We start from the raw sequence: 285,284 nt of genomic DNA on the forward strand, positions 1-285,284 counted from the left end.
TAACATCCATGGAAAAAGGTTCTTTAGATTATTAACATGTTCTTTTAAGAACAGTGGGAAATCTAAAATGGTTCTTCTGTGGCATTCCTGCAAAAAACACCCATTGTTTTTTTTTAAAGCATATACCCTGTGTGAACTTGTGGGGCACTTACTTGATTCATCCATAAAACTTAATACAAAAATGACTAAGAAGAGCAGGTATAACCTCTGAGAAAAGACCCCTTTGTCTGTCTTTCAATATTTGTAAGGGTCATGCCTTAAAACTAAAACGCATTTTAAAAGTTATTAAAGCCATAAAACCAAAGAAAAGATCACAAAAACCGTAGCCTCTAGCAAAGCCATGCAGTTTATAGCCAGACAAGGCATACCCTCCTCGCGTTCACACCTACAGGCGTGGCTCCGAATTCCACTTCCTCCTCACCCGCATCATTACGTTTAAGTAACACATCACCAGAAACTTAGGAGACTTCAGTAGTAGTTGTTACTTTGATGTAACTGAGCACAGAGAAGGATCTACATCAGTATTATGGCAGATAAAGGACCTATTCTGACCTCAATCATCATTTTCTACTTGTCCATCGGAGCCGCGATATTTCAGTTCCTCGAGGAGCCGCATTTAAATGCAGCTTTGGAGGAATATAACAACCACACTGACTATTTATTACAGAAATATCCCTGCTTAACAAAGGAGGATTTGAACCAAATTATTAAGGTAGGCTATATAGTTTGATCCCTCAAGTGGTGTTTACAAAAACAGTTTGGTGACTTTGTTTAGGCAAACTTTTCAGAAGCTCTTGGGAAAAGTTTCCAAGCGTTGTCCGAGTGTTCTTGAAGTTTCAGTTATTGTTTCCAATACATTTACCATTGCTATAGTGCATCTTCTCTCACACAATCGACTGCTAAGAAGTTTTAGTCTGAATTTAATGCAAGTTTAGAGTATTTCTCAAAGCGAATCTTTGTCCCAAACGTGTCAAATCTCTGGAGGTGGCGGGGTTTGGCGAACCTAAAAAAGACTAAGGCGCGATTGTTCCAAGTTTGTGGACTTTTCCCCCGTCGGCAATAAAAGTGGCGAAGTCAGTCTTAGGAATGTGCCTTTGCCAGTCACAGATTGTGGACACAATCAAACGCGACTAACTACCACGAGAAAACGCGCACAGGTGCTTTATGCATCGAATATGAAAACAAAGCAAGCGCTTGTTTCGCTTTGGAACTATTTTCAAAACTGGTTATAGCTTCATAACTTCTAGGTCTAATTTTAGGACTAATATTTTTTTATTTCAATTCAAGAGACAAAATCGCAACGAAACCTTTCACTCCACCTAGTAAGTTTTAATGGATTTACAGTAAATGCCTTATGATACATTATAGACTACAGTTTCAGTAATCATCTAATTCTGATTCATTTGACACGAGTTTGATCCAGCTCATCCTAATGGTTATTCAACAAACCAGTTCTTATACACATTTTTATGGTTGTTTATTTACACCACTAGTCACTACTATATGTTTTTTCTCTCTTCTGCTCACCAAGCCTGCATTTATTTGATCCAAAGTACAGCAAAAACAATAAAAAAATACATAAATAAATAATAATAATAATAATAATTATATATATATATATATATATATATATATATATATTCTTTTTTTCACTGTTTTTGCTGTACTATATATTATTGTTATTGTTGTTGTTGTTGTTATTATTATTATTATTATTATTATTTTAATATTTAAAATAGCTGTTTTCTATTTGAAAAAAAAAAAAAAAACCTCCAAGCTTTTGAATGGTATAGTGTATAACGTTACAAAAGCTTTTTATTTCAGATAAATCCTGATATTTGGATGTTTCTATTCATCAAAGAAACCTGAAAAAATTTACTTAACTTTTAAATATTGATAATCTTAATAATAAAATTGTTTCTTGAACAGCAAACCAGCATATTAGAATGATTTCTGAAGGATCATTTGACACTGAAGACTGGAGTAATGCTGCTGAAAATTTAACTTTGATCACAAGAATAAATTACATTTTAAAATGTATTCAAATAGAAAGCAGATATTTTAAATGCATAAATAAATGCAGTGAGCAGAAGAATCCTTTAAACAAATAAACAAAAAATCTTACTGTTCAAAAACTTTTGACCGGTAGTATATCAACGTCTAAATTAAAAATTGAAATAGGATAACTAGTATTAAAATCTTATCTCATATGGTAACCACAGATGTTTACTATATACACACTAAGGTGTGTGAGCTTTTGTAATTTGTTACATGATCTTGCAAATGAAAACTACAGCATTAATTCAGTCAAACCTGAAGAACATTTTATGAATGACATCAGTAAATACGCAGTACAGTACACAGTAATGGCATTGCTCTGTACATAAGTGCATGTACTTGTTTTACAACTCTTGGAATGTCATTTACAATATTGATACTGACAACATGCCACCTATAGTGACTAATCACAGCTTTTAAAAACACTTTGCATGACTGTTATTATGTAAGTTCTGGGTTTTTATATTCTATTATGTGTTTTCTAATATGACACTAAATATGGTTCACTAAAATGACAACTGCACTTTTTAAGTACTGCAACTTTTACTTAAAATTGTACTTAAATTTTACCATGTGCATTTGTGAAAGCTATTTTTTCTAGTTAATAATACCATATTTTACCATTAATGTCCTGATTTGGGGAAAAAGAAAAAAAAAACACACAACTGTCGAGTCCTCATACTTAGGTTTGTTGGGCGTGATGTAACATGATGTGGCAAAGAAAACCTGTTCCTCTGGTTTTCAAACAACGCCATTGTGGTGGCATAAGCTAAATACTGATATTTACATGAACAAGCTAGAAGATAGTGATACAACAGTGTTTTTGTTGTATGAAAATTACATTTAAAGTAAGTTTTTTTTCAGAGACACATCACATTATACTTCTAAGTGAAGTCAAGGAGATCGAAACTGGGGCATCCTACACTTTGGGTTGATTTGAGTTGGGTGTGTTTGTTTGCGCAATCGCTAATTTAGGCATTTAAATAGCCATGTTTACGGTCACAGAGATCGGCTGACTGCAGCCATGCTGACTCTAACTAGTGTATATGAAGACAAGGGTTTATTTTGCTGATATCTCCACAAACACTAAGCACTCTTCCTCTTTTCCTGTTGTTTTGACTTATGTATGGAAGCCTGTTTCCTCCTTGGAGTAAAAAATAAAATTGGTAACCGTGAGGTGAGATGAAATGAAGACACAATATTAAAAATATGAGAAAAAATTCTTTAAAGTCTTCCTTTGTCAAATATAAAGTCCTTTGAAGTATTACCTTTTTCAGCTTGACTTTTTTTTTTATCCGATTTGCTTATTAAGTTTCTTTTAGATGTAATTTGAAATGCGTAGAATTCTTCTTTCATCGTCTGTGTTTACATGCAAATTTTGTTTTCTCTCTTCATGCTATGTTCAAATATTCTCTTTTGTATATTGTTTAATAACTGTTAATATTCTGTTTTATGTTTAAACATCAGGTTGTAGCCACAGCAGCTGGAAGAGGTGTGACTGTAACAGGAGAAAAACAATTCAAGAACTGGAGTTGGGAGAACGCTGTTGTTTTTGCTGCCACAGTCATCACTACCATAGGTACATGAACTGTACTGACTTTTTGTAAGCCTGTTGTAAGTTAAAAATACTTCAGGTTCATATCTTTTTATTATAAAAACCCAGAATCGAAATTATGAGTAGTGATTCAACCTTGCGTCATGTTAAATCAGCCATGAGTAAGTGTTATTAATTTATGACAATAGTAGAGCACTCAAAAATAATGAATAAATAATGAGAAAATCTTTGTTTTATTTAAGTGTCATAGCATTGTTATTAGTAGAAGTAATGAATTATTATTAAAAATGGTTATTCTCACAATTCAGACCTTTTTATTTGTTATTCTGAGGGGGGAAAATCATAATTGCAAGAAATAAAATCATAATTGTGAGAGAGTTTTTCTCACAATTATGAATTTATATCTCGCAATTTTATTAGTTTATGTCTTGCATTTCTGAGACAGAATTCAGACATTTTTTTCCCCTCTCACGATTATGAATTTCTATCTCTTTTGAATTAATATCTACGAGTTTACATCTACAAATTCTGGTCTTATTTCCTGAACAGAATAAAAATAAAAAGATAGAGATAATTGTGACTTTTTATGTAGAGTTTAGACTTTTTGTCATGCAATTATGAGGTTGTATCTCATTAATCTGACTACTTTTTTTTTTTTTTTTTTTTACAAGTCAGACTTGTATGATAAAAAGTCAGTTACCTTTATTGATAGATTTTACTTATTTTTTGTTTATTTTTATTTCACACACATATGGTGCTGCTTGAAACTTTGTGAAGCATTTAGAATTTTCTACATTCTTTTATAAGTAGAACACAAAACATCATCAGATTTTTACACAAGTCCTGAAAGTTGACAAAGAGAACCCAATCAAACAAATGAGACAAAAAATATACTTTGTCATTTATTTACTGAGAAACATGATACAGTGTTAAATATTTGCGAGTTGCAAAAGTATGTGAATCTTTGCTTTAAGTATCTGGTGTGAATACAATTTGAAGCAATAACCGCAGGTAACATATTTTGTAACTGCTGATCAGTCCTGTACAACAGCTTGTAGGAATTTTAGCCCATTCTTCAGTGCAGAAACACGTGAACCCTGTGATATTGGTGGGTTTCCTCCATTAACATTTTAATTGGATAAATCATTAACCTTGCTCTTTTCTCCATTTTTTTTGGTAGAATGACTTGTGTGCTTGGGGTCGTTGTCTTGCTACATGACCCACTTTTTTTTCTAAGATTCAGTTCTTGGACAGATGTCCTGACATTTTCCTTTAGAATTTGCTGGAATAGTTCAGAATTCATTGTTCCATCAATGATGGCAAGCCATTCTGGCCAAGATGCAGTGAAACAGGCCCAAACCATGATACTACCACCACCATGTTTTACAGATGGAATGAGGTTCTTATGCTGAAATAAAGTTTTTTTTTTTTTTTTTTTTTTTTGTTTTTTTTTTTTTTTTTTTTTCCAAACATAGCACTTCTCATTTAAACCCAAAAAGTTTTATTTTGGTCTCATCTGTCCACAAAACATTTCTCCAATAGCCCTCTTACTTGTCCACGTGATCTTTAGCAAACTGCAGACTTGACAGCAGTGTTTTTTGTTGTTGTGGCTTTCTGCTTGCCATTCATACCATGGTTGATCAGTGTTCTCCTGATGATGCACTCGTGAACATTAATATTAACCAATGTGAGAAAGGTCTTTATGTGCTTAAAAGTTACCCTGAGGTCCCTTGCAGACTATTACAATTCTTGCTTTGGAGTGATCTTTGTAGGTCGACCACTCCTAGGAGGGGTAATAGTGGTCTTGAATTCCCTCCATTTGTAAACAATCTGTCTGACTGTGGATTTGTGAGTCCAAACTCTTTAGAGATGGTTTTGTAACCTTTTCTAGTCTGATGAGCAACAACAACTCTTACTATGTAAGACTGGACCATTTTTTTTTTTCAGGAAATAAATGACAAACTATATATTTTCATCTCATTTGGGTTGTCTTTGTCAGCTTTCAGAAAAATCTGATTCTTTTTGGTCATATGTATGCGGAAATATAGTTAAGGGTATAGGAAAGGGTATAGATAATATAGGAAAGGGTTCACAAACGTTTAGGCACCTATGTGTGTATTATTTATATATATATATATATATATATATATATATATATATATATATATATATATATAATATTATTTTTTATTTTTTTTTTCCTTGTGGAGAAAAACACCTGATGATCTGGCTTTACACCAAATAAAAATATTTTAGAGACATTTCTACTCAATGATTTCAGGTTATGGCAATGTTGCACCAAAGACAACCTATGGCCGTTTATTCTATATCCTGTATGGGCTCTGTGGGATTCCTCTTTGCCTCACCTGGATAAGTGAGCTAGGTACTTTCTTTGGCAGCAGGGCAAAGAGTCTGAGTCAGGTGCTCCTCCATAAACACCTCTCCGTGGTAAGAATATCACAATCAGAGCCTTCACTTTTTAAAGAGAAAATCAATATTATTAACATCCCTAATTCTGTTTTTTTCTTTCACTGCAGAAAAAAGTACAGTTCATCTGCACAATTGTGTTCCTCTTATGGGGTTTCCTGGTTCACTTGATCTTCCCAGCCTTCGTATTCATGAGATTTGAGAACTGGACTTACTTAGAAGGCCTGTACTTCTCTTTCACCACCTTGACCACTGTTGGTTTTGGTGACTATGTAGCAGGTAACTATACAGTTGCAAATAGATTTTTAGATTTTTGCTGAAAAAAATGTGAGAGATGAGCCCAAGAGTTACCAAACTGTAGTCAGGGAACTGCAAAGATATTTTTAAAAAGGTGTCTGGTGGTCTGTGGAAAATTTATCTGTGGACTATATATATATATAGTCAAATTTTCCACAGACCACCAGACACCTTTTTAAAAATCTCTTTGCAGTTTTATATATATATAATTTTTTTTTTTTGTTTGTTGTGTAGATTTCTGTTTACACGTCTTTTAATTAGGGGTGCTTAACCCTAGTCCTGGAGATCAACCTTCCTGCAGAGTTCAGCTCCAACCCTGACCAAACACACCTGAACCAGCTAATTAGGATCTGAAGGAGCACTTGATAATTACAGAAAGGTGTGTTTGATTAGGGTTGGAATTAAACTCTGCAGAAGGGTTGATCTCCAGGAACAGGGTTGGGCACCCCTGTCTTGAATCATTTATTAGTCATGGAAACTGTTCATCACTTGTAAATGTTTATTGACATTTACTAATCATTAGTACCTTTATGAGCAGCCATCTTGATGGCAAAATGTGTCCAAAATGAGCTGAAATCACCCTATTTACACTTTTTTTTTTTTTTTCCAAATAAATTATTAATCATTAGTTATGTGTTTTTGCAAAACCCAATCTAAAGTGGAGACTATTCCTGATTTGTAAATGTTTATAAATTAGGGCTGTCAGTCAATTAAACATTTTAATCAAATTAATTAGATGATGTTTCGATGAAATGGCTAATCTAATTAATCGCAAAATAAATGTTAACTGTGAAAATACCCACAAAAAATTATTTAAAGCTATTTATGTGTTAAATGAGAAAGTATCAGTTAGACTTTACAAATTGTAGCTTTAGAAAGAAATATTTTATTTGATTCAACATAGAATTTATTACACACAAACATTTAGGCTGTGAAGTCCCGGCGTAGGCTATGGAACATGAAAGATCATTTGAGAAACATTTCAGTATTTTTTGTTCATACACTGAAAGTCACTGGTAACCAAAACAGCTTTTTTTACCATAATACCCTCTTTCATGTTCCACAAATGAAAGGTTTGAAACGACATGAGGATAATATTTTAATCGCATTATTTTTTCATAACTAATTATGTTAATGCGTTAAACTGACAGCCCTATTATAAATTTGTACTAATCATTTTGTGCATTGGACTTTTAGCTGCTGTAACAGCGTTTGTGTAATAGGTGGTTAGTTAAGTTTAGCTAAATGCTTGCTAAATACATAACACATGCTGTAATTTGGGTGCAAAACATGTTTTATTGCCTCAAGATTTATATTAGTATACTATTGTGTATCATTAAACAGAATATTCCTTGAATCATACATCAACAGGTGAAAACCAGATAAATTTTTCAAAAAATACTTCATTTATCAAAACAATGTAATATAAACAGATTGAACCGTGTTCCCTTATAGGACTCAAATTGAACAATGTACAAGGTTGAGCCCTTAACCAACCCTTAAACCAAACCTGTCCCTAACCATAACCCAATAGCAGCAAAAGTGTTGTACATTAACAGCAAAATCATTTGATTTTCAAGATGTCCATGATGCTATAAATTAAACGTTTAATGACATTTGTAAGCATTTACATTTAAATGAAATAATTATGTCAATCACTTCCTAGCGTGATTAGAAAGTTACTGGCAGTTTTTAGCATGATTAACAAGTTACTAGCATAATCAGCGTGTTGCTACCATGACTAGCATGTTGTTAGCATGATTAACATGTTGAAACCAGCTTAAACCAGTTGATATAGTAAAAAACTGCTAAAAACTAGCCTAGGTTGGTTGTCTAGTCTTGGCTGATTTAAGCTGAAAATAGCTGGTTTAACCTTGGCTGGTCTTTTAGCAGGTCTCCCAGCTTGGCCAGCTAAGACAAAGCTGACCAACTAAAAAGTGGCTTAAACCACTTTAAAACCAGCCTGGGAGACCAGCCAAAGTGGCCATTCAGCTTAAGCTGTTTTAACTGTTTTTTTAAGTAGGGAGTTGTTAAATTTTGCTATAGCAATAAACAGCTTAGATGCACCATAGGTCTCTTTTGTATAAAAGTGAAAATCTATAGGATTTAAGGTGGTTTGATAGTCTGGTTTTCGAAAACCAAAAGCCGGATCAGTTCAGAAAGGATATAGCAACTAACTTCAGATCGGTCTGCAAGTCTGACGCAAGTTTGATGGTTGTAGCTTTAATGCTCTAGGAGGAGATACTGACTTAAATTTTGGGTCATCAGAAGATGAAGAATTCTATAGCTTATAGCAGATCAGTAAGTTGGGTTTCTCGTTTCAGTTAACATTTATTTCAAGTACCCTTTTTTATGGTTTTAGTTTTAGTTAACTATAATACTAATAATAACTAATAGCTATAAGTAAACTATTTTCCACACACAATATGATATTCTGTGTACATTTAAAATTGCTGAGTAAGTGGTACTTTGGTAATATAGAGTTGATGGTAATATAAACGTAAAAAAAAAAAAAACCTACTCTTTGTGCCCAGCAGAGAGTACACTGTAAAAAAATTAAAAAACACAATTTGTTACCCTGCTGCCTTAAAATTTTAAGTTCAGTGACCTAAAATAAGTTTAGTCAACTTGAAATGTTAAGTTGTACTAAGTAACAACTTAGATATTTGTGTCTGCTAAACTTAACAGATAAGTAACCCAGCTGCCTTAAAATTTGAAGTTGATTCAACTCAAATATCTAAGTTGTCATTTAGTATAATTTAACATTTCAGGTTGAATAAACTTTTGAGTTGACTGAACTTAAAATTTTAAGGCAGCCAGGTTACAAATTATTTTAAGTTGACTCAACAAATTGTTTTTTTACAGTGTAGCCGTACGTTAAAAAAACACAAAATTTAGCTTGCTCCTCTGTTAATCAGAGATGAGGCGCAAATCTTGGGTTCATCTCTCAGCGTGTATCATCTTTCTGTCCGCTGTACATGTGAACCAACTTACGATGCATCACCATGATGCATCGTTTCCTGTGATTGTAATTCTGTATAAACATATGCTGTTTAAAAACAGCTTCTACGTAGTTTAAAAATAACTCTAGGCAAATTAAACAAGTGGCTTATTACGTTGAATAAAGGAAATTCATTTGTTTCTCCATATAGGAGTGAACCCAGATATGGACTACCCAAATCTCTACAGATTCTTTGTGCAGTTATGGATCTGCCTGGGTCTTGCCTGGTTGTCGCTCTTCTTCAGCTGGAATGTCCATATGGTGGTCGAAGCTCATAAAGTCCTGAAGAAAAGAAGGCTCAGACGCCACAGGCTGCCCATCGATGACGTACCGGAAGAAAAAGAAATCAAAAAAGCTCCGAAGCCGCCACCTCTCTCTGGCGTCATCGACATCTTTGAGTTCATGTCCGAGAAGGTCGAGGACTACAGCGACATCATCCAAGCCATCGGAGCAGATGAGAGAAGGAAGAAAAAGAAGCAAGAGGAGGAACTGGCACGGTCCAAGAGCTGTAGTGACTTATTGCGTGCCCTGGTCATCCCACTCGATCACTCTCCTCGTCTGAAACGCCGTTTCAGTGTCAGCGCAAACATGTGCATGGTCACGTCTGGAGAGTCAACGGATGGTCTCAACGACAACAACAACAACAACCAAGAGGAACAGACACTGCTGAAAGAGCATCACAAAGACTCCAACGATCGTAAAAATGTTAAAAAAGGAACTGAGAAAGAAGAGAAGCCTGGATGTCACGCATGGGAATCCAGAAAATCAGACCCGTCTATCTATCAGAGCTCTGTTCAAAGCCCTACTGTTACCACCAGTAACAGAGGATCAAGATTCTCAGTGTCCAAAGTATCAGAAGACCATTTATTAGAGAAGAGAAAAAGCATTGGTTGACAAAGAGTCTGATCTAAAGGTCAAAAACCCCAAAATGTCCTAAAATAATCCAGCTTTGGTTTAAATCATGAATTTTCAGATGTGAAGGTCACTATGGCCGAGCTGATACTATGAGGAGCATGTGAGGAACAAAGAAGACTCTAGCTTCAAGGCCAAAGAATGTTGCTCTGATATGCAGACAGGTGCTTCCTCTACCTAAATCAAGCTGCAAAAGTGTTCATTGGCTTTCTCAGTATTGAAAAACAGTCAGGTAACACACAGGGTTTCGTGCATCCAGTCTGTCATCAAGATAAGGATGTGAGGGTTGGCAGAGGAAATGAAACCGATTTCCTTCAGACGCTGAAAAGTTTGGGTGTGGTACTGTGGTTTTAACCATGTTTTTTCATTCTCTATTTGGATTTATGTTACCAAAATGACTGCTGGGAGAATTCTCTGAAATGGAATACTAGCATGTTGCAAACTGTACAGTATGAACTGAAAAAGCACTATTTTAAAAGTAGACTTCCTGGTTAAATACATCTTAAAGGGAACTTCTTCTCCAAAGTGAATCACATTTTTGAGGACCTAAACATGCTATAAAACTCAAGAAACTTTGCATGCCAAAAGTGGTGAAAATTTACATCTGATATGGGTTTCAGAAGTGGGTCTGGCAAAATGGCTCGATAGCACCACCTATAAAAATTTTGCCCCTCGAGCTGTTTCACATACATGTATAAAATTTGGTAGACACATGTAACACACCAGTACTTACAAAAAAGTCTCCCAGTGCAAAGTACGAAGCCCAACAGGAAGTCTGTTATTTAGAATTTTCATCCATACAATGTCCGATCTGCCCCAAACCTCACACATTTGTGACCCTGGACCACAAAACCAGTCTTAAGTTGCTGGGGTATATTTGTAGCAATAGCCAAAAATACATTGTATGGGTCAAAATTATTGATTTTTCTTTTATGCCAAAAATCATTAGGAAATTAAGTAAAGATCATGTTTCATGAAGATTTTTTTGTAAAATTCCTACTGTAGATGTATAAAAACTTAATTTTTGATTAGTGATATGCTTTGGTAAGAGCTTAATTTGGACAACTTTAAAGGTGATTTTCTTAATATTTTGATTTTCTTGCACCCTCAGATTCCATATATTCAAATAGTTGTATCTCGGCCAAATATTAAATATAAAATATAATCCTTTCATAACAAACCATACATCAATGGAAAGCTTATTTAGTCAGCTTTCAGATGATGTATAAAGCTCAGTTTCGAAAAATTGACCCTTATGACTGGTTTTGTGGTCCAGGGTCACATTTAATAAGATTCCTGACATGAACACAGGTACATGCCAAAATTCAGTTATAATCATAGCGCCACCTGTTGGCGAGAGGATATGTCATGTTTTACCCTCAAACATACCATGATCAATCTGCACCAAACTTCATATGTTTGATTAAAGTCCTGGTCTGAAGGCATCTACATGCCAATATTCAGTTATAGTCATAGTGCCACCAGCTGGCAGCAGGAAGTTTGAACATACATATTCTCCTATATTTACCAGTTGCATATTGTTCACCGTTTACTAATCCTAAAGCCGCCAGGTGGTGACGTCCCTTTCAACATTTTAAATTTAACAATGTCCTTACTAACTTTCAGTGCCTTGAACATTTCAGTTGTGTTGCTGTCTGTGCAGGGTTAGAAAGCTTTTTGGATTTCATCAGAAATATCTTCATTTGTGTTCCAAAGATGAACAAAGGTCTTAGGGGTTTGGAATGACATGAGGGTGACAGAATTTTTATTTTTGGTGAAGCTTAAGCTCCTTCGCTGCGCCACTAGCGACACCAACGGAGTTGGAATAATAATGACAGTTTTAAAACAGATTTCCCAAACATTACCCCTGAATTGGTCAGACAAACAGATTGTCCCATCCTAAACTCACGCTATTGGTTGAGCCAATATTGCTGTGTCGGGGTGCTGAAACAAACAGAGCAATGTCTTGATACCATTATAGTGTTTTTCACTGTTGCCAGAGGGAATCAGTTTTATGTTAGGCTGAGGTTGTGTGTTTCTGTCTATATCTATATATAGCTGGAATATAAGGTATTTTAACATAAAAAATGACATGCATCTCCTTTAAGTCGTAATGAACCTTGAACATCCCTTTAAAAATACAATGTGAAAACAATGCTGTATTGGTGTCATAAGACCTCATTGTATCTATAAATCAGTGAGTTTCATCCAGTTATACTTTATGAGCAAAAATGGTTATTTTATCCAATTTGGTGTAAAAATGAGTACATTTTGGCAGTTTGACCAAATAACTATTTAGAAGAGTTGTTAAAACTCTAAAAGTCTTTCCAGGTTATTTCCTGTCAAACTGGAATTAAATAGTTAAATAGCAGAACGCATTTGCTGTTTCGTTATACTGAACGTTTTGCAAATGTTGAAGGTTGCAGCATGCCAAGGAGTAATATTGTAGATTAAATTCTGAGCATATCTTCTGTCTTGAATGCTGTAGCGGTTCTGTGGCTGTTCTTAGGTTCAACTTGCACTTGGGAAGCGTTTAAGCATTGACCTGCTGAGGAAGCGCCAACTCAGGCTTCCAGAAAATTGCCTCCTCATGAAAGATTTGTGGAGATGTGTTATGAGACGTCATTTGAGATTACCACCTAACTGATTATAGATTTTGCTCAAGGATTTTGATATAAACTTTAAAATTGCAAAAAATTGCATTAATTGCATTCAGCATTTCATTATATAAACTCACTATTGTGAGTTATAAAGTCACAATTATGACTTTATTTCTCAGAACTGCAACTTTATATCTTGCAAATCTAACTTTATAACTCACAACTGCAAGTTTATCTAGCAATTTTGAGAAAAAAGTAAGAATTGTGAAATGTAAAGGATTTTGCCTTTGACAAATTATCATTTGTATATATATTTGTGCTAGGTTTTGTTTTGTATGCCACTTTTGGTAATTAAAAAGTATTTTTTCACAGAATGTCTCTGTCTGCTGTTGCCAAACCACGTCCGGTCTGTTGGCATAAGTGATGAAACTAAACATGACTGAGCATGACGAACAACCACGTTCTTCATAGTTTAGTTAAGTCCTTCCAAACTGCACTGAGGTATTTGTAAAAACACATACAACTTGCAGAATCTGCAAAATGTTAATTATTTTACCAAACTAAGAGGGTTCATACAAAATGCATGTTATTTTTCATTTAGTACTGACCTGAATAAGATATTTCATGTAAAAGATGTTTACACAAGAGAAAATAGTTGAATTTATAAAAAATAACCCCATTCAGTAGTTCACATACGCTTGATTCTTAATACTGTGTTGTTTCCCGACTGATCCACAGCTGTGTTTTTTTGTTTAGTGATAGTTGTTCATGAGTCCCTTGTTTGTCCTGAACAGTTAAACTGCCAACTGTTCTTCAGAAAACAAATTCTGTTTTTTCAGCATTTTTGTGTATTTGAACCTTTTCCAACAATGACTGTATGATTTTGAGATCCATCTTTTTTTTACACTGAGGACAACTGAATGCTCACTGATGCTCCAGAAGGATACCCAGTGCATTAAGAGCCAGGGGGTAAAAACGTTTTGAATTTGAAGATCAGGGTAAATTTAACCCATTTTGTTTTCTGGGAAACATGTACATTCTATAGCTTCTGAAGGGCAGTACTAAGTGAAAAAATATGATATTTAGACAAAATAAGAAAAAATGTACACATCTTCATTCTGTTCAAAAATTTACACCCCTTAAAGCATTGTTTTTCTTTCTGAAGCATCCCTCAGTTGTTCTCAGTGTGAAAAGATGGATCTCAAAATCATGCAGTCATTGTTGGAAAGAGTTCAAATACACAAAAATGCTTAAAAACCAAAGAATTTGTGGGACCTAAAGGATTTTTCTGAAGAACAGCGGGCAAAGAACAGCTGTGGATCATTCAGGTAACAACACAGCATTATGAATCAAGCGTATGTAGACTTTTGAATGGGGTCATTTTTATAAATTCAATTATTTTCTCTTGTGGACTATATGGAAACGTCTTTTATGTGAAATATCTTATTCAGGTCAGTACTATATAAAAAATAACATGCATTTTGTATGATCCCTCTTATTTTGGTAAAATAATTAACATTCTGCAAGGTGTGTGTAAACTTTTGACCTCAACTGTAACTCTCAATAATGTGTGAAAGCACACATCTAAATGATCCGTTAAGTTGTTTTCCCAACCTACCATAGTGATGTTCATGACATTAGTAATGACTGCTTAAGTGTTTGTAAATTTAGATTTTATTAAATATTCGTAGTGTTCAAAGATTAAAAATGAACCTGAATCAGCATTAACATATGCATAATGCAGCATTTGCTTACACAATTTGAAAACAGATGACAAAATCATGAGTTCCGTTACTCAAATTTGCATCAGTTACATTTAGACATCACTTACTTGTAATGTAGATACATTTAGACAGTCTTCAGCAGCCCTACTTTTTGTACATTTTCATGTTAAATATTTTGCAACATTGCTGGTGTGATACAGTCCCTATATCCCTTCATGAAACAGAATTATATTTGTGGTCTTGCGCTTTGGTCCGATATTTATTCTGAAGGTTTTTCTTGATGCTTTAGCTGTTACCATGCAGTGCATATTTGTAATTGCATATTTGCAAGTCAAGTACAAAGGCTAAACCTCAAGTAGTTTGAATGCTTATGCAACTGCCAATAATACAGTGCAGTTGCAGTTATGCTTTGATGGGAATAAACAATTGGTACAGATGGCAGTGCCAATGGCAGTTGGTCAGTTCAGTGTTCTATTGTCGTCATAAGGCGTCTTTTTTCAGACTTCCTATCCCAACACTGCAAAAAAAAAACCAGCAGGTCCATTACTGCTCTCCTGAGGAACACAGTTTCAATCACTAGGTAGTCAACAGTACCTCCAACATGGAGGATTTCTCTACAGTACAAATTAAGATCCAGCCACATTTACCTTAAAGGATGAATTCTGCGGGCGAAGTGCAGTCATTTCAGTAGAATTAGATCCAATCTGTGAATTTTGCTTGAATAACACTTGACTGAATAACACAGAGTCAAGTTTGAAATTTTAACACACAAATTTGCCACAATTACCAATATAAATGTTCTTGTCTTGGAAGTGACTGCTGAGTAAGCAATGCTTCATCACTACACTGTTGAAAATCAACAATGGACCTAATTTGCCCAAAAAATGTTGCAGATGTTTTGCAAGCGTGACTGCAGCTTTGCACTCACTACTTTAAGAATAGTTCACTCAAAAATCACTCTTCTGTCATCATTTACTCACCTTCATATGGAAGCCTGTTTCTGCTACTGTAAAAAATAACAAAATAAATAAAAAAAAGGATATTGTGACTTTTTATCTCACTTCTTTTCTCAGAATTGTGTGACAAACTCACTATTGCGAGAAATATTTTTTCAGAAATGCATGATATAAACTTGCAATTGTGAGTTATAAAGTTAGAATTGTGATATAAACTCACAATTGTGATTTTTTTTCTCAGAAATGCGTAATACAAACTTACAATTGCGAGAAATAAAGTCAAAATTGCATATAAACTCAGTTGCGAGATATAAACTCGCAATATAACTTTTTCACAGAATTATGTGATAGAAACTTAAAACTGCAAGAAAAAAAATTCAGAATTGTGTGATAAAAACTCAAAATTGTGTTTTTTTTTCTCAGAAATGCATGACAAACTTACAGTTGCGAGAAATAAAGTCAAAATTGCATATAAACTCAATTGCGAGATACAAACTCGCAAAATAACTTTTTTCACAGAATTGTGATATAAACTTAAAATTGCAGGAAAAAAATTCAGAATTGTGTGATTAAAAACTCACAATTGTGATTTTTTTTCTTAGAAATGTGTGATATAAACTTACACTTGCGAGAAATAAAGTCAAAATTACATATAAACTCACAATTGCGATATAAACTCGCAATATAACTTTTTTCACAGAATTGTGATATAAACTTAAAATTGCAAAAAAAAAATTCAGAATTGTGTGATAAAAACTTACAATTGTGATTTTTTTTCTTAGAAATGTGTGATATAAACTTACAATTGCGAGAAATAAAGTCAAAATTACATATAAACTCACAATTGCAAGATACAAACTCGAAATATAACTTTTTTCATAGAATTATGATATAAACTTAAAATTGCAAAAAATTGTGACTTTTTTCAGCATTGCATTTTATAAACTCACTATTGTGAGTTATAAAGTCATGACTTTATTTCTCAGAATTGCAACTTTATATCTTGCAAATCTAACTTTATAACTCGCAACTGCAAGTTTATCTAGCAATTTTGAGAAAAAAGTAAGAATTGTGAAATGTAAACTCGAAGTTGCGAAAAAAAAAAGAATTGTGAGATAAAAATTCGCAGTTTTTTATTCAGCAGCAGAAATGGGCTTCCATACCCTCATGCCGTTCTAAACCACCTATGAATGACTTTCTTCTATGGAACACAAAACTTGATATTCTTTACACTATTCTGAAGACTCTTTTCAATATAAAGATAGTAAATAAGGGCTGTCAAACTCCAAAAATGACAAGCTGCTAGTCTTTTGAAGCCGTATAATACATGATGTTTCATGAAGAAAGGAAGTTATATAGATTTGGAGCAACATGAAGGAGTAAATTAGGACAGAACTTTCAATTTAGGGTGAACAAATCCCTTAATATGCCCTACTAAACCCTCAGATGGCCACAAACCACATTCCATTGTTTCAGCGCACCCCTATGAATTGAGAAGCGTGTGCCACTGGCAGATCTGCTGTCCCTCTGACTCTTTCATCTGGGTCCAGTGCTCCTCTTGTTCCTCTGTGGTGCTGTTAAGGCCCAGAGCGACCCAACCGACCCGCTCTCTCCTCTTCATGCTGCTCTGCCGACTGTACACCGACACCTGCAGAGTGACCTCGGACAGCTGGAATAGCGCCACCTGGAAGACAAATGTCTCTTTGTATGTTGGGTTGGGCTGGCCGCGGCAGACGGAGGTCTTACATTTGGACATCTCTTTCCCTTTGGAGTCCAGCATTGTGAGCTTCACATAAGTGTCTAATGGAAAGGGAAGGGGGAAAGTGAGTTAGCACCACCTGGTGGTGAAGTTGAGATCATGCACCAAGACAAACACATGGGTTATGTTCTGAAAGAAATAGTTTCTTCTACTTATTGAATACCGCGCAGTAGACATGCATTTGTGGTTCAAAATTCTATATTTATATAGTTTAGATTTTTATGAAAATGTCAGATTGTTTTGCTAGATAAGACCCTTATTCCTCAGCTGGGATCGTGTAGACCCCTTTGAAGCTGCGGTGAAACTACGATTTGGGCCTTCAACCCAGATCCCCATTAAAGTCCACTATGTGGAGAAAAATTCTGGAATGTTTTCCTCAAAAACCTTGATTTCCTTTTAACTGAAAAAAAGAAATTCATGAACATCTTGGATGAGTAAATAATCAGGAAATTGTTATTTTGGAAGTGAACTAATCCTTTTCCCCCATTCAGTTTGTTGACTTTAAGTTTACTGACATGTCTTTAAAGCGCTACCAACGGTATTACCCTTCTAGCAAGACATGGTGTTCATTTACTTTTAACCTATGTTCAAACTTTTTGTAATTGTATTCTATAGGATTTTACCCACATATCTCTGTACATCTCACCAATATAGTGCAAAGACACTTGACTGAACACACAACATCAATAAAATGCAGATGCAGTGGAGTCGACCAGGTTAAGTCGGCGAGTGTTAAATGGGTGGTTCTAAACTTTCGTCATGGCAGTAAACTTACCTCTCATGATATACAGTTGCCCACTAATGAAGTGTTTTACACAACAAAACAGGCCAACTACAAGACAGGACACAGAAAAAAAGAAATATGATAGAAAATAGAGTTGACAGATAAAAAGAGAGCAGTTCAGTTACAAGCAGAACACAAAGGAAAAAAGCATTAAGACAGCACATGCATGAAATAGGTTTGCTTTTGAGGTGGACTCATGGGTTTCTTACTGGGAAGTTTATCGGTGGCAGAGTTTTTAAAATGGGTGCCTTTAATAACCTCGGCGGACAGTCTTCCTGTGGTGGAGTTGTAGAGGAGACCCAGCAGAAGCTCTGGAGTGGAGGATTCGCCAGTGGAGCGGTATGACAGAGCTCCAGCACTACGAGAGACACTCACCACTGATCCACAACCCTAAAGAATAGCGACATTAAAGGATTACCAATATAAAATAGACAGTTCTGACACTGAAATTGGATCGGCTTTGGAAGAAGTACACAAACACTGCTTACAGGAACAGATGTTCCAGGCTCTAGCGTAACAGGCAGCGCAAGCTTGCCCTGCAGATTGAGTTTAGTTAAGTAGAACACCTTCTCCCCTAAGACCTTCTCCTTCTTCATGCGCCGCACACTGTAGAGACGAAACCGGACTGCATAGTCCCCCAAGGCCTCCTTCTCCACACATGAGAACCGAAATGTCTCTGTGAAGACGGGACAGGGTCCCTTCTGCACTCCTGTCTTGGCCCTCTGCTTCTTGGTGGGCAGCAGAACCAGGTGGACCTGCCAGGAAATGTTCCCTGTGCTCTTAAGGGTTGGAATATCTGTGGCAGCGGTCACTGTTACCGCAAGCCGTTGTTCGCTGGGGTCGTATTCAAATGCCACATCAAGTGTGCCATATTTCCCCAGTGCTTCGGGTTCATATGTTTCTGGAAGGGGTGGGAGTAAACTGTCCTGTTAGAGAAAGGGAAAGACGGGGCAGACAGGATAGAGAAATAAAAGTTTCAGATATTGTAATTTATGCATATGCATTTAAAAATGAACAGCTCGTAAATCATGAGGGTGCCTGTGTTGGCGACAAGGTGGTACTATAAAGACCAATAAAAAGGTCATATCATGGATTTTTTAGTTATCTTCTTGATGTCATAATTTGCTTTTTACATTGTGACAGCATATCATAATCCACACCGAATTGTCACTGAAACTTTTAAAATCAGACATAACTGATTAGGAACCTTATTAAGAATAATAGTTAACAGGCCTTGCCCACAGGAGCTTTCTAAAGGATATACAGAGTTGCAGGTGCTACAAACACATCCAGGAGAAGTGAAAAGTATGGCTAACTTTCCTTTTTACAATAGTAAAATGAACATGGATAGTTTCAAAACACTGAATAGTTATATTTGATATGTTGACAGTCATGTTTTGAAATGTATTCATTTGACATCAGAAAGTTATTAAAGTTGTGCTGTTTTTGTCACTTAAGTTTCGATAAATGCTCTATGTGAACTGGGAAGTTAGTTTCGAGTTATGAGAGTTACTGTATATAGTATATTATTACATTATGAAATTTTATCTCCAAAGATCAAGGCATATGGTCCCTCAGGATATGACGCCCACCAAAGTAGCCTGGCTTCATGTATAGTATGAGAAGCACGGTGCCTTGCGAAATACCCCTTTTTTCACATTTTATGTTGCTGCCTTATGTTAAACTGCTTTAAATTATTTTTATCCATACATCTTAATGGCAAACATTAACATCTTTGCAAATTTATTAAAAATAAAAAAAAACCAAATGATTCCATTGCATAAACATTCAAACCCTTATCTGGGACAGTTGAAATTTGGCTTAGGGACGTTTATACTGTAGGTGTTACTACACTTTTGAGTGGAGTTAACCTGTGTTAAATTTACTTGAATGGGTATGATTTGGAAAGACACATAAACAGCTGAACATGCATATCAGAGCAAAAACCAAGCCCTGAGGTCAAAAAACTGTCTGTAGAGCTTAGTAGCAGGATTGTGTCAAGCCACAGATCTGGCGAGTTCCAAAAAAAATTCTGCTGCATTGAAGGTTTACAGAAGCATGTAGTCTCCATTACCCTTAATGGAGGAAGTCTGAAACAACCAGAACTCTTCTTAGAGCTGGCCTCCTGGCCAAACTGAGCATTTGATGGAGAAGAGCTTTGGGTAGACTGGTGACCAAGATCCAAATGGTCACTCTAGTTGAGGTCCATGATCATTTGTGAAGATACGAGAAACCTACAGAAGGACAAACATCACTGCAATACTCCACCGATCTGGGCTTTATGGCAGTGTGGCCAAACTCAATCCTCTCTTCAGTGAAGACACATGAAAACACACTTGGAATTTGCAAAAAAGGACCTGGAGGACTCTCAGATAGTGAGAAACAAGATTCTCAGGTCTGATGAACCTCAATTCCAAGCATCATGTCTGGAGGAAACCAGGCACTGCTTATCACCTGCAGAGAACCATCCAAAAAGTAAAGTGTTCTGGTAGCAGCATCATGCTGTGGGGCTGTTTTTCAGCAGGAGGGACTGAGGGACTCATCAGAGTAAAAGGAAAGCTCAACACAGCAAAATATCAAGATAGCCTTAATGAAAACCCAGTCCAGAGCTTTCAGAACCTCAGACTGGGCTTGAGTCAGAGCTTGGGCTTGAAACCCATCAAACATTTCTGGAGAAACATGAACATGTGTGTCCACCTCCATCCAACCTGACAGAGCTTGAGAGGTGTAGAGGTGAGGAGAAGAAAAGCAGATAATTGCCAAATGCAGATGTACAAAGCTTGTTGCATCATACCCAAAAGGACTTGAGACTGCAAAGGTGCTTTGGCTAAGTACTGAGTTTAGGGTATGAATACTTATGCAATATACTTATTTCAGTTTTTTTTATTTTTAATAAATGTATGAAGTTGTGACAGTTCTGTTTTGTGCTTTGTCATAATGGTGTATGGAGTGTAAACTGATGTGGGAAAAAAGTAATTTAGAGCAGTTTAACATAAGGCAGCAACATAACAAAACGTGAAAAAATGAAGAGGTATGAATACTTTTGCAAGGCACTGCATATGTCAGCATTCAGGCTTTCAGTGTCTCCAATCACAGGCAAACTCAAAGGCAAACTTACCAGATGTGGCCAGAATGAGTCAAACCCCAGCCTGAGAATCCTTGAACTGTCCTCCTTGCTCCTCATAATTAAAACCATCAGTGATATGACTCATTCATGTGACAATGAAATGAAATTTTAATAAACAACTGAAATATTACTTCACAATGGTCTAAAAAGAGGACACTAGTGTATGGGAAACCAAACAGACAGGAACGGGGAAAAAACTAAACAAAAACAGAGAAAGAGAATTGATGACAGGTGTCTTGTTTGTCAGTTTGGCCTTGCATGAGCATTATTGTGGAAGAACACACTTTGACTCAAAGAAAACAAAATGAATTTAAAAAAATCTCATGTCAAAAAACATGGGATTTGTGAAAAGAAAAAAAAAAAACATTTACAAATATTTGTCTCAACATTAACTGCAGTGAACAGCTCTCTTGGAGACATAACAACACTGTGTGAGGATTTCGATAGTTTCATTGGTGAATCTGAAGGTGGGGCCGTGATTCTCATAGAAGAACACATCGGAAACGACGGGCCGAGTCGCTCACCTCCGGGCCCAAAACAGCTGTGCTGTCACTGGGTGCGTCCTCCTCATAGCCCTTATTCAGGTAACTCTCTGTGTCCTCAGGGTCTTCACTGCCCTCGCTGACCTCACTTCCACTGCCCTCTGCTGAGTCACTGCGAGCCCTTGAGCCACCCTTGAGATCGTCTTTGTCCCGGTATGGTGGAGGCTGAAGTTCATTCAGGGAACTTGAACCTTTTTTCCTCTTGACTGTATATTGAGACAGAAATGCAATACGATTACATCCTAATTACAGCATAATTAAGAGTGTTTCATCAGTCAGACAGCACACAATATTTACCCTGCTCAGCTGAGGCCTCACTGCTGCAATCCTCATTCTCAGCATCCCTGTTTCTCCACCCACTTCCCTGCTGATGAGAGGACAAGTCCTTGTGTCTTTTTGGTATTTCGTCCTCACTTTCATCCGATCCTTTCTCTGGACAATCCCCGTCTAAGAAAGAATAGAGATCTACAAATTCAGAGTCTAAAAATGCACTAAAAATATCCTACTGTAAACCTTTTGCAAAAAGTAGGAGGAGTCATTATTAATTTTCCTACCCATAATTTCACACCCATGCACTTGTATTTTAAGACAAATATTTGAAGAATTTTAAAAAGATTGCATACCTACCAACTTCAGAAAAAAAACACCATATAAAGTCTTTATAATTCATAACCTAGTTTTATGTAATGAAGTAAATCTTGCAGATTCACAACAGATGCTTGCAACTACCCCGACTTTGCATCCAGTATTCAAAAATTCCTACTTTAGTCAATGAAAACAGAAACAGCTTTAGCACAACATGAGAGCAACACAATTTTTAAAAGTGAAGTGTGTAATTTTTGAGACAATAGTGGCACCAAACACAAAAGTAATGATCCACTTCCACCACACAATAAATGGTCAAACTGGGATATGAAAGTATTTTAACATTGAAAACATTACATACTTCACATATAAAAAGGAAAACATCAGAAAGGCGGGCCATCAGTAAAATTTACAAGGTCTGGGACATCATTTTTATCTTTCTGCCCCATCTTTCCTCGGTCCAATGAGTAGGCCAGGGATGCTCATTCTTCTTTATGAAGGTCTGTCTTTCTATAAAGGTCAGTTCTAAGCCTGCTTTAACATAAATATTTTTAATTATCAAGTGTTTCTGAAAGTCTTCAGTAGCTAGTTCAAGTGTATTTAGAGTTGAAGGTCAACTATGCGGAAAGATAGATCTCCAGGTCCAAGACTGAGCAGGCTATGCCATAAGGCGCTTTTGCACCACATAGCTCTAAGACCTCAGTTCTAGGAACTAGTCAGCATGGTGGTTCCTAGTGAACCAATTTCCCCCTTGGGCCGTTACCCTGGTTGCATTCACACCGGCAGCAAGAACTCTGAAGCGGTCGCCAGCAACATCTTTATTTGTGGCATTTACAAACATCAACAACCGATCAATGGAGGATGCTGTGATTGGAGCTGTTTTTGTTTTTTTTTTATAACGGAGATGGAATGTAAATGCACAATTTACGCGATTAAAAGAGCACGAAAATCTTGACAGTATCCTATTACAAGTATTTTTACATTGCTTTTTAAAAATTGCTTGGTAGCCAGTGTTTCGTATGCATTTGGCCAGCCAGCGTACGCTTACATCACTGGTAGTTCCTATAGAACTGTTTCTCCCCCCTACTTTGAAGAAGGAGCTAAATTAGTTTTCCCAAACATGTTCCTAGTTCCTTCGGTGCGAACACGCCAAAAAGCGGGTATTTCCACCAATAGTTCTAGGAACTATGAAAAGGTTCCTCCGGTGTGAAACCTCTATAGAGCAGCGCTTCTTAAACTTGGACCTGAAGTACCCCCAACTCTGCACATTTTGTCTCCCTAATCAAACACACCAGAATCAGTTTATTAGATCATTAGTAGACATTCCAAGACCTGAAATGTGTGTGCCAGATAAGACATCCAGAATGTGTACTGCTGGGGCAACTCTGGGTCCGGGGTTGGGAACCATTTCACACTGGAGGATCTTTCCATACAGTTCCTAGAAATATTGGTGGAAGTACTCGCACTGTAGGACCTAGGAACTCTGAAGTAGGAGCTAATTTAGTTCTCCCAAACAGAGTAGGGTCTAAAACATTGCTATAAGAACTACCAGTGATGGAAGTGTACAATGACTGGCCAAACACATAAGAAACACCAGCTACCCGGCATTTTTAAAAAGCAGAGTGAAAATATTTACTCAACAAACATGGAAAACAGCAATAATGACATTTAGCTACCTGTCGTCTGCAGCGTTGTGTTCTTTTCTCAGCCTAGACGATGTGTAACAAAAACTGAGACTTTGAGACTTTGTAAAACGCTGCAGTTCCCATTTATTTTGAAAACAGCGTGCCTGCCTCACTGTGTCACCGTTAGAACGCGACTGTAGTACAAAGTCTATAATTTACATAATAAATAATTGTTTAGCTTTAGGATGCATTGCAAATATGGAAATATAATACAAGAGCGCAAAGCTCCATTTCACAGACAGTTGAGTGTGCAAGCCTTTAAAGTACACTCTTTTGTCAGTGAAAGACGTGTTCAAAATCAGCACAGGATCACTGTCTAAGTGGTCTTTGTTTTCAAGTGTGCAACTTATTGCGGGCGCCCCCTTCTGGATTGAGGGTGAACTGCCTGTTTTCGTTGCAAGGCCTCACGCATTGAACAGAGATGCCCATACCGTGATGGTTCGGTACGAATACGTGTATCTTTACACCCCTAGTAGATGGAGATCAGATTTCTGGTGCGTTTCTGATAGTTTTATAATGCCATTTTAAAATGAAACCGCACTAGATTTTAAGCCTTTTAAGGGGCTTTCGCATCGGAGGAACCTTTTCATAGTTCCAAGAACTATTGACAGAAGTTCCTGCTTTTTGGTGTGCAGGAACTTCACACCAAAATGGAAAAAGCAACAGCAGTTGTGCATTCACATTACATCTCCGTTATCACAAAACCCATGACACACAACAAAAACAGCTCCAAATCATGGCGTCCTTTATTCACAAGTTGTTGACGTTTGTAAATGCCACAAATAAAGACTTCGCTGTTGGCTGCTTCAGAGTTCCTGCTGCCGATGCGCATGCAACCATAATGACCCAAGGGAGAAACTGGTTCTCTTGGAACCACCATGCTGCCTGGTTCCTAGAACCGAGTTCCTAGAACTATGCGGAGGAACCTTTTCATAGTTCCAAGAACTATTGATGGAGGTTCCCGCTTTTTGGCATGTTTGCACCACAGGAACTAGGAATGTATTTAGTTTCTATTAATTAACTAGAAACTCTGTTTGGGGGAACTAAATTAGCTCCTAAATCAGAGTAGGGTCTAAAACATTTTTATGGGAACTACCAGAGATGTAAGTGTATGCTGATTGGCCAAAAACATACAAAACACGAGTAAAATTATTTATTCCACGAACATGGAAAAAAGCAATAATAAAAACAAATGTGCATTTACATCCTATCTTCGTTAGTACGAAACCCACAACGATCTGATCCGATCACGGCGACCTCCATTCACCAGTATTTGATGTTTGTAAATGCAGCGATTAAAGAATTCGCTGTTGGCCGCTTCAAAGTTCCTGCTCCCGGTGCAAATGCAACCAGGAAAATGGCCAGAGGGAGAAATTGGTTCTCTTGGAACCACCATGCTGGCTAGTTCCTAGAACTATGCAGTGCAAAAGCTCCTATAGAGGACCCTAGTTGGCCACCCTGGTAACATGACAATATTCCTAGTTGTTTGCCCATCATGGTCAGGAGTAAGACAGAAAATATTATAAAGAGAGACGTTTGTTTGTGTCCTTGGTTGAAACCTAGTGTGGAATCAAAGGAGCGATGAAAAACCAAAGAGAAGCAAAGATATAGAAGCATCTCATCAGATGAGCACAACACAGCAAGTCCAGCATACAGTCTCACCTTTACCGCCTTTGTCTTTTCTTCTGCCTGTATCATCTTCCTCATCACTATTGTGCTCTCCATTCTTTTCAAGCTTTGATGCTGGTGTATCAGTATCACCAGACATTTCCTGAGAGTCCTGCTTTTTCTTACTATTACCTATGTGTATCCCATTAGCATTTTCATTGTGGTTGTCACCTTCACTCTTGTGTTTGCCAGACAAGGAGGCGTTCTCTTCCTGATCAGCAGACTCTGCCTCTTTTGATGCTTGGTCACTGTTCTCTTTTTGGTTGTCTGAGGTCGGAGACGTGCTTTGTGGCTGGTTTGGGTCCCTCCTTTTACGATACCAACCTTTAGAGGGGGTATAACACCACTCCCACTCCTCCTCCTCTGCTTTTCTTGCTTCCTCTTGTCTTTCTTTCTCCCTCTGGACTTCCTCTTCATCTATTTCAACAGTCCACAAAGAGTTCTTTTTCGATTTTCGGCTCCTTCGACCTTCTCCTTCTCCACTGTCCGCAGCATAACCTTCTGTCTCCTGACGCTTCAGCTTACTGTTCCTCCTCTCCTTTTGGACTTCTTCTGAGGAACCTTCAGCATCCTCTTTCCTGGATTTGTCATCCTCCTCTGTCTGCACTTTGTGGATGATTGTATTGACTTGCTCCGTTAGTTGGTCGCTGACAGTGTAGGTGACATCGCTCACCGCAGAGGACAAATCATCCACAGCAGTTGAGACAGTGTTTGAGACAGTGTCCAAGAGGGAACTGACAGAAGGAAGGCTCTGTTGGAAGCTCTTGAAAAACGCCATTGCTTTTTGCCTTTGGTGTGTCTGACCACAAATTCTGTTGAAGAGTCAGCTTGTACATTAATCTTCAGGATCTTTCACCAGCAACATTGTGTTTGCAAGCATGTCGTATTTCAGCAACAAGGTTTACATACAAAGTGTTTTACAACTTATTTTTTTTAAATCTCAAAAACAGGGGTGTCTAAACTCACAGTTTCTACTGCTCACTAGGAATTGACACACAGCCATATACAGGTGCATCTCAATAAATTAGCTGCTGAGGTGGTATGGAAGACCAGGTTTCTTTGACAGTGGCATTCAGCTCATCTGCATTTTTTGGTCTCTTGTTTCTCATTTTCCTCTTAACAATACCCCATAGATTCTCTATGGAGTTCAGGTCTGGTGAGCTTGCTGGCCAGTCAAGCACACCAACACCATTGTCATTTAACCAACTTTTGGTGCTTTTGGCAGTGTGGGCAGGTGCCAAATCCTGCTGGAAAATGAAATCAACATCTTTAAAAAGCTGGTCAGCAGAAGGAAACATGAAGTGCTCTAAAATTTCTTGGTAAACGGGTGCAGTGACTTTGGTTTTCACAGTGGACCAACACCAGCAGATGACATTGCACCCAAATCATCACAGACTGTGGAAACTTAACACTGAACTTCAAGCAACTTGGGCTATGAGCTTCTCCACCCTTCCTCCAGACTCTAGGATCTTGGTTTCCAAATGAAATACAAAACTTGCTCTCATCTGAAAAGAGGACTTTGGACCACTGGGCAACAGTCCATTTCTTCTTCTCCTTAGCCCAGGTAAGACGTCGTCTGTGGTTCAGGAATGGCTTAACAAGAGGAATTTGATAACTGTAGCCAAATTCCTTGACACGTCTGTGTGTGGTGGCTCTTGATGCCTTGACCCCAGCCTCAGTTCATTCCTTGTGAAGTTCACCCAAATTCTTGAATCGATTTTGCTTGACAAGACTCTCAAGGCTGCGGTTCTCTCGGTTGGTTGTGCATCTTTTTCTTCCACACTTTTTCCTTCCACTCAACTTTCTGTTAACATGCTTGGATACAGCACTCTGTGAACAGCCAGCTTCTTTGGCAATGAATGTTTGTGGCTTACCCTCCTTGTGAAGGGTGTCAATGATTGTCTTCTGGACAACTGTCAGATCAGTAGTCTTCCCCAGGATTGTGTAGCCTAGTGAACCAAACTGAGAGACCATTTTGAAGGCTCAGGAAACCTTTGCAGGTGTTTTGAGTTGATTAGCTGATTGGCATGTCACCATATTCTAATTTGTTGAGATAGTGAATTGGTGGGTTTTTGTTAAATGTGAGCTAAAATCATCACAATTGAAAGAATCAAAGACTTAAACTACTTCAGTCTGTGTGCACCGAATTTTCACCGAACATTTCCACGACATTCTAACTTATTGAGATGCACCTGTAAATAAGTGTACACATTCATTGCAAACTCTTTAAGTATTTACCTTGCAAACCTTTGGTAAAACCTTCAAAACGTGGCAGATCGCTGCTTGGGCTCTCTACTGACAGCTTGCTGCTGAGGTAAAGAAAAAACAGAGCGATCACGGCCATGAAGACAGCAATGGAGGACAGGACACCTAGCAGTTCAGGAGATACTGAAGGAAAAAAGAGAAACAGAGAAAGAGAAAGCACAGGGTTGGAGGATAAAAGCTGAGAAAGTAAAGGGCAAGAGTCGAGAATTTGATCTACCTAGATAACAGACAAGCATTGTAGATGGTGATGGATGCTATCATGATTTCCTCCAGTAATGACAGGACAACAAAGCTTGGTATTATTTCCCTAAAGGAAAAGTTAATCTCAGTGTCAATATGGCAAAAATCACACTGTCTTTGATCTATTACCTTTATGGTTTTATTAATATGGACAGATGACCAACTTTCAGTCAGCTTGATGCCCTCCATATACTGCATAACATCATTGATAGCAAGTTAACTACTATTAGATTTGTCTATTAATAAAAATAGATTTTGCCTATATTTGTCACTCTTACAAGTTAAACATATAGACTAAAATAATGTGGAAACAAAAAGTTGACCACTATTGAAAATGCAGACAATGAACTTACACTTGAATAAGCTCACGTATCTAGGTAATAGATACTAAGATAAGACTAAGATAAGATTTGAATATAAACCTTTAAAGAACCTCCTACTTACAGTAGAAACATGAGAGTAAAGCACAGACTTTCTCTGCTGCTTCCATGGACTATGAAATATACATTGGTCACAGTTTATTTAAACCTAACTGTGCATTACGATCAAAAAAAGAAACTGTAAAAGCACTCAACACTACAGCAAATATTACCACAATCTGCAGGTAACAGGAGTCCTTCGACATCTCTTAAATCCAACAATCTCTTCATTTAGTCAGTTTGCGAACAACAATACCTTTATATAACTCCTCTGCCAATGTTCGTTATTCCTCATAGATCATTTAAGCCATGGTATTTAAAAGGTTTGACTTCCATCTCTAGCAGTGAGTGAATCTATAGCACCCGTCTTCAATCTATCTCTCCCAGTGCTGAATAATTCACTAGTCTAAGGTAACTGGATGCCCCTTCACACTTTGTGCACACAATACCACTGGACCTTCCATTGGAACCTACCCTACATTAACCTGAAACGGGATTGACTAGTATGTAAGTGGCAAACACATGTCACATGCTAATTGGACCATAGATAGACACTAATATTATGGGGATGTAAATTATTATATAAAAATACATAAAACATTACAGAACATCACTTGGAAGATATGAGTCAGAGACACTGAAGTTACTTCAGACACGTCCACTAATTAGTGCTCACTTGAGCCACCACCATGTTTAGGCTATAAAGCACTGAAAGGCATTTTGTACTGTACATATAAAGATCATTTTACTACTGAAAATACTTAACAGTGCTTTTCAGATCTGTGAGGTACCCCACAGTGTGATAATGCAAGCAAAAGCAAATTTGCTAATCGAAATGAGCTCAAATCCCATAAGGCAAAGCTGCTACGCTCAGTTTTTGACATTTCACCCTTAATCTTCCACTTCTGCCTAGGGTTATGTAACAAAATCTTCCCCTTTGCTCTTTGGCTGTGATAGGCCGAGACAAAGACATGCTTATTTAAATATCAGCCACTAAGTAGAAGAAATTGTGTTGTTTACACATAGGTCTTCCTGCTCATAGTAACTCAATCCTTTGTTGTGAATTAATAATGATGCTTGTTTTTGTCCACCAAACTTGATAGGTCATTTATAATTGATAGAAGTGCGGGACAAGGGAGGTGAGGGGGTACAAAAATATTTTATCTGTTAGAAAATATAAAGAACTAATGCAATAAATATTCAGGAGTAGTCGGTGTATGTTATCATGGAAGGTGAAGATGCTCTCACCTCTTCTAGCGCAGATGAGTTCATGAACACCACAGCTCCGCCCCCCACCTGAGAACAGGAAACAGCTTTTTTTAAGAAAATTGCTTGCAATAAAAAAGGTGCCTATTAATTCTCTTTGACGTCAGAGCTATGTATTTATGAGACTTAATGGACAATTCATATTCTACAAGCACACTACAGGGACACGGTTCAAAATAAGTAGCTGTAAAAATGTTGCCGGTGCATGACATTCAGATTAATGATGATGCATATCTCTCTTACTCACGCACACACACTTTTAGTCAGAGCTTTCTCGAAGGAGCATCATTTTGTACAAAGTGTGCTGGCTGGCTAAAGCTCTTTCATTTTCTTTCTATTAATATTGTCACATACCATTCTTAAAGCAATAGTTCACCCAGAAATGAATCGCTGAATCATATGAATGAATAAATAAAATAAAAATAAAATTGTGATCATTTACTCATCCTCATGTTTTTTCTAACCTATATGACGTTGTTGTTTATTTGAAAGCATTTAGAAGAATGTCCTGGTCTGCCTTTTTTTTGTGCAACTAAAACGAATAGTGACAGAACACCCGGATTTGTCAACAAATCATTCAGATCAGTTTTGGAATTTTATCTCATTAAAAAAAAAAAAGCCTAAATTTGTCTAAACAGTTTATTCACAAAATAATCTTTCAAGAAAAGCTAGAGCAGATATCAAGAACTTACATTACATTTTGATACAGCATTGTTATTGTTAACTAAAACTAAAGGTAAAAAATAATTTTCATTAATTAAAATAAAGCTGAAATAAAATAAAATATAACTTAGTATGGCACAACCAATAAATATGTAAAAGCACTAAAAATACTAAAACTAAAACCAAAATAACTATAAATTAAAGCTACATAGAAATATTAAAAAAACAGTGCTGTCAAACGATTAATCGCAATTAATTGTGAATAAAATTAAAAATAATAAAAATTTTAAATTTAAATTTAAATTAAAAATATGTGTCTACTATGTATATTTATTATGTATATATAAATACATACACAGTATATATTTTGAAGGTATTTGCATGCATATATTTATATTCATATAATTAATATTATATATAAATATATTTAATATATAAACATATTTATCTTAAATATATACATGCATGTGTGTATTAATATACATAGCCTATATTAAGTAAACAAAAAACTTACATTGGATGTGATTAATCGCAATTAACCATTTGACAGCACTAAAAAATGACAAAAATATCTAAAAAATTCTCAACTTACATAAAATATATTTAAGTAAATAGTGCATAATAAATAATACTAAAACCACAAGTGTCACAAAATTCACTATTGTATTAATATGGAGTCATGTTGACTGTTTTAATGATACTTTGACAGTAATTTTTCACAAATCAGTCAGGACAATTATCAGGCATTTCCACCTGTTTTTTTTTTTTTTGTTGTTGTTGTTGTTGTTTTTAATTACATGTTACTTAGGTTACTAAGTGTTTAATTATCTGACCATTTATAAACACTCGCCATGTTTTGGACAGGGTAGAATGGTAATCGGAGTAGCATGTCAATCATGTTAATTCAGTGTCATTTTATATAACCATATTATTAACATACCTAATGTCATCATCCTTCAGGTATTTTTAAAAGACACATTCTTCTTGTTTGCGCACACCAGATGACAGTGTATCAGTGAGTAAGCCATCTTGTAGTTTTTACTAATGCTACAACTTCATTGGACCACCTGGTGGGTCAAAGACATGAATAACAGATGGAGACCTTGCTCACATGCTGCTGTAAAAACACTGACCATTTCATAACGCCACGACATAATATCAACAAACAAACAGATCAAAACTTAAGCACACTATGAATCCAGGATTTTCCCGTCTTCGCACATGCATTATTTCAGGCAGAAAAACGTTATTGTGTTCTTGTATTTAGCTTTCAAGCCATACTCTTACATTACTCTATATGGCTGTCCGCATTGGTGCAGTAGCACATAACCAGCTACAGCCACGTCAAAAATGCATTATAACTTACAATTAAAAATAAAACCGCTTACGCTTTACATATTCATAATCGTCTACAAAAAGTACGTTTAGACCGATCCCGCTATATGTTGTTACCTAGAAAGATCACGGTGTACTCTACCCACGCTGGTCAGTGATGATACTCACCCTCAAACGCCATGATGCTGTGAATGGGACGTGATAAGGGGTGGTGTAGAGAGAAAGTGTTTCCATGCTGTGAGAGGGAGGAGAGATGTACTGGGACAGTGATGAATGCTGCAGCACGCTTGACACAAACATACACTGTAAAAGTGGCAACGTGCAGTTGTAACCTTAAGAATCTGCTTCTGTATGGTCTTGACTTTTAAATATGACTCGCGTTAGGGAGAACTGAGGTAAGGTGGTTGATATCAGCTGCGGTTCTGAGCATCAGCACAGCTGAAATGTGGAAGATTGCGGATGTACTGCCGTGTTGTCATTGAGAATATTCTATGGAAATTATAACATTATATTTGCGCTACTTTTATCAATTCACTATAAAAGTCTCTTGTCAGAAGTGGGATTTGAACCCACGCCTCCATTCGGAGACCAGAAACCTCAACTCCTGAGAAGGCTGAAATGCCTTGAGTCTGGCGCCTTAGACCGCTCGGCCATTCTGACAACTGCTGTGAATGGTTTGATGATCCATCCTAGCTTAATGGAGCTCGACCGATGGCACATTTATTGGAGTTTTGACATGTTGTCCAGCCTCTCTAAAAAGCTGCTGTCAGACAGGATTTGAAACGATGCCTCCATTCGGACACCATTAGGCTGAACATCTGAGAATGCTGAAACCCCTTCTAGCGCCGTTTGAGTTATAAATAGAGACAGACACTTGATGATCTTTCCGACCGCTACGATGAATCAGTGTTTTGAACTCCCAATGAATGAATGTTTTTGAACGACTTGGACGATTAAATGATTAAGGACCGCGTAAAGCAGTCACTTGTCGCCTTCTACTGGTGTAACCTGGAGAGATGGGCTCTGAAAATCAACACCACTACAGCAAAGACTATGGGCACAGACTGTCCCAAAATATCACACGGTTATCTACCACTTGGCTACTTGGGCATAAAGTAAGTTTGCAAGACCCGTCCCAGTTATGACAATTAGCAAAGCTTTGTCCTCTTAACCCGTGATAAATCTGCACTATTACTGTTTTTCACCCTAGTACAGAAGTTTGAGGAATGCAGACTACTACTTTGGATCGTACTTTTATATTTTGGTGAATTTTTTTTTTTTTTTTTTTAGACAGTAGAGAGATGACAGGAAAGTACTGAGTAGAGAGAGGGAGCGGCAAAGGACCTCAAGACGGGATTCGAACTCGGGTCGAATAAGCCATGTATCGGCTCACTAACCACAAGGCTATTGACGCCGACGTTCAACAGGCATTTAGTTTATTTTACAGTGTTTGAAGTATTAAAAATCAAAAGGTGTAAATATAGAACTGTAAAAACTTTGCGCATCAGGTAATGGAAATTTTTACACAGCCTTGCGGTCTTCAAGGCGTCTTGCACACTTGGGCCAAATAAAAAAAGACATCATAGAAGTAGATACGTCTAGTGTGAGCCCTAAGTCTGACTCTAGAACGTCGTTTTACAGAAATTCACCATCATACCAAAAAAATGTGCTCTGAATCTTTAAGGTTTAACATCAATATCAATATCAACTAGGATGTTATGATAGTTTTTAGTTGTATATATAATATGTATTCAAACTAATGAATCTTTAACTTTGAAATCAGTATGATCAACTTTTTGTCTTTTACAAAGAAAAACTGTATTCAAAATACAATAAACTGCATAAACTACACTTGAAAAATTGTTCAAATTGTAACTGTTATTGATTTGAAAACTTTTTAATGAAATAGAAAAATATTTTTTTACAGATGTAAGCAAAATCTTAGGTCAATAGGTCAATATATCAATATATCCCTTCTTATTAAATGATATATTACTGTGTTTTGGTAGTGTCAAATTTGGGGAGAGGACAAATATTCCAAAAATACAGTATGAGAATTAACTGCACAGTTACTACTATTGTCTACCTTGGATATTAGACAATTTGCATACATACAAAATTTGTGGAATAAGACACTTTTCTTCCCCCCAAGATGTTTCCAACTCGGACTTTGCACCAACTGTAGAATGGCCCATATATATAACATCATAAAAAGTGGTATCACACAAAAAATAAATAAATAAATGAATAAACAAACAAACAAACATGTCGATGTAATTATAATTACACATATGTAATTTAGATAATTAAAATGTAAGTTGTAAAGCATATCAGGCTACATAAAATAATTAAAAACATACTAGATATTTTAGGTCATTGTTATATTATATTACATTATATTATAATATATTAAATTATATTATACATTTGGTATCACAGAAAAAACGAAGCTGTCCTATTTTAATAACAAAAACAGTGTTATTAAAACAGTGCCATTGTCTTGGAGATTAAACCTATATGTTTACAGTGAACAAAAATGACTGGCTGCGAATCTCAGACTAGTCTCTGCTCTGGGTGAAAGCACAAACGCTCTGCGTCAAACGAAACGCCTCCTTCTCAGCATCCAACCCCTTCACATTTCCGCGATGTCTGACATCCACCCCTGCCTCAACATAGGAAGTTAAACACGCACACTAACATTGTCAAACCTGTTATTAAGATAAAATGAGCGAAATAAATCAAACACAAGTGGCTTCAGTTGTCAAAAAGGAAGCTACATCAGAGGAAATAGACTGGGCAGCTGCTAAAGCGCACTTTGAAAACTTAAAATCAACGAAACCGAGACCCGTAAGTATTCAACAGTTAAGTTCATATAAGGCGATGTGCTCATACTGTACAAGATTAGCTACAGGCAGTTTTGACAATCGTTGTTTTCGGACGTGTCTTTTAACAGCCCAAGCCGAAATATGCAGTTACTATCGCAGTTTCTTCCCGGACCTTGTTTGATATGGTGGCGGAAAGAAAGATATTTGAGGAAGAAGGACTGGAGAAGTATGTTCAACATCAGCAAGATCACGAAAATGAGCCGCTGACACCAGGACCTGCTTTACCTTTCGTTAAAGTGAGAATAACATGCACACTAGAATAACACCACTGAATACATTACGTAGACAAACTTGGACTTTCTTGATTTATTTTACTAAAAAGATGCTTCTTCTGTCACACGCTCTACAATGCGAGCGAACAACGCTGCATGTCCGATTGGAGAATTTGTTCTTTTGAATCGGATCTTTCAATGACTCGTTTGGTCTAAACGACTGATTCACGACTCGGACTCAGTCCGAGCAGTTAAGCTCAATTCAACTCATTCAACTCATTAATTTATTGAATGGAGAAGCGACTCTTTCAAACATGTCCAGTTTGGAATGATCAGAAAACTGATGAGTGCAAGCATTTCAAGTTTATGGAGGATTTGCCTGATATATGGGAAAATTAATTTGCTTTAATAGCCCAAAAGCAGCTGAATTGTTAGGGGAGCACACTAAACTCCTTTGTCAAACGATTAATCGCATAGATTATATATATATATATATATATGAACAGTATACTCACATATGTTATGTAAACACAAACATTTTTTTTTTTTTTTTGGATGTGATTAATCACGATTAACTGTTTGGCAGCCCTAATATTATTATAACTATTTGACTACATTTTTTTTGTTTAAAGTAATTACAAATGGTATAATTACGTCCTAAAACTGAATCATTCTATAGCTGAATCATTGCTGCAATATGCAAAGTGGGACGCAAGAAATTACTAATTATTAATAAATTAATAAAACTTAACAAACCACAATATCTGCCAGCAGATGTCTTTATCAGAACATGTAGAGCATGTAATATGCTATGCTGAGAAGTGGTGATGATGTAAATACCATGACACACACTCACACAAAAGTGAATGAATCACTGGTACTTTGAAACCAACTGTTCGAAAGAACCAATTTGCAGAAATGATTCCGAATTCCCATTACTAGAACACACCAATTATAACAGTGAAACTGTCCATACTGTAAGCACACAAGTTATAATAGGAGCATTTTATTTGCAGGAGTATTATTCTTCAAAACTAAAGGCTGCACTTTGGGACCACAGTCCAAGGTCCTAGACAGTGTTGGGGAAAGTTACTTTTAAAGTCATGCATTGCAATATTGCATTACGCCATAAAAAAGTAACTAATTGCATTAATTAGTTACTTTTATGAAAAGTAATGCATTATGTTACTTTTGTGTTACTTTTTGTCACCTTAACTGGGCTTGCTTAAAGGAGAAATCCACTTCCAGAACAACAATTCACAAATAATTTATTCACCCCCTTGTCATCCAAAATGTTCCTGTCTTTCTGTCTTCAGTCGTAAAGAAATTATGGTTTTTGAGGAAAGCATTTCAGGATTTTTCTTCATATAATGGACTTGATTGGTGCCCCGATTTTGAACTTCCAAAATGTAGTTTAAATGCAGCTTCAAAGGGCTCTAAACGATCCCATCCGAGGAAGCGCAAGTAAGTCAAAAGCTGTTTACAAACAAAAAAGTACAACAATGTCAGACGATTCTGAAGTTGTAGGAGCAAATAAGATGGAGGTTTTCGACATACTCTACCTTTTTTAGCCGGAGTACATTAACGATGAACTTAGATGTGTTTTGTAGTGGTGATGGGAAGTTCGGATCATTTTACCGGCTCGGACCTTTAAGTCTCGTTCAGCAAAATGAACGAATCTTTTTTCAAGTAATTTCATTCATTTTAGCAAAATATAATTAAAATGTTATGTGTTACTTCTCTAACACATCTACTGCTTACGCAAACGTTGATTACGCTACAAACAAGACAAAACTATAATGCTATAAGAAACAGAAAAGATGAATTCATTGTTTACCTGGGTCTTTAGTCTATGATTAGCTCACCTCACCTCTTATCTGACAAGTTTTCGGGTTTGAGTTGTTCGTTCATCATGTGACAGCCCCATAAGCTCAACCAATGCAGTGTGAGCTGGAAAAAGAATTGATTAGTTCATCTCTCGAGTCTTCGGGTTCGAGTCGTTCGTTCATCTTATAGGGCTGTCACGTTTTGAAAGAACAACTCGAACCCATAGACTCGATAGATGAACTAATCAATTCTTTTCTCTTATTCTCGAAACAGGTGAACTAATTCCAGTACAGAACCTAATAGGATGTTGCGCATGCGCAACTGAACGAATATCTCCCCAAGACGACTTGTTCTTCCCAAGTCACATTAAAGATTCGTTCAAAATGAACAAATCGTTCAAGAATGACCCATCACTAATTTGTAGCATCGTGAACACGCATACTAGAGCCTGTGCTACACAAGCTTTTGTGCTTAAAAAGTATACACATTTTTTTTTTTTTTTTTTAAATGACAGATCGTTTCACTAGATAAGACCCTTCTTCCTCGGCTGGGATCATTTAGAGCCCTTTGAAGCTGCATTTAAACTACATTTTGGAAGTTCAAAATTGGGGCACCAATCAAGTCCATTACATGAAGATAAATACTGAAATGTTTTCCTCAAAAAACATAATTTCTTTACAACTGAAGACAGAAGGACATGAACATGTTGGATGACGAGGGGGTGAGTAAATTGTTTGTAAACTGTTGTTCTGGAAGTGGACTCCTCCTTTATTGTGTGTTTTTTTTTTTTTTTTTTGCAAACTGTAAGAGCCTTTTAAAACCCAAAAGCCTTTACTTGCAATTACTTATTTGAAAAAGTAACTTTAAAAGTAATTTAAAAGTAATGTGTTACTTTGCAGGTACATTAAAAGGTAATCTGATTACATAACTTGTGTCACTTGTAATGCATTACACCCAACACATTTTTATTATTGTTCCACCCTACTTTTTAATGTAAAAGTGTGGAAATTGTCATTTTAAACTATATTGGGAAAGGTCCATAAAATAGCTTACTTTTGCGTTGAAAATAAGTTCTTTCTTTTCAAGAAAACTAAATTTAAAATGACAGTATAAAGGCTTGCTATTTGCAAGCCTCTTGCTAGAGACTATTTGCTTGCTTGCTTATGAAAACAGGAGTTTCTTCCTTGTTATATGCACACAGGCACTGATGACTGTAAATGAACGACTGAGGAATCTTTATCCAGAAAGTGAGGAGCTGTTTGACATTGTTCTCATGACCAATAACCACGCCCAGGTTGGGGTGCGACTCATGAACAGCATAAATCACTATGGTAGGTGTCTCTTTTTTACTGCATTGTGGTCTTGATGTTACATAAGCCTAAACAAACTGTCATAATTTTGACCAGCCCTTAACTGTTGAATGTTTATTGGCCAATTAGGTTTGCAGGAGTTGTGAAATACACCTAGCATTTAACAAAGTACAATATACAACAAGGAATGCTATTCGGTTAATAATACACAGAATGCAATGCAGTTATACTAGAAGATACAGTAGCTGAATGGTAATGTGAAAATTTCTCTTTTACAGATTTGTCGATAGAGCGATTTTGCATGACTGGAGGTCAGAGCCCAATTGGCTACCTCAAGGCCTACATGACTAATCTTTATCTCTCCAGAGACTGCAAGAAAGTCCAGGAGGCCATTGAGGAGGGTAAAGCAGTTTTCTATGTTTAGACTGCATAGATTAAAGATTAATCAAGAAGTTGCAGTACATTTGCAGTAATGATCAGTTCTACGATTGCTCCTCATACTTTAATGTCAAGTGTTTTTGGCTTTGAAGTGAAGGGAAGATTGTAATATGTCCTTTATCATGATAGGTATAGCAGCCGCCATCATGTTTAAGCCTGATATGGAGACTCAGCTGTCTGAGACTCAGCTCCGTGTGGCTTTTGACGGGGACGCTGTGCTCTTTTCTGATGAGTCAGAGATCATAGTGAAACAGCATGGCTTGGACACATTCTTTGCGCATGAAAAACAGCATGAGAACAAACCACTCGCACAGGTATGTCAGGTATTTCTACTAGATGTAGATCATGTGACTTGAGTTGTGCTTCCGTACATGGTGACAACAGGAAAGCATTAAAATACAAAGTGTAGTGAGTAACATTAGTTGAGAATATGTTGTGCTCAAATCCTCCTGAGAAGTTCATATTTATGAATGAGCTTGCTGCTCAACATTCAAATACTTGGCTAGTTCTTGTTGTAGCAGCATGCTTCAGAAACCCTCCACCTTCCCCAGCTCCACCTGTATGGATCTACTACAGGGTTTTAATAATTTAATAATACCAAAATACCAAAAATTAGCATAACTGCACTAAAATTTCGATTATTTCCCCCAAATAAAGGTTTATGTGTTCCCGTTTGTCCCTAACGAAACGATGACATGTTTTGGTAGTGACAATTTTATGGGATAACACTCAAAAAAACAAAGATGTCACTCATGAAAGTTCACCAAATGTTTCGGTAGTGACTGTTTTGGTACTTATAATTTTATGGTACAACACCTAAAAAAACAAAGATCTCACTACCGAAACTTCACCAAATGTTTCAGTAGTGACTGTTATGGTAGTGACAATTTTATTGGATAACACCCAAAAAACTCCATACGTCACTGCCGAAACTTCACTAAATGTTTTGGTATTGACAATTTTATGGGATAAAACCCAAATAAACAAAGATGTCACTAACAAAACTTCACAAAATGTTTTTGTAGTGACTGCTTCGGTAGTGACTATTACAGTAGTGGACATTTTATGGGATAATACCCCAAAAAATAAAGATGTCACTACCGAAACTTTACCAAATGTTTTGGTAGTGACTGTTTAGGTAGTGACACCCAAAAAACAAAGATGTCACTACTGAAACTTCACTAATTGTTTCGGTAGTGACAGTTTTATGGGATAACACCCAAAAAAACAAAGATATCACTACTGAAACTTCACCAAATGTTTGGTAGTGACAATTTTATGGGATTAAACCCAAAAAACAAAGATGTCTCTACTGAAACGTCACCAGTTGTTTCGGTAGGGACTGTTTAGGTTTTGACAATTTTATGGGATAACACCCAAAAAACAAAGATGTCACTACTGAAACGTCACCAGTTGTTTCGGTAGTGACTGTTTAGGTAGTGACAGTTTTATAGGATAACACCCAAAAAAAACAAAGATGTCACTACCGAAACTTCACCAAATGTTTCGGTAGTGACAATTTTATGGGATTAAACCCAAAAAACAAAGATGTCACTACATTGTAAAAAACAATTTGTTGAGTCAACTTAAAATAATTTGTAACCTGGCTGCCTTAAAATTTTAAGTTCAGTCAACTCAAAAAAAGTTTATTCAACTTGAAATGTTAAATTATACTAAGTGACAACTTAGATATGTGATTTGAATCAACTTAACATTTTAAGGCAGCTGGGTCACTTACCCATCTGTTAAGTTTAGCAAACACAAATATCTAAGTTGTTACTTAGTACAACTTAACTAAACTTATTTTAGTTGACTGAACTTAATTTTAAGGCAGCAGGGTAACAAATTATTTTAAGCTGACTCAACAAATTGTGTGTTTTTTTTTTTTACAGCATACTGAAACAAAATATTATGGAAAAACTATCCAAAAGTGTATTTAATTATAGAAAAATTGTGTTTGGCAGTGCTATTCTTTAAAAGTAACACACAGATTTTTCATACTTTTGAACACATTTACCTCAAAATGGTGGAGCCTATCTACTCACCTTTTAGGGACACATGAATAATTCCTGATCATAAATGTAGGGGTGTAGTTAAAATCAGTTTCAGCCAATGGACTAAAACATATACTGTTTTGGTAGTGACATGAAAATGCGGGTTTCATCATTTACAAAGAAAATATAAAATACAATTTTTTTTTGAACTTCACTTTTTAAAAAAATCATCAGGTTCTCTCTAATTACATTGGCTGACACTCCTGTCTTGTTTTTCTACAGGGTCCGCTGAAATGCTTTTTGGAGGCTCTAGGGAAGCTCCAGAAGAAATTCTACGCCAAAAACGAGCGACTGAACTGCCCTATCCGTACCTTCTTGGTGACGGCCAGAAGCGCGGCCAGCTCTGGGGCCCGTGTGCTTAAAACACTCAGAAGCTGGGGCCTGGAGATCGATGAGGCTTTGTTCCTCGCTGGGGCCCCTAAAGGACCCCTGCTGCAGAAGATTCGCCCGCACATATTCTTTGATGACCAGATGTTCCACATTGAGGGGGCCAAAGAGATGGGTACTATTTCTGCCCATGTGCCATATGGTATAGGACAGAAATATAACAAAGGGAAGCTGATTGAACCAGAAAAGCAGCAGAAATAAGAGATCTTAGTGAAGTTCATTATATAGCTTATACTGTTTTAGATGAAGATATTGTTACCTTACCTGTAATGCTTTACGATGGAAACATATCATAGGAACTGCTGTGTAGAAGTATGTTTTCTAAACATACATATTTTTTTCCTCGCACAAAAACTTTGCTGATGAAATTGTTTTATTAGCAATGATGCTGGAAAAATATTTTTTAGGTTATTGGACATATCAAAGGCTTACTGTATAATGCTTTGATATTTCTTTTTATCTTTTTTATTCTTTATATAGATCTCTCTATATATCTGTCTATCTATGTACTTTATTTTTTACAATTCTTTATATAGATACATAGATGCCATATTTATAAGAAATATATGGGAATATTTGTTTTACATTTTATAGGGGTTCATATAACAAGAAGATTTGCTTTACACATTAATAAAGGGCTATTTAAAAAAAAATAGAAATTTAAACACTTTTAAATGTTTTTGGTCAGTAGGTTTTCATAATAGATAACATCTGGCTGTTCAGAATGCACTGTTCTTATTTTTGAGGAAGAAAGTACATCACTTCAGAATTCATTATCATTATTAGAGTTTTCTGTGCAATTCAGGATGATTATGTGCCCATTATGGTGCTTTTGGTTGCAAACGTTTACTGTGGTGATATGTTCTCATCAGTGTTCTCCGGGGTTAATTTGCTTTCCACACGTTGCTTGTTTTGCAAATGACAGTTACATAATGTGTTGACGTCTATGCTTGTATTAAAATGATCAAAAACACTATTGATTGGTATTAAGGTTATGTTGCATGTCACTGAATTACATAATAATTTTGTAAAGCTGTTATGTGATGCCAGCATAAGCTTCCAAACTCCAGATGTAAATGCACTGCCATTTGTATGTTTACAAATGTGACCAAGCAGTTTCACTAAATTTTTCATTTTTTTTTTGCTGCATTGGTTTTGTTTTGGTTTCAGGCTGTTTTTTTTTTTTGGTGGGGTGGGGGGTGGGGGGGTTAGATACAACTGAATTCCAGACTTGTAATCATGATAAATAAAGTTTAAAAAAAAAAAAAAAAAAAAAAGGTGTCCACTTGCTTAAACAAGTAGTTAACTGGCTCGCTTTCATGTTGTTCCAAACCTGTATTGCGTTCTACTATGGAGCATAAAAGGAGATGTTTTGAAAAATGTTTCTGCTGATTTTTTCTATACAATGATATAGCATATTATGACCATAAAAATAGTCCATACAACTTGCACAAAGTGCTGTATGAACAGGAACAGCTAAAAATGTAAGCAATTCTTGGCTTGAAAGCTTACCCTCCACTACAGCTCTTAAAGGGGTCATGATATTGATTTTCTTATTATTTTAATATGTTCCTGAGGTTTAAGTATATGTGTAAAAATGATGATATTTTTAACCTCTTTCTAACCCAACCTGTTTTAAGGAGTGTCCTTTAAGGCTTGTCAGTAATCAGCTAGTGTTATGCTTGGCTAATGTCACTGCAGAGGAAACAGTATCAACGCCCCTTCACTACTGCATGTGTTTTGACAACATAATCAAGATAAAATTGGTAATTTCCAGGCAAAACATTATGAAAATATTTACTTACCGTTTGTGATGCAACTCAAATTGTTAGAATGGCCAAGGATCAGCAATCTCCACATAAAACTAATCAGACAGACCAAACTGTAAGTCATAAAGACTTGAAACTTGGAGGGATAATAGTACTCACACTGTCTACAACATCACGAAGGCTCGCATAATTGGTCTGACCATTTTTCAAGGGCGTAAATGATTGTGCATTGTGCGTTTTTTTCACACATACGTACAATATTTGAATCATACAATAGACCTTCTCATTCTGGACAACTTTGCCTCTAGAACCACTGCTGTTAGTCAAACTGTTTTTTAGATGATTGAGAAAATGTAAACAAAACCCTACATTTTCGACTCCTAGATATTTCACTCTGGAAAAACCACTGCAGCACAAATCTCTGGACTCTCTAGGTCAATAATTATCAAAAAAATGTTTAAATTTACCCTTTGGGAAGCTATAATGGGGTCGTTTAGAAAGGGGGCCTGTCCAAATATACCCAAAAGCCTATAAAGCCTAAATAAAAACTCAAAACTTCACAAAACCTGGTGAGCACATGCGACAGCTGATTCTAAGCAAGCATGCAAAGTTTTAGGGAGATTGGACCACGGCTGGTGATATTGCAGTTAAAAAGGATTCAAAAACACTGTATTTCTATGGCAAATGATCTGTTTTTGCCAAAAATGTTTTTTTTAAATCTTTGATTTAGGTGGTTACAGGCTCGCTAAATAATATTTAATGTCTTTTTTCATATGTGCTTAAATACCTTAAAGCACATGAACCCTGGTAATTGCAGCTTGCAGCTATATATATATATATATATATATATTAATTTTTATTTATTTAAAAAAAAAAAAACATTGCTACATTGCCTTGTCTTGTAATTAAAGTCTTGCATATTTGTGTATATAAATAACCATTTGATGCATATTGTATGTTTTATATGCAGCGAAAATAAAATAATATATATGACTGAAATTTTACAATTGTCAGCAAGTGGCCTATCTAGACGCAATGTTTAAAAAATGACATGAAGCCGAGTGCACACACACTGCAGTGAGTATTGAACACACACCTGCCATTGCTCGAGTTTACCTCAGTTGTGGATAATGAGTAATGAGGATGGAAGAGAGCAGTGTTTATTCGCTCCCCCACCTATATTTCCTGCTGGTACTAAAAATCAAACTTACAACCTTCAGGTTATAAGTCCAACTCTTTAACCATTAGGCCACAAGTGCCCACAGCTAAGTAAGCAAGCAGGCAAAATGAACCTGGGGTCCTCTATAATTTCCAGTTCTTTACAATAACAAGTCTCTTGAACAGGACAAACTTTGAATTCTGAATGGGAAGTAGGAAATTTCCGATAGCAAGTGAAGGCAGCATAAACTTTGCAAGAAAGTAGACCTTGAGGGCCAGAACTGAGAACTAATGAGCTTAATGAACACCCGCCTTGAAGGCACAAGTTGCACTTGAATGCAGCAATAGTCATTGAATATTCAGCACCACAACAACACACATTGACAACCTTTGTCAAAAAAACAAAAAAAAAACACAAACAGTCCAAAGTTCCAGTGTGTTTTGACAGACAACAGACTACAAAATTATGTTGCCATCAGTACAACTGAATTGCAGTATGGAGTACCACAAGGCTCAGTACTAGGACCACTACTTTTCATGCTTTAACTTTGGAGATATCATCAGATAACATGTTGTTAGCTTTCACTGTTATGCTGATGATGCCCAGCTGTATATTTCTTTGTGGCTTAACGAAACATACCAATTCGCACAAATACCGGAATGCAGCTGATATAAAAAACTTGGATGGCTTTTTCTAATGAATCAAAGAGGTGTTAATTATTGGACCAAAAGCTTCTGCATGTAATAACCTAGAATACTGTCTAAGAGTTGATGGCTGCACTGTCAATTCTTTGTCATCAGTTAGGAGCCTAGGTATGCCACCCTTGAGAAAATTAACTACGGTATTATTATAGTAAAAGTGTTGTAACCTGGTTTTTGGTGCATTGACCATTTGCATAACCATAGTTTTATGACAAATAACATGGTTAAACTATAAACTATATGGTTAGTGTAGCAAGACCATCGTTAATTTGTGGTTATCATGATTTAACTATAGTAACCATGTTTTGTGGTTAATTTTCATAAGGGCGTGTTTCTAGCATTTGTAAAACCGCATTGTTCCATCATTAAAATGTATGTAAATTATGACCTATGCTCACAATGTCAAGTGCAGTAAGATAAATTCTTGCGTTCATGACCTTAAGATTATTGTAATGCTTTATTGGGTGGTTGCTCTGTGTGCTTAATAAACAAACTCCAGCTGATCCAAAATGCAGCAGCTAGAGTCCTTACTAGAGCCAGAAAGTATAATCATATTAGCCTGGTTCTGTCAACACTGCACTGGCTTCCTATTGAACATCATATACACTTTAAAGTCTTGCTAATTATTTATTAAGCCCTGAATGGTTTAGCTCCTCAGTACTTAAATGAGCTCATATCGCATTATAGACCTTCGCGTCTGCTGTGATCTCAAAACTCTCACCATTTGATCCTTTTCCTAATTAGCGCCCAAACTCTGGAACAAACTAACAATGGAACAATGACATCACATTTTACAAATCCTGCGAATGGCTTTTTCCGAGACACTGCTCGCAAATTATGGGGAATAAATAAAAAAAGGAGGGGGTGGAATAAATAAAAAAGGAGGGGGTGGATTTTTATCATTATAGAGTGTTTTTACGAATCATGATGTGTTACCAAACAAACAAACAGCATATTTTATTGCTGATGAAAATGGTCAAATATTGTCATGTGTTGAGCTGTACCAATCGGTCGGACGGGAGAAAATGTGGAGTACTATAGACTGCCAAAAGTTATAACAAATCAAGGAGAAGAGTGCAAAAAACTGAGGAACAAAAGGCGTTTGTGGTTGGTCAAACTGAACCAGGATTTCCAGGGCACGAATCTTGACAACATTCATGTTGTTCTTATCATTTCCAGTCATGTAGGTGAAATATTAGGCTAATTTCTTAATTAATACCGCTCGTATGTATGTTTACCACATATTGACTTTAGTTTGTCAAAATAATGCGGCCTTTCATGCTTACTAAGTTCTTCTCTATATGATTTAGCAGCTTCCACACGTTTTTTCCATGGTTTAGACAGTATAAATTAGCAGAACAACGTATTCAGTAGTACATTAACCATGCAATCCATGCTGTTGTTTACATCCAAGTATCGCCAATATGGCCGCGCATCCGGGTAACTGACCAAAACGTGATGTAAGTGCAAACCCTCTGTAGGGTGTTTGTGTACACACACTTCAAACACACATTTATGTTCAAAAAACATGTAAAAGTGAATTTTGCCCTTTAAGGCAGCATAGGTGTATCTGTAGCTGCCTTTGTTATCCCACAATCCATTCCATACTGTAATAGTTGAGCTATAAAAAATAAAGATGCGTCCAAAAGTTGCGTTTCGTGGACAGTTTGTGTGTAAATGTATGTTTCTGAACAACTTTTTGCACATTTCATGTTATTTCTGGCAAGAAATCAGTATTATAGTAATTAAGGCAGTGAGGCAGCAAGTCAGCTGCCTAGGTTTTCGGATGCAGCCCTAATGTTTGAAGCGGATGTCATAACAATTATCAGTAGATCGGGAAGGTTTTAATACAAGTGGTTTATTCATAAGTCTGTAATCTACTGACAGAACTCTCATTTTTGGGTCACTTCAAAAGACTTGCCTTTTAAAACAGCATTGTTTTAATAAAAATCCCTGTACTTATCAGAAGAGGGCACTATGAGACTAAAGTATGTTTGTGCCATTAATCCAAAAGCCTTGATATCGCCATAGGCCACATGATTTTTCTTCAAAGAGTACATTTAATGAAAAACCCTTCGCGTTTAGTAAACGTTTCATATCACAGTTTAAATGAAATTCCAACTATGTAACCAAAACTGAAGCACAAGGGGCCAGTGTCCTTTCCCAGCCCCTAAAAACATTTGTCCGTTCTCTTTCTGTTGGGCAACAGACTGCCTCTCTTTATGAGCTCTGCCTGTCCTCCAGTTTCCATGGATACTTCAGCACTGACTCCAGGAGAAGTGAGTGGGCTCAGTATGTTTGAGACATAATTAATGACAATGGATTACAGTCAGTGAGCGCCCTGAGCTCCTGCAAAAGAAGCTTAACCTCACATACACTATAATTAGTGTTCATGAAAGAGGACTAAACATAAAACATAGACTCGCCGTTCTGGCTGAATTGCGCTATCCTTTCAGTCAGAGGTGATATTTCTGCGTCTGAGGTGACGTGTGTATGTGCCAGTTTGCACGTTCTGGGTATTGGGAGAAGTGTGGCTGCGACACGCGTGGGTGTAATAGCATTAGAAAGTCATGCTTGAGCGCTTGGATATTTCAGAGTGTAACTGAGACTGTATGTGAAACATGAATTTTAGCTAGGTGTTATTGGTGATATTGATGCAGCGTATGGTGCATTCAAAATGGTCATGCTTTGTGATTTCTAAATCATCTTTGGTTTTGCATGAGTTCAAACCATTGTACATGTTAGTGTTTGGATAAAAAAAAACGAAACAATGATTTAAATAATCCAGTTCCCAAACCGGTCTGAATGTGAACGCACAATTAGAAGGAGAAAATGCCCCCATTGGGTATAGCGCTCTCTACCGTTTTTGCCAAAAGAAACACAAGATAAAGTCTAGATACAGTTTTATTGTAATAATGGACTACATTGACAAGAGTGATGTAGAATATGAAGCTTACACTGGTGATGTACTGGAGAGAAAATAGATTTCACAGTAAATAGTCTATTTTTCAGCAGTAAGAAAAAATTGTTTTAAAGCTTGTTGTTTTGTAGAACATCACAGTTATATATGATATGAGAACAGAATGGCCTGTAGATAGAGAGTATGTGTTATTCAATCAAAATATAATTATAATTTTAGATTGACAGAATTTTTTATTTTTCTTACACATAGTCAGTGGGGTAAAACGCCCCCAGCGGGCAATGGGAAATTACTGTAGTTATTTTGTTCTGAACATCTAATCCTTTCATATATGTATTCGAACTAGCTGGTTGAATACAAATATTTGGACTTTATATTCTGACATTCTGGAATTTTCTAGTGCTTTCTGGAACATTGTGGGACCAGTCTTAAAATCCAAAAATCATCCATTGTACACTTCTGACATTGATGTTTTTTTTTTTTTTTTTTTTTTTTTTTTTTTTTTGGTTTTATTTGTAGTAAAACCATGGTTAATTTTCCCAAGGGCTCTTATTACTGTAGTTAAACTATGGTAACCACAAATTTACCATGGTTATGCTATACTAACCATAGTTTAACCATGGTATTTGTAGCGAACCTACACTGTAAAAACAGTTGAGTCAACTTAAAATAATTTGTTACCTGGCTGCCTTAAAATTTTAAGTTAAAGTTAAAAAGGTTTAGTCAATTTGAAATGTTAAGTAGTACAAAGTGACAACTTAAATATGTGAGTTCATTCAACTTAAAATTTTTAAGGCAGCTGGGTAACAAGCTTTTAAGTTTAACAAACCAAATGTTTTGTTTAAGCAACTCAAATATTTTAGTTGTCACTTAGCACAACTGAACATTTAAAGTTGACTAAACTCATTTGAGTTGACTAAACTTAAAATCTTAAGGCAGCAGGGTAACAAATTATTTTAAGTTGACTCAACATTTTTTTTTTTTTTTTTTTACAGTGTATGTTTATACGAATTGCAATCAGTATGCCAAAAAAGCATGGTTACCAGACTGTTACTATAATAAAACCATGGTTACAACCAATACATACGAATTTTACAAGGTGGCTAATTTGTATGAATTTCTACAACCTCACTTGTACGATTTTGTACGGTTTCTGTGAGGGGTAGGTTTAGGTAGCGATCATTATACGAATTCCTACGAATTTGCCACCTTGTAAAATATGTAAGATTTTCCACAAAACATACAAATGCGTACGTACGGAATTCGTACAAAATTAGCCACCTCATAAAATATGTAAAAATTGCTGTGAGATTGGGTTGTTAATTTTTGTAAGGGAGATGTCAACATACTTTTTTTTTCATGAGCACTGTTAGTGATACACAAAAGTACTTTGATTTTCATATTCAGCATGTAAAATTTCATAAAGAAACATTCAAAATAAAAGCACAACAAAACGTTGATAAAAATGGGTTCACTGTGTTATTAGTGCTTGAACAAAAGATGATGAGGAAGCATCTTGCAACATATCTGAAATACTATTTCTGTGAGTCTTTGAATGCTGATTATGTTTACACTGTAAGCCAAACCCACAGATTGAGCAGACTAGTGTTTTTCCCTCGCATTTTCTGTAATGTAATGTAATGAAATGCATTCAGGTCAGACCAACCCTCATTTTGCCTGTGGGACTCCCAGAGCACAATGGTTTCCAGGTCAACAGGAACCAGAACCAGTAGTCAGTAAAACACCATGACAGCATGTCTTTTACAGTGAAGCCTTTAAAAGATTCATACAAGCATGATTGACAGCTCTACTTTTCAGCACTCGGTGGGTTCTCCTGAATTATATTTGAGTCTATCCCAGCGCGTCACATTCTCCTTGGCTTCTACAAAACATCACGCCTGGTCCAATAAGGCCAGCGCTCCCTTATGATCCAAAGCACCAAGCCCCACCTCTCTGGGACAGCTTGTCTTCTGTCTGTTATTTTCCCATGTTTTGTATTTAATTTGCTTGTGTAACACATTTCTAGGTAAAGGCAATGCTGAAAGGTATAGAGCTCCTGCGGGGGGTAATGATTTACTGTTTTAATTCCCACAGCATTACCTGTAATAAATCAGCCTGTCGGTGTTTTCAAATGCAGCCATCTTGAGATCGTGCCTTTGGATGATAAAAGAAGGATTAAAGGGAGCAATGAACCAGCAATACCGTTTTCTAAAGAACACACAATATGACGAGAGATAAGCTGTGTGTTAGCAGAATAATCTTTGGGGACTGAATTGAAAATTCTTTCAATTTAGTTAAGGGCTTTGTCATTATGCAGTTTGAAGCATACAATTTTTTTTGTCTTCTTTTTAATGCAAGATCATGAAATATGTATTTCACTGACAAATTAGATTTTTTCAGTTAAAAAAAGTAAATAATTGTAATTTCTTAACATCCTCTGTAACAATGGTTTCACTAAAGTGTTTAGAATTTCATCAGTCATTTTTAGTACAGAAATGTCAACTTCCATTACATGAATCAAACCTGTTTATTTAGTACACGATTTGTATTAATATGAAAAAGAAACACTTGTAAGTTGTGTTTGTGTATCAAAATATGTTTTTAAATAATGATTTAAAACACTTTGAGAAATTTACACTACCAGTCAAAAGTTTTTGAACAGTAAGATTTTTAAGGTTCTTTTAATGTTCTGCTCACCAAGCCTTCATTTACTTGATCTAAAATACAGCAAAAACACTATTATCGTGAACTATTTTTACTAATTTAAAAAATCCTTTCTATTTGAATATATTTTAAAATGTCATTTATTCCTGTGATTTCAAAGCTGAATTTTAGCATCATTACTCCAGTTACATGATCCTTTAGAAATCATTCTAATATTCTGATTTGCTGCTCAAAAAACATGTATTATTATTATTAATATTATTAATATTATGTTGTAACAGCTGTGTAGAAATTTTTCAGGTTTCTTTTATGAATAGAAAGTTCAGAAGAACAGCATTTATCTGAAATAGAAATCTTTTGAAACATTGTAAATGTCTTTATCATCATTTTGATCAATTTAAAGCATCCCAGCTAAAAAAAAAGCATTAATTTCTATTATTTCTTTCCCCAATAAATAAACAAACAAACTAACTAACTAACTAACAAATAAATAAATAAAATGATACTAAATCCAAGCTTTTGAATGGTATAGTGTATAATGTTACAAAAAGCGTTTTATTTCAGATAAATGCTGATCTTTGGCTCTTTCTGTTCATCAAAGATCCCTGAAAAAAAAATGTACTCAACAGTTTTAAATATTGATGATAATAATAATAATAATAATAATAATACAAAATGTTTTTTGAACAGCAAATCAACATATTATAATGATTTCAGAAGGATCATGTGACTGAAGACTTTTAGCTTTGATCAGGAAAAATTACATTTTAAAATATATTCAAACAGAAAGCAGTTGTTTTAAATGGTAAAAAATATTTCACAATATTACTGCTTTTGCTGTATTTTAGAGAGATTTAGGCTTGGTGAGCAGAAGAGAATTCTTCAAAAAACATTAGAAATCTTACTGTTCAAAAACTTTTTACTGGTAGTGTATAAAGCATAAAAAATATATGAAAAAATACATTGAAAAGTTTGAGGTTGGTAAGATTTTGATATATTTTATAACTACATTGTTTATTTGAAATAGAATTTTTGTAAAAATGTAAAAGTTGTAACTGTCTCTTTTGATTCATGCATACTTAATATCTCTAAAAATGTTTACTTTTCTGCTTGCATAACCCCTTGCTTATTCAGTTAAAACAATTTTAAAAAGCAATCAAATATAAATTACAATATATATATCAATCACAACCATTAATCTTTCCATAACATTCATTTTATTGTTATATCCATAACTATTTAAATTATGTCAGCAATTTTCATAGCCTCATAGCTTTCAGGATTTGAAAATTCACATTCAGAATGTAAATAAACAAATGTCTTCTGTAGAGGACAAATGGAATTTGTTGGCTCCCAGAAAGACCGGATCTCTCTGGACTAAAGGTAAAAATCCAAAGAGTAAAACTGTTTGTCAGATGAGGAAAATGTACAGACTGTCAACACTCAGCTTTGAGCAAATAAAGGTGAGGTTATATGGTTACTGCAGTGCACCGCAGACAGCAAACAGTACATCTTCACAAGTGAAGTTTATTTACTCATGTTTAGCAGTTGGGAACCGAATCCCAGTCCAGTATCCCACACCTGCCTATTTCAGCGCATCTCCTATAGGCTACCGGGGATTCCTGAAGGTGAACGATTGGACTGTCTATGGAAGAAAACAGAGAGTGTGTTTTTTGCCGAGCCATCACCAATTATCCCCGCTTGTGCTGATGTAACAGGAATCAATTTCACATCTACGATCTCCCAAGCGTCCCATCACCTCATCGTCTTCCTGTCAGAAGGTGTGGGGCTAAATTTGCCTCCGGCACCATTGGAAAACAGAGAGATTATTAAAGACATTCATCATTGGAGAATCTAAAACTGTCCACTTATTATGAAGCGCAGTTTATGTAATAGAGATCTGCAGCCCTTGCGGGATAAAGGTCCCCTTCGCTTGGGCTCTTCCCACATTTGGCAGCGAGAAAGAGCCCAGAAGGAGTTGTTTGCCCGAATGTGTGCAGAAGGCTGGGCTTGTAGCACAGCACCGGGGGGAACTCATGAAAATGCCCTCAAGCCAAAGCTATATTTAGCAACATCCACAGCAGTAAGTAGCACCATGGAGTTGGGTTTGTTTTCTGGGTAACCATGGGAGGTATCTCAGGGCTCAAGCTTGCAACTAAATAGTTACATTTGTGACAGTGTTTCCTGCTGGTGTTAGTTGAGGTTTTTGAGCAGTGACTGAGTAACGCATTACAAGTAATACGAGTTACCCTTACCAAAAAGAGGTATACTTCAAGTTTATTTTTATTAAGTATGCATAAGAAAAGATCAAGTATATTTTAAGCATAGTATATTTAGTAAGTATACAGTGTACTAGTAGTATACTTTTAAGTGTATTATTTCAGTACTCCTTGGGACTAAATTGGCCCACTTTCAAGTATATAAAAGTATATTTTTAAGTATACTTTAAGTATAACAGTAATAAACTTTGAGTCGTAGAGTCGTTCAACACCCCAAAGCTTGACAATCATTATTACCTCTTCATTAGTCACATTTTATTCCATAACGTTACAGTTTTGATGCTGTTTTATGGCTGATTGTGTTAAAAACATGTGGAAGCATCTGTTGGTTCGGTTTCTTCTTCACTTGTGCTTTGGAAATTCTGCACAGAAGTTGTGTAATAGCGTATAAACCGTGTAAAAATTAAAACATGGATTCTTGGAGAACAATATTGCTCAAATATATTTAGACCTTATCTAATTATAAGTATACTGAAATGTCATTTTTTAAGTATATTTCTGAGAAATACATCAAAAGTAGACTAAAAGTATTTAGTACTTTTTACAAGAATTCATAAGTTTTACAAGTGAACACAAACCTACAACCTGCAAACCTACAATAATTAAATATATTAAATAATACAAATATTCTTTATGCATTTAATCCCATTTTATTAACCAATGTCTTCGCTGCCGACCTTCGGTGATCCAATTTAACCATACTAATAAGCAGAAATTCCTCAAGATATTCAAATATGAAGAGTTCAGATGCAAAACCAGCTAAAAGCCATCTCGGTCAAAAATGAGATAATGATACCGAGTGAATGCTCTCGACACATATTATACGTCCATCAAATACTTTTTCTTCAAACTCACTAAAATACCAGCCTCAGCCCAATCAGAAGTACCAGTACTTACATAGAAACCTATACATCTGAGCCTGATAAAAATGCATTTTTTAAAGAAAGACGTCAGATGGATTTAGCTGGTTTTGCATCTTAACTCTTCATATATAATAGATTTTTTTTTTTTTTTGCTAAAGAGTTGACATTTTTTCTTCTGCGGTCTACTGTAGAAAAAATTTACTTTTGTCAAAGCCTGAGGCTTTTGGTGTGAAAAGGCTTTTACATTTGCCAAAATTGAACTTTTTATATTAAAAACAGAAGCAAGCCCTGCCCAGATTCACAGATTTCACTGAAATGTAATTTTTCCCCAGATCATTTTGTCCCCATCACCATTTTCCACCTCCCAAAGGTGATCTGTATGTTTCTATTTGCAGCACATCAGACTAAGAACTTACCTAGCCAATACATGCTGACTTTATATATTACAGGGATATTTATATTAGAGGCACCTTATTTATAACCAACTAAGGACCTCTTGGGATTTAATCTCGGCCATGTATTTCCTCTTCCACCACAGTATTTGCAATCTATATGAGGTAGTTTCTAAATTATGTAGCTTTTTAGTAAAACAATTTTATTAAGTAGTATAGTGAACAGTGTTACATTTTTCTTGACAATATTTCATAATAAAAAGTAAAGCCATTTGTGTGCAGTGTTCTTTGTCAGATCTTCAGAATCAGAACAAGTAATGTCTGGTACGGAAATACTTTTACATTGTTAAAAATCTTTTTTAATTGGTTCTTTTCAACTGGTCTGAAGTCACAAGTTATCAGTTTGAATCGAATAAAGCCGTTCCACTCAGATCTGTCACAATATCAGATATTTCACTACACGATTATTGTGGCCTCAAAAATTCACAATATAGTATATAATGCTTTAATAAAATGCTTATAATCAGATTACAGTTACTTTTTATGGATTGCATGATTACATATTCACACAATGGCAATAAATTACTTATTTTTTCCTTTCTAAATAATTTTGCAATCTATGCTTCTGAATTTGGGTGAAAAAAAGCATCTCTCAAGCAATTAGACTATGTGTGAAACAAATAATTTTTTGCAGGTTACTGGCGATGTAAAGCTGTCATTGTTTACTAATGTATGTTTATGTAATGCAGGGATTCTCAAACTCTGACATGAAAATGTATATTTCATATATCTCTATGGCAATTCTCTGATGTTGGTTAATGATCACGTTGACATGCAGGTAAAAAAATAAAACATTTCTATTTTTAGTGTTCAAGTGTTAAAATAATTTATTTTTATGATTCAATTATTAACTTTTTTTCAACTCCCAAACCCACTACAATCATCACATTAAGCCCAGTCTGGGAAACCAAATGCATTTTATGAAGTCAATATAAAAAAAAAATGGAGTACATTTTTTCTCTTTGCTTTTTTATATAAATATGGTACTTGTAATTGTAAGTTCAAAACAAGTTTGATTTAAAAAAAAAAAATCTAAAAAGTAATCAGAATACACTAGCCTATTAGATTACTAACTACAATTTTCACAATGTGATCTGTAATCAGTAATGGACTACAATTTTAAAGTAATCTACCTATCACTGTGTATAAGCAGGTAAACTGAATATACATGTAATAGCTATTAATTCAGCTGTTAACAACAGTAATTCAGCTTTGATGTGATATTGAGAATTATTTAATCTACACTGACCAAAATTATAAACTCAACACTTTTGTTTTTGCCCCCATTTTTCATGAGCTGAACTCAAAGATCTAAGACTTTTTCTATGTACACAAAAGACTTATTTCTCACAAATATTGTTCACAAATCTGTCTAAATCTGTGTTAGTGAGCACTTCTTCTTTGCCGAGATAATCCATCCACCTCACAGGTGTGGCATATCAAGATGCTCATTAGACAGCATGAATATTGCACAGGTGTACCTTAGGCTGGCCACAATAAAATGTGCAGTTTTATCACACAGCACAATGCCACAGTTTTAAGGGAGTGTGCAATTGGCATGCTGACTGCAGGAATGTCCACCAGAGCTGTTGCCCGTGAATTGAATGTTAATTTCTCTACCATATGCAGTCTCCAAAGGCGTTTTAGAGAATTTGGCAGTACATTTAACTGGCCTCACAACCGCAGACCACGTGTAACCACACCAGCCCAGGACCTCCACATCTAGCATCTTCACCTCCAAGATTGTCTGAGACCAGCCACCCGGACAATTGCTGCAACAATCGGTTTGCATAAGCAAAGAATTTCTGCAGAAACTGTCAGAAACCGTCTCAGCAAAGCTCATCTGCATGCTTGTCGTTCTCATCAGGGTCTCGACCTGACTGCAGTTCGTCATCATAACCACCTTGAGTGGGCAAATGCTCACATTCGATGGTGTCTGGCACTTTGGAGAGGTGTTCTCTTCACGGATGAATCCCAGTTTTCACTGTACAGGGCAGATGGCCGACAGCGTGTATGGCGTCGCGTGTGTGAGCGGTTTGCTGATGTCAACGTTGTGGATCGAGTGGCCCATGGTGGCGGTGGGGTTATGGTATGGGCAGGCGTATGTTATGGACAACGAACACAGGTGCATTTTATTGATGGCATTCTGAACGCACAAAGTTACCGTGACGAGATCCTGAGGCCTATTGTGGTGCCATTCATCCACGACCATCACCTCATGTTGCAGCATGATAATGTACGGCCCCATATTGCAAGGATCTGTACACAATACCTGGAAGCTGAAAACATCCCAGTTCTTGCATGAGCATACTCACCGGACATGTCACCTATTGAGCATGTTTGGGATGCTCTGGATTGGCGTTTACGACAGCATGTTCCAGCTCCTGCCAATATCCAGCAACTTCGCACAGCCATTGAAGAGGAGTGGACCAACATTCTACAGGCCACAATCAACAACCTGATCAACCTGAAGGAGATGTGTTGCACTGCATGAGGCAAATGGTGGTCACACCAGATACTGACTGGCTTTCGGACCCCCCAATATAGTAAAACTGCACATTTTAGAGAGGCCTTTTATTGTGGCCAGCCTAAGGCACACCTGTACAATAATCATGCTGTCTAATAAGCATCTTGATATGCCACACCTGTGAGGTGGATGGATTATCTCGGCAAAGGAGAAGTGCTCACTAACACAGATTTAGACAGATTTATGAATAATATTTGAGAGAAATAGGCATTTTGTGTACATAGAAAATCTGTTAGATCTTTGAGTTCAGCTCATGAAAAATGGGAACAAAAACAAAAGTGTTGCATTAATAATTTTGGTCAGTTTATAAGGGTTTGGTTTTAATGTATAACATTTTAGAGCTTAGCTTTCCCAACACTGGTTATAGCAATAATGATGCAGGTTGTTGAAAGAATCAGCAGTGCTCAGCAGCACTTTTACTGTGTTCTCCCTTCTGTAACATTTCTGCTCAATAAAATTAAAATTACTCATGAACAGGCCTCCCGTAATCATTTAGCTAGTTTAGTGCCATTATTTCCCTTACTCCCTTCTCATTTCCAAACCTCCTCTAGTCCTTCTGTCTGCCCCTCTCATTTAGAAAATACTGATTTACAAAGCGTTTTATTGTTGTGATACCCTTAGATCACTATTAATCTTCAAGTCTGTGTCAAAACACATGGCAGTTAAAGTAATTTGCATGGTGATTTAGATAAAATGTACCAAAGGCATGTGATGCACAAGAGAGGCTTTGCTTTGCTCAGATCATTTGTTCAGACTGCAGCTGGGGTGTTTTTGCATGAGAAACTTCACAGATGTAACATCACAGAGGGCCATCTTTCATTGTGTTGAACTTTTGCCACACTTATTAGCCACACAAGCAGCCTAATTAAAACTAGTCATCAGTGACTCATCACTTCACTCTCAAACAGAGGAGGGAGGAACGGTCGATAATGTGTAATGGTGATATTATCAGGAAATAATGAATTTCCATTACACAACTAAACAACAAACCATCTCATGCCTGCATGACAGATTCCCTTATATCTGATGAAAACGTTAAACTCTCAGCCATAAAATGAGTCTGTGTGAGGTTATCTGGTTATCCGTGATCAATGTTCAGTAGAAAGCACTGACCTGGAAGAAAGAAGTTGAAAAAATACCCAGTTGTTGTGCTATCAATAGATGTCCTAATTAAGGGCAAACTTCTAAAGCAGTTTCTCTCATGACCTGACAAACACGTCACTTCATAAGATTTACTCATTTGATCTGCATGTGCTTGATTAGCTTTGATATATTTGTTGAATACAGACTTTTTTTTGCTTTTTAATGCAAAATGCAGGTCATACTGGAATACACCTCTTCTTTGAAGAGCACGTTTTTAATTTATGAATTAAAATTATTTGTAGTATTTTTTTGTTGGAAAAAAGTCAGAAATGTCAGTGTGATTTAATGGTCATGATATCATAATGGAGTGCAAAGAATACAATAAAAAAATAAATAAAAATCCTTTTTTGTTTTCCTCAAGAATGTGCTGTTCTATTGAATATATTGATAATATTTGGAAAAAAAAAAAAAAAACTTTAAACGCAAACACAAAGTCAAAGAAAAAAATATAATTAATTTTATTACAATTAGAATCAAATAAATCATTATAATTAATTTAATTATATCATAAACACATGCAGACTGCAATTTCAATGCACTTATTTATTATATATTATTATTTCAATTCTTACTATTATTAAAGTTTTTCAAAAGAAAGGAACATGTATATTATTGTATAACTTATTTTAAATTATTTTACATTTCAATACTAATTCAACACTTATTTATTATATATAATTACTTAAATTATTACTATTATTACAGTCATTTGGTCTGTGCATTTAAGTTCTGGTCTGTTCAGTTTAGTTTTGTCTGGCATTGTTAAAAAGGTCATCGGATGCCCATTTTCCACAAGCTGATATGATTCTTTAGGGTCTTAATGAAAAGTCTATCATATACTTTGGTTAAAATCCCCTTAAGTAGTGTAAAACAACACTTTTTACCAGCTCTTTTCACAGCAACCCATTTTTTCATGTCTCTTTAAATGCTAATGAGCTCTGCTCACCCCTGCTCACAATTTAGGTAGATCGGGGGTGCATTATCTTCAAAATCAAACATAATCCACTGCATCTTCAGAGGCTCAGATGTTGGGAGTAAATAACGACTGCTATTTTCATTATTACATCCAACAACAGAACACCTCAATCGCTTAGGAGACATTCTTGTCTTTCCCTGCACTGGAGCAGACACAATGGTAGACTGTTGACAGCTTACTCAGGGTGGGTCTAAGGTAAGACAACTATGTCAATTAACTATTGTGGGAGTGATACTGGTCGGTGTGACGTCACATAGCCAAGAATCAGAGAATGGCTTGATTCGAAAAAGGGGATGTTATTTTTAGGGGTTAAAAAAATACCACTGGGTGGATTTTTATCATTATAGGGTGGATGTGTACACACACTGCCAACACACATTTATGTTCAAACAACAAATCAAAATGAATTTTGCATCCGATGACACCTTTAATGTTCATGTGTGTCACAAGCCTTCTTCTGTGTAGATGTATCTTTGTGTGGATTAATACCAGGCTACAAAAAAGGACGAGTAAACCAGTCCCACTTCCGAGCCCAGCCAAGCATCACCCCACTGCACGGAGCAACAGCCTGAGCCCACCATAGATGGAGAGTGAGCGCCACTGTGGATGAGATCTACAGAGCTGAGGATCACTCCAGAGCCTCATTTGTCGCTTGACCAGCTGCAAGAGCCGGTAACGATGCACGTGCACGCTGCACGTGATGGTGGATGAGACAGTGGAGCGAGAGGGCATGGAGGAAAGCCTCGTCCCCTGTACCACTGCTGAGGGTGAGCAGAGGCAGGACTCGAGAGATTTAATAGACTTTTACTCAGAGGTATTTCCATCATTGTCTGAACTCTTTGCCTGTCCTGTTATGGCCAAGGATGCTGTTTATGAACTCCCTGTCTGTCCTGAAATGACCATGATGGTCGGTTTGATCTGCCTGCCTTGGATTACTGTCTGTCTGTCCTGTCGCTACCAAGGAGGTTGTTCCTCTGTCCGATGCACTCCCTGTCCTGGGAATCGTGGTTTGGTGTGTGTGGACAGCATACACCATTCCTGAAATCCCAACTGTCATAAACTCCCACCCAACCTCCCTCTCCGACCTCTTCTCTGCCATTCTCTGCCCCACTGCCACTGCATTCTGCCAGTCCCTCAGCTCATCCTCAGCCCTATCTGTGGAGTGGATTCACTTCAGGCCTGTCAGCCTCCAGCGCCATCGAGGTCAGAGAATCCCTGATCTCCGCCTCCAACCTCTGAAAACCTGACTCTGCCTTGACCCGTCAACCCATTGGCTCCACCATGGCTCACAGCTCCCTTGTCTCCACCGTGGCCCATCAATCCACCAGCTCCATCTGGCTCCCTCATCCCTCCGGCTCTGCCTTGGTCGGTTGTCGACCTGCCCTCGCCTCAGGACTACAGTCCTCTGGTTTCGCCTTGTCCCTTCTTCCCTCTGGCTCTGTTGGGCACCTCCCTCCCTTTAGCTCCACCTTCGTTCTCTGCAACCTTGCAGACCTTGCAGATCCTCGCCTGCGCCTCAGTCACCTGAGCCATCTGCTCTACCTTGGTTCTCCATCTCCACCCTGGGTTCTTTTACCACCGGCTCCGTCCCCGTCAGTTAGCCCCCTGGTGTCATCAGCCCTTCCCCCACCATGGTTCTTCCTTCTATTGGCTCCACCTAGGCCGTACTCCTGACTGTGCTCTGGAGCGTATACAGTCAGTTCCACCCTGGCTCCTCCCACTATCATCACCACCTTGGACTCTGTTTGTTTCCCTCCTCCTGGTCATCCGGCCACCTCCAGAACCTCCTCCTGCCTGTTTGTGCCAGCCCTACGCCATCTCCTGTCCTCTCCTTCTCTGCTGCGTGGGGTCACACCTTTTGGAAGGGGGGCAATCTGTCACACATTGTCACTGTTTGGATTTTGTTTTCACCATTTTCACTGTTTAATTAGTCATCTTGTTAATCATCCTCGCTTGGTCCGTGTATTTAAGTTCCCGTCTGTTCAGTTTAGTTTTTGTCTGGTATTGTTAATGGTTATGTCTATGTGACACAAGCCTTCCTCTGTGTAGATTTCTTTATCTTTGTGTGGAATAAAGACTGTTGAACCTTCATCTTCATGCATGTTCTTCAATTTAAATGCTTTCATCACTTATTTTTTATATATTATTACTTAAATTATTAGGGCCTGAGCACTGGTGGTGCGAGGACCCTATTGGAATTGCTCAGATTCTTCTTCTCCAAAATGAATTGCATTTTTGAGGGCTTAAGCATGCTTGAAAACTCATGAAACTTTGCACACATGCCAAAAGAGGTGAAAGTTTACATCTGATATGGGTTTCAGAAGTAGGTGTGGCAAAATGGCTCGATAGCGCCACCTATAAAATTTCAACAAAGTGTCCTTCGAGCTATGTTCACATAAATGTACGAAATTTGGTAGACATACATGTATATGTCACCAATAAAAAAAGTCCCACATTACAAAGTTTGAAACCCAACAGGAAGTCTGTTATTTTCAATTTTTGCCATTTTCAGGCGTTGTATTTAAACAAACTCCTCCTAGAGATTTAAACAGACCAACACCAAATTTGGTCAGTGTAATCTAAAGCCCTTTGTGACATTAAATTGCGAAGATCTTGAGTTTTCGTTGAAGTGCATGTCCGTAGCGGCCTGACAAACTTCAGTGTTTCACCATGAAAAAGGAAGTTGTTATAATTCAGCCACACAATGTCCGATCTGCATAAAAATTCACATGTTTGATAAGAGTCCGGTCCTGAACACATGCCCATGATCATATTCATTTATAGTCATAGCGCCACCTGCTGGTAACAGGAAGTGGCATGTTTTACGCTCTAACGAACTCCTCATAGAGATTTAATGAAATCAACATTATATTTGGCCAGTCTACTCTAAATACTCTAGCCATACAACGTCCGATCTGCCCCAAACTGCACACGTTCTGGCCTGAACACATCTAAAGGCCAATATTCTGTTATAATCATAGTGCCACCTGTTGGCAACAAGATACGTCATGCTTTGCACTAACTCAAACATACCATGCTCAGTCTGCACCATACTTCTTATGTTTGATAAAAGTGCTGTCCTGAAGACATCTACATGCCAATATCCAGTTATAGTCATAATGCCACCACCTGGTAGCAGGAAGTTTGATACATATAAATGACTTTGACACGGTCCTTCTATATTTACCACTTTAAATGCATATTGCCCATCGTTCGCTGTTTTTCCTAAAGCCACCAGGTGGTGGTGAGCCCAGTGCGAGGGTCCTTTCAGTGCTGCTTTAATTACTATTGTTACCATTTTCATTTATTATTATTACTATTATTTTTTTGTAAAGAATGGAAATGTGTGTGTGTATATATATATATATATATATATATATATAATTTTTATTATATAACATTTCAAAGCTTTCAACACTTATTTATTTTATATTACTACTTAAATTATAACTGTTTTTTATAAAATTATAAAATGTTATTTTGGTTGCGCCACATTACATTTTTAGAATCATTCAATTTAAACCTTTTTGAAAATGGTATAAACGCATTTCAGATCAGATGTAACCAAGTTCAAGAGTACATTTCTAAGAATATTTTAACCTGATCTTTCATTTATTTGTTTTAAACTTTGCTTTTCTTTATCATGGACACTCATTTTTGTCACTCATTTTTGACCAAAATGCTATTCATAATAGTATCTCCGTTTTGGTTAGCTAAACAGAACTGGATTCTAATCTGGGTTGTAATCTTGCTTTTCCATATACATGGCAGCCAGGGGACCGAATGATTCTGTGCCCTAAATATTGAGTTTTTCCCAGCCGCTAATGCAGACCGTGGGCAGTGATTGGGGCTAAACACTTTAAAAACTGGGTTTCGTGCTCATTCATTGTCTAGGCGTCAGATCCTGTGGACATTTCAGCTCAGGCCAACAGGATTATCAACAGTTTCAAAAGGCGATGGATCCCGATTGCAGCATGTACCACCAACTCCAGTTAAGAAGAAGATCATGCAGCTCCACGACCTCCTCCAACTCGTCCACTTCCCCCCAGATGTTTTATTCTTCTCGAGGGCATGTAGGTTGGTATTTCGCAGCTGGGCATGCCAGATGGAAGTCGCGCAGCCTCACCTCCAGTCCCAGCGGAAGGAGCACCAGTAACAGCAGCAGTCCATGGGCCTCTAGTTATAGTATGAGCTCAGAAGCAACCACCTGCCTAAAGCTCAACACCAACAGATTGCTTGAAGTAGAGCAAAGTTGTAACCAACAAAAAGGGAGCTGCCAGCAGGGGGCAGTATTGACCAGTGGGGAGGAAGGGAGGAGCTCCAGTAAAGGTGTCAGTGTGACCTCTGGACAGGCCGCCTCGCGTTTGGCTGCATTACAGCATCAGCTGGAACTAAAAATCGAAGCCAAACTGAAGTTCTCACAGTTCCTGGATGAAGTGAGCAGCCGAGTTCTTCGCCCTACCAACTTGTTTGTGTTGTCCAGGCAGGCTGAATCCTCCAGGTCTAACTCTTCTATCTCCAGTCACAGTAATAGCAAGTCCAGGATCTCAGACCCTCAACAGCAGCCAGGGGACGTGGATTTTTCTCAGAGCCCTGATCAGCTCCAGAGCATCCAATCCGTGGATGGGATGCAGGAAGAACAAGGTGCACCAGAGACTGTAGGAAAAGCCTACCTGGAGACAGACATCGACTGCGTGCGAAGAGAGGATGAGATAAAGGAAGTTAAGATCAAGAAAGAGACAGCCATCACGTTTGAGAGCAATGAGAGAAGAGAAGTTAAGAGTCCTCCAGAATGTCATCCAAACCCCGTTCAGAGAATCAGACCTTTGAGCCCACTGCTCTACAAAGAGGAAAACCTCTCTAGATACCCCTACCGATCTGTTTCCCTTCCCAGGGACATCAACATGGTAAGTCATTCCTGTCACATTTTATTTCATTGATGTTTTTTTTCAGTTAGGCACATAGGAAAGGGTATGCAATGACAAATCTCATCACTTTAATGTACCACTTTCTACTTCTTTACAGCAGTGCAGTTAAATGGAGAGAAAGCAGAGACTTTTGTGTAAATATCTGGCTTCCTGAGAAAAAGACCCTTGTATCTCACGTGGCCTTTCTGGCCTCCTCAATAGATTTGATTATTTTATTAAAGTGTGTATTTTTAGTTATTAATAATCATTTTTGACTTGACAAACTTTTTGACTTGATAGGCTTCTATATTTCAGTAATAATGTAGTAAAAACAATCTGCCTTTTTTGGGGGGGTGATATTAAAGACCTAGAACATTTTTGGGGCACCTGACATGCCTGCATTTTAATTTGCACTTCCAGATAAAATTTTGTCTACATATAACATTCCCCAAGCAAGGTATAACCATTTATTACAATATTGTTATAGGCGCTTTTCAGTGAAAAAACAGGTCTATTTAGTTTACTGACAATATAGATGTGTTCAAAAATGTTCAGGAAGTAAAGTAAATGGAAACAGTGTTACATAATAACAAAACACAGCAAAAAATAAATAAAATAAAAATAAAAAATAAATAAATAAAGTTAGTTTTTTTTCCAGAGAAATTTATACAAACAATGCAAATGATTCACAAACTACAAACATAATGAGAGACAAAATACAGAGTGCAACAGAAAAAAAAATTATGCAGATGATCGTTATAAACAGTGTTGGGACAAGTTACGTTTAGAAGTAATGCATTACAATTTTGAGTTACTCCCTGAAAAAGTAGCTAATTATGTTAGTTACTTTTTATGGAAAGTAATGTGTTACGTTACTTTTGCGTTATTTTTTAAATCTGGGCAGGGCTTGCTTCTTTGTTTTTAATATTAAACAATTCTAATGTAAAAGTACATTTATGCAGGAGATCACTCTTCAGCTATAAAAAAAATGAAGCACAAATGTTAGGTTATCTAAAGTAATTTTTGCTTATTAGTATGGTTGAACTGCTTCATCAAAGGTCAGCAGCAAAGACACTGGTTAATGAAATGGGATTAAATGCATAAAGGATATTTGTTTTATTTAACATATTTAATTATTGCAGGGTTGCGTCATATTCTGAGTTTTTCACTGTTTTTATTCCTTTTGAGGAATACTGAATCTGTTTTTTTGTGAGTGAGATGAATTAATGCATGTTCACATTTAGTCTAGAATACAGTAACATCATGTTTACTCCCATTTTCCCGACAGGAGACTTGTCAATCAATAAATGGGAAAAAAGCAACCGGCGTTACTTATTTGAAAAAGTAACTCAGATATTTTCTTTGAAATTCAGAAGTAATGCGTTACCTTACTAGTTACTTGAAAACAGTAATATTATTACATAACTTGCGTTACTTGTAATGCATTACCCCCAACACTGGTTATAAACTATATAATAATAATTTACATAATATAACAGCTGAGTGGATCGATTCACTGGGACAGTGCATAGTCAGGTGAAAACAAAAATTCCAGTGCTTATCCGATATGTATATCTGTTTTATCATTGTTTTTGGTTTGTTTTATGTCAAAGTGCTCTGTCGTGTGTTTTTCTGTGCTTTTTCAGAGAGTGCTGTCATGCAAATGTGTTTGTTTTCATGCACGCATGACGCATTTTACTTTTTTACTTTGAGTTTGTTCAAATTTCCAAAGAAACATTCTAACTGGTTCAAAAGTACAAAACCTATGTTTATTAACCTATGTCAGAATACATACAATCAGTAACTTAGATTACATTACATTTTCATGATCTGTAATCAGTAACTGACTACAATTTGTAAGTTATCTACCCAGCTCTGTCAGCAATCGTTACTAATAACTTATACTTAATAATATTAAATTCGTGTGTCCCCTGAAAGTTTTCTGGCAGTCCCAATAGTCCCCTGGCTGACATTCACTTATATAAGCTTTGCTATTGATATTCATTTAATGCCTATTATTACATTAACAATTGTCTCAAATGTTTCTAGATTTTATGTCTTTGATAGAGTTTTAGTGAGTTGATTTACAAATAAAACAAGTCAATAAAGTCCCCAGAGCCTTGAGAGAACAACCCTTTTTTTTTTCTTAAGGTACTGCTGCCATCCAAAAACAAATGGAAAAAAAAAAAAATCTCTTTATCAACTATCTCAGCAGACATTTTGGAGATATAAAGGCCTGGCAGTGTAGGATGCGTTATCATACAAACCGCAGCAGTAGTAAACAATACAGTCTGTCCCTGACTCATAAATATATCAGAAGGCATTGCTATTGAATCAAGCTTTTAGTCAAGCTGAGCTCTGAAAGGATAAGACTGCCAGAACTCAAGCAGAACTGAGCCGTGGTGCTTTACTATCCATATTAGACCAAAACACAGCCACATGTCATATTGTGCGCTATATTTTAATGTTTCTGAAGCTCAACATCCTCCCCTATGCTCTCACCGCTTGTGAGCTAATAGTCTGGAGTTTATTAAAGTGTAAACGAGATGCGGGCATTGCCCCGTTCTGTTTTTGTGTGTTTTCAGCTGAAGAAGTTGTGTATGTGAAGGATAATCAGATCAATAACTAATCTGACGCTATGGGAGGCGGGTTTCTCATTAGTCTGTGTGGATCACATACTGTATCTGGCAACTAATTGGATCGATCTAGTTTTACATAACTGTAGTGTAGATAAACATGCGTACGGTTATATCACGCCGCACTGAATTGGTGTACTTTTTAAACACCAAAGTACATAGAAAATTGGATATTATTTAACATGCTTCATTATTCCAGATGCGCTGGTTAACTTTTAGGTGTTTTAAACATGTTTACCTGTTAAATTCGCAAAGCATTCATTTGTAGAACACACAAAAAATGGTTGCCTTAATTTATTATCTGATTAAAATGCAGTCTTTGCCGTCACCTTAGCAACTGCTTGAAAAAAGGTGGGCGGTGAGGGGGCAGAGAGACGAGTCTGTGTGTGCCTGAGAAGAGAGAGAGAGTGTGTGTGTGTGTGTGTGCCTGTCAAATGAAACTTGCAGAGCTCCCTTGCCATTTGTCGGAAAGTGAGATTTCCAGTCGTTTGCCAGAAACAACCTTCATTTGAAAGAGGAGGTTGATCTTTATATTAGAAGATTGAGCCGATTTCCTGCTTTAATGGACACTGCAGATAATAAGCCAGCCGTCACGTCATCAACTACCGTATTGCCACAGTTTAATATAAATGTGCTACAAAAAACAAAATATGGATCTTGCAATTGGTAGCATATAAGATTAGAAAATACTCACAGTTAAAGAAGAACTCAACTTCCAGCACAATAGTTTAGAAATACAAACACTCACCCCCTTGTCATCCACAATGTTCATGTCTTTCTTTCTTCAGTCGTAAAGAAATTATGTTTTTTAAGGAAAACATTTCAGCATTTTTCTCCATATAATGGACTGATATGGTGCCCCAATTTTGAACTTCCAAAGTGCAGTTTAAATGAGGCTTCAAACGATCACAAATGCGGTTGTAAATGATCCCACCCGAGGAAGAAGTCATCTTATCTAGTGAAATGATCGGTTATTTTAATAAAAATAATACAATTTATATACTTTGTTATGCCAAACGCTCGTCTTGTCTTACTCTGCCTAGACTGTTTTTGTTCCTGTTCATGACAGTTAGTGTGTGTCGAAAAACTCCCATCTCATGTTCTCCCTCAACTTCGAAATTGCCCTATATCGCTGTTTTACATTTTGTTAAGGGTGTTTGATCTTTTTTGCATGTTCACTTTGCAAAGACTGGGTCGGTACTTCTACAGTAATGTAGGATGATTTTGAAATCATTTTTGAAGTTGAGGGAGAAAATACAGTTGGAGTTTTTCAACATACCCTAACTGTCTTGAGTCAGAATACACAGAGTTCAAAGACTGCGTTTAAGAATAAAAAGTATTTAAATTGTATTTTTTTTAATGTAAATAACTGATCATTTTGCTAGATAAGACCCTTCTTCCTTGGCTGGGATCATTTGAAGCCGCATTTAAACTGCATTTTGGAAGTTCAAAATGGGGGCACCATATCAGTACATTATATTGGGAAAAATGCTGAAATGTTTTCCTCAAAAAACATAATTTCTTTGCGACTGAAGAAAGAAAGACATGAACATCGTGGATGACAAGGGGGTGAGTAAATTATTTATAAATTGTTGTTCTGGATATTGAGCTCTCCTTTGAGTTTACCTCAAAATACTCCTAATTATATGCTTATTGATAGTAAGGTAGTTGTTGTAGTAGTTATGTTTAGGGATCTAAAATATGGTCATGCAAAATAAGGCATTAATATGTGCTTCATAATTACTAATGAACAGCCGGTATGCTAGTAATATGCATGCTATGCAACTAGTTAATGGTGTCTATTTGTTCTCTATTCTAAAGTGTTATTGTGCAGTTCCCCCCCACAATGTGATATTGATTTCACGAAGAGTGTAAACACTGTTGGCTCTGTGATGCTGTCAAAGCATTGCTGTTTGTTTTAGTGCTCCAACATGGCAACGCTGGCTGCAGTGGTGTGAGTTGGGGGCAGGACTGCTTGTTTATCCAAACCAAGGGTTTGGCAATGCTGTAACTCAGGCACTTTTATGTCCTGGGTTGATTTTTTATTAAAACTAGTTTAGTAAACTACATATTTTATTATATGATTTAAACAGAGTGAGATGAACAGAGTGAAGTGAGCCATATTTATTGTGTAAAAACAAATTCTATTTCCAAAATGTTAACCCATTATGAATTACATGATAAATTAGGTATAGTTGTGGTGTCATTTCCAGCTCAACCAACATTTTTGCCCCTAAAATCTTAAAATTTAATGTTCCAAAAAGAGAGCCCCAATGAACCTTTCATGCAGTGGAAAGGTTCCACACTTTTAAAAATAAAGGCTCTAAAGGGGTGTTTTTGTGGTGATGCCATAGAAGAACCAGTTTTTGGTTCCCTTTCAGTGAACAGTTCTTAAAAGAACCATTTTGAAGAACATTTAAAAAATCTAAAGAACATTTTTCCACTATAAAGAAATTTTCTGCATTTGAAAGGTTCCATGGAAGTTCAAGGTTCTTAATGGAACCATCGATGCCAATAAAGATCCTTTGTTTTTAAGAGTGCAGGGTTGTTAAGGGTTCTTTCTGGAACCATAGATGCCAATAAAGAACATTTTATTTTTTAAAATGTAGTGAATATATATATATATATATATATATATATTTTTTTTTTAAATGAATAGTTAACCCAAAAATGAAAATAACCCTAAAGCCATCCTAGGTGTATGTCTTTCTTTTTTCAGTTATATTAAAAAATGTCTCAGCTCTTCCAGTTTTTATAATGACAGTGAATGGCTGAAAATCCATATTTACCACTTTTTAAACCGTAATCTCTAACTTCTGTACTCTATGCGTGTTCAGGAGAGAGTGGCTTTCCAGCGGATGATGTAGGACGTATGCAAACATGTCAGAGGATTCCGATATAAGGGGAGACTATTTTTCCTTAGCTGTAAACAAAACTTGATTCTTGCGAAACTAGCATATTCTCAACCGGAGCTTACGCTACGCCTGTGTCTTATCCGCTGGAACGCCACTCTCTCATGTATGTGTTTACAACAGTTAATGGAAGCTAGAGATTAAGGTTTATGAAGTTTTAATTATGGATATTTTTCTTCTACAAAAGCATCAGTTTGCTTCAGGAGGCGAGGAGTGGAGTACTTTTTATGATGGATGGATGCACTTTATTTCTTCTATTGGACTACTGATTCACAACAGCCATTCAATGCCACTGTAAAGCTTAGAAGAGCAAGGACATGTTTTAATTTACCTCTGATTGTAGTGTTCTTAGTTAACAAGGAAACAAAAGTGCCAATTAAATGCATAAGATATGAGATATATGAGATGTATGAGGAAAAGAAAAATGAATGTTAATATCACTTGTAATAATTAAATAAATTAAAATAAGAGAATAAGTGAAAATATTATGTCATTGTGTATTTAAGATACATAAAAGGCAAACTAAGTGGTGCACACAGTACTATCCATCCTCTATTTGTAAATGTGATACTATAGCTTCATCTATACAAAATACAGTGTTTTATATGTTTTTAATCAACTGGTATTGCTAACAATGGATACGTCCATCTTGGTTTTCTGACCTCTCCACTAAAACACAGTCCACTTACTTTTGACAACATTCCCAGCTCCGACATCTGACTTACTGAGGTAGATCAAACGCAAGATTAGTGTTCACGGCAGCATCCAGTACACATTATTTAGGGGCTGCCTGCACCAGCCAAGCAACTGCCATTAAATTAAATGGTAATGCTAGGAACGTTTTTGCATTTCATCATTCGCATGTACATTTCTAAACAACAAATCTAATAATACCCTGAAAAAAAAATATGTGTAATTATAAATATAACAGTGTTGGTTAGACATCCATGTGAGATTTTTGGACTGCATAAATACTTTATGAAATTAGCATCATGTACAAACATAACATTTCAGCTTGATCATTTTTTAGATTGGCCCGTAAACTATGAAACTAGCTTGAATGTGCTATACCACACGTACTGCTGCCTGGTGCTGAATTAATAGGACTGCTGGAACGGCCCTTGGTCACTGCTGCACACTAAATCTGAATGAGAATGTGAATTCCTCTGACATAATCTCACTCTTGCATTATTCATGGGGCGGCAGAGAGACAGACCGAGCGAGAGAGAAAGCTGTAGCACGCAGTGGATGTGAGAACCGGAGTGCCTCCCCATCCCTCCCTCCAATTCTTTCATCAACAGATGAGCCCACCTGTTTCCCTCCTAAACCTCTCTCTCTCTCTCACACCATCTCTCCCTCTCACACTCTTTTTCTCACCCTCTCCCTCTCTCTGGTCTGCTGTCTGTCCTCACATCCTGTGGATCTTCGTGAAGCCGATGAGTGAGTTTCTCTCGGGGAGGAGGAAGGAGAGAGAGGGGGCGGCGTGTATGATGTTGTGTATCTGCATTCTGGCTGCGACTGTGCCTTCCATTCGCACTTAATCTGTCAAGATTTCTCCCCTCCTTGCACATGAGATCGGTGCAGAAGTATACTGGCACTGTTGGGTAGAGAGAGAGCAAGAGAAAACGGAGAGACAGAAGGAGAGAGAGAGCAAGAGAGAGAGGGAGAGAGCGGCGGTGTGTGCCTCAGACTGCGCAGTGATGCCTTGGCAGCTTCGGGAACCAGGCGCGCGTTCGTTTCAGTAATCTCCTCTTCTTCCTTCTTCCAGGCTTCGAACGAGGAGATGCAGACCATAAGGTAAGCGGCTATACCTTTCTGTCATTTTTTGTTCCTCTACCCCTCTCTTTCTTCCATCCCTGAAGCTTGGACTGCAGCAGGAATTTCCCCCGCGCAATGATGCCCGCATTCTCCACCACCAAACGGTGGTTAGAAAGCTCATGCCTGTTCTGAAAGCTCAGTTGTTTTGATTGGTAATGTGTTGTGGATCACATCCGAGTGTTCTCGAGTAGTTACATTAGCATTTCACCATGTGCACGTATCGTTTCGCTCTTTCCCGAGGAAACAGATTCAACGGAGAAGACCTGTAGAGACGTAGAAGCCACATAATGGCCATTCCCAAACTAAACGCAACCTTTCCATTGGCTGGAGAATATTTAAGCCGTCATCGGATCACCGTTCCCCAAGGCGACATCAGAGATGGGGCTCGGGAAATTATTTATGAGCATGATAAGTGTTCTGCCGCTGCTGTATATTATAGTATAGAAGTCATGTGGGGGGAAAAAGGTATGACTCAAGCTCTGTGGGGGAGGCTGGACGGATTTATTGGGGGTTCCCCCTCCTTCGCATGAATTATTAATAGATTACAGGGCGAAACAGAAATGCTTCAAGTCATGCTGATGGATTTCAGCTTTGTGTTGCTAAGAGAAATGAAAAACTGATAAGTAAATGTGCTTGGAAGGACTCTGCGTCCATGATGAAAACCCTTGTCACAGTGGATCGCCACGATTGGCAGAGATGACAGTTTGCAGTTGAACACTCATCCGAAAACATTTCCTGCCTCTTTTTAAACATGCATATCTAAACTATTACAAATTATATTAACTGCAATGGATGCATTAAATGCAAACAAATATTGAAACACAGAAGAGCAGACTTGTGGAATCATATTGGTGGCAGTTCTTAAGTTAACACCATAACATAATCTGTCATATTAATATTCCCAGTGCTGGATTGAATAATTAACAAGTCGTTGATTAGTAAGGAACCGATTGTTGGTTAACTTATGTTATAATTGCTTCATAGGTGATGTTGCTGCATTGTGTGGAATAAGCGCATGCAAAGGATGCGAAGGTCTGAATCATTATGTCAGCGATGATTCTGCAAAGGTGGTACATGAGGGCTGACAGACAGAATATGCACACATAAGGTGAAACACCAATTATCATCCCAATTTTTTGCAAACGGCCAGCGTGGCCTTGACCCCTCAGTGCAGCAAAAATCTGATGTAACACGCTGAAATAGCTCCTTCTTGGTTCTTTCTCTTCTTCAGCACAGTAAAAAGCATGAGATCCATTCATGTTTAGTTCAAGTATCATGTTTTAAAAGACAGGAAGTAACATTCCCACAAGTTATGTAGAGGTTTTTGTATGTAAATGAGTGAATCATGATCAGTTTCCACCTCAAAATAAAAAAAAAAACATGTAGAGAAGGGAGATTACACTATGTTCTCTACCTTAATTTAATTTTAATTTATAATTCAACTTTATATTATATCACGTACTGTATATGTGACCCTGGACCACAAAATCAGTCTTAAGTAGCACGGGTACATTTGTAGCAATAGCTGAAAATACAAAACTATCAATTTTTATTTTATGCCAAAAATCATTAGGATATCAAGTAAAGATCATGTTCCATGAAGATATTTTTAGTTTTTTAATTTTTGATTAGTAATATGCATTGCTAAGAACTTTGTTTGGACAAATTTAAAGGTGATTTTCTCAATATTTAGATTTATATTTAGATTTTTTTGCACCCTCAGATTGCAGATTTTCAAGTAGTTGTATCTCGGCCAAATATTACTACAAACCATACATTAATGGAAAGCTTATTTATTCAGCTTAAAGATGATGTATAAATCTCAACTTAAAACAATTGACCCTTATGACTGATGTTGTGTTCCAGGTTCACATATAATATGAATAATAGTTATATTATTTATTTATTTATTTGAGCTTATAATATGCATTTTCATGACAATTAAGCGCAGCCCGTAGCACATCCAAATGATTGTTTATTTTGTAATTCTCATTATTCTCAATGATGATTCTCATTAGATTCTAATTATTGTTACACAGCAATGAAATTCATCCTGTGTCCACATTTTTTCTTTATTATAAATTAGCACAAATTAGCATAGATTAAAAAGAAAGTACAACAAACACTTTCATAATATATATAAATAATTTGTCTTTTAAATATGGCATTTTAATGAGAATTAGGTGAATGTGCTTACTGCATTGCAAACAAATCTTAATATAATACGGGTTTTATTTTGTTTACACAAAATATGCATAATATCGTTGAGGGTAAAATATGATTCAGACATATTGTGGAAGACATATATGTCTGGAAAATGGATGCATGCATGGTTAGTCATTTCAAAACATGGTAATATTGTAGTTTTGTAGTACAGTCTGCAATATATGTAAGGATATTTATGAGATTATTAGAGTTTCTGACGAGCGTCTTCGAAAAGTAATGCTTATTTTTCAGAATCTTAAAATGACAGTTCCACTGAATGTCATCAGTGTAGCTGTAAAAAGTGACTTGTGATCATTCAGAAGCTGTTAGTCTACAAGAGCTGTTGCATATGATCATACTATTGGTTTCAGTGTTTGTTGTTTTGTGTATTTATTCTGTTAGTTGAATTAAATCCGCAGTGACGTGGCTGAAAACAATCCATGTTTTGCAGCCTTGGGCTCCGATGTTCTCAGTCTGTTCTGAAGAATCGTTTATTATAACATGTTTAAAATCAATCTGCGTTGCTATTTTTAACACGTGTGAGCTCGTCTGTTCGCTCTTGTGTATGTACATATTCAGAAATTTCTTTGTACCATTCAGCCTGCCAACATTCAGCCGTGAAGGTTTAATATTTTATACACTAGCAGATCCCTGCATCTCAGGGGTATTGTGTGTGTGTGTGTGTGTGTGTTTTTCATTTCATTTGTTGTATTTTAAATATATTTGCTGAAAGATAATGATGGACCTTTTTAAGACCATTAGCATTTTTTTGCATTGTGAAGTTATTGATATTTTTCACCTTTATTACAAATGTTTTTAATGAAATAATTCCTAAAACATTTACACTCTTAAAAATAAAGGTGCTTTAAAAGGTTCTTTACAGCGATGCCATAGAAGAACCATTTTTTGTTCCACAAAGAACCATTTAGTCAAAGGTTCTTCAAAGAACCATCTTTCTTACCTTTTTATAATAAGAAGAACCTTCTTTTACCACAAAGAACCTTTTGTGAAACAGAAATGTTCTTCAGATGTTAAAGGTTCTTTATGGAACCATTTTGACAAAAAAAGTTGTGTGTTTGTTAATTAAATAATTATTTAAACAGCTTATACTAAATCTAAACGTAAGTCATTTATATTTCATTTATTTTAATTTGGATGCACAATACGACTTAGATATGTACTTGTGAGATGCTGATATGGCATACCCACCATTGGTTTTGAAAGTAAATTGTGATAAGTACTAAAACTCAACCTAAAGCTTCCTTCGGGACGACACAATTTATCTCATTCAGAGTCATGACAAGATGTCGTCCCAGCAAAGTTTCCTATCCTAGTTTTCAAGCAATTTTCACACAAAAATGAATCTAAATCCCACAGCAAAAGTGACTCCCAGTTGATTTGCCGGGCACCATGACACATTTTATCATGGCCCTCGGCATGACGCGTCGCTGCTGCTGCTTCTTGGAATCCCATTCCATCCATCAGATTTCCTTTGCTCATCCTCAGTTCTGCCCGGATAGACTGTCCTGATTCTTCTCCTCTTCGTTTATCTGCCATCTGCAGGCCGCATAATCCACTTAAGCCATAATTATTCCCCGCTGTTTGCAAGTGGGTGGCTGGTGGAAGGAGGGATGATGTGAGATTGAAAGTGAGAGTGAGAGATAGAGGGTGAAAGAGACAGAGAGAGTAACAACAAATCAAGTCAGTGCAGATAAATGACTGGATTATTCCACTGTGCCTTGTGTGAATTGCATGGCTTCTTTTTTTTAAAGTCAGAATGAAAAGGAATTCACAAACCGTCATACTTCCGTAATGTGATGCATTTTAGATTAAAACAAAATAGTCAATGAGAAAAAAACAAAAAACAAAAGGAGAGAGAAAAAATGTAGGGCAGGACTTGATTGTATCCTTTGGGAATTGAGTGCGTTGTAAAAAGTGGGCGTTTCATGCCAGAAAGGAGCCAGACCTGAATGTGAGATGTGGAGGAGTATTTCCGACTTGACTTTTGAGGAGGTTTTTTTGGCTGGGAACGTGGAGACTGAAGACTGGGTTGTATTGGCTATACTGAAACTGTGTCCTGAAGTAATTTGTAAAACGCTGTTTACCTATACACTGTAAAACCCAATTTGCTCAGTCAACTTAAAATAATTTGTAACCTGGCTGCCTTAAAATTTTAAGTTCAGTCAACTCAAAAAATTTTATTCAACTTGAAATGTTAAATTATACTAAGTGACAACTTAGATATTTGAGTTGAATCAACTTCAAATTTTAAGGCAGCTGGGTTACTTACCCATCTGTTAATGTTAATAAAGTGCTGCAGTCGTGACTTTAAAACCCAAAAGACTAATTCACCTTGCGTTCCCTCAAGATTTTCCAATGAGATTTATAATGTTGTCTTTCATTTCCTTAGTAAAATAAGGTCTCTGGTAAACTTGGTGATGCTGGGACGCAAACTGTCAGTACTCACACCCCAAACGTTTCCAGAGGCATTTCTCTAAGTAGGCAAGGGAAGTAGTGTCTCCTCAAAAAACTGGATGAAAAAAAAAGCATAGCACAAAAACAAAACAACACAAATATTACAAAACATGACGTAAAAAGAGTATAAATCACTAATTTTTCTAAAGAAATATTGTCCGACCACGACACCAGCAGGTAAAGTTACAGCAGGAGTTCGCATCTTTCTCGCCTCCTCTGAGACCAATGAGTTTTAACAGACCTCCTAAAGTTGGTGAGTTTGGTGGTGGGAAATTGAGAATGAATGGGGGAAAGTCAATGGTATCATCGTGATAAGACTGAATATGTCTGTTTATGATCAGCTGTGATTGGTTCGTGTGATAAATCCCGCCTCTTGTGTTTGTGTGCGTTCCGTGTTCACAAATCAGTCTGAATGAATATAATGGCGTAAATGGGAAGACTAATAAAAAAGTAAGTAAACAACTCACACACTTATATATCACAGCTTTGTCAAGTCAAAACTTCAAACTTTAATGGTCTGAAAACATGATCTGTGGGTTTTTAGTGAGTAGTTAGCTTGTTGAAATTAAAAGTAAATCTCAGCGTCTGAGACCATTTTTACAGAGCACTGCTGACTGATCTGAAAATACGTGTATTATGAAAAGGAACAGCTGAACATCAGTTCATAAATAAAATATCTAATTGTTTAATAACTAGGGATGTGAGAGATCGCGTGGATATCTTGCAAAACATTTTCGAGATCTCGATTCAAATACCCACACAATCTTATTCCTGAATGAGAATGATTTAGCTATGTCTATAACGACTGTTTCACATTGCGAGCATCAGTGGAGCGTGAGAAGCAGGTTTTGTCGCTGCCCATGTTAATAAATCAGAGGGTGAGCCATCATTACGCTTCCGATGTGAACGCTCTCATTCACTAATATGGGCGGCGACAAAACAGGCGCTGCTCACGCTCCACTGACGCTCACAATGTAAAACAGGTGTTAAAGAAACAGTCTTTTCAACCACATTATAATCATTATTTCTGTGTTAGAGCACTTAAACAACAGAGGTACTGGGATGAAAGTTTATAGTTTGGGTATAAACACTTATTGTCTACAATAACAATCCTGTCAATGAGGATTTCTTTAAAAGTTTTAAAAGTTTAAAAGCGTCATCGGATGCCCATTTTCCACAAGTTGATATGATGCTTTAGGGTCTTAATGAAAAGTCTCTAATATACTTTGGTTAAAAATTCTCAATGGTTGTGTAAAACAACAGCCTTTTTACCTTGTCAAAATAAGCTCTGCAAAAATCATCTCATTCTGGTCGTGGCTGCTTTAAATGTTAATGAGCTCTGCCCGCCCCGCCCCTCTCTTCTCTCTGTGAAGAGACGAGCCTGTTTACATTAGTCACATTTAGCTGGTTTAGTCTCTAAACTTGCTAACTAGCACATTATTAGGAAAGGCGATCGCAAAGATTCATTAAAAAACGCTTATACTCACTTCTGCTGTAAGTGAAGCTGGATCATGAATGATTTGTGCGAACATAGATGGATATATGTAGATCGGGAGGTGCATTCCCTTCACAAACAAGCATAATCTACTGCATCTTCAGCGGCTCAGATTTTGGGAGTAAATGACGACCACTACGTTCATTATTACATCCAGCAACACAACACCTCAATCGCTCAATCTGAGATATTCTTGTCTAACTTACATCCCTGCTCCGGCATCAAAACAAAGAGGGCAGACTGTTACAGTTGATCTGAGGTAAAACGCTCATGTCAATCAACTATCGTGGGAGCGACCTCTGTCGGTGTGACGCCACAGTGACAGGCATCTGAGAATGGCTCGATCTGAAAAAGGGAATATTATTTTACAGATTAATTAAAAACCACTACATGGATTTTTATCATTATAGGGTAGATTTGTACATACACTGCCAACACACATTAATGTTCAAACAACATGTAAAAGTGAACTTAGCATCCAATGACACCTTTAAAAATCTTGTCTCGTTCTTGTGAACACAGTGTTGTGTCTCGTCTCATGGAATGCGTGCTTTTCAGAGCGAGCCATTTTGTTGCATTTGCCTCTCATCTGTGGGGTGACAAGCAGCACTGTTTAGCTGCATTTAGCCGCAAAACTGGCTAACTAGCACCTTATTAGGAAAGGCAAATTGCAAAGATGCATAAAAAACCCTTATACTCACTTCTTCTGTAAGTGAAGCTGGATCACGAAAGATTTGCACGAACATAGACGCATTTATGTAGATCCCCGGGCACATTTCCTTCAAAAACGAAAGTTACGTTAATCCTCTGCGGCTTCAGCAGCAGCAAGAGTAAATGACGACACCTATGTTCATTATTAGATTCAACAACATATCACCTCAATCGCTTAGGAGACATTCTTGTCTTCCCCTGCACTGTCGTCGAAACAAAGACTGTTTACAGCTCACTCAGCTCACTCAGGGCGGTTCTAAGGTAAGATGGTCATATAAATCAATCAACTATTGTAGGAGCGACCTTGTTTGGTGTGATGTCACACAGGCAAGATGCCGAGAATGGCTTGATTTGAAAAAGGAGATATTACGTATAAAGATTTTAAAAATACCACTGAGTGGATTTTTAGCATTATAGGGTGGTTGTGTACACACACTGCCAACACACATTTATATTCAAACAACAAGTAAAAGTGAGTTTTGCATGCGATGACCCCTTTAAATTGTTACTGCCTTGATTTGTTTTTGTGGAATAAATGTAAAATGCTTACAAACAGTAAACTGATGAGATTTATATTGCTTTTAATAAATAAAATATCACATTAATTAAATTGTTAATGTAAAAATGCAATTTAGATTTTTATTCTGGTAGTGTTTAACCAAAACAATGTGACTGAGACATGAATTTATATTTAATTAAAAAAAAAAAAGGTGAGGACCACTGTAAGCCACTGGTAGTTATTACAAACATGCATTTATTTTTTATAAATATGCTTCAAAACTTACACTTTTAGCATGAGTGTGTGTAATGTATGTTGTAAGCAAAACGTCCAAGTATAATTAATATTTACCACAGACCAAACTTTCTTTTAGAAAGATTTTTCCTATAATTTTTCCTGTCCTTTTTTAACCCTAAACCAAACCCTCATCCTAGTCTATTAATATTGCTCAGTACTTAAATGTATAATTACACTGTTACAAGGACACTGTAAGTGTAAACTTCTTTCTTCTTTGGAATAACACGTACTGATGAATCATGCACATTAAGACCATGAATTAAGACAGTGTATTAAGAAAGTAAAGTAAAGGTACAGGCTGTGACTAAAATAATAGCAATAATTTTAAATCTAGCTACCAATTGGGAAAATTGTGAAAAAGTTTCAAGAAACAGACTCAAACTCACTCATCAGTTAGCAATTTGAATTAGACTCTCTTAGTAAGTGAACTGTTATTGTCTGCTTCACTCAACCACAAGTAATTTTCTGGTTATGTTTAATTTGAAGTGAACTGAGAACTGTACACTACTGTTGGTCAGTATTTTTATGTATTTATTTGTTTATTTATTTTTTCACCAAGTATACATTAAATTGATCAAACGCGACAGTAGAGACATTTAAAATGTCACCAGAGAATTATTATGTTTTTCACAAAAAAATATTAAGCAGCATAACTGTTTTCAACATTGATAATAATTACAAACATTTCTTGAGCAGCAAATCAGCTTTTTAAATTATTTCTGAATGATCGTGTGACTGAAGACTGGAGCAATGATGCTAAAAAAAATTCAGCTTTGATTTGCAGGAATACATGACATTTTAAAATATTTTAAAATGGAAAACACTTATTTTAAATTGTAATGATATTTCACAATATATATATATATATATATATATTTTTTTTTTTTTACTGTATTTTAACCAAATAAATGCAGCCTCAGTGAGCATAAGAGACATATAAAATAAAATAAATAAATAAATAAATAATAATAAATAAATAGTATTGAATCTCTTAGATTTATGAGACTCCTCAATCTACAGTATTTACTGTTTTTTTCCCCATATAATTAAAGATACATAGTCACAACATAGTTATTGTAATCAATTAATACTGATATTTTAAAAAGATGGAAATTTATATATTGGTGTTAATGCAATTAATGTTATTGTTTATCGTATGAGATCCAGTTGTAAGTTAGTGTGTGCGATCCATTTTAATCAGATTTTGACCCAGAACGGGTTTTGGCCATAATTTGGATTGTTTTAATTAGCAGTTGGGCTGGTTTTGTTACGCAGACCTGGCAACCCTCGTCCATTTTGTTTCCATCTTGTTTAGTTGATCCACACACTTTGTGATGTGTATGTCAGTCCATGTGTGTATGTGTGGTGCATCATGGGATGTCAGTGCAGCTACTTGTGCTTCTGCGATGAGGGGGTTTTCTGGGAAATAATCTCTCTGCGTTGAGAGGCGCAGAGTACAAGGTGGAGGTGAGATGAGAGGCCGTTTCACACCTCTCGTTTTCCTGTCGCTCATTCCTTTCTTCCGTCTCACTCCTGCCCCTCTAATCTTCCAGCTCCACTTGTCTTTCATTCTCTCCCTCGTGCCTCTAAAATGTCAGCTGCTCTTTCCGAAATATCAAATACAGCCAATGCAGCCAATGCAGCGGCTGCGGCCCCCCATGATATAAGACGCATTGACTTCCGTGGCCCGCCGTGGGAGTATACTTGCCCCTCGTGATGTGGTAAATGTTCGTGGGCGAGGATTTAGGGAGATGTGTTATATTGACACCCTGCGGTGATTCAGACGGGAGAGAGAAAAAATGAGTGTGCGATGAGTCAGAGGTGGGGGAAACCAAAGAGAAACGCATAATCAATTGTCACAAAAATCCCACCATCCTCATCTGATGGACTGGATGGAAATACGCAACAGGAAACAGGAAACATGATGTCTTTCAGTGCACATATCTGTGCTAAAATAAAGCCAGAGAGAGAGAGGAAAACAAAGCAAAAGGCACTTTCCAAGAATAGGGTGAAACTGGTATCCCATCGTTAAATATTTTAAAGCACTGGAGGCACAAATACCATGTTTTTATTATTTTATTTTATTTTATTTTATTTTATTTTATTTTATTCTGAGAAGTATATGTTAGATTATCAACTCTCTTAACTATATGTCTTAACGTTATACATATCACTAGCTTTTTTTTTTTCTATTGTAAATTCATGTCCTAGTTGCATTTTCTTGGTTAAATAAACATTATCAGAAAAAGAAAAAAATATATATGTATTTGAAATATAATATACATTTATTCCAAAATAATAACTCAGAGCAGTAACAATTTAAACAATATATTTTATTTGTGAACTTATGTTCAGCTGTTTTTATTTTAATACTTAATAATTAATACTTTTTTCAATTTTTCAGTTCATCATTGCGTAGACAATTCCAAGGGAGCGCTCTGATATACAGCATTAATTTTACATTAAATATAACGTGATGAGATTTTGCCCTTAGTCAAAACTAATTCCTCTGGAACAATTAATAGATTAATGAGACCAAAGTCTCCCTGTTAGATTTACTCATAACAAATTATATCTGTTTAACCATAATAGAGACATCAGAGCCAGAGGCAAAATCCAGAAGAACTGGCCGAGGTAAGGCTGTTCTTGGCGGGTTCATGAGCACTGAATGGCTGCTGATGCCCTGGAGCTCACATCTCCGAAAAAAATTAAAGCAAGTTTTCAAATAGATGCTATCTTTGAAGTATATTCTCCCCCTAAAAAACTCTTAAAACTACATTCTGTTGACACAAAACGTTATTTTAAGTCTATATAGTTTTCTTAAGTTTTAGGGGATTTTTTAGCACTACAACTTCAACTAAACAAAAATTTGTGGATTTGGGTGTCTGCCATAACACTCGCTGTGAGAAATACTGCAAACGCAGTGATACAAACTGTGAAATGGTTGAAGTTCTGTTATCACTAGCATATCACACCCCTCTTAGCCAATCAGATTCAAGGGCCAGAATGATCTGTCGTATAAATGTATAGGCAACTTTTCTAATTTTTGTTTAGTTGAAGTACTAAAAGAAAACATAAGAAAAAAACCCCTAAAACTTAAGAAAAACTAGACATAGGAAACTAATAAAAAAATACACAACTAAAACATAAAATAAAATAAAAATAAAAACTTTAAATAAAATCTAATTCAAATACAAGAGCTCTAATATATCAATGATACTGAAATAACACTGGCTATTAAATACTTTATGTGAGACTAAAACACTTTAAATTTTAAATTAAAATTTTATTTTGTTGTATGTCACATAATTACATAGAAAATCTTGTATATTTAAAAATTAACATTGATCAAGATAAACAAATATGTGATGAAGAAATTAATTCCTGATACCCAGTTTACAATGTGGTACTTATTGTGGTTCAAACTGTAATACTGTATACTATATGCTGATCCACAAAATGATACAACAATGCCGTAATTGTCACATACTCTGTTGATATGTAATTCATTTTAGCAAAATGTTTTAATTCACTCATTTTAATTGTCCAAAAACTTTTATATTTTGTCGTGTCTCGCATTTTGTATGTCCACTATTAGAGCAAAATGGAGTTTTTTAGTGACACGCAAGAATTAATACCATTTAGACTCATATATGGTGGAAGTATGATTCAAAAAAATTGTGCAATATTATTGCAGTTTAAAATAACTGTTTTCTAATTTAATATATGTGACCCCTGACCACAAAATTGGTTTCAAGTTTTTTTTTTTTTTTTTTTTTTAAATGTCAAGATAATTGTTTTTAAGTGATAAATGATTTATACATCATCTGAAAGCTTTGGCCAAGATACAACTTTGAAAATCTGAACCTAAGAGTGCCAAAAAAAAAAAAAAAAAAAGAGAAAATCACCTTTAAAGTTGTCCAAATAATGTTTTTAGCAATGCTTATTACTACTCAAGAATTAAGCTTTGATATATTTATGGTAGGAAATACACAAAATATTTTCATGAAACATGATCTTTACTTAATATCCTAATGGTTTTTGGCATAAGAGAAAAATTAATAATTTTGACCCATACAATGTATTGTTGGCTATTGCTACAAATATACCCATGCTACTTAAGACAATACTTTTATTGTATTTTATTCCTGTGAAACAAAACTGAATTTTCAACATCATTACTCCACCCTTCAGTGTCACATGATCATTCAGAAATTATTCTAATGTGCTGAATGTTTTCAACATTTATAATAAGAAATTTTGAGCATCAATGTCTACATATTAGAATGATCTCTCAATTCAACCTGGTCTCATGACGCAACCGTACCTCTGGAAACTTTTTCACAAGACGCAAAACACGTACCGCCATGTACGTTTCGTGACATATTCAATGTGAAATGTCCACTGAGTGGTGCAGAACAGTTTCCCCAGAACAGAAGAACGTACATATGGTATGTTTTATGTGACGTTGGTTTTGTATGTGTCACCGCAGTTCTGACTTGAAATGTCCGTCGAGTGGCGCTAAAACTTTAATGCTCTGTGATGTTTTAAAATAACGTACCATCTGTGCTTCACCTAAATACCCAATAGTATGAACAGAAGTGAATGTGACGTAAAAACACAATTGCAAGCATGCCATTTTAGCTTGTTTTTTGATCGCTCATCTTTCAGCTTTTTCATTGTGAGTCACGTTTTTCACAGGACTGGTACCCAAGAATTTCACATCCCAAGTCCAGTTCTGTGCTGGCTGAGCTACTGAGCAAACTTGTTTCCTCTGGAAAGCAAATCATACAGAGCTGTAATCGTAACTGTGTACAAAAATGATTACATGTGCTCATTGTTTTACCGCCTCTAGTGTTCATTTCTTTTGGAAACTGCATTGATACAGTCATGGCCAAAAATATCAGCACCCTTGCACCCTTCTGTCAGAAAATGCAACCCTTCTCTCAGAAAACTGGTGCAGTTGCAAATGGTTTGGTACTCATTTTTGTTTGCATTGAAACAACACAAAAAAACTGAGAAGAAAAGACAAATCTGATACAATTCCACACAGAACCCAAAAAAATGATTGGCTTAATATGTGGTAGCACCCCCTTTGTAAAAAAAAAACTGAGATCAATCACTTACTGTAACCATGAATGAGTTTCTTACAGCTCTCTACTGGAATTTTGGACCACTCTTCTTTTGCAAACTGCTCCAGGTCATTCAGATTTGAAGGATGCCTTCTCCCAACTGCTGTTTTGAGATCTCTCCACAGGTGTTCTGTGGGATTCAGATCTGGACTCATTGCTGGCCATTTCAGAACTCTCCAGCACTTTGTTTGTAACCATTTCTGAGTGCTTTTTGAAGTGTGTTTCCGGTCATTGTCCTGCTGGAAGACCCATGACCTCTGGTGGAGACACAGCTTTCTGACACTGGCCACTACGTTGCACCCCAAAATTCTTTGGTAATCATCAGATTTCATGATACCGTTCACACAATCAAGGCATCCAGTGCCAGAAGCAGCAAAGCAACCCCAAAACATCTTTGAACCTCCACCATGTTTGACTGTAGGGACTGTGTTCTTTTCTTTAGAGGCCTCATTTATTTCTGTAAACAGTCCCATTATGTCCTTTACCAAAAAGCTCTACTTTTGTCTCACCTGTCCACAGCACGTTCTCCTAGAAGGATTGTAGTTTTGTCAAACTCCAGTCTTGCTTTTTTATGCCTTTGTGTCAGCAGTGGTGTCCTCCTCGGTCTCCTACCATAGCGTCCCTTTTCATCAGATGGTGACGGAAAGTGTGAGCTGATACTGTGGTACCCTGTGTCTGCAGATCAGCTTGAATTTGTCTGGAAGCTAATCTGGGTTCTTTATCCACCATTCGAACAATCCTTTGTTGTAAATTTTCATTAATTTTGCTCTTCCGTCCACATCCAGGGAGGTTAGCTACAGTGCCATGGGGTATAAACCTCTTGATGATATTGCACACAGTGGACACAGGAATATTAAGATCTCTGGACATGGACTTGTAGTCTTGAGATTGTCCATGTTTTTCCATATTTTTTTTTTCTCAAATCCACAGACAACTCTTTACACTACAACACAAAGGTTGAGTCAACTTTTTCTTCATTTTAACTGGTTGCAGGTGTGATTACTATATTTCCCCACACCTGTTACTTGCCACAGGTGTGTCTAAAAAAATTACAGGAGCATCACATGCTTGAAAAGCAATTATTTCTTACAATTTTGACAAGGTGCTAATAATTTTGTTCAGTCCATTTTTGAGTTCTGTGTGAAATTTGATTAAATTTGACTTTTCTTCTCAGTGTTTTTTTGTGCAAAACAAATAACAATAAGCATGTAAATACCACATTTGCAATTGGAACAATTTTCTGAGAGAAGCGTCACATTTTCTGACAGAATTGCAAGGGTGCCGATATTTTTGGCCATGACTGTATATGTACTCATTACTCATACGTTTTAGTCATGAGACCAGGTTGGAACAATCATGTAACACTGAAAGAGATATCACTGTATTTTCAATGAAAGAAATAGTTTTGCTCAGCATAAGAAAATAACAAATTTAGCATGTCCCAGGTAACAATTTTTTTCCAAACTGCAAACCTCATCTAAAATTAATATTCAGTAGCTCGTATAAGATTTAGTGAGGCTGCCAGTCCTTTAAAAGAAGTTTGGGCACCTCCTTTTAAGCTTTTGAACAGTTTCGGTGCTTGTTTCGAACCCTATTAGTGGAAAAGGTGCCATAAATGTGCAGTATAAATATTCCCCAAGCTGCAGCGCTCTATAGATTACCTACGCGCAAGTAAGGCTCTGCATGAGAATGTTTTTTTGATGAAGTCGCAAGCTGTCTCATCGCGTTCTCACCTTAATTCATCTCGTCGCTCACAAACGCACCTGTGCGAGGGACCTCCAGTCACACCGAAACATCAGCGCAGTGGCATCGGCCCAAAGAGGTTAATTACGCCTGTCGCAGCGCGCTCATTCTCGCCGTGACAGTTTCATGCATGAATCGCAAGTTTGATGACACTTTCTTAATTGCTGTCGCTATTATTTTGTAATATGATTGCAAGCGCCACCCGTCGCTCTCTTTGCTCTGTTGGCAGGATCTCCAGCGGTCTGTCAGGGCTGCATGGGAAACGTAACCTCAGACTCAAGCAGGAATAAGTGGAATCCCTGTTAGGGAGCGGAGAATTTATACACAGACCTTCATGAGAGGTGGCCTACTGCGAAAAACCATGAAAAAGATATATATTGGGAAAACAGCCCTTAAAACCTCTCGAAATGGTTGTAAACATCAGAAAAAGAGGTAAGATGCTCTCTCAACCCCGTCGTCCGCCCACCACAGTCATCCCATCAACCATGTGCATCTCCGTCGAGTGCTGAGCTCTGACAGATTGACCATCATAAGTGCTGTTGTGGACAAGTGTGGACCAATGATTGTGTTATTGTACTTACAGGACCATAATCATCTGCTCTCCAGTCCACTTGTGACTATGGAAGTGTTTGTTTTGCTAAACAGGGCTGTTTAAAGAAATTAGTAAAGTAATATGCAAACAAACACTTGTCAGTATACAATGGGTAAGATGTGGAACAAATCACGCAGTGTCATATACAGACTATGACCAGTGTAGACATCGACTCAAATTCAGACGTAGAAGAGATGGTGCTAGTTTTCACATATGTCTTAGTAATAGCTAAGTTGTGAGTACACACTGGCATATATTCATAAAAAGGAAAAAAAGCATATAAATTATATAATGAAGGTAGATTATAACTTAAAGGTTGAACTGTGAAAAAACAAAAACAATGTAAATCTTAATAAAGTTAAAATGTGTTAAAATTATATATATATATTTTTATTGTTGGGTGCAATTCTTCACAATTATTTACAAAAATATGTACTATTAAATTTTTGTCAATTATCAGCTGTAGTTTTTACTGTTTCACTTTATGATTTTTTTAAACTAGTTCACTTGCAATTTTGAATCATTTTCAGTTTTCTTATTTTAAAGTTATGTGCAATTCTTCGCAATTATTTGCAAAAATATGTACTATACATTTTTTAAATCAGTTATCAGACCTAGTTTTTACTATTTCAGTTTATGATTTTTTGTATTTTTTTCTATGAACTAGTTCACTTGTAATTTAAAACTATTTTCAGATTTTTAAGTTATCTGCAATTCTTTGCAATTATTTACAAAAAATATGTACTATTTTCTTTTTCCTTTTTAATAAATTATCAGACCTAGTTTTTATTATTTCAGTTTATGATTTTTTGTATTTTTTTAATGAACTAGTTCACTTGTAATTTAAAACTATTTTCAATTTTCAGATTTTAAAGTTATGTGCAATTATTTGCAATTATTTACAAAATATGTACTATTTTCTTTTTTCTTTTTAATAAATTGCCAGACCTAGGTTTTACTATTTTTACTATTTACTATTTTTATGATTTTGTTAACGTTTTAATGTTATGTGCAATTCTTTGCAATTACTTACAAAAATATGTATTACTATTATTTATTTATTATCAATTATCAGCCCTAGTTTTTACTATTTCTCTTTTCTTATTATTATTATTATTATTGAATTAACTTGAATTAACTATTCACTTGTAATTTTGAATTTTTTTTTTTTTTTTACATTTTAATGTTATATACAGTTCTTTGCATTTATTTACATGATAGATATGTACTATTATTTATTTATTTATTTATTTATTTTTATCAATTATCAGCCCTAGCTCTTACTATTTCTTTTTTCTTCATTATTTCTTTATTATTATTATTATTATTATTATTATTTGTTTATTTATTTTTTACTGGTTCACTTGCAAATTAATTTTTTTTTTTCAATTATTTGCAATTATTTACAAAAAATGCACTATTATTATTAGTATTATATATTTTTGATTTTTAAAATAATTTTTTTTTTTTTTTTTAATTAACTAGTTAACTTGCAGGTTAAAACTATTTTCAAATTTCAGATTTTAATGTTATGTGCAATTTTTTGCAATTATTTACAAAAATGAGTACTATCCCCCCTCCCCTTCAATCAACTAGTTCACTTGCAAATTAATATTATTTTCAATTTTCCAATTTTAATGTTGTGCAATTATTATTTTTTTTTTATCAATTATTAGCCCTAGTTCGCTTCATGTATTTTTTTAATTAACTAGTTCACTTGCAATTTAAAATTATTTTCAATGCTATGTGCAATCATTTGCAATTATTTACAAAAATATGTACTGTTAATTCTTTAGTAATTGACAGACCTAGTTTTTACTAATTCAGTTTATGATTTTTTTTGTTTGTTTGTTTATTTTTGTGTATTTTAATTCATTAGTACACTTGCAAACTAAAATAACTTTCAATGTTTAATTTTAATGTCATGTGCAATTATTCACAATTATTTACAGAAATCTGTGCAATTATTTTTTTCCGATTCTTAATTGATTGACAGCCCTAGTTTTTTGACTATGTTATTTATTCATTTTCATATTACTACCATGGCACCACAATACTACATTTTGTTAGGGGAATCCAGTTTTCATTTTAGGCATAATGTTTTGGCTTTAATGCCTTGCTATTTTTTTTATGCGTCTGTATTGATGCATCAGAAGTGTTAACACTGTGTGAATCTGTGTTGTGTGTTCTGCTGTATCCTGCTGAGAATAAGTGTGTGCTGGCTTGCGCGTGTGCTCGCTTTCAAATACACGTGTGTATCGATTGTCAGTACATTTATCGCTCAGACGTGTTACATCCTCACTGCTTCAGACACGTGTTGTCTGGCCGTCTGATCAAGCGTAGTTTGTGGCATGCTGAAAGCCGCCGGCTCTATCAGCAGCCAGAAAGTCATTACCGTTCACCACACATCTGTCCATCAATACCAAACCATTAGGGCCGTCAGTGGTTCTCTTACGTGTCGTAAAAAGCTGTGTTTGGTTCCATCCATTTCTCTCACCCCATCCCCGCTTGTGCGTTTGATCTATAAATAGACCGTCTGTACATGGCTTGGTCATGTGACTAAGGATCAATGTGGGAAATGGGAAAAATGAGTGTTGGGGATTAAAAAGGTCAGTAAACCTGATTTACCAAAGGCACTCTTGACATGAGTGTGTTTGGGTTGCGCTAAATGCGATCAGTGGGTTGTATGACAGTTATCGATCACGTCATGCACAATAAGTCAAATACATTCATAAATCTGGCTGAGGTGTAATTCATACAAAATAGCTGTTTTGATTTTACATTCCCTTTATTGATCCTGAATGTCTGCCTGATCCATGTAGAACGGATTCAGGGACTATTTTCGGCATATGAAGTGAATGTAATCACATGTGCATCTGTATGTAGCTCTCTGCAGGAACAGAAGGAAGACCTGCGCAAGCGTCTCTCTTACACCACACATAAGCTGGAGCTGTTAGAGCGTGAGTTTGACTCCACGAGGCAGTACCTGGAAACCGAGCTGCGCCGAGCCCAGGAGGAGCTTGACAAGTTCACCGACAAATTACGCCGGTAAGAAGAGCGTACACATAGCATCTGGCCTTAAAACAGTGGGGCTTTCTAATCACATATGGTAACTAACTGAACAATTTATCAGACAGGATAATCAACTTGAAAAATGGCTGCGTCCCAATTCACCTACTTACACTATGCTCTTTAAAGAGGTCCTATTATGCTCTTTCACAAAGTCTTGGTGTACTAGAAGAGGGTGTACTAATACATGCTCTCATGTGGTTTTTCACATCATTTACATTATTACAATACCTTTCTTCCAGCCTGGCACAAATGGCTCAATTATGTCCCGTTTTGATGAAGGCCCGCCTTCCGAAAAACGAAATGTGTTGTGATTGGTTAGTTGTCCCAGTGCGTTGTGATTGGTGAACAGCTTAGACATGTTTCAGTACTGCCACGCCCCTTGCCAAAGCAGCAGGTTTCATCTGCTACGTTATAGTTAAGGATATATTAATGTATAGTTGACGCTGCAATAGTGTTGGGTCTTATCATCAGCCTGCGAGATCACCGATACATGATATTATCATGCTGATTTAATTATTTACATACTTAGTTTCATTGCCCGAAACCAGCTCAAGGCTAAAAGCAGCCTAATGTTTTTAATATGACTTAATTTAATGTATTTACCATGACAACAATTGAATAAAAACATTGTAAGTTACTAATTATAATGCTGACATTTCCTTTATTCAAAAAAGCAGCTACAGAAAAGAGCAAAGAACATTAATATTATCAAAGAACATCATCACTGATTAGCCTAACCTAGTGTAAGTTTATGCATTTTAAAAAACACTCGCATTATAAGTGAAGCTATCTACACAGTATGATGGATAAATCTCTTACCACACACTGCACACGTCTGCGACGCGTTATGGCTCTGACACGGCCACTCTAGTCAACGCCTCCGCATGTGTTTCGATCCCCTATACTGCACATGTCTGCGGCACGTCACTGCTCTAACGTGGCCACTCTAGTCAAAGGAGAAGTCCACTTCAAGTACAAAAATTTACAGATAATGTACTCACCCCCTTGTCATCCAAGATGTTCATGTTTCTTTCTTCAGTTGTAAAGAAATTATGTTTATTGAGAAAAACATTTCAGCATTTTTATCCATATAATGGACTGCTATGGTGCCTCGATTTTGAACTTCCAAAATGCAGTTTAAATGCGGCTTCAAACGATCCCAAATGCGGTTGTAAACGATTGCAGCCTTAAAATTTGTAATCTCAAATGCTTGTCTTCCTCTGCCGAACTCTGTGTATTCTGGCTCAAGACAGTTAGGGTATGTCAAAAAACTCCAATCGTATTTTCTCCCTCAAAAATCATTTCAAAATCATCCTACATTGCTGCAGAAGTACTGAAAGTGAACATGCAAAGAAGATCAAACACCCTTAACAAAAAAGGTAAAACAGCGATATAGGACAATTTGAAGTTGAGGGAGAACAAGAGATGGGAGTTTTTCGACATACCCTAACTGACATGAACTGGAACAAAACAGTCCAGGCAGAGTAAGACAAGACGAGCGTTTGACATTAAAAAGTATTTAAATTGTATTATTTTTATAAAAATAACCCATCGTTTTTCTAGATAAGACCCTTCTTCCTCTGGGATCGTTTACAACCGCATTTGGGATCGTTTGAAGCCGCATTTAAACTGCATTTTAGAAGTTCAAACTCAGGGCATCATATCAGTCTATTATATGGAGAAAAATGCTTAAATGTTTTCCTCAAAAAAACATTATTTTTTTTTTTTACGGTTGAAGAAAGAAACACATGAACATTTTGGATGATAAGGGGGGTGAGTACATTATCTGTAAATCTTTGTTCTTGAAGTGGACTTCTCCTTCAATGCTTGTGTTTATACCAGCCACCCCGCGGCTTGTTAAAGTGTCCCAGAAGCGGCTCTCCGTGCTGCATCGCTAAAGTTAGGCTAATCCCCCACCTCATCCCTACCCACCTCTCAACCATTAGAATTACCATAGGCAGGATTTATTTTAATGGGCTAGGTTGTGACATCACAACACCCAGAAAACAACGCTAACAAGTGTAGTAAGCATTAGCATCTAACCAATTCATCACCATTAAAAATGACTAATTTTAAGGTTAATACAGTAGTGTGAAAAAGTATCTTTACCCCTACTGATTTCAGCTTTTTTACTTTATGTTTCTATAATAGTATGGGTTTACATAAATCAGAACACAGAGTGTACACAAAGTGTCCATATATGTCTACTTCTCCTCTATATAGTAGGCAATAAACATTACATGAATTGAGTAGCATGTCCGAATTTGTATTGTATAAAACAGTATCATTACCGGTGATTAAATTTAGTTGGATCTGGCTGTGCATGAAATGGTTTTATTCCATGGTCTGTCTGAATACTGGATTCTGATTGGCTGGCAGGTATGCAGTAAAACCATTTAATGCACAGGTAGTTCCAAGTCAGTTTAATCACTGTTCTGTATTAATGCACTGCTTTAATTGATGCGCACCAACCAACACACATCACTCGCACACAAACGTGCACACACACACACACAGAGAAAGAGAGAGAGAGAGGGGTTGGAGATCGCAGATTGTGCTGCACAGACATATAAACTTCTGCCAACGCTTCCCCACGATTTTTAGTAATAAAATAGCCTAGATACAAGATTGCTACATTATATTCCTCAGCAACATGATGTTAAAATCACTGTTTTTGAAGTAATTGTTTGTAGAGAGAGATGCATGGACACAGCATGCAGGTAATGCACACACAACTGTCATCTCTCTCTCTGATTTGTAGTGGGCAGAATGCTAGAGCTAATGTGCCATAACTGACAAAAATAACTGTCATTTTTACCCATTTGTTCAAATGTTGCGCTGCAAAGAGCAAATCTAGTTTTAACTTGTCTATAACTTGGCAAATGACCATGGAATAAGCAGGCTTGCCATGCATTAAAGGATTTTAAATGCACATTACTTAATGCACAGCTAGCTGTGCATTATCCCGTTTATACCATGGCCATTGCCAGCAATGACAAATTAAAGCTGTTAATGATGTTTGCAGTGCAATATTTGTCCGGAAGGGTAAAAATTACGATTATTTCGTCATCCTTATAGCTTTAGCATTCTGCCTGATTCAAACAAGACATAGAGATGACGTAGTGTGGTAAGATCACATTTATGTGAATGAATTATAGCATTTATTTCAATTAATTATCAATGGATCAAGAGAGGGTGAGGGAGAGAGAGAGAAAGATAGAGATCACAGCGTGCATTACCTGCATCTGCATGTGTCTCTACAAACAATGAAGTTGTGTTACTTATGTTGTTACTTCAAAAACAGCGATTTTACCACTTCACTGGCGAGGAACATAATGTAGCGATCTACTATCTAGGCTATTTTATTAATACCAGTCGTGGGACAGAGTTGAGAAGAAGTTTCTGTGGTCTCCGACCTCTCTCTTTCTCTCTGTATGTGTTTGTTAGTGCACATCAGTTAAAGCAGGACATTAATATAGACCGGTGATTAAACTGACTTGGAACTACCTGTGCGTTAAATGGTTTTAATGCATACCTGCCATCCAATCAGAATCGAATATTCAGACAGATAATGGTATAAATAAAAATGCACAAATTTCATTCTACATCTCGTTACTTAATGTCAACAATAATCTGACTTAATTTGCTTAATATCATTAATGACAGCTCTAACCAATGTGGTTTGAATGATGTATGTGATAAAGTTCCTGTTTTTAAGAAACAGTCGTGACCAGCTAGTCACGAGCTAGTCTCTCCAACAATGCATTGTAATATGGTGATTAAGCGAGTTACATTGTTTGTTCAGGAAACACACTCCTAAAGTATAATTTCTGCTACATTTCAGACAGTTCCTAAAGGAAATGTCTGACTATTTGCATGTGGGTTGAATTCAAAGCATAATTGGGTGATGCAGCAGGAAATTATTCACACAGAATCCATATCGGAATGGCTAAAAACAAACAAAATTAAGGATATGGATTGTCCTAGTCAAAGCTCTGAGTTTAATCCAATAGAACAATACTTTTCACAATGGTGTTTTTAGTGTATTTTAAAGTTGCACTTCATATTTTTTCTCTATTAAAAAGTTTTACTATTAAAGAAACAAACAGTACTTTTGAAAAATGTACTTTTGAAAAAAGAGTTAGTCAACTCTTGGGGCTTGCCATGTTGAGATCACATGACCAGTCAAACCATGTCATCACCACACTTTTTGTAACTTTTTGCTGATGAAATAAAATACTAAAGCCTGACAAATAGCACATATATGAACCACAAAACCAGTCTTAAGTAGCACAGGTATATTTAACAATAGCCAAAAATACATATAAGTGTACTTGACTTACACTTTGAAAAAGTCTAAATCTACAGTATTTGAGCAATATTGTTCTCCAAGAATCCATGTTTTCATTGTTATATGGTAGGGGGCGCTATTACACGTCTTCTGTACAGAATTTCCAAAACACAAGCAAAGAAGAAACTAAAACAAAAGATGCTTCCATGTTTTTAACACAATCATAAAACAGCATTAAAACTGTAATGTAATGGAATAAAATGTGTCCCATGAAGAGGTAATAATGACTGTCAAGCTTTGGGGTGTTGATTGACTCCATCTACATTTTGATTATCACTCTGAATCCAATTCATAGTCTTTTTTCAGCTTTTTGTTCAAAATGTTTATTTATTTATTTTTTTAATTTATGAAACTTATAAAAAAGAATGCATGAAGCTAGAATAAAATGTTTTTGTTTACAAGCAGATCCCCTGTTCTTTCTTTTGATGTTTTGTATGTTCAGATATTCATAATATTTACAAGTGTATGTATTTATTATAATTGTATATATAAATACAAATATTTTGTACATAACATATTTCTCTTAAATACATACATTAATTTGTGTGTATTTATATATACATAATAATTACACAGTACACACACTTAGGGGTGCGCGGGGTTAATTGTAACACACATGGTTTAAATATTTCCACACACGCCAAAATTTATGGTATTTACTAGTTAGTGATTAGTTGCAACACTATACAGCGAAAAAAGTGTGCCAAAATTTGAAGATATTGCTGCATATTTATTTTACCATATTAAAAGTACATTTCTGTCTGAAGTAAATTTCTCATCTAATTTTTAGTATTCATTTAAAATGAGACAAATATGCTATTATTTTAATCACCAATCTGTTGTTTAGTTTATTAATGCTTGGCAAGTCAGCAGAAGACAAACTAGTTTTATATTCCAGTCGCGCTGATGGGGAACGTTGTAACATTGTGTTACAATATGCCCCGCTATATGAAACTATGCTATTCTATGACATTATCCATGTAATTTTTACTATTTACTTTTATGGATTTTAAAAAGAAACGACAAGAAACAGGTGACTAAAGACTCACAATCGATGTTCAATGTTGAGAAATTATTATTTAAAAAAATGTGAAGCATTTTGGCTGGTTTATGTGTCTCGTGTTCTATGAGAGCTGTGTTTGGAGGGAGGGGAGTATTTTTCTGAATGTCTGAATGTTTTATCTATTTGCGCACATTGTTTTGAACTATACTGTATAACTGTGTTTTGCGATCAGCCGTCCCACGCATAGTTGCGATGTGTTCATTGTGAATCTCAAAAATTTGCTTTTTTTAATTCTTAAAAAGCACCATTATTTTATTTGAAAAAGTTAATCATTTTATTTTATTGACAAAATATTTTAGTTTGTCGTGTATATTTTTTTCATTCGATCAGATAACATTATAAGCTCCCATATGGTCATGTTACAATGTGCCCCTCACATGTTACAATGTACCCCACATATGGGGGCATGTTGTCACTTTTCACTTCCTTTCATTTGAGGTAAATAACGGAAAACGTATACACTAATTTTAAAACAAAGCGACATATTAGTGCTAGACAAGTGAAATTAACTTAGATTAAAAACATAATAAATACTCTGAACTTGGATTTACACAAACTGAGAAATTCAAAAAGTGTTAGGTTGTGCCCTGCACTCCCCTATATTAGGCAAACTCAATTTTTAATTTTGTATACAATTAATCATAATTAATCGTTTGGCAGCCCTAAAATAAACATTACATTGAATTATGTCTTCTGTTCTCTGCCATTAATTTTCTTTGGAAAAAACAGCAACCATTTAGTTGATGAATAGCTCCAAATAGTGAACAATAAAGAATATCACAGGCTTCTTCACATCAGATACTTTTAAAAAGTGCTGTGGCAGCTGCCCTCATGTTCCTTTTCCTAAAAAGTTGCCTTTGCCCTATTATTTAAACACATTATAATTTGGGATACACAGTTTCTAACCTTTCCTACTATTGTGGATACAAAATAAGCGAATTGGGACACAGAGATTGTTTCACTTCAACTGGCTTATGCCAAGAGTGTAGGAGTCAGCTATACAGTTATAGCCTGGCCATGTGTTGGGCTCCTCGGTCCATTGTAAAATAAATGTTATGAATTGATACCACAACAGATACCGTAATATTATGCGGAAGATGAACAGGTGGCGCGAGTTTTGGCATCCGACTTGTGATTATCTAACAGATGTGTCTAAGGAAATAAGGAAAGCATTTAAGAGCTTCCAGTACGTGCTGGATTTGAAAAAAAAAGACGTTTTGTTCATGTGTTCCCACAGAATACAGAGCAGTTACTCAGCACTGCAGAGGATCAACCAGGACTTAGAGGATAAAATCCACCGAAATGTGAGTGCACACATCGGCCACACTCTAAAAAAGCACAAATTATACAAGAGGTTTCTGGGTGAGCGCACACACACTGCTTTTTGTTTTAATGTGCGAATGTTGTTGTTCGCACGTGTGTTCACGAGTACTCATCTCCCTCTTTAAGTGTTTTCCTATTTAAATGGGTTTTGGGATGAAAGTGTTTACATCGCTGTCCACACTTCTGTCCATGTGTGTACGTTGTTTCTGGTGTGACAGATTAGGGAATGTGTTAAACGTACAATAGCGCTGAATGCACTAAGAGTCTATTTGAATATCAATACACCGCCACTGGTGCGCCTGACGTTAATTATAGTCCATTACAACAGCCTGTCCGCCTTCACATGACAGTGTGATAGTGAGTCTATTATACTCGCAAAATCTGCATCACAGCCTGTTTGTTCATTTGAAGTTCCAAACAATTAAATTATAATTAGCCTGCCTGCCGCAGTACATTGTATGACCGTTACATGTTCGCATTACGATCCGCCCCTCAGGGTTTACTCTGAGTTTGTTATAGTAAACACGTTTTTCTTAGTAACAGATTGCACCCATAAAGACGTCAATGATGACCCTGAAGGTTATGGGTCTAGATATAAAAGAAAATCATCTGATATCAGCCTTCTATTGATGTTCCTTTCAACACGCCAATTAATTCCCATCTGCTGGAGGAGTATCCTAGAATGATTTTACACGTGCACCTACTTCTCCCTGTGTGAAATGGTCTGTATTCATACCGGTGGTCTGTTAGGGTCTATATCAATGCAAATGCGTTATCTGAAAACGTGCTCCTTTTTATCCAGTCACAGCACCACGATGATGAGAAACGGGCTCTTAGCAGAGAAATCATCGTTCTTAACAATCATCTCATGGAAGCTAAGATGACCATTGAGAAACTGAGAGAGGACAATGTAAGAGAAATAATGACAAAGTGATTTCTTTTACACACTGAGGCTTAATGGCAGCCCTTTTGAGGACTGAGTATTTGCTTTTTCGTTACCTAATGTTCCCTTTCTACCACTCTCAATAGGACCTATACAGGAAAGACTGTAACCTGGCTGCACAGCTCTTGCAGTGTAACAAGTCACACTACAGAGCCCAGTTATCTGAGGTAAGTTAGCACACATAACGTTTCAGCACATTGCCATTTTTATATCCATGGGTGCTATAGTATGCAGTAATTTTAGAAATGTTCCCATAAAAAATGGATGCTAATAAAATAATATTAAAAACCCATTAGTGCATCTACGATACTGTCCATGTATATTTGCTACTGAAACTCTAACAGGTGAAATGGTTTAGTTGGCAAGCCACCCAGGTGCTACAGTAGGCTATTTGCTATTTTACAGTAGGCTAAATGCTAATATTGGATAAATAAAAATGGAATAGTGTTTATATAACAATGACGAATAACAAAAAAAACATCACAGAAAATTTACCACCCAGTCTGTCAAAGTGCCGGATAATAGTTATTTATAGCACAACTTATGCTTCAGAGTCTTTATATAGCTTTTTGGATGTCGTCCACACAATATCTTTACCAAAAGATATTTTATCTAAATAAGCCCCACTATGCCCTCCAGTGCAATATCATTTACCACTAACTCTATTAGTTTGAGAAATGATTTTTAAAGTAGGAATTATTTTTATTAAGTGGGACCTACTATTATTTAGGTCAACCATAGAAAATCAAGTTCTTGTTTAAAGAAATACTGAGGTTCTGTCCCAATTAAGAATGGATGATTCTTCTGGCAAGTACAAGTGGGAGGATGTTTAAGTAATAATAGTGTGTGCCAATAAACCTGGCAGTTTATTTTTCCAATCTGCTCCAAGCCTTATGCCAATCCCAAGATGTCTAGAGGACTTATGTTGGAATGCTGCCTGCTGTAAAAACCTGTTCATATTTGGCAGACGTATTTGAATGGAAACATCAATGTGTCTGTTACACAATGTGTTCAGGGAATTCAGCCTTGCATATTGTTTTATATGAAAATGTCAAAGAATTGGCACTAAGCATTCGTTAAAATAGCTGGACATAGCTGTGTATTTCTGTAAAACCACTGGGAATTTAAAATTTCTTTAAAAGCAACCCAAAAAGTCTCAAAAGCAAGAAAATTCAGAAGGTCAACAGATGTCGTATGAATTAGATATCAAATCGGATTTGTTGAACCAAGACCAACCCTACTGGTTTTGAAGGACTAAAATTTTTGCTTTGTCTTGGCTCCTCTTATTATGCTTCTATAATTAACCGTGTTCTGTTAGCTAATTAGCTGCAATTTACTTTCTTCTTGTTGCTATGGTGAAAGAACTGAGAGGTAAAAAGAGTTGTGATATTGGATTGATGCCTAGTACTCTGTGTGTAGTGTCAGTGGCAATGAAATCTGTGGTTCTCCCTCTGGCCAATTTTCGTTAAATGAAATACTAAAAGCCATGTACTTACAAAGGCCATTAGTACAGACTTGTCTGGCCTTTAACAATATCTTCGGCTGTCTGCTTTGCAAATGTACTTCTGTGTTCATCGGGTGCTTCGGTTTCATTCACCAATCTCTGGTATGTTTCTTACTAACATCTTACTGATATTGACCTCACCTAAGCTATTATTCCCTTACTTATCCCCTCCAGATAGGTTTCCATAACAGCCTACCTTTTTCTCTTTGTGTGCAAGTCTCTCAGCTTTATTGTTCGCTGGGTACATCTAATGGAAATCTGTGTTTTACTCTCTCTTAGTTGCCTGCAGAGTTTCAGGAGCGTGTAAGCTTGCACATGGAGGGTTCTTCCCTCTGCCATTCCCCATATGCCGACACAGTGCCTGCCTCTGTCATTGCTAAGGTCCTGGAGAAACCAGACGAGGTCTGCAGCAGTCAAGCCTCTCGCTCACCCAGCCCACAACCCCAGGAACGCCAGGGCTTCCTCGTGGGCACCAGCCTTGTGGGTAGCACTGAGCGCCTTGGCCTCCGAGCTACTTACAAGTCAGACCTGTATAGCAGTGACACAGCACTTTATTGCCCTGACGAGCGAAGACGAGAGCGCAGACCCAGCATGGACCTCCATGGACAGCGGACGGTGTATGAACCCCAGAATTCCACTGATAGCAACCCAGAAGAGGGATCCATGTCTCTGCAGCCTGGCTTCTCGCAGGAGCACTTCCGAAAGTTTACAACCTCTCTTGGAGGAGGCTCTAGTTCTTACTCCAGCTTTAGCGGAGGAGGGTCAGAGGACAAGGGGCAGGATCCTCCGAGCAGTGCTGCATCTTCTCCACGCCACCATGCCCTTTACATGGACTGGAGGGATGGGGGTGAATATGAGCACAAGAGCGACTCTTCCTGGGAGAGGGAGAGTCCAAGCGCCTTCTCCAAGGCCCATACTTTTCAACCGCCTGAGTCCAGCCACCATCAGAATGGTAGCTCACCTATCTACAGCAGAACAATGTCCTCCTGTTACAGTGAACCTTACGAGCCCCTGCCGCCTTCCACTTCCCCCAGTATCACCTATGGTGACAGCCGCCGCGGAAGCGCTTTTGCTCCTGAGGAAGAAGAGCTGATTGGTCGGTGGAGGCAACTGAGTGTGGAGGATCTAAGTGCCCACTCATACCGCAGTCCTGGGCGGGCCTCACCCTACAGCTTCTCTGAGCAGCACTTCTCTGTCCGGCCCGCAAAGATTCGCCTTGGTCCTCTCTACAGTAGCTTCCAGGAGGGTACTGATGTATACCACCATCATGCCGGGGTACTAGATCCCTTCTCCAGCCCCAGCCCTGATTGCAGCCCAGGCCTACGGCAGCAGCAAAGCCAACCTCACCTGTACCGCTCCAAGGAGGATAGCCAAGAGTCCGAGCACAGCCTCTACAGCCCCAAGGATGGTACGGTGGCAGCTGGGGGCCAGGCAACGGAGTACGTTGACGTAAGTCCCAACAGTTCAAATGAGTCACTGGACCATGGATCTCTGGAGATGGCTGCCGAGCTGCAGCATTACCAACCCGAGAGGCACAGTGTGTCCCCTCAGGGAACCACCCCACCACCTCCTCCACAACAACCGTACCAAAAATTTGGCACACTAGGGCTGTCACGTAAGGACAGTCTCACTAAGGCACAGCTCTATGGTACTCTACTAAACTAAGAGCAGAGTTTCCTGGTTACTCTCTTTTACAGCTCTGTGGTACTCTACTAATCTAAGAGCAGAGTTTCCTGGTTACTCTCTGTTACAGCTCTGTGGTACTCTACTAAACTAAGAGCAGAGTTTCCTGGTTACTCCCTTTTACAGCTCTGTGGTACTCTACTAAACTAAGAGCAGAGTTTCCTGGTTACTCCCTTTTACAGCTCTGTGGTACTTTACTCAACTAAGAGCGGGGTTTCCGGGTTACTCTCTTTTGTCAGTAGGTTTTGAATGTTAAGCTACAGTTTGAGCCAAACACATGATGGGATTTTCTTTTGAATATTTTCAATCCATCAGCTCTCTTATCTTTTTTCTCTCTATTTCTGTATCTGTTACAGTGTTTTCTAAACATTGAACATGAATTGCTCATGTTTCTACAGTTGATATGAAGCTCTAACACTCAGCACTATTTGTATAGCCTATTTTGAAAGTTTATTAATGGTTCTGTGTGGTTTGTGAGAAAGTATTTTAAGTGCATTAGGTGCATTATGAATCTTTGGAAACTTGTCTGCAAAGAGAAAGAGAGAGAGATTTACTTTGTTTTACCAAAAGCCTTCTGGGCTCGTAAGGGTTTGTGAACGGACAGCACATGCTATGTAAAAAGAAATGCTAATTTTGACAAGAAATTTGATCTTTTATGATATAATTTATGAATAGCTGTATTTATTGTTAAGTATGCTATATCTATAATTGTTTAATAAATGTAACACTATGGAGAGATTCAAAAATCTATATAATTGTAAATTGTTTATATTGCTATAAATAAGGCAATCAGCACAATTATACACGCTGCAAACAATTAAACATGCCTCAAATGTTCAAAAGTTAAGTCATGATAACAATTTGAGATTTCACTACAACGTACTGACGGACCGCTCCACAGGTTTGCGACCTTGTGAAAATATTTTTGAGAATAAACTCTGCATGGATTCATAATACCCTAGGTCAGCCCTTCAAGATCAAGTCTCAACCAAAGTGATACTTCCAATCTATTTCAAGTAGATTTGATACTACTCAAATCTATTGCATCATCAAAAAAGTACAATATCTTGAAAGCACTGGGCATTTTTTAAACTACTGATGTGTTTTGTTGGGCGATGGAATTTCTGAGGTGATTGTTCTTTTCAATGTTTTCTCTCTTTTGTTCCTCAGTGCTGTAAGCCCCTCCCTCAGGCCCTCTCTACCTCACGATTCAATCCCTCTCTTCTTTCTTAATCAGCTGGGATCCTGTGTCAGTTGACACAATGATGCATGACTCTGTTTCTTCTGTTTTGCTTTCTATATCTAATAAAGCACAATAGTTGCACCATGTCCGTCTCTTTAACTGCTTCTGTTGGAGAGCAAGGCTTGCTGCTGAGGTGTATTGGGGAGAATTTTTAATCTAGAGTTAGGTTTACTGCATGAAATGTCTCCTTGTTGCAGAGCGTGAATGGCAGCATACAAAGGAAGGACCTTGGTCCTCCTCCACAAACGACAGAGTTTCTTTCCAGCATTCAATTTATTCAGCCTTTACGGAATACAGAAGCACAGCATTTACACTCAAAACATTTCATGTTAGTGCATGTGATTAAGGACAGTAACCAGCAAACCCCCTACAGCTCCACCGCGAATGAAATGTATCTAATAATGGCTAACATACAGCAGTATATAGCGGAGGCAATGAAATTTATACAGCCATTACTCTGATTCACTTTTTTATTTGAGTAGTGACACCACACTATCTGCAGAGCCACAACCTACGTTTTTCCTTTTTAATTTCGTTTGGACGCTGGGATGTCACAAACATTTTCAAATATATCTTGAGATGAGTCACAGGGTGGGAGTTGCCAGGTTCACTTTACAGCATTATGAGAAGATGATATTCTGGGAGGCTAAAGTGTGACTAGTTCACCCCAAAGATGAATAGGTCTCTCAAATTATCTTGATGCATTGTAATAACTCGGTCACAAAGCTCCAGTTAATCTACATAACGGTGTTCGTGTTATTCTGTATTCACGTTAGCTCTGAGCCATATGTTTCTTGGGCACGTTGCTCCTGTCATTTGTATTCAAGGGATATGTCGGACTCGATACTTTCAGGCTCTCATTCACAGAGAAGAGTGAGTCACAAGCCCGAGGCCATTTCTGAAAACACTGCAGCAAAGATACAGGGAACAGATGGACATTTTAATTTCCTGTCTCTTATCCAGTAAGTCCCTCAGGTACTTGGCCAAAAACGCTCCCCCAAAAATCCATTGCATTGATGTTTCGAGGTTTGCAATTGCCACATTTGTGAAGGGTGGTTCTGCTTCTTCCCCCTCACCTCCTAAGCCCCACCATGCTTTCACTCAGGTCCCAGAGCCGTTTGGCAGTATGGTCATCGGTGGCTTTAGAAAGCAATTGTTCTTCCTCACAATTAGCAAAGCATTTTCCAGACACACCCTCAACTTCAGATGAGCATGCCAGGTACAGTGGGGTCTGAGCACCCTCCAGTGGGCTTTTGAAGAACAACCAAGAGACCAGCAAGAATAGAGGCTTAATCAGCAGGGGGATGTTGACGTGCCGGCCCAATCTGGTCCTTACGATACCCGGGGTGAGGGCATTTACGGTTACCCCAGTACCATCCAGCCTGCGGGCCAGCTCGCGAGTGAATAGCAGATTGGCAAGCTTGCTTTGGCTGTAGCAAAAAGCTTTGTTGTAATTCTGTTCGCTGTTCAAGTCCTCGAAGTTGATGCTGCCGTACTTATAGAGTTTGGAGGAGACCACGACGATACGGCTGGGAGCCGACTGCTTCAGAAGGTCCAGCAGGAGATTGGTCATAAGAAAGTGACCCAGGTGGTTCACTCCCAACTGCATTTCGTAGCCCTCTTCGGTCTTACTGTAGGGACACTGGTAGAGACCAGCGTTGTTGATGAGAACATCAATCCTGGGCTCCTCCTATTTTTGTAACACAATTAGTGAGTTAAGATATTTTAATTTGTGCACATCTAATCACACCTAATCAATCTAGTGTATAAATGCAATACAGAAAACAAACAACTTAAGACATATAGGTGTTTAGCCTGGTTAAGACTGAAATTTAAAAATACCGGTAGACTGTAATAACCTAAAGTCTTCTGGGATGCTCTTCCACAGGCAAAAACTCTGGATGGTAAAAACCTCAAGGACACTGTCTGAGACAGCTGTTATATGTCTAAGAGGGAAAATGCTATACTATCCAACTGAATTTTGTGCAGCTAGATATTCACTCGCTGCAGAAAATGTATCTTAAATGTCATATTATATGTGTCTAACAAATCTACATGGGACATGGGACGGCTGCCACATGGGGAAGTTGTTAATGACTATATGTCAGTAACTAAAAGGTTTTGAGGTTTTAAGTAAAACCAATATGATATGCATTATGTTAACTATATCAGGAATGGGCAACTTCGGTTCTGGAGGGCCGGTGTCCTGCAGAGTTTAGCTCCAACCCTAATCAAACACAGCTGCCTGTAACTTTCTAGTGATCTTGAAGACATCGATTAGGTTCTTCAGGTGTGTTTGATTAGGGTTGGAGCTTTGCAGGACAGAGTGAAGGTCAAGCTCAGGCCTGTTGGAATGTTTTGTGTCATAATTGCATTTAATTTTTCAAAAATCGGTATTTATTATTAAGTATGCTATACCTAAAATTGTTTCATAAATGTAACAGTATGAAAAGATAAAAAAATCTATATAATTGTAAGTTATTCATTTATTCTAACAATAAGGAAATCGGTACAATTATACACATTGCAAACAAATAAAAATCCCTAATGTAGATCATTACACAGGTTTGTGAGTGAGACCTTGTGAAAATATTTTGGAGAATAAATTCATGGATTTATATTACCTTGCAATTTAATAGTTATAAGTTATATTTTTTAATATAATTTATTATTCACATTTTTGTTGGCCAAAATAATGGTTTGACAAATTTGTCTATTTTATGTTATTTTCCACATGCTATTTCACGTTTAAAGCTAAATGAATGATTTAATGGCAGAAATTTACTTTAAAGTTCACCCAAAAATGAAAATTACGTCATACTGACCCTCAAGTTGTTCCAAACCCGTAAGACCTTCATTCATCTTTGGAACACAAATTAAGATGCTTTTGATGAAATCCGAGAGCTTTTTGTCCCTGCATTCACAACAAAGCAACTGACACATTCAAGGGCCAGAAAGGTACTAAGGATATCGTTAAAATGGTCAATGTGACATCAGTGTTTCAATTGTAATTTTGTGAAGCTACGAGACTATGTTTTGTTGCGCAAAAACACTAAAACAACAACTTTATATATACACTACCGTTCAAAAGTTTGGGGTCAGTAAGACTTGTAATAGTCTTTAAAGAAGCCTCTTATGCTCATCAAGGCTGCATTTATTTGATTAAAAATATAGAAAAAAAAAACAGTAATATTGCAAAATGTTTTTACAATATAAAATAATGTTTTTTATTTTAACATACTTTAAAATAGAATTTATTCCTGTAATGAAAAGCTGAATTTTTATCAGCTGTTACTCCAGTCTTAAGTGTCACATGATCCTTCAGAAATCATTCTAATATGGGGATTTATTATTAGAATGTTGGATAATATCAACAGTTGTGCTGCCAAATATTTTTTGGAACCTGTGATTTTTTTTTTTTTCAGGATTCTTTCATGAATAACAAGTTTAAAAAGTACAGTGTTTATTCAAAATATAAATATTTTATAACAATGTAAATTATTTATTATTAACTTTTAATAAACTTTTAATTATTAACTTAATACATCCTTGGTGAATAAAAGTATTAATTTCTTAAAAAAAAAAAAAAAGAAACAATAAAAATGTACTGACGCCAAACTTTTGAACAGTAGTGTACATTTCACTGTCTATGTCAACTTGCTGTTTATGGAGAGTCAGACAGATTTCATCAAAAAATGTTGTGTTCTGAAGACATGACATTTTTGGGTGAACTAATCCTTTAAAAAACTAAATCAACCCTTGTGAAATATTGTCTAGACTAAAAAAATCCAGCTACTTCCATTTTTCAATATTTATGTACAGTTTATCAAATTAAACTGATTACCAAAATACTCACAGTTACTAATGTTGTTATGGTGTAATCATCATAATATTATGTGACACTAATAATATGCAATCCCATTAATATGTGCTTTGAACATTAAGCGAATTTGTCTTTTTTTCATGACTGTGGTGGCTAGAACTAGTTATCAGTTTAATTATGCTAACTATAATTGTAATACCTATATGCTTAGCATTAAGGAAGGAGTATGAAATATACCATACTTCATATCATATTTCAGGACAATGGATAGCTCATTTTACTGAGAAACACACGTGCTCACTGGTTGACCTTAGTTACACAACATGTAAGTATGACCACGTTTTCTAGTTTATGTGAACTATTTTGGCCAGTTTCTCATTGATTTTTGCCTGGTTTGCGCCATTTCTTCGTTTATAAATTTATACTACATGTTGCTGTAGACCATTCAATGCTATGCAACCCAGTTTCAATGTCTAAGAGAGAAAGAGACAGTTGTAAACAAACCCTGATAACTTCCTCGCAGAAGCTGCGCACAGACTGGAGCGAAGCGAGGTCCAAGTTTTTGATCACAACCTCTCCTTGACTCGGACCGGCTTGATTTTTGATGTCCTGGGCCGCCTCCTCAGCCCTCTGCCTGTCCCGACAGGCCATGATCACACGGGCCTGCAGCTTCAGCAGCTCCGCTGCCGTCGCCCTCCCGATGCCGCTGTTCGCCCCGGTCACTATCACAGTCTTTCCGCGCATCAGACCCGCTGGGTAGCTCATTAATTTCAGCGCTTTCCGCCTGAAGAAAACTCTTCGAGCAATGAAGAGAACCCCTCCGCCGAGGACAGCGGCTAAAATTACCGCTGCAGACATCAGTGCAGGAATGCTCAGTGTTGAATGACAACGTGCGAGTGAGCACCGCGGACCGCACTACCCAGAATGCACTGCATTGTTATGGCTTAAAAAGTATTTCCTATTTTTGAGGTTGACAATTGAGTGTGTGCGACGAACAACCGTATAAGTCCAAAAAAAACAAAAAATGAGATAACCATGTGACATTAATTGTATGTGTGAACTTTGTATACAGAAACAGTTTGGGGATGTTTTCGCGCGACCAAGAGTCCGCATTTTAAACGTTAAAATAGCGTCACGCGGAAAAACCGTTTATGTCCACAAAGAAGAATGGAGATGCCGCTTGCTGTCATGTCCGCTTCCGACATTAAAAGGCAAAACCTCGGCAAAAAAAGGAGAGCCGACATGACCAAATGGAAGGACAGAGTAAGGAAGGCTTTGAGGGATGCTGGAAAACCATATTTGACTCGAAGAGGAGAACAAAAACCAGGGAAAAATCCACCCAAACTGTTGAGTGGAAGAACCGTATATGTGATGTGATCTCTCTCTCTCTCTCTCTCTCTCTCTCTCTCTCTCTCTCTCTCTCTCTCTCTCTCTCTCTCTCTCTCTCTCTCTCTGAACGCGCTAAACACCGCATAAACAGTTAACCTATCAAAATAAACCACATACCATATATAATAAAGCTGTATTCTTTCATATTTCCCGCCAGTCCTGTGTAAAGTACGGCAAGCAGAGTTTATTTGTTTATATATTTATGTATATCGTGAGATGGCGGAGCGCGAGAACAGTTTTAAGTAGTATATACACAGGTGCGCTGCGCCAGCTTTTCTAAATAAATGACAAGGTGCACTATTGGAGTTATCTAAACATACAAGATATCCTATCTGACTAACTTGTTACAGTTATATTTGCGTGTAGCCTAGCCTACTGGGCGTCTACTATAGATCAGTCATGAATAGGTCGAAATGAAAGTTGAGAAAATTATGATATATCTTGTATACCTTATGATATGTTGAATAATATTTAGCTATAATGTATGTCTGCATTGTATTTATTGTTTTTATTTATTTATTTATTTATTTATTGTTTTTTGTTAATAATTCATTGTTATTGCCTGTACTGTAAGAATGCCTATGTATTATACATTGTTCATACTGTATTTTCTGTTTTTAAATAATTATAATAATAGTAATAATAATAATAATAATAATAATAATAATAATAAACTAGAAAGAAATGCTTAATATTAACCTGAAGTTTCTGTTACTGTATTAAAACTAAGATAAAGGAATCAGATCTTTAGTGGTTTAAAGTGATATGATGAACTGGAGTTATACTGTTATTCCACACTAACTGGACATATACCGTTCTTCCACATTTCAGAAATATAAATCACAATAACTTTTGATTTTTAATACTGACACTGAAAAATGTTATCTCCTTAGAATTGAGAAGCTTTTGTTGTCTATTTTCAAGTAAAATAAAAATATATAATATAATGTTCACAATCCAAATGAAAAAAATCTTATTACTCAAAATTTGAAAATATGGACTTGTATGGTTCTTCGTCTCAAGGCCTCAATTGAAGCGTACACTAGCTATATACAGTAGAGCTTAATCACTATGATTAGCAGTATTGAATATGCAAATAAAATGCATGTTAGCCTAATAGTGCAGAGTTTACCTTAATTATATAAAGGCCTAATCTTTAGTTGTTCATTTATTTATTTTTTAATAATCCAAAATAATCCAATAATACATTTTTTTCTGGGTACAAATATGATCTCTGACACAATGTAGTGTGATAATGGCATATTAGAGTATTTAATGACATATTTGAATATTAATGAGAGTATCTGAATGCTATTTTACATTAATTCTAATGGTGTATTTAAGCTATTATTATGATTTGATCTTTGATTTTTTCTGCGCAAACATTTATATGTTCTGATAATAATGGGTAACAAATATGTTATAATATATGTGACCCTGGACCACAAAACCAGTCTTAAGTCGCTGGGGTTTATTTGTAGCAATAGTCAAAAATACATTGTATGGGTCAAAATTATTGATTTTTCTTTTATGGCAAAAATCATTAGGTAACTAAGTAAAGATCATGTTCCATTCAGATATTTTGTAAAATTCCTACTGTAAATGTATACAAACTTAATTTTTGATTAGTCATATACATTGTTAAGAACATTATTTGAAGAACTTTAAAGGCTGTTTTCTCAATATTTTGTTTTTTTGTTTTTTTTTGCACCCTCAGATTTCTGATTTTTAAATAGTTGTATCCCGGCCAAATATTGTCCTATCCTAACAAACCATACATCAACGGAAAGCTTATTCAGCTTTCATATGATGTATAAATCTCAATTTTGAAAAAATGACCCTTACGACTGGTTTTGTGATCTAGGGTCACATATAGCCTTTAACAACATGTACATTATATTATGCAGCAACTGTTTCCATCTATTTAACTTGCCACATAAATTCGTCACTTCAGATTTATTTATTTAAAAGGTGTAAGTCAAAATTTGTATTTATTTTTTGGTAATTCATTTCAAATTGGTTGAAAAAGTGTGATGGGTGCACAATAGTCTTTCTTTCTTTTCTTCTTTCTTTCCTTTTTTATTTATTTATTTATTTATTTTTAATTTTTGGCATTCCAAAAGTGAAATCAAACAAAACAGTTCAATACACTTAACAATATTTTGTTTTTATTTCAAATACAAAGTTTTTAATACATAAACAGACCTTAAGTGCAAAGTTCAGAAAACATATGTCAGTAAACTATAATAAATAAGTGTGCTAAAATGCTACACAACTAATCATATGCTAGAACTAATGGCACAACCGTTTCATTCTGCACTAAATTTTGTCGTGTTACTGGTAATTTAATGTCACAGTCAAAAAAAATCAATATCTTAACTACATTCTTAAAAATATATAAACCATGTATAAATACAGCAAAAAGGCTAAACACATATTCCTGTTAGTAAATAGTAATACTAGCACATTGTAGTACAATTAGTAGTGTAAGTGGCACTCTGTAGATGAACAAGATCAGTGCAGACGCAAGAAAGTGAGGAAGTGGAGTTCAAGGAAGCAGACAAGAGACTTGAATCAAAGGTTGCTAATAATACTGCTGGTGTGATTGTGATCCTTAGGACTGGCTCTCAGTGTTTGGGTCCTCGTATATGTAACTGCCAACACCTCCAGTGTTCACTCCTGAACAAAAACAGTGAAATAATTTTATGGATGCATCAAAGATAAATAGGGGATTTCAAGCATTAAAAGTAAGAGTTTAATACGACTTTATTTATTTATTTTGTGCATTAGAATGTCCCCCGTTTAATTTAATTTTTTTTTCTATGCAAAAATAAATAAATGTATGCATAAATGAATGAATGAATGAATAAAGGAAACTTTCCGTGTATATACAATCACTTTTGTGAATTTTACTTGATTCAGTCACCAAAATGGAACAACAAATTTTAAACATAAAGCACATGTTTATATAAAGAATGAAACTGGAAAATGTACCTTTTGGTCCAAAAAGAACAGCATAACAGGGTTTATGGCAGTATGGCTGGCCATCGTGCTGTAGTTTAAAACAGAACCCATGTACACTATTAAATCATACTTGTCTTCAAATGCCATTTCATGTCTGGATGCATTGCACAACAGTTTAATCTTGGCTTTTTTGAATTGCACCTTCATGATATTACAAAGTACTAAGACAGATACACTTTTTTCTGATCAAATTCTTTTTCAAAAATTATGTTTATACACTACAAGTCAAAAGTTTTTGAACAGTAAGATTTTAAAGAATTATCTTCTCTTCAAGCCTGCATTTATTTGATCCAAAATACAGCAAAAGCAGTAATATTGCGAAATATTTAAAATATTTAAAATAACTACTTTCTATTCGAATTCATTTTAAAATGTAATTTATTCCTGTGTTCAAAGCTACATTTTCAGCATTACTCCAGTTTTTAGTGTCACATGATCCTTCAGAAATCATTCCAATATGCTAATTTGCTGTTTAAGAAACATTTATGAAAATAATTATTATAATTATTATCAGTATTTAAAAAGGTTGAGTAAATTGTTTCAGGATTCTTTGATGAATAGAAGGATTCAAAAATCAACATTTATCTGAAATTTAAAAAAAAGCTTTTGTAGCATTATACACTACACTCAGTATAATTTATTTACTTGGAAAGAAATTATAGAAATTAATACTTTTATTTAGCAAGATTTCTTTAAATTGATCAAAAGTTGTGATCAAGACAATTATGTTACAAAAATTTCAGATAAATGCTGTTCTTCTGAACTTTCTATTCATCAAAGAAACCTGAAAAAATTCTACTTAGCTATTTTCAACATGATAATAAGTTTTTTGAGCAGCAAATCAGAATATTAGAATTATTTCTGAAGGATCATGTGACTGGATGACGCTAAAGTGAAAAATGCTTTGAAAATAGTTATTATTTGAAAAAACAGTTATTTTAAATAGTAAAAATATATCAGAATTGTACTGTTTTTGCTGTACTTTGGATCAAATAAATGCAGGCTTGGTCAGCAGATGAGACTTCTTTAAAAAACATTAAAAATCTTACTGTTCAAAAACTTTTGACAGGTAGTGTTGTGAACAGCACAATGTAAGGACGTACATTTTAAAGTATATTTAGTTTAAATGCTTAAATAGATTGCAAAATGTACTTTGAGGGGCAAGAAAAAAGTAATCTTCAATTACATTTTGGGTAATGTCAAAATGTGTTTTTTTTTCATAATTTGCACAATATACATATATTTAGATAAAAATATATAACTATGTCAAAAAAATATGAGAAAATATAACTTATAAATATCAATATTACGTAAAATTAGCAGTATTTTTGGACCTTTTTTGGATATATTTTGCTTATTTTAAAACTGATTTTCTTTTTTATTCTTTTTATTTTGCTTATTTTAAAATTGATTTTCTTTTTTCTTCTTTTTTCGGGGTCATATGAGAATTGTTCTCTGTTTTGTGCTCTCTCTGTCCCTCACCTCTGCATGGCTGCCTGGAGCCAGAGTCTTGCTGCACCTCTCACAGCGCAGACAGGGTCTGTGCCAGTCTTTACCCAGGGAACTGACCTTTTCAGCTGAAACACAAAGAAGGAAACACAGGCCCTTCTGTAAGCATCAGGCAACCTCAACAAATGCTAATGTATGTCCTGGCACTGCTGAACACACAAGTTCCAGCACAAGTCCATATCTGGTGAACTTTACAGTCTGAATGTCAGCGCTTACCGAAGTACACTGTTTTGTTGCACCTTGGGCAGATGTTCGGCTGACCAGAAAACGAACTGAAGCTTGCAGCTGGAGAAAATTAGATAAACAATTATGCTCAAAAATATCATACATTTAAATAACATTAATATTTAATTACCAAACATGTAATAATCCTAAAATATAATACGGAATTCGTTATCATTATTAGTTTCAAAGACTGAAAGAAGAAATTGTTGAATAAAGTTGTTATTTTTGTTTTCTTTGTGCACAAAGTATTCTCATAGCTTCATAACATTACTATTGAACCACTGATGTCACATGGACTATTTTAACGGTCCTTGACCAGGTCATTGTTTCATTTGAGTAAACCAGGGTTATATACTCACAGAAATGTAAAGGTATTCACGGAAACCCGTCAAAATAAAAGTACAGTTTAGCTTGTATAGACATTGTGGCAGAAATACATTACTGTCATTCAGTAAAATGTATGTACCTACAGTACTACTACTACTACTACTGTTAAAAATTAATAAAACTTTGTTACACAATATTTCTTCCATCTTTTAAATTTTATTAGTACATCCCCTTTATTTGCCAAAAATAAAATAAAATTTTCATGAATTAAAAGATAAATTAACATTTTATGCCTTTATTTCATAACCAGACAAAAATAAAATACACAACACAGAATTTCATAAGGCTGTTGTAGAAATAAATAAAAGTTGTTTTATGCATTTAAATAAGACATAAAACAAATAAAACAATAAAATATAAGGTGAGAAAAAATAAAACATTTCACAGGGCCCTAAACATAACTTAACTTTTGATAAATTGACGTTAAATTCTATAAGTTTCATAGTTTTAATTAATTAGACGTTTTTTTGATTAATAAAATTGAATTTACCTGTTAAAAAGGAGTCCAGAAAAATTAAAAGAGAAAAAACAAAACAAAACAGAATTTAGAAAAAAAAAAAAAATGGGCATGCAAATATATATTTTTAAATGTATTATTTTATTTGTGTAATATATTTTTTGTAAAGTTATAATTTTGTAATAATTCTTTGATATGTTTGCTATTTGCAGTGATTACTATTTACTGTTTTTTCATAGTGTAACAATGTTGTTTTGTGCCACTGCTTTGGCAACGTATCTGTCAAATGAACTAAAATCGAAAGCACAATATGACTTCGCTCACAAGATGAGTTCATGATCCAGTGTTTTCAGAGTATCAGAAGAGGGGTGAGTCAGTCATCAACCTTTTTTTTTGTTCAATTTGCACACTGCACATGGGTTAACTTATAGCTCTTATTTTTGAACTCTCAAACACTGTAAAAAAAAAAACAATTTGTTGAGTCAGCTTAAAATAATTTGTTACCCTGCTTGCTTAAAATTTTAAGTTCAGTCAACTAAAATAAGTTTAGTCAACTTGAAATGTTAAGTTGTACTAAGTAACAACTTAGATATTTGTGTTTGCTAAACTTAACATGGGTAAGTAACCCAGCTGCCTTAAAATTTTAAGTCGATTCAACTCAAATATCTAAGATGTCAACATTTCAAGTTGAACAAACTTTTTTTGAGTTCACTAAACTTAAAATTTTAAGGCAGCCAGGTTACAAATAATTTTAATTGACTCAACAAATAGTTTTTTACAGTGAAGTGCACCAGATTAATGAATTTAACTTTAAAATATATATTTTTTTTTTTTTCCTGGGGGGCATGCCCCTGGGACCTCCCTAGAAGGACCCAGGTTCACCCACCTGTGTTTAACAAAATCTTACATAATTATGACGTGAGCTCCCATCCACCACTACTAGCCCCTGATTTTTTCAAAATCCTAGAAACACCCCTGATCTACAGTAGTACAAACTCACCCTTCACTGGGCCCCTGGTAGTCTTCTTCTCCTCAGCCTTGGGCTTGGTTTCCATGGCAACAGGAGCAGTGTCATCGTTGACAGGTGTTTCATAGACATACGATCCGGCCCCGCCGATATTCACACCTGCAGGAATATGACAGGTAGTACAGTTGCTTCTTTACTGATTCTATTATATGGGTGGAATATAAGCATTACAGTATTTAAGAATTCAGCTGGGGTTTAAATTTATATAGCGTTCAATTCTTTTGAAGAATATACAAGGTATACAAGGTACCCAAAACTGTTTGGTCACCAGCATTCTTTTAAAATATCTCCTTTCACAAAAGAAACTCATACAGTTCTGAATTGACACGAGGGTGAGTAAATGATACCAGAATTTTCATTTTTGGGTTGACTATCACTTTAATCCATATCTAAAAAATCTGAGATTTAAGCGATGAAGCTGCGCTTGTGCGGGCTGTCTCTCTAATTAAGAATCTGTAGCATCAAAGGAAAGTGTGTCCTACTTGCTGCAAGCCCCACAAATTATGAATAAATGTATTCGAGAAACTAATTAGATGTACTGCACCTTTTGGTCCATAGAGGGCAGCATAGCATGGCTTGTGGCAGTACGGCTTCCCATCATGCTGTTAACAGTGGATAGAGCACATCACTGAGATTAATTAGGCATCCGGTTCCTGTCGTCCTTGTCTGTTGTCATCAAAAATTAACACTCATGCTGTCCAAAGATTAAAGCATGAAATCTAAAGAGCAAACAACTGTACCAGCCCTTGTGAAAAAGAATTAGGCTGCACTTTAACATATCTTTAAAAAGAATATGTTGAAGTATTAATTGAATGTAATGTTTTCTGATACTTATTTTATGGATATTTTTACTAAAAGCAAGTTTGATGAAGTAAGACTTTAGTAAGACATCTTTATATGTAATTTCATATTTATTTCTGGTTTAAGTATACTGCCAAATAATGTGACAAGCATTAATGGTAGACCGAAAAAATACCTAAATGTAATGCCATGTATTTAAATATGTTTGTATTATACATTTGTAATAGTGAAGTTGCAATTTAGTGCATTTAAAATATATTTAAATGTAACATCACTTAACACACTACTTGTTGTTAATTATAAGCAAGTACTTTACATGCACTTTGTTAGTCAATACAATAAAAAGTGCACTTTTAACAGTGTTTTAAGAAACTGTCATAAAAGTGTACTCTCTTTGAGTGGTCTGTCATTTTCATTTCATTAACATTATCTGTAAGTACACTCAAAGGATACTGAAAGCACACAAGTGCACATTTAATACACTTACACATACGATATTTGGAAAGCATTAAGGTTCTTTGCTCTGCAGATACTGTAACAGTTTGTTGGAATCTGTGAATTAGCTGTATCATTATCTAGAACAACAACTTAAAAGTTGTCTAAGATGGACACCCAATATAATATATGATATTTACCATCTGAATCTAACAATGTCATGCCAACAAATGGAAAAGTCAGCCTTCTATTAATTATCATGTTAATTATTGAGCCTTTCAGCCCCAACAGGGCACTTTTTATCCCAAATACCATACTTTTACATATTCTTTTGTTATTTTGTTATTCTATGTTTTAATTATTTTAAACAAAGCTGAAAATCATTAAGAAGACTTTTGTCTCATATATTCAAGAATTTTAGTGATTTTCATTTGCTACTTAAATCTACAACATTTTAAAAAATGCACTGCTGCCCACGATCAAGGATCAGCCAAATTTGCATGTGTATCTTGAAAAGCAGATTTTTTGGAAAGTTTTTCTGTCAACTAGTGGTTTAGAGGAAAATAATATCAAAGGTGCCTTTTACCCGGGGCGCCTTTAGCCCCGTTGTACACTACACCATCAGCCTAGCAATAGCAAGTATTGAAACAGTGTTTGACATCAATAATTTTAACAAGTTTCAATACGTTCACTTATTAATATAATGTTGCATGGGCATATAAATTCCCATTTTGCAAAGAACCTTTTTGCAGGTTACATTTACCCGCCAGAAGACGGCAACGAGCGACTCTTTAAGAGTGAACCATTCAACCATTTCCTCAACCAATTCATTCAACACCAGAATGTTGAGCAGCACTGCTCTGTGTACCATAGAAATCAGGGTAACCACTGTATTTCTGCTTTTCTGTAAGAATGTGAATTAGCATGTTCATTTAGCCCGTCTGCCATTTTGATGCATTGTTCTGAACAGACAAATAGCATTTAAAGGGGTGATGACATGAGAAATCAAATTTGATTAAACAAAGCATTTATTTAATCAAGCTCCAAAAATGGTTCGTTTGGATCTGAGATGCCAGGGTGACATCAACCAGTTGTTTGCATAAACACCGTCTCCAAGGCAAGACATCGATGAATAGTCTTCTTCCCACCATAGGCCCTGCCCACTGATTACACTGAATGTAAATAGAAATTACAATCACTGACACTATCTTGTCTGGAGACAGTATATAGAGGCGCTTTCACTTTCTGACACAGTTTATGCACTTGAGTCTGCCATCATTGGATAAATGGAGTGAAAAAAACGTTAGCTTTGACAGGTTTGGTTTAAACAGCTTGTTCACATCTTTGTACAGATATCAGAAGGATCCCAGCATAAGGAACAAGCGGATTGTTTTTTTTTTTTTAATAGCATCCCGGATTGTGTCAGAGGATTGATCGGAGCATTCTGTTTTGTGAATGAGGCACAATGTCATGGAGAGTTCACAAAGAAACATTTGTTGAAAGATGAAGTGGTACTAAATCTGACTGCAGCTGCGTCACAAACTGTAAGTAAATGATTTCATAATGCTTTGTCCAGAAATGACCGTTTTATTTTGATTATGTTGTCAAAACACTCACATGTTTCTTATGCAGTGATGTTAGCCAATCATAACAGTGGCTGACTGCTAACAAGCCATAAAGGATCCGCCCCACAGGTTTTAGAAAGAGGGTCAGAATGAGGGTTGAAAATAATCATTTTTCCACTTTTCTGCAATAAACTTTATTAACATTATAAGTAAACCTTAAGCAACATATTAAAATACTTTTAAAAATCCATGTCATGACCCCTATAAAAACTGTTGTTGGTGTGAATATGGCATTAGTAGTAAAATATACTTTTCTTACTATATTAGCCATATAAAGATGACAGAAATACAGGAAAGAGTAATAGACAGAACTGTCTTTATGAATGAGTCATTGAATCTTTCACTAAACTGTTTTGTTCAAACACACTGATTCATTCATGATCACAGTTGAACAGCATTATGAGCTGTTGTGTTTTACTTACAGACTTGAAGCACTGTGATTGTGTTTTTTTGCTTTGTTTGCAAATTTAGAATCAAAAATAGAAATATTGTAACTAATATTATTGTAACTAATATTGTAACAAAATACCTGTGAAAACATTGTATCTAAAATGAAAGTTACACAATATTAAAGGGCTGGTTCACCCAAAAATCTAAATTCTGTCATTAATTGTCATTCTAAACCCATAAGACCTTCGTTTATCTTTGGAACACAAATTAAGATATTTTTTTATTAAATGAGTTTTCTGACCCTGCATAGACAGAAATGCAACTGACTTTTAAGGCCCAGAAAGGTAGTAAGAATATCTTTAAAATAGTCCATGTGACATCAGTGGTTCAACTGTAACTTTATAAAGCTATGAGAATAGTTTTTGTGCCTTGAACATGTCAGAAAGCTCTCAAATTTCATCAAAAATATCTTAATTTGTGTTCTGAAGACGAATGAAGGTCTTATGGGTTTGGAACAACCTAAGGGTGAGTAATTAATGACAGAATTTGCATTTTTGGGTGAACTATAAGAAGTAACATTTGCCAGATAAACATTTCAATGTCATGCAGCAACTTCTAGCTCAGTAGAAAATATACTTGAAGGAAAATTTGATTTAATGGGATCCTTATTTTCAACACTTTCTTTTTCTGCATTTTTTGAACTGTCTTTCTCTCACCTCTGCATGTCCTCCTGGATTCAAGGTCTTGTTACAGCGTTCACACTTCAGACAGAATTTGTGCCAGTCTTTTCCCAGGGATGTCACTTTTTCCGCTACGAGACAAAAAGAGATTTCTTTTACAGATCATTATTCATCTGAAAATGTACATTAAGATGATAGTTTAAGGGGCTGTTTGAATAAAAGTGTTAAAACTCTCCCCTGAAGCCTCTATCTTCATTATAGCAATTGATCTGAAACTACTCCATAGAGAATCTTACTGTAATGGTGCCTGGCAAACATCAGAGCTTTTATGAAATGGTGGTTTGAATCTCGTCTTTCACTATGTCTCTTCAGAAAATCCTGGACCATCTAAATGTGTTTATCCATTTAGTCTTTTGTCAATGCACATCTTAATATGTCTAACCAAGTCCACTGAGAGATAATGTGTAGCCTAATGTCTGTCTGTTTACTGTCTCACAGAGGAGACGTGGACGACGGTGAAACACTCTTATGGAATGAAAGGTTCTTATCAAATCTGACCCCGTCATATCAAGGCTGGAATATTCCAGGCATGTGCCTCAGGGAGCACAGAACACCCTCATGAGCCCATCTCCACAGAGCAGTGTCACATCACTGTGAGTCAAGACTGAAGAACATTTCAGGTCAAACTTGGTGAAATCTATTCAAGGATGTTTGGGGAAGTGTGTTTATTATTGTATGTTCTATGGCAGTATGTTGCCTCAGGGTGACAAATCCATTTTCTTCATTTTGCAAGCACATGATGCATATAAAGCAATAAAACAGCTAATAAAAAAGGGATGACTTTGAAAAAAAAAAAAAAAAAACTATAAAAACGTTTCCTCTTATTACATTCCAGCAGTTATTTGTCTAAAAAAATCACTCTGGCATGATACACCATATGTGTTTGTGTGTCTATCTATTACTGTCACAGTAACACACAAGTGTTATGAAAGATTACTATTTCAAACACAGTTGAAGTCAAAAGTTTACGTTTTTGCAGAATCTGCAAAATGTTAATTATTTTACCAAAATAAGAAGGATCATACAAAATGCATGTTTGTATAGGATATTTCACTTAAAATCCTTCAGGTCCCACAAATTCTTTGGCTTTTCAGCATTTTTGTGTATTTGAACAATGATTTTGAGATCCATCGATTCACACTGAGGACAACTAAGAGACTCATATTCAACTATTACAGAAGGTTCAAACACTCACTGATACTTTGAAAGGAAAAACGATGCATTAAGAGCGGGGGTGAAAACTTTTGAACAGAATGAAGATGTGTGCATTTTTCCTATTTTGCCTAAATATAATATTTTTTTCATTTAGTACTGCCCTTCAGAAGCTACAGAAGAAAGTTACATATTTCCCAGAAGATAAAATAAGTTTCATTTACACTGATCTTCAAATACAAAAAGTTTTCACCCCCCGGCTCTTAAAGGAGAAGTCCACTTCCAGAACAACAGTTTACATATAATGTACTCACCCCCTTGTCATCCAAGATGTTCATGTCTTTCTGTCTTCAGTCGTAAAGAAATTTAGTTTTTGAGGAAAACATTTCAGCATTTTTCTCCATATAATGGACTGATATGGTGCCCCGATTTTGAACTTCCAAAAATGTAGTTTAAATGCGGCTTTAAACGATCCCAAATGCGGTTGTAAACGATCCCAGCCGAGAAAGAAGGGTCTTATCTAGCGTAACGATAAAATAATACAATTTATATACTTTTTAATGCCAAACGCTCGTTTTTGTTCCGGTTTATGACAGTTAGGGTATGTCAAAAAACTCCCATCTCATGTTCTACCTCAACTTCGAAATGGTCCTATATCTCTGTTTTACCTTTTTTGTTTGATGTTCTTTGCATGTACATGATTTTGAAATAATTTTTGAAGTTGAGGGAGAAAATACGATTGGAGTTTTTTGACATACCCTGAGTCAGAATACACAGGGTTCGGGGAGAGAAAGGCAAGCCAAGCGCTTGAGATTAAAAAGTATTTAAATTGTATTATTTTAAATGAAAATAACCAATCGTTTTGCTAGATAAGACCCTTCTTCCTCAGCTGGGATCTTTTACAACTGCATTTGGGATCGTTTGAAGCTGCATTTAAACTGTCTTTTGGAAGTTCAAAATCGGGGCACCATATCAGTCCATTATATGGAGAAAAATGCTGAAATGTTTTCCTCAAAAAACATAATTTCTTTACGACTTAAGAAAGAAGGACATAAACATCTTGGACGACAAGGGGGTGAGTACATTATATGTGAATCTTTGTTTTGGAAGTGGACTTCTCCTTTTAAAATGAGTCCATCAATTGTCCTCAGTGTGAAAAGATCTCAAAGTCAGTTTAGTTAATTTAAGAGCAGTAGAAATAAAAATGTAACATATTAGCCAGTTCTAATTTCTGTCGTGCAAGCAGTCTTTCACTGCCATGTAGTTTTGTTTCCAGGCAACTAGCTAAAATGGAAATATATTTATTTATTTATTAAAATATTACATTATTATTTTCAGAGTATTTTTTATTTTTAATAATATATTTTCAAATATATTTTTGCTTTATTTGCGATGTCTTTTTATGCTGCACACATACAACAGCACTTTTTCTCATCAATCTTATTCGTTTCCTTCTCCATCTTTCTGCTCACAAACAGACATGCTCACACAGCAGGACATTAACAAGCATAAAAAATGAATGTTTTTTTTTGTGGCGCAGACAAATGTGTGGGGAGTTGAACAGACATTAATTAGTCCTTGTCTCTGGACATGCAGTACTGCTTAATGCTTTCACAATGCCCTCTTAACCTGAGTATCAAATGAGCTGTTTCCATAGTGAGGATATGCATGGCAAATTGCAGTCTGACAGAACATTACAGAGGTTGCAAACACTTAAGGAAAAAAAAAAGAGAAGATTTAGACATACTAATAAACTACTTTCATAGAACAACAACAACAACAAAAAAGTTATTAAAATGGTTTTCCCAAAAATGAAAATTTGCTGGAAATGTGCTCACCCTCAGACAACAAGATGCGGATAAGTTTGTTTCTACATCAGAATTTAGCATTGCATCACTTGCATTAGCATTGCTCACCAACGGATCCTCTGCACTGAATGGGTGCCGTCAGAATGAGCAGCCTGGTCTCATTGTTTATACGTAGGTATTTATAGGTAACGTTTAGAGGCACAAAACATACATTTTTGTATGTTTTTATTGATGCTAAAACATACAGTTTAGACATATTTCAATGTTTAAAACGTACAAATCGCTACATATTTATAGCTAAAAAATGTAAAATGTTTACATATCTTTTATATCTTTAAGATATTCATATCAATGCTTTTTTTTTATCATTTTATCAACAAGCGATTTAGATTTTTAGCCCCCTTAACCTACCCCCAAGCCTACACTTAGCCATTTTATAGCAAATATGCATTTTTATAATTTTATTAATAAGCGATTAAGATTTTTAGTTCCATTAACCTACCCCCAAACCTTAACCTATCCATTTTATAGCGAATATAAAAGGACATAAAACGTAACTGACCAAAATATGCAGGGAAATTACCATTTTATTAACAATATAGAATAAAAATATTTTTTATAGTCACTAATCCCACTCCTACCTCTAAACGTAACCATAACTCTCTCTGTACAGTAATAAAGAAAAACATGACAGACAAATAAGTGAAATTGCAATCATTTATTTATTGCAAAAATGTCAAACGCAGTAGCAAAAAGCAGTCCAAATGACAATGTGCTGCAGCCGCAGTCCTCTCTCGTGCAATACGGAAGGTTTGTGTGAGGTGCAGAGCAGAATTTAAGTTGTTAATCGCTTAAAAAAAAAAATTCAGATTATTTTCCCTATCCACTCCGTGAAGGCGCACACGCATCATTCAAAACACACCTCACCAGAAACACGGCATGTCGTAATCTGTGACGAATGCAGGCGAGAGCCAATGAGCATTCGATTTTCCTGCCGTAAAACCTAGCGTTTCTTAATGTGGCACTATCTGAATTTGTAAAATGCACTTCAGCGCGGGTTTATTGCTGTTGTTGGACTTACTGCTCGGGACGGAGATCAGATAAAGGCTTGAATTTGGGTCCATTCCTCGCAATCGTATGGATTCTGATGATAAAGTTGGTTCATTTTGTAATTATGATGCATGTTCGGTGTATTTTATAGTTCTATTTTTAGACCGCATCACAGCATCACGTTAATATTACATGAATGGTTAAACGATGGCAGAAATGTTATTTATGTTAAGGATTTAAAGTGTAGTCTTGTTTAACATTATGTAGACCTATTCTTGGAAACGAGTGCGCAGCAGACATGACAGAACAGAATGAAATGTTTTTATTTCATATTAAATAAACGATTAGTAATTTAATAATGCAACTGAAAACATAAGGTCAATGGTATGACAAGTAAAAACAATAATGAAATTAATGCCGCCATTTCAATATTAATAAGGATTCATTTTTAGGTGTCATCAATATATCAGTATTGTACGTTTAAATGCTGAAAATATGAATGTATTTGTAAGTTTAGATGCTGTAAAAACCTCAGTACTGTAGGTTTTAGTGTCTGGAAAAACGTGAGTAAATGTACATTTTGTAGAACCAAATTTTACGTAAAATGCATATGAATTATCATGAGATCACGCTGCAGCAAGAGTCCAAATTGCTGATAAATACATCACAATAATCCATAAGCAATCCACACCACTCCAGTCAATCAATTAACATCTTGTGAACTATTATGAGCTGCATGTTTGTAATAAACAAATCCATTTTTGTATCCAACTTTGTAACTTCAAACCATTGCTTCTAGCCAAAATATGAGCCCATAATCCATAATAATGCTTCTTCCATTAAAAGTCCATCCCCTGTTGTTCTTTCTGTTGTTTAGAACTGTTTTGGACTGTCTTCACTTGTAAACAGTGCTTGATCTGTGTATATTTCTCTCCTGATCTCGATAAGATTTTTCACTGGAGAAAGCAATGTTATAGATAGAGGATTCATATTTTAGCCAGAAGCAATGGTGTGAAGTTAAAAATGTCTTAATGAAGGAATATTTTCATTTTAGAAAACATTACTTGTGATGTTTTTATCAGCTGTTTGGACTCACATTCTGACGGCACCCATTCACAGCAGAGCATCCATTGGTGAGCAAGTGATGTAATGCTACATTTTTCCAAATCTGTTCTAATGAAGAAACAAACCTCATCTACATCTCAGATAGCCTGAGGGTAAAAAAAAAAATGTTATTTTTGGGTGAACCACTCCTTTAACCACTGACTGGAATGAGAAAGGCCTGCACAACTGCTGTTAGATGGCATGACTACACAATTATGTGGGCAAAATAGATGTTTCTAAAAGCCATTTAAAAGTGTGCCAGGTTGCATACTTAACGGTTGTTTGTGGTATTCAAGTGAATAGGAATGCTTTCTCAGGTCACAGCTGTTAAAGTCTCAAGAGGGCGAGTAGCAGCCAGAGACAAAGTAGATCTCACATTTTAATTATTACAGTGCTGCTCAGTGAGAGGGAGTCAGCTCAGCATATGATATTAGCACAGACAAATTTTTAAATCTGCTAATCATGCATGTTAATTAATCTGCCTTGAAAGAACATAACAAAGCAAAAAAATTATGATATTTATTAATTTTAGCTAACAGCTGTTATTAATAAATAATAAATTAATATAATGATTAATTACCCTGTGGAGACAAATGCCAAACGACACCTGCAGTTTAATATTTTTCCACCTAGTTACATTTAACCAAGAAAGATAAAGAGGAAGAACAAAGAGTCCTGTTTAACATTCTCCAGTAAATCAAAATGTCTTACACACCCAGTTCACAGAAGGCTTTTGGAATGACAGAAAGGTATTAAACCATAAATAAAGTATAGACTGGACAGGAGAGTGTTTACCGGAGCCATAAAATGGGTCAAATCAGATTGACTGCTGCTGTTCAATCTAGTTGGGGTTTCCATTTCAGTTTGTGGTGGTGTTGCATTGGTTGATGCTAATTAAATACTTGTTCAGTCACAGCTGTTCATATTATAAAAAAAGTAAATGCCTAATTTTGTTTGCTGTAGGCTATGTAAAATAATACTTCAGTTTCGTATTGAAAATCCAACTGATTATTATTTTATTTATTTAAAGTTGTACAGACATCCATTTTAGCCAAAGCCTAATCTAGTGCAATTGGATTATGAGCTGTAATACTGTCATGCACTACAGCCATTCATCTTGATTTTGCATTTCATGCGTCATCCATTATTAATTCAGAAAACTCTCTCTCATATTCATATTGGTGATTTTATTGAGTTTATTTTACTGCACCAGCTCAATAGGCTATGCATGTATCTCAAATCTCAGCAGATAAAATAGTTTGATTAGCTGCAACGTCTAATACAACAATCATGTGGATCTTAATCATAAAATGTAATTAATTTGCCCTACTAAAAATATCGTGCACGCGTGATTAGCCAGGTAATTACAATCGAGCCCACACTGTGTGCTTTGCAGACGTTATTTATAAAGCATGCGAGAATGAAAGTAAATGAACACACTACATGATATCTATCTGCAGACAGTCGTTTCAGCCGGTGCGAGCTTTGTTTTATTCTTGGCATTACGAAACAGAAGAAAAATGGACGACTTACCAAAATAAACAGTTTTGTCACATTTGGGACATTTTGATGCCATGTTCCGTGCAAAGCTGGGATTTCCTTTGATTTAAAGCACGCTTATTTAGAGCTGACTGAGTAAAGGCGACCTGCTCGTTTCTAGAGATGCTCCAAAGGCGAGTGCATCCTCCCTTTCAAGATTGCAAGCGCGGATCCTCCCTCAATGACGTCAGCGGGCGAGTGAATGTGCTCACCCTTCATTTTATGACACTACCGAAGTCAGCGCACTTCTCCTCTCGCCGCAGAGCTATACAGCATACAAAGACATCATGTTAATCATACATGTCCTTTATGGCAAGTTACCGATTTCACCTACGCCTGAATACAACATACAATGGTAAACAACTGATATATTATTGCTATAAAACATCATAAATATCACAGACGACTTATCTGTCTGTCTGTCTATCTATCCATCCATCTATCTATGAAACACAGTATATATGACAACAATGTAATATGACTTTATGTGCGATGTGTAATATGAATTTTATTGGGATAAATGCATGCAAGTAGATGCAGATTGTCTGGTCTCATTTTCAGGAGAATGATGCATAGATTTTGAAATTCAGATTTCATGCAAATATGACTAAGACCTACTTATTCAAATGCATTTACCGTATTTATTTGTCATAAATCAATGTTTTAATTAATCATGTTAAATTCTGTATTTTCATTATAATGGCGTTATTATTTCAGTTCTGGAGCTTAATTCTTCAGTGTAAAGCATGGTTCTCAATTCCAGTCTTTGCGTACCACCACTCTGCACATTTTGTATGTATCTCTTATCACTGCAGACATTTGTTTGATTAGACCATAAGTGGACATCACAGGATATTCTGCCATAACACCAGGGAGTGTATATTTTCCATTCAAAGGGCATTAAAGTGTGTGAGATGTGAAATTAAATTGTATTTATTTATAGAGATATATTATTTCACACTTCTCTAGTAAGTTTCGTCTGTGTGTGAAGACACTTAAGGCCATGGCGTATATAGCACAAATCTGTGAAACAATGTTTAGAAGCATAGTAAATTTCACAGAATTTCCTGTGCTTAGGGAGTAGGAGGCATGTCAGCCAAAGAACACTGTGTAGGGACTATGTCAAGAACTAGACCATGTTCTTGAGACTATGTTCAAGAACTATGTGGTCCCCGAAGTAGCTCCCCTCCAGCCCCGGCTGCACCTAGAAATTTAGTCCATAAAAATAACGAACAGAACTGGTGACAGAGGGCAGCCCTGCCGGAGTCCAACATGCACCGGGAAAAAGTCTGACTTATTGCCAGCATTGCGAACCATGCTCCTGCTCAGAGACCGGAAAGCCTGCGTACAGAGACCGGAAAGCCCTTAACAGAGCTCCTCATACCCCACACTCCCAGAGCACCCTTCACAGAATGCCACAAGAGACACAGTCAAATGCCTTCTCCATGTTTAAAGCACATATGGACTGGTCGGGCGAACTCCCACAAACCCTCGAGCACCCTAATGAGGGTAGAGAGCTGGTCCAGTGTTCCATGGCCCGGACGAAAACGGCATTGTTCCTCCTGAATCCGAAGTTCTACTATCGGCTGCATTCTCCTCTCCAGTACCCTGGCATAGACTTTTCCTGGGAAGCTGAAGAGTGTGATCCCCTATAGTTGGAACACACCTTCCTGTCCTCCTTCTTAAAAAGGGGGACCATCACCCCAGTTGCCCAGTCCAGAGGCACTGTCTCCGACCTCCATGCGATGTTACAGAGGCATGTCAGCCAAGACAGCCCCACCACATCCAGAGACTTGAGGTACTCAGGGTGGATCTCATCCACCTCTGATGCCTTGCCACTACAGAGCTTGCAAACTACCTCAGTGACTTCAGTCTGGGCAATGGAGAGTCAGCCCCTGAGTCCCCCATCTCTGCCTCCTTTAAAGGAAGGCGTGTCAGTGAGATCAAAGTATTACTTCCACCATCCGATAACATCCCCAGTCGAGGTAAACAGCTCCCCACTTCCACTATAAATAGCGTTTAAACCCCTTCCTGAGGTGCCGGACAATTTGCCAGAATCTCTTTGAGGCCAACCGATAGTCCTCTTCCATGGTCTCACCAAACTCTTCCCACACAAAAATAGCGAACAAAAAAACACTTAACAGTCTAAAGGTCCTTGCACATTGAGTCCCGAACCAGACCCCCTCTGGAACAAGTCTGACTTACTGCTGGCAATGTGGACCAAACTCTTGCTGCGGTTGTACAGAGACCGGAAAGCCCTTAACAGAGCACCTTGGACCCCATACTCCCAGAGCACCCCCCAGAATGCCATGAGGGACACGGTCGAATGCTTTCTCCAGGTCCACAAAGCACATATGGACTGGTCGGACGAACTCCCACGAACCCTCGAGCACCCTAGTAAGGGTATAGAGTTGTTCCAGTGTTCCACAACCTGGACAAAAACCACATTGTTCCTCCTGAATCTGAGGTTCTACTATCGGCTGGATTCTCCTTTCCAGTACTCTGGCATAGACTTTTCTGGGAAGGCTGAAGAGTGTGATCCCCTCCGTTCCCCTTCTTAAAAAGGAGGACCACCAGCCCAGTTGCCCAGTCCAGAGGCACTGTCCCTGACCTCTACGCAATGTTACAGAGGCATGTCAACCAAGACAGTTCCACCACATCCAGAGACTTCAGGTACTCAGGGCGGATCTCATCCACCCACGATGCCTTGTCACTGCGGAGCTTCCAAACTACCTCAGTGACTTAAGCTTGGGTAATGGGTGAGTCAACCCCTGAGTCTCCCATCTCTGCTTCCTTTAACGGAAGGCACGTCAGTGGGACTGAGGAGATCCTCAAAGTATTCCTTCCACCGTCCAATAACATGCCCAGTCGAGGTCAACAGCTCCCCACTTCCACTATAAACAGTGTTGGTGAAGAACTGCTTCCCCTTCCTAAGGTGCCGGACAATTTGCCAGAATCTCTTAGAGGCCAACCAATAGTGATCTTTCATGGTCTCCCCAAACTCTTCCCACACAAAAATAGTGAAAAAAAAAGCTTAACAGTCAAAAGGTTCTTGCACACTGAGTCTGAACTTTTTGTATGCGAAAAATGCAAAAATTGAAAAATTGAACTCAATTTTTTTTTTTCAGCAATACATTTCTAACAGAGACCGGACAGCACTTAACAGAGCACCTTGGACCCCATACTCCCAGAGCACCCCCTGCAGAATGCCACGAGGGACATGGTTGAACACCTTCTCCAGGTCCACAAAGGCACCTTAGGAAGGGGAAGCAGTTCTTCACGCACTGTTTATAGTGGACGTGGGAGCTGCTGACCTTGATTGGGGATGTTATCAGACGGTGGAAGGAATACTTTGAGGATCTCCTCAATCCCACTGTTACACCTTCCGTTGAGTAAGCAGAGATGAGAAACTCATGGGTTGACTCACCCATTACCCAAGCTAAAGTCACTGAGGTAGTTTGCAAGCTCTGCAAGGCATTGGGGGTGGAGTCTCTGGATGTTGTGGGGCTGTCTTGGCTAACACGCCTCTGTAACATTGAGTGGAGGTCAGGGACAGTGCCTCTGGACTGGGCAACCAGAGTGGTGGTCAGCTTTTTTAAGAAGGGTGACCGGACGATGTGTTCCACGTATAGGGGGATCACACTCCGCAGCCTCCCCAGAAAAGTCTATGCCAGAGTACTGGAAAGGAGAATCCAGCCGATAGTAGAACCTCGGATTCAGGAGGAAGAATGCCGTTTTTTCGTCCGGGCCATAAAACACTGGTCCAGCTCTATACCCTCACTAGGATGCTCAAGGGTTCGTGGGAGTTTGCCTGACCAGTCCACATGTGCTTTGTGGACCTGGAGAAGTTGTTTGACCGTATCCCTCGTGGCATTTTTTTTTTCTCCACATAATTGGTCACACACAAAGGCTACTGCATATTTTATAGTTATACAGCAGGACATATGCAAACAAGGCCTAATTTGAAGACTGAATAAATCACTCAGACATAAACGTTGTTTTTTGACCCTCTTATAAAAGACAAAGCGAGAGAGAGGATAAGAGTATGGCGTATGTGTGAGATACAAATGGACAAAATGCCAGTGACATTTTTCAAACTGTTTGCATTTATTCATGCTGACCCTTGTATGCCATTACAGTGCTGTTTACAGAACTAGAATAACAATTGAACAAATAAAGTACATCAACAAATGAAGGAATCACTGATAATAAACAACAAGGGTAATTTGCTCTAGACAGAAACAGGTGGATCATGTTGTTGAGCTCAAAAACTTTAAACATTGGCTCAGTCTGATTTTGTTGAGAATGTTTAAGCTTTATAAAAGTCTTGCATGTCATATTTCTGTATACAGTTATGCTGTAAACTAATGAAAACACTAGTTTTTTCCACATTAAGATTAATAATTGACTTCATTATGTCAGTAGATGTGTTGCAATAAATCTCTTACCAAAATATATTAAAAAATATTTATGTATTTCTATATTGGCTGGATTTATCTGCAGTCATTCCTCTCAGTCTATTTTAACCAGACCCTAGCCAAGTGTCATGAACAGACAGGGTGCTTATCTCTATCAGGTACAGAGATAGTGAAAGACAGGCCTGATACTTTGTCCATACATGGGCCTCCTGTCTGTCTCAGTCAAACTTCACACCGGCCGTCAGATGCCATGAGAACATTGTGAAATGCTGGTGGCTCATACAGTCTGTGAGCCTGAATACAGGTCAGCGAGTTTCTCTATACCATAGAAATAACACACTCTGCTATGTCTTTCCATTTCAAGGGGCCATCTGAGGCTGTTTTATTTGATTTCAGATGTTAAAAGTGTTTCTGCTGCTGATTTGATCACAGTGATCTCTAAATCTAATATATCCTCAGAGACTTGGTCATCTGATTTGGCCTACCCATGATGGGCTCTAAAATAAGCATATTTATTTTCAAAAGCCATAATGACTCTAAACTATTTTTGAGAATGGGGACTGTGGCCTCCACACATTTATCATGCTAAAATATTGTGAGAAATGGTTTTCATTTAAATTTGTCATCTTTATTGCCTTGTTTTTTTTTTTTTTTTTTTTTTTTTTTTTTTTAGCAAAAACATGAACGTTTGAACTTTTTATTCCCACATGCTTTTTTGTTTTTGACTTTTTTATGTGATTATGTCTCTTTCTTCCAAAAATTTGTTCAGTCCTGTCACACCTTGCTTCTCCTCCACACAGGTGTAAATTAAGTGTCTTTTCAAAAAAATTCCCAAGATTATTTTGATTATTAAAATGAGGAAGTTATAAAAAGACCTCCATTGTATTGACGTCAGGAGGGCAGAGTTGACAGCGAGGCATGACGAAGAACTTGGGAGGATCACAAAGGTCATCAAAACACTAAGAGGTTCAGAGCAAAGCATTTAATCAAGCCAAAGCAAACATTAAAAATAGAAAATATGATTTATATTATTTATTTTTAGCTATAGGATTAACCATAACCTCCTAATGCAATCATCATTACTGTTCATGGCATTGCCTATCAATTAATACATATCATTCCTCTCAGTGTCATGATCAATTATCAAATCAGTATATGCCATTTTTCATAAAGAGTGACCAGGACAAAATGCAAGATGATTGATCACATACAATACAAGCAAATGTAAGAAATGTAAACCCCTCTATTTTCTCATTATTTTGTGAAAGTTGTGAAATTATGTAAGTTTAAAACAAACAAACAAAAAGCATCACTGATACACAATTATTGCTCTTTTAGTAATTTTTTTATTTATCATTTTCTGCATTCACTATTATATATATATATATATATATATATATATATATATATATATATTTGAAGAGTTCAGATGCAAAACCATCTAAATCTATCTGACATCTTTCTTTAAAAAATGCATTTTTATCAGGCTCAGATGTATAGGTTTCTATGTAGGTACCGGTACTTCTGATTGGGCTAAGGCTGGTATTTTAGCGAGTTTGAAGAAAAAGTATTTGATTTACGTATAATATGTGTTGAGAACATCCACTCAGTATCATTATCTAATTTTTGACCGAGGTAGCTTTTAGCTGGTTTTGCATCTGAACTCTTCATATATATATATATATATATATACATATACTTTTATTATACTTTTATATAATACATTTTATAGATATATACATTACATGTATTAATATATATACAGGGGTTGGACAGTGAAACTGAAACACCTGGGTTTAGACCACAATTAGTATGCCGTTTGGCCTCCTTTTGCAGCCAATACAGCATTATTTCATCTTGGGAATGACAAATACAAGTCCTGCACAGTAGCCAGAAGGATTTTGAGCCATTCCTTTCGCAGAACAGTGGCCAGGTCGCTATGTGATGTTGGTGTATGAAAACATTTCCTGACTCGCTCCTCCAAAACACCCCAAAGTGGCTCAATAATATTCAGATCTGGTGACTGTGCAGGCCATGGGAGATGTTTAACTTTACTTTCATGTTCATCAAATCACTCTTGTCACCAGCCTTGCTGTGTGTATTGGTGCATTATCATCCTAATACACGGCACCACCTTCAGGGTACAATTTTTGAGCTATTGGGTGCACAAAGTCAACCTTCACACTCTGCTCTTATTGGTGGAATGTGCGATCAGTAAAGACTGGCCACCAGGCTGCATAAAACCTCCAACACTATATTGGCCAGTGTTTCAGTTTCATTGTCCAACCCCTCTATATATATATATATATATATATATATATAAAATTTTATACATCATTTTATATATTTTATATATAAATAATGCTTTTTTAATACTGTTATTATACTTTTTTTGTTATACTTTTATTATGCTTTTATTTATTTATTTTCTTCAATATATTACATTTATATATCTACCTATATCATATGTTATTTGGTTTTAGGACAACTTTGATGAATATTTTTGATCCACTTTAAATGTTGACTTTAACATTTATTTACAAACAAACAAATAAATAAATAAATAAATGCTGTAGGCTAAAAAAGAGCAATAGGGGAAAAAAAAAATATTTACATTATAAACTACATTACCCACAATTCACATGCACGACATTTTTTCTTTAGTTTCCGGGCGCGCTTCGCAATTTCAAAACTCATAACGTGTTTTTTTTTTTTTTTTTCTGCATGGAAAAACTTACTCCTGAAGATCTCTGGATCATGTGTACAGTCGTTCCGGAAGTATGTATTGGTTATAAAACGGCCGAGTAACACTTTTAACTGTTATTTTGTGTCAATGGCAAGTAAGAAGTTACGGAGAACGGGCGTCTCAGCTGATCTATGCGAGCGACTCAAGCGCCATCAAGTGGAAACCTGCCAGGTGAGAGACCGCTGACCACTCAAGCGCCCTGCTCTGGTACTATATAAATGACCAGCTCTTGGAATAGACCTTTCTAAGCGTGTGTGCTCTTCGCTCTTTAGGATGTCCTGTCCATCACACCCGTTGAGCTCATGCGCCTGGCTGGACTCAGTTATCCAGCGGCTCTGGACCTCATGCGGCTGGTCAGTAAAGCCTGTGTACCGACTGTGAGCACCGTAAGTCACTGACCTCATCAGATCCTCTTGGTTTCACACGTTAAGTCTTTCATTAGTAGACATGTTTCTTTGATGACAGGCATGGGATTTGTGGAAGAAGAAGGGAGAGCTGTGTTTCTCCACATCACTTCCTGCCCTGGACAGATTACTGCAGGGAGGACTGCCACGGGGTGCTCTCACTGAGGTAGTCTAGTTCACCCTAAAGTGAATATTATGTTTTTATTTACACTACCGGTCAACCTTTTGGAATAATTAAGATGTGTGTAAAATTGTGAAATATTATTCTAGTTCAAAACAACTGTGTTCTATTTAAATATATTTTAAACTGTATTTTTTGCTCTGATACAAAGCTGAATTTTCAGCAGCCATTAATTTAGTGTCACACGATCCTTCAGAAATCAAGTATTAATTCAGTAACAATCAAATATCACTGCTTATGATATAAAACACAATATTTGATTTAAGAGCTAAATTATTTTCAAAAGAAACAAAGTAAAATATGAATTAAACATGACGTTTTGAAGTAGAAAATCTTAAATGGTATTTTCTTGTAAAACATACCCTAATAATCTGTTTTATTTACATTTTAAACAGACTTGTGCAATATTTGATACAATTTATTTTCCCCACACAAAGCTTCAAAAGACTGTTGTACAGTACTTTTATTGTGCTTTTTAGCTTGACAGTCTATAATAATTTAAGAAATAAAGCAGAAAAATTACGCTGGCCATTTTTAGAAGCTATGAGTAAAAATATATTAAAATTTTTAAGTGAAATAATAGATATGATTAAATTTTTATAATTTCTGTAGTTTCACTAACTTTTCTTCACATGCACACACACTTTTTAATATTTGTAATAATTTCCATAACCTTTCCAGGTCTAGAAATTACACTTTTATATTCCCTTACATCTAGGTCTTCCAAACATGGTTCCTGATTTTTATGTTTATGGTCTTTATGTTTTGTCCTGTTTGAAATCATTAAACAAATACATTTCTTTTTATATATATCTGCATAACATTGAAATGTTTTGGATTGATATGAAAGTGCATAAATGATAGCAGTCATCATGTTATCATCATATTATTAACTATCATGACATGTCTGTGTTGTTTGTCAGGTGACTGGCCCATCAGGATGTGGAAAGACTCAGTTGTGTATTATGCTCAGCGTTTTGGCTACGCTGCCGAGGAGTATGGGAGGTCTGGACAGTGGAGTCATCTACATCGACACAGAATCAGCGTTTTCTGCTGAAAGGTGTTCAAAACATTGACTTATTCTCTCTCTCGTGCAACTTTTGTGTTTTTTATTAAACTATCTTTATCTCTAAGGTTGGTAGAGATGGCACAGGCCAGATTCCCAGAATTCTTCTCTGTGAAGGAGCGTCTGCTGGAGATGGCATCTCGTGTTCATCTCTTCAGGGAACTGACCTGTCAGGATGTCCTGAATAGGTTGGAACACCTATACATATTTAATTTTATTTCATTCAGTTTACTGTGCTTTTAAAGTAATAGTTCACCTAAAAATGAAACCGGTCATTTTTCCTTTTTTATTCATGAGATTCACGAGGCTCAATTCATGAATCACACTGCTATGCAGAGCTTTTTGGCGAACAACTTAAATTATAGAGTGTGGCGCAATGCCAAGATTTTGGGTTTAATTCCAAGGGAAAATGATAAATGAAATGATAAAACACATAAAAAAACAGTACATAAAAAAATGTGGAATAATTATTTAGTTCAAATACTTAAAATACATCTCTTATGCTCACCAAGGCTGCATTTATTTAATTAAAAGCACAGCAAAATATTGTCAAATATTATTAAAATTTAAAGTAACTGTGTCCTATTTTAAGATATTTAAAAATGTAATTTATTCCTATGATGACAAAGCTGAATTTTTAGCATCATAATATATATATATATACACTGCCAGTCATTATTTTTAATGCATTTTAAATAAATGCTCATTAAGGCTGTTTATTTGCTAAAAAAAATAATACAGAGAAAAAAAAAATATGTTGTGAAATATTATTTAGATGTAAAACAGCATTCTTCTATTTCAATATACATTAAAATCGAATTTATTTTTGTGATCAAAGCTGCATTTTTCAGCATCATTACTCCAGTATTCAGTGTCACATCCTTCAGAAATCATTCTAATATACTGATTTATTATCAGTGCTGAAAACTGTTGAAAAGTTGTTGTTGCTTAATATTTTTTTAGAACGTGTGATATTTTTTTTCTGGATTCTTTGATGAATAAAAAGTTAAAAAGAACAGAATTTATTTAAAATATAAATCTTTTCTAACAATACACACTACTGTTCAAAAGTTTGGGGTCAGTAAATTTTTATTTTTATTTTTTATTTTTGAAAGAAATGAACACTTTTATTCACCAAGGATGTGTTAAATTAATCAAAACTGATAGCACAGATTTACATTGTTAGAAAAGATTTATATTTTGAATAAATGCTGTTCTTTTTAACTTTTTATTCATCAAAAATCCCGAAAAAAATCAGTTTCCAACATTGATAATTCTAATAATAAATCAGCATATTACAATGATTTCTGAAGGATCATGTGACACTTCAGACTGGAGTAAAAATCAGTTTTGCGTCACAGGAATAAATTATATTTTAAAGTATATTAAAATAATGATATTTCACTTTTTTAAATATTTAATAAAATATATATATATTTTTTTAATATTACTGTTTTTTTGTATTATTTGATAAAATTAATGCAGCTTTGGTAAACATGAGAGACTTCTTTCAGAAAAACAATAAAAAAATATTCCAAACTTGTCACTGTTACTGTACACTTTTAACACAATTAAAGTTGCTTTGGATAAAAACATCTGCTAAATGCATATATCAAATATGGATGTTTAGATTTAAAGTATTTAAAATATGTAAATGTAAATCTAAAATGAAAATGCAGTGAATACAAATGACTATAGCATTATTGCATGAACATAAATGAGATCATGATAGTCTCTCATGTTCTGCCAGGCTGTATTTAAGCTTGTGAACACTCATTAGTGGGGCGTTTTATTGATGTTGCACAGGCTGGAGCGTCTGGAGGAGGACATAATTGCGTGTCGAGCGGGGCTCCTTATTTTGGATTCTGTGGCCTCTGTTGTGAGGAAGGAGTTTGACACATCGCTGCCAGGAAATCTGACATACAGGAGTAACTTACTAGGCCAGGAAGCTGCCGTACTGAAGTACCTCTCGCAGGAGTTCTGCATCCCAGTAAGTCTGTTTACACGGTTGTGAGCATCTGCATATCTGGATCTTGCACAAATCTTACACTTGTAGTACATACGTTCAACCACAAGGTGTCACAACACATTTACGTTTATGAGCTTCAGTGCTGTAATTTTAAGTCATCTCTATATTTAAAACACCAGAGGGTGTGAGAGAGCCCAGATAATTTAGAAAAACACTCTAGGCCCATTCACATAAATCTTGCTCCTTTTCCATGTTATCTGATCTTGGGAATTTCCGCACTAGTCTAAGATCTTCAAAGATACATATGTGACGCCTCTACTCACCTCCTGCATCACCAGAACTTTTATCTTGAAGAGGTAAGGTAGGATTACACCGGAATATGGTTTTCCGCTTCCTGCTCATAAAGAGTAAAACAGCTGGAGGGCTGATCCTGGATCAGGTTGTGGTCTATTTGACACTTCTTATCCACTACTAGTTTACAAGTAAACACATACAGTGGGGTCCAAAGAGTTTTCATGCCTATATTTGGAATTTTTCTAATTTAATACATATTTGGAACAAGTTATATTTTAATGATTTACATTTAAATGATTATTATATAGAAAAGCATATAAAATAACAAAGGAATTAATTTAAATGTATTAATTGCTTTTGTATTTCCATTTAATTTTGTTTCTATTTAATGCATTTTTTTCCAGCAAATGATTAAACTTATTATTATTATTATTATTGTTATTATTATTATTATTATTATTATTATTATTTATTATTATTGGTGTTGCGGTTGGTACAGAGAAACAAAATGCTAAGAAATTGTTAATTGCTTTTTTATTTGTAAACATATAAAATTATTATAAAGAAACATAAGAAGAAGTACATGTAATTTTGTTGATTTCTTTTTTTTTTTATTTTTTTTTGGTTAGTGCATAATACATAATTATTACATTTTAATGAAAGAGTTAATACATTTTGATTGTTATGGTATAATTTGCTGAACACACAAAATACAAGCAATTAACATACATTTTAGTGATTGTATTGAAAAACAAAATAAAGAAATTCATGTTAATTTATTATTTGCTTATATATATATATTATATATATATATATTTATTTTTTGTTTGTTTAGATTTTTTTGTTTTGTTTTTATTTAATACATTTTTCCAACAAATGATTAAACATTATTATTATTATTATTATTGCTTTTGTGGTTGAGACAGATAAACAAAATGCTAAGAAATTATGTTTGTATTTATTTTGTTTTTATGAATATAAGTATTTTTAGCAAATTATAAGTTAAGTATTCTTCTTCTTCTTCTTTTTATTATTATTATTATAGAAAAACATAAAATAGGTATTAATGTTTATTAATGTATGTTAACTGATTCTGTATTTCTATTTACTTTTCTTTTTATTTAATACATATTTCCAGCAAATGATACTTTAAACATTCAAAATATTAATATTATGATGGAGAAGTGTATAAAAAAACATATAGAATTAATATAGAGAAACAGATTTGTCACATTTTTATATTTTGCATGTTTTAGTTAATGCATAATACATACTCATTAATTAAAGAATTAACACATTTAGGTTATTATGCCATAATTTTCTGAAAATACAAGCAGTTAACACAAGTTTTCTAGTATTTTGCATGTCTCCTTTTGGCTTTAATGACAGTAGCATGACTTATTTACAGCATTTTTTAAATTTGATTTCAAAATCCTGATTTTCAGATTTTAGTTTGGAATCTACTGTATTAAGAAACAATAATCTAATATAGGTAGCATTACAAATGCGGTTACATATCATGTTTATAGCTACTCAAGGCAAATTAGGGTTAATTTATTGTTTTATTGACTACTTTTGTGCTTTGTTGACATTGGGATGAAGTTTAAATATAAGCTACAAAAGCAAAAAAAAAAAAAAAAAATACTGGGCATTCCCTTATTTCAAAATAACTACTGGACTGTTCTCAGAGAGCATCCCAGACTGTAACCCCAAACTCATCTGATCTGCAGTTTGCCTGTGGTCCCCCTGCAGCCATGCTCATTTTAAAGATAGCTTTTGTGTTTTAAATCAGTGCAATAAATGTCTGCTTGACACTGCCAGTGGCCACAAGTGAGTTTTAATACAGCTTTCCACAGCAGTAGAAATGGGCCTCAACATGAAACCACATGCTAGATAACTCCTAGAGGTAGGTAACAATGTTATAGTCCCCCTCATACACATAAAAGCTCATAACCGTAAAATAGGTCAACCCATTACGTTTTCAAAATAAAACCTTACACTTGAGCACCTAGAGCCAAACCATAATAAGGTTATTAAGTTTGTTCTCCCAAGCTTTATACATATAAAGGAACGTTGAAATGTTTTAGGTTTTGGCTGATTGTTTTTATTTGTGTATTTTTGAGTAAGAGCTGTGCATGATACACCAGTGCAAGAACTGTGTTTAATCAAATCAGAACATCGACCTAGATACAACAACCTTTGCTCTATATTTTTGTCTTTTTCAGTGCAAGCTTAAGTACTGTAACTGAAATGCTGCTATATTTTAATTAACACCATAATTAATGTAGTTAAAAAACTACAGTAGTCTCTTTCCTGTCCCTTGTGTGTATTTCTGGAAGAGCCTTATCAGGCCTCTTAAAATCACACATTTCACATAAAAAATCACATATGAATTATATTTAGTACATTGTAATTGCATGTGGAGACATTTGAATTGTAAATCTAAATACATTTTAATATTTATATATAATTCCCAGAACAACCCCATGAACCACTGAATTTAAAACTATTATTTAAAGATGTAGGTTTTATCTGTAGAAATAATATATGTGACCCTGGACCAAAAAAAAAAAAAAAAAAAAAAAAAAAAAAGATTTTTTTTTTTACGCCAAAAATCATTAGGATATTAAGTAAAGATCATGTTCCATTAAGATGTTTTGTAAATTTCCTACCATAAATATATCAAAACGTAATTGTTGATTAGTTATACTGCTAAGAACTTCATTTGGACAACTTTAATGGTGATTTTCTTAATATTTAGATTTTTTTGCACCATCAGATTCCAGATAAAATACTTAAAATAGTTGTATCGCAGACACATTTTGTCCTATCCTAACAAACCATACATCAATGGAAGGCTTATTTATTCAGCTTTCAGATGCTGTATAAATCTCAGTTCCAAAAAACTGACCCTTATGACTGGTTTTGTGGTCCAGGGTCACATATTTGAAGTTCTTTGCAAAATATGCACATACTGAAGTATTTTGAGAGCATAAGGAGACGGACTCAGTTACATAATTTGCTGTGCTTCATAGGAGTGGGCGGAGCTAAATATGCCATTTAGCCCACTTTGCTCCCTGCGACTCTCTGATTGGTGGGATTTTCTGTATAGCGTCATGGGTAATGTAGTTTTTCACAGCGAATTCTGCTATTAGGCATGATTATGTTAAGTTCAAGTTGAATTAAATTAAAAAGATGGGTAGACAAAAGCATATACAATGATTAATAACTTCAGAGCTCACAAGAAGTCAGTTTTTAAAGATTTATCAGTTATTGTTAAAAGCCTATTTCGCTATGGAGTAAATGAATGGTGTTTTTACACCCTGTTGGTGTTGGTCGGCAGAGCTGGATAGTAACTGATTATATGTAATCTGGGTTACAGATTCCAAAAATCAAGTACTCGAAATTAGAGCTTCTTACATTTTATAATGTCCATAATCAGATTACAATTACGTTTTTATGGATTATATGATTACATATTATTCACACAATAACAGTATCATTCATAATTTATTTATATTTTTCTCTTTTAAATTTTCCTATCTAAAATCCTATACTGTGTCATACCATTTAGCTTTGACTAATAGTCATGTAAATGTCATGTAAAGAAATTTGGAAACGATCCATCTGAATTAGACATGCATGAAACAAACAAAATGAATTAAAAACACATTTGCATGTGTATGTTTACAGTTCAATGTTACTTAAAGGTCACACTGATAAGCAGGCAAACAAATCAAATAATGTTTTTTTTCTTTCTTTTTTTTTTTTTTAAGTATTCATTTTATGAACTCCTGTTCGGAAAACCCTGGTTTAATGTAATAACTAATGCATTATAGGATTTTGGTATCAAAACATATATATATTTTCTTTCTCCTTGCTTTTTTTTTTTTTTTTATTAAGGCTGTCAGTTGATTAAAATGTTTAATCTAAGTAATTACATAATGTTTCGATTAATTAATCTAATTAATCACAAAATAAATTTAACTGAAAATACCCACAAAAGATTATTTTGTACAAAAGCTATTTTTGTATTAAATGAGAAAGTATCAAGTAGATATTACAAATTGTAGCTTTAGAAAGAAATATTTTATTTGATTCAGCATAAAATTTATTACACATAAACATTTAGCTTACAACAGCCTAAAGTAAACTACGGAACATAAAGTATTTCTTGTTCATACAGTAAATTTGTTACCAACAGTTTTCAAAATAGGCTACCTTCTTTTATGTTCCACAAAAACAACATGAGGGTGAGTAAATGAAGACAGAATTAATTTTTTTTTGGGTGAACTATCCCTATAATGTTTTTATTATTAGTAGTAGTAGTATTCTTATTAATGAAATGATATGAAATGAGCAAGTGGCGATAAATGTCTTTATCAGTCATTCGTTCATTCGATTCGTTCAAACGGCTGATTCATTTAGGAATGAAGTAAATGGCTCTCTTTATGAATGGTTCACATGATTTGTTCAATGTGGATTCATTCAGAAACTAAACACCGCTGTGCAACAATTCTGCTATGGCTTCAAAGGTAATATGTGACCCTGGCCACAAAAGCAGTCTTAAGTCGCTGGGGTATATTTGTAGCAATAGTCAAAATTATTGATTTTTCTTTTATGGCAAACATCATTAGGAAATTAAGTAAAGATCATGTTCCATGAAGATATTTGGTAAAATTCCTACTGTAAATATATGAAAACTTAATTTTTGATTAGTAATATACATTAAGAACTTTATTTGGACAACTTTAAAGGCCATTTTCTCAATATTTTGATTTTTTTTTTTGCATCCTCAGATTCAGATTTTCAAATAGTCGTATCTCGACCACATATTGTCCTATCTGAACAAACCATACATCAATTGAAAGCTTAATTATTCAGCTCAATTTTGAAAAATTGACCCTTATGACTGGTTTTGTGATCCAGGGTCACATATGTTCTCTGCAAAATTGAGAAAAAAACACATAATATTGTGTTTAAAATATAACACAATATCACCTTCTTATTTACTGAACTGTTGTATAAAATCACATTTAAGCTTGTGATAGATTGGGATAAAATCAGTACTCGTGTCATATTGCTCTTGCTGCCCGTGTGACATCGTGTGATATGTGATGTATATAAATATGAAACAACAACTCAGGAACAGGAACATTTTTTGTCCCGATATCTTGAATTTTAGGGCATAACTGCATTTATGGAGTTGTTGTCCCGCATCATATTTGTCAGCAGTCAACTGTATGAAGGTCTGGGGAGGGGCTAGTGTGTTAACTGCGTTAAATTATTTTAATCACATGACTTTTCATAACTAATTAATTAAGTTAATGCGTTAAACTGACAGCCCTGCTTTTTTCAATATAAATATGGTTTAATGGTAAGTTTAATACAAGTTAGATTCAAATGTAATCTAAAAGTAGTATAAAAAGTAGTCAGAATACATGGCTGACATGGAATATTTTTTTCCTTCTCTTTGCATTTTACATCAATATGATATGTTTAATGGCAAATTTAAAACAAGTTTGCCAAGAAGAAAAAAAAGTAGTTAGTATACATAAAAATGATACCTAAAATGAGTAACCTAAATTACTAACTACAGTTTTCATCATGTATTATATAATGAGTAGTAATGGACTACACTTGGTAAGTAATCTACCCTGATCTGTTGGTCTGCAATTGTTTTTGCTGATTGAACATGTTGAATCATGGTTTGGCGGGTCTCGGAATATCTGAGAAGTGACGTACTGTCCTCGCTCGGCTGTCGATTTTGGCCTTAAGACAAATACATGCTAAAATAATGGTCATGCTGGAGGCCCTGATGGAATTTGTTTGCCTGTTCTTTACTCACATGGCCCCAGCATATACCATTATATATTGAGTGATGTCAACAGTTGTTAAATATTGTGATGATAAATGCAGTGTCCGCTGAACTTTCATAGTGACAGCGGTCTGTTTATTCTCATCTCTGTGTGCTCCATTCAAACTGGACTGAACTCAAGTACAGATGTTTCCTTTCTGTCTCCCTCAGGTGGTTTTAACTAACCAGATCACCACACATGTGGGCGAGAAGGTTCACTGTCCTCAATGGAATCAGGCAGATGGTAAGAACAGCCTTCTATCGTCTTCTAGACAGTGATTTTTGTGGAGAATGTTTTTTGTGAAAAAAGGGATTCGATGGTGGAAATTTAGACTAGAAATTCCTGTTTCATCCCTCCCTGATGAGCTGTTCTCTGATCTCGCTAATGGAAGCCATCGTTCTGAGTCATTCCGAGACGGTATGTGGGTGTCAGATATGACCTTCCACACAAGCAGCTGTTGTAGGTTCTTTGGAACTACATCACTGACCTTGGAGAAGATGGCATTACTCTAACCAGGGGGCTGAAACTGTGATCCCCTCTCTCTACAAACCTGTCTGGGCCTTTTGCGAATCCCACGATATCTCTGATTCCATGGCTGTGCAGTGACCCGTGTCTTCTGTCACTGTATATATGGACTTGAGCAAGTATCCTCTGGCGTACATCCAGGTGTACAGTGGGAAAGGGTCTTGTTTAGGGGCAAAGCATTGAGGAAAGAGATACAGGCTCTGTTCTCATGTTATATAACAGGCACATGTTTCTGGCCTGTAACTTTACCACCCAGACACCTCTTTCTTTACATCCCACTGTTCCACTCGGCAAGGTGGGGTTACCGGTAACTCTCTCTCCCACTCACTCAGTCTCTGTATCTTTCTCTTACACATGCACACAATCTCTGTTTTTCCATCTCTTGGGATTATGTGGGGAAAGAATGGCCCTTATACAGCCTCACTCTGTTTATCGCTTCTTTCTGCCTTTCTTTCTCCATCCCCATTTTTTTTTTTTTTTAATTACATAAAACGGTTGTACTCGGTGAGCGACTGGCACTACCTTTTTACCACAACTCGGATAATAAAATACTGATATGATTCCACAGTGTGCAGCTTTTGGTTGTAATTTTTAGTCGAAAGGGCAAAAAGAGAAGCAATGTAAGTCTTCACTGCTTTCCTAGCGATAAGAAGAGGAGAAAAGAATGGGAGATGCTTGTGAAAGAATAAAACTTCCTAAAGACCTGCGGCTTTGTTCTCTCCACTTTAGCCCTGATGCCTTTGAGGCTTTTAGTAGACCACAGCTACTGAAAAAGCTTACAAATGCCCTAAGATGGATTTAGAGGCTTTTGCATCTAAACTCCTCATATGTTTTTGGAGCTTCACGTTCAGTATTATTTCGAGATATTTTAAAGAGAAAAATTCCATTACTAAGTTACGTTAATTCATGTTAACAACATTATTGTAGTATCTATAAAAACTTTGAAAAATATAATGCTATAAAACCACAATATAATTCACATTAACAATACTTTTGTGATATCTATTTCAAATTTGAAAGAAAAATGCCATTTGAAAGAAAGTCCAATGCTATGATTCATGTTAACAATATTATTACGATATCTGTGGATTTTGAAAGAAAAACAGCATAACAAAATCCAGTCATAACACTTCATTTTATGGTTTCCTAACTAGTTGCTTATTAGCGTGCATATTACTAGAATATAAGCCATTTATTAGTACTAATTAAGCACATATTAGTGCCTTATTCTACATGACCTTATTCTACATCCCTAATCCTACCCAATACCTAAACGTAACAACTACCCTACTAGCTATTAATAAGCAGAAAATTAGGAATTTATTAAAAGAGAAGTCCACTTCCAGAACAACAGTTCACAAATAATTTACTCACCCCCTTGTCATCCGAGATGTTCATGTCTTTCTTTCTTCAGTTCGTAAAGAAATTATGGTTTTTGAGGAAAACATTTCAGGATTTTTCTTCATATAATGGACTTGATTGGTGCCCCAATTTTGAACTTCCAAAATGTAGTTTAAATGCAGCTTCAAAAAGCCTAAATGATCCCAGCTGAGGAAGAAGGGTCTTATCTAGTGAAACAATCGAACATTTTTTTTTGGAAAATAAAAATTTGTATACTTTTGTAAGCACAAAAGCTCATGTAGCACAGGCTCTGGGATGCACGTTCACGTACTGTTGAATCATGTCAAAAGGTCAAGCCGAACATAGGCGGAACCACAGACCCAGTGTTTACAAAGTAAACGTGCAAAGACTAAGAAAGTGCAAGTAAGTCAAACGCTGTTTACAAACAAAAACGATGTACAACAATGTCAGACGATTCTAAAATTGTAGAAGAAAATAAGATGAGTTTTTTGCCATTCTCTACCTTTTTTAGCCGGAGTACACAGACGATGAACTTAGACATGATTCGTAGTAGTGATGGGAAGTTCGGATCATTTTACCGACTCAGACCTTTGAGTCTCGTTCAGCAAAATATACTAATCTTTTCATTTTGAGTCATTTCGTTCATTTCATTCATTTTAGCAAAATATAATTAAAATATTATGTGTTACTTCCCTAAGACAAACGTTGATCACACTACAAACAAGACAAAACTGTAATGCTATAAGAAACAGAAAAGATGAATTCATTGTTTACCTGGGTCTTTAGTCTATGATTCGCTCACCTCACCTCTTATCTGACAAGTTTTTTTTATCTGAGTCGTTCGTTCATCACGTGACAGCCCCATAAGCTCCATAAGCTCAAGGCTGTGTGAGCTGAAAAAATAATTGGTTAGTTCATGTCTTGAGTCTCGAAACAGGTGAACTAATTCTAGTACAGAACCTAATAGGATGTTGCGCATGCGCGACTGAACGAATCACTCCCCGAGACGACTCGTTCTTCCCGAGTCACATTAAAGATTAGTTCAAAATGAACGAATCGTTCAAGAACGACCCATCACTAATTCGTAGCATTGTGAACACGCATCCCAGAGCCTTTGCTACACGAGCTTTTGTGCTTAAGAAGTATACAAGTTTTTATTCTTCCTTGGCTGGGATCATTTAGAGCCATTTGAAGCTGCATTTAAACTACATTTTGGAAGTTCAAACTCGGGGCACCAATCAAGTCCATTATATAAATCCTGAAATTCTGTGAGAAAAAAATGCCATGATAAATAAGTCTAATGTTCTGAATGACATTAACAATATTATTGTGATTAATAATATTAATACTGTTGAACTTTCAAAAAAAAAAATTAAGTATAAGTCCAATATTACAATATTATTGTGATATCTAAAAATGTTGAAAAGATATGAATCAAATTAATAGTATCATTATGATCATTTTGAAATTTAGTATTGTAATATTCTTAGAAATTTTGAAAATAAAAATGACATTATAACCAAGTCCAGTGTGATGATTTAAAATAACAATAGTAGTAAATTTTGAAAAGAGTAGTATAACGGTTGTTATGCAACACTTCTACTTCAGAATCTCTCTTTTTTTGTGTTTCACAAAAGAAAGTCATATTTTCTTTTGTAGCTACATGAGGGAGAATAAAAAACATATTTTTTAAAATATTTACATTTGCATAATATTGTAAAATCAGTTTATAAATACTGATTGCAACTTGGATGTCTCTTAGCACCTCAAATAAGCATGTCTGGTTTTCAGGCTATTGTACTTTGTAGCGAAGAGGAACTGATTAAGACAGGGTTTTATTGGTTCTCAGACAGCCAGTTATTGAGAAAATGTGTTTTTCTTTGGCCTTGGGAATGGAAACTCCTTTTGAGGTCTTTTGTTGAAGTTGTAGACAAAAGACCATACCTATAGCAGTTTGTATCTGCTTGCATAGTTGAATCTGAGATGTTGAGTGTGGTCCAGAATAGTACAGTAGTTGCTCTCGGCTACAACTGGCTACTGCTTCACGCTTGTTATTTATATGAAGCCAATACATATAAATCATAATGGATCAGCAGATTTACTGACCATTTCTGCTTAGGATCTAATACCATTTTTTTTCCACTAGACATCAGCTGCTGACTTTAGATTCATCTGTTTTCTTTTGGGGTCAAATTTCATTCGAAAGCTTGTAGTGTGAGCAGACAGCAGTTAAATTGTGGGGCCCTGGGCTTCCCCACCGTCTGTGTGTAAAAGAGGCCACACTGATACATTGATTTTGTGTAGTATGATAGGAAAAAACTAGACTTTAGATCACTTTGTTTTATCTCTTGCATTTCTGGGAGTTTTCTGGAGGATTTTGATTGAAACATTAAACACTATTAATAAGCAGCAAATTAGGAGTTTATTAAAGCAAAAGTCATAGTTAATGATTTGTTAATAGAACAAATTGCTTAATCTTAGTCTTAATATTTTTAATATTAATAAAAATATTTTTTCAAGGTATTTTCACATTGTTTTTAAATTATGAAATTGCTTTATGAAACACAATTTTAAATTTTAAAAGTCGTTGTTAAATTTAGATTTACTCCGCAATAACTACAGTGTAAAAATAAATAAATAAATAAATATTTATTTCATTAAATGATATGTTAATATATCATTATCATTATATAATAACTATCTAAATCTACTTTTTACTTTAAAATGTAGTGATTAACGACAGATTACAGGTGGTACAACAAAAAACAACGTAATGAATCAGAATTCTTTGTAAGTACTTATGCAGTGCACGGGGTCACATGACAAACAAAGACAAAACACCATCAGATCCTAACATAGAATAGAGCTGCACGATAAATCGCTAAAAGTTCGCAATCTATCAATTCTAAATGACACACTCAGTATTATTTCTATGTTATTGTCATTCATATTATCACAGAAATTGGATTAAAGGTCATAGTTTGGATTTAAACAATGATGTCTATGGTAGCGATCAAAACAGAGCAAGTCATCTTTTGAAAGTAATTGCCATTTCTAATAGAGGGTTTGCACTTGTGTTACGATTTGGTCAGTTACCCGGATGTGCAGCTACTTGGATGTAAACAACAGCATGGATTGCACGGTTAATATACTACTGAATACATTGTTCTGCTAATTAATGTTTTCTAAACCATGGAAAAAACGTGTGGAAACTGCTAAATCATATATAAAAGGACTTGGTAAGCAGGAAAGGGCAGAATATTTTGACAAATTAAAGTTAATAGGTGGTAAAGATATGTACCAGCAGTACTAATTAAAATATTAAACTAATATTTCATCTACCTGACTGGAAATGATAAGAACAAACCCAAACGTTGTCAAGATTCTTGCCCTGGAAATCCTGGTTAAGTTTGGCCAACCACAAAAAGCCCTTTGTTCCTCCAGTTTTTTACACTCTTCTCCTTGATTTGTTATAACTTTTGGCAGTCTATAGTACTCCAAATGTTTTTCCTGGTCCGGCCGATTAGTACAGCCCAAAACATGACCATAATTGACAGTTTTCATCAGCAATAATCAGCAAAATATGCAAGTTTCGTTCGGTTCAGTGGCATTGTTTACATTCAGTGCCACCAATATGGCTGACTGATAACACGGCATAAAAACGCTGTATAACGTTTGTGTTGATTGCATTGTTTTGCCGCTTATATATTACAAATATATTTGCCATTGAATCAAGAGATTTGTTCGAAAATGCTGATTCATCGAGTAATGAAACAAGTATTTGAGTGAGTCATTGAATCATTCATTCAAACCACTTTTCATAATTTTAATATTAAAAATTGATGTTAAATATATTTTAAATACATATTAAAAATGTTTAATAATTATTTCAAATTAATTAAACACTTTTAAATAGACTGCAGCAATTAATATTTTGTCACACATTATTTTGTTAGTTCAGAATCGTGGGAGAATTATGATCTCTATTTGAGACAGAGAAAAAACAAAAAAACAGATTCTTAGTTTATCCAGAATTGTGCAGCTCTAACATAGACACTAAAAATAATGCAAAAATATTAACTAAATAACAGATTATGAAACACAAAACACTCTAATGTACATTACTGATAACAAAAATGAGAATAGACAACATTATTTATATATAATATAATCAAATGTGGATGGATTTTTGTGATTTTCATTGTTTCATTATTTTTCATCATATTTGTAAAACCTTTAAATTTGACAGCATTTTACAGTAAAATTACAAGTGATGTTTAACTATGTTAAAATGTAGAGTTTTTTATTTTTATTTTTTTTACAATGATAAGGTAACTTTTGGGTAAACAAAATTTTACTTTAGCATATTTTTTGTTTATTTATTTTTCTGTATAAATTTCCATTTTTATACAGTGTACCCCAACAGCATGCAGTGGTGTTCTGAAATGAGGAGGCAAAGTCCTCCCATTAATGGCATCGTATTGTTCAGTCAGACTGATTTGTGAATGTGAAACGCGCACAAACACAAGAGGCGAGATTTATTGCTTGAAGCAATCACAATCAAACATAACCAGTGATATCCAATCATAGCGCGATGGAGGCATTGCCTCCTCTCGTATGAATGGCCCCCATTCATTCTCACTTACCCCCCACCAAACCCATCGCACGCTTTAGGGGGTCTGTTAAAACTCAGTGGGCTCAGGGGAGGCGAGAGAGATTCGTTGGACAGTTTTACTTTAGAAAAACAAGTAATTTATATACTATGTCATGTTTTGTAATATATACGTTGTTTTATTTTTGTATTACGATTTTTTTTCTCATCCACTTTTTTGATGAGACACTGCATCCCTTGCCTCCTCGGAGGAAACGCCCTTGATGCATCCTACCCTGGCGTATGTACTGTAAGTGGTCCTTTTACAATAAGGAACGGAACTAGATTATGCGCTACGCAAGGGTTTTGACGTGAGTGGAACACATAAACGATAATTTACAACTCTTTCTACCTCTTATCCAATGCAAATTGATGATTGTGCAAAGTTTAAAGCAGCTTTTAAAGCCAAAAATGTATCCTCTGCAATCGCCCCCTAAAAAACACATCTGATCAATGTGTGCTGGATGATGGATCTGACCTTAAATCAGTGTAATTACATAGGCCTCCTTAAAAACGACTAGTCATTCAGACAACCCACTGATGAAAGCGTACGGTTTTGCACATTCTGCTTGTGACTGAGGAGAAGTACAGTATGTGTAAAACAAATCAGCAAGTGAGCTTTACAACATCAATGAGACGTTCACAAATATTTTCCCAGATGATGGAGAATATCAGAGAGTAGATTGTTGGAAAAACTGCACGCCTGCATGATTGTTGCCAAACACTACAGGCTTTCAAACCAAATCAACCCTCAGGACAAATAAACTCTCCAAATTTTGTAATGCATTATCATTGAATCTACATCACCACATGAGAGACATTCCCTTGTCTATATCCAGTCCAAGTCAACAACTTTCCCATTCCCCTGCTTGACAATCCATCAGTAAAAATATTCAGACATGCTGAATTTGGTGCAAACAAGAATCGTATCCTATAATAACTGATCTGTGGGTTATTAAAAAGACAGCCGATTGAAGTCTGTGAATAGCCCTGCTGTCACGCAGTGTGGGAAAACACCCATCGCTTCTGTTTTGTAGGCGGATTGTTCTGGAACCCAGAGCATTGATTTAAGAAGCTGGGTCTTAACAGGGCGTCACATTTGTTTAGTCTGGTCCTCTTCAACCTTATTACCATGAACCCGCATTAAAACGCGTGCTCATTAGTCTGAGTTTCTTTCAGACATCAGAATGCGTTATTCCTGCTGATAGCTTTGTTTATTTGCACATGGTTTTAGGGCCTGAGTCACTACAGTAATTATGCAAATAAGGTAACAGAACAGACATGCACACAAAATCTCTTGAACGCAGTTTGCCCGGTGCAGCTACTCATCTTGCAGATAGAGGACACAGCAGACTACTGCTATCTGGTGTATTTTACTGGGATTAGTTTCTTTAAAATATGCTCATTTACACACATATCTGCAAACACGTAAGTGTTTAGTTTGCAATAATGGCAGGTTGACACTACATTATTTTGCTTCTTATGCAGCTACTATTTTTAACTTTGCTCTCAGCAGCATGGGAGGCATCGGGATGTTTGCTAACAGTATACCGCTGCTCGGGTATTTTAAGTAATTTTCTACTCCTAAATGAAGAACTTGGTGTGAGTATATCGCAGAGTTTATAGTGATATTAAAGGAGAAGTCCACTTCCAGAACAACAATTTACAAATAATTTATTCACCCCCTTGTCATCCAAGATGTTTATGTCTTTCTGTCTTCAGTCGTAAAGAAATTATGGTTTTTGAGGAAAACATTTCAGGATTTTTCTTCATACATGGACTTGATTGGTGCCCCGAGTTTGAACTTCCAAAATGTAGTTTAAATGCAGCTTCAAAGGGCTCTAAATGATCCCAGCCGAGGAAGAAGGGTCTTATCTAGTGAAACGATTGGCCATTTTTTTTTGAAAAATAAAAATTTGTATACTTTTTAAGCACAAAAGCTTCTGTAGCACAGGCTCTGGGATGCGTGTTCACGATGCTACAAATTATTGATGGGTCGTTCTTGAACGATTCGTTCATTTTGAACAAATCTTTAATGTGACTCGGGAAGAATGAATCGTCTCGGGAAGTGATTCTTTCAGTCGCACATGTGCAACATCCTATTAGGTTCTGTACTGGAATTAGTTCACCTGTTTTGAGTTTTCAGGTTTTTCAAGTCGTTCGTTCATCTTATAGGGCTGTCATGTGATGAACGAACGACTCAAACCCGAAGATTCGAGAGATGAACTAATCAATTCTCTTTCCGGCTCACACTGCATTGGTTGAGCTTATGGGGCTGTCACGTGATGAACGAACGGCTCAAACCTGAAAACTTGTCAAATAAGAGGTGAGGTGAGCTAATCATAGACTAAAGACCCAGGTAAACAATTAATTCATCTTTTCTGTTTCTTATAGCATTATAGTTTTGTCTGGTTTGCAGTGTGATCAACGTTTGTGTAAGCAGTAGATGTGTTAGGGAAGTAACACATAACATTTTAATTATATTTTGCTAAAATGAATGAAATGACTCAAAAAAAGGAAAGATTTGTCCATTTTGCTGAAAGAGACTCAAAGGTCAGAGTCGGTAAAATGATCCGAACTTCCCATCACTCGTCTGTGTACTCCGGCTCAAAAAGGTAGAGTATGGCGAAAAACTACATCTTATTTTCTCCTACAACTTCAGAATTGTCTGACATTGTTGTACCTTTTTGTTTGTAAACAGCGTTTGACTTTCTTAGTCTTAACACTAGGTCTGTAGTTCCGCCTACGTTCGGCGTGACCTTTTGACATGATTCAATAGTATGTGAACGCGCATCCCAGAACCTGTGCTACACAAGCTTTTGTGCTTAAAAAGTATACAAATGTTTATTTTCTGAAAAAAAACGACAGATCGTTTCGCTAGATAAGACCCTTCTTCCTCGGCTGGGATCGTTTAGAGCCCTTTGAAGCTGCATTTAAACTACATTTTGGAAGTTCAAAATCAGGGCACCAATCAAGTCTGTTATATGAAGAAACGTTTTTTTCTCAAAAACCATAATTTCTTTATGACTGAAGGCAGAAAGACACCTGGGGAAGACTCGTCTGGCGTCCGGTCAACTGCTCCGTGAGTGGTGTTAGCCAGTCTCTAAAGCTAGACTTGTATAACTTCCTAGCAAAATCAAGACACAGTTGGACTCGTCTCTCTGTTAGTGGACACAATCCAAGAAGGGAGAGTGGCGTCAGAATATCCTTGGTACCTTTGACCCAGTATGATTTTACAGACCCATTTCTGCACGCTTTCCAACTATTTAACTTGATCAGTAGTCAATGAACTGTGCCAAACAGGAACTGCATACTCTAACACAGGGCTTACTTCTCTATGTCAGTCTTCGCCGCACATTCAGGAGAGTACCATCGACGCATAGAGTACGTGTGATGCTGCTGACGCAGGAGCTGGCGTTATTTAAGTTTTCTTTGCACACAAAAAGTATTCTCGTAGCTCCATAACATTACGTTGAATGGTGTCACATGGACTATTTTTATGATATCCTTACTACCTTTCTGGGCCTTGAATGTGACAGTTGCATCGCTGTAATCATTTTAAATGAGATTTAGATTGCAAAATTGAAATAGTAAAATTTAAGAGCAATTGAAATAAAATTCAACTTGTTTTTCTCAGAAAAGAATGACATCATTTTAATTTACTCTCAGTGCAGTGCTATTTCAGTCTAGTTAGCACCTGGTTAAGCAGGATTGCGTGTGTTTAGTAAATAAAGCGTGATTTTGTGGTGAAAATCTGTGTGAAAAGTGGCACTGTTTAGTAAAGTGGCCCTTTTTATCTGCTGATGTGAAACAGAGCTCAAAACCGATCTGGAGCTGTAAAGTGGTGGCCTATTGTTTCCAGATTTTTCAGGTTTTTTGAGGATGTTGTTTTTTCAGAGGAGGGGCCTTCCAGGCATCCAGTTCACTGACATGCCGTGCCAACCTTTTCAGGTTTCTCCCGCACTCGACTTTCCACAGGAAATGTTTTGAGGAAGTGAGAGTTGCTGATGTGACAGTTGTGAATGGTATTGTCAGATTACAGCGTAGTGCTTAAATGTTACACAACAAAGAATCATGAGAAAGACTCACGGACCGTGACCTGAGAGGCCCCTGACTGTTTCTGGCTGCGGCACAGCGGGCGAACAAAAACACGCAGGTGTGTTTACATAGCAGTTCGAAGAAGACCCGGATGAGTGTTGTCAATAGTGACATTGGTAACTTCCTCAGGTGTCTGACCTAAAAACTGTTTCCATTGTTTCTTAGGCTTATCATCTGCTCTGCACTCAGTCCTTAAACCACAATAATGACTCAATGGCTCAAAATGATTCACAGTGGATGAGTGAGTTATGGCAATTGGGAAATGGAGCAATATGCCGAAACAGCTGTAGTCCAAAATTAACCTCCTAGTGTTGGGTGAAATAGAGAAAAGTGAAGCGCACACTTCATTCAGGCGATCAGCTCCGTTCACAGTGAATGCAGTGAACTTGTTTATTGAATGTGCAGTGAGTTTAGTGCGCGTTTGGGAACACAAAGGCCAGCAGTTATGCTTTATTTTTGCGGCAGGTATTCTTGTAAGCCTGTTTTCACTGAAGCAGGAGATTTGCTTCAAAATAAAAGCTCATAAAATAAAATCTCAATAATGTTAATTCAACAAAATAATGACAAGTTCATTAGCAATATATAACTAGAAAACTTAAATGCATGTGGATATTTTTACAGTAGGATGTGTAACGTTTTCATTCACAACCAAAAAAATATGATGAAGAACAACAAAAAAAAAAAAATTCTGAAGATTTTTGTCACTAATCTTACAAAAATTATAAGACGACAACAACACAAATCATTTAAATAATGGCATTATTATAAGGAATCTATATATGCTCACTGTGAGTAAAAATGTTAACTGCATGTGCAGTTGTTCACAAATGTTGTTTTTGTCAACAAATGTCATTTAAGAGAGATTCAGATGATCATCATTACATTTTGGTTTCAATCATCTTGCAAGTTCTAATAAAGCAGCTGACAAATTGGCCATTTACAGTAATTAATTAAAAAAAAAAAGTATTTTATTTAAATTAATTTTATTTACACACCAGGCTGACTTTTTACTTCTAATTTGGCACAAATGTTAGGGATAGTACACCCAAAAATTAAAATTACTCCATGATTTACTCACCCTCAAGCCATCCTAGGTGTATATGACTTTTATATGACGAATACAATTATATATTATAGTTATATTAAAGAACGTTCTAGTGGATGACGTAGGATGTAGATGAACGCGGTGACAAATGCAGAAGCGATGAATGCGAAAGTGGAGGAGAGAGCAAAACAAAACACTGGTCATGAATTAGAATTACAAAAGAATTTGAGAATTTGTAGAGAAAAATATTGAAGGATTTTGACATAAAACATGAGAAAGCTGGATTTCCTGTGCTGTTATCAAAATTTAGTTCTTGTGAGACTAGCATATTCTTACTGGAGCTTATGCTACACCTACATCCTATGTCATCCACTGGAACGTCACTCTCTCGTGAACGTGTGTACGACAGTTAGCGGAAGCTACAGATTATGATTTATAAAGTTTTAAATAATTTAAATAATAATTTTCTGACAAAAAACATCAATTCACTTCAGAAGGCCTGTATTAACACCCAGGAGTTGTGTGGAGTACTTTTCATGATGGATGGATGCACTTTATTGGACTTCAAAATCTCAACACCCATTCACTGCCATTTTAAAGCTTGGAAAAGCCAGGACTTTTTTTTTTTTTTTTTTTAAATGTAACTCTGATTGTATTTGTCTGAAAGAAGAAAGTCATTTACACCTAGGATGACTTAAGGGTGAGTTAATTGTGGGGTAATTTTCATTTTTGGGTGAACTATCCCTTCAAGGTCAGACCCTGACTAAATGAAATTTTTGTTTTTTGGGCCTTCAGTATCAACAGAGGAGGACTCAGGGTTTGTGACAGCGGCGCTGGGAAACACATGGAGTCACAGCGTGAACACACGCCTCATCGTCCAGTACGGAGACGCAGAACGGAGACAGGTAAACTAACTCCTTTGATAAGCGAACTTCATCCCAAAACCAACATCTAACCAGGTGACAAATTTGTTTAGTAGGGATTGTGGGAAAAGCTATATATTTCAGCTGTCTTGATGACATCATCTCCACCATTTTTTGTCCAGTTAAATTCTCTCTACAATGAAAATGTAACTCACAAATCGTGATTCTGCTGCTTGTTTTATTTAAAAAAAGGACTCTCTCTTTAATATGTCCTCCCTTAACTTCAGGAAATACATCAGCACAGGGAGTAAAACTGCAGTCGTCTGGCGATTTCATCTTTAAGACAAGCTTAAAAAGAAAGAAAATCGCTTACTCCACCAGCCCTCTCATTGTTTAGGCCTGCCCTACTTGTTTTCATCCTGTCAAATGATGGCATACCTCATTGCCCCTACACCCTCAGAGCCTTGAGGACTTTGTTTTTCTCTTTTCCGAATGAGCTCCCACCTAAAGAAAGGCACACTGATAGAGAGGCAGTGGTCCAAAACTGCTGGTACACAAGGAAGGCAATGGTGCCTGGCTCTTTTGTGCGGTTCAGTGGATCTGGCAAAGCCACTTCAGTAAAAAAAAAACTCAGAAACTCCCTGCTTTGTAGCCATTTACTGAGGAATTTATCCATTAGAGGTAAAGTCATATGACTTCCTTGCGTGAAAGATGTGCGTTTGGGTCAAAGTAAAGAGATCTGGGTTGGTTTGAGTGAGCAGAAAGCTTTGTGTCCATGTGTCACGGCGCATCAGTGAGGAACTGCGTTCACATAAAGCAACTGGCAGCAGGTTTGTAAAAACTAACTCATTCTTAACCACAGGTAACCAGATATCCCTGCAAATGCACCAGTTTATTTTTATACAAATAAGCCTAGAGCAAAGCTTGCTGTGTGCGGATGGTTCACTTGAGACTCTCGTGAAGTCCCAAGGAATACCGCAGTCATTAAGCAGAAGTCACAAAAGCTTCATTTGTTTACTTATGTTTGGAGTCTGAATCATTTCCGACGAGTGTTTACGCAACAGTTAGCAGACAGTTGCGCCCTTCATCTCATGTCTGTTTCCTCTTTTGAGTTTTGATGAGTTAGTTTTTAACTAAGGTGTCTCATTTTGAACATGCCACACCCCAGTGCAGGGTTTCGATATTAGAGGCTGATGACAAAAAGAGTCATGTTGATTCTCAAGAATCTCTAATAGGCAGTGACGCAGGTTGCCGGCAGACTCTGCTGAGTCTGGTAACCCAATGCTGCTGCTTTCCTACAGGCTGTTTTCCAGGATCCTTTGCTTGCTTTTATGCTCATTGACGTAGCAGCCCCATAAATGGCTTTATTTGTTGCCTAAGGAGAAAGAGTTCAGTCATGTGAAAATCTGAAATTCAAGTATTATTAAGGTTGTTAATATAGTCAGCTAAATATTATTAGTAGTAGTAGTGTTTTATTATTATTAACCGTATTGTAATTGTTACACTCTTAAGAATAAAGGTGCTTCATGATGCCATAGAAGAACCTTTTTTGTTTAAATGGTTCCATAAAGAACCTTTAACATCTGAAGATCCAAAAGATTCTTTGTGGCAACAGAAGGTTCTTCAGATTATAAAAAGGTAAGAAAGAGATGGTTCTTGGAAGAGCCTTTGCATGAATGGTTCTTCGTGGAACCAAAAATGTTTCCTCTATAGCATCGCTTGAAGAACCTTTTGAAGCACCTTTATTTTTAAGAGTGTAGAATGGTCATGGATGAGCGATTTCCACATAAAAATGATTGTGCAGACCAAACCATAAGTCATACAGAGACTTAGTTCTCACCGCCCACAACGTGACCGAGGCTTGTCCCCCTTGGCCTGACGGGGGGAGCTACAGCGCTCAAAAGTATGAAATCGCTCATAACTCCTAAACCGTCAGTCACAGGCTCAAGTGTCTTATGTTGTTGGAATCCCTGACTCACACCAGACCAAACGCACACTCGCACGCTCAGATTTGATCGTGAGCTTGGTGAAATTTTCTGGTATTTCGCATTTTTTGCAAAACCTACTTTTGCAGACTAGTCCTAGGTTCATAAAGATTCCCTGAATAGAGAATATCAATAATTATCAAAAAAAAAGTTCAACTTTTGACTTTTGACTGTGACAAAAGAACGCCAAAATGTTCGAAAGGGGCAGGGCCACTTTTAGTAAAATGCCTATAACTCCTAAACAGAATTAGATACTTTCACCAAACTCAGCACACTTATGTACAAGCTCAAGCTGAGGTCACAGGACAAAAATTGCGGAGATTGGCCACTTGGTGGCGCTATTAGAGGGGAAAAACATAAAAATGGTTATAACTGTACAGCCATTTGTCCTGTCAACCTGAAAATCGCTGTACACGATCTTGGTCCAAAGTGCCACTAGTGTCTATGGGGACATTTGCGTATCTCGAAAAAACAAGTCCGCCATTGGCCGATGAAGTTTGAGCACCTATTAGACAACATTAACGGAGGCGATCGGAATGAGACTCAGTGGGCCTCTTTGACTCACAGCCTTAAATGTGTGTGAGAAATTCGAAAGAAATCGGCCACTGGGGGGTGGTATCGCATTTTTTGAGGACGTAAATGATTGTACACCCAATACTCATATCAAATGATAAACCTCCTCGTTCCGAACAACGTTGCCTCTAGAAACACTGCTGTCAATCAAAATGTTTTTTAAATGATTGAGAAGATGTGAAAAGCCTACTTTTTGCAAACTAGTCCTAGGTTTTTCACTCAGTCTGGACAAAACACTGCAGTGCAATTCTCTGGAGTCTCTAGGTCAATAATGATCAAAAACATGTTGAAATTTACCCTTTGGGAAGCTATAACGGGGTCTTTTAGAAAAGGGGCCTGTCCAAATATACACAAACGCCTATAAAGTCTAAACGAAAACTCAAAACTTCACGAAACCCGCTGAGTGGGTTATTTAATCATTGATTTAGGTGGTTACAGGCTTTCTAAATAATATGTAATGACTTTTTCCTTATGTGCTTAAGTATCTAAAGCACTTGAACCCCAGTACACTGTAAAAAAACATAAAAAAACACAATTTGTTGAGTCAGCTTAAAATAATTTGTTACCCTGCTGCCTTAAAATTTCAGTCAACTAAAATAAGTTTAGTCAACTTGAAATGTTAAGTTGCAATAAGTAACAACTTAGATATTCATGTTTGCAAAACTTAACAGATGGGTAATTAACCCAGCTGCCTTAATTTTAAGTTGATTCAACTCAAATATCTAATTTGTCACTTAGTATAATTTAACATTTAAAGTTGAATAAACTTTTTTGAGTTGACTAAACTTAAAATTTTAAGGCAGCCAGGTTACAAATTATTTTAAGTTGACTCAACAAATAGTTTACAGTGCAATCACTGCTTACAGCTATATTTATTATTTTATTATTATTATTATTATTATTATTATAAGTAAATAAAATACTGAGTGTGTCAGATTCAGAAACATACAAAATGTGTAGAGCAGTGAGCCCCAAGGACTGGAGTTCAGAACCACTGCTTTATAGGATACAGATGCACTTGTATCAGTAATTTACAGATATTTACTAATATTTTTAATGTTGAACCATTCACCTAAAGGAAGAGCAGTGGAAGTTTGATTACATAGAAATATATTATATTATTTAGAATTTGCTTACATATTCTTAGACATTATTATTATAAGTAAATAAAATAAGTAGGGGGAAATCGGTTGTCTCCTGACAAATTTTTTATTTTATTTTATTTTATTTTATTTTATTTTATTTTATTTTATTTTATTTTATTTTATTTTATTATTTTATTTTAAAACACTTTTTAAATGATCTTCATTTGGGGTCTATGTGTGTGTACACTACTGTTTAAAAATTCAGTCTTTTTTTTAAATAATAATTCATAGTTATTCAGTAGGGTTGCATTAAATTTATCAGTAAAGAGTTTTACATTGCTATGAAAATATATTTCAAATAAATATTGTTCTTTTGAATTTTTATTCATGCAAAAAAAAAAAAAAAAAAAAAAAAAAACACAAATAAAACACATTTTTTATTTTATTTTATTTTATATTATTTTATTTTAAAACCCTTTTTAAATTATATTCATTTAGGGTCTTTGTGTGTGTGTGTGTGTGTGTGTGTAAACTACTGTTTAAAAGATTCAGTGTTTTTTTTTTTTATTTATTTATTTTTAAATAATAATTCATAGTTACTTAGCAGGGTTGCATTAAATTGATCAGTAAAATGTTTTATATTGCTTTAAAATTATATTTCAAGAAAATATTGTTCTTTTGAACTTTTATTCATACAAAAAAAAAAAAAAAATCCACAAATAAAAATTATAAAATGTTTCTTGAACAGCAAATCAACACATTATAATTATTTCTGAAGGATCATGTGACACTGAAGACTGGAGTAATGATGCTGAAAATCCAGCTTTTCTATCATTTGAAATTGTAGTAATATTTCACAATATGTCTATTTTTGATAACAGAAATGCTGCCATTGTGAGAGGCTACTTCTTCTTTCAAAAGTATCATATTAGCCCAAATTTAGCTTTGCATCACAAGAATAAATTACATTTTAAAATATATTAAAATAGATTTATTTTATTTTATTTTATTTAATTGTTTATTCTAAATAAATGAATACAAATAAACAAATACATATTGTTCTTTTGAACTTTTATTCATACAAAAAAAAAAAAAAAATCCACGAAAATATTGATACATTGAAAATGTTTCTTGAGCAGCAAATCAGCACATTATAATGGTTTCTGAAGAATCATGTGACACTGAAGACTGTAGTTAAGATGCTGAAAATTCAGCTTTTCTATCACAGAAATAAATTCCATTTTAAAATATAAATGTGTTTAAAATATGTAAATATTATTATTTTAATGTATTATAATACTGAGTCCATTGTGCACCATAATTAGCTATGAAGCATTGGCCTTGTATTGTTATTGTGGCCTTGAAGTGACACACAGCCCTTCTCTTACTCATTCTGAAACTTTTCTTGTTTCTCGTGTTAGATCGTCATAGCCAAATCACCCGTTGCCCCTTTTGCAGTGCTGAGCTACACCGTTCAGAGGGAGGGCATTCGTCTCGAAGGTGAGTGTGCTCGATAGACCGCATACTGACAAAACTGAACCTCATGAACTCATGCCCATGTAATCTCCTGCAATAATCACAATATGTCATGCTAAAACATGACACCGGTGTAAGGCAGGTAAGTACATGTTTAAGTACCAGTGGAAATTATTCATAAGAAGTGATCTGACGTTGCACTAAGTAATCATGATATCACACAGGAATGGTATAGGTGACATTAAATCAGCACATCGAAATGTTTAAGCGATTTCTTACTGATCCAGGTTAGACTTAAAAGCAGATGTATAATATCTTTTAGTTTTGTTTTAGTCATGCAAGATTTCAGTTGTTGCAGGCTAGTCTAGTTTTTAGTAACTGAAAGTCACAGTTTGTTTTAGTTACTGAGTGTCAGTAATCTGAATCATAAAAAAACACCACTGTTGGTTTGAGAAAAGCTAATAACACAAATCCACTCATTTGTGCGTGCGGTTCTGCCCACTGCATTTTAACATCAAGGACCTCTGGCTGTCCTGTCAGGACCGTTTGAATTCATCCGTGGCCTTCGCAGCTTACCTCGCGGCGGTTTGTGTGGATTCCCAACACCACAAAACTTTAATGGGAAACAGGATATCAGAGGAAAAAAACTGTGGGAATGTTTTGACTCTTTGGCAGAGGTTTATGGTGGTGTATATGTGGTGGATTGCTGACAGCACTTGGAAGAGAATTCAAAAGCAATTTACCTTGATGTACCCGAGTTCGTTTTGGGGTTTGGAATTGAAGGCGTTTGCTTATGCATTTTCACAAAAAGCTATGATTGATATCAGTGGTATCAGTTCAGCATAATTTAATAACAAAGAATAGTCAAACAGCTCACACTTCCTGTTAATGCCTGTGCCACAGCTGATATGAGCTCACATTCAGGAGCTTGTTCTTGTTTTTGTTGGGTTTTATTAGAGGAAGCAAGTATTAAATTAGCACATTTGGTGCTTTTGTTTAGAGAGATGTTGTCGATTTTGTGTGGGAAATTGATTTGTAGTTAAAAAAAAAAAAAATTAGAGCTGCAACTGAGAGCTATTCTGATAATCTGTTAATTTGTTACTTAGAATTGTTATAATTGATAACCCCTTTTTATTGAAAAAAAAAAAAAAAAAGTTTTTGTTTACCGTTACACCCCTAGTATATGCATTTTATATATATGCATATACTTTGTAGGAAAAATAAAATTAATTACAATAATGATAAATAAAAATAAATAAAAATAAAATAAAAGTAAATAATTAATATTATTAATAATATATATATATATATATATATATATATATATATATATGTGTGTGTGTGTATATGTATATATGTATATGTATATTTTAATAATTGATATTTATTATATATATATTTATTTACTTACTTTTATTTGTATTGAATATTGTTTATATATATATATATATATATATATATGTGTGTGTGTGTGTGTGTGTGTGTGTGTATATATATATATATATATATATAAGATTTACAAATTGACAGCACAAAGGGGGAGAAAAAAAAAAAAAAATATATATATATATATATATATATATATATATATATACATACATATATATATACATTTACTTTGTAGGGAAAAATACAATAAAATATTCAATACAAATAAAAGAAAGTAAATAAGTAATTAAATAAATTTATATATAATAAATATGAATCATTTTTATTTTAATTTACAGATTTACAGCACAAAGCTGCATTTACTTTTAGGGAAAAAATAAAATAAAATAAATTACATGAGTAAATAAATATATCTAGAATAAATATAAATTATATAAAAAATAATTAACTGCACAAAGCTGCATTTACTTTGTAGGGGAAAAAAATAAAATAACGTAAAATAAAATAAAATACATAAGTAAATAAATGTATACATAATAAATATAAATTATATAAAAATCAGTTAACTGCACAATGTTGCATTTACTTTGTAGGGGAAAAATAAATAAAATGAAATAAATTAATAAATTAATACACTTAAATTATAAAATATAAATTAAAAATATTTTAAATCTATTTATTAAAAAATAAATATATAATAAAAAAAAATAATAATAATATTGTTTTTATTTATTTTATTTTTTCATTACTCCACAAAGCTGCATTTACTTGATCAAAAATACAGTAAAAACAATACTGTAAAATATTAACGCAATTAAAAGTTGATGTTTTCTGTCTTGATGTATTTTAAAAATGGAATTGCTGTTAAATGGCAAGTTAAATTTTTTTAGTGTCACATGATCCTTCATAAATGTTTTACAACATTTTACAAAAAATATCTTTAAATTTTCTATTGTTTTTTTTTTAATACATAAATAAAATTCCTTTGTTATGCACTTTGTAGAGTAGCCAAACAGCAATAATAATAACAAATATTATCCAATATTTGAAATGTTGAACCTAGATGTTACGATAGTACATTCACCTAAAAGAAGAACAAGTGTAAATCTAGTTACTTAAAAATGTATGATATTATTTACAATTTACTTATTTTTTTCCAAACAAAAGTCTTAATAAAACCTAATATAATTATTTTTGACTTTAGTTTTTCAGACCATTCTATCCTTTGGCCAGGAAATTTGACTCTGATACATCAGCAATTCCCTATTTCTGTATTTTGCTGACAGAGCTTCTCTATAGAGTGTTTGTATGGTTGTGTGTCTTTGTGTCGAGAGTGAGAGCGTCTTATGTGTGTCCAGTTCAATCCAGCTATTGAATAGTTTTGCTGTGGTCTGGCTCTCTGCATCAGTTGTGTTAATCAGTCACTCTCTCTTTCTCTGTCAACAAGTGCATCTTTGATGTGTGGTGCGCAAGGCCTGCCAGCTTCAAATAAAGCCCCTGTATGAGAAAGGCCTTTGAAACACTATTCACACACTTCTCTCTGAGCTCTTTACACAGTGTCCTCAAGTCAATTGCACACGCACACACTAACGCTTCCTGCCAATATTTGATCCCAACACGTTGCTGTACTTCACTTTAATCCAGAAATAATTATGGTTGGTTACTGGTGTATGGGCGATGCCAAAAATGCTAATGCAAATAACTGAAATAATAGAAACCCTAATGTCCTCCTATATATCTGAAACAAACACCTCTTTTCCCATGACATATTGTGCCATACCGGTCAATGCTGCCTCATCTCGAAATGATCTCACTACTTTTAACTCGTTGTGTATTGCTGTCATCCCTCCATGTTGTGTAACTTCCTTTTCCGTAAGTGTCATGAGACATTTTTATGTGGTTTTGCAAGAAGTTGTGAGATTGTTAGTTATTCTCAGTATTTAACTTTCCAATAAGGCTAAAGTTAAAGTTCCTGGCAGGAAACAAATCCGTAGGCCCTCTTACAGTAGATTTTGTCAAAAAATGAGAAGATGTGAACAATTTTCACCAACTGCCGAATTTTCATAATAGATACACTACTATTGACATATGGAGTCAGTAAGATTTGTTTATTTATTTATTTATTTACTTATTTATTTATTTTATTTATTTTGTTACTTTTTTTTTTTTTTTTTTTTTTTTTTTTTCGGAAGGATACATTGTTGATTAAATGTTACAGTAAAAGTAATTGTACAAAATATTTAAATTTCAAATAAATCTATACACTACCAGTCAAAAGTTTTTGAACAGTAAAATTTTAATGTTTTTTTTTTTCTGTTTTTTTTTTTTTTTTTAAAGAAGTCTTTTCTGTTCACTAAGCCTGCATTTATTTGATCCAAAATACAGCAAAACCAGTAAAATGTTGAAATATTTTTACTATTTAAAATAATTGTTTTCAATTTCCATATATTTTAAAATGTAATTTATTCCTGTGATTAAAGCATTTTCAGCATCATTACTCCAGTCTTCAGTGTCACATGATCCTTCAGAAATCATTCTGAGATTTGCTGATTTGCTGTTTATGAAACATTTTTTAAATTATTATTATTATCATTATTTGAAACAGTTGAGTACATTTTTTTTTTCAGGAATCTTTGATGAATAGAATAATCCAAAGATCAGCATTTATCTGAAATAAAAAGCTTTTGTAACATTATACACTATACCATTTAAAAGCTTGGCGTAAATATATATACATATATATATATATATATATATATATATATATATATATATATATATACAGTGGGTACGGAAGGTATTCAGACCCCCTTAAATTTTTCACTCTTTGTTATATTGCAGCCATTTGCTAAAATCATTTAAGTTAATTTTATTTTTCCTCATTAGTGTACACACAGCACCCCATATTGACGGAAAAACACAGAATTGTTGACATTTTTGCAGATTTATTAAAAAAGAAAAACTGAAATATCACATGGTCCTGAGTATTCAGACCCTTTGCTCAGTATTTAGTAGAAGCACCCTTTTGATCTAATACAGCCATGAGTCTTTTTGGGAAAGATGCAACAGGTTTTTCACACCTGGATTTGGGGATCCTCTGCCATTCCTCCTTGCAGATCCTCTCCAGTTCTGTCAGGTTGGATGGTAAACGTTGGTGGACAGCCATTTTTAGGTCTCTCCAGAGATGCTCAATTGGGTTTAAGTCAGGGCTCTGGCTGGGCCATTCAAGAACTGTCACAGAGTTGTTGTGAAGCCACTCCTTCGTTATTTTAGCTGTGTGCTTAGGGCCATTGTCTCGTTGGAAGGTAAACCTTTGGCCCAGTCTGCGGTCCTGAGCACTCTGGAGAAGGTTTTCGTCCAGGATATCCCTGTACTTGGCCGCATTCATCTTTCCCTCGATTGCAACCAGTCGTCCTGTCCCTGCAGCTGAAAAACACCCCCACAGCATGATGCTGCCACCACCATGCTTCACTGTTGGGACTGTATTGGACAGGTGATGAGCAGTGCCTGGTTTTCTCCACACATACCGCTTAGAATTAAGGCCAAAAAGTTCTATCTTGGTCTCATCAGACCACAGAGTCTTATTTCTCACCATCTTGGAGTCCTTCAGGTGTTTTTTAGCAAACTCCATGCGGGCTTTCATGCGTCTTGCACTGAGGAGAGGCTTCCGTCGGGCCACTCTGCCATAAAGCCCCGACTGGTGGAGGGCTGCAGTGATGGTTGACTTTCTACAACTTTCTCCCATCTCCCGACTGCATCTCTGGAGCTCAGCCACAGTGATCTTTGGGTTCTCCTTTATCTCTCTCACCAAGGCTCTTTTCCCCCTGATAGCTCAGTTTGGCCGGACGGCCAGCTCTAGGAAGGGTTCTGGTCGTCCCAAACGTCTTCCATTTAAGGATTATGGAGGCCACTGTGCTCTTAGGAACCTTAAGTGCAGCAGAAATTTTTTTGTAACCTTGGCCAGATCTGTGCCTTGCCACAATTCTGTCTCTGAGCTCTTCAGGCAGTTCCTTTGACCTCATGATTCTCATTTGCTCTGACATGCACTGTGAGCTGTAAGGTCTTTATATAGACAGGTGTGTGGCTTTCCTAATCAAGTCCAATCAGTATAATCAAACACAGCTGGACTCAAATGAAGGTGTAGAACCATCTCAAAGATGATCAGAAGAAATGTCACGAATACTTCTAACTAATGAATACTTGTAACCATGTGATATTTCAGTTTTTCTTTTTTAATAAATCTGCAAAAATGTCAACAATTCTGTGTTTTTCTGTCAATATGGGGTGCTGTGTGTGCATTAATGAGGAAAAAAATGAACTTAAATGATTTTAGCAAATGGCTGCAATATAACAAAGAGTGAAAAATTTAAGGGGGTCTGAATACTTTCCGTACCCACTGTGTGTATATATATATATATATATATATATATATACACACATATTTACTCCAAGCTTTTAAATATATATATTAGCATATTTAGAAATTAATACTTTTATTTAGCAAGGATGCTTTAAAAATGATCAAAAGTGATGATAAAGACATTAAAAATATTACAAAAGTAAAAACTAAAATAATGTTTCTATTTCAGATAAATGCTGTTCTTCTGAACTTTATTCTGTGCTACAATGAAAATTATTTTTTTCAAAGAAGTCTTTTCTGCTGACCAAGCCTGCATTTATTTGATCCAAAATACAGCAAAAACAAACATTTTAAAATATTTTTACTATTTAAAATAACTGCTTTCTACTTAAATATATATTAAAATGTAATTTATTCCTGTGATCAAAGCTAGATTTTTTTTGCATCAATATTCCAGTCTTGAGTGTCACATGATCCTTCAGAAATCATTCTAATATGCTGATTTGTTGTTCAAGAAACATTTTTATTATTATTATTATTATTATTATTATTATTATCAATATTTGAAACAGTACAGTTTTCAGGAATCTGTGTGTGTGTGTGTGTATATATATATATATATTTTTTTTTTTAGCAATTTTAGAAATGAATACTTTTGATCAAAAGTGATGATACAAATGTTACAATATTTACAAAAGTAAAGTAATGTTTCTATTTAAGATAAATGGATAAATGCTGTCCTTCTGAACTTTATCCTGAAGAAGAAAAAAAAAACTACGTAGCTGTTTTTAACATAATACTAATAATGTCCGAATATTACTAATAATCAGAATATTAGAATGATTTCTGAAGGACCATGTGACTGGAGTAATTACATTTTAAAATATGAATAAATTACACATGAATAAATTACATTTTAAAATATATTAAAAAATAAAACAATTCTTTTAAATAGTAGAAATATTTCACAATTTTACAGTTTTTGCTGTACTTTGGATCAAATAAATGCAGGCTTGGTGAGCAGAAGAGACTTCTTTAAAAAAATATTAAAAATCTTACCAAATCTGTCCAAAGACTTTTGACTGGTAGAGTACATACATATACATTCAAATAAATCAACATTTTTAACATTTATTCCCACATATTAGAATAATGCATTAAAAGTGTTAAAAATATTTCTGACCCCAAGGGTAGTGTATTTTTTTCCTTTATTGTTTAATGTTTTGCCTCATGTTCATGGTAGCATAAAATAAATTTTAGATCCAAAATGAGAGCATTTATGCTAATTTTGAATAGTTTGGGTTCATTCCAGATGTGTAAATTAGCGACTTATAAGTCATTAGTGCTTTTGTGCAGTGTGACTAGTTTAGTTTTTATTCAAGACCGTAACTGAAATATTAATAAATAGAGAAATACGTCTCAGCTTTTTGAGTAAAGTAAAGAATATGGCATGCACTTAGCTGCAATATTAGGATAAATGATTGATAAATTAGATTGTTGAACTGTGCAGTCCAAATACAAGGCAGAATGGTGAGGAAAGAAAGGAACAAAAGAGATATTACCCAAGATGTCTGGGATTTCACTTATGGATACAGGATTGTTTAACAGCCTGCTGGGACTCACCATGGAGCACATATGGAACATGCTGTCGCTGCAGAATAGAAGAGCTGGACGGCACTGTGTGTGTTTGTGTCTGCCTGTCTATCTGTCTGTCTGTCTCCATATGGTCGGCCTTTTCATCTCACCATGAGCGAGAAGTGACTCAAACCTGCTTTCAAACGTTACAGTAAACGCCGCAGCGCCAGATGATAGAAGCATGCTGACATTAATCACGAATATGCCTCTCAGTCTTATTCAGCACATGCTGATTCATTTAACTGAGCTTAGAGCTTCACGCCTAAATAAATATCAGGAGCATTCATTTAATAACTCAGCAGATAATGAGCTCTAAGGATTCTCACAACACCCGTATCAATGTATTATTAAAGGTGTGTGCAAATGTATCATTGTGAATAATCTAGGTCATAATACTGATAGTAATACAGTGTTTTGTACTTTATACAAATCATATTCTTAAAAGAACAAAAGGTAAGAACAAACAAATTCCTTATATGTCTTATCAACTAATCACAAACAAGTCTTTTCATAATGGTTACAGATGAGCTGCTAATCGCCTGAGATTTGCAAATTGCCACTTTGGAAACAAACTCATAAGCTTTATGGTCTAATGATTTAAGAAAGCCTGACTAGTCAAGGGTCTACCCTTAAGAGCGACTTAGGTCGACGTGTAAGTCAGTGGGCCGAGAAAGATACATGAGTGTCTTTTTGCTTTAAACCTAATTTATTTTTCTTGATAAAATGCTTTTTCAAGAGTCAGATTCCTATCATCTATGAGTCATTATTCAAACAAAATGAGGTGTTTTATTACCATTTCCTCTGTATGAATATCTGAATTGTTATCCAGACTGAGGGATTCTATTGTAAAACATTTCATATTTTCGGTAATAGGACTTCTTGATTTTTTTTTTTTTTTTTTCCTTTCGCTTCCTCCTTTGTTACTTGAGGTTTATTGTGTTTTGCTTTTTATTAATGGTTCCAAAGAACTAAGCATGTGCGTGAAAAGAAATCTACATAGAAATCCAATAAATTTGAATCAAAGTTTGTTTGCTTCCAGCCAAGGCCCAAGGCCAAGTTTTTACAGAATGACTGGAGTATTGGTTTAGTGCTGTAATAGTTCTCTGGTAAATCTGCCATTTGGCAAAGAGGATGTATTGTGGTGTTCCACTCATGTCTTGCCGGGAAAGTTGAAAAAAATGTATTTCTTTACTAGTCATTTGAATATTTGGGTACAATATTCTTTACAACTTGATGAATGTTCTTTTCTTGAAGTTCAGCTTGGTCTCATTCTTATTGAATTGAAATGATTGAACTTGTCACACCTGAATTCTTGGCAAAGGTAAATTTGCTTCAGCTAGAGACTGAATGTCTGAAACTTTGGAAGTGACTCTAGTGCAGATCTAATTGAGGCGTGCTAGGTTTCCTGTATGTTCATGACTAGTGGCATAACCCAGTCAGTCCATGAGATGGATATGAATGTAGCTTTTCATTGTGGCACCAGTACTGAGTATCATGTGACAATCCTCCACCACAGAGATTGACACTGGCAACCCTTCTAAACTCATGTGGATTGTCTTTAAATCGCTTATTGATATTGGGCAGCACCACCAGAACATTTATACATTTATACCACGAGGAAATGGCTTCCATGGACTTTTTCATGGACCATCAACTACTCTTTGGCTACGTTCACACTGCAGGCGTATGTAGCCAAAATCTGATTTTTTTTGCTCACATGTGAGTCAGATCTGCTTTTCCCATGACACTGTGAACAGCACAAACCACATGGAATCTGATCTTTTCAATTCCAGTTTGTGCCACTTCCATATGGGGTAGTAAATCTGTTTTGCAGTACGACTGCAGTGTGAACAGTCATTTCGGAATTCATGCAACTTTTACGTCACTCTAGATCAAGGGTTCTCAACTCTGGCACGAAAGATCCATTTTCCTGCAGGGTTCAGCTCCAATTCTAATCAAACACATCTGAACAAGTTAATCAAGGTCTTTAGAATCACAAGAAAGTTACAGGCAGGTGAGTTTGAAATCAAGGTTGGAGGTCTGGCTTGCAGGCCAGAGTTGAGAACTCCTGCTCTGGATCAACATTTGTCATGATTCTGCATAAAATTAAAGATTTGACATTCCCAAAGATATCAAGACAGTTGCGAAAGGTAGTCAATGGAAGTACAGTGATCAGAACTTCTAAGTTTTACCGTGACAATATATACAAGCAAAACATGATTGGGCTAGTTTTGGACTAGTTTTGAGAAGCAATTGGGTGGATTTTGTTGTGAAAAATGTGGCAACCCTGTTCATATTGTTTTTTGGACATGCAGGTCAGTTCAGAACTAAAATCTGTTCACACTGGAAATCTGATTCGGAGTTGAGCACTAAGGCTCGTAGTGTGAACTTGGCCTTTGTCTCGAAGGTTATTTTCCTGTTCATTTGTAAATGAACAACCAAGAAACCTCTACTCAAATGGAATCCTATATCAGCTCCTTTAATCAGGAGCAGGTTTCCTTAGCATTGGCTTTCCTCTTTTCCTGAGCATTTAAGTAAGTCTCTTGCTGGGGTGTCCAATCTTGTTCTTGGTGGGGCACTATCCTTCAGAGTTCCACTGCAATCCTAATTAAACCCTGAATCAGATCATCAAGGTCTTCCAAATTACTAGAACCATTCAAGCTGGTGTGTTGGGGCAGGTTGGAGCTGAACTCTGCAGCTAAACTCTCCAGGAGTAGGATTGGCCACCCCTGGTCTACAGGAACTGCATGTCTGCTCATGTGCAGACACAATGAGTGAAGTGCAGAAGGTGGAGAAGATTGCAAGAATGAATGAGTGTTACACAAGAGCTCCTTACACTGAACCAGTCGCTGAAAATCACCAAGCTTTCCAACTATGATGTTATCCTACTTGATTGGGCCTGGTTGGGCAAGAGTAAGGATATCAAACACTCATACCCTTTTTCCACCATGGCAGTTTGAGTGCTGGTTCAGAGCCTAGTTTCAGATCAGTTCTTTGTTGTGGATCTTTTGACACCCGAAGCACCAGCTCTGAACCAGGAAAAGTCGCCTGTTCTCCAACATTTTGATGTAATACTTCAATCGGTTTATGAATAACGTCAAAGTACAGCGAGAGCAATTCAAAAATATAAAGAGTCGCCTGCTCTCCAGTCGCTCTCATGGAGTTCAACTCTGCAGGTAAACTCTCCAGGAGCAGGATTGGCCACCATTGGTCTACTGGAACTGCATGTCTGCTCATGTGCAGGCACAATGGGTGAAGTGTCTCTTGGCTGCACCAATGTATCTCGAACTAGCCTTATCTGTGTTTGGCACTGCCACGCTAGCATTGCTGGGAAAGATGAGACATATTCAGTGACGTAAGACCTGGCTCTGTGGTGGTTCTCTAGCCCGTGGAAAGGCAAACTGGTTCTTAGAAGGCTCGCCAGCCGAACCAACTCAGAACCAGCAATAGCACTAGCTCTGAACTAGCACCCGGTTATTATATATATATAACTGATTACTGCCAATGAGTCACCTGTTGTGACGGCTGCTGCTGTGCTCTAGCTGCTGAAAACTCTACTAGCTGATGAATCATCTACTCCATATCATCTTTAGTATTGCTGTGAGTGGTGAGGAATAAAAGACTTAATCCAAAATTCTCACATTTTCCATTATTGTAGTAGACAAAGTATTTGAAGTGCCCTGGACATTCTTCAACATCTTTTGGAAATGGTCTTGGTGACATAAAGACTAGGAAGCAGTAAAGTGCACTGGGGTAGGTTCTTTTAGGAACTGAGTGTTTTGGTTACTGGAAATTAATGATGTCTGGTAATGTTTTTATCAAGACCAGCTCATTCGAGTCTGATTTAAGACTAGGACCAGAAGAGGGTCAGGTTTAAGTTGAGAACCAAGAAGTGGGTCCTTGAGGTTTAGTATTTAAAGGGGTCCTATTATGCTTTTTCACATTTTGAACTTTAGTCAGTGTGTGGTGTGTATCTTTGGGCATAAAAAAAATATCTACAGCGCTTCAACGAACCACAGCGCGGCGGGTATAAACACAAGCATTGATTCAGAGCAGTAGCGCACCGCAGACGTGTGCAGTACAGGGGGTCGAAACATATGCCGAAGCCGCGGTCTGTTCCGGTTGCCGCGTCTGAGCCATAACACGCCGCAGACGTGTGCAGTGTGTGGTAAGAGATTTATTCATCATACAGTGTAGATAACATTAGCTTCACTCATAACATGAGTCTTTTTTTTTTTTTAATGCATAAATTTGCAGTAGAATAGGCTAGGCTAATCAGTGATTATATTCTTTGATAATGCTAGGCTGCTTTTAGCCTTATGCTGGAGCTGGTTTCGGGCAATGAAACTAAGTATGTAAATAATTAAATACATTAGCACGATAATATCATGTATTGGCGATCTCGCAGGCTGATGATAGGACCCAACACTACTGTGGAGTATTATTTACTCACCCTCCATGCATCCTAGGTGTATATGACTTCCTTCTTTCAGACAAATGCAATCGTAGTTATATTAAAATTTGCCTCACACAGCTCTGGGGGGTTAATAAAGGCCTCCTGTATCGAATCGATCATTTTTATACGAAAAATATCCATATTTCAAATGTAAGAATCGCTTTAATCTAGCTTGCGCTAACAGTTGTACACGGAACTTGCTTCTTTGACAAGGGGCGTGGCAGTACTGAAACACTGTCTAAGCTGTTCGCCAATCGCAACGCAGTGGGACAGCTAACCAATCACAACAAATTTCATTTTTCGGAAGGCGGAACCCGGAACTAATCGAGTCATTTGTGCTAGGCTGGGAGAAATGTATCGGAATAATTTAAATTTAAATGTTCTAGTACACCCCCAAAACAAAATCGAGAGCATAATAGGACCCCTTTAAAGTAGTACTTGAATTCTATTCAGAAAATGAAACTCGATCCTCAAAGTGTGATTCAGCATAGGTTTGCAGTGTGACTCTGAGATAACCTGGGGTTGTCATTGGGTTAGTCATACACCTCTCTGTACCTAAGAGATGAGTGTTGGTGTATATGCACTTTAATGATTAACCTTTACACCAGTGTTAGTGAGGTCACAGACGGCAGCTTCTGGTGTAGGTCAGGACACAACAGCTGCTTGTAGGGATTAGCTGTCTATTTCTCCCTTTTAGCTTTATACATCTCTTTCTCTCTCTCTCTCATTCTGTTTCCCACACTTAACACATATCCTCATAATTTTGTCCAAAGTTTAGTGTCTTTCAGTTTTTGATTGCCTCCTAATATACAGTAGAGTTCACTTAGTTTTATGTTCATCTCTCAACTCTCATTCTGCAAACAAGAATTATACCCTTTCTGTAGCAGATTCATGGCCCTTTGCTCTTTAAATATTGCACTCTTGGTGAACTCTTAGCAAATAGCTGATTTGAAACATCTAAACAGTGCTTTTCATTGTATAATTGTTTCTCTTGGCCTATTGCTCAGAGCAAAGATTGTTTTTTTTAAGCTTTGTTCAACAGAAGTGGTTTACTGTAGCTGATATGAATTTAAATAATTATTTAAAATTGTAATAAAGTTTATTAATGTTATTATTAATTTAGACACTGTTGTGTCTAAATAAAAAAATGCTATTTTTTTTTTTGGATTAGCCAAATATGACATAGCTATAACAGTTTTATTAATGCTTACTTAATGGTAATCTGATTGTGATATGCTCAACCATATGCTTACCAATGCTGCATTTATATATAATAAAGTTCAGTTTATTATTTTGATGGCAAAGCTGGATTTTTAGCAGCCATTGCTCCAGTCTTCAATGTCACATCTGTACTTGGTTTCGCTGAAACAAGTTATGTTTCCTAAGAAGCTGAACTTCAGCTGTCCTGGCACAGCTAAAACAATGAGACTTTATAATTGTCCTTAGCCCCACCTATGCTCTGTTAGGTTCTGTTGGAAAACTATTATGTAATACTTCTAAATGACAGTAGTGTTGCTCCAACCTCATTGGATTGCGGTTGAACTGACAGAACTTTCTTTCCGTAATGGGTAGGGAAAAGCAGGTCTTGAATAATACTGCTCCTGTTGCTACACTACAGCTTAAGACTCTGCCTTTAATGAGAGGGGTAACAGGCCTAGATGGCTGGAGGCAAAGGGAAACCTTTGGGAACGGCAATATCCTCTTGGAATTAAATTGCCAAGTTTAGCTTTGATCCTTTGGAGAGGGGATTTTATTTAGTCCAGCAATGGTTTTGCCCCTCCACACTACCTCTCTTTCTTTTTTTCATTCCCCGCAACTGGGTAGAGATCACTGCAGTTGTTGAAGAGTGGGGCATACAAGATTATATGAAGAGGTGGCTCGAGAATGAGTTGGCTACAATATTTGTGGCTTCAGGGAGTGGTCAACCCCAATGATGTGCTGCTCTCTCTTCATTATCCCATTTTCCCTCTCTTTGTGTTAGGTGTAAACACACAGAATGACAGAGGGAGCTAGGGTGGGCCCGTCAAAATAGGGGTTGTCGTCTCTAGCTGACAGATCTGTGTGTGGTCTTCCAGGACTTAGGAAACAGATCTAACCAAAGAGGTCAGCAGCCATGACCATCAAGCTTGGCTCAACAAATCAAGCTAATGCACAGCTTTGCCTGAGACACTCTTGCAAGTGTCTGCAGAAATGCAGACGTTAAAAACGGACGCCAAAGAGTTGATATATATAGTGCTGTTGTGCTTTAAGCATCCCATGTTCAAGTCCCGGCTTGCGGATCTTTCCCAATCCCATCCCCCTCTCTCTCCCCCATGCCCCTTTTCCACCAAGGCAGTTTGTGGGCTGGTTTGGACCCAGAGCCTAGTTTCAAATCAGCTCTTTGTCTTTCGATACCAAAAGTACCAGCTCTGAACCAGGAAAAGTGGTTCGTAGGTAGCACCAAAACATTGTTGGTCTAGAAGGAAGAACTGCTTGCGTCAGGGTCTCGGGGTAGGGTGGGGTACCATGACCAACAAGAATCTTTGGACCACCATTTTTGAAATATCAGCTTGTCATGGGAGGAGTCAGACACAGTGGGTGTGGCCTTGAAGGGTTTTAATTAAACATAAAATCAGCATAAAATGGTAAAAAAAAAAGTGTCCAAAGGGTAAAAAGTATCCAAAATAAACGGGATCTGGTGTCCTCATCATGCTGGGGATATCATGAAGAAAAGGTCAGTGTTTGAGAAGGAAAGACCCAGGTAAGGGATGGAGTACGGTGGCTACACACGCCCCCTCTTGGGTTTGAGGTGCGAGGGATGAATGCTGCTTCTAGCGGCTTTGTCCTCCTTGGTCCATGGCGCTTCGAGGAGATACATGGCCCGGCATCCTGGCCGCATAATGGATACAGTTCTTGTCCGGACCTCGGGTCCGGCAGCTTCTGTCTCTGGTGGCACGGGATACCTCTACGCTCCCTTCCTGGACCCACGAGGACACCAGCGTGCATGCACAGGAAAAAGACCGGCCTCCTGAGGAGAGGCACGCTCAGCTTTTAACAGCGGCGGTGACGAGTCTCCATTCAGTTCAGGTGTGCCTTACATGCCACCAGACCTGGCTGATTCAGCGCTATTCTCTGTCACATACCCACTCCTGTCGGGAACCTGGTCAAAAGTGGCAATTAAGGGACAGGGTGATGATGATAATTAAGGGGGAGGCATCCGACTCGTCACACAGCTAAACACGTTGAATTTGCTGTGTTTTGATGCCAATGTTGGTTCGCAAAGCCGTGAACATCAATAGCAATGCAATGTCCGCCATTGTAGATATTAAGCTTGTTTGAGATGTGTCGGTGCTGAGCGGACCGGTCACCGTGTGGCATTGAAGTAGCGTGAGAGCAGTTCAAGCTTAAAGAGTCGTTTGCTGTCTAAATGCTCTCGCAATGCATTGGTGTCGTGGCAATAGCACTGGCTCTAAACTAACACCCAGTCCATGCTGGTGGAAAAAGGGTACCACTTCGCTTACTATAGTCTACTCACTGTCCTATCACAATAAAGGCAAAAATGCTAAAAATAAATGAAAAATGTGACAAGTTTGTGTTGTTTTTGAATGTTGCCGTTCTGTACTGTTCAAGGATTGTTATGGTTATAGTTTCTTTAAAGGGTTAGTTTACCCAAAAATGAAAATTAGAGCATTATTATTATCCCCTCATGGTGTATATGACTTCCTTCATTTAGAAGAATGCAATCAGATTAATATTAAAAATTGTTCTGGCTCCTTCAAGCTTTATAATGCAATGAACATGTGTTTCTCTTTATCAGTCCAAAACAAGTCCAATATAGTGCATCCATTCCAATGAACAGTGCCTCACACGCCTCCAGGGGGTGAATAAAGGCCTCCTGTAGCGAATCAATGCGTTTTTGGCAGAGGTAAATCCATATTTAAAACATAATAATCCATTTTCTCTAGCTTGCGCTCACTGTTGTACATGGAAGCAGCTCCGGGCAGATGACATAGGACGTCGTGTTGCACATGCGCCGGTGAGAATAGATAAGCGTGGATACGCAGTGGAGAGGTACAAAACAAAACTATGGTCACGAATTAGAAGTACAAAACAAAAATTTCTAAAGAAAAATGCCAGAGGATTTTGATACAAGCGAGAAGGAGACTGGTTTTCCTTTTCTGAAGTCAGGAAACTTTGCTTCCTTTGCTCCTGGGAACAGACGTTGGTTTTCACAAGACTCACAGGTGCATGCACAATGCCGACATCCTTCGTCATCCGCCCGGAGCTGCTTCCGTGTACAACAGTGAGCGCAAGCTAGATTAAAGTGATTATTATGTTTTAAATATGAATATTTTTCTTACCTCCGGAGCCATGTGAGGCACTTTTTATTATGGATGGATGCGCTTTATTGACTTGTTTTTGACTGATGAGGAGAAATACACACCCACTGCATTATAAAGCTTAAAGGAGACAATTTTTAATACATCTCAAATTGCATTCATCTGAAAGAAGGAAGTCATATACACCTAGGGTGAGTAAATAATGGGCTAATTTTAATTTTTGGGTGAACTAACCCTTTAATGTATTTGACCAATTCTGAGTCGCCACACACGTCAACGATGCTAAGAAATCTGTGCATGTAGTGTTATTTATCAAGCTCAGAACTATTTGGCCTCAGGGTGAAAAAGCGTTTTAATTCATACTTAATTGTTGGTAAAAATGAATAATCTTGGTAATTTACATTTACTATGATCTTAATTCAAATACACTAAATATATATTTCTTATTAGCTTATTACCCTGTTTATAACATTTTTCTTGCTTCCTTCATTTAACAGAAAAATCCAGAAAGAAAAGCACATTCTTAACAATCTTCAAGTTTTACCAGACAAGCCAAAAATATTGTGTCCTCCAGTTATATTTTATCAGGTTCTTTCCTAAAGTTACATGCTTTGGCATGTTTTGAGTTGCTCTAACAGATTTCCTCAAGAAATACTTTTAGTTTCAGATAAAGTCCTCAGGTCTGCCTTTGTGTACGTAAAGAATATCCAGTGCTGGGAATCCCCGGCATAATCGCTTCAGGCCGAATTAGCCTGGATTTAGAGCTGTCTGACGCCGCAAAACACAAAGCAAAGTCAATGAATGACTGTAAAGCAATCACAAGGAACTACAGAGTCTGTAGTTGGTTCTTTTGGCAAGCTGCATTAGGTCATAACAAAGCGGTTTTACTTGCATAATATTCACTTACTGCATAATTATAAAGGAAAAGATTTCAGATTTAAGACCAGTTGATGAGAGCCGACAGACAGTGAAGGGTTAAGTGTGTTTCCTGCAGGAGAATAAATTAAATGCGGCCATAATCACATTGCAGGAATGCAGTCAGTGTACTCTTGTGAAACACCCCCTAAGCCTTGGCTCTGCTCCACTCTCTCAGCGCCTCACACAAAGATGGCTTTGTTCTCTCCCCCTCTCCCCTTTCTCTTTCTCTTTCTCTCGACTTTTCATTTCTTTGCCTCCTTCGAACTCTCATTTGCTTTCCTCTATCCCAGTTTTACTTTTCCTCTCTCAGCCAGTCAGTCAGTGTTCCTCTCTTCCACTTTTACTTTCTCTCTTTTCTTGGATTCTGGGTTTTTCCCATACCTTCCCCTACTTTTATTTTGTTTGGAAGATCATATTTCTGGACTTGCATGTTTCATTTTGTTCATGTTGTGTAATTGCTTGTTTTCTCTAGAAGAAAATCTTGGTGATTTATATAGAAAATAAGTTGCTGAAAGCAGCAGCACAAGAAATCTTCGCCCCACCAAGCCCTAAAACCTCACACACAGTCCCATATCATGCTGAGGCTTTGGGGAACCATATCTACAATGTGCTATTTGGGTTTCTCAAATGGAATAATGTGTATTGTGTGGAATAATGATTGATGACCAACTTAGAACTGACCTGTTTGCAAAAGCTTGACCAAATTGTCACCAAAACATAGCTTGTTTGCTGCTTTAAACTTCATGCTTTAGCTACAAGCGCATATTAGAAAGACTTTGAGAGAATAGTTCTGCTGAGAGGCTCATTTTCGGTTACTGATTTACCAAAGTGTTGGGTAATATCTGGAAATCCGTTTCTTCTTGAATGATCTATTGCTGAAAAGACATGCAAGAACTGGCGGGTTTTCTTCTAGGAACTGTCATCTGCTCTCATCTCGGACTGCAGCTGCTGCTCTGTATTCCAGCCACACGTGCATCCATGTGAATATGGAAGCACCAAATGAAAGCCTCTGCATTAACCATGTTTCCTTTTACGATTCATTTGTGTCACAGGTGCTGGTTTACCAATGCTCATGCGCGTGCGTGCACATAAGCACATGTGCAGATTTCTGTCTGTACTTATGTGTCAGTGTCATTGTTGAACAGAAACCCCCTTCTATTTAAGTGCTAAACAGAATGACTCACCCTGTCACAGCTGCAAATGTCCATACTCTCAGGACTCAGTGTTCCGCTTTCAGCAGAGGGCATTGCATACATGGGTATCAAAACCCAAACTCCTGAAAGTAAATTGGGCTGTGTAGTACACAAATGCAGACAGAGCTCTGTCAGTTGGAATCGTCTTTCTGATCCCTGAGGCCTAGCCTACAAAGAATGAGGTTAAGTTGAGCTCCGTGAACTGCCATGACCCTACCTCCAATGGAAAACAAGCCTGCAAACAATAGTGTTTACTGTCAATGGCGGTTATCATCCAATTCATTAAATTTATATCAAGATTATGTAAGGGCAATTACACAACTGCAATCCCCCTTTCTATTCTTCATATTTTGGCTCCGCTGAAAAGCCGCAGTGTCCTCAAATCTCCGCAGAGGAAATGGAGCATTTCTGAATCAGAACATTTTTTGCTGATGTCCCCAGCCTTGGCTCACAAAGGACAAAACGAGGCCCTTATTAAGCTGCCCCTTTGCCAGGCCACATGGAGGATTTGCGAGTTCAATGGGATCTGCAGGAACAACAAGGGAACAACGAAACTCTTCATCCTGTCAGGAAAGCATGGCAGAGGATCCTGGACCTACAGCCTGTTTTCGAGACAAACTAAGCAACTTATTTGAAGCCTGGGTACCATTTTTTTACCCAGCGTGTCTAAGCTGAAGCCTCACATTATTTTCACACAGATAAACTTGAAACAAAAGGCCTTGGCTGACTCAATGTTTCCAGCAGGGTGAGGAGTAGAGGGATTTTACAGAGCTGTACCATGTGTCTTGGCCGGTACCGCACTGACTCATTATTAGCAATCAGCGTTGGATCTGGATGCCTTTAGCTGCTGTGGTTCGGCCGGGTAAAGGCTCCCATGATCGTGAGACGTTTTTCGAACTGCTCATCTCTGTAATTTAGCAATTCGGTTTGATTATTGTGGGGGTTTTGTTTCGACTAAACCCAGAATAGCTCGGGCCAACGAGCAAAGGGGGTTTACTAATCATTTCTGTTTCCTAAGACTTGCTACTCAAATGCAAAAACACACTCTGATGGGGCTGACAGGTTTCAGCTCCATCAGCAGCTCTGGTTCTCAGACCGTCTTACCGATGTGTCCATCTAATGAGAAGTTCGCAGTGCTCCAGGTAAAGGGGCCCTTTCTGTGTTACTTTACACAGCAGCAGGTTTCACTAAGGTGTTCATTTCAAGAAACCTTTTATCTCCTCCTCCCAGCCCTCCAGACTCCATCTGAGCTTCATAAATCAAAGAGGCAGAGTTGCGGGGGTCAACGCGAGAGCCCTCGAGAGGAGTCGTCTCTTGTTCGCTCTGTGCTTGTCCCGGTTCAGCGACTTGGGCCTCACGAAGCGGATCACTTAGTTTACATCTGTACTACTTCATGCCACCGCTAAGTTCTCGAAGCTCTTATATGCCATTTCCAAAAGGGTGACATGAAAAACAGTGAGCGTCAGGCCATGTACACCCCTCCTGAGCTACAGGTTTCCATTCGCTATTTCCTGTCTCGCCACTCTTGCTAGGACTTGCCCCATGTGTTCTGCTTTATGGAGTAATAAAAAAAGCGTAATAGCTCTCATCCATTCTTGTTAACGGCACAGTGTGCGCTTGTCTGAGTGTGACAAAGGGTGAGAGAAAGGCTGAATATGAAGTGAATTTGGAGCGGCCCCCTTGAAGGCATATGTAAACATTTACGGTTTGTCTCAAGCTGCTGGTGTGATTACAGAGGCCGTACTGTACAGAGGCAGTCAGATGGAAAATGCAGAGCACATGAGTATGAGTGGCCTACTTGCTGGAGAGCATTTCCCGACTCCCGCTCCGCTTCACGGTATTAGCTGGGCGCTGCCTCTTGAAACTAATGTGTTGCGTCTGATACAGAGGCTTGTTAGGAGATCCAGTCAACATCCGTCTACACTCTGTTCAAGTATGTTTATGGGTTTGCTTATCTCCAGATTGAATAGATGCCATAGTACAGGGAGGGGATCAGACTTGGCGGCATAGTATGACGCAATGGAAACACGGCCAGATGAAGTAAATAATTATGTTTGTAAGCAGCATGTTCACGCTTAGAACATTGGAATACCAGCCATGTGAAATCACCAAGATTCGTCCAATGCAAACCTCTTGTTTTGATGTGTCATGTATTTGGTTGTTATTGTTACGGGGAACTGGAGAAATCAGTCATGCCTGTTATTACTCCAAGCATGGAAGCTAGCAGTGTGTGGGATGCTAATATCACTCAAAGGTTGCGCTAGCTTTAGCGCAGTGCAGTGCACTTGAGTCTTAAGGGCGTTCACACTGATAGTGATGTGCAAAGCGTAAGACATCCAAGCCGACAAGACACAAGAACTAGGGATTGTTGCTGATGCAACAGCTTTATACAAATAAGCAATGTAGGGAGTAACAATCTTCCACCCGATGTAGATTTTTATCGCCGCTAGTTGGCTTCACTGGAAGTTTGGTGTTCATGTATTTGCTTTCTATTCCAGGGCCCCATCATGAGGTTTGGACTGAAAACGAAACAAGACTAGCACCCAGCCTCACGGGAGACGTTTTTCTCATGAAAAACCAGAGCTTGGGCATCAAGAGGTTTCATAATAAGCATCACGGCCACAGGAATGACAGTAGCAAAACATAGCTGGATGTGTACTTAGCCATGTTCTACATTGTCTTCCCCCACAAACCTGGCCGCATTAAATTTGGCACTCATTTTCCTCAGCTGCTCACTAGGAGTATGTTTGCTTGGGTTTTATAGGAATTCATATTGGATGGTTAACTGCTTCGGTTCCTTACCGAGACTTAAAGTACTAGTAGATTGCAATGGGGGTTCAACCTAAAGGCTCTGTGGAAGCTTTATTTCCTCCCACAAACTTTCACTCAAATTGATGCCTGTGTGTATACTGTATATATGTATATAATACCTTCATCATGTCAGCCCGTGCCAAAGTAAAAAACAACCCCTATTTTTCTTGTCACGTCTGTTTTGGAGTCTTATTTTGTAACGTTTACCAGAAACACAAGCCACTTAACTTATTAGGTAAACTAGGGAGACAGTGGTCAACACTAAAAATACACTACCAGCCAAAAGTTTTTTAATGTTTTTGAAGAAGTCGCTTCTGCTCACCAAACCTGCATTTATTTGATTCAAAGTACAGCAAAAGCAGTAATATTGTGAAATAATATTAAAATCATTTAAAATAACTGCTTTCTATTTAAATATATTTTAACATGTAATTTATTCCTGTGATCAAATCTAAATTTTCAGCATCATTAGTCCAATCTTCAGTGTCACATGATCCTTCAGAAATCATTGTAATATGCTGATTTGCTGTTCAATTTTATTATTATTATTATTATTAATATTTAAAACAGTTCATTCTTTGATTAATAGAAAGAGCCAAAGATCAGCATTTATCTAAATTTTAAAAAAGCTTTTGTAAAATTATACACTGCACCAATCAAAAGCTTGGAGTCAGTATTTTTTTTTTAATTATTATTATTATTATTATTAGTAGTAGTAGTAGTATTAATAATAATAATAATAATAATAATAATCATAATCATAATCATAATAATAATATGTTTTTGAGTAGAAAATCAGAATATTAGAATGATTTCTGAAGGATCAAGTAACTGGAGTAATGATTCTAAAAAATCAGCTTTGAAATCATAGGAATAAAATACATTTTAAAATATATTCAAATAGAAAACAGTTATTTTAAATAGTAAATTTCAGAATGTATCTGTTTTTACTGTACTTTGGTGAGCAAAATGATTTCTTTAAAAAAATGTAAAATCTTACTGTTCAAAAACTTTTGACTGGTAGTGTAATTCTCTCTCTCTCTCTCTCTCTCTCTCTCTCTCTCTCTTATTATTATTTATTTATTTATTTATTTCAAAATAGGTTGTTTTTTGTTAGTTGCATCACAGTGGCTTTTATTTAAACAATAAAAGGTTTTAAAACAGTAAGAGTAATTAAAAAAATAATTTTCACTTGCACTTTTTTTGTTTAAAAAAGTGTTTTGAAAGAATAAAAGTGTTTTCTCTTCACAGATATTCTTTGTAGACATTTTAATGTCTTAAGCCCCACTAAAATTATCTGAATTAATTTTTGTGCTTTTATGTTTTCTAGGGAACGAAAACCCAGACAGTGTTTTAAACCAAGGAACAGATCCAGGGCTTCAGCCAATCCGAGTGAGGACGGGGTTCATCTACAACCTTTCCCAGGCCACACCTTTTACTTGTTAACAACTTCCTTTGCCTGCAAAACACAGTGGCTGTTACTGGCCTATTTTTAAGGCCAGTAAACAAATGTGACTAATGTTTTCTATGTCATTTAAACTCTCAATGTGACGTGTGATGATACATTTGAACATCAAGGTTATTTCGATGGTCATATGATGACTACAGTGACTAGCATGGTGATATTAATCTTAATATATTCATCCACGATAGCTTTTCCTAACAGTTAAACACCGCAGCTGCTCTCTCAGGTGCAAGCCATGGTTAAACATTGCAGGAACATGCGGTGGACAAACACAAAGCAGACGGATTGGACTCAGGCTCTTCTTCGTAGAACATTACCTCAGTTTTCACCCAGTTAGAAAACTGCAACATCAGTCAGCTATTGATTGACAGACGTATTTTTCCTCTCGCCGGTCGTGATAAGACAGCAGTCTTGGACAAACGCTTCTTGACCCTGACTGGCCGTTGCCATGGCTTCTATTCCCATGACTCCTGTTCCCATGGTTCCTCTGCCTTAAAGGGAAGTTTGTCTGATTAGATGAACAATGGTGTTATTTTGGGTGGTTCCTCCTTTTTTTGGCTTGTTTTGCTTTTGGTTGTATATATGTGCACATATATGCTTTGACACATTCTCTTTGTATTTATATTTATGGTCTGTTCCTTCCTAGTACTTTTAACACTAATAAACAAAACTGATTTTCAAACTCAGCGTCTTCCAAACTAATCGGTTTTATTTCATTAGCAGATTCTGCTGACAGTGCAAATGACGGTGACATCTTTAGCTCTCTCGGCCAGCAGATAAAGTCAGTTGTGACATCCCAACATGCAATGCTGAGTAGGTGTTCTTTCTGTCTATCTTTCTCTTTCATCCTCTTTCTAAATATCTCTCCTCCCTTCCCCCCATAAGCAGGCTGATAGGCTGAGAGTTGACATGTTTTGACACATCTTTTAATGGTCGACCTGTGGCGATATCGCTGCCTGTGCCTGTACCGAAAGGAGGAAAACTCTCCTTCCTTCCAAAGAAACTCCTTCCTCCCGGGCAAAACAGAAGGCTGTAGAGAAAAAAATAATAATGTTCACTGAATGTAAAACTCAGAGACTCATGAGATCCTGATGTGGGTGCAAAGTCCATGGTGATCTGTGCTTATCCTTCCACAATACAAACCAAGCACACAAAAGATCATACACACATCTGCTTGGCTTGATTTCAATTAACCGTTTAGCATTTAGCAGTGTTTTTAAACTGATCAAATTGGATACTTGTGACCTCAAGTCAATTGTGTTAATAACCTTTTGTTTAGTTCTGCTTTCTGAGGCTTATTTAGTTATTGCACAGGCTTGAGGTTAAACCAACAACCACACGTTCCCTAAACCTAAAACTCCCCCGAAATGTCCCATCTTCTAATACTGTGAACTTCAGAACTGAGTTTTTTTTTTGTTTATTCATTGCCCTCTGAAACACTTAGAGGAACAAAAAGAGCTGATAGAGGAATTACAAAGTCTATGCAGCGAGTATTGCTCAACTGCGACTTTGGCCTTATTCCTCGTGTCTGTTCTTAAAGGCCCAGTGACCCACAGCCCTGGTGCGAAATGACATGGAATAACTAACAATTACAGCACTTTCCCCTAAAATGACAAATCTAAATACTGGATTGCTGTTGTGCTTTGCTACGTAGTGTTTTAAAGGGTTGCCTCACCTAAAAGTTGATATTACAGTTAAGGTCAAAAGTTTACACCCCCCCCTTTCAGAATCTGCAAAATGTTAATCATTTACCAAAATAAGAGGGATCATACAAAATGCATGTTATTGTTTATTTATTACTGACCTGAATAAGATATTTCACATGAAAGATGTTTACATATAGTCCACAAGAGATAATACTTGTTGAATTTATAAAAATGACCCCATTCAAAAGTTTACATACACTTGATTCTTAATACTGTGTTGTTACCTGAATTATCCACAGCTGTTTTTTCTTTTGTTTAGTGATAGTTGTTCATGAGCCCCTCGTTTGTCCTGAACAGTTAAACTGCCTGTTGTTCTTCAGAAAAAAGTTCTTCAGGTCCCACAAATTATTTGGTTTTCCAGCGTTTTTGTGTATTTGAGCCCTTTCCAATGATGACTGTATGATTTTGAGCATCTTTTCACACTGAGGACAACTGAGGGACTCATATGCAACTGTTACAGAAGGTTCAAACGCTCACTGATGCTCCAGAAGGAAAAACGATGTATTAAGAGCCGGGGTGTGAAAACGTTTGAACTGAATGAAGATGTGTACATTTTTCTTATTTTCCCTAAATCTCACATTTTTATCACATCATGTAGTACTGCCCTTCAGAGGCTACAGAAGATACTTACATTTTTTTTCAGAGAAGACAAAAAAAGTTAAATTTACCCTGCTTTTAATGCATGGTTTTTCCTTCTAGATCATCAGTGAGCATTTGAACCTCAGTTGTCCTCATTGTGAAAAGATGGATCTCAAAATCATACAGTCATTTTTGGAAAGGGTTCAAATACACAAAAAATGCTGGAAAACCAAATAATTTGTGGGACCTGAAGGATTTTTTCTGAAGAACAGCAGGCAGTTTTACTGTTCAGGACAAACAAGGGACTCATGAACAATTATCACTAAACAAAAAAACACAGCTGTGGAACATTCAGGTAATGACGCAGTATTAAGAATCCAGTACCCCTGTAAACTTTTGAATGGGTCATTTTTATAAATTCAACTGTTATTATCTCTTGTGGACTATATGTAAACATCCTTTATGTGAAATATCTTATTTAGGTCAGTACTAAATAAACAACAATATGCATTTTGTATGATCCCTCTTATTTTGGTAAAATAATTAACATTTTGCAGATTCTGAAAGGGGGATGTACACTTTTGACCTCAATTGTATATCATCATTAACGGCCCATTTATACAGTAAATAATAATAATAAACATTATGATTAAAATATAATTATATAATTGCATATAACTAGTTTGCAGTAAAACGAATGAGCAGTGATAATGTCAAATGATTTGGATTTTATTTTCTCCCTATTTTATTTTATCTTACAGTAAAAACAGCAATTTTGTAAAACATTTTTAAAATTTAAAACACCTGTTTATTTGAATATATTTTAAAGTGTAATTTATTCCTGTGATCCAAAGCTGATTTTTCAGCATTATTACTCCAGTCTTCGGTGTCACGTGATCCTTCAGAAATCGTTTTAATATGCTGATTTAGTGCTTATGAAACACGTCGTATGCTTAATTGTGTGCGGAAACTGTGACACATTTTTCTTCAGTAAATGGAAAGTTCACAAGTTTTGTTTTTTGTACCAGTCTAAAAGTCATTTCTTACTAGTAAATTCTTACTGACCCCAAATGTGTGACCAGCAGTGTAATATCTCATTTATATCAATGGAAAACAGTCAAATTTGGTTGGTGACAGGATTTTCCATTTTGGGTGAGCTATTTCTTTAAAGAGCAAAGGCTGAAGCAGTGAAACTGCTGAACTTTGTACTACTCAGATGGCCATCTGGCTCCTATCTGCTATGATTGTATTCACGATCACAGCTTTCCTCAGGAATTCTCTCTTGAAGGGAAATTAAACTAAAACCAAGCAAAGGCCGTCAGTGCTCGCAGAGCACGGATGCTTGTTCAGTGACGTAGGAAGCAAACACGTCCTGTAGACTGCAAGTCCCAGCACAAGACCCCTCCTGACTGTTACTACAGTAACAAACCGTCTGTTCTCGAGGGGCCTGTGCTTTCTATCTAGCAGCCCCGTCATTGCTAGTACTTTTGAATGGGATTCAAAAAGCCATAGACATCCGTGCCAGGAAAAGGCCTTTTCACATCCTCACTACTGGGCCGGGACAGAGTTTTGATTTCCTGTGTTTAAGCGCTTTTCCAGGAAAACGGTTAGAGCTTTTTAGCTGGTTCATTAACAGCCACCCGCCTTACAGTGCTCAGCTGTATTGGGATCAGTGTGGAATGCAAGTTTGTGGAGGAATAAGAATTTATCCATGGCGAATGTCAAAATATGGCATGAAATAATAAGCACAGCTGTTTGCGTTAGAGTTGAGTATCAGAGCCAGTGGCCTTGCTACAGTACGCTGAACTTACCAAAAACAACTTTTTGAAAAGCTCGTCATGTGTGGAAATCAAAGACAAGGCCAGTTTGCTTATAAATAGGTATTTTATTGATTTAAACTGCAATCTGTCGTTACAAAAGAAACATATGGATGTGAACAGCAGTAGCTGCTAACATAGGAAACATTCAACTGAAGCTCTCTCGATGTCAATCCTGTTAACCTCGCATTTCAACTAAAATCTATATAACGACTCTGGATTACAATCCTAAAAGGTTCAAGACTCTTGGAATGTACTGTTAGGCACTTAGCAAGTAGAAGTGGTCCAAAATCTGTAAATAAATACGAATTTTGAGTCATAACAAATCAAAACAACACATGCTTGCTGGTGTACATAACATGGTTTCAAAACGGGCGAAATAAATACACTATTGAACAATTCCCTTATTAACCGTCCGTTTAGATCAGAACGCTGAGATCGGAAGTTTGGACCACGGCGAGGGTTGTGAGATTCGCACTGTAATGCACGTATCGTCTGCAATTTGTTCATACCAAAAAGGAGTCTTAATGAGAGGATCCCAGTCTAAACATCAGATTTCTAAAATCACAGGCACAGGACTGTTATTGTCAAGACAGCTCGGTTTACATTCTAGACGGTCGGAGCCAAATAATAAAGGATTATAGAGGCATAAACATCCTGAAACTGCAGTCCAACATTAGGGAGCGAAATAATAAATAAAATGCAAAACAATCCTCTTTGCATTCTCTTTTTAAATTAAGTTTCACTTTAAAAATAAATCAAAAACGTAGTTACAAAATGTCATTGCAGTATAATATATTAACTGTTGAAACTTAACGAAAAAGGTCTTCACAATCTTACGATTAATACGGAAGATCATAATTTAACATAAAGGAAAATATATTCTATTGTTTCATTATCCAGATAAATACAAACAAAATAAAAAATGCTTACAATCAGCAATAAATACATTTTGATAAGTTAAATAAGCACTGACAAGCAAAACTTTCAGTTTTGAAAGTTCTCAATTCCAAACAGAAAATACCAACAATAATTGTAATGATGCAATAATAACTATATTATAACAATAAGAGGGGAAATACGATATTGAATTAATGATAGAACGATCTGTTTGCAACCAAACAATTAGTGGCCACTGAAGTCACATCTTTAGTGGTAACATGAACAGGAAGGACACCTTCTCTCACACATCCTCTCTCTTACATAATCCAACAACCAGAACACACTATTTTAGCGGGAGGGATCACATGTTCTAGGGATAATTACCACGGTGACAGCACATTTAGCACCACTCGACATACAAACATCTTCCAGACAAATCTAAGAGTTTGATTCTTTTTCCTTAAACCCGGTTCTACCCCCGAAAATCAACGTGATTGAAAAAGTAGGAAACCAATTGTTTGATAGGCACTTGAAGTCCCGACGATCTACCGGCGAGAGTCTTTTGCGAGAAAAGTGGCACTTCCAGGTCTTTAAAGCACATTGTTGCTATAATATTCAGTAGATTCTTCAAACAAGAAGGTCCTTTAGAACAATTTAGAAAACTCGAACACTGTTAACTAAATAAGGATTTGTTTAACATGTTCCAGTGGGCCTTGAGGGGAACAGTTCGTTGTTTTTGCATTACGTCAGGCATGTTAAAGACGTCTAGGGAGGCTTGGAAATACGCTCAAGGTTGATGCTACAGGGTAGTAGGGTTTGTGATTTGACTCAGTGGCTATGAGAACACTGTACTTTAGTCCACTTCTCTGCTGTAAACAAAGCAAGGACAGGAAGGGATCGCTAGGAGGAAAATGACTCTCTTGCCTGTGCTTTCTGAAATCTCTGAGGGCAGGTTTTAATCATCAGAGATGGAGAGTCTGCTAAAGATGGGGAGGCGACGTGTGGCATCCAGCACGGGTGACTCGGATCCGCTCTGGCTGCCCAGGCTGCTCTGGTAACCCTCCTGGTCGGAGAGGGAATCTGGAGGGCTTGGAGGCGACTCGGACATTGGCCTGAAGAAGGAGGGCGCGGTAGGAGAGTGAGGACCGGGCAGATCAGGAACAGTGGTGCCTCCTAAACTGGGCCCAAACAGATTGGCAAGCTCTTGACTTGAGAAAGTAAAAGGGTTGCTGGGCCACTCGTTGATGTCTTCCGTGGAAAATATGGGCGGAGGTGTGACAGAGGTCGGGCTGTCCTGGGAGCCACCTGAGCTTGTGAATCCGGCAAAGCTGTAGCTGTGATGAAGGCGGGGACGCTCCATCTTGTTAAAGGTGGAGAGAGGAGGTGGTCCACGGCGCTCCTCCGCGTTGTGGATGAAGTGGCAGCGCGGCCCGTAGGGGCAGTAACCAATGCTGTGGAAGGTGCGGCAGAGCTCGGTCTTGTACTTGGGGTGGCGGTTTAGACTACGAAGCTCGTGCATCCCGTGGGCAAACTGGCACTTGTCACCGTATTTACAAGTGCCGTTCTCCTCGAAGGGTCTGCAGAGTTCGGTCTTGTAGCGGCTTGAGTTGACCTGGCTGTTTCCGTTGGCACTAAGGCACGTGATGTTGCTTGGCCTTAGGCGCTCCCCGTTTTCAGAGTAGGATCGGTCGCGGAAGCGATTCTCCTTGTTGTTGCTGCTTCCGTTCAGGGAAGCCGAGGCGTCCATCTTGAGACTGTTGATGAATTGGTTCTGCGTTGATTTGGAACTGGTAACGGACACGGAGTGGCGACGCTGGTAGAGTCCCACTGAAGGGGTACCCACCACCTTCCTGTCCAGCAGGGACCCGGTGGGGGTAAAGGGGGTGTTGGCACCCGTGGTGGGGACAGACTGTAAATGGGGGCTGGAGAGGGGACTGTTGTAGCTCATCATCTTATTGTTCTGAAATTGAAGTAAACAAAACAGCGTCTCAAAAAATGTGATATTACTATGACTCCCTTTGCTCCTGGTGGGAGTTTATTACATTTTGATGGTATGGTATGATTCTGTTTTCAGGTCAGGTCTAAGGCCTAATGCCTGGCTTTAGTGCTGTTTTAAAGCTTATTTTTTATGAAGAGATAACACTAACGACCCTGAACTTTTAACCTACCCAGCAATCTCTTAAAAAGTGAAAGGTTTATCAAGTCATAAAAAACGAAAACGCACTAGACTCATGCATCATCTCCAGTAACTGCACAAATGGTGCGCAATGCCATGATGATTTATTGCATAACCAGTAACTGCGAAAGCCTTTCATTTTTCTACATAACTTTATTAAAGTTATAAAACCTCATAACTTATTAGGCTTTATATAAGAACACCATGTTTTATGACACAACTTTGGCCATTGTGCTCTATTATACTTTTTTTTAATATTGTTCAGTGAGTGTCAGGTGGCTTGCCAAGTTATATCCCAATAGTTCAACCAAAACTATTCTATAATTTATTTGCCCAGTGAAATTCCATGCTGAATACCGAGCAATATTCCAATTCTATATAGGTCAAATGATAACACTGTGTGAGAAATTTAAGTCGATATTGACTGATAATATTCCCATTAGTAATAGCTCTTAAAAATAATTATTAGAATATTGCTGGACATTACAGGGTTGATATCACTGATGCCAAACACTATTGGTTCTCCTATGTCACGTGACAGCGACGCGACGTTTGAAAACTTAATCGTGTCTAAAAAGCAACAGCAGAAGGTAAGATTAATAGCAATAATGACTCAGAATTATAGCCTGTTCCTCACACAATGTTATCATATGATATCAAAATATGCTCTACAGTCATATAAACTACTTCTTTAGAGGCTAGAAGTTTAAACACCAACATCTACTTTCATTAAATCAAAACGCAATTTCCTTTTTGTGTTTACTGGAAGAAAGCATAACCGTGCGTTTAAATGGCATGGGTGAGTAAACTGTGTTTAAGTTTGGGGCAAACAATCCCTTTGCGTCTTGCGTTCAGTTTCATCCTGTCCAGCTGTTTTGAACGCAAGAACGCGTCCCGCGTGAACGCCCCTAAGCGTTCTGCTGAAAATGATTGTGCGTCTACGTCACAGTCAAGCTGCATGTTCACACAGTACAAAGTTGCATTGCTTATAGATATCTTTATATGCTCAGAACTTGCCTACAGATTTTTTCAGTAGATGGGTGGAACTACACTGATATGCGCTATAAATCAAGCAAAACTGCGGTTCATTTTAGGTTAAACCTAATGTGGTTAAGAAAGGTTAATTATTAAAAGTTTAAGTCTAACCCAAACATGTTTGGCATAATAGAGAACTCGCTGATTTAATTCAAATGCGACCTAGACTTGTGGCCTTCCTCCCTGTTGTGTGTATTCGAATCGAGAGCGAATAATGCACAACTTTATGTGACGCATACATTTGCTGCTGAGGCATAAACGCAGATGAATTCAAGGTTTCAAATCTATGAGCTTTTCTTATACTTTCCTAATCGATAAGCAACTAAATATTATGATTAGAAGCACAAGACTGAAGTACACGCGCAAGATTCTCGTCCCACTCTATCACACGCAGACGCACATAAAGGCAGAAAAGTTTGACATCGGTGTAGAAAACAGAATCTCAGACAATTGCTACATTTTGTAAATTAAGTTTATGCAATATTGATCTGTTACTCGCTCATTTCAACTGTTTAAAACTACTTCCCAAAAACTATAAATTACCTTATTCGTCACTTCGTAGTCGAAGAAGGAGGACATAACAGTCGCGGTCATTGTCGAATCGGGGGATGTTGAGAATACTTCAAAGTTGACAAACAGATGGTTTGTTAAGGCACGGTGGGAGTATTCCTGTGTTTGAAGGGTCTTTGATATAGTTCTGCCCCGCAGAGAGCCCCCTCTGTCCTGCCAAAACTTGCGCGCATATCCTTTATAAAAACTCGCGCAGTCTTCCTGGCGGAATGGGCGGGGTTAATCGTTTCTGGCCACGCCTCTATTCCGCACGTCTCTGTGGCTCTCTGACGTGTGGCACTCTTTCGACTCTTGATTACGAAACTTCATTTGCCCTTTACCATGAATTTAATCACAGCCTGGAGTTCCCCCCGAGCAGTTCAGTGCATTTCAGTTCTAACTATTATATGTGAATCTATTAATAACACAAATATGAGTTTGACTATTTTAAAGTGAAGCCTTTTAGTAAGTCCTAATATCATATTAAAGATTCTTTATAAATTAAATGTCTGTTGTAATACAAAGTGTAAACGAAAGAGCTGCACTGTATATAACAAACCCAATATTATTAATTAATAATCAATTAAAAAAATGTATTAGTCTATAACTTTTTAAAATAATTGTAATATTTGTATATAGTTTTAGATAATCACTTAAATTTGAATCTACAATGATTTTGTATATATATATATATATATTGATATATTGAATCACCTTCAGTTTAAAATCATAGTTAAGTCTTTTGTCTCAAATATAAATCCAAAAATGATAGCCACATAAATTTTCACATAAATTTTCAAATTTTATATATTTTATATATATATATATATATAATTTTATTTTATTATTATTATTTTTTTGGGATATATTACAAAAAAAAAAGTTTATTTGCAAAATAGATTTTTTTAATTCATTTTTTTTTTATTTGACCAGTGAAGAAACATGATTTTTAAAATTTGTTAAAAACAAAGTTATCTGTTTTTGAAAATGAGCTATGTAAGTACTACATATATATGATATATACATGCAAAAACAATTGTCACTAGCCACATAAGTTTAAAAATATTTATTTATTTATTTATTTTTAAGAACCAGTACTTTAATCATGCTTTTTTTTTTTTTTTTTTTTGGTGGGGGGGCTTTCTACAGTCTAATGTCTGAGTTTTATATAATTTATTTAGGAGATTTTTTAAAATTTTTATGATTAATTCTACATTTTAATATTTGTATATATATTTAGATAATCACTTAAATTTGAATCTACAATGATTATGTATTCATTTATAATGTATTTAAATGCAAATATTTAACAAATAAATTTAACATGTATGAATATCATTTTGAATAGAAATAAGGTACAAAAAAATTCTGTGATTTTAAAGAATCAGAGGCACTTAAATGAGGTATGAAAATTTTCTTGGCTTTCAATAATCTAATGTCTGAGTTTTAAATTAAAATGTATTTTTGATTTTAATAAGACCACCAAGATTGAAGACACCGGTAGACATTGATGAGTGAAGGAGAGAGGAGAATGAACTGAAAATGACTGCTCAGTCTGCTCAGTACATGCTGCCAGCATATTATCCTTCACTATTTCCAAGGTCTTGATCCCATAAAGCCAGGCACTGACATATTTGCTATGCCAGTTTCTGGTTTCCTTTGTGCTGTTTTCCCCAAACATTACCCAAAAATAGTTTCTGCAGATTCAGCTGACCCATGGACTGTGTAAGACTCTCTGTCCTCACTGCTTTGTCAACCACAACGTCCCGCGCCAAAGACCCTGACCTTCGGTTTCAATTTTTATCAGAGCTTCAACTGCATCCAAAGTATTCACAGAAGCGCTTTTCAAAGTCTATTTCAGCTTGTTTGGTATATCACAAGGCCATAACCACCAATAGACTTTGAGAGGGACAAGTCCCCCCCCCCTTTAATATTTGATATTCTTGATGCTGGTCTTTTTGTTGTAGCATACTTTTAACATACTAAATGAGATTAGATTCACCGTAAATTGTAATGTTTTAAAATCACTCCTATGTTGTTGTAAACCCATACGACTTTCATGGGAGCACAAAATGTTCCTGACAACTGTTTTTAATGTAATAAAAGTGAATGAGAATTTGGGTTGTCGAAAACATCTTTAAAGTATCATGAAACAGTGATTTTTCTAATAATGACCATTTTAAATCATTAGACACAAAGTAATGTTAAGCCAAAAACTAAAATTTTACTGAAACTGGAACTCATGGAGGCAGATATTTCAAATGACAAACCATTAATCACACTTGATGGTTAATGGGATGGACTTCAACTTGGGAGCCATGTTTCTCTCTCCTACATTTATCTGGTGGGCAGGCCTATCTTCAGGTATTCTCCATTTTACTAGAGATTCAAGAGTGATGAGTTTATTTTGGACTTCTCAAAGGTTTATTCATGGAAAAATTTTCCCTCAGCTGTAGCCCTTGAAAACCATAATCTCTGCTCGATTGAGTCCGTCCAATTACCCAATATCCCATGTGTTGTTTTTGATGCATTTTCACATCAATAAAATGATGTGTTCTGGATGTGACTGAATTTACAGAACAAAAGGTCATACTTGAGCAAAACTGCCAACAAACTCAGACCTGAACCAGCACAAACGGCCAAGTCAAATTAATTTTTGTTTGTCTTTTGGGTGGGTGACCGCAGGGACTAGTCCTGTTATAGCCCCACTCGTGACCATAGGTCATGTTTTGCTTCCTATTCCATTTATGTCATTAACTCAGAGATTAATTGCTGAAATTATTCAGTGAAGTCAGCGGAATGTGAGTCAGATATGATTGTTCCTGTGAGAGCAGGATTTGCAATGGAAAATAAAACCAAAAGCAAGGTGGTGACATTCCCTGGCTCCAAGTCTGGACGTGATTAAGCTGTAATGCGCAACATATGGGATCAAGACAAGAAATTAGATGGATAGTCCTTTGTACAGACGTTCTCTAATGTAAGGATGCGCACGTTTCCATCTCTCCTGTCTCCTATAGTGTAAAAGGTGTTAGAGGAAATGGAAAGGAACAGAACGACGGCTAGGTTTGTGGCGCCTGAGTGTTGTTTAGAGACATTGTGGTTTAGCTCTGATGCATTGTGATATGAAAATGCCTGTTTCAGGTTAGGGCCTTATTTCAGAGCAGTGTTGCTAATGCAAAACAGCTTTTAGATTCAGACTCGGTGAGAAAGGACTCGCTTATATTCATGCACTGATATGAAACCGGAGAACGTGTCTCCAGGCAGCTGTCGCGTATAGCCTGTGCTTATTATCATTTGCTGTGTCCTTATTTACCTCGATGTGGGCATCTGGGGCCACGGCCTTGCAAACGGCCTGAAATTACACTTTCATGATACCGATTCCCTGCATCCCTGGACATATCCCAGAAGGCCGTGTTCACACATGACTCATGCCTAAAAATGTGTAGAAGCACCAAAGCCATGCCTGCCTTTACTCATAGTGAGTCACTCACAAACCCAGTTGATATATTTTTTTTTTTTATTCAAAATAATCAGAACCATTTCCCTCGGCTTTTAATGAAGGCAGTACAATGAGTTCATCATCAACGTCATAGCAGCTCTTTCCTGATGATGCACATGTTGTTTGTATGTTGGTGAACTATTATGCACTAGGAATTTATCATCTGATGCTTATTCTTAACAGATTTCCTTACTCAAATCCTAGTGCCACCGAGTTCATGTTTGCAGTGGATTTATTGTCGTTAATTCTAAAAGCCTTTTGAATTAACTGCTTATTTGGTTAAGATGGATTTAAGTCATATGCAGTTTGTCTCTTTTTTCCATTGCGTTGTTGCCGAGAGTGTTTACCCTCTAAGTGATGATATATGTTATAGAGGAAGCTGACACTGACCTCTCCATTGGCTTTCCTTTTTCTCCATTTCCTGACTGTTTTTCCTAGCCCTTGTCTTTCCTTTTTTTTTTATCGCCATATTGTAGGGTACAACCAACCCAATCTAATGAAAAACAAAAAAAGAATTATTTTATGTTTGGGCAAAGTGGGGGAAAATTTTATTTGTACATGAAGGTCCACACCTAAACCTATGGAAACTTGCTTCCCCCCACTGAATAAAAAAATAAATAAAAAAAGGTTATTGCTGCTTTTTGTCTCACAATTCTGACTTTTTTTCCCCCTCAGAATTGCTAGATATAATCTTACAACTATGAGTTCTAAAGTCAGAAGTGCAAGATGTAAAACTTATCATTTTGACTTATTTCTCTAAATTGCATGATATAAACTCTCATTTGTGAATTATAAAGCAATTGCGAGGAAAAAAGTCAGAATTGTGAGTTTTTATCTTGCAATACTTAGTTTTTTCTAACAATTGTGAGTAATTGCACAGTCTTGCAATTCTGTCTTGATAACCAGCAGTTCTCACAATTCTGAGAAAAAAGTGAGTTTATATCTTGCAATTCTGACTTTATTTCTCAGAATTTTTATCATGCATTTCTGAAAAAAAGTTGTGTAAACTCGCAATTTCAAAGAAAAAGTCTGTGAGATCGAGAAAAATCGTTTCAATTACTTTTTTAAAATCGTTTATATACACTGTAAAAACAATTTGTTGAGTCAACTTAAAATAATTTGTAACCTGGCTGCCTTAAAATTTTAAGTTCAGTCAACTAAAAAAAAAGTTTATTCAACTTGAAATGTTAAATTATACTAAGTGACAGCTTAGATATTTGAGTTGAATCAACTTAAAATTTTAAGGCAGCTGGGTTACTTACCCATCTGTTAAGTTTAGCAAACACAAATATCTAAGTTGTTACTTAGTACAACTTAACATTTCAAGTTGACTAAACTTATTTCAGTTGACTGAACTTACAATTTTAAGGCAGCAGGGTAACATATTATTTTAAGATGACTCAACAAATTGTGTTTTTTATTTTTTACAGTGTAGAGGCAGTAACCAGCTTCCATACAAACACCAAAAGTGGGGCTTAAGTAAATTGTATGTAAACATATGAATGAGATTTATATTTTTTGCCAAGATATAAAAATATGTATATGTATATATGTATATATATATATGTGACCCTGGACCACAAAACCAGTCTTAAGTCACTGGGGTTTATTTGTAGCAATAGACAAAAATACATTGTATGGGTCAAAATTATTGATTTTTCTTTTATGGGAAAAATCATTAGGAAATTAAGTAAAGATCATGTTCTATTAAGGTATTTTGTAAAATTCCTACTGTAAATGTATGAAAACTTAATTTTTGAGTAGTAATATGCATTGTTAAGAACATTATTTGAAGAACTTTAAAGAACTTTAGTTGTATCTCAGCCAAATATTGTCCTATCCTAACAAAATATACATCAATGAAAATTTATTCAGCTTTCATATGATGTATACATTTCAATTTTGAAAAAAATGACCCTTACGATTGGTTTTGTGATCCAGGGTCACACACACACACACACATATATGTATATGTATATGTATATGTGTATATATATATATATATATATATATATATATAATTTTTTTTTTTTTTTTTTTACTTTACTCAGGGTGATTTTTTTTTTTTTAAATAACTAAACCGTTTATTTACATTATGAAGAAGCTTTTATTCAGTGGCATTCAAGATACACAATTGTACTGCTGCACGTGAAATCGATCCTGGAAATTGAACCCATGGCCTTGGGGTTGTTTTATCTAATGTTTGTTAATGCAAATAAGTTGAGTCATAGTATTTGAGAAAGGAAGCCCCCTAGTTGAACGGGTTAAAGGTTCCCGTGATTAAACACACTATGGCAAAAAATGGCCCCAAAAATATAGTTAAATAACGGTATTAACAGTAGGGTAGGCAATTTCCTACCTGATCTCATGATGAAAACGTTCACACAGTGTGAAATACATACCACCATGTACATTTCGTGACGTATTCAATGTGAAATGTCCACTGAGTGGTGTTAAAAGAGTGTTAGGATTTTTTGCAGAACAGATGAACGTACATGGCACGTTTTATGTGACGTTGGTTTTGTACTTGTCATCACAGTTCTGACTTGAAATGTCCGTTGAGTGGCACTATAACTTTAATGCCTTGTGTTGTTTTAAAATAAAGTACCATCTGCACTACACCTAAACCTTCCCGATAGTATGAACAAAAGCAAATGTAACGTAAAAACGCAAACATGCCGTTTTTGTCTCTCATCTTCCCGCTTTTTCATCGCAAGTCATGTTTTTCACTGGATTCGAACCCAAGGATTACACATCCTAAGTCCAATTCTGTTCCAGCTGAGCTACAGCGCAAGCTTGTTATGTCCAGGAAGTGAAACATATAGAGCTATAATCATAACTGTGTACGAAAATGATTACAAGTTCTTGCTATTTTAATGCCTCTATTGTTAACTTCTATTAGAAACTGCAGTGATATGTACTTATTGGTACGTATTTCACATCTTGCGAAAAACTTCCCACAGGTACTTTTTTAATCATGAGATCAGAGAGGCAGTTACGGAGAGGCTAGAAATAGCAATCTAGCTTTGAAAAGCCTCCCTACAAATCACTCTCCAAAGCCACACCTCTTCCAAAACACATGACTGCGCACAAGCAGATCAGAGGCTAACCAGCGAAACAATGAGACGGCACTGGTGGATGGTTGAATGCAATGCTGTCAGATTACTTCTTGTCTCATTCACCGGTGAGAAAACATTACAGTACAAAGTGGATAAAATTACAAAATAACGCCTTCCATTCTCACTCTGTCTGCAGTTGCGTAATGGAATGCGCTGATGACATATTGGGCCACATCATGCACTTGGCACAATGCGGCGCCAGGCACGTAGCAAGTGTTAATTCCTAGTTTCAGTCCGACGCAGTTATCATTTTTAATGTCCTGCGCCACGTTGTTTAAATAGGAATTGCATTTGTGCCTATTTGTGCGCCCATGGGCATGCTGGTCTGAAAATGTGTGTTCAGGCGCATTATTGGCGCACTGCTATTTTGAGGCAACTGAAATAGACTACGCCACTGACTAACTGAAACCTGGTCTGAAGTCAATAACGCAGTATTTTTTTTGTTACTTAAAGAGCGTGTTAGTAATATGCGCTGATAGGCAGGTGCACAATGCACATGCTTATTACACACATGCGCAGCAGCACACAAACTGCTTAGATCATTAAAATAGGGCCTAAAATAGGGCCCATTATGTCTGTGCGAACAGGGTGCGCAGAAGTATGCAAATATATACATTGACCGGCAAGTTGGAAAGCCTGTTGTTGCCCTCGGACCTATAGGAGTATGATTGGACGAACATTGTATGGACCTACTTCTTCCACAGATGATGTAAATAGATTTCTATCATGTCAGTGTTATTGTATTTGGTCTTGGCGGAACAGATCTGCAGAATTGCTGCTGTTGGTTATTGCTGTTGTTGTAGATTATTGCTGCTGCACAAATAGCGTATTTAACCTGTAGCAGATCTATACAGGTGGAGCTGGGGAGGTGGAGGGTTTCAGAGGAACTCTGCATTAGTGAATGTTAACCAGCCATTTAAATGTAAAGCAGCAAGCTCACTGGCTGCGTATGCAACATGAACCAAAAAGCCAAGTAAATTAAAACTGAATATCATCAGCTGGTCAAGGACCAGCATCAACCAGCAAAGGACCAGCATAAACCAGCTAAGGACCAGCTTAAACCAGCTAAGGACCAGCTTAAACCAGCAAAGGACCAGCTTAAACCAGCACCAAAACATACCTAACCAGCATCCCAGCATCAAAACATACCTACCAGCATATGCTGTTTTTTTCACCAGGGTGACACATCAGCCTGCATCTAGAGTTTCATGACAGAACTTGGAATTTAAAAAGTGACAAGACTTTCAAAGAGCATAACAAAATAATGTTTTGAGCCAAATCACCTACCCTGCCTTTAGGTAGAAAACAAATTGCTACACTTTTTGCTAAAGTGGTTATTCTAAAATATTCTGAAATATACTGAAAATGTCTTTGCTACATAACTATTGTGTCCTGGACTGTGGGGTCTTTTACTGCTTTTATATTAACATGATTTAAACTTCTTTTAACTTCTTTCCCTTTTGTTTAGCATACATTTTGTTTCTTCTTCAGTATTCATGCTTTGGAACTTAAAAAAACTCGTACTCTAATTAAAGGTGTACATTTTGCCCTGTTGTTCACTGCATGAGAGCCCAGAGACCTTGGCAGGAACCGTAGTTTGCCCCAGACTGATGATGTGTTTTGTTATTGAAAGTGAGTTGGTTTAAATCTCAGCAGTGTTTTTTATGCCAGAATGTTGCAACATGTTGCCTCTCATTGCTGTTATGTTATTGTAGACATTCCCATCTATGATAAAGGGGGAACGAGAGAGACAGCAAAAGAGAAAAAAATCAAGGGGAAAAGGGAGTGCTGTGATTTATTTCGGTTCACACACTGCGGTATGTTATTTCACAAGAGGCCCTTGGCCAGATAAGGGCTTTGTGTTTTAAAATATGATTGATTGTGGAATTCTGCTATGTGATTCTAATACAGAGCTTACGACTGTTACGCTCATATATTTTCTCTGCCTTCATTTTATGTAACACGGCAAGGAGATAAAAGACATCATTTCACAAAAAAAAAAAAAAAAAAAAAAAGTCCAGCCCGTTGTCGTACACAGCATTCTTGTACAAATAGCAGTGCCAAAACTGTTGTGTCTAGAGACCCCACAACATCTGGGAGGTTTAAAGAACTGGAACAGATAGAAAGACACATCTGGTGTGATTTGTGTAGGCCAGAAATGTTTGTTAAAGCTAGAAGAAATCAGGCATGTGTGATAAACAAAAAGACACTGAACAGCGCAAGGTTACCTGTAGTAAGGTCAACAAAGACCAAATGGAGAATTTGACCAAAAAGTGCTGCATTCTGCAATCCTGCATGACCTTCTTTCTTTTTGGAGAATGTTTTTGTCCAAAACCATATTTGGCCCATTTGACTTTCATTGTACGAACAAACAAACACTGAACCATTACTCAAAATAACTTTGTTCTTTAACAAATTCAGAATTTCAATGAAACAACAAATCTCAAATGCACCTTCTACCAAGTCTCCTGATCTGGAAAAACAATATTTCAGCCTCTGGTTAATCTTGGAATACAACTTAAACCTTCATTAAACATTCCAAGATGCTTTGTATCACTAAACAAGTGTGTTCTGGCATCTCAGACGAACTCACTGACACCCGGGCTAAAGCTGCGGGCTGTTTCTCTGAAAAGCTCTTTATCTGCATTAGATTATTTCTTTAAACAAGTATGAAGCACAAGGGAAAATGGATGAGAACCTCATTCAGAGACGGAAGAAAGGAAAGGACAACAGTAGTTAATTTGTAAGGAGTGAAAGTAAGAGTGAAGTGTGGAGAAACAGAGGGAGTGGGAGGAGTGTGCATTGTCACGCCGCTGGAATGTTGTGGGGGCGCTCGCCGGTGTGACTAAACCATTTCTCACAGATGTAATCTGAAGAGGCCAGCTTCAGTGTTAGCTTGGTGATGGAGATCCAGGATGTGGGCGTTATGGTTTGATACTCTAGCTACATTTTTTTTTTCAGAGGGGACAGTAAACAAAGTAGTACTATGCGACTAGAACGTTATGGGTGTTGACATGTGGCCTGAAACTGTTCGTTTTGTGGAGCTCAACACAGAGTTTCACTGATCTGAATCCCTAAATTAATTTAAAGAATTAATTGTTAACATTATTTTTCTGTTAAATAAACAGTTCACTCTAAATTGAAAATGCTGAAATATTTACTCATGTTGTTCCAAACCCATATGAGTTTTTTTCATATGTATGAATGTGGATAAAGTATTTTATAAGAATGTCCTGACCACTGTTTTCAAAATAATGAAAGTGGAACTAAAAGTCCACTAAAAAAAGTATTGTTCTACTTTTTGTACACTATATTCAGCATCTTCCGAAGCCATGCAATAGTTTATAATGAGCAAAACAAAATATTTGTCATCGGTCACTGATAATCTTCCCCTTCAGTGAGCAAACATTGTGACTGAATCATTAAGTCAGTAAGTTAAGCTCAATAATCTAGTGCATGTTTCCCGTACAACAACATTACTCACTACTTATCATAGTATGATGCACTGTTGGGCAAATTAATTATGTAGTCACAACTATCGTACTAACTTTGCTGCATATCTGTCATTTTGACCACAGTGTCTAATAATGTGACTCATGTACTGAAGTGATGACTTCTGCTACTTAATAAAAGTATGATCGAATTAATGTCAGGTTATCTGAGAGTATTTTTTATTTTTTTTTTCTTGATTTGCCCTATTATTTTTGTTCTCTGTCATTGTACATGCTCACTCTTTAAAAGGGGGCAAACTGTGAATATGTTTACATGACAACAATGTTCTAAAAATGGAAAGGTTACAAAGAATATCATGCGTACAAAGAATATCATGTCGTAAAGAGACACTATGTGCTCCAGGCAGGACTCGAACCCAGGTCAGCATGGGAGGCAGGGACTGCTAACAAAGACACTAAAGACCACAGTCTGTAGTGTCAGTTACTAGTGCATCTCTTGACATCAGGGAAGTGAGGTTTACCTGCACAGCTCTTACAAGCTGGCCTCTATTACACTCAGCCCCCTAAACCTTACTCCCATCCGGGTCATGGCACCAATGTAACCCCTCCGGTCCTAACCATGCCACTCTGAACAGGGTACAAACTTGGCTGGCACACTAACAAGGATATTAAATACCTCAGCCTCCAGAGTCAGTCGCTAATGCTCCTCTTGAGATCAAGGGAGTGAGGTTTACCTGTGCAGCTTTTACCAGCTGCCTCTATTACACTCACGCCCTCACTCCCATCCAGGTCACGGTACCCCTCCAATCCTAGATTTAGCTGTGCAGCTCTTACCAGCAGGCTTTCTTTACACTCACCTCCCTAAACCTCTCTCTCACCCAGGTCACGGCACCAATGTAATCCCTCTGGTCCTAACTGGCTCACTCCGAACAGGTCTCGAACATGGGAGGTGGGGACTGCTAACAAAGACTGCGGCCTCTAGTGTGCCTATTGAGTTCAGGGGAGTTAGGTTTACTTGCGCAGCTCTTACCAGCTCTTACCTCTCACCCCCCAAAACCTCACTCCCATCCAGGTCACGACACCAATGTAACCCTTCCAGTCCTAACCGGGCAACACCGAGCAGGACACGAACCCGGAAGGCACGTTAATAAAGATACTAAAGACCGCAGCCTATAGCATGAGTCACTAATGTGCTTTTACCAGCTGGCCTCCATAACACCCACCCCTCTAAACCTCATTCCCATCTGGGTCACAGCACCAATGTAACCCCTCTGGTCCTAACCACCCCACTCCGAGTGGGACTCAAACCCAGGTTGCCGGCATGGAGGGTGGGCATGCTAACAAGGATGTAAAAGACTGCAGCCTCTAGTGCACCTCTTGAGATCAGGGGAGTGAGGTTTACCTGCACAGCTTTTACCAGCTAGCCTCTGTTACATTCACGCCCTAAGCCTTACTCCCATCTAGGTCACGGCACCAGTGTAACCCCTCCGATCCTAACCACCCCACTCAGAGTGGGACTCAAACCCAGGTTTCTAGCATGGGAGATGGGCACACTAACAAGGATGCTACAGACCACAGCCTCTAGTGTGTCTATTGAGATCAGGACGTGAGGCTTACTGCAGAGCTCTTATCAGCTGCCATTCGCTACACTCACCACACTAAACCTCGCTCCCATCCGGGTCACGACACCAATGTACCTCCTCCGGTCCTAACCAGCCCACTCCAAGCAGGACTCGAACCCAGGTCACTGGCATGGGAGGTGGGGACTGCTAACAAGGACATTAAATATTGCAGCCTCGAGTACGGCTCTTGAGATCAGGGGAGTGAGGTTTACTTGCAGTTCTTACCAGCTGGGCTCTCTTACACTCACCCCCCCAAACCTCACTCCCGTCCGTGTCACGGCACCAATGTAACCCCTCCGGTCCTAACTGCCCCACTCTGAACAGGGTTTGAACTTGGCTGGCACACTAACAAGAATATTAAATACCTCAGCCTCTAGAGTCAGTTGTTGATGCGCCTCTTGAGATCAGGGGAGTGAGGTTTACCTCTGCAGCTCTTACCAGCTGGCCTCTGTTATACTCACCCCCCTAAACCTCACTCTCATCCGGGTCACCAATGTAACTCTTCAGGTCCTAACCACGCCACTTTGACTCGAACATGGCTAACAAGGATGTTAAAGACCTCAGCCAATAGCGTTAGTCACTAGTGTGCCTCTTGAGAGTGAGGTTCACCTCCATAGCTCTTACCAATTGGCCTCCGCTACACTCATCCCTCCTAAACCTTACTATTATTTGGGTCACAGAACAATTGTAACCCCTCCTGTCCTAACTGCACTGCTCAGAGTGGGACTTGAATCCAGGACAGCATGGGAGGCGGTTACGCTAACAAGGATGCTAAAGACCGCAGCCTCTAATATGCCTCTTGAGATTAGTAAGTAAGGTTTACCTGTGCAGCTCTTACCAGCTGGCCTCCGTTACACACGTTACACACGTTACACTGGCACTCCTAAACCTCACTCCCACGACACCTATGTGAACCCTAACCGCACCACTCTGAGTGGACTCAAACCCAGGTCACCGGCATGGGAAGAGGGCACATTAACAAGGACGCTAAAGACTAGTGAAAGACAAGGCTAGACGCTAAAGATTAGTGCAGCTCTTGAGATCAGGGAAGTGAGGTTTACCTGCGCAGCTCTTACCAGCTGGTCTTTGTTACATACGCACATATGTCTACAGACTGAACATGTAATACACATCATAATACTTAAAACAAAAGTTTTATTCAATGATTTCTTCTCTTCTAAGTTTCTAGGACAGTCTGCCGCCATAACTCATTTGGGTGAATTATCCCTTTAACATCACGTCATACTAAAAAGAAACTTTGTTTCTAACCACAGGTCAAGAGATGTAATTCGACCACCTACTGTGTGATAATGTTTGCAGATGTTCATCAGAACTACGGTTTCGGGAAACATTACATTGTTGAGCTATATTGGTAATGACAGAACTTGTGATCACAGTTGGCTAATATTCTGGGAAATGCACCCCAGATCAGTCAGATTCCTAAACAAATCATTCAGACAGCTGTTGTTAAAGGAGAACTCCACTTCCAGAACAACAATTTACAAATAATTTACTCACCCCGTTGTCATCCAAGATGTTCATGTCTTTCTGTCTTCGGTCGTAAAGAAATTATGGTTTTTAAGGAAAATATTTCAGGATTTTTCTTTATATAATGGACTTTTGTCAATTTTGTCCAATTGTGGTCCCTTATTTGAACTTCCAAAATGTAGTTTAAATGCAGCTTCAAAAGGCTCTAAACGATCCCAGCCGAGAAAGAAGGGTCTTATCTAACGAAACGATCTGTCATTTTTTTCGAAAAATAAAAATTTATGTACTTTTTAAGCACAAAAGCTTGTGTAGCACAGGCTCTGGGATGCGCATTCACAACACTACGTACTATTGAATCATGTCAAAAGGTCACGCGGAACTACAGACCCAGTGTTTACAAAGCGAACGCACAAAGACTAACAAAGTGCAAGTAATGCTGTTTCTAAACAAAAAGCTACAACGATGTTGGACGATTCTGAAGTTGTAGGAGAAAATAAGATGGAGTTTTTCGCCATTCTCAATCTTTTTGAGGCGGAGTACACAGACGATGAACTGATTCGTAGTAGTGATGGGAAGTTCGGATCATTTTACCGAATCAGACCTTCAGCAAAATAAACAAATTTTTTTTTTGAGTAATTTAGAGTACAGAACCTAATAGGATCACTCCCTGAGACAACTTGTTCTTCCCGAGTCACATTCAAAATAAACAAATTGTTAAAGAACGCGCATTCCAGAGCCTGTGCTACACAAGCTTTTGTGCTTAAAAAGTATACAAATTTTTATTTTTCGAAAAAAATGACTGATCGTTTCGCTAGATAAGACACTTCTTCCTCGGCTGGGATCGTTTAGAGCCTTTTGAAGCTGCATTTAAACTACATTTTGGAAGTTCAAAATCGGGGGCACAATTGAAGTCCATTATATGAAGAAAAATCCTGAAATGTTTTCCTCAAAAACCATGATTTCTTTAAGACTGAAGACAGAAAGACATGAACATCTTGGATGACAAGGCGGTGAGTAAATTTTTTGTAAATTGTTGTTCTGGAAGTGGACTTCTCCTTTAAGTGGATCAATCGCTTTATTAAAAAAGATCTGACTCAAATCAGATCTTTTCTAGAACAGAGCATTGCGTCTTCTCTCATGAACGGTCATCTCAGAATTTTCAGCGAATAGTGGCTTACATTTAGGTCTATACGTCACAAAAGATTCAATTCTCCAGAAAAATGATAGCATATGAGTCAAAAACACTTTTATGGTACATTACTGATTACTCTACATGCAAAAGAGTGGGCAGTAAATGCTTCAAAAATCCACCTTTTGTGTAAAAAGAAAGGTTTGGAATGATGTAAGCAGTGACTTTAATTTTTGGATGAACTAACCCCATTGGAAGACTGATCCAGAGTCTAATATAACATACAACGCTGTTCTATGTAATGAAGGGTAGTCATGTGCAAATAGAAGCCCTCTAACTTAGCCAAAAGGGGCCTTGGAGTATCTAAAGCATTGCGTGAACAGAATCATAAAAACCGCAGACATTCAAACCACAGGCAGAATTACAAGTTTATGAAATGTATCGCATCTGTTTTTGAATCCTCTTTTGCATTTAGCTATTAAGCATTTTAGTGAGAAAATATCTGCCAGGTGAACATATGCAAATGCAGTAATCAGTCACGACATTCTCTTACTATGTCTAATGCTACTAATGACGCTTCTTGTGTCTGAACACTACGTTCTGGTTGATAAACAATGACACATAGCAGTAAGAAAGCAGTGCAATTTCCTTTTCCTGGTTTGCAGAATGGTTACTTTTGGATCATGATCAGCATACAGTAAGCTGAAACATACTCTCATTCACTGAATGCTACCAAAGGAAAGAGTTATGCACAATAAAGGTCATACAGACAAAACCAGTGACCACAAAATATCCACTGCATTGTTGTACACAGATAACTATATATGTGGTAAAATTGAGCATTTTGGGATATTATGAGGTTTTTTTCCACCATGGATTATAATATACAAGTTGAATGGTTAGTTCAACCAAAAATGAAAATGGTCATCAATTACTCACCCTCATGTCGTTCCAAACCCATAAGACTGGCATTATCTTCGATGAAAGATATTTCTGTTCCTAACTGAAAATCCATTCCACCAAAACTTTGATGCTTCAAAAAGTTCATAAAGACATTTTCAAAGTAATCCATATGAACTACATGGGTGGTTTATTTTGAGCTTGATTTGTATGAATTAAGTCTCAAACCCTTTAAACTGAATAAATATAATGAAACAGATATAAGTTCAGTACAATTCAGGAAATACCCCAGATGTTGTTTTTATGTATACAATTGAATTGTATCAATACTTGTTTTTAAATAACCAAATGACTGTGTTGAACACAAGTTAAATGTATCTAGCGCACTGTCATTCTGATTTGCAAAGTTATATTTTGTTGTATCCTCAGGGCCTTTCCCACTGCAGTATCAGCTGACAGTACCTATGCATTTAGGTCACTGGCTCTTTCCAGGGGATGGTTTTGTGGTATTTGCATTTGTGATATAACAATCACCATTGTTCAACTGCAGCTCCCGTCACTGTCCAGAGGGTGAAACTAGAGGTGAAACAACACGTGAGGTGGCACATCGTCTATGATACTCTTCTGTAGTAGGAAAAGGTGGGGATTCGCGGTGCCTCGGGCTGCAGCCGGACTCCACGAGATCTAGTATTTCACCTCAGATGAAAGCGAAGCCTCTCTTTGTGGCTGGGATATTATCCCTATTTATTCCCAATCCTGAAATCCAATCCTTACAGGACAAGAGCAGTGAGATAAAGCTAGACAATGAATGACGCAGATTTGTCCTTTCTCTGGGTCTTAATCTGCCCCCATTTGATTCTTTTAAGGATGTTTAAATTAGTAGACTTGATCTGTTTTGCAGTGACATTGTAACCTAATAGGTTACTTGGATAACTTAGTAACGTGTAAGCGTTAGCTAACTTAAAACCTAGTCCTGGGTTCTCATTAGTGACTGAAATGGAACGAACTACATAAACAACAGCTGTGTCCAGTTTCCTGCTGTTTACCAACAAAACATCTTTCCAAAAACCTTTCAGTTTTGAAAATGATGTGATCTATGAGCTTTATACAGTGCATGCCATTGCAAAGGCTGTAATTCTCTTCCTCACAGCCTTGTTTTCATTCATGTAAAATTCAATATGGCGTCTACCATGACTACAGACTATAGGGTTTATGTTAGCATAGTTGCTAAGCTAATCATGAGGTATCCTAATAAAATTAACTTAAATTTGAATAATGTTTGTTGTGAAAAATAGAACCCTGCTTTTGGAATACTTGACTACTGGCAACATTTTAATTTACACTACATTAGATAGAACAGCTACAACTGTTAAGTTATTTAGAATGTTTTTTTTTTTGTTCATGTACATTTATTTCTCAACAAAAAAACTGGCTTGGAAACTTGAATAATGCATTATGTTTAACAAACCCTGAAAGCATGTTTTTACTTTCACTGAAAACTGTCAGTAATATTTACAACATTTACCAGTGTAGCCTTGGGCAGTCCATAATATGTTCGGTCCAAAATAATGGCCTACTGTATATGGGCAGCCATTCATTCATAATTATTGCATCCTACCATGGTCAAAAAGCAATAATCTGGACGTCTATAGGAGGCCCAAGGCATTTGCCTAGTCTGGCTCCAAAGAATAAACCTACGGTGCCCGTTTTCTGCATTTTCCATTATTTGAGATGTGAAGCTGTACTGACTCCATTTACAGTGGCATGCGAAAGTTTGGGAACCCCTTGCAGAATCTTTGAAAATGTGTATAATTTTAACAAAATAAGAGAGATCATATAAAATGCATGTTATTTTTTACTGTCCTGAGTAAGATATTGTACATAAAAGATGTTTATATATATATTCCACAAGGCAAAAACATTGATTAAATTAAATAACTCCCTTCAAAAGTTTTGGAACCCTTGGTACACATACTGGGTGTGGTTACCTGGATGATCTACGACTGTTTTTTTCTTTTTCTTTGTTTGTTTTGTTTTGTGATGGTTGTTCATGAGTCCCTTGTTTGTTCTGAACTGTTCTGAGCGCTGTTCTTAAGAAAAATCCTCCAGGTCCTGCAGATACTTTGGTTTTCCAGTATCATCTGTCTATTTGAACCCTTTCCAGCAGTGACTGTATGATTTTAAGATCCATCTTTTCACACTGAGGACAATTGAGGGTCTCAAACACAACTATTAAAAAGGTTCAAACATTCAGTGATTCTCCAGAAGGAAACATGATGTGTTAAGAGCCGAGGGGTGAAAACTTTTTGAATTTGAAGATAAAGGTAAATTGTACTTAGTTTGTCTTCTGGGAAACATGCAGGGGTCTACTGTTGCTTCTGAAGGGCGGTACTAAATGGAAATATATATTTCAACAAAATAAGAAAATGTATCCTGGTCAAAAGTTTTCACCCCCGGCTCTTAATACATCATGTTTCTTTCTGGAGCATCAGTGAATGTTTAAACATTTTTAATAATTGTGTTTGAGTCCCTCAGTTGTCCTCGGTGTGAAAAGATGGATCTTAAAATCATACAGTCACTGCTGGAAAGGGTTCAAATATGCAAAAGATGCTGGAAAACTGAAGAATCTGCAGGACCTGGAGGATTTTTCTGAAGAACAGTACTTAGTTTAACTGTTCAGAACAAACAAGGGACTCATGAACAATAATTTCAGCTATTTTTGTCTTGTGGACTATATTTAAACATTTTTTATGTAAAATATCTTACTCGGGACAGTACTGAAAAAAAAATAACATGCATTTTGAATGATCTTTCTTATTTTGTTAAAATTATTCACATTTTCACAGATTCTGCAAAGGGTTCCCAAACTTTCGCATGCCACTGTAATTCCATTGTAAGTGCTTCACTGAATTCTTTTTTTTTTTTTTTTCATGTCGTTCCAGACCCATAAGACCTTCGTTCATCTTTGCAACACAAATTAAGCTATTTTAGATGAAATCCAAAAGCTTTCTGATCCTACACAGACAGCAATGCAACTAAAATGTTCCCAGGCCCAGAAAGTTAGTAAGAAATCATTAAAATATCCCTTTAGCTTGTACTGAGACTTGAATATTTCTTTAAATTTATTCTAGGTAGGCAGCGCTCTATTTTGGACAGAGCTAATGTGTGAAACAAATGAATTAGCACTGATTGTTTTGACAAAGAAACCTTCTTCCACTGGGAATCATAAGGGAATTTCCCAGCATGCTCTGTCTTACTTTTTGGCAGCCTATATCGCCACTACCACACTACTTCAGACAGAGAGGGTGAACCTTGCACCGTTGAACGGCTGCCAAATTCAACAGCGTGTGGTTTCGCAACGCCTCCGTCACCCTGATAAACCGCACTTCACTTTACATCTACATTTAAGCTTCAAGTTATTTGTTTACTACTGTTTGTCAGCTATGAAGAACCTCTGCACTACTTAACTAGTTATCACTACAGTTTACTTTAACAGCATTGGACTGTCTGCTGCAAATAATAAAAGAAGCTGCTTATCTTCCTGGCCTGAATCCAAACAGCCTTCAGTTGGGCAATTAGTGGTGCAAAGTCATTGTCGTCGATGACCTCAGCTCAGTCTTCCTGCGGTTTACACATAACCTAAGGCAAGATGATGTTATCTTTGTCTGTTTGAAGTTTCTGAGAGATGACAAAAGTCAAAGCCTCACAGGAAAAGGTAGAGCTATTCATGTCATCTTCATAGACATTTCCCTGAATGTTGTAGGTCATTCTTGTGCAGTTTGAAGTTCCGTGCTGCTTGTCTCACACTCTGTTCTTGCAGACACACATGACACATCACCAGACGTGTTCATAAGCTGATAAGAGCTCTAAAGTAATCAAGACTTTATGGTTATTGCATCTATTCAAGATAAAACAAACACTGAGCTTTGAGCAAGTCAGACAGCGGCTGTGAGATCGGATCGGTCGCGCACGGTTGCTGTGTGAAGCAGGAGGGTGTGGGACTGTCGCGGGAGAACTGGGTCAGTATATATCTGGGACTTTGTTGTTTCTCTGATACACAACGCACCTGTCTTACCTGCCGAGCTTGTGGCAGTGTCAGATTCACCTAGTTTCCCGCCTGAAGTTCTCGGAAGTGAAGGAAACATTCCCTCTGTGAACACGTACACACTTTATTTACACACAAGCCGCGTGTCTTCTGTACACCGATATACGTCTTATTTCCCACCGCTGTGCGTAGTTGAGGTTTGATAACATAATTCTTTGAATCTCAGGGTATTTTCTGATTTGGTTTTGTCATGCGTGAGATAAGAAGGAACTAATCGATGTATCCAAATAGAGGAGGGGAAGCGCTGGCCAATGCGAGCCACAGGTGAGGGCAAAGACAGTCACTGCCCAGAGAGTACACAGAGCAAACACATGTTAAGTGGACCAGAGTTCACAAGGGAAGAAGAAAAGCAGGACAAACAGCATGTCTGCCATGCCATTTGCCAACTTTTTTTTTCTTTTTTTATCAGTAGTACTCAGAAACACAGATACAAAATTATACAACCATAGTGAATAAAAAGAGGGAAATAAACACAACGTAGATAAAAATATGAAACTGTAATTTAAAAACACATAACACATAAGCCTGTATCATTTCAAACCCTGAGTAAAAGGACTTGTGGGTTTTCTTTTTCCATGCTGATTTGACGCAATTTGTATGTTCCTAAACTCTGGGTTAATGTTCTTATTTGCATATTTGCGATATCATTGATTGGACAAAAACAGTATGTGACCTGTTTACATAACAGCAGCACTTCACATACTCATATTATATATGTGAAAATAAATAAATACTGAGGAAATTGCCTTTAAAGTTGGCATAAAATAAAAATCAATAATTTTAACCCATACAGTGTATTTTTGGCTATTGCTACAAATATACCCATGCTACTTAAGAATGGTTTTGTGGTCACATATTGTAAACCAATCTATCAAATTTTTCCTGAATGGACTTTTCCTGAGTTGACTGTAAGTGTAAGATTAAATTTCACTCCAATTTGGGTGATCTCTGTCATTATTTAACATTTTTCCACTCAAATGCTGAAACGACTGTTTATCCTTTATGAAAATTAACCATGGGTTTTATCATAGTTAAAGTATAGTAACCATGTTTTTTTGGCTTATTGATTACCATTTGTATAACCACCACTGTTATAGAACTACAAGTTCCATGGTTAGTGTAGCAAAATAATTTGTTAATTTGTGGTTACCATGGTTTAAAGGGATGGTTCACCCAAAAATGAAAATTACACCATGATTTACTCACCCTCAAGTCATTTTAGATGTATATGACCTCCTTCTTGCAGACAAATACAGTCAGAGTTATATTTAAAAATGTCTTGGCTCTTGTCAAAAATGTGTTCCAAGAATGTTTTGCTAACATTTATGAAAACATTATTTCTGAGTGTTTTGTAATTTTTTTTTTTTTTTGTTTGAGGAACATTCTAATCTACCAATGTCATAACATTATGAGAACCTTATATTTGAATGTTCTCTGTTTGAAACACCCATATTTTATGTTATGATAACTTTTTTTAACTGCTTATACAAACGTTGGACAAACATTCTCTTTGATCTTTTATACCTGTTATGTCACTGTTATTTCTTAATGATCTGTAAATGTTTGAAAAGTCCTTTTTTTTTTTTTTTTTTTTTTAATGATTGAGGAACATTTTCTTTTGGTTATGTGAATGTTACAGGAACATCCCAATCTACCATTGTCATCACATTAAGAGAACCTTATATTTATAAAAACTTTTTCTGTCAACATTATGAAAATCTTTCCTTAATACATATGGTGTCATAAAGTTTTCTTTTAACAATACAAGAACCTCAATTGTGCATAAATAACCTTAAAAAAAACATTCCGGCAATGTTGTTCCAAGACCATTTTCTCTTACCATTACGAAAACCTCAATTGTGTACAAATAACATCAAAAGAACATTCTGAGAATGTTGTTATAAGAATGTAAGTCAACCATTAATAACGTTATTAGAACATCCAATAAACATTTAAAGAGTGTTCTGTCCTAACCTTTAAATACCTTTGAAAAAGCATTAATGAAAGTTGTGGGAACTAACATTTCCTGTTAGCTGGGATAATGGCAGTGAATGATGATCAAGATTTTGAAGCCCAATGGAGTGGAAAACAAAACACCGGTGACAAATTAGAAGTACAAACTGAGGATTTGTAAGAAAAAGGATTTCGATAAAAGTCAAGAGGAAACTGCTTTGAACTGTGCTCTGTAGTACGTTTTCTATTTCAGGTCAAGCACTGGCATAGCACAGCAACAGTTTGAATCTTTAAGTAAGTTAGCTGAGTGTTAGTGTGTTAGCATGTTCATTGCAAGCTAACTGAGTAATATAACATGTTTCACTTGCTGACATTTAAAGGTAACTCTGTCACCTCCCTTGAGTTTGCAATCTCAACAGTAACACAAAACATATTGTATATAGTATGTATGTACAATCTTACACTTGCAATGCATGGTCCAGACAGTTGCGTCTGAGTTTGCAGACGTGCACAGAATAGGTTTCTGACCTTCACCAGCTTGCCATCTGTGAACGCTAGCCAGCGTTAATCAGTAACCCTTCTGACCTGACCTCTGTACTGACCTCCTTCAGAGTTTGACCTAGAAAAGACCTGCAAAGAATTGTACAGTACAAACACACACCCTATAGAGATTATGATCCTCTTTGTTTGTATCTTGAACTCTGTTAGCTAACTTAAAACCTAATAAAACCTAGCTGTCTACTATGAAATAAAACTTTGCACCACAGAAATACGAGACTAGGTAGAGTTTGATGGTAGCATGTTGCTAAGCTAATTATGAGATGTTATGTAATAAACATAAAATACTAAGCTCATACCAATACTGTGTAAAACAGTTTATTCTTAATTTGATTAAACAACTTTTATTGTTGCACGATTGTTTTGTGGTATTGAATGGATTATATATCAACATGCCTTTATAGATGAATGTTTCAGAGATTTTGCAATGCATTCTTGGATAGAATCAAAGTTTGACCCAGAACAGACGTGCAAAAAACAAGATACACCCTTAACACTAGAACTGCCAAGACAGTCATTTTGACCGTTTTTAAATTTTGCAATGTAATAACTTTGTAGAAATAAAACCCACATAACAATAATTCATTGACTATTGTTAAATGTGTGTATATTTCATAATAACATTGTTATTTTATTAAAATGACAAAATACAAAAGAGTTCTTAGTATTTCTTGAATGCCCAAAACGGTCAAATTGACTGTTCGCATTACAGACGGCGCATAATTTCAACTTTTGCGTAGTTTCCCGCGGTTGAAAATGCGCGTCTCTGTTGAAACTTTTGTTTCAGTTGTTTTTCATATTCTATTGCTAAGCTGAAATTCCCGTTCATAAAAAAGCCAGGTGGACACCTCCAATTCGACAACTGCTGTTATTCATTCGGGAACGGTCTAGTAGCTCTTACACAGTTATAGGCTATATTACTAAAAGGATCATATTTTTTAGGGTGATGACTTCATAAAATATGACAACAGACATTCAAAGCTTTATTTTAAGACATCAATAGAAGCTTCTAATGTAAATATGATATGGCAATCAGTTCAGTCTAGTATGAACGGTCAGAATGACCGCTATGGCCATTCTAGTAGTTATAGAATTCTGGTAGTTCTAGTGTTAATGATTCCCTTTATTTGTATCTTGTGGTACACAGTATGTGGGCTAATCCAAAGACCAGACAGAAGCATGCATGTTTACATTGAAACATTATGTATGCTATGTGTTGTTTACATTCGTACTGCTTCTTGAAACTGACGTCAAATCAGACAATAGTTCCTTTACATAAATGTTTACCAGGCAAAGATGGTAAATGTCACAGTGGCCTACATTTCCAGTTCCATGTTTTATGTTTTGATTACTGTTGCTTGTTTGGAGTCCTAAACAACCATGCAGCCTTTAAGCAAAATGTTAGTGTCAACAGGTTAATGGGAGGAGAAAAGTATGCTAGAATGTTGCAATGACTTCAGCTCAGCCTAAAATTCATAAAATGGAGATGTCAAATATGAACTGAATGTTTATTTTTGCTCAGTATCCCACAATGCAGCAGTATTGTCACTTTGAGGGTTTGTCTTAGTTATAGATTTGGGTCTTTAGCTGCCTGGTGAAATGTCAAAAACATGATCTTTCTTGTCGGTTTGATAAAACAGCTTCTGCCAAAAACATCCACTTAAAAGTAGACATGGGATTGGCTTGTTGGCAGTGGCAATGAGAAATGTCTTCGAAAATCAAACTTAGTGGAGCAGGAATGCTTGCTTTGAGCATGTTACAGCATTCTGCCTGTCCACAAACCGCAGGATAAGGATTTATTGCCAAGTGCTCTCCCTGAAATTGTTGTTCAACCCACCGCATAGAATCACCCCAGAAATTATAATGAAATCACAGGCATTAGCACCGTGACGGATTAGAATAGCAGCATGACTTTGGAAGTTTCTTTAGGACTCTTGGACAAGAACCAGTAGTTGAGTGGAGATAGTCCGAGCACTCCAACAAACTTGAAAATTTGTTGTTGACTTTTTTGCACTTGGAAAACTTGAACGCCACTTACCCTGTGCCATTTCATCCACCTTGTAACAATCAACACAGGTAAACACAGTATTTAGAGAGAGAAATGAGATCCGGGGTATAAGTAGGTAGTCATTTAACAGTTACAAACATTCATCAGCAGATGTCATTTCCGATAATCAGGTCTAAGTATGAATCAACCGACCGTTGACAGGGGGAAGTTTCCCGTAACCTTAAGAACACTCGAAAATCGAGGCTTGCAGACAAACATGCAATCTCCAAACACAACTTTTCTCTCTGGCTCAACCCTACTTCACTCCAGATGCTGTGTTCCCACCCCCACATAGGAGAGGGGAGTTGTGTTTTCCGATGACTTCCACATGTCGAGAGGAGACATGGCTGAGTGATTCGCCTCCATCCAGGGACTCATCAGAGAGGAATATTACGTGCCAGGGGTGACGGTTAACAAGTGGGAATTGATCTTTGTTCTCCCAGACACCAAGCTACAGTTTTCTCTCTCCCACCTCATTTCCTCTCACCAAAAAGCTCCTGAAGACTGTTTATCGTTTTAAGTTTGACAACAAAAGATCTATGAACTTAGGGTTCTTGCATGCAACCCTAACATTCTTTTCTCATATTACAACCTAGGGTGGATGATTTTAGCCTGTCATGCAAGTTCTCAACTGAGTTCTTTCTGTTTGGGAGAATCATGTGGAAATCAGTGATGCTGTAGTATGGTTGCATGGTCAGCATACAACCTGATCTTGTTGAACATGTTGAGAAATTTTGGATTCATGGTAGAAATAGCACAGAAATTCCTGTTGGAACATGCCAGGCCGTTTCAGTTGTATCCTATACCACCATTCCTATATGCTATACTAGGGATGTGCCAGAATCTGAATACCGTATCGGAAAGGATACGGTAGATGTGTACTAAGGAACCCCTATGTGTACTAAGGAACCCCTATAGGGAATAATGCGAGATGGGAGGAAAAATAAATTTTACTGGTTTCTCTTGCAATTATACTGTTGGTTAATTATACTGTGTATAAACTGCAGGCATCAGGGAGCCACTATTAACACGCAGAGCATTGAAATAGCATTATAATGTGCCTTAACGTTCAAGATTCGCCATCACACGTACTCTGTGTATACTATGGAGTGGCAGTACTTACCACACATTTTACAAGATTAAAGGGGTCCTATTATGCTTTTTCACTTTTCGAAGTTTAGTCAGTGTGTGGTGTGTATGTTTGGGCATAAAAAAAGATCTACAAAGTTACAAATCTCAAAGTCTACTCTAAAGAGAGATATTTCTTTCTTTTTTTTTTTTTTTAAATCCCTTTTCAAGAACTACAACGAACTTTGGACTACGCCTTGTTTTCTGAATGTTGTGATGTCACAATGCAGCCCATTAGAATATAATTAAAACAAATCCCGCCTATGGAATTCAAATGATTGGGGGGGTTGGTAGAGTCAAAGTGGGGGTTTAGCCTAACTTCAGTGATGCAGCGCAGAGAGCTGCTTCTGGGACGCTTCAATGAGCTGTGGTGCTGCTGGTGTAAACACAAGCACTGACTAGACTGGCCACGATCTGCTCCGGAGGCCGTGTCGGAGCCGTGCCGTAGATGTGTGCAGTATAAGGGGTCGAAACACATACCGAGGTGCAGCTGGTATAAACACAAGCATTGACTAGAGGGGCGGTCATCTCCGGTGGCTGTGTCTGAGCGTAATGCGCCACAGACATGTGCAGTGTGTGGTAAGAGATTTCTTCACCATACAGTGTAGACAGCCTTACTTATAACATGAGTGTTTTTTAAAATGCATAAACTTGCACTAGGCTAGGCTAATTAGTGATGATGTTCTTTGATAATGTTAATGTTCTTTGCTCATTTTCTATAGCTGCTTTTTGAATAACTAAGGAAATGTAAGCATTATACTATAATTCGTAACTTGCAATGCTTTTATTCAATTGTTGTCATGTTAAATACAAATTAAGTCATATTAAAAACATTAGGCTGCTTTTAGCCTTATGCTGGAGCTGGTTTCCGGCAATGAAACTAAGTATGTAAATAATTTAATTAATTAGCACAATAATATCATGTATGGGCGATCTTGCAGGTTGACGATAGGACCCAACACTACTGTAGCATCAAGTATACCTTAATATATCCTTTACTATAACGTAGCAGGTGGAACTTGTTTCTTTGGCAAGGGGCGTGGCAGTACTGAAACATCAAGCTGTTCGCCAATCGCAATGCACTGGAACAGCTAACCAATCACAACATATTCCGTTTTCAGAAGGCGGGCCTTCATCAAACCTGGAACTAATCGAGCATTTGTGCCAGGGTGGGAAGAAAGGAAAGGAAAGGACATGACGCCAAGTATGGTGACCCACACTTGGAATTTGTGCTCTGCATTTAACCCATCCAAGTGCGCACACACACAGTAGTGAACACACACCCGGAGCAGTGGGCAGCCATATTGCTATTTCTGCGGTGCCCGGGGAGCAGTTGGGGGTTTGGTGCCTTGCGCAAGGGACTCACCTCAGTCGTGGTATTGAGGGTGGAGAAAGCGCTGGTTATTCACTCCCCCCACCTTCGATCCCTGCCGGACCTGGGACTCGAACCCGCAACCTTTCGGTTACAAGCCCGACTTCCTAACCATTACGGTTAAAATTATGTGAAAAATAATGTTTTTTGAAGCACCAAGCATGAGAGCATGTTCTAATACATCCCCAAAACAAAATCAAGACTTTGTAAAAAAACATTATAGGACCCCTTTAAATGTTTGTCAGTGGTGCTCAGGATCTGCAAATAATTCCCTATCATCCTTATCAGTTATCTCTCCTTATGCCTTATGCCTAAGTTAGCGAGCTCGCGGACAGGTCAGGCTATGACCATGGAAAAATCAGTGGGCGATCAGCGCTTTTCAGTCTTTATGTGTGAACTACTCAACGACACATGAAAGAGGCTCACTGATGCCTTGCCAACAGCAAATAAATATCTAGGATGCTAAATATCTGGATCAGCCGACTAGACCAGGGGTGCCCAAACTCTGTCCTGTAGGGCCGATGTCCTGCAGAGTTTAACTCCAACCCTAATTAGACACACCTGAGCCAGCTAATCTAGTTATTACTAGGTATACTAGAAACTTCTCGGCAGGTGTGTTGAGGCAAGTTGGGCCATCCAGGACCAAGTTTGGGCACTCCTGGACTAGACATCACGTGGTGTCATGTGCTGCAACAAGCTAGAGCCAATGAGAGAGCAAGGCATGGGTTTAGGCCACCGGAAGAAAAACAGCAGCAGCATAATGGCTTTAAGAAAAGTATCGACACAAGAAATGGAGCAAAATTTTTTAGAACAGATCGTCGCGTGGGTGCCAATAGCCTTGTGGGCAGCGCACCGACATACAGCGCCGTTGCGCTCTGGGTGTCCTGTGTTTGCTCGAGGACCTTTTCCGATCCCGCCTCCATCTCTCTCCCACTTCGCTTCCTGTCAATTCTAAACTGTCCTGTCATAATAAAAAGACAAAATGGCAAAAAACAAAAAAAAGCAACAGATCATTGCAGAAACAGCTTGTAGCGCTAATATCTTCCCGATGTCTATTTTCAAACAAATTACTCTTGTATATCATTCCGATTCCACTTCTCACATGTGTTTTCGTGAAAAAAAAAAACATGGTTTGGGGACCGTGTAGAGTCGTTGGGTGCGTTATTTCTTTCCTTGCCTTTCCGAATATGGATTCACTATTTGGGCACATCCCTATTCTATACCACTTTTCAGCAAGGGTAGCCAAACCTGCATCTGGAAGTCTACCATCAAGGTGTTCAGGATTACTTGAAAATAACAGGCAGATGTGTTGGAGCAGAGTTGTAACTGAAGCCTGCCAGAATGTAGCCTTTCAGGGGCATGGTTGGTTACTCCTGCTCTAAGGTTAACTGACTTTTTAATTGTGCAATGGCTCACAAACCTCTTGATTATCATAACGCACACCTTTAATCCCTGCAAAGAATCTGGAGAATATCATTTTAAAACAAAATGATAAGTCTGGATTGTTCATCCATCCATTTTCCAAACCGCTTGGCCTATGTAGCGTCACAAGGATGCTGGAGCCTGTCCTAGCAACTCAAGCCATAGGCAAAAGAAACATTCTAGCCAGTCCATCGCAGGACTAACAAGCACGCACATTTGGACACTTACGAGCCTCCAGTTTCCTATGATGCATCTCTTGGAATCAGAACACTAAGTACAAACAGGGCTGTGCACAGGAGAAAGTGGCCGAAATCACTGGTGGTGGGGCAGTTATCGCTTGTCTGAAGTCATGTTCAGTTGGGTGGTGTAAGATTGTTCACGTTCAGTGATTTCACCACCAGGCCACCCTCCATGCACAGCCCTGAGTGGAAATCCAAACCAGCATGGGGACTTGAACTGGGGACCTTTTTAATGCAAAGTAGGAGTGCTACCCCTATTGGAAAAAAACAGGATATGCTGGTTAGGTATGTTTTGAAGCATGGTAGCTGGTTTGAGCTAGGCTTTAGTTGGTCATGAACTGGTTTAAGCTGGTCCTGAGCAACTAGCTCCTGCTCAAGACCAGCTTAGGACCAGCTTAAACCAGCTCAAACCAGCTACCATGCTTCAAAACTTCACAGCATATGCTGTTTTTTCAACAGGGAACCACTGAACCATGCGTCACCCCCAGTCTGGATACTGACATAGCTAAATTGAACAGTGAACAGTCCACAACACAGTGATTGGACATAGAGGAATGTTCACCAAAAGAAGTTGCAAAAATAATTAAACAGTTTCCTAAACACTACCCATCTGGTAATGGTTTGCTTAAAAGTTATTCCTGCCCCAAATGCACAACATTGGTTGAGCCAGTGTTGCTGTGAATAGATGTGAACGGAATAGGGAGTTTTTAAAGGAAGTTTAAGCACAGTCTGGTTTCAGTAACCCTAAATAACATGAGAAAAATCCAACAATGCTTTTTGTTCCCTGCCTAGGAAGCAAATAACCCTGTCTAGGGTTGCGTCTGCAACCTCCTTCAATATACCTTAGTACTTTTACACACACACTGGTATTCTCATAATTATGTGGACATTGCATAGGCGTAATGGTCTTTATATTGTATTTTCTGTCCCCTTACCCTAAACCTACCCCTCACAGAAAACTTTTAAAATCAGTAGATTTGCAAAAAACTTCATTCTGTATGGTTTATAAGCTTGTTTCCTTATGGGGACCTAAAAAATGTCCCCACAATGTCAAAATCTACTGGTATTATTATACTTGTGAGGACGTGAATTTTATGCACCCTCAGATTCCAGATTTATTCAGCTTTCAGATATTGTACCCTGCTGAAAAAAACAGCTAAAACCAGTCTAAGCTGGTTGGCTGGTTGTAGCTGGTCATCCAACCTGGTTTTAAATGGTCATAGCTGGTCAGCAGGCTGGTTTTAGAGGGGTTTTGGCCACTTCCTTAGCTGGTCAGGTTAGGAGACCAACTGGAACAACCAGCTAAAACCATCCTGACCAGCCTAGCCAGGCTGGGAGACCAGCTAAAACCAGCTACTTCCAGCTTAAAACATTTTAGGCTGGTTTTAGCTGTTTTTTTCAGCAGGGTACAATATCTGAAAGCTGAATAAATCTGGAATCTGAGGGTGCATAAAATTCAAAATATTGAGAAAATCACCAAACGTTGTCCAAATGAAGTTCTTAGCAATGCATATTACTAGTCAAAAATTATGTTTTGATATATTTACGGTAGGAAATTTACAAATTATCTTAATGGAAAATAAAGAAAAATTGATCATTTTGACCCATACAATGTATTGTTGGCTGTTGCTACAAATATATCCGTTTTGTGGTCCAGGGTCGCATTTGGTCTTCATAATGTGGGGAATACCTTGTATACAAACACAAATTATAACAGTACATTCTTCAAGTCATCTGTCTCTTGTGAACAATTCTTTTTTGGGCCTAATTTCAGTCACTCTCATTGCATGGGAAGATTCCCACAATGCTCTTTGCTACCTGTACAGTCAGCTGAAACCTTGTTAAACATCATGTGCACAAACACACACTATGACAAAATTCTTAAGATGAGTCATCTGTTTTAAAGCATTTTCATTTTATGAAATGCCCACTAATTGCACTTTCTTACTGTCTATCTTTCTCTCACACACTGTATATGATCTTTTCTAGATAAGAGTGTAGCACAGTGCACTACTGTAATCTTGTGTTTTACAGCAGAGAGGGTTTATGTAACTCATTTCATTCTCAGGGTTCAGCAGGACAAAGGATGAACAAATACATTTTCCTGGTAGAAGGTGCGGCCCACATGAATTAATTCAGTGTTTATAAGCTGGCTCCTATTATGAAATAGAGAAACACATGACAAAATTTGAACTCATATCACATGCGTTACTGCTTACTGCTTGTATGCAACACAAATAGGACTTCTTTTTTTTTTTTTAAGAAATGTTATTTATTTATTTATTGGAAATGTGATCTTGTTTAATTTAATGGTTGAAGAGGGACAGGCCAAAAGGCAAAATGACTAGAATTCATTTAAAATCATCAATCACCATTTATTTGATGTGTTTTAACTACCTACTTCATGCTAGATTAATGTTATTTTGATAGTGGTTTATATAACATATTTAAAAGTTAAACCATGAGATCTGTGCCTTTAAGAAAGTAATAGGACACCAATTTGTACTCTATTCATGCTGCCTCAATTAAACTGATGCTATCTTTTGAATGCTCGTGCTGACTCATAATCAAACGTTTTTTTCTTTGTTGTAACACACAACCTTAACCACAAAAGTGACCACACCTATTTTTGTGTGTGTAGCGAGAAAGGAGGAGGGCTTTTTGTTTGTATAGAAGAGATGAACTGTGAGAGGTGTGTGTACGTGATTGTCGATGTGTGGAGACTCCTAGAGGTTATACATTAGTCTCAAATGGGCCTCAGACAGGGCTAGAACAATACGCGCTGCACACAGAGCTCCTGGTACACATCAAGATGCCATTCAATTTCCTGACTCCTTTTATTTCTGTTCTTCTTTCTTTCTCTCACACATGAATTTGATCAGACAAAAAGAGTAGGTATGTTGTTATTGCTTATTACTTGCTATAAAGCATACTGTTAAGACAAAGTTGGCCGGATTTTCAAAGACCTTGAGGAATTATGTTGTCTCCGTTGTGCGTCACTGAACGCTCGGCCTATACAAATGTTTTAGGATGTTTATAACAAGTCTTGGACTTAAAATAGTACATGATAGAGGACTGTAATTGAAAAGGGAAGAGTTGAGTGGCTTAAATGATTGGATGAAAGAAAACCAAGACTACAGTACAGACTGTTCCTCACACACTAACTACCTGCACTGGTCTAATTGGACTCTGCAATGATGTCTATAATCATGCCTGTTTTCCCATCTTAAATCTGCACTGGCATCTTTATGCATAGTCTACTTTAGACATCTGCATACAACCTTCACGAATCGGAATATTTTCTTATGGTGTTGTGCGTGTGAAGAGGGCTGTTTAGCATTCGCACTGCTGTGGCTTGGTATCAAATTCACTATATGTTTAACCAACAAGCAGCTGGACGCTTCACCTGGCTTTGATGCCATGGGAACGTGCCTTGCTTCATGTATGTGGTTATTCGAGTGGTAAATTTTTGGTTTTAATATCCATCTTCAAAGTTGGCATTTCAGAATCAAGTTTGAGTTTGATTTGTTTTGCAAGAGTTACATTTATGCGCAGCTTATGCATAGCAATTGTCTGCAAGCTGTGACATTGGTGATTATTGACTTAAAGGTGACCTATTATGGCCCTTTTTACTAGGGATGCGCCTAAATTAAAATTCTTGTCGAACCGAACAAAATGAAACACTGAGCCGAAGGCCGATTACCGAATATGTATTTTCATGTTTTTCCCCATGTATTTTGATTTTTTTTTAACACTGCAAAAATGAAATAGCCAAAATGTGTTTTTTTGTTGTTGTTGTTGTTTTTTACGGTTTTGTCTTGCTTTTCAAAGAAAAAAGTCAATTACAAAACAACAATTTAAAAATATTTACTTAACACTGAAATTTTTTTACATTCTAGTAGACATTATAGCTTACCAACAAAGCACAATTTAACTTAAAATTAATAAGCTAGTATAATAATATTCTTTGCCCATTTTAAGACCCCCTTCTTGAATCATGCATGTGCTTTTAATATACAAACAAATGCAGCCTTGCTGAGCAGAAGAGACTTCTTTTAAAACATTAGAAAATATTACAGATCCCAATTTGAACACTATGTGTGAATGTTATAATAAATGTATTAATAGAGCTGTTGTAATTATTGTTATCATTATTTTTGTCTTACTTTTTTATTTTATTTTACAAAACAACAGTAAAATTACAATACTAACATTTATTACTGTTAACTTTTATTTTGGCGGAAACCCGCAAGAAGACCTCAGTACTTCTTTTTGTTGATAGCAGCAGATTTATGAATGATTCTCATTACGCTGTTTCAGCACAGATTTTCCTCTTGCTTTGAACTTTTAATGGACGAACTCGCACAAGGATGAAGGTGAAATCCAAAAGTCTTTAATATAATCCACAATGATTATATTAAATAGTGGATTATATTATAGTGTGACATTACTGAAGGAAGAAGGTGTGACCTTGCGCCCCGAAAACAAAAACAAAAACAAAGGAGTGGACGTGGCATGACAACAGAAAGTCTGTGTAGGAGGAGGCTCTGGCGGAGGATGGGCTTCCGGGAGGAGGACAACAAACAAAGTCCATGGTGGTGACGACGGAGGGAGGAGCCATGGAGGGGACAGAAGGGTCCAAGGTGGATCAGATGGAGGGAGGAGCCAAGGAGGAGACAGAAGGGACCCGGAGCAGGAGGAGCCAGGCAAGACCCAGGCCACAGCTATGATGGCAGCCCACGGCGGAGTCGACGGAGGGACGAGCCATGGTGGAGGAAGGGCTGACGACTCCAGGAGCTATTCAAAACATCATTCAATGTAAACTGTGATTATCGTAATTAATCATTGCAAATACAGTATTAAGGGAATAATCGACAATTATGATTTTTGTCATTTTCATGCAGCCCTTTTTTAAGCCCATTTCGCGATTTCAATCATTCAGTGACCAGAAACAACCTTGAACCAACCCTTCCTCTTCTCATCGAAGAGGTGCAATGTGGTACTAAAGACTCTCTCGTTGTCGGTGCTTGTAATGATTTGTACGTCTTTCTCGAACAGTTTTAAATGCTTCCACACTGCCGACATGTTTGCTGCATTAGTGCGCACCTCTGTTTGATCGCCTCACATTGTTTGGTATAATTTATTCGGTCTTGTCACATTTCGCATATAATAATTACAACATTTGGTGCATCCCTACTTTTTACATAATGTGAAATAAGTTTCTGATGTCCCCAGAGCGTGTATGTGAAATTTTAACTCAAAATACCCGACTTGTTAAAATGGCCACTTTTAGGGAATGAGCCAAAATGCACTGTTTTTTTTGTGTTTGTCCCTTTAAATGCAAATTAGCTGGTGCTCCCAGCCCCCTTTTCAGAAGAGGGCGGAGCTTCAAGAGCTGGCAAAAACAAAATAGGACACTCTGGAATCCCATGTTCAGAGAGACTGTTTAGAATTTATTGTGAACATAAAAAATAAGTGGGTGGATTCTTACTATTATAGTCTGGTTGTTTATTACACACTGGCCACACAACTGTGTTCAAACACCTTATAAAAGCGATTTTTGCATAATAGGTCCCCTTTAAATTAACTATGGCTAACAAATTAATGAATGAAGCATGTTGATGGGCGTGCTCTGTCACTTCCAGGAGAAGGGTTTTTCTACCATTCATCACGTCATGCAGGGCCATGGAAAAAAAAAAAAAAAAAAAAAACTTTTTGAGACTTTTACAAAACCTGAAGAGTGTGTTTGGCACAGAAATACTCTGTCATACATCCAAATCATTTTTTAAGACTTTGGTCATGTTTAGCATGAGAATCCAACTCTTTAGCAGTGTGAATAAGTCAAAATGCATGAAATAGCATTAGGCCTGCCCTTTAAAGTCAACATGAAATGAAAAATGTGTACATTTTTTAATGTACTGTTTTTATTTTTTGTGAAACCGAAAACTAACCTTCCAAGAACCGAAGGTAATAACTGAAAGAGAACTAATGACATTCTCTAATGGTTATTTTCTATTTCTATCTATTTATATAACCTGAAAACAGGAAGCGCAAGAATTATTATTATTATTATTATTATTATTTGTAATAATCTAAAGAGAACCTACACAGAACATTCTGTATGTTTTCTTGGAACGTTAGGGGAACGCTCTTCGAACTTACTGGAAACATTTTATTTATGTAAACAAAACTTTCCTGGCTAACCAACAGAGAATGATCAAATGGATGTTTTGGGAACATTCTGGGAACCAAATTTGTTAGCTGATTACATTCAAGCTACACAAGAAGCTAAGTGCTAATCCCATTGGCTAGAGTTTACCTTTCACCATCCATGTTTGGTTTTCAACAAATGGACAAACTCAGACACAGTGTTTAATATTCCATAATGTTCATATTAGCATAACAGATACTGAGCTGCTGACCATATGAAATCTACCTGATGGATGACATGAGCAAGAAAAGTCATCTTTGAGTGTAAGTTAAAGGCCTAATTCACCCAAAAATGAAAATTCTGTTATTAATTACTCACTCTCATGCCGTTCCAAACCTGTAAGACCTTTGTTCATCTTCACAACACAAATTAAGATATTTTTGATGAAATACGAAAGCTTTCTGACCCTGCATAGACAGCAATGAAACTGACACATTCAAGGCCCAGAAAGGTAGTAAGGACATTGTTAAAATAGTCAATGTAACATCAGTGGTTCAACCATAATGTTATGAAGCTATGACAATACTTTTTGTGCACAAAGAAAACAAAAATAACGACATTATTCAACAATTTCTTCTCTTATTCGTTCACTGGAGTACCATGGAAGACCGACACGGAAGAGAAGAAATTGTTGAATAAAGTCTGTATTTTTGTTTTCTTTGTGCACAAAAAGTATTCTCGTAGCTTCATAACATTAAGGTTAAACCACAGATGTCACATGGACTATTTTAACAATATCCTTACTAACTTTCTGGCTCTTAAACGTGGTAGTTGTGTTAAAAGCTCTTGGATTTGATCAAAAACATCTTGATTTGTGTTTCGAAGATCATCATAAGATGAGTTTGGAACGACATGAAGGTGAGTAATTAATTACATACTTTTCATATTTAGGTGAACTATCACTTTAATGTTGTTAATTAGGCAAAAATATTGTGTTCTAATTTTCTTACTTTTTTTTCTAAACATTATTGTATTAAACTGGTTAATTCACCCAAAAATGAAAATCCTGTCAAAATTAAAAGCCTAAATTAAATCTGTTGTCACATAATGCGACAATGTCTCTTCATAAGACTTGTAACTGCATTTAATGATGTCTTTATAACCTTTTTTGATTAACTGGACTCTCAATAGAGTCATTAACTAATTAACTAATTGAGTTTGGGATGTAAATGTGACCCTGGACTGTAAAACCAGTCATAAGGGTCAATTTTTAAAAAATATGTTTTGTAAAAGCTAAACAAATAAGCTTTCTATTGATGTATGGTTTGTTAGGATAGGACACTATTTGGACGAGGTACAACTACTTAAAAATCTGGAATCTGAGAGTGCAAAAAATCTAAATGCTGTCCAAGTACATAGCAATGTATATTACTAATCAAAAATTAAGTTTTGATATATTTACAGTAGGAAATTTACAAAATATCTTAATTGAACATGATCTTTACTTAATATCCTAATGATTTTTGGCATAAAAGAAGAATCAATCATTTTGACCCATACAATGTATTGTTGGCTATTGCTACAAATATAGTCATCCATGGTCACAAAGAATGACAGAACTTTCATTTTTGAGTCAGCTATTACTTGAATGATCAGTAATGTCTTAAGCACCAGTGTTAGTTATTTTTTAATATAAAAAAATAAAATTTCCATTCAAACAATGTTCTAAACAAGTTCTTGATTGATGTTTCTTAAACATCTTCAAGTTGTTATGCTTTCAAATAATATCCCATGCTGTTAAAAAGCCAGAACGTTCCTACGGCCCTGTACAATAAACATATAATCCAAAAGAAGTTAAGAGGATACCGTGTCGGATCAGAGAAATATGCACTAACTGCACCCGATGGGCTCAAACGGCTCCCCCGGGTGCCTAATGGCTGTTATGACCAGGCCAAAGTTCGCACCCCACCTCTGGGTATATGGCTGCTCTGTTGAGAAAACTTCACTGAACCCTCTGACCTGCTGTGGGGTCTGAGGCTGAAGGACAGAAGCCAGTGTTGGCTGCCCTCCACAGGCTGGGAGGTCTGGCCTCTGCAGCGGTGAAGCCTTGCCGTCTGTTGGCGGTTCTTGCGCCTTGTGGGTAAGCCATCCTGTTTGTTTAGCAATATCAAACCGTGGGTTTACAGAAACCCCATGGCAATGCTCAAATATTATTCCACACCTTCCCATGGACGAGAGAATAAAGTCAAACTTGGGTCTATTCAAACCGAGCAGAACAACATTGGGTTGGAATCAGGTGAAGACAAGGCCGAGGAGTTGTGGGAGCGATCTTGCGGAAGAGATTCTTTGGACTCTCTCTGCTCCTATAACCCTTGTATTTTTGGCCCTACTGAGGGCTGGATTAAAACGAACCATTATGTGTCAACATCATTTTAGACAGTGGGAATTTTCCATTGTGGTTGAGGGCCAAATTGCTCTTATCCTGTGCAATAAGCCTGACAGGCATCATATGAAAACGACGCACTAACTACTAACTATTATTGTATTATATAACTTTATTGTATATATGCGTTTTAATGGAAAATATATATCTTCATTTGGTTTGAAATTTTCATCTCAAGTATTTCTAATTCACACACACAGGATCATTTTGAACCATTCTTACTTTCGTAATAAACTACAAAGGTAGTTATAAGTTAGTTAGTGGCGCCACCTGTTGGTGAAAATGCTAAACTTAGATTTCAGGTATATTTTACGTTGTTTGGGGTAGCGTTAGTGTTATTACTGTTCACTAAAACTATTACACATTTAATAAGTATTAAAAACATTTTTTTGTTAATTGAAATAAATCTGAAATAAAATATCATAAAAATAGATGAAAAATGGAAATAATTCTAAGTTTTAAGCGTAACACTAAAATAGGAAAGAAAAAAACAAAAACAAAAAATAACATAATTATTTTACAATAAAGTAATAAACTTAATATTTTAAACAATTAATACAATTGTGAAAGCACATGACACAATTACTAAAAACTAAACTAAATTTAAAATTGAATAAAAAATGAAAATATACATATAAACATAAAAGCTAATTAGAAATAAAACTAGAATTGTTAACAATAAAACAAATATATTTAAAAAAATATATATAAAAGAAAAATCAGGGTTGCATTTAATTAGATGGCAAATAATTTGGTAATATCTCTCAGGTTTGTTTTGTTTTCATTTATTTATTTTCTGACACTTCTGTTACAGAAGCAAAAATTCCACAGGTCTCTATAAATGAACAGAAACTGACAGAAAAAGAAAAATCAGGAATTCTTTACTGCTTTCACAAAATTATACAAAAGGGATAGAAACAAAACAATTATGCTTACCTATATACACTGAGATGGAATAACTGTAATCCCATATAAGTGTGACTGCTGAATAGGGAGATATGCTGTGTTTTTCCCAGTGCTTTGATCTATTACCACTATCCCATCCCTGTAAAGACATTCCCAGCATGAATATGGTAACAATGACCCGGATGATGTTAAGTCAAATCCATGCAGTGTATCAGAGACTTACCTCTCCCAGTCAGTGTAGTAAAAGTGTCTGTTATAGATGGCCAGGCTGAAAGGGTAGTTCAAAGCATCCTGGAACACACGTCTCTCAGTCCCGTTTGGAGATATGCACTCCAGTTTCTTTGTTCCTGGTGATTTCATAGATTTTAGGTTTATCTTGAAATTGTACCACATATAATCCTATGATAATCTGATAATCTGAGATGGTATATGTAGAGGAAACTCTTACCTGCATCTGCCCAGCACAGGTGATTTGTATCCAAGTCTAATGTCAAGGCATTGGGCAGCATGAGACCCGCTTGCACCAGTACTTTTCTCTTATGCCCCTCCAGTGATGAACTCTCTATTTTGGGAGCATCACGGTTCCAGTCGGTCCAATATAAGGTTCTGAAGAGCATTTTGCAGGAGATAAACACTTCAAAACAAGTTTACAGAAAACAATTGCACTACATAAATGAATATATTAACATTTATAGATATATGCTTATCTATAAAACAAATATTTAACATTTACTCTACCATTCAAAATTTTGGGGTTTAGGGAGATTTATTTTAAAAGAAATTAATACTTAAGTTGATTCACAAAAGTGAAAGTAAAGTGAAAGTAAAGACTTTTCACAACAGATTTTTATTCCAAAGAAACACTGTTCTTGAGTTTCCACAAAATAAATATTAAGCAGCATTGATTATTTTCAACACTGATACTATTAAATGTTTGTTGAGCAGCAAATCAGCATATTAGAATGATTTCTGAAGGATCTTGTGACACTTAATACTGAAGTAATGATGCTGAAAATTCAGTTTTGCATCACAGGAATAAACTACATTTTAAAATATATTAATATAGAAAACGAGTTATTTTAATTGGTAATAATATTTTACAATATTATTGTTACTGTTTTGCTTATGCATTTGGTCAACCTCAGTGAGCATAAGCTTCTTTCAAAAATCCTACTGACCACAAACGTGAACTGTAGTATTTATACTGACCAAAATTATAAACACAACTCAAAGGTCTGAGACTTTTTCTATGTACATAAAAGGCCTATTTCTCTCAAATATTGTTCACAAATCTGTCTAAATCTCTGTTAGTGAGCACTTCTCCTTTGCAGAGATAATCCATCCACCTCACAGGTGTGGCATATCAAGATGTTGATTAGACAGCATGATTTTAGCACAGGTGTGCCTTAGGCTGGCCGCAATAAAAGGCCACTCTAAAATGTGCAGTTTTATCACATAGCACAATGCCACAGATGTCGCAAGTTTTGAGGGAGCATGCAATTGGCATGCTGACTGCAGGTATGTCCACCAGAGCTGTTGCCCGTGAATTGAATGTTCATTTATCTACCATAAGCCTTCTCCAAAGGCGTTTCAGAGAATTTGGCAGTACATCCAACCAGCCTCACAACCGCAGACCACGTGTAACCACACCAGCCCAGGACCTCCACATCCAGCATCTTCACCTCCAAGATCGTCTGAGACCAGCCACCCGGACAGCTGCTGCAGCAATCGGTTTGCATAACCAAAGAATTTCTGAAGAAATTGTCAGAAACTGTCTCAGGGAAGTCTGTCATCTGCATATTTGTCATCCTCATCAGGTGTCTCAACCTGACTGCAGTTCGTCGTCGTAACCGACTCAAGTGAGCAAATGCTCACATTTGATGCCGTCTGGCACTTTGGAGAGGTGTTCTCTTCACGGATGAATTCCGGTTTTCAAGGGCAGATGGCATACAGCGTGTATGGCGTCGTGTGGGTGAGCGGTTTGCTGATGTCAACGTTGTGGATCGAGTGGCCCATGGTGGCGGTGGGGTTATGGTATGGGCAGGTGTATGTTATGGACAACGAACACAGGTGCATTTTATTTTATGGCATTTTGAATGCACAGAGATACAGTGATGAAATCCTGAGGCCTATTATTGTGCCATTCATCCACGACATCAACTCATGTTGCAGCGTGATAACAGGCCACAATCAACAACCTGATCAACTCTATGCGAAGGAAATGTGTTGCACTGCGTGAGGCAAATGGTGGTCACACCAGATACCGACTGGTTTTCGGATCCCCCGGACCCCCCGAATACAGTAAAACTGCACGTTTTAGAGTGGTCTTTTATTGTGGCCAGACTAAGGCACACCTGTGCAATAATCATGCTGTCTAATCAGCATCTTGATATGCCACACCTGTGAGGTGGATGGATTATCTCAGCAAATGAGAAGTGCTCACTAACACAGATTTAGGCAGATTTGTGAACAATATTTTAGAGAAAAAGGCCTTTTGTGTACATAGAAAAAGTCTTGGATCTTTGAATTCAGCTCATGAAAAATGGGGGCAAAAACAAAAGTGTTGAGTTTATAATTTTGGTCAGTACACTGTTAGTACAATACACTGTAAATGCTGGGTTAAATATGGACAAGCCCAGTGATTGCATTGTTTTGACCCAGCGATTAGGTTAAATGTTTAACCCAACCTTCTAGGTAGTTTTATTTAAATCAACTATTGTATAAAAATAACTATATGGCTGACATAAAATGAACTCAAAAAATCAGACATATAATTACTAGAGGCATCAACAATAATCAAAAAGGTGAACATTTATTAATAAGCAATTTAAAAAATGTTCATTATTTTATTATTATTTATTCAACTTATTAATAAATGTTTAAATTTTGGGTTCATTTTAAGCAATAGTTGAGCTAAATAAAACTACCCAGAAGGCTCGGTTAAACATTTAACCCAGCCGCTGGGTTTGTCCATATTTTACCCAGCACTATTTATTTATTTTTTTTTAACCCAGCATTTTTTAGAGTGTTATTTGTGTTTTATAGCAAGTGATGGATTTTGATCTTACTGACCCACTGTTAGCATCCACTATGATGGCTCTGGGATTCACCAAATCTGAATCAATCAACACTTTTCTGTTGCTGCCGTCCAGACTGGAGGTCTCGATCCTGTCTTTCCCACTGTCTACCCAGAACAACTTCCTGTGCACAGTGTCTACCGCAATTCCCTCCGGCTGAACCAAGCCTGGAATTTCACATTGCATAATAATGAAATCTGATATGAATATGTTGGTGATGCAACTATCATAATTCCCCATCATAATTCCCCATAATTAAAATAGGTTGAACAGACAGACAGACAGACAGACTGACAGATAGATATTTAGATCACCTTGGCTGATAATAGCCTCAGGCTCAGACCTAAATTCCAAGACCGCTCTGTTAATGGTGTGTCTTCCAAAATCTGTCCAATATATCATGTTCTCCTGACAATCATAGTCGATTCCAATCACAGTGGAGTCCTGCAATGATTAACAACAGTGTAACACAAGTTACATAATCATAATCTTTTAATAAAGTAACTAGTAAAGTAACACATTTCTTTTTAATTTACAAGTGAATATCTGAGTTACTTTTTTAAATAAGTAACACCAGTTATTTAATTTTCCCATTTATTGACTGACAGCTCTTCTGTCTCCATTTTGAGAGAAATCAGTAGCAGTAAGTGCAGAGGTGTTGTGTGCACTGTGTAAACATGATGTAGTTCTAGACTAAACGTGGACATGCATTTACTCGTTTCACTTGCACAAAAACAGATTCAGTAATGAATAAAAACAGTGAAACGCAATACTGCAGCAATTAAATATGTTAAATAATGCAAATATCTTTTGTATATTTAATCCATCCTAATGTCATGGCAATTCGTACATATTTTATGAAGTGGCTAATTCATATGTTTTTTGCTAAATCACATGTATTTTACGTGTTCCCCAATTTGTAAAAATTTGTACGAATGACCTACCTCCAACTCCGCCCCTAAACCTTCTCATCACTGAGGTCTAAAAACATTGCACTAAATCGTATGAGTGAGGTCATATGAATTTGTACGAATTAGCCACCTTGTAAAATATGTATGGTTGTGAGACAGCGTTGATTTAGTCCCATTTTATTAACCAGTGTCTTTGATTCTGAGCTTTGATGATCCAATTACTACAAACAAGCAAAAATGACTTTACATAAATCTAACATCTGTTTCTTTTGTTTTTTTATTGCTGAACTTTCTTCACCTGCATCCTATTTTCATGTAATCTAGAATGGCAGAACAGCTGAAAGGTTTGTTTGAGTGTGAATTTAGATTTCCTTCAGTCTGAGGGAATGAATGAGCTTTTACACTTGCCAAAAATAGAACATTTTCATATTAAGAACAAACAAGCAAGCCCAGTGTAAATGAGAAAAAAGTAACACAAATTTACAAATGTAATGTATCATTGTATCCTGTAATGCTGAAGTACCAGTAAAATGTCAAGAACAAGGATACTCGATTGGTACGTGCTTGCACATAAAGGATGTTTTACATCTCATCCTGTGTTTAAAAAAACTGAATGTCTGGATGAGTCCAGAGACTGCTGAGAAAGATCAGCTGATGGCAAGCTAGGAAATATAACCCACTGGCACAGTCATTGACTGGCTACCCATGGCTGTAGTTTCCTAAGCAACATAGCATCGGATACACCCGCCATAGCTACTGAAAGACAACAGAAGAAAATACCCACAGAGTCTGTGAGAGTGAGGGTGGAATAAGACTCATCGGCTGACTTTATGGCAAAGGACCCTGTACAGGATATGACAATGAGCGATAATTGTGCAGACCAAGAGAGCACCACAGGTGTTGTTGCAACTAAACATTCAGCCCAAGGGTAACAAACTGCAGATATGTGCTTGTGGTTGGAGCAAAGTTACACCATATCTGGGTTTGAGGAATCATCAAGGAAGAAGGAAGTGCTTGAAGGAGGACAGACAGGGGCTTCGCATTGAGTAATATCAAGAATGGCAACAGGAGATCCCTCATTCAACAAAGGAGGCAACTCCGGAAGCAGTGGAAAAAAGGCACTGAAAGGGAAAAAGAAGTGTGTGTGTTTCAAGCTGTTATTAAACTCAGACTGGCATCCCTCCATAAAGCAAAGAACTTATGAAAACGCAGGAGAAAAAAAGAACAAACTAGAACTCACTTTTTCAAGGATCCCTTCAAATTTCTGTTGGGTCTCTTCACCAGGGTGAAAAGCATAACTTTGAAAGTAATGAAAAAAGGCCTGGATGAATGCTTGAAGATGATACATACTGACCCAAGATGGCACGAGCAGCTGTCAGTACCACCAGACATTCCACCAATCAACTGTCCAGAACATCAATTGGAGGTTTACCCTCCAACTTAGAAAGAGGTGGAAAGCGTCGTCCATCATGCAAGAGCGTCATCAGCCCCAGGGCCAAATGGAGTCCCATACAAGGAGGCTCATGAGGAGAGTGTGGCAAGAGAAAGATATACCCAAAGTATGGCGTAGGGCAGGAGGGGTTCTGATCCCGAAGGAGAAGAACTCAGAGAATATCAACCAGTTTTGACCAATATCACTGCTAAATGTAGAGGGTTAAATCTTTTTCAGAATCATTGCCAAGAGGTTGTCCAGATACTTGCAAAGAAATATCTACATTGACACAGCAGTACAGAAGGCAGGTATATCAGGGTCAATAATCAAATATCAAATAATCATCCAGGCCTTTTTTCGTTACTTTCAAAGGTACGCTTTTCTCCCTGGTGAAGAGACCTGTCAGAAATTTGAAGGGATCCTTGAAAAACTGAGTTCTAGTTTGTTCTTTTTTCCTCCTGTGTTTTCATAAGTTCTTTGCTTTATGGAGGGATGCCAGTCTGAGTTTAATATCAGCTTGAAGCAAATGAAAATGAAATGTTTTCCTCAAAAAACATAATTTCTTTACGACTGAAGAAAAAAAAAAAGAGATGAATTATACATTATATGTGAATTATACATTATATGTGAATCTTTGTTTTGGAAGTGGACTTCTCCTTTAAGCTGCTCTTCACTAGTCTCACACAAGAGTTTAAGTGTGCTAAAGTGAGACTTCAGATGACTCAGAATAATTCTGTGGTAAGTAAAAATGCACCAGCCTTGGTAGCAGGTCGCAAATGGAGACAAGCCAGTGCAGTGGAGGAGGCAATCTCAGCAATCAAACATGTGGATATTGTAGAGCATGTTCAGCAAGGAAGAGGAGGCCTTGGATTAACAATGAGACGGCCAGAGTGGAACAAAGCCACAGCACCAGAGTGGAGGAAGATGGTGGTAGAGGAAACACACAGACAGGAGGAAGCAGCAAGGTGGGCCAGGGCAGTCTCCCTTGGTGAACAGGGACAATGGACATGGTGGGATAGGGTTGAGAAGAGGAGGATTAACTGGAAGGACCTGTGGAACATGGAAGAGAAGCAGCTCAGTTTCATCATCAGAGCAACTTATGATATTCTTCCAGTGCCAACTAATCTCCATCAGTGGTGGGGGGAAGATCCTGGGTTTGCTCTCTGCTTCAGGCCAGCTTCCCTCAAGCACATACTGACAGGGTGTAAAGTTAGCCTTACCCAGGGTCGTTACACCTGGCATCACAACAAAGTTCTTGAGAGCCTTGCCTCCACTCTTGAGGAAAAACGCATTGCCACCAATTCTTCACCACCCGCAATTGATTCCCTGCAAGCAATCTTTGTCCAGGAAGGGGCAAAAGTACCCAGGAGCAGACCTACGTCACTGGAGCATGACCAGCTAGCTTGTGATTGGAAGATGCAGGTGGATATTGTGCAGCACTTTGTTTTTCCCCCAGAGATTATACCCACCACCCTCAGACCAGATGTAGTTCTCTGGTCCCCCTCTGTAAAGAAAGTCTTTATCACTAAACTTACTGTACCCTGGGAAGACTCAGTGGAGGAAGTTTATGAACGTAAACTCCAAAGATACACAGAGTTGGCTGCTGAAATACAGCTGCATGGATGGAATGCTGAAATCCGTTTGGTGGAAGTAGGATGCAGAGGATTTGTGGCATCATCTACTGTTAACCTGCTAAGATGGGAATCAGAGGCCAGAGCTTACGTCAAACTATTAAAACTGTATCAGAGGCAGAGGTGAATTAGAGGGTGAATTATGAGGGGAATTAGAGCTGAAGGGGGTGTACCTGGGATGCCAGGTATTACCCTTGAGCCCTCTGGAGATGTCATGGGCTCATCAACGAAACGTCAAGGAAAGAGGGAGCCCACCTGATGACCCTACCCCCCTTCTGTATTGATGATATACCTATCTCCCATAACTGCAGCCCCATCCTGTAACATTAAAGTGCTTCTAAATTCCAGCCTCAGCCCAATCAGGAGTACCAGTACTTACATAGAAACCTATACAAAGTAGCCAGAAAGAAATGCTAATTTTAAAGAAATACGTCAGATGGATTTAGAGGCTTTTGCATCTGAACTCTTCATATTTAATTTCATTTACATAGTTTTGTGCTGCAAATTGTATTATTTTGCACAGCGCAACATAAGGAGGAGAGTCAGCTGCGTCAGCAGTGGTTGTTTTGCAGCATGGAAACGCCTTTTGCCTTGCATAAAATAAACAATTTTTATTCATTATTGTGCTGTTTAATCTTAAAGTGCCCCTATTATGCCATTTTAAAGGTTGCTAATATTGTTTTAATAGACTCCCAAAACAGGTTTACATGTATGCAAGGTCAAAAAACACTTCAGTTTTCTCCAAAAATAGATTTAATTTTATCCCATTTCTAAATGATTCCTAAACGACTCCTGCGAAGCAGTTCGAAGAATCAGTCTCTCTAAACCCCTCCTTTCCGTGAGCCCTCACTGCTGTGATTGGTCAGATGGCGCAGTCCTTTATGATTGGTCTACCGCGCACGGCGTGTCGGAAAACGAAACGCCCATTGCCATAACTGACTGACAGCCCTGGATACTTGTCAATACATAGAAAAGATGGCATCAGTTTTACCATAACAATTCGAGCCAGAGTCTGACGATGAAACGGCTGAAGTGGCTGATCGACAAGTTAGCACGGTCTACCGTGGAAAGTGCTTGCAATTTGCTTATGTAAGCGAACCGGGCACACCTCTATGTTATAAACTTCAACATCAGTGCAGCCCTTCAGAGCACAGCGGCAAAAGTTTATTTTAACAACTCATTTGAACTTTGTCCGCGGCGTGCGCGTCCGCTTTGGTCGAGACCGAAACAAGCCGTCCTCGCAGGGCGGAATGCATTGAAACGAATGGGTTAGGGCTGGAACGATTAATCGCACAATGTCGTGAGGCGTCACTGACAAGCTACGCCATTTTGCGCGCGATTTGGCGTAGCTTGTCAGTGCTTTACGGCTCTGTGTATTACTTGCCGCTCCAGCTGAACGCACGTGATGGAGCTTTACTACTAATCAAAGTACCGGCTTCATTGACTAAACGCGCCTCACGACATCGTGCGATTAATCATTGCAGCCCTAGGTTTCATAGCACAGCGCGTTCCGCATTCGGTGTGAAAGCCGCTTTGTGCGCCATCCTTTATCATCACTTAAACTAATGAGACAGACAGACAGTCAAGCTGCATCAATCACAAATTGTCAGACTACAGTGGGTCCACAGCTCAACAACAGAACTACAGAAGCGTGATTTAGCCGGTTAGCAAGACATGTGCAGGGTTGTTATACAACATAACATACACAACTACGTATTTTGAACGATCGCTAGAAAATACAATCTTTGTAGATTCATCATCTTTTGGAAGTGAATATTAAACAGTTTTACTCACAGCGTAGGATACAGCGTCTTCTGTACAATGTACATGTAAATGTCCATGTGAAGTAAACCCCATGGAAATGTATGGGCGGGCAAGTTGTTCGCGAAGTAGAACGTGGGTGGACATTATGCAAATCTGTTACTTCGTGACGTGTGGCCGTAACAGAAAAAGATTTGAAATCCTGACGACTCGTTTAGGCAAATGTGAGTCGACTCTTTTTTTTGATAGACAATAACTTTATGTATCGTGCACTGTCGGCTTCACAACTTTGCAGATAGTTCATGTTCACATACGGCTACATGACACACTGCATGAAAGATCATATTTGAAAACGCATAATAGGGGCACTTTAAGATATGTTCTCTAATGTCAGTACTGTTTGTTTAATGGCAGTTTTTGGAGTCAGTCATGGCATTTTTTGAAATGTGAGCCCGCGGTCTGAAGTTTGCAGTTACCCTGGCGAAAAGCAACCCTTTACCGGCTCAGATTTCGGGGACACACCGGCATGACAATTAGCGCTATTTCTGTAGAAAAGAGAATGGCTGAATACACTAAAATGAAAATTCTACTTTTAAATGTTACATTTTTTATGTCTAAAATGCTTGTTAAACCATTTTAAATGTAATATTGCTGTATTCTGCATGTATTCACCCAAATAAATTAAATCTGTCTTGTATTTTGTTGATGTGTTCTTGCTTAATAATAAATGTTCATCTTTTGATTATTGCTGTTGCCTCTAGTAATTCTCTGTGTGTGTGTGTGTGTGTGTGTGTGTGTGTTTTATAAGTTCCAGTTTATTTTAAACCAGCAGTATAATCATTTTTAAACAATAGTTGACTTAAATTAAATAACCCATTAACCCAGTTAACTCAAAATAACCCTGTATATGTTCTGTCCAATATTTACTCAGTGTTGGGTTGCCAAATAACCCAAGCTGGGTTGTTTTTAACCCAGCATGTTTTAGAGTTAGAGAACTGCATTAAATATTTTTAACACTGTTAAACTGGAAAAATGAATTGTCTGCATTAACATGCTAACTTTGACACCCACTAATCACATTACTTTCCATTAAAAATGTAACTAAGAAACACAGTTACTTTTTTTTGAAAAGTAACACAATATTGTAATGCATTACTTTTAAAAGTAACTTTCCCCAACACTGATTATCAAGCATTATTATTTGTACTTTTTTTACAGATTTTGAATTTTGATATGATCATGTATTGTAGTTATGAGGGTCTACCTTTAAGGCTAGTAAAATAGTGGATTTTTCTTGAACTGGATCTGTTTCATCAAGAGGAATGACTCCAATCTGTGAGGCTTGTGTGTAAAGGATAGCAGGCCCTGAAGGAGAGGATCTTATCACAGGATACATCAGTGCATTATTCAATGATGAAGCATCAATTGAGATACCTGACAGTTAAAAAGAAGATGCATTAGGACATGCTGCTTGATGGCTGCTTGATTTACAGAAAAAAAAAAAAAATCACATTAAAATCACTCAACATGAATACTATTTGATTTATCTCCATATTCTGTCTATTATCAGACATTTTTTATTTTTTGAAAACAATCATAGATGACAAATATTCTTGCAAACTGGATAGTTTTACATTAGCTGATTAACTTGTTTTTGCATGATGCTGCATCCACACCACTAGGTGTCAGTATAAAGTCAAAGAGCATTTTTGTATCAAGCTTCGAAATGTACAAAAAATGCTTTGTGCTTTAATAAAACAGCTTAGTTTGTCCAGTAACTTCCGCGTGATTACGCAGATTTTTCAATGGAATATATCATTTTTTCTTTGTAAAAGGGCTTTTCAATGTAAAAAGTGCATTCTAAATAACTTCATTACTCACAGGGGGGCTTTACATCATCGTATGAGCGTGTTCCAAGCATTTCCACGCCTTGACTGTCCACACACCAGCAGAAACTGCTGTTGCCATAACATTGCACAGGCAGGAAATTCCCGTGAGCGTCACACAGGGGCATGTAGTCCTGAGAAGACGGCTGACCACTGTAGTGAGTCATGAGTGAAAGCCTCCAGCGCTCACACACAGTCTCCGCACGGGGAAGCAGTGCCGCTGAGTAAGAGACACAGCACACACTGTCACAACGTTTCCTTTGGAAAACATTTTTCCAGAAATTTTTCAAATCTCTGACCGCATCCATATATCTTGCCTCAGTGAATGACTATGTGAGCGTTAATTACAGTTAGGCCGTCTCATGAGGGATAATTATGTCATATATAGTTGGAACTGAACACCACTCCCACAACACACATGCAGTAGAACAGGAAGTGTGTCCCTGTGTTTTAAATGCCTCGGATTTGGCAGCATATCACTGATCTTTTGAATTTTACAACAACTTAAATGGCAGTGGACCAAGCTTTTTGAAACTTAAAAAAACTAAAAGAATAAAACTGAAATAAACAACAGTGTGTGTGTGCTGTCAAATCGATTAATCACTAATAATTGCAACCAGAATAAAAGTATATATATACATAATATATATATACACTGTACACTGTGTGCAGAATTATTAGGCATGTTGATATTCTGGTCATATTTTTTTTTCCAAACACATTTTACCAATTCCAAACCACATCAGTCTTAGTAACTACTGTTAATTTTGTATTTAATCATTTATATGTGATATATAATTGTCCGTGAAGGCTGGAAGTGAAAAACTCCTTATATTCAGGTGTGCAAAATTATTAGGCATGTTTTCGTTTACAGCTAAAATGAGCCAAAAAAGAGATTTAACCCAGACTGAAAAGTCCAAATTATTAAATGCCCATGAGAAGAATGCAATACTAATGCATTACAAGAATTTGCAAAGTTAAGGCTTGACCATTGGACAGAGAAATGCTTGTTGAGTCTGCATGGTCAGAAAAAAACAGGTGGAGAAGAAAAGATGCATGTTAACTGCAAAAGAATTAGGAATTAAGGTGAAGAATTAGGTGTGACACCATCAGGAACCGTTTCCAGTTCTCCAGCGCCACCATTTTCCAGAACTGCAACCTACCTGGAGTCTTCAGAAGTACAATGTGTCAGGTTCTCAGAGACTTTGCTTGGTAAAAAATCCTAAAAAATGCCCCTGACTTAATAAGAATAACAAGCTGACGTCTTGTGAAATACATGAAGACAGTTTTTTATATGCTTTAGAGACAGATAAGTTGAGAGTGACTCTTGAAGGACAAGCATCACATCCTCTTGTGCCTCTGATTCAAGAATTTATCTTCTAAAATCTGGCAGTAAGTTTTGGGAGTTCATTTTAGTCCATCTCTGCAAGTCAGACTTTTCAGGATAAGAGACTAAACATGAACTCCCAAAACTTACTGCCAGATTTTGGAAGATAAATTCTTGAATCAGAGGCACAAGAGGATGTGATGCTTGTCCTTCAAGAGTCACTCTCAACTTATCTGTCTCTAAAGCATATAAAAACTGTCTTCATGTATTTCACAAGACGTCAGCTTGTTATTCTTATTAAGTCAGGGGCATTTTTTAGATTTTTTACCAAGCAAAGTCTCTGAGAACCTGACACATTGCACTTCTGAAGACTCCAGGTAGGTTGCAGTTCTGGAAAATGGTGGCGCTGGAGACTAAACGGTTCCTGATGGTGTCACACCTAATTCTTCACCTTAATTCCTAATTCTTTTGCAGTTAACATGCATCTTTTCTTCTCCACCTGTTTTTTCTGACCATGCAGACTCAACAAGCATTTCTCTGTCCAATGGTCAAGCCTTAACTTTGCAAATTCTTGTAATGCATTAGTATTGCATTCTTCTCATGGGCATTTAATAATTTGGACTTTTCAGTCTGGGTTAAATCTCTTTTTTGGCTCATTTTAGCTGTAAACGAAAACATGCCTAATAATTTTGCACACCTGAATATAAGGAGTTTTTCACTTCCAGCCTTCACGGACAATTATATATCACATATAAATGATTAAATACAAAATTAACAGTAGTTACTAAGACTGATGTGGTTTGGAATTGGTAAAATGTGTTTGGAAAAAAAATATGACCAGAATATCAACATGCCTAATAATTCTGCACACAGTGTATATATATATTAAATATATATACATGCATGTGTGTGTATTTATAGATATAAATATATACACTGCACACATATATTGTGTTAACACAAACATTTTCATTCTGAATGTGATTAATCATGATTAATCGATTTGACAGTACTAATATATGTAATTAAATTCTTACAACAATATATTCTTATTGAATAGCATTCAATAGTAATATTTATATATCTGACCAAGCTGAAAGTTAGTGGTCAGACAGTTTTGAGGGTCAACTGTACTAAAAACAAGATTAACAGGCAATATTGTTAAAATGTTTGGGGTTAGTAAGGTTTTTTTTTTTTTAAGAAATGAATACTTTATTATTATTATTATTATTATTATTATTATTATAAGAAAAGAAGATTCATAAAATACAAATGTTCTTGAGCACCAAATGAGCATATTAGAATGACTAACAAAGACCATTGTTATTTTAGTAACACTAAAATTTTATTAGTTTTCGTTTTTATTTTAAATGAGATTTTATTTTTATATTTTCTGATTTTTTTTTTATTATAGTTTAAGATTTAGTAATTTTTCTTGTGTTTTTGCCATTTTATTAGTTTCTGTTGTACTGTATGTGTATATATTATTATACATTTTTATTTTATTTCAGTTCCAGTTTTAGTTATATATATATATATATACACACACACATATCAAGTTAAACTATAAAAATAAGAAATGTTCCTTTGGAAACTAGCTGAAGTTTGTTTTTGTTTATGTATTTATTTATTTTACATTTAATTTTATTCCAGTTAAGAATATTTTATTTTATGTTGGTTTAGTTTAGTTTAGTTAGTTAGTTAAGACTACTGGGAAATGAGAAATGTTGCATTGAAAACTAGCTGAAAGTAAATAAGTTTATTTTTTTAATATATTTTATTTTAATCCAGTTAACATTATTTTATTTTATTTTAGTTTATTTTTTTTAGTTAACTTTAAAAACACTGCTAAAAGCTACAGGAAAATGAGAGATGTTGCTTTGGAAACTAGAGCTGAAAAAAAAAAAAAATTTAATTTTTTTATATTTTAATATTTTATTTTATTCCAGTTAACATTATTGTTTTATTTTATTTTATTTTATTTTATTTTATTTTATTTTATTTAAATAACACTGCTTAAGGCTACAGGAAAATAAGAAATGTTGCTTTGGAAACTACCTGAAAGAAGTTTAATTATTTTATATTCTATTCCATGCTAATCCAGTTAACATTATTTTATTTTGTTTTATTTTATTTATTTTTAGTTAACTACAATAACACGCCTAAAAGTCGGCATTGATAGCCTTGTGGGCAGCGCACCGACAGCGCCACTGCACTACGGGTGACCCGAGCTTGAATCCTGGCTCGAGGACCTTTTCCACTCTCGCCCCCTTCTCTCTCTCCCACTTGGCTTCCTGTCAGCTATGATCTGTCCTATCCTAATAAAGGCAAAAAAGCCAAAAACAAATCTTAAAAAAAATAAATAAATAAACAACACGGCTAAAGACTACATGAAAATGAGAAGTGTTGCTTTGGAAACTACCTGAAAGAAAATAAGTTTAGTTTTATTATATTTTTATTTTAATCCAGTTAACATTATTTTAATTTTTTATTTTATTTTATTTTATTTTATTTTATTTTATTTTATTTTATTTTTTTATTTTATTTTATTTTATTTTATCTTGTCTTATCTTATCTTATCTTACAACTCTACAAAAGACTACAGGAAAAGGTTTCTCAATAATTTAGCTTTGCCATTACAGAAATAAACAACTTTTTAAAATATAAAACCGTATTGCATATTACGTAAACATATTTCACAATATTTCTGCTTTTAATGTATTTTGATTGAGTAAATACAGCTTTAATAAGCAGGGAATTCTTTTAAAAAACAAAAGAAGTTTACGTGTGTTTAACCAAATCAAAAGTGAATGTGAGGGCATAAATCCATACCTGGTTGATCACAGTTGGCATGCGCTGTGCCAGGCATTGTCCTGGTGCCCACTCTCTCCTGCCCTCTACTGTCCACACACCAGCAGTGTCCAGTGCTGCCCAGACACTGCAGGAGCTTGTACTGCCCTTTTTCATCACACTGAGGAATGAAGGCCTCCAGACCAGGGTAGATACTTAGACTCTCCTGCAGACTTTCTCTGTGCTGCTGGCACACAGTTAATGGGGGTCTGTGCTTCTCTAGCATAGAAAAACATAGAGAACCAGTGAACTTTCAAGTACATTACATGAACATTATCCACTAAATGGCATGATGTGAGTAAGCCAAGTCCTGGAACAAAGGATGTTGTTCCAGGAACATGTTCAACTTGTTTCAAGTATGCTACGAATGATCAAACAAGTTGTTTGGTTTTTGATTGATTTATAATACTCTGCTAAACATAATATTTGACTTGAGTGCCGGACTTCTTATAAGCAAAGAGAACAGCCTGTTACTGAGCTGACAGGGAGAAAGCGTTGTGTGTGGCTTGATAAATGTTGTGGTTTACGTGGTGGTTGGCAGAGGAAGCCGTCGCCTCTGTATTCAGGCCAGCACTGGCAGTGGAAGGAGCCCTGGGTGTTGAAGCAGGAAGAAAACGGATGACAGAGCTGAAGAAAACACTCATCGATATCTGTAAAAGAAGAGAATGATAAGCCTCTTATGAAATGAAACTCTCGAATGTGTACCACATGTGTGGTTACATAAATTACATTTGTGATTGAAGAGCATTAGTGGTCCTCATGCATGAAAATGCGTAACAAATTCCTGTGTTGAATGATAATGATTTATGAATGACCATAAATTGTGCATAAAGTCATTCTTAGATAAATTGTTCAGCTGACGTGAATGTAGGTATGTTTTTTAAACAAATGGTCTACGGAGACATTTGTAATTTTTAGCCAAATATTTAAAGTGCCCCTATTATGAATTTTTGAAAATTACCTTTTATGCAGTGTGTAACACAGCTCAAAGTGAATGAAAACATCTTGCAAAATTTTAAATCTGAAAGTTATTGTCTTTCAAAAGAAAGAATCATGTAAATGAGAATCATGTAACTGAATCGTGTAAACGAGTCATTTTTGAAACAAATAAGCTGTTTAAAATTGACGTCAACATGACATGTTAGCATATCGCCTGCCCACTTCTTGCACGCACACACCCGGCCCCGGGAAAACCGGAACTCCCCAAAAAACACTGTAGCTATGGTGACCATATTTTAGTTTGCAAAAAAAGAGGACAGTTGGGGCCAGATGCATGGGGGATAAAAAGCCCCCAAAGTAGCACAATTACCATTTCCCATATCAAAACACAAAATATTTCATTTCCATACCTAAAATGTATATTTTACAGTCACCCTTGTGCACATTGATCATAAACACAGCTAAAAGACCAGTGGCCATCACAAAACTTAACAGCTTAACATGCAAAATGTTTCGATACAGGCATTTGGTCAAGGCACATGGGTCAAGACAAGAGGAGGATTTGCTGTTTAGCAAATAATGTGCTCATATCTGATCTTGTAAGATTATACAGAGTGCTGTGATCATGAAATTGAAAGTGAAAGTGAATAGTCACTCATTCAAAGGAGATTTAAATACTCTGTATACAATAGCGGCTCCCTGATGCATGAAAATTATATTCAATATTACAATGATTGCGTGAGCAGGTGGTTATGGCCTGAAATTCAGTGGAAGCAGGATCAATAGTCCCGCGTAGGGCTTTAATACAAAAACACACACAATGAATGGCGACCGTAGAAAGCAAAAGCCTAATCCTGGACATTTTGGTCGATTTAGAAATCTCGGCCGGACACATTTTTTTTAGGTCCAAAAAGAGGACATGCCCAGGGAAAAGAGGACGTCTTAACTGTAGCCAATTCCTGTGGATAGGATCATGTGGAGAGGACGCTGTGTTCTGCACTGTAAAGGGGAAAACCTGTTAGTGTACAGTAGGGAAAAATGTCGAAAAACTCCCATCTCATTTTCTCCTCCAACTTCAAAATTGTCCTATATTGCTGCAGAAGTATCGACTCAGTGTTTACAAAGTGAACGTGCAAGGAGGGTCAAACACTCTTTACGAAAAAAGGCTGAAAAACAGCAATGTAGGACAATTTTGAAGTTGGAGGAGAAAACGAGATGGGAGTTTTACATACCCTAACTGTCTTGAAACAAAGTGCAGAGTACACATGCACATCGCAGCGCTAGACAAGACAATCATTTGTGGTAAGAAAGTGTATATATATATATATATATATATATATATATATATTTTTTTTTTTTTTTTTTTTTTTTACAGAAAATTACAAATCGTTTTGCTAGTTAAGACCCTTATTCCTCGGCTGGGATTGTTTAGAGCCAGTTGTAGCTGCTGTGAAACTGCATTTTTAACGTTCAGTCCTTTGTGCACCACTATATGGAGAAAATGAAATGTTTTCCTCAAAAAACTGAATTCCTTTGCGACTGAAGAAAGAAAGACATGAACACAGGGGTGAGTAAATTATCAGGACTTTTTTTATTCTGAAAGTGGTGTAATTCTTTACAGATTGTTGCTCTCATGTACTCTGTAGCATGCAAAATACATATTTAGTTGTGTGTGTTGTGTTCTCTCCACGCAGCTTGTAGGTCTCTGGCTAACCGGCTAACAGCAATATCTGTTCGCTCGTAATTGTCTAAAAATGTGTTGATAAATAGTGGATGTTTGTCGTTTGGTATTACTTGGAGTTGTGATAAAGATTAGAGCAATACGTTGGTGTACAAACTGCAGTGCTTTATCAATACATTTCTGCGTTAGCCTAACACATATACCATGGCTGTTTGGGCGTTTACTGTAATGGTGATGGGCATTCCATTGCACGCAGTAGACCAATCACCTTAGATTAGCGTCATGCAAAGGAGGAAATTAATCGCTGAGTGAACCGTTTGGGAGTCATTGAGCAAATAAGATAAAAATAAATGCATATTATAAGACAATGAAAGTGTTTTGGACCTTGCATGCATGTCAACCTGTTGTTGTGTGTGTGTTCCTCAAATCTAAATGGCTGAGAGAAGTGTGATATTCTAGTGATATTGGAACTGCACCCATTTCACTTTTTGTATCACTTCACTTGCGGTATTTCTTACAGCGAGTGTCATGGTGGACACCCAAATCCATATAATTATATACATAATACAGTGTGAGAATGTACTTGTTTAGACTTCAGATATGTGGTTGGTTAATGAAGATAACATTTATTTAAAATTTGGTTTCGATGTTTCCAGAGATGTGAGCTTCAGGGCGACAGCGGCCGTTCTACACTCATGAACCTGCCGAGAGCACCCTTACCTCGGCCAGATTTACCTCTTCGTTATTTAATAACAGAGGCTTGGGCTCAGTTTGATATTTGAATTCATGCCAGAAGGGAAAGATGTTCTGCACTATAGAGGGTTTTTAAAGACACTCTGTTGTTGTTTTTTTTTATGCATTTACACACTCATGCCGTCAAACTATTATATAAACGCAATATCGCACTCGTAGCTGTGCGTTATGGCTGTATTTCAGCACGCTGTGATTGCCTACATTGCTGATATATAGCCATATTGCATGGCTACAAGTCTGATATTGCTCATATATACAGTATGTAAAATATTATGTATCTCATTAGAAATTATCTACTCACAACACCCAAATTCTCAAACACACTTACAATACCCTTCAGTTTATTTCTTTACTGCTGCATAGTTAAGTATGTTTTTGTTATCCCTTGTCTCTTGTTCTTGGGTTTTTTTTATTATTATTATTATTATTCTTTTTTTTTTTCTCTCTTTTCCCCTTGGTTTTGTATCTTTTTGTAATGTTTTAAAATGTATAAATAAAACAACAATAATAAAAAAAATCTCAAACACAGATTACTGCACACTTACCCACACACACATGTGAATCGAGGTCAAACTCATAGCCAGTTTGACAGTTGCAGTGATAGCCACCCGGCATGTTCACACACTCGGAGTGAGGACCACAGGAACTGAGCCCCTCAGCGCACTCATCTACATCTGGAACACAGATTCAAACCCAAGAGAGCCATTTGGAATTTTAACTCAGACAGTAATTCAATAAAGGCATGAGAAAATGACATCCAGTCTCTAAGGGAACTCTCAAAGGAGCAGTCATAGCAAGCGCTTGGCCTGATGTCAAAACATGACATATGTGAACACTGAAATACTTGTACCATAGCAGTTGCGTCCATCCCCCTGGAAGCCCATTGCACACTGACAGTGGTAATGAGTGCCATCCCCTGGCAGACAGAGGGCCATTGGGTCACAATGGTGCTTCCTAGTCGAACAAGGGTTCAACTCAAGCCCAGGGAGCTCACCTGATAACATACAATTAAAGAATGTTCTCAACAAGATCCAGAATTTTATGAAATAGAACCAAAAATGACTCATATGCTAGAATGGTTTAGTTGAGTATGTTCTTACCTCCTACAGGTCCCACTTTGTTAGTTATGGCATATCTAAGGGTGGTTCCTTCTGTGAACATGACCATCAGATGCTCCACATTCACCTGCTGAAAGTCCGGTATGGTCCATGGGCCGTGCTCACAGGGACGGAAACTCACATTCTGGTGTAGCATGTAGGAGAATGTCTCAGATCCACCATTTTCTGACACCACCATGTACTCTCGCAGTGAAGATGATGTCACAGCTGAACCAGACACAAGCTGCATTACTCATTATGTCCAAATAACAAATAATAGGGCATTATCTTTGGACTTGAGTGGCATATTGCTTGTAAAATCACAATTGATAAAGACATGATATTCAATTAAAAGTTTAAATACATTTATTATTAATTATTATTGGAAAAAAAAATGTTATTTAGGTAATCATAATATCTGATGTGGCCTCACAAATATGATTATGAAATTTGATAATGAAGCTGTAATTATGACATAAAGTCAAAATTGTGATAAATCATAATTTACTTTTTATTTTCTAATTTATAAGAACTCATAGGTATGACAATGAATGTACTTTTAAAACTTTTTCTCATCATTTCAGTTTTGGTGTGATAATTATGACTGTCAGATGATTTTCACTTTTCATCTCATAGTTATGGCTTATCTTAATTTTGACTTTAGGTCAAGACAGTATCTCATAATTTCAACTTTTTATGTCGTAAATTCAACTTTAAGACAATTATGACAGAAATGTATAATTCTGACTTTTTATGTCATAATTTCGACTTTTCATCTCATGACTTAGTATCTCATAATTTCATTTTTTTCATAATTTCGACTTTTCATGTCATGACTCAGCATCTCATAATTTCATTTTTTTCATAATTTCGACTTTTCATCTCATGACTTAGTATCTCATAATTTCGTTTTTTTTTTCATAATTTTGACTTTTCATCTCATGACTTTGTATCTCATAATTTCAGCTCTTAGGTCATAATTTTAACTTTTTATTTCATAATTTTGACTTTTTTTTATCTCATAACTTAGTATCTCATAATTTCAGCTTTTATATCATAATTTTGACTTTTCACATCATTACTTAGTATCTCATAATTTAATTTTTTTTTCATAATTTCAACTTTTTATCTCATAAATTAGTATCTCATAATTAATTTGTTTTCCCATAATTTTGACTTTTCATCTCATAACTTAGTATCTCATAATTTCAACTTTTTATTTCATAATTTTGACTTTTTATCTCACAACTTAGTATCTTATAATTTCCTTTTTTTCATAATTTCAACTTTTTATCTCATGACTTAATATCTCACAATTGACTTTTTTTTCATAATCTCGAATTTTCATCTCAAGACTTAGTATCTCATAATTTCAGCTTTTATGTCATAATTTTGACTTTTTATCTCACAACTTAGTATCTTATAATTTCATTTTTTTTTTCATAATTTCAACTTTTCAACTCATGACTTAATATCTCATAATTGACTTTTTTTTCATAATTTTGACTTTTCATCTCATGACTAAGTATCTTATATATATATATATATATATATATATATATATATATAATCTAACTTAGTTCTTGGTTTTCAAGTGAACTTGCAGGTTAATTTGTTATTGTTACAGTTCTTCATTTGTCATTTGGAAATAATTTCATTGGTGGAGCACAATAGACAAGGTAACTGCCAGTACTGAGTCTAAAATTTAAGTTACTATGGAATGGACATCTTATGTTCTGAATTGTTGTATAAAAGCAATATCATGTTTATAATTGTGTGGACTGAAATAGAATCCTAGTCACTGCTCTCCAAGATTGTTTACAAGAATTACCTGATTTGTTGTATTGATAGGTCTCTTTATATGGCAGAATATGAACTTTTGCACCATTGGGAATGCTAGGTAAATCTCCACTGATCCTAATGCTGAAATTCAAGTGGTTGAATAAATCCATTCCTTGAGCCTCTTGAATAATGGTAACACGCTGACCTTGTGGGCTGAAGACCAGCTCTGCCTGATGAGAGAACTCAGCACCTGGATAAAATATGTTTTCCTTCATTAGACCTCTTCTTTATCTGTCTGACATAAAGTAATAAAGTTTCAGATAAGAAAAAACAGTCATACCAGTTATGCTGAAGCCATTCAGATGATTTTGGAGCTCAAGAGCAAACAGCCAGCCAATTGTGGAGACTAGCGGGCTCACAGCCATCAGAGCCCAACCTGCCTGACCTGGGACAGGACTGATGGAGATGTAAACACGACCTTCTCCCACCACAGCAAAGCCATGGATGTCCACATTGTTTAGCTTAACTTTAGTGTCTCCAACAGAAACAAGGCCACTCAGCTTTCCACTCAAAGGCTGAGAAATACCTGTAAAATCAAATTTGTCTTTCACATTTGTGTTAGAAACTAATGCAGATCATAGTCATAAAAAATAACATGATAAGAAAATACTAAATGAAAAAAAACGTACCCAGGGGTAAACATTGTCTGCCATTGCCGTAATAACCAGAACGGCAATGACAACACGGACCAGTTTGATAGTCAGTGCAATAACCATCCTGAGAGCAGAATTTCAGATGCAGGCCACACAATTTAGTTACATTTTTTGAAGTAGCTTGTAGCAGTTCTTGGTTTGGTTTTGAGGGGTGTTGAACAAGTGAAGCTGGGATCTCCATTTGGGCTGTAGAAGTAGATTTACCTGAAGGAGTGTCTGATTCTACCATAATGTAGAAATCTTCATCTGTGTTGCTGCGCAAGCTACCAAAACCTATAGAATCAGACTTGGGGATGGAAGCAGGAACTACCTTCAGGAATGGGAACCGGCTGGATCCGATGTGGAAAATCCACAATCCATGTATCCCAGTGTTCCCTGCCCTGAAAGATGCATAAGTAACACAATTATATTTTATATGGTTACAATTGCATCTCAAAAAATTTGAATATCATGAATAAGTTATTATTTTTTTTAATTTAAACTGTCATATATTCATTACATGTAAAGTAAAACATTTCAAAAGATTTTTTGTTTTGTTTTGTTTTAATTTTGATGATTAGAGCTTACAGGTCATGAAAGTCAAAAATCCAGTATCTCAAAATATTAGAATATTTCCTAAGATCAATTAAAAAAAAAGGCAAAAAAAAAAAAAAAGTTCTTGGTCAGGGCTCCTTTAGCACATGGAAGCTCCTTTAGTGTGGCATGGAAGCGATCAGCCTGTGGCACTGCTGAGGCACCACTGAACCTTCAGTTCGTCTGTATTGTCAGTTTATTCGTTTTCTCATCTTTCTCTTAAAAATATCCCATAAATTCCATATGGGATTCAGGTCAGGCATGTTGGTTGGCCAATCAAGCACAGTAATATCATGGTCATTAAACCACTTGGAAGTGGTTTTGGCACTGTGGGCAGGTGCTAAAGTGAGGCTGGTAAAGGAAATCAGCATGTCCATAAAGCTTGTCAGCAGATGGAAGCATAAAGTGCTCCAAAATCTCCACTGCATTGACTTTGGACTTTGAACACAGAAACAACACCAACAGACATCACGGCACCCCAAATCACCACTGACTTCAGAAACTTCACACTGGACTTCAAGCAGCTTGGATTCATGCCTCTCCAGTCTTCCTCCATTCTCTGGGACCATGACTTGCAAAATTTACTTTTATCTGAAAAGAGTACTTTGGACTACTGGGCAACAGTCCAGGTCATTTTCTCCTTAGCTCAGTTAAGATGCTTCTGATGTTGTTTCTGTTTCTGAAGTGGTTTGGTAGCCCTTTTCCTGAAGACATCGAAGCGAGGTGACTCTTGTTGCGCTGACTCCAGCTTCACTTGACTCCTTGTGAAGCTCTCCCAAGTGTTTGAATCGGCTTTGCTTGACAGTTTTCTCAAGCTTGCAGTCATCCATGTTGCTTGTGCACCTTTTCCTACCCAGGTTCTTCCTTCCACTCTACTATGCATTTAATATGCTTTGATACAGCACTCTGTGAACAGCCACCGGTAATGACCTTCTGTGACTTACCCTCTTTGTGGAGGGTGTCAATGATTGTGTTCTGGACCATTGCCAAGTCAGTAGTCTTCCCCATTGTTGTAGTTTCAGAGAACAAACCTGGAATTTATACTGTAAGGATGGACATTTAATAATGATATTCTAATATTTTGAGACACTGGATTTTGACTTTTATGAGCTGTACACTCATAATGAAAAAAAACAAAAAAACTTTTGAAATGTTTTACTTTAAATGTAATTAATCTAGAATATATGAAAGTTTCATTTTTTGAAATAAGTTACAATAAAAAAAAAAAAAAAAAACTTTTTAATGATATCCTAATCTTTTGAGATGCACCTGTATATATAAATTTTCATAAACAATAGTTAATGAAATGATCAACATTATACTGTATGATTTCAAGATGCAGAAAGATACTTGCAAAAGGTTCTTGCTGGTTTCATTAGAGGCAAACAGACTGTAGAAGAGCTCTTCTGTGGTGGATGTATCACCTCTATTAAAACCAACCTGAGGTTTGGCATGTCCATTTGACATGTTAGTATGATTGCAACTGATATTTAGCATCTGCTGCTCATCCTCAGGATACAGGAACAAGGCATATGTATCTGATCTATTGCCGGCCATCACAACCTGGAAACTGGTTACCTGCATGTAGGTTGAATATTGATAATAATAGCATTACAAATCACAATATTACTGTATTTGAAACATATATATTGTTGGTAAAAAGTAAGATGAAGGAACACAAAAAATGTTACACAATGTGTAAATGAGAGCTGGAGCCCTTCCTCTTCACATGCAACATTGTCCCATGTGGCAATGACTGTGTGGCTGGGCTTAAATGTAGAACTGGTAAAACTCTGCTGCACCATTTCAGAAGCCCGGTTTAATACATCTAATGATTCCTCCACACGGTAATACACAGATCCTTTCCCCGGTCCTGAACTAATGTCTGTCAGGAAGGGTGCGATGGCAGAGAAGCTGAGAGGAAACATGCTTCTTAAATACTGACTCTCGTCAGGAGGAGGCTGAAGGGACAAGAACCCATTTGTGGAAACCTGGGAAATTAAATTAAATTTTAAGCTTCAGACTTCACATGTTCAGTAAATCTGTTTGCTAGTTATTCATTTATTTGTATAAGCACAATAATAAAAATCAGCACAACACTAAAACAAATGCATTTTTACATACAGACTACTGCACATGCTGAAATAATGAAGAAATATTTGATATACTCCAATTTGACTTTTTTTTAAATGTAATGAAAACAACGGCTTACATAAAAAATGTTGAACTGGACGTTGTAGAACTGTAATGGCTTTTTTATCTTCAAGGCTTCAGACACTTCATCATCACCTTCCTGAAGAACTGAATCCCCTTCAGATAATCCAAAAGGGAAAAATGTGTCCTTTGGAATCGCATTCATAAAGCAAACATTTGTAAAAAGCAAAGCAAATACCCAGTAGTTCTTCATTTCGAGAGGGAGCAGCTTCGATGTGGAGCACTTAAATATAATTGTCCCTGAAGAAGTTCATGAGATGTGACGATGTGGTCACTTGAAATGAAAGGATCTCTTAACCACAGTCCACATAGTTACCAAAATGTCTGTGGGAGGGATTGGTAGGCGAGTACAAAGCATCCAACGCACATATGTTTGCATTTGTGCAAACAAACACATGCTTTAGCAAATTAGTATGTTAAATATTCCTCTAGGTTACACTTTATTTCAGAAGGCCGCTTTAGACGTTTTACTAATTATAAGTACCTTTGCAACTACATGTCAGCTAACTCTCTTTAGACTATTACTAGACTGTTTCATGATGTCATGATTTCAGTTATGATGTGATTTCAAGTTTTCCTTTGCTTTTGGAGTGTTACAAGCTGTTTGTGCATATATAAGCTCTGTAAAGTTGCAAAGATTAAAGTCTAAAACCCAAAGAGATATTTTTTATAAAAGTTAAGACTCAGCTACACCTTCCTAAAACAGCTCATTTAAACACGCCCCCACAAATCCACGTCACTGTGTGGGAAGATTTGCATAATACTGCCCAAATGTATACTCAAAAAAAGAAGGTGTAACTTTTATTCTCTCTGTAGTATTACTGCAGCTGCCGCCATGTTGTGGAGACACTGTGATTCATTGCGAAAACAAAACTACTTTGTTTAGCCTTCTAAATGAGTACACAACTAGAAATCAGTGGTTAAGTTATATTCACAGCACTGTTACAGAACAGTACAATGCAAATATTTGAGTGTGTGCAACGCATTTTACAGAGGACTGTTTCCTGAACCTGAGAGAGTAGCCTATGGCTGTGCACACTATAAAGTGGGGCAATTCCAACTTTGCAAAGACAGTCTGGCGCTTCTGACTCACAGCCTGTAAGTACATTTTCATATTTATATAATTTGCTACTGACTATTCGGATGGGAGTTTTGAGCAGCATAGAGTAGTGCTTGTTTGTCATTTGTACGATCACAAATGCAGACATGGTGTTATGTTTATGTATAAAAAGAAAGTATGAGTCATTATAATCAGTAATTATGTCCTCACTGGATGTAACAAATGCCTCACTTATAATGAGTTTTATTGTTTTTGTCTCATCGCCTCGGGAAACGGCATCACAACATAGTAGAGGGCCGTGACATTTCGGCCAATCACAATGCACTGAATAGCTGGCTAATTAGTGCACACCACGCTTTTCAGAACGATGAGCTTTATAAAAATTGACACGTTTCAGAAAGGCGGGGCAGAGAGAAGCAACAATTATGTACAGTATGTGGAAAATAATCTTCAAAAGGATGTCTTTTGGGGGACCATCAAAACAGTGTTAGCAGCAGTTTACTAGTAATCTACTGACTGCTAGTTGACATGTAGTTGCAAAGTTACTTATAGTTAGTAGAATGTTTAGGATGGACTATCAAAATAAAGGGTCACCTTAAAAGGCAACCAAAAAATGTAATTTCCTCACCCTCATGTCATTCCAAACAAACCTGCATGAATTTCTTTCTTCCGACAGAGTTCTTACTTTTGAACTCGAAGTAATTACATTTCAAGAAATGTGGATCACTTTCAGGATTCTTGGAATCCTTGAAAATTCTTTAAAAACATGGCCAACCATCACAAAGCCTAAATAATGAGCGTAAGTTATGTAATTTTCATAATTTTGAACTTCACCACATCATGCTGCTGTGACCTAGTTACATTTATAGTGCTGGTAAAGAAACACTAATACATCCCAAGCATTTTTTCTGAACATAGTTTTGTTCTCATATATATATTTTTTTTTCTCTCTGAGCTACTGACATTTATTTACAATTTACTGTCATTTAATTTAACTTAATCCATATACTCTTAAAAAAAAAGGTGCTTCAAAAGGTTCTTCACAGTGATGCCATAGAAGAACCATTTTTGGTTCCACAAAGAACCATTCAGTCAAAGGTTCTTTAAAGAACCATCTCTTTCTTACCTTTTTATAATCTGAAGAACCTTCTTTCGTCACAAAGAACCTTTTGTGAAACAGAAAGGTTCTTCAGATGTTAAAAGTTCTTTATGGAACCATTTAAACTAAAAAAAGGTTCTTCTATGGCATCGTGAAGAACCTTTATTTTTAAAAGTGTATTGTATTGAACTACAGTGCAAACATGGGCATACAGTACCAAAAAAGATTCTTGGTGGCTCATTCCTGGTCTCATATAGGGGACAATTGTGGATTTGTTTCTTGCAAACTTGCAGCTGTTTGCTTCACAACATGTCATTTGAAAGACTGCTGTTGTTGTGGATTATTGTGATGTTTTTATCAGCTGTTTAGCATCTGATTTTGCCTCTGAACTGCACCCATTCTTCATCTGTTCTGATGAAGAAACAAAGTCATCAACAGTACATTTTGGATGGCCTGAGGGTGAGTATGTTTTTACTCTCCGGTTTCATCTACCTCCAGCTATTTAGCTAAAAATAGCTTGTTTTGCTGCTTGATATTGCAAATTGATGTGTCCTAATGTAATTTAAGGTATTATCTTAATTATGAACACATTGGTTTGTAGTGCAAACAGTTTTACCATTTACTGCATGTTATTTCTCTACAATGGCTAATGAACCAGAAGTCTTGCCCATAGGCTTGCTTCCACATTGAAGAATAAGGTGGATAGAACTAAGCTTAACAACTGTCTATTAATAAGCAGCAAATTTGGAGTTTATTGAGGAAGAAGTCATAGTCAGTAGTTAGTTAACAGTGAATTATTCCTCAAACTAAAGCGTGACCTAAATGGATGCAGACTTGAAACTACATGAGGGTGACTACAAGATGCAGGAATGCAAAAAACATTAAAACTATTTTAGTTTAATTTAAGTCAGACAATAACACAGACCCAGAAGTTCACTAGACAATGTTCCTTATTTCTAATACATACATGATATAAATGAGTCACTAAAGACACTGAAATCTTTTATGTAGTTTCTGGCATCAGTTTTTCTACCAATGCTCTGGATTTTCTGCAGGAGGAAGTTGCATGTCTTGGCTGTGGTATGTAAGGTGCAAACAACAGGTCGCTGTCAAGGCTCTTGGCTGTTTGAGAGAGATAATTTAGTTTGTCTATTGAAATGGCAAGGTCTTGGCAAAGGGTTTGACTTGGATAGGATGAACAGCTGCTCTGTTTTCAATAAAGAAATGCTCACCAGACATGCTGTGAAACCTGCTAGTCAAAGGGCAGAATTAGAGATGAAGTAACATTTGCACAGAAAAAGGGAGAACAAAAGTTTCCCTGGTAATGAACCCTGAACTCCATTTGATGCTGAAATTAATTTCCATGATGATTCTGTGATGATAAATGATTGCTGCTTTCTTAACACATGGGCCAACATCAAATCAAATCAAATCACCTTTATTTATATACCGCCTTTAACAATACAGAATTGTGACAAGGCGGCTGTACAGTATTAAATAGGAAATAGTACATCAACAATGCAAAGGGCAACAGTAAACACTCAATTTTCAGGTAAAGGTAGTTAATAAAATACAACAAAATAAAATACAATATTGTGTGAAGATAAAGTGAAGATAAAGTGTCCCCAACTAAGCAAGCCAGAGGCGACAGCGGCAAGGAACCAAAACTCCATCTGTGACAAATGGAGAAACAAACCTTGGGAGAACCCAGGCTCAGTCGGGGGGCCAGTTCTCCTCTGGCCAGACTCACCAGGTCCCGTGGTCCTGTGCCGATAGCCGTCTAGGTGATGAGGTCTTCACTGGGGATCCGTCTCTGGGGCTCATCTAGTCGATGTGGTCTCCGCTGACATTCAGTGCTGTAGAGTTCGTCTCTAGGTGCTGATCCAAGTGACTGCACTCTTTTCATTTAAGAGCTCATAATGGAAAGTTATGAGATATGACTGGCTCCCATTTGTAATAAAAGCCATGCAGTTTAAATGTTGTAATATTTATTCATTTTAAAATGACGTTTCATAACATTTTAAGCTGGAAGCTGGAATATTTGTTTTGACATAGAAAACTGAAACGTTGTCCTCTTCTTCACACATTTCTAACTTTTATTGTTATGTAACGCTAAATTACGCTTGGTCTAACAAATCCCGATATCAATATGGTCTCTCCTAAAACTCGCCTGTGTCTTGAATATTCTCCACAAGGAGGCGTCACGATGCCATGAAGTTTTTATACCCATTATATAAACTCTATAATACCTTTAATAGTATGTAATTTGCTAATAAATATAATGTAATGTGATTTTACTTTAAGTACTATTCATAAATATAATTTATAAAATAAAATAGTATGTATTAGCCTATATTATGTGTTGTTTGCAATAGATATTTACGAATATTTTAAATGTCTACATAATTTAGCAATTTACATGAAGTAACATTAAAAAGTAAAAATAAAGAAATAGATCAAAATCATGTTTTAAATCATTCGATCGCATTTTCAGTCTACTTCGTTGTGGTGAGTCATTAGCTGTTGACATCAGAGCACGCTCTGCTGAAACTCCACCCACTCTGCTTACGGTCGTTGAAAGTTATGGGCTGTGCGGTAAAGTTCAGCTTCACTATAAGTATGGATCCTAATTCTTCTCTGCTATGATATTTGGTTTTCCTTAAATTCAAAACTACCCCAATCTGGATAATACAGAAAAAAAATGGGGGAAAACAATTTTACGGAGTCAATCCTGAAAAGCAACAGCTGCGACTTGCAGCGCGCTGTCATTGGTGGATCTCCAACAAAATCTGCGATTATGTTTTCCGCCGGTGTCCTTGGGAACGTGATCGCCCTAATTCTCTTGGAAATACGGCGGAGGAAGCAACCCGCATCTTTGTTCCAAGTGCTGGTCACATCTTTGGTCGTCACAGATTTGCTGGGAACCTTCTCCGTCAGTCCTCTGGTTTTAACCGCGTACTTGAGGAATGAATCTTTGGTTGGGATGAATGACAAGCGATTCGTTTGCGGGCACTTTGGATACGCAATGACGTTTTTCAGTTTGGTCACTCTCGCAATTCTTCTCTCCATGGCAGTGGAGCGATGGCTCTCCATAGGACATCCTTACTGTTACGAGAAGCACTTGAGTAAACGCTGTGGGTACATCACCATCGCGCTCATATACCTGCTTTGCGCTCTTTTCAGTGCCACACCTTTCTTCGGTTTTGGGAAGTATGTTCAGTACTGTCCCGGCACGTGGTGCTTCATTGACCTGAACCCGTCTAAGACCGAGCACAAAGCGTTCAAGATCATCTACGCGTCTTGTTTGCTTGTCATGATAGTGTGTACGGTTTTGTGCAACGCGTCCGTTATCTATAATCTATTACTCATGTACCGAAGACGCAAGGCGCGCCGGGGTTCTGTCCAACGGCAGCAAGGACACACGAGGCATCGCTCCATCTCGAAGGAGTTTGAACATCTTGTGCTGTTGGGGTTCATGACAATAGCATTCGTCATCTGCTCTCTTCCTCTTGTGGTAAGGCAGTTACAGACTTGTCAAACACACTTTCAAACTTCACTTTCATATGAGTTGACTACTAGAAGTAGTGCCTCCTAGAACGTAAATGTGCTAGAACTAGCCGAAATGTTATTTTTCATCTGTAGACCCTAGACAGAATGTTAAAAAGTCACCCTAAACAAGAAAAAGAAACATCATATTAATACAAAAACGGGTTTTATGTTCATTTGACGCACGGTATTTTGTTTTATTGATTAGTAGGTTATCCTACAAAGTTTAGCATTTATATTTTTTCCCATTAGCTTTATCCATAAATTATTTACCAGTCATTATACTAAAATCGTTTTCTTTTGCTATTACAATAGTAGTCCAGTAGTAACTAGTAAATTTTATTTATTTTACATCCATAGGTATTAGTATGTATTCCCGTTTTCGTATTACGATCCAGTAGACATGCACTATTAGTGAGATTTTAATTGTTACAAGTAACATTTTAGCTACTACCAACTTTAAATTAGCCTGTTAGACTTTATTTTAAAGTGTCCTCGTTACAGGGTAATTATGCATTAATGTACTGAGTAATATTAATTTAACTACATGTACTTACTATATGGTTAGGGTTAGGATTAGGATTAGGGTTTGATTTAGGGTTACTTCCATGTTATTATGCATAAAATAATTGTTATTATAATAGTGCGTCCTTGTAACATGTTACAAGGACACCTTAAAATAAAGTGTTACCAATTAGCCATTCATAACTGTAATCACTATACATCACATGTAAAAGTAAAAAAAAATATAAAAAAAGCCCATTCAATGGCAAATACACATGTTAGCAATTAAAATGGTACTTGTCACTACTAATGAATAGTAGGAAGTAGTAGTAGGAAATGAATAAATACTAGTACTTGTAAATAATTGATTACATGCTAGTCAGTACTGGAACAGACACTACATCAACTGATTGAAAAAGATACCTGCAACTGTTGGATTACTTAGTAGTCACATAAAAGTAGGTGTTAGTGATGTAAAATTGAGACTAGTTAGTTTAGATGAATAAATATTTCAAAGGTTTTTCATAGTGGCCCTAAAAGTATTTTTACACTGAAGCCACACTTAAAAAAATGTTTTGAAAATGTCATTGTGTTAGACTAAATATTGAACTAAGCTGCTTTTATTATAAAGACAAACATGTCCAAAAAAAAGCAGTTTTGGAAGAAATACATTTTGAACATTATTGAAAATATATTTCTAGCAGCTTCACAAAATGTTAAGATTTCAACATGAATATTGTAATTGAAAGTAGAAGCATGTTTTTAATGTTTACATTCTGATTTACTGTTTATGCACGACATACAGTTCCACATGTGCTCTTGTTTCCACAGATTCAAGTGTACCTCAACACTTACTTTGAAAGTTGTCAAAGTAGCCTCATATCCCTTCTTTTAGTATCGGCCAACCCCATTATAGACCCATGGGTCTTCATCATCCTCAGTCCCCCCGTGCCTCGCCTGCTCTGGGACAAGTTGTGCAGGACCGCAAAGTTTAAACGCACCCAGGAGAATGTCCGTAGCATCCATCCGGCCCTGAATCATTCCAACCCACCTGTAGATTCAGAAGTAGGCAGTTTGATGAAAGTTTACACAGGAATTCCCGGAACTGCTGGCTCATGATTTCTAAAACCTCTTTTTGTTTGTGGGAATCATTGTGGAGTGGTTGCTCACTCATGTATCAGAAATAACAAAGACCGAAGATCCAGGTGGATAACTGAACAGATGGACCTAAAACCTGAGGATGAAAAAAAGGGTGGTGTTACACCTATAATATCATGGAGTATATACAAGAGTATACTTTTATAGCTAAGTACTTATAAGTTATATATGACTTATTTATTGCCTTTATTTAAGGAGAGTAATCATTTTTGTACACCGGAAGGAAAACAAGTGTTTATTTATCAGTAGGAACCCTAATGGTAAATAGAAATAAACATTTACAGACTGAAATGAAAAGCCATACTTCCTGTTTCAGCTGCGTGGGGAATGCGCTTGTCTTTCTTTGTATGACTTCATGCTTCATCAGTTTTTGTTTTTTACGTTCCATTGCAAATATATGCAGGACTGAATCATGTTACAGCAAGTCAGTTCATTGCGAAAGAGGCAAACAGTTTGACTAAACACAGTGCAACAATCCCATGCCTAAAGACAGTCATCTGGAGGGAAGGTGAAAGAGGCTAAACTGAGGAAATAAAAGTTTGTTCATCAAGGAATTGTTTGGGCTAAATGTGTTACTTAATATTACCGGATATTTGAAGATGGTTTTAAAAGGATTTTTAGTTCCACCTTTTAAATTGTCACTAAAATCACAGTGTTGATAAAATCACCATATTTTGCATATTACACTGTAAACACACAATAAATTTTGTTTTCTTGGTGTTGCTACATTTACATAACAGTTATGCACTGCGCAAATGCTTCATTCAAAGTGACTTACATAAGAGGCACGACAGCAATTTGTCAAAGACCCAACAACATTTGTAATATACAATGCTTAATAAAACAAATTCTTCACAATTATATTCAGATCTATATAAATAGCTGTTATGAACTGAGGAAAAGTAGTTTTTAGGTAGTTATTAATAGTGTGTAATATCATCAGTTTGATAAAGAGAAAATCAATGGCTGCATCTGAAAAATGAAAATTCTGTCCTGTTGTTCCAAAACTTTGGAACGAATGATGTTTTGAGGAATACGATGGCAATACAAATCAAGTGGCTCCAATGTTGTTTGGTTCCTCAGCGTCTCAGCTATCATCTTTTGTGTTCTGCAGTAGAAAGACAGGTTTGGCACAAAAACGATGACAGATTTATCATTGTTAGATGGACTAGCCCTTTAAAAGCATTTTAGCGATCATTTTTTTTTATTCATCTTAAAGTGCAAATGTTTAAAGTCTGTGTAAAGCAGTATTAAATATGTGTTCTGAGTTTATAAAAAAAAAAAAGTTATCAAACACTCAGCTAAAACTGAATGATTAAAAAACGCAAAGTAAAATAAGTACGACAGGGTTTCAGTGCCATGTTAAAAAAAAACAAAAAAAACAAAAACAAATCTAAGATTATGAGATTAAAGTCATAATATTTTGAGAATAAAGTCAAAATTATGAGCATAAAGTCGAAATATTATGAAAAAGTCGAAATTATGGCATAAAGTCAAAATAGTTCAATAATAAAGTCAAAATTATGAGAATAAAGTCGAAGTGTTTTGAAAATAAAATCAATAAAAAATCAATTTTGAGAACAAAATCAAAAATTTGAGAATTAATTTGTAGCAATTACGAGATTAAAGTTGTAATATTTTAAGAGTGTATTCTGTTGTATTGTGGATGCAGATGGCCTGGATTGGGAGCACTGGGAGATATTCCAAAGTCTCAGATTTTAAAATCTGTCAGTTTTATAGCGAGATACAAACCAAGTTTATCACTTTTTTTTTTTTCCCACACGGTTTAATGGGACAAAACAGATCACTTTATTCACCTCAGTTTAAGCTGTATGTGAATCACTCATCTTTCTGATTACAATGAGACATTTATTTAATTAAATTAGGCTATACTGTTTTTTCATTCATTCTGATGTTCCATCACGTTTATATCATGTTATAAACTTGAAATAAAGAGGAAAGACACATTTATTTTTTTATTTTTTGTAAAACTGACAGAATTTAAAAGCTAAGCTATGTTATATTAAGAGCAACAAAGCACAAAGTTATTGCGATTACTGGGTGGCTGGCGTGCCATATATATTGAATAAAAGACTAAATATTTTTTCAAATCATTTAATGTATTAATAAAACGGCAGTGAATAGTCACTTCTATATCTCAGAAAAGACAGCAATATAACTTATGTTAACGAGTTGGAGTCCACTTCAATCTTTAGAACGTTTTATTGGTGTTTTTAATCAAAATACATGTAAGGGCATGTAAGGAATGAAAGGTTGGACGCCAGAGACGTTTTTGCAGAGTGGTGGAATTTTCACAAAGAAAACAGTATAATTTAATTGTAATGTAATGTAAATGTAATGGTCTCATTGTAATGGAACTACTACATTAAAGCATGTGAAAAACATAATATTGCAAGACACATTGTTTGTATTTCGCTATAAAACTGACTGATTTTGAAAGCTGTGACTTTGTTTAATATTAAAAGTACCAAAAGCACAAAGCTTATTGCTATTATTGGGTGGCTGGCACACTACAAATAGAATGCAATCAAAGACATGAAATATTATTTCCAATTATTTTGACTTTATTCTCAAAACATTTCAACTTTATTCTCTAAACATTTCTACTTAATTCTTGAAACATTTCGACTTCATTCTGTCACGTGTAGTCCAAGGAAGGCGATCAAGACAAAGGTAATCCACAAAAGGCTTTAATTATAAATCACCCGATACATGAAGAATAACAATTCAAGGCAACATAAACACATGTGACTGTAAACAATAACCGACCTCAAACTGAACAGAAAGGAAACTTTAAATAGGGTAACTGACTTGGGCAAAACAGGTGATGGGAGTTAACTAATAATGAACTAATGAGAACAAGAACATAACCAAACAAGGACAAACGTGACCTGGAAGAAACCAACACGAAGGACTAAACCAATACAGAAGACAGAACCTATGTAAAACAAAACACAACAAAAGAGTTCATAACTGTGACACATTCTTGTAATTTCGATTTTTTAACATGGCACTAAAACGTCATCGTAAATAAGATAAAAAAAAATCTTGAAAAAGAAATAGTATTAGCTGTTTTGTAAATTATTGCAACCAGGTAAGCTAGCAAACTGTAGCAAAGACTAAAAATACAAAGACGGTTCACTCCTATACTGTATTTATGAATGGGAGAAAGTGCAACGTGCAATATGGCGGAATAGTCCCGCCTTCTAAACGTGAGAGCGAATCGCTCATTGCATGTCACTGCATCGGCCATTAAAAGCATTGGTTCACATAGAAACCTGAGGCTAGAACAGCCAATGCGCAGTCATAAGCGTATTAAGACTGTGCAAGCCCACTGGCTCGTCTAGCCTGAAAAATAAGCTTTTAAAATGCTATTTGACCATAATAAACAGCATTCATGGGGCCGTTCATTTTAGATTTTGTTGTTGATTTGAAATATAATTTAATTGTGAGTTCAGCAAACAGTTTATGAGGTTTCAGGACTCCCTCATTCATTTAGATAGGTCTCGGTCTTGTATGAGCTGCCGAGTGAACAGACTTTCCGTGAAAGGGGTTTGACTGTAGGCTGTAGTCAACAATGTTAATGACAGTAACTAGCGATTGAGCGATGAACCACTGATTCTAATGCACTCTCGTTATTAGGTTTGTTGGACTTGAAGAAGTGCTGCATACAGGTCAACCAGTGTATGACATAAAAGTACTCTGAATTGCTTTTACACAGACTTTAAAATCACTGTTTCAGTATGGGCATATTTTATCTCACACCCTTAAAAACAAAGGTTCCAAAAAAGGAGGTTTGCTGTGAAAGAACTATTTTGTGTTTCCCAAAGAACCTTTCATCAAACAATTCTTAAAATCTGAAGAACCTTTTCCCACTATAAAGTACTTGAAAGATTCCATGAATGTTAAAAGTTCTTCACAGAACCATCAGTGCCAACAAGGAACCTTCATTTTTAAGAATGCATGACTGAAGAATAGTTTAATAAACATAGCTGTAAAAGCTGTAATGCTTATCAGCAGGATCAGTAGACATGTTCATTTTGCATTTTAAGCAACAGTTTTTTGACACTCTTTACACCCCTAATCTGATGATCTTACAGCTGTGGCTCAGTGTCAAGTCTAGCAGAGCTGAGAGACAGTTTTTATATTAGATCATTATGTGTCATCAAATCATGACCATTTGCAATGCAACTTGACAAAATGTCAATTTAAGACATAATGCCAATGATTGATTTTTTCCATCAGTTCACTTCCTCTAGTGGTTTTAACAGCTTCACATGCAGAACATTGGTATTCAGCTCGAGAACTATGACAGAAAGTTTGTTTGGAAAGGCACTTAGTAGTTTACGACAATTCCATTACAGTGACAGAATCAGACTTAAACATCTGAAATTTTACAGCCACTGTTATGCACTGAATAATGACCTGGGAAAAGCAGAGGTTGCTTAAGCGGTTGTGTTATTTCCCACAATACACATTCGTTTGTGTGTAGACCACATGTTTTTAGTTGCAGGTAATTTCCTGTTCTGCATCTGTTCCTTAACGCTCTACATGTTGTTTTTTGTTTCATTCTTAATGGCACAGCAAATAGCGACTCTTAGACTAATGAAAAAGTAATGGGTGTCCTGTTGTTCACCTTTGTGGGCAGAATCTCTGACAGGGTCCATGTGTTCATTTGCTGTGCTTGTGTTGCTTACTATCCTTGTAAGGGGAGACTGCAGGGAAACATTAGTCTGTCAATCTGGCCATATATTACAGTCTATTGTGTGGTCGCTGTAATCTAGTCTGCAGGCCCGAGAAATGTTATTTCTTTGACAAAGTCAAAGTGTTCCAGAAACCAGTGTTTGCTTATCCAACTTTCCTTATCCAACTGGAACTAATGCGCCACATTCTGAGCGAAATGTAAACATGTTTATCAAATAAATGTTTTTTTTTTTTTTTTTTTTGTTCTGTATTTTGCGGGTTATTCTCTTGTGCAACCATCATCAGGTTACAAAGAAAAAAAATCTTAAGCTGTGATGCTGATTTGGGAATGAAGGTTTGAGTCTGTCTTGAGTCATTTCCTAACTTTTTAAAAATACAAATTGCAAATACAAAATACAAATGCTGTCTTTTCAAGTAACCATCTTTGGGTGAAATATTCCCAAACCTTCAGGAAATATTCCTACACTGCTGATATGGAAACCCAAAAGGGGGAGAAAAAAAAAGTAATAACAAAATTGATTGAATGATTGATTGATTGATTTTATTTTATTTTATTTTTAAATTTATTTAAAATTTAAAATTTTTGGGAAACATTTTTTGGACAAAAAATACTGAGAAATTTACATTTTCATTCTTTAAGTACAACAACCAAATACTTTACAGAGGAAACAAACATACATAAATAATTAAATAAATAGGCCTACAATTAGGCTCTGATCAGGGTTGGGAATTACTGAGGGCTTGTGTCAAAAAATGAACAAAAATGCCCCATAAATTCCAGACAAATAGACAAAAAAAAAAAAAAAAAAAAAAAAAAAAAAAAAAAGCCTCTGCACAATTAAACAATGTATTGTGGCCGTCACGATTAAAATGAAACATGAAATGAATGAAAAGTGTCAATTCATGGAATTACATTTAGATTTCACTCACACTGCATCAGATTGCTTTTATTGCCTTTTTTTATTGCTTTTATGTCCAGTGTTGAGCAACCAATTACAACCAATCAAATGCATTTCTGATGAACTTAGAAATGCATCAGCCAATCAGAGGTGGTTAGATTAGATTAGTCGATTGTGCACACTTGCAAATTCCCTCATCATAAACAGCACAGTGCAGATACAATGATACAATGTAAATAAAAGATACATTTCATAGCCAGAATGTGACATGCCCAAAATGCAGACACCAAACAAAAACATTTCATATTATTATCTATATCGATATTAACAATCATTATTACAATAATCTACAATAATGATATTTAGTATTGCAGCCCTATGAGCTCCTGCTTTTTACATGCAGATACAGTTTTAAATAGTTAATTGTTATTGAAAACAGTTTAAAATATTGATTAAAGTAATTGGGTAAATTTGAGCATTTAACATTGAAGACAACATAGTACGGTGGTTATAATAAGATGAATATAAAAATTGCTCTCACGAATGTAAAAATTTCCCAGGCGGTAAATATATCTCCTTAATGGAAGAGATCATTTCTGAATCTGGTTCAGATCAAGTTAGATAGGTAATAATACTTGTTATTGCGAGTGGAAAACTGGAATGGAACAATCATTCTAAAAGCCTAAATTTGTAGCTTCACCATAGGAGCACTCTTATAAAACTTGGTGAACTGATGGTGAATATATTTCTATTAATAGCAGTTGTTTTTGTTTTTGTTTTCTTTCCTGTTTGACTATCTCTTTGTGTGGTTCCGAAAGTCATTAACATCCTCCAGCGTACTGCGATCCCACTGAGATAGGGCTAATGTCCTGAAGAGCATCTCTGAGTGTGTGTTGACATCAGAGTATCAGTCATATGAGGAGGCATCACATGGAACGCTTGGGCTTACATCAACACCTCAAACTGTAAAAACAACACTGAAAATTTGCATGGCAGCAGTCAGATGCTTGATTATCCTGAAATGACACAACAATAGCAGGAGTTTCAGCTTGAGAAACATTACAAAGAAGTTACTCATTTTATGTAAACATTGCGAAACCTTATTACCTGTTGAAGCTTCACAATGTGTAATACACATTGTCACAGTTGTTGAGAATACTATTAAATAACAATGGCTGTGTTACTGGAAAAACATCCTATATCAAAATCCATTTTAATTTTATTTAGGAAGTAGGCAAGAATTAAGATAAGAAGTTTCTGTAATGCGGTCCCAAATGAAGTCTGTGCTCCCAAAACCCAGCGGAAAGCTCTGTGGATTTCCACCGAATTTAAACATGCGTCATTATAAGCCGCCCTAAGCATGTTTGCTTAGGAAATATTTTGGCAGTAAACAGTGCCAAACAACAAAATAATTAGCTATCAGCATTTTGCCATCTCACAGATTTCCACCAAAATTTGTAAAGACAAATACAAGTCAAAATAACTGATATGTTTTAAAATTAAATTCTAAACTAATTTAAATGAACATTTAGATTCTTAGATCAGTCGTGGATGAGCATTAGTTGTGCGTAAAGATTTAAAGGAGAAGTTCACTTCCAGAACAAAAATGTACAGATAATGTACTTCACCCCCTTGTCATCTAAGATGTTCATGTCTTTCTTTCTTCAGTCATAAAGAAATTATGTTTTTCGAGGAAAACATTTCAGCATTTTTCTCTATATAATGGACTGATATTGTCACAGTTCTGTCTGTTTGTATTCTTGGTTTCTCCCATTGTCTCCCCCCGTCGATCTGTCTACTTTGGTTTAGTCCTTGTTAACGTTATCTGGTTCACCTGTCTGTCATTATTAGTTTGCCTTTATAAATCTGTCTTTGTCATGAGTTCCTTGTCGGTCTTTATTGTTGATTTGAGTTTCAGTGTGTGTGGATATCGCTCTGTGTTCCTGCCTGTTCCTCTTGAAAGTAATTAAAATAAGATTTGTTTCGTACGTTGTATCCTGTCTTCCATCCAGCACCAGCAAACGTAACAGAAAGACCGACCCAAACGGTTTTTTCCGGCATCTTCCCCTGCGTTTATTTTTCGTTTTTTTCCCTCAGTGTTTTTGTTTTTTGATTTTTATTATGGATCCTACCGTTCTCCTCATCCTCCTGAAGCAGGGGGAACGCTCTCTTGAGGACCACACTCGTGATTACATCTTCCTGGCAGAACACTCCCACTTTACGGATAGCAGCCTATGCAAGTTCTACTACACTGGACTTAACACCACCACCAAGGCGCTGCTATCTGGGGAGGGTCCTCAAGAGAGCCTGCCGGAGTACATCGAGTGGGTGCTGGCGTGCTGTGGATCGTCGTGGACCATCGACATCATCGAGGAGGACGTCATCCCCACTCCAGACCCAGAACCCAGCCAACCATCACCCCGACAAGCGGAGTTTGAGCCCGAGCCCACCGCAGATGAAGAGCCAGAGCCAAGAGGGACAGAGCCAGAGCCTGACACATCTGACCAGGTGCGAGAGCCGGCCACTACATTCGTGACGGTGGAGTGCTGCGTGGAGCAAGAGAGGGCTATGGAGAGCCCTGCCCACTGCACCACCACTGGGGGTGAGCTGGAAGAAAACTCTGGGGACTTAATTGATTTTTCTATGGAGGTTCTAGAAAATGACTCTGGGGATTTAATAGACTTCTTTACAGAAATGTCTACCTGTCATGTTATGCATGCCTGTATGGAATCCCCACCCACCCTCCCTCTTCTGCCTATGTCAACGTCTGTCTGCTCACCGCTGTCCCCTGACAGCCCCTCTGCTCACCCTCAGCCCACCACCTGTGCAGCCAGCTTCCATCGGTGTCAGGGCTGGAGGATCCCTCATCTCCGCCTCCAGCCTCAGAGTCCAGAACTCCGCCTCGGCCCTCCGACCCTGCGGCTCCACCACGGCTCTCAGCGCCCTCGTCTCCATCGTCGCCCATCGGTCCACCAGCTCCACCGGGCTCCCTCGTCTTTCCGGCTCCGCCCTGGTCGGTCGTCGTCCCTCCGTCACCTCAGGACTCTGTTCCTCCGGCTGCGCCTCGTCACTCCGTCCCACCGGTTCCTAAGGACTCCTCCCTCCCTCCGGCACAGCCTCCATCCTCTGTCGCTCCGGCTCCGCTGCGGACCTCCGGATCTCCGCCTACGCCTTGGTCGCCAGAGCCTAGGGCTCCGCCTTGGCCCTCCGGATCCTCGGTGTCGCCCTGGATCTTCGGCTCTCCGTCTCTGCTTTGGGCTCCTCCGCCAGCGGCTCCGCCTCCGTCGGTCGGCCTCATGGAGTCGTCAGCCCTTCTTCCACCATGGCTTCTCCCTCCATCGGCTCCACCGTGGGTCATCATGGCTGTGTTCTGGGTCCTGCTAGGTTCCTCCTGCTCTGGGTCCCTCCTGTTTCCTCCCTGGCTCCTCCCACCATCGTCACCGCCTTGGACTTTGTTTTTTGCCCTTATCACTCTGTTTTTTGTCCCCCTCCCGGGGTTCCGTCCTCCGCCGAAGCCTCCTCCCACATGGACTCTGTTTTTCTGCTGTTTTTTCGCCCCTCTTGTCTGTTTTGTTTTTTTTCTATGGCGCGAGGACGCGCCTATTTGGAGGGGGGCGTAATGTCACAGTTCTGTCTGTTTGTATTCTTAGTTTCTCCCATTGTCTCCCCCCGTCGATCTGTCTACTTTGGTTTAGTCCCTGTTAGCGTTATCTGGTTCACCTGTCTGTCATTATTAGTTAGCCTTTATAAATCTGTCTTTGTCATGAGTTCCCTGTCGGTCTTTATTGTTTATCTGAGTTTCAGTGTGTGTGGATATCGCTCTGTGTTCCTGCCTGTTCCTCTTGAAAGTAATTAAAATAAGATTTGTTTCGTACGTTGTATCCTGTCTTCCATCCAGCACCAGCAAATGTAACAGATATGGTGCCCCGAGTTTGAACTTCCAAAATGCAGTTTAAATGTGGCTTCAAATGATCCCAGCCGAGGAAGAAGGGCCTTATCTAGCGAAACAATCAGTTATTTTCTTGGTCTTGTCTTGCTCTGCCTGAACTCTGTGTATTCTGGTTCAAGACATTTAGGGTATGTCGAAAAAATCATATTTTCTCCCTCAACTTAAAAAAATCATTTAAAAAATCATCCTACATCGCTGCACAAGTACTGACCCAGTCTTTACAAAGTGAACATGCAAAGAAGATCAAACGTAAAAAAGGTAAAACAGCGATACAGGACGATATAGGACAGAAGTTGAGGGAGAACATGAGTTTTTCAACATAACTGTCAAGAACCAGAAAAAAACAGAGTTCTGGCAAAGACGAGCGTTTGACATTAAAAAGTATAAATTAATTTAGTATAAATTGTATTATTTTTATGAAAATAACCGATCGTTTCGCTAGATAAGACCCTTCTTCCTCGGCTGGGATCGGTTGAAGCTGCATTTAAACTGCATTTTGGAAGTTCAAACTCGCAGGCACCATAGAAGTCCACTATATGGAGAAAAATGTTGAAATGTTTTCCTCAAAAAACTTAATATCTTTACGGCTTCATCTTGGATGACAAGGGGGTGAGTACACTATCTGTAAATTTTTGTTCTGGAAGTGGACTTCTCCTTTAAGATCCATTAATATCAGTAATGATAATCATTTTAGGTAGAAATATTAAAATGTTACATCATTAAAAAGCAATGTTCATGTTGTCACCAATGCGGTCTCTGTGGCTCCCTCTGCCCGCCGCCAGCGGGAACCCTCCCCCGGACTTTTAACCACGTTTCCCATCATCCCGTACCTGGGACCCCACTTCCGGTTCCGGGTCTCTCCCGGTGCACTTCCCTCTGGCGGCCATTTATAGACTCTCTTCGCGGGTTTTCCCTCGCAAAGTTTTGGCTAGTTATACTAACAACTCTGAGCGTTTTCCTTGTATTATTGTCTTCCCGTTGCCGACCGAACTGTTTATTCCCCTTGTGATTCTTGCTGCCTGCCTTTTGACCCCTTGCCTGGATTATCATTGTTGTTTGTGGATTATCTGCTCTGCTCCCGTTTGTTATTGTATGACCCTCGCCTGTTTGCACTTTACACAAGTTTGAAATTCTTCAGCATGCTTGTATATTAGACTACAGTGCCCTCCACTAATATTGGTAGATGTCCAGGAATTCCAGCAGAAAAATAGGCCCACAACATTAACGATCCAGCAATATATTTAACTGTGGGATACTTTGGGGTACATAGGGTGGCATGTAATACTTTTTATCCCTGTTTGCATCAACGTCATCTGGTAGGTTTGCTCAGCAGTTTGGTTTGAAGTTCAAATTATGTCTGACAACTATTGTAAATATGCTGGAGTTTTTCTTGGAGGATTTTTCTTTTTTTAGACTTTCTGACCCCAAGACTCAACCAGTCTCTGCAATTCTCCAGCTGTGATCCTTGGAAAGTCTTTGGCTACTGAAATTCTCCTCCTCAGCATGCATTAGGACAATATAGACACACGTCCTCTTCCAGGCAGATTTGTAACATTTTTAGTTATTTGGAACAGTCATTTTCTATTTTGTGAAACTCAAGAATCTTGTTCTGCCCATCAGAACTATGGTTTCTTTGGTTTTACTCCTTGTGGTTGATGATTAAGGAAGTTTGGCCTTTGTGTTCATCACATTTGTAATCTTGTGGAACAGGAAGTCATGGCCGGACAGTTTTCATGCTCTTAATCACACTAGTGTGCTAGAAAAAAAAATGTAAATGGGAATATACTTATTCACTCATAACAATTTCTAGGGGTGCTAATAATTGTGGCCAACATGCATTGGAGAAAAAACATTTATTTCATAATGTGACTTTCCCCCACTTTCCATTGTTTTACTTCAATGAGAGGTTAGAATTTTGGGATTTTTTTTAAAATGAAAGATCAAAAAGATAAATGCAGATTTATTTTTACAGCCACCTTTCCTCATGTTTACCAAAGGTGCCAATATTAGTGGAGGGCTCTGTGTAGTAGGCTATATTACGTAAAATAATTATGAATGATGATACATTACTGTGTAAAACGCCACCTCTTCCAGAAATGTAGTTGCATTGCACTGCCAAACACTTCTTGGTTGTTGGTTTCTCACATCCGTAATAAACAGATCATAATCACCAGCCATGGAGGTGAACTGTGCTAAAACGTGCAGTGATGCACACACAAAACAAAACTTGGCATCATGGTGGTGTGAGGGGGCGATCCCACAGAGAGACAGAGAGAGAGACAGACAGATGATAATCAGTAAACCAATGAACTATTACATGGTTTACACAGCCAAGGGCTTGCATTTGAAGGCAAGATACAAAACATGTTTAAACATCATTAAACATCCAAAAACATCATTAAAGTCAACTGAAAAGTTGAGGAAATATACCTGGAAATCTAGCACGAAACTGTAGAGATGGATTCTGCCTGACGTCATTCCAGGACTTGTCTCAACACATATATTTTATGACTACAGTAGTGTTTCACCCACGGAGAATCACCTGCAGAAAGCTACAGATTTACACAGAATTAAAACCTGTCATTTAAAAGCTCTTCACATCAATATATAGTGTATTTATTTGTGACTAATTATTAATTAATAACAGACTGTAGTGCTTTCAGCTTTATTTATGACATTTACAATGTTATAATGTAAGACAGTAAAAACATTAATAATGTTGTAAAATATTTTGATAAGAAACGCTGTCTTTTATTAGAATCTTGTTTTTTTATTAGAAAAACTTTGATAATAATGAGAACCATTATTAATAACTGCAGCAGCAAATCAGTGTATTAGGTCCCACTTTATATTAGGTGGTCTAAACTATGTGTCACGTTTGCGTGGAGCACAGAGAACACAGGAGACTCAAACTTCACTTTCTCAATATTAAAATGACGAAATCACATACAACTCAGGAACATAGACAACAACAGCAATATAGATAAACCAGGAAACAGACCATATAAGGAAACACAGGAACTAAAGCAGGGGGGAAAACATGGGACACAAGTCCACAACACTGGCACTATGTACATACATTTAAATTAACCATTTGATACAATGCACAACTGTGTACATACATGTTTTTAAAGGGGTCATCGGATGCCCATTTTCCAGTTGTTATGATTCTTTAGGGACTTAATGAAAAGTCTCTAATATACTTTGATTAAAAATTCTCAGTGGTTTTGTAAAACAACACCCTTTTTACCTTGCCAAAATCAGCTCTCCAAAAATCATCTCATTCTAAGGGGTTGTTCCTTTAAATGCAAATGAGCTCTGCTCACCCCAACCCTCTCTTCTCTCTGTGTAAAAACAAGCTTATTTACTTTAGCCGCATACACTGCCAACACACATTAATGTTCAAACAACATGAAAAAGTGAACTTAGCATCCGATGACCCCTTCAAATTGTACTATATATTTTAAAAATACCTGCATGTAATTACATATGTAATTACATATAGAATTACACTGTTGACCCATCCCTTACACCTTAACCCACTATTAAACCTATCTATACCACCAAACCTGTCCCTGACCTTACCCGTATTCCACCTCAATAGCAGCACTATAACACTATAATAAGTACAATTAATACATTGTACTTATTGTTTTGAGGTAGGTACGTAGTAGTTAAGGCCACCTAATATAAAGTGGGACCGTATATTATAATGATTTCTGAAGGATCATGTGATGCTGAAGACTCGAGTAATTTTGCTGGAAATTCAACTTTGCATCATAGAATAAATTACATTTTAAAAAATATATTAAAATAGAAAATGGTTATTTTAGATAATAATAATAATATTTCATAATATCACTGATTTTACTATGTTTTTGATCAAATAAATACTCAGTAGGCACAAGACACTTTCATAAATATTCATTAAAAAAAACCAAACAAAAAAAAAAAGCATAACTGTTCCAATCTTTTGACCATTAGTGTATGTCTGAAGGATTGATGTCTGTGGGATATAATAATAATAATAATAATAATGCAATTTAGTCAGTATGCAGTCAATCCAGTCAGTCAATCTAGGTCTGCTAGTGTTTTATAAGTTCTTAGTGGCTATATCCTTAATTATGAATTGTGACCTTAGCTCAAAGAAGGCCAAACTGGAATATCTTGGTTCCCACAGGGACCAAGGGTTTGGCGTGTCTAAGTGAAGCAGCTGTGTTTACTTACAAAAGTTTACCCTGGAACTATGCTGTCTTTAGCATCAACAATCTCCACTGTCTTTACAGTGGCTGTTTGGACTTCCTTACAAACACACGGATGCTAAAGTGAATATGTTTACAGCCATGCATTACTAGAAATGTTTATTCATCTTTAACTGCAACAAGATTTGAATTAAGATTATTTTTGAACTTCAGGTACTTCTATGACTTAATGGCTGATAAAGCTGAATTTCTTTTCTTTCTTCCTTTTTGTAATATGACGGTCACATTAAAACTGACTGAGACATTTATTCTGAATTAATTTAATAGCTTTACTCTTGTCTAAGATCCAAACTTTCGATCTTACATATGAAATTCGTCATCAAAAATATGTTATATTCAACTATAATGATCTAAACAAAGGCTGAAATAAACAAAGCCTTTCAGTAAACTGTAAAAAAAAACAAAAAAAACAACAACAACGACTTAAAAAACTTGTTTCAACTTAAAAAAGTAATCGATCCCAAGCATCGATTCCTCACTGTTGTTTTCATTTCTTTTTCGATTCTTGTTTTTTTAGGTTGGAGGAACCTAATTTCGCCATGACTGTAGGATATAAAGGTCTTAGAAAGTAACCTTATCATAATATGAAGCTTTGATTTTAAAAATGATGATACATTTCTGTATTTAAATGATTTTTTTAAAATCTGCATCGTGAAATTAGCTGAGCAGTGGACATGCGTTTATTGTAGACGTGTACAGTTCAGCTGAATGATGTTTATTCAACCGCAGGGGCGGATATAGAAAATAATTTTTAGGGTGGCAAAGGGGTGGCATGGGGTCTATGAGGGGTGGCAACACCAAAGCAAACCCCCATGCATAGTTTTTGGGGATTTATAGTCTGACATACACAGTTGTGTTCACAAATATTGCATTACCATTAAGTAATGATCTATACTGTTTAAAATGAAAAATAAATAACATTTCAGTGTCCATCATGGCACCAAGTTAATAAACAATATATATATAAAAAAAACTTCAACAGGTTATACAGTAAATGTTACTGAGCTTGTATCACTAAAGAACACATGCAATTCTGTTAAATTACTACTTACATGGTATAAATCACATTTTAGTGCAAGTTTAAGATGTTAATGTTGATGATTTAATGTTAATTTCCTAACATTGGAAAAAAAATATTATAATATCAAAGCACTGAAAATGGATCAGTTTTGGAAACAATGTTTGATTTTCTGTTATTAACAGAGGTGGGAATGTCTGTAATCACTCATGACACACAATCAACCATAAAATCTAGCAACACCCCAGCAACTGCATAGCATGAGCCTAGCAACCACCCAGAATATCCTAGCAACCAACTAGCAACATGTTAGCAAACATCTATTAACATCTAACTGACCAAACTATTTATGTTATGTTACAAGCCAGCATACATCTGTCTTTCAAATGTTTCAATCTAGTTATTGGAGGTATTCTTAAATACTTACATTAATTTAAAAAAAAATTAAATAAATAAATAAATAAATAAATTATATATATATATATATATATATATATATATATATATATAAGATTTGACACTTTTGAAGGTGTACAACATGTGCTACTTTTTACTGTACATATAGAATAGCAAAATGCCCATCATCTAATGTACTGGTACTGTACTACACTGTAAAATCTAATTAGTTGGGCTTACTTAAAAAAAGCATGCAAACCGATTGCCTTAAAAAAACTAAGTAAAGTGAAATAAGAATAGTATGTTGTAGTGACAAATGCTTAGTTAGTATAGTTTACTTACACGGGAGCTCTAGTAACTAAAAAAGAACTGTAGGGGGTACTTGATCATTTACTTTAGGCTTACACTTGACTTAGTATCGCTACTCACTGACTCCCAGAGTGCATTGCGGCATGAATAAATTATGCAATTGCTTTGTTTTACTGTTGTTGTTTTTATTTGCTAATTTTATTTACTGACTTGTGTCAGCAGTAACACAACAAAAAGAGAAAATAAAATAATATAATGGTTATTGTCACAATTAATAAAAATAAATAAAATTGAATTGTTACCATCGTTGTGATTCACGTGCTGAATGTTGAAGTTTGTGACTTGAGCACATTATCACAAATATTAAAGGACTGTCTCAACCCAATAAAGTTTCTCAAGGTGTTTATGAAGAACAATAAAATTGTAAAAGATCATTAATAAATATAAAAAAAATACATTAGCTAAAGAATTGGAAAGATTTAGCTAATTGAAATATCAGAACTCGAAGGTTGCCTTCTAAAAGTAGTCTACTTATTACTTTTCTTCCCTTGAAATCAAAAACTATGACTTCATGTTGCATTGCTGCATCAATAGGAAGAAAATTATAATAAGAAAAGCAAAGTTCCAAGTGCCCAACCAAACGGAACATTAATCACTATAATGGTAAGTAAAAAAAAAAAAAATAAATAATAATAATAATAAATAAATAAATAAAATAAGACACACCAACAACATTTTATGAAAATCAACATCAATTTATGAAGTCAGTTTATGTGATGTTCTCTCAAATATATAGTTGTATTGAAACAACATTCAAGATGACTTTGGGAAATGAGTGAATGTAACTAGTGAAAAATAACTGCAGATTAACAATTGCCACCTCAAAAAAAAATGTTTTTCTTTTTCTTCTGTTGTTATTTTGCAAATTAGCAACATATTAGTGCACTGCTGCCTCTCACTGGTTTATTAATGTCATTGGTTTCTTTGTGGCTACTTGAATATTTTAAGTAAGCATCACTCAAAGTAGTAAGTAAACTGTTTTACTCGCTTGAAAGTAGCTGTAACTTAATAAAACCTAGTAAGTATAGCAACTAAGTAAAGATAACTAATTATATCTAAGTAAGGTAAACTATTGGATTTTACAGTGTATGTAATCATATTGTATGTGTAAGTATAATACCCATGTAAAAAGATTCGTTAATTTCTCTCCTCTCTCCGTTGTTGGATGCAGAGATTCTGATTGGTGTGTCATCAGTTTTGCTACTTAATGTTTAACTTACTTATTGTTAAACTTTTTGAGAAATGTGTCTTTGTTTTGAGCACTGAATGAATGGTTTGGGAAGATGAACTAAATGGGTTAAATTATGTTAACAATCGAGAAAACTGCAATATGACCAGATACTTATCCAACTCTGGTATTAGTTTCTGTGATTGGTATCTTCTTATTGATTTCATGCTATAATTGTTTCGTCGGATCCGGCAATAAGGCCTATATCCATGATGAAAGTGGAGCGAGCGGTCAGAGAATTGGATCACCAAACAATTACGCAATAAATCTCAGACATATCCGGACAGGATTAGATTTCTCAGAGGACCTCAGAGAAGTTAGCCAAGAAGCAGTAATTATCTGATTCACGAACAAATGTAAAACAATTCATTAGTGAACTGGGCCGCTTTGTGTTTTTGACTCAAAAAGAACCGGTTCATAAGAGTCATTTTACGCTGGGCGCGGCGTGCGCGTGCAACCATCGTGCACATTTTATTGAAAGACATGTTTTTTGCTATTATTTTCCGGTTGAAAAGTAGCACATGAAACACTGCTTGCATTTATATTTTATTCTGTGATCATTCTGGGGTGGCAGGTGGGGTGGCACAGCTTTTTCTTAAGGTGGCAATTGCCACCCCATGCCACCCCGGTAGATCACCCCGGTAGACCGGTAAGCCAGTTACACTGTAAAATAACTTATGAATCATTTTTGAACTGGTTTATTAAAACGATCTATCCGAAAGAACCTTTTCGTGGAAACGAATCGGACTTCTAATCACTATTAGCGAGCAAGAGGTAAATTAATAGTGCTTAACGGAAGGCTGCATCCTCAAACTCAGATGTGCTCAGTACCGACTCTTTTCATTCAGTTTATTTTCGTGAATCGGCGTTCAGCGACGTTTGATGACAGAGGCCGAGATGTGCAGCCTTCGTTTGATGCAGCCGTTCATTTGAGAGGCGCCCATACCCTTTTTGAACTGAAAACGGCCTGACGGAATCGATTCCGACCTTTGGAATTGACTCTCGATTCCCAATGCCTCGGAATCGAGGAATCGATTCTTTTTGGAATCGATTCCCAGCCCTAAATAATGCAACATAACCAAAACGCTGTTGTCATCTTCCTTTATGTAGTTAATCATTTTGCTGTGATGACACGAGAATAAATAATCAACCATTTAGCTGGAATTTTCTCATAGCTTAATGCTTTGATGTTCCAAACAACCACAGTATTACTACATGCACGTTGTGGTTGTAGACTTAATTTGAAACATGAATTCTTTGGTTCTTCTTTCTTTGAAACAGATGTTGTCATTTACATGAAGGAGATAAATTTAGACAGATGATTTGACCGCTGGGAGATTTTATTCCTCTGTTTAGTGAAAAGTGAGAAAAGCTTCTCAAAAGCTTCTTTCAAGCAGGATACAAATTATGGTCTGTGTTAGCAGACTCAACACTATAAACATGCTCCTTTACTCAGATTAAACCTAATATAAACAGTACACCGCACCCATACAAAATGCTTTCTAGCGAACGGTCCAGTCTCTCATTTCAAATAGGTCAATAAAACACAAATAAGCCTGTTATTTAGCAAGATATCCCAAATAATAAACAGAACACATCACATGTTTCAGTGGAACGGAAGTGTGAAATCTGGAATACGTCAATGGACACGAGGCCAGTTTGTACTCAGAATGCTGTCTAATGCACTTTCCTTTATGGCTTTCTCAGTAAAGCCACAAACTGTGATTAGCTGAGGCATTGCAGACTGTCAGACTGTCTAAACAAAACAGAGCCACGTGTTCTTTGAGCCTTCCATTACTGGCACTGTGGGGCATAATCACATGCACAACATCACAATCAGTTCACTGACAATCGATATTTAACATTAGCAACTTGCAGATTTTGTTGTTGTACTAAAGCTTAGCTGCTTGCGTTACATAATAGACCCTATTTACTTAAAGCACATTCCTTGCTTTATTGTGTGTGATTTGTTTGTGTGCTCTGTTCAAAATAAAAGAAGTGTTTGTGTCTTAACTTTCAGCAAAATGCTGCGCTCCCTCTGAAATAAACAACTTTTCAGCTGCTCTGTAAGATTTTGCTGTATTTGACTGATCAGTGGTTTGAGTGGCTCGCCATATGTATTCAATTTCTCTAATACATAAAATAAGTAAGCTTGACCAGAGTTCTTGTGGAGAGAAGGATTTATTGAAGAAAGTCGTGTAGCATAGCCGTCTTCTAGATCTTAACCCTTGTAAGGGTCCGAAGCTTCTTCCTAGTTTCTTCCAAAGTTCTCCATAGCTTCTCCTTAGCTTCTGCATAGCTTCTCCCATAGTTCTGTCTGTAAGACAGAACTTTATACCTAAAGACAAATGTCTAGAAACAATAGATACTGTCAGGACCTCCCGCTGGAGATCTCGCAATCTACAAGAAGTTCCTGAGAAATGCTGTTCCTTTGTTATTCTAAATGTATGGACCATTTGGTTCACACCTTTACAGAGACTTTCCTGTTGATTGCATCTGGGGCACAGTCACAATGTCACTCAAGATGTAAAATAGTTTTGAATGGTATTTTATGTTGGCTTTAAACTAGGCTATTTAGTAACTTGTTGAAACTGTGACTTATTGCACAGCAGTTGTTACATATTAAAAGTTGATTCAGTAATTTGACCGGCAGAGTTTCACTAAATATTGGAGAGAATCCCCACGCTCATTGGCTGCTGCACTGTAAATATGCCAGCGTAGTGTTTGGAGATGTGAGGAGCAAGAATTAGACAATGGAACACAATACGTTTTGTGCTTTTCCAATGGAGACAACAGGAGAATCAGTGCATGCGCAAGGAAGCTAAAAAGCCAGTAGACAGAATAACCAGCAAATACAAAAAAATGAGCATAAACATTGGTATGGAAAGATCTGATGATGGAGAAAATCCTTAGAAGTTGTTTCTTTTTTGTTGGACAGGCAGTGGAATTATTATTTTGTAGACTGCTTTGTAAAACTCACTAGTTTGAGTGTTCATGTCCATAGATGGCAGTACAACATCTAACACCATTGTGTTATAAATATTTTTGTAAATATCTTTCCAACATGACTAATAAGTCAAGTTGAACAACTATAAACACCACCACAATTTCAAGTGGGAAACTCCTAGGCTGCATCCAAAATTGCATATTCCCCCACCCCCCTGGCTCTTTTCAGTGTGGAGCAGCAGCATCTCTATTCCTTGCAAGATGTCCAAGCTTCACACCCAAGCTTCCAGGATCAGCCCTGACATCGTGAACAGAATACTAAAATGCTTGTATCCACAGTCTTGTTCTTTCAGTCGCTACCCAAAGCTAATGCTCACAGGTGAGGATTGGAACATAGATCAGATAATATAGAGAGCTTTGCCTTCAGACTCACCTCCCTCTTCACCACGGCGGTCCATTACAATGGTTTCTGCCACAACAATCTGCCTGTCAGTCTTGTGATTAGACTTACCCTCACTCATACACAAAGCCCTGGGAAACTTGGACTCTTCCACTTGGAGAAATAACTCACTCCCTACCTGAAGCAGGCAACTCATCTTTTCCAACTGAGAAACATGGCTTTGGATTTGGAGGTGCTTACCCTCTTTCCTACCGCTTCTCACTTGGCTTCACTGAAAGTCACAGCCCGATGAGACCATCAGGACAGCATCATCTGTAAAGAGCAGAGATGCCCCAGTAAGTACCCCAAACTGGACACCCTCAGACCCCCACCTGGACCTTGAGATCCTGTCCATAAATATCCAACTCTGATACCCCATATTCCCACTGTGACCCCTTCAAGACATCCCAGGGAACACAATCATATACCTTTTCAAAGTCCACAAAACACATGTATCGTGGATAAGAAAATTCCCATGCCCCCTCCAAGACTCTGATCAGGGTAAAAAGCTGGTTCACTGTTCCACAGTCGGGACAGATTTCACATTGTCAATCCTTCACCCAAGGTTTAACAATAGGTCAGATATTCCTTTGCCATAGGCTTTTCCAGGCAGAGTGTGATTCCCCTAAAACTGACAAAACTACACCCTCCAGTCCCCCTTTTAAAAGGGAACCACCACACCCATCAGCCAATCACTAGGTGCTGTTCCAAATTGCTATGTGATGTTAAATTGGTGTGTCAACCAAGACAGCCCGACTTCATCCAGGGCTTTCAGTATCTCAGGGTGAATCTTACCCTTACCTGGTGCCTTGCCATTTTGGAGCTTTTTAACTACCTCAGTGAATTCTGCTAGAGAAATGCTACAGTCCTCCAAACATTACTCCTGTTGTGAGGGCATGTTCTCTGGGCCCCTGTCCCGACTTGGGACACTGGGAACAAGCCTGACTTACTGCAGGAAATACGAATGCAACTTGTTTTATACCCTGTGGCTCCAATACTCCATACTCCTGAAGTGCCCCCCACACATGTAACCTGGATAAGCAAACTCCCATGCCCCCTCCAAGATTCTCATGAAGGTAAAAATCTGGTCCATGGTTCCACAGTCAGGACAGAATTGAAATTGTTCCTCCTCCAGCCAAGGTTTAACATGATTCTTGAGAGTCCTTCAAACCTTGGTTCTGTTTTGAGGGCATGTTCTCTGGGTTAAGAAGATCCTCAAAGTGCAGCAAGCCCTTGTCCCGACTTAAATGCTTCACGCAAGACTGATGCTGGTAGGTCACATGACAATGACAACATAATGAATGCATTATGTATGTATTACACTCATACTATACATATTTATACAATATAGAACATACCTTTTTAGTGGTTGCTAAGTAATTCCATGCATCTATCCATTTTATTCCTCTTATCTGGGCCTGGGCTGCAGATACAGCGGACTAAGTAAGGCCGCCCATATATCCTTTCTCAAGGTACTTCCTCCAGCTCCTCCTGGAGGATCCCAAGGCATCCCAGATCAGCCAAGAGATACAATACCTCCAGTGCAACCTGGTTCTGCTACTGGGATCTCTTCCAGCCTTCACACTGGTTTCACCCCGGATGTTTTACACCAGATGGCATGTATTAGTGGCTCAGATACGCCATATTCCTGAAGTGGCCCCGATAAGACATCACGGGGAACACAATCATATGTCTTTTCCAAGTCCAGAAAACACTTGTAACCTGGATAAGTAAACTCCCACACCCCTTCCAAGACTCTCATCAGGGTAAAAATCTGGTCCACGGCCAGCCATGACCGAATCCACAATATTTATCCTCCAGCCAAGATTTAACGATAGGTCAAGCAGACCGAGGAGTGTGATTCCTCTAAAATTGAAATACAGTCTTTCACACTCTCCAGTCCTTTTAATAAGGGAGACACCAATCACCAGGTGCTGTCCCAAATTGTCATGTGATGTTAAATAGGTGCAGCCTGCAGCCTGACTTCATCCAGGGCCTTCAGTACCTCAGGGTGAATCTTGTCCTCACCTTGTGGCTTGCCATTTCAGAGATTTTTAACTACCTCAGTGACTTGCTATGAAATGGGACATGACTCCTCAGGGTCCTCCAAACCTTGCACCTGTTGTCAAGACATGTTCTCTGGGTTAAGAAGATCCTCAAAGTCCAACAATCCCCTGTCCCCTGTCCTGACTTACTGGGAGCAAGTCATCTGATGGTTTGTCATTAGATGTATTTCCTACTACATGGTCTCACTTCCATATATACAGTCATGTGAAAAAGTTAGGACATCCTATTGAATTACATGGTTTTCTGTATCAGGACATCATTAAAAAAAAAAAAAAAAAACTGGTCCCTGGCTGGTCTTAAAATTTCAAAAATAAAACCTCAGATGAACAACAACACATAATAAATTGTGCAGTGTCATTATTTACTGAACAAAAATAAAGCCAAAATGGAAAAGCCATGTGTGACAAAGTTAGGACACCCTTACTGTTAACATTGAAATGAAGAGGATAAATAACAGTCAAGCACTGCTAATCAAATACCTTTGATGAACTGATCATCAGCAAGTCTGAGCACCTCTATAAAAGCATAAGATTTGGCAGTTTGCTGGTCTGGAGCCTTCAGGTGTTTGTTAACACAATGCCAAGGAGGTAAGACATCAGCAATCATCTTAGAGAAGCAATTGTTGCTGCCATTAATCTGAGAAGAGTAATATGGCCATTTTCAAACAATTTGAAGTTTATTCACAAGTAGAAGACATTTAAAACAGACACCTCTCCTTCCAGGAGTGGACGTCCCAGAAAATTCACCTCAAGATCAGACCATGTAAAGCTCAGAGAAATGGCAGACAAGCCAAGAACTACACCTTAGACTCTACAGGCCTCAGTGTTGCATCTGAACAAAACACAAGTCTTCTAGAATAATGTCCTTTGAACAGACGAGACCAAAGTGGAGATGTTTGGCCATACACTGTAAAAAATAAAAAACACAATTTGTTGAGTCAGCTTAAAATAATTTGTTACCCTGCTGCCTTTAAATTTTAAGTTCAGTCAACTAAAATAAGTTTAGTCAACTTGAAATGTTAAGTTGTACTAAGTAACAACTTAGATATTTGTGTTTGCTAAACTTAACAGATGGGTAAGTAACCCAGCTGCCTTAAAATTTTAAGTTGATTCAACTTACGTATCTAAGTTGTAACTTAGTATAATTTAACATTTCAAATTGAATAAACTTTTTTTGAGTTGACTGAACTTAAAATTGGTCCAAGAGTGGTCCAAATTCCTCCAGAACGATGTGAGACACTCAGCGAAGTCACACTCAGAAAATGAATGCTTCAAGTTAGTGTTGCTAAAAGTGGATCTACAGGCAATTGACTCATAGCGTGTACTAACTTTGTCACACATGGCCTTTCCCTCTTGGCTTTATTTTTGTTAAATAAATAATGACACAGTGTGATATGTCATGTGATGATGTTTATCTGAGGATTTATTTTCCAAATTTTAAGACCTGCCAAGGACCAGATCATTTTTTATTATGTCCTGATGCACAAAACCATGAAATTCAATAGGGTGTCCTAACTTTTTCACATGACTGTAATTACTTATTCAAAAAAAGCACCTGCTCAGAAAGTATGAAATTTTGGACACCATCCTTGGATGCACCCTAATTTGTGTACCCCGATGCTGCACTTAATTAACTGAAAAAAGTGGAATGTTGGACACTTCATGCACTCAACTGTCAAAGCTTTATTTATGTCCTGTACAGAATATGACAGTATTGTCCAATTATGATGGAATATAAAACAATTACATTTACAGTACATTCACAAATTGAATAAAAAGACATTAACACACAAATTCTTTATTCATCATTTTGTGGAGTTAAAAAAAAAGATGATTTTTTTTTTTTGTCATCTTGCTCTGACCGAACAACCAAAATGGATAGTTTACTCAAAAAATGAAATTCTGTCATTAATTACTCACCCTCATGTCGTTCCAAACCTGCAAGACCTTCGTTTATCTTCTAAACACAAATTAAGATATTTTTGATGAAATCCGAGAGCTTTCTGACCCTGCATAGACAGCAACACAACATGTTCAAGGCCCAAAAAGGTGGTAAGGACATTGTTAAAATAGTCCATGTGATGGCAGTGGTTGAACTGTATTTTTATGAAGCTACAAAAATACTTTCTGTGTCTGATTGTGTGTCGAAGACTGACATGGAGGAGAAGAAATCAGAAAGCGCTCAAATTTCATCAAAAACTAAATCTGTGTTCTGATGATGAACAAAAGCCTTATGTGTTTGGAACGACATGAGGGTGAGTAATTAATGACAGAATTTTATTTTTGGGTGAACTATCTCTTTAAATGCATCTCACATCACCTTACAAACAGTTTTTTCAGGAGGACTTTAACATGAAGAATTAACATGAAGAACAGAGATGCTATAGCTAAAGAACCACTGAACCACTCTTATGGCCAATGAAGGTACAAATCCTGTTTTCTTGCCAACATCCACCCATCCCCTTTCTCTTGCAAAAGAACAAAATAAAATAAAAAAATAAATCTATTTTTTTATGTATTTGAATCTTATATGGAACATGAACCCTGCCATTTTTCCCAAATGTGACTTTAATTCTCATCAAGGTTTCCAGGAATAAATATTTTTATCTCATTGTGTATTCTTATGAAACAAAAAAGCACAAAGTGCTGTCAGTGGATTAAAATAATAGACCATAGTTATAAACACTTGAATACCTGTGATGGGTCTTACACGTGGATTCTCAAAACAGGTCATGTGATTCTCACCCATTTATCGTAATCATCTCTGAGGTCTGTGCTTCATTTTCACATACACTGTGTGCGTCATACCAGTGACCTGTCATAACAAACAACACCTTGCTTTCTTGGTAGATTTTAACCTACCAAGCATCTTTTGATCTGACTGTGTTAACTGGAAGAATAAAACTGAGACAATGTGATTTTTCTTATCTATGAAAATGCCAGATGTCTTGTCTCTTTGTCAGTTGTATAATGTTCCCAGGCTCCTTTGCATGAGCAAGATAATTAATGACAGTGAGGTCATACATCTCTTAGCTCTTAGCTCTTACAGACCAACTAAATTCATTAGGCAGTGTATAGTTAATGTCCCCATATGCATAGGCTACTTATACCGCTTACATATGATGCGTGGAGGATGTGAAACTGGGTTATTACTGACTGTAGTGACATTTTGTGGTAAACTAAATTCAAGTGCTTCCCTCTGTCTTTGTTTCCAGGATATGACGTCAAGTCAAGATGCTAAGAGAGAGCAAAGATTTGAGTCATGGAGATTTACTGATGTTGTCTGTTCCAACAGATCGTTGATTAAATGATAGATAGTAAGTCTCCCTCTTGGCTGTGGTCTTATTCTTGCAAATAAAATAATGCCCCTTTAATTGTATTTTTCATTTTTGGTAGTCCACCGAATTGACACTAAATCCATCGTTCACCGCAGAATGTGCTTTTAAACCTCTCTGGAACCAGAAAGCTCTGTTAAGACAGAATCACAGATGTGAAGAATCAACTTTCTGCTCTTTTTTAAAGGAATAGTTTCCCAACACTGAAAATTCTGTCATTATTTGCTCTTATGCTATTTTGTTTTCTTTATTTTTTTTTCTTTATGTGTTTTAATACAATACTTTCATTTTCTGTGAGGAACAGGCCAAAATTCACTGCTATCAATATTAAATAAAGTCATTATTCACCTATAATCTTCATATCCACTTCATGTCATTGGTTCTTATCACTGTAAAAAAATAAAAAACACAATTTGTTGAGTCAGCTTAAAATAATTTGTTACCCTGCTGCCTTTAAATTTTAAGTTCAGTCAACTAAAATAAGTTTAGTCAACTTGAAATGTTAAGTTGTACTAAGTAACAACTGAGATATTTGTAGGTAACCCAGCTGCCTTCAAATTTGAAGTTGGTTCAGCTCAAATATCTAAGTTGTCACTTAGTATAATTTAACATTTAAAGTTGAATAAACTTTTTTTGAGTTGACTGAACTTAAAATTTTAAGGCAGCCAGGTTACAAATTATTTTAAGTTGACTCAACAAATTGTTTTTTACAG

General features: G+C 36.7%; 10 protein-coding genes and 1 non-coding gene across 17 annotated transcripts; 5 read left to right on the forward strand and 6 right to left on the reverse strand.

Moving 5' to 3' along the window:
• The first annotated feature begins 439 nt into the window (after nt 1-439).
• Nucleotides 440-11,392, forward strand: kcnk5b (potassium channel, subfamily K, member 5b). The gene is made up of 5 exons (XM_051138873.1): nt 440-712; nt 3,526-3,637; nt 5,895-6,061; nt 6,151-6,319; nt 9,490-11,392. Exons 1-5 carry the CDS (start codon nt 527-529, stop codon nt 10,230-10,232), a joined length of 1,377 nt encoding a protein of 458 aa, XP_050994830.1. The 5' UTR covers nt 440-526; the 3' UTR covers nt 10,233-11,392.
• A 3,114-nt stretch (nt 11,393-14,506) lies between these two features.
• syt14b (synaptotagmin XIVb) lies at nt 14,507-32,108 on the reverse strand. 4 transcript variants are annotated; one of them, XM_051138871.1, is made up of 10 exons: nt 32,037-32,056; nt 31,474-31,600; nt 29,853-29,900; nt 27,919-28,068; nt 22,040-22,189; nt 21,725-21,948; nt 18,562-18,999; nt 18,283-18,463; nt 18,065-18,121; nt 14,507-17,330 (listed from the first exon to the last, which is right to left on the reverse strand). In XM_051138871.1, exons 2-10 carry the CDS (start codon nt 31,484-31,486, stop codon nt 17,014-17,016), a joined length of 1,578 nt encoding a protein of 525 aa, XP_050994828.1. In that variant the 5' UTR covers nt 31,487-31,600; nt 32,037-32,056; the 3' UTR covers nt 14,507-17,013. The 4 variants fall into 4 exon arrangements, with proteins under 4 accessions (XP_050994828.1, XP_050994827.1, XP_050994826.1 ...); XM_051138870.1 differs by lacking the exon at nt 32,037-32,056 and adding an exon at nt 31,986-32,031; XM_051138869.1 differs by lacking the exon at nt 31,474-31,600 and having other exon boundaries at nt 32,037-32,108.
• Nucleotides 32,109-32,416: 308 nt separating this feature from the next.
• trnal-caa (transfer RNA leucine (anticodon CAA)) lies at nt 32,417-32,528 on the reverse strand. Its single transcript has 2 exons — nt 32,491-32,528; nt 32,417-32,462 (listed from the first exon to the last, which is right to left on the reverse strand). It is a non-coding gene; the product is annotated as a tRNA-Leu (tRNA).
• Nucleotides 32,529-34,504: 1,976 nt separating this feature from the next.
• nt5c1bb (5'-nucleotidase, cytosolic IB b) lies at nt 34,505-42,338 on the forward strand. The gene is made up of 6 exons (XM_051092214.1): nt 34,505-34,715; nt 34,822-34,989; nt 37,994-38,123; nt 38,381-38,503; nt 38,670-38,854; nt 40,817-42,338. The coding sequence occupies exons 1-6, from the start codon at nt 34,593-34,595 to the stop codon at nt 41,180-41,182; spliced, it is 1,095 nt and encodes a 364-aa protein (XP_050948171.1). The 5' UTR covers nt 34,505-34,592; the 3' UTR covers nt 41,183-42,338.
• Nucleotides 42,339-62,777: 20,439 nt separating this feature from the next.
• si:dkey-174m14.3 (uncharacterized protein LOC563117 homolog) lies at nt 62,778-101,155 on the forward strand. Of its 3 annotated transcripts, XM_051139445.1 has the most exons (8): nt 63,298-63,341; nt 70,658-70,686; nt 85,494-85,696; nt 88,743-88,904; nt 95,580-95,646; nt 96,468-96,575; nt 96,695-96,775; nt 98,392-101,145. In XM_051139445.1, the coding sequence occupies exons 3-8, from the start codon at nt 85,599-85,601 to the stop codon at nt 99,775-99,777; spliced, it is 1,902 nt and encodes a 633-aa protein (XP_050995402.1). In that variant the 5' UTR covers nt 63,298-63,341; nt 70,658-70,686; nt 85,494-85,598; the 3' UTR covers nt 99,778-101,145. The 3 variants fall into 3 exon arrangements, with proteins under 3 accessions (XP_050995400.1, XP_050995402.1, XP_050995401.1); XM_051139443.1 differs by lacking the exon at nt 85,494-85,696 and having other exon boundaries at nt 62,778-63,341; nt 98,392-101,155; XM_051139444.1 differs by lacking the exon at nt 63,298-63,341 and having other exon boundaries at nt 70,097-70,686.
• A 119-nt stretch (nt 101,156-101,274) lies between these two features.
• On the reverse strand, nt 101,275-106,262 carry rdh14b (retinol dehydrogenase 14b). Its single transcript, XM_051139449.1, has 2 exons — nt 105,366-106,262; nt 101,275-102,728 (listed from the first exon to the last, which is right to left on the reverse strand). The coding sequence occupies exons 1-2, from the start codon at nt 105,717-105,719 to the stop codon at nt 102,111-102,113; spliced, it is 972 nt and encodes a 323-aa protein (XP_050995406.1). The 5' UTR covers nt 105,720-106,262; the 3' UTR covers nt 101,275-102,110.
• A 2,134-nt stretch (nt 106,263-108,396) lies between these two features.
• crip2l (cysteine-rich protein 2-like) lies at nt 108,397-123,686 on the reverse strand. The gene is made up of 8 exons (XM_051139451.1): nt 123,518-123,686; nt 116,847-116,941; nt 113,424-113,481; nt 112,853-112,978; nt 111,000-111,068; nt 110,757-110,851; nt 109,245-109,302; nt 108,397-108,929 (listed from the first exon to the last, which is right to left on the reverse strand). The coding sequence occupies exons 1-8, from the start codon at nt 123,558-123,560 to the stop codon at nt 108,865-108,867; spliced, it is 609 nt and encodes a 202-aa protein (XP_050995408.1). The 5' UTR covers nt 123,561-123,686; the 3' UTR covers nt 108,397-108,864.
• Nucleotides 123,687-130,651: 6,965 nt separating this feature from the next.
• Nucleotides 130,652-181,345, forward strand: rad51b (RAD51 paralog B). Of its 2 annotated transcripts, XM_051139446.1 has the most exons (11): nt 130,652-130,858; nt 130,960-131,073; nt 131,153-131,257; nt 132,196-132,332; nt 132,407-132,526; nt 134,145-134,328; nt 140,630-140,702; nt 152,936-153,045; nt 158,068-158,146; nt 178,891-178,990; nt 180,534-181,345. In XM_051139446.1, the coding sequence occupies exons 1-11, from the start codon at nt 130,775-130,777 to the stop codon at nt 180,697-180,699; spliced, it is 1,272 nt and encodes a 423-aa protein (XP_050995403.1). In that variant the 5' UTR covers nt 130,652-130,774; the 3' UTR covers nt 180,700-181,345. The 2 variants fall into 2 exon arrangements, with proteins under 2 accessions (XP_050995403.1, XP_050995404.1); XM_051139447.1 differs by lacking the exon at nt 178,891-178,990.
• Nucleotides 181,346-184,818: 3,473 nt separating this feature from the next.
• On the reverse strand, nt 184,819-189,599 carry zfp36l1b (zinc finger protein 36, C3H type-like 1b). The gene is made up of 2 exons (XM_051139448.1): nt 189,407-189,599; nt 184,819-187,612 (listed from the first exon to the last, which is right to left on the reverse strand). Exons 1-2 carry the CDS (start codon nt 189,455-189,457, stop codon nt 186,608-186,610), a joined length of 1,056 nt encoding a protein of 351 aa, XP_050995405.1. The 5' UTR covers nt 189,458-189,599; the 3' UTR covers nt 184,819-186,607.
• Nucleotides 189,600-221,346: 31,747 nt separating this feature from the next.
• nid2b (nidogen 2b (osteonidogen)) lies at nt 221,347-252,808 on the reverse strand. The gene is made up of 20 exons (XM_051137898.1): nt 251,571-252,808; nt 251,050-251,349; nt 250,713-250,936; nt 249,849-249,851; nt 248,762-249,165; nt 248,413-248,658; nt 248,122-248,322; nt 246,294-246,518; nt 246,044-246,187; nt 245,739-245,867; nt 242,348-242,470; nt 241,803-242,039; nt 237,639-237,863; nt 237,022-237,191; nt 230,337-230,466; nt 230,018-230,189; nt 227,394-227,551; nt 227,169-227,292; nt 226,976-227,084; nt 221,347-222,242 (listed from the first exon to the last, which is right to left on the reverse strand). Exons 1-19 carry the CDS (start codon nt 251,763-251,765, stop codon nt 226,976-226,978), a joined length of 3,519 nt encoding a protein of 1,172 aa, XP_050993855.1. The 5' UTR covers nt 251,766-252,808; the 3' UTR covers nt 221,347-222,242.
• A 3,499-nt stretch (nt 252,809-256,307) lies between these two features.
• Nucleotides 256,308-263,878, forward strand: ptger2b (prostaglandin E receptor 2b (subtype EP2)). Its single transcript, XM_051139205.1, has 2 exons — nt 256,308-257,245; nt 258,613-263,878. The coding sequence occupies exons 1-2, from the start codon at nt 256,433-256,435 to the stop codon at nt 258,898-258,900; spliced, it is 1,101 nt and encodes a 366-aa protein (XP_050995162.1). The 5' UTR covers nt 256,308-256,432; the 3' UTR covers nt 258,901-263,878.
• Nucleotides 263,879-285,284: the final 21,406 nt, after the last annotated feature.

Source organism: Labeo rohita, chromosome 20 (assembly GCF_022985175.1).
Source record: "Labeo rohita strain BAU-BD-2019 chromosome 20, IGBB_LRoh.1.0, whole genome shotgun sequence".
Classification (NCBI taxonomy): Eukaryota; Metazoa; Chordata; class Actinopteri; order Cypriniformes; family Cyprinidae; genus Labeo; species Labeo rohita.

Coding starts and splice junctions, on each gene's coding strand:
- ptger2b (XM_051139205.1), top strand. CDS start 256,433: ATGGGGGAAAACAATTTTACGGAGTCAATCCTGAAAAGCAACAGCTGC. Junction 257,246..258,612: donor TCTGCTCTCTTCCTCTTGTG/GTAAGGCAGTTA, acceptor TTGTTTCCACAG/ATTCAAGTGTACCTCAACAC.
- nt5c1bb (XM_051092214.1), top strand. CDS start 34,593: ATGAGCGAAATAAATCAAACACAAGTGGCTTCAGTTGTCAAAAAGGAA. Junction 34,990..37,993: donor CTGCTTTACCTTTCGTTAAA/GTGAGAATAACA, acceptor ATATGCACACAG/GCACTGATGACTGTAAATGA. Junction 38,504..38,669: donor CCAGGAGGCCATTGAGGAGG/GTAAAGCAGTTT, acceptor TTATCATGATAG/GTATAGCAGCCGCCATCATG.
- nid2b (XM_051137898.1), bottom strand. CDS start 251,765: ATGAAGAACTACTGGGTATTTGCTTTGCTTTTTACAAATGTTTGCTTT. Junction 230,190..230,336: donor TGAGGCTATTATCAGCCAAG/GTGATCTAAATA, acceptor GTGAAATTCCAG/GCTTGGTTCAGCCGGAGGGA. Junction 227,085..227,168: donor TACTACACTGACTGGGAGAG/GTAAGTCTCTGA, acceptor ATGTCTTTACAG/GGATGGGATAGTGGTAATAG.
- crip2l (XM_051139451.1), bottom strand. CDS start 123,560: ATGGCATCAAAATGTCCCAAATGTGACAAAACTGTTTATTTTG. Junction 112,979..113,423: donor TGCCCTCTATGGACCAAAAG/GTGCAGTACATC, acceptor ATATTCCTGCAG/GTGTGAATATCGGCGGGGCC. Junction 109,303..110,756: donor CTCCAGGCAGCCATGCAGAG/GTGAGGGACAGA, acceptor TTTAAACTACAG/CACGATGGCCAGCCATACTG.
- si:dkey-174m14.3 (XM_051139443.1), top strand. CDS start 63,063: ATGCAGGAAGAACAAGGTGCACCAGAGACTGTAGGAAAAGCCTACCTG. Junction 70,687..88,742: donor GAGGAGATGCAGACCATAAG/GTAAGCGGCTAT, acceptor ATCTGTATGTAG/CTCTCTGCAGGAACAGAAGG. Junction 96,576..96,694: donor AGAAACTGAGAGAGGACAAT/GTAAGAGAAATA, acceptor CACTCTCAATAG/GACCTATACAGGAAAGACTG.
- rdh14b (XM_051139449.1), bottom strand. CDS start 105,719: ATGTCTGCAGCGGTAATTTTAGCCGCTGTCCTCGGCGGAGGGGTTCTC. Junction 102,729..105,365: donor TCTGCGAGGAAGTTATCAGG/GTTTGTTTACAA, acceptor TTACAAAAATAG/GAGGAGCCCAGGATTGATGT.
- kcnk5b (XM_051138873.1), top strand. CDS start 527: ATGGCAGATAAAGGACCTATTCTGACCTCAATCATCATTTTCTACTTG. Junction 3,638..5,894: donor CACAGTCATCACTACCATAG/GTACATGAACTG, acceptor CAATGATTTCAG/GTTATGGCAATGTTGCACCA. Junction 6,320..9,489: donor TTTTGGTGACTATGTAGCAG/GTAACTATACAG, acceptor TTCTCCATATAG/GAGTGAACCCAGATATGGAC.
- syt14b (XM_051138869.1), bottom strand. Junction 22,190..27,918: donor TTTTACCAAAGGTTTGCAAG/GTAAATACTTAA, acceptor ATTCTTTCTTAG/ACGGGGATTGTCCAGAGAAA. Junction 19,000..21,724: donor CAGCTGTTTTGGGCCCGGAG/GTGAGCGACTCG, acceptor TTTCTCTAACAG/GACAGTTTACTCCCACCCCT.
- rad51b (XM_051139446.1), top strand. CDS start 130,775: ATGGCAAGTAAGAAGTTACGGAGAACGGGCGTCTCAGCTGATCTATGC. Junction 130,859..130,959: donor ATCAAGTGGAAACCTGCCAG/GTGAGAGACCGC, acceptor TTCGCTCTTTAG/GATGTCCTGTCCATCACACC. Junction 134,329..140,629: donor CGCAGGAGTTCTGCATCCCA/GTAAGTCTGTTT, acceptor TGTCTCCCTCAG/GTGGTTTTAACTAACCAGAT.
- zfp36l1b (XM_051139448.1), bottom strand. CDS start 189,457: ATGACCGCGACTGTTATGTCCTCCTTCTTCGACTACGAAGTGACGAAT. Junction 187,613..189,406: donor ACTACGAAGTGACGAATAAG/GTAATTTATAGT, acceptor CTTCAATTTCAG/AACAATAAGATGATGAGCTA.